The 288,358-nt window shown below is 42.6% G+C and overlaps 2 protein-coding genes across 5 annotated transcripts; one reads left to right on the forward strand and one right to left on the reverse strand.

Annotated features, from left to right (window-relative positions):
• Positions 1-44,560: 44,560 nt before the first annotated feature.
• Positions 44,561-174,425, reverse strand: ARAP2 (ArfGAP with RhoGAP domain, ankyrin repeat and PH domain 2). 3 transcript variants are annotated; one of them, XM_081875613.1, is made up of 34 exons: positions 174,193-174,424; positions 172,132-172,302; positions 161,924-162,977; positions 150,903-150,973; positions 146,310-146,386; positions 142,381-142,469; positions 138,974-139,312; positions 137,719-137,788; positions 135,343-135,463; positions 129,189-129,367; positions 113,874-113,989; positions 109,973-110,172; positions 108,502-108,587; positions 107,166-107,348; positions 103,547-103,721; positions 102,689-102,817; positions 97,569-97,713; positions 95,617-95,719; positions 93,674-93,872; positions 92,150-92,213; positions 84,499-84,662; positions 81,650-81,862; positions 80,712-80,817; positions 77,710-77,857; positions 71,647-71,715; positions 68,101-68,175; positions 67,237-67,354; positions 63,393-63,521; positions 60,250-60,389; positions 54,651-54,733; positions 51,514-51,549; positions 51,046-51,109; positions 49,219-49,353; positions 44,561-45,891 (listed from the first exon to the last, which is right to left on the reverse strand). In XM_081875613.1, the coding sequence occupies exons 3-34, from the start codon at positions 162,811-162,813 to the stop codon at positions 45,562-45,564; spliced, it is 5,046 nt and encodes a 1,681-aa protein (XP_081731739.1). In that variant the 5' UTR covers positions 162,814-162,977; positions 172,132-172,302; positions 174,193-174,424; the 3' UTR covers positions 44,561-45,561. The 3 variants fall into 3 exon arrangements, with proteins under 3 accessions (XP_081731739.1, XP_081731738.1, XP_081731740.1); XM_081875612.1 differs by lacking the exon at positions 172,132-172,302; XM_081875614.1 differs by lacking the exons at positions 49,219-49,353; positions 172,132-172,302 and having other exon boundaries at positions 174,193-174,425.
• Positions 174,426-190,911: 16,486 nt separating this feature from the next.
• On the forward strand, positions 190,912-217,309 carry DTHD1 (death domain containing 1). Of its 2 annotated transcripts, none has more exons than XM_081875719.1 (9): positions 190,912-191,700; positions 192,188-192,521; positions 195,729-195,908; positions 205,038-205,282; positions 210,016-210,180; positions 211,450-211,739; positions 212,352-212,596; positions 214,889-214,946; positions 216,958-217,309. In XM_081875719.1, exons 1-9 carry the CDS (start codon positions 191,003-191,005, stop codon positions 217,305-217,307), a joined length of 2,565 nt encoding a protein of 854 aa, XP_081731845.1. In that variant the 5' UTR covers positions 190,912-191,002; the 3' UTR covers positions 217,308-217,309. The 2 variants fall into 2 exon arrangements, with proteins under 2 accessions (XP_081731845.1, XP_081731846.1); XM_081875720.1 differs by having other exon boundaries at positions 214,870-214,946; positions 216,958-217,091.
• Positions 217,310-288,358: the final 71,049 nt, after the last annotated feature.

Consider the following 288,358-nt stretch of genomic DNA (forward strand, 5'->3'; position numbering starts at 1 on the left):
CATTGGACCATGGAAGATTTGACTCCACCCACTCGAAGAGGGGTGAATCTGAAGAGGGGTTAACCACCAGTCGGGAGAGCCTGTTGATGCTAATACAACTATAAGCTCTCCCCTGATGTCACCGAGGGTTGTGCCATGGCCCCCCCCGCCGCACAGGCATCGGGCAGGATCCACAACCGCTGGATTCCTTTAACGGAATACCCAAATTTGAAGGGGTAGGCGATGGCCACACCTAGCCCTTCCACACACCAACAACACATTCCAATGCCTAACCGCCAAATACCAAGAAAGTTGTGACGATTGCTACAAGGTAGGTGGAAAAAACCAAAAGGCCGATTGCCAGTTGCAAAAAATTCCTACCAGGCCCCCTGGGCAACCTGGGCGACCAACCATAGGTCCATAGCAAGGTCAAGAGAAAAACTAATCCCTAAGCCCTAAGGGAGTGGTGGGTGGGTGACTCGTGACGAGAAGGTTAGCAAATGGGCTGAATGGCTGGCGCGGCTGCGTCTTGAACAGCAAACCATGCCCCCCCCCACCAAGCTGCCCGATTGGGTGCTCAGCCGGGGGCGTGGCGCGCCGGCCATGTGGATGGGGCAGGGGGCATAACGCCCCCTGCGTGACACGGGAATCGTCTCCCGCCCACAACACCACCCCTCCGGAAGGAGGAGAGGCCTTTGCTTACATTCAGTTCACAGTTCCCTGAAGGCCAGCTTTGGCTTGTAGTTACACAGTTACAGAGATAGCTGTGGATTCATCCCATATGGGGATTCATCCCATGGGCTTCTGGCTGAGAGCCAGCAGTGCAGTCCAAGAGAGTCAGAATGTGCCACAACAGCAGCAAGAATACTTATTGCAAAGTACTGGAAGACACAAGATTTACCCACCCGGGAAGAATGGCAGATGAAGGTGATGGACTACATGGAACTGGCGGAAATGGCTGGCAGAATCCGAGACCAGGGAGAAGAGTCGGTAGAAGATTGGAAAAAAATTAAAGTTTATCTACAGAAACATTGTAAAATTAAGGAATGTTAGAAGGATGTTGGAATGAAGCTATGTGGTTTTTAGCAGAAATGTTACAAAGGATTAAGTAAAAATGGATTGGTAATTAGTGAAAGAGGAGAATGTAAAATTATAGTATATCAAGATAATTTTTTAGGATATAAACAAAGATGGAAAGGACTTGCTGAAATATCTAATTGAAATAGAATACAAAAAAGGGATGTGTGAGGAGGTCAAGGAAATAAGCAAAGGAAAGAAAGTTATGTAAAGGTTGGATTTGTGTGTTTTTTGTGTGCTTTGTTTAACTTTTTCTACTTTTCTTTCTGTAACCTTCAAAATTTTAATAAAATCTATTATAAAAAGGGGGGGGAAGAGAGTCAGAATGAAGAAAAGAACAAAAGAGAAAGATGGCTGCGTGACTGGACCTTTTGTTGGGTCTACCAGGGTTACGCCCACCTACCTGGTCACATGCAGGGAGAGGATGCTCCAGACCAGGTGTAACAGGAAGTTATACTGGCTGGAGTAACATCCCCCTGTCTGTGTCCACTCTAGGGAAACAAGGAATGTTGTATTTGACTGCTCCAGTGGATTAAATCCCACACTCCTCTGCTTCAGCATTCCTAGAACCAGCTTCCACTTCCTCTCAGGGACCTGCCTAGTCCAGTGCCAGAGACCTAGGCATGCAGCATAGCTCCTTCCTCCCCCCTCTTTGCCACTGTTCACTAGTGCCAGCACCGTCCGTTAAGAGTTTGGGTGTAATCTTCGATACCTCCCTCTCTATGGAGGCCCAGATTACAGCTATAACAAAGGCGGCATTTTTTCATCTCCGCCAAGCTAAGCAGTTGGCCCCTTATCTCTCTCGCCCTAACCTAGCCACTGTGATCCATGCGACGGTCACCTCCAGACTGGATTATTGTAACTTGCTCTACGTGGGGCTGCCCTTAAGACTGACCCAGAAACTCCAGCGGGTGCAGAATGCCGCGGCGAGACTCCTTATGGGGTCTTCGCTGCGAGATCACATTCAACCGGTACTATACCAGCTGCACTGGCTCCCGGTGGAGTACAGGATCAGGTTTAAGGTGCTGGTTTTAACCTTTAAAGCCCTATACGGCCTAGGACCCTCGTACCTACGGGACCGCCTCTCCTGGTATGCCCCACAGAGAAACCTACGGTCTGCAAATAATAACATCCTCAAGGTCCCAGGCCTCAGAGAGGTTAGGCTGGCCTCAACTAGAGCCAGGGCCTTCTCGGCTGCGGCTCCAATCTGGTGGAACGCTCTGTCACAAGAGACTAGGGCCCTGCGGGACCTGACATCCTTCCGCAGGGCCTGCAAGACAGAGTTGTTCCACCAGGCCTTTGGTCAGGGCGCAGCCTGACTCCCTCCTCTGGCAACCTGCTTAGAATCTTGCTTAATTAGTTGCCATTAATTTGATTTTAATTGATTTTATAATGTAATATTTTTAGAGTGTGTGAATATTTGATTGTTTGATTGTTGATTGTTGTTAGCCGCCCTGAGCCCGGCTTCGGCTGGGGAGGGCGGGATATAAATAAAATTTATTATTATTATTATTATTATTATTTGAATGCTGCAGAGCTCGTCTGACTTCTGGTGACTCCTCTACTGTTGACCAGAGGCACCAGGCTCTGGACTGACTGAAAACCAACCTCTGGGCTATCCTAAATGTTGTTCTGTATACCATGGTGGGCATCTTCAGTTTGAATTACATTGGGTGCCTCTGTATCAGCCTCCCCAACCTGGTGTCCTTGCTGTGCTGATGGGAGTCCAAAACACATGGGGGGTACCAGGTTGGGAGGGGCTGCTCTCTAGCAATGTTGAACAAAGCCACCATCAGAACCTATCACAACTAGGCATCTCTTTGCACAAGAGGTAAAGTGTGTGTGTGTGTGTGTGTATAGATGATAGATAGATGATGATGATAGATAGATAGATAGATGATAGACTAATCAGAATTTTTTGTCTCATCTCTACTGACTACTTATCTATTTTCCACACTGACACTGTGTGGAAAATATATGCCTTTTGTCCAATTCCATGCAGCTTTAATGTTTCCCAGTTTTATTTTCTAATATAGGTGGTATTAAATATTTAGCTGGGACGAGTCAAGGTAGCAGGTAGAATCGAGTATAACTTTAAGCTTGATGAACACCAACATTAGCAAAAGAAGAGAGTTCAAAGAGAGCGTTGTGGGTGCAGAAAAGTCAAATATCAGAATAATTGTGACTCTGAAGCTGTGTGTTGAGTAGTTGCTGCTTACCAAAATAGGACCCAGTCTGGGGAAAGGTAATCTTGTTTATGTCCTACCCAAAAAAATAGACTTCAGTTGGGACTAACTTATCTCATTGATTTCAGTGAGACTGAAATGTACAACTTTTGATTTGGACTATGGTCTTTAAAGCAGTATTCACCAAAACACATCCAATATATTTTTCCCCCCGATCTGCAACTGATCTTATTAAACATTTATGTATTCAGACAATGAAAAAGGTTCTGGAAACCAAGTGTGAATTAGAGGACTCTTCCTGAGCCCTGCTTCTAAAGGACAATGAAATGGCTACATGTTTAGGGAATGCAAATCCAAAGAGAGATTTTGATAACTTTCAAGTTCAAGTCAAAGTCATATCCTTTGCTATCTTTAATAGTAACCCAAAGGCAAAATGGGGGGAGGGGATTAGAAAAAAATTCATGTGCTGATGAAAAAAAATAGGAACTAAATCCAGCTGTGACCTTCAGGTATATTCCTGCATAAGCTGACAGCAAGATGTCCCACAAAAGATGTCCCAATGGGTACCAATATCAAATAGATTGTCCTTTTCATCTGCAAACTCAGAATTCTTCCATATGTTTGAGTCTTCTTGCCGCCAGAGTCCCTACTCTTTTGACAGAGTCATTGACAACTTTTTATCTGTTCAAACACGCTTCCCTGATGATCTGAACAGTTAAGGACTATCTTATCTTCTGCAAGAACACATGCAAGAATAACTAATGCTGTAGTCTGTGAGCTGGTTTACACATTACTTTTTGAAAATAGAAGCACATTTGCCCAGGCAGGAACAATCTGGGACACTGTAAGGTTGATGAAATAATGGATATAGGACATAGGCATTGGGTGAAATCAGGCAATTATTTATTACGGTGGGAAGGGGGTTGGCATGGCCATGGGGCAAGGATCATTTCCTTTGCCTGCTCAGCCCATCCTGGTGGAATAGAACTCTATCGGGATTGTAATAATAACAATAATATAATAAATTTTTATTTATACCCCGCCCTCCCTGGCCAGAGCCAGGCTCAGGGCAGCTAACACCAATAAAATTACAATAAAACATAATAGGGGAAAACAAACAAACAAACAACCAGTTTATTAAAATACGGGTTAAAATACAATTTAAAATGCAGCCTCATTTTAATAGTAGCCCATAAATCAAAACCATAAGGGCCAGACTGAGTCCAAACCAAAGGCCAGACGGAACAGCTCTGTCTTGCAGGCCCTGCGGAAAGATGTCAAGTCCCTCAGGGCCCTAGTCTCTTGTGACAGAGCGCTCCACCAAGCCGGGGCCAGTACTGAAAAGGCCTGGCCCCAGTTGAGACCAATCTAACCACCTTGTGACTTGGGACCTCCAAAGTGTTGTTATTTGTGGACCTTAAAGTCCTCTGCGGGGCATACCAGGAGAGGCGGTCCTGTAGGTATCTAACCCCACCTGCATATGAATCAGCCAGCACTGGACCCTGGCACGGTGCAAGCCAAGCACCCAGAATATCACTGGGTGACTGGAGGAGAGATTCTAGCCAAGCACAGGCACTAACCAGAGCTTAGGGAAGCTCCACCCTACCCTCTGCCCATGTCCCACGATAACTCTCGCTCTCACTTTTGGCTCTCTTCATGGAACCACCCGCTGCCCACAAACTCCCACTCCTGCTCTCGCTCTCTTCCTCCCACCGGACAAATCCTCTTCCTTAAACAGGTTTGAGAAGAGGAATGAGCTTGAACACATGAAAATGGCATCCCGTTTTTCAAAAATAGGACGGGAAGCACTTTTCTCCAAACCCCCCCCCCACAGGATAGTTACATTTTTCTAGGGACGGGTGGCAACCCTACTGTTCACACATGTATCCTACGGTTGTGCCAAAAAATTTTTTATCCTGCTTTGTTTTGATTTTTTATCATTCCTCATCAATGAATGAGAAAAGATTTGGGTTCAAAAATCATCCAAAGAGAGAGATTTCATTGAATTTTCATGGGTGGGGTGCAGAGCTTTTGATGCAATTACCTTATTATTAAAGGGTCCAAGGGGTGTTTGTGAGTATCCTTTCATTCTACAAATCATCTTAACGGTGGTCTGTGCCCCACAACCTTCCAAGGTGCCCTTATTCCAATCATAGCCCAGGGGGAGGCATCACAAAATAACTTGCCCCATGGTGCTTCTTCAGATCAGTAAATGGAGGCACCCAGGGAGGCTGCAGAGCACTAGGAAGGAAAAATACAATACATACAACACCCAATGACATCTCACAATGATAAGATAAGTTTACACTCACTGAAATTCTAAAGAATTCCCCCCCCTTACATTTTTTTATTTGGTTTTTCTGATTAAAACTTTACATCCACATATCAAATGTACAACATAGAAACAAGATTCCAAAGAATATCTAGGACTTTCATCCTCCCCTTTGGGGGTCCTAATGTTAATCATTTCCTCCTGCTTCTTTTATGATAATCCACATCTTTTACATCTTCATTGTGTCCAAAATTCACCATTAAACTACAAGTGATATTCCAATCCTACTAATGATTTTAACTGTTTACAATGGTTTTTAAGATAGGTTAGAAATTTTCCCCATTCCTTATTAAAATTTTGGTCTTCCTGATTTCTGATTCTTTCGGTCATTTTAGCCATTTTGGCATAGCCCATCAACTTGAAAGATATTCTTAAGGGTTTTGAAAATGGGGCAGAAATAATGGAAGCCTCTTTCACAGATAAATAAAACCGTTTGAGAAGCAGAAGGATGGGTTTCAGCACAGAAATAATCTGTAATTGTCATTCAAATGCCATTTCAAACCATCAACCACAGGTAGAATTTTAATGCCGTCTGAATACTTTCCACAGGAGTCAGTTCACACATTCAAGGAGTCATCAGGTGTTGAATACATGAATGAGCAAAGCGACTTCATGTTGCAAATTCTTCTCCTATAATAAGTTGTTTCTGTTTACTTTCCAATATTCACCGAGGATTGTGAGAACCACAAATAGCAAGACAGCTTCTCTTGATGCAATCTGTGTTTTCACATAATGACTTTCTCAAATTAAACTGAAATTAGGCACTAATTCTGTCAATTGCCAGAAACTGCAAATACCTAAGAAGTGGGACAGAATAGATGTCCTTACCAATAGGACTGTTAATGTGCCCCAATTCTAATGCAGAGGCCTTTGGATTATAGAATTGTAATTTAAAATGAAATCCAAAATTTCCCAAGTGATTTGATCAGTATTCCATGGCAGCAAATAGGAATCTGTTCCATTTTTAATAAGCAAGTGTCCCCAAAAGGGGGGGAAAGGCATTGCCTATTAAAAAATAAATAGAATCAAAATTGTCGTGGTTTCTTCATACCGTTATTAGAAGGCAAAACTGTTTTTAATTCATGGGGATAATACTAAGTTTAATGTCCTACCATTTCAACATTTCCCTGCATTTATTATGAGTTTAACAGATTGCTTTTGCTTATCACTACTCTGTATGCATTAGAACTTTCACTTGTAACTTTTGCTAAAGTATTTTAATTAAAATGAGACTGTTTACATTTGTTTATGGCACATTAATATTCCAGTGTGCATAAAATTTTTACTAAATAATATTAAATAATTAAGAAGTCATGCATTATTTATTGGTCCTGAAGAGTTTCCTATAACAATGTAAACCATGGTGCTATTCAGTTATTGCAAAGTCAAGTTGGTGACAGAAAATGAATTTGCCTCATAAATGCAGAGCAAATGTAAAATGACTAGGAAAAAATAAGATAAAAATGACTAGGTTACATTAGTGTTATAATGTTTCCTAAAGGTTGCATGGCTTTGAATTCCAGAAAAATAAACGTGGAGTGCGGCAAAAAGAAGGAAAGAAAAACTGCACCTGTAAAACACCTGGTTTCTTGTCAGCATTTTATTTCAGAAAGCTGTGAAGTGTTTATTGAAAAGTATCATACCTTTGAGAAGCAACAATCATGCTCACAACTTTCCGCAAGAGCATTCTGATGAGAAACCAGTTTTTGATGGAATCACAATTAGTGGACATTAAGCCATTTTGTCAAATCTAGACAGCATCTTAAAAAGCAGAGACACCTTGCCAACAAAGGTCCGTATAGTAAAAGCTATGGTTTTCCCAGTAGTGATGTATGGAAGTGAGAGCTGGACCATAAAGAAGGCTGATCGCCAAAGAATTAATGCTTTTGAATTATGGTGCTGGAGGAGACTCTTGAGAGTCCCATGGACTGCAAGAAGATCAAACCTATCCATTTTTAAGGAAATCAGCCCTGAGTGCTCACTGGAAGGACAGATCCTGAAGCTGAGGCTCCAACACTTTGGCCACCTCATGAGAAGAGAAGACTCCCTGGAAAAGACCCTGATGTTGGGAAAGATGGAGGGCACAAGGAGAAGGGGACGGCAGAGGACGAGATGGTTGGACAGTGTTCTCAAAGCTACCCATCATGAGTTTGACCAAACTGCGGGAGGCAGTGGAAGACAGGAGTGCCTGGCGTGCTCTGGTCCATGGGGTCACGAAGAGTCGGACACGACTAAATGACTAAACAACAATAACAAAGCCATTTTGTTCCAAAGACCTAGTTCATATGTTCAGCTGGAAAACTTACAAAATCCCATACTGCATAGGGAGGGAGATGTGAGAAATAAAGGGAAGAGTTTGGGGAGGAGCCAGCTAATAAAGCCTAGTTTTGTCCCCCCCATCCCCCAATGATTGGCTCTTCCATCCACATGGTTTTCTCCAACTCCTCCCTTGGGAAAAACCATGCAAAGTCTTCTTCCCAGGGAAGTTGGGGTGTGGCAAAGATTCCCCCAATAAAAGGTGAGCACAGCAATCTCTAAACCAACGTTACAAACTGTACTGTGCATGTGTGTGTCTGTTGGTCAGTTGGACAATCAGTGTGCATTTTGCAAAAAAATTATACAGTGGTGCCCCGCAAGACGAACGCCTCGCAAGACGGAAAACCCGCTAGACGAAAGGGTTTTCCGTTTTGGAGGCGCTTCGCAAGACGAATTTCCCTATGGGCTTGCTTCGCAAGACGACAGCCCATAGGGAAATCTCCGGGACAGTGGGGAAGCGCAGCTCGTCTTCCCCGCTGTCCTCGGACCTCCTCCGAAGCCTGGCGGCGGGGCGGGGACACCTCCTCCCGCCGCCGGGCTTCGGAAGGATGCCCCGATGCCGGGCGGCGAGGCGGGAACGCCTCCCCCCGCCGCCCGGCATCGGAACGATGTCCCGAAGCCGAGCGGCGGGGCGGGAAAGTCTCCCCCCGCCGCCCGGCATAGGAACGATGTCCCGAAGCCGAGCGGCGGGGCGGGAACGCCTCCCCCCGCCGCCTGGCATCGGAACGATGTCCCGAAGCCGGGCGGCGGGGCGGGAAAGTCTCCCCCCGCCGCCCGGCATTGGAACGATGTCCCGAAGCTGAGCGGCGGGGCGGGAACGCCTCCCCCCGCCGCCCGGCTTCGGGGCGAGAAAGCCTCCCCCCGCCGCCGGGCATCGGAACGATGTCCCGAAGCCGGGCGGCGGGGCCGCGAAGCCTGTCCTGGACCTCTTCTGAAGGCAGGCGGGGGGCAAAAGTCTTTGTCCCCCCTGCTTGCCTTCCCAGGGGCTTTTAAATCGCCCGGACAGCGGAGAAGTCGCTGTCCCGGGCGATTTTAAAATGCCGCCCGCCAGAAGAGGTCGGGGGAAGGCGGTTTCCATAGGAACGCATTAATTGATTTTCAATGCATTCCTATGGAAAACCGTGCATCGCAAGACGAAAAACTCGCAAGACGAAGAGACTTGCGGAACAAATTAATTTCGTCTTGCGAGGCACCACTGTATACCGCTTAATTGTAAACAATAAACATGTCATTAAGTGAAAAGAAATTGTACCAAGCTTTAAGCAAACGATGCTTGCTTTAAAACTACAATCAATTCAATTCAAAATGCTCCATAGAGTTGATTACAGTAGTACCTCGGGTTAAGAAGTTTATTTGTTCTGGAGGTCCGTTCTTCATCTGAAACTGTTCTTAACCTGAGGTACCACTTTAACTAATGGGGCCTCCTGCTGCTGCCGCACCACTGCCACCTGATTTCTGTTCTCATCCTGAAGCAAAGTTCTTAACCCAAGGTAGTATTTCTGGGTTAGTGGAGTCTGTAACCTGAAGCGTCTGTAACCTGAAGTACCACTGTACTTGCAGATAGAAGCCCAACTTACCCATCTTTCCATTTCTTGGGCACACTCATTTCATGCTGTGATCATGAAAATTTGGTTTTTCTTTTCTTTTCTGGAAAGAGGTCACAAGACACGGATTTAATCTGGTAAAATGATGCCACTTCATAGTTGTTTTCTAGCCCCAATTCTGGAGTGTGGAAACTCTGGGACAGGGGCGGGCAAGAGACAAAGTGTTGAATATACATCCTCAACAGAGACATAATTCTTGCAGTTGATAGGCTGCAAATGGGTGAAAAGGTAACTTTTGAAAAAGGGGATACATTTTGAGACTCTGAGGTTCATTTATGGAGGGTTGCGAAGGGAATAAAAGGGTTCTTTTTCTTCTTCCCTAATTAAGAATATTCTATTTTTATCCATAAAGGTTTTAAAAGCACATAATTACCAAGTTTTAAACCTTTACGTATTTTTATATAACTATATATGTTTTATTTAAAGGAACTGTTATCTACTTAGTGTTGGTTTCTGCTTTCTTCACTGTGCAGCGAAATGCTAGTCACAAGGCATTGTTTACATTCCACAGTCAGAGTTGCTGTTGGGTTTTCCCACGGGAATGGGAGACTGGATGTGACGTACACTGGTTTCCTGTTTTTCACAGTTCTCTCGGTGTTTTCCGAGGAGAGAGGAGTTGCTTCTCTGCTCTCGCAGAGGCAAGATGCATGTTCGTAATCTCTCAGCATTGAAGTGTAAATAAAGTAAAGTAAAGTATGTGGCACGTACTGCTCATCCTTCCGCTGTGTAGAAAAGCCTGCAAATACAACACTTAGCAAGAGAATATATTTTGAAAAATAGTTCACTGGGATTAATGGAAAGCAAAACCACTTGTATTAATAGTGATGTGTATGAAGGATTATCTTATTTTGGATTACTGTGGGCAAAAGGTTTCTAAACCTCCAATGAAACTTTGAACCGTAAAGGCCATTATATAACTGGCAAGCCATGCACTACACTGCGCACACAGCTAGCCCATAGAATAGAGAGCTGTTACCAGCAAAGCAATTGCTGATGGGAAGAATTCTACATCTGCCAAGTAAAACTGCACTTCCTGCAGAAGTCAGTCCATTCATGTGAAGAGTCGGCAAACTCTGCACAAGAATAGGCTAACTCCCATGGTCATTTGGGATGCTTACATGGGCAAACACATTACCTGTGGCTATTGTCATATCTGTTTTAGCCCTAGCATATTTATACAGTGGTGGCACTGTGGGTTAAACCACAGAGCCTAGGACTTGCCGATCAGAAGGTTGGTGGTTCAAATCCCCGTGACGGGGTGAGCTCCTGTTGCTCGGTCCCTGCTCCTGCCAACCTAGCAGTTCGAAAGCACAAAGTGCAAGTAGATAAATAGGTACTGCTCTGGTGGGAAGGTAAACGGCATTTCCGTGCACTGCTCTGGTTCGCCAAAAGCGGCTTAGTCATGCTGGCCACATGACCTGGAAGCTGTACACCGGCTCTCTCGGCCAATAAAGCGAGATGAGCACCGCAACTCCAGAGTCAGCCACGACTGGACCTAATGGTCAGGGGTCCCTTTACCTTTACCTACCTCGAGTTACAAACGCCTCAGGTTACAAACGCCTCAGGTTACAAACTCTGCTAACCTGGAAGAGTTACCTCGAGTTGAGAACTTTGCCCCAGGATGAGAATGGAAAACATGTGCTGGCAGTGCAGCGGCAGCAAGAGGCCCCATTAGAGAAAGCATGCCTCTAGCTAAGAACAGTTTGGACCTCCGGAACGAATTAAGTTCGTAACTAGAGGTACCACTGTACAAGGAAGAAATACATGCCACTTCTCCATCAGGCTATTTTATAGTATCAGCCCCAGCTGAATGTATGAACTTGGTGGGAGGTGTCACAGTAAAAAGTATCTGTGAACAGATGACAGTGATCTGGCAGGGCAGTGTGTATGGAGATCCCGGGCTGCCCAGGTGAGAAGACCAACCCTCTCATCCTCACTGATGTGGTCCAAGGAAAGGAGAGTAATATGTTTGGCAACAGCTTGGCTGCAGGAGTTGCGAGAAGTAGGTGTACATACAAGGTGACACAACCATCTTAGGGACTCCACTCCAGATTTGTGTAATACTTACTTCTTAGCCTTTTCTTCTCCCGAAGATATCCTGCAAGGCAGTGGAGCTTTGGGATCAGATTTTTCCATCTCCTATATGGACTACCTTCCCAGGTTGATGAGCCCCATTTGCTCCTCATTTCCTACTACAGCACATGCAGAAACCACTTTCTTGACCATTAGATGGGGACCTTTAGCAGGGCTTTTTTTTCAGTTGGAATTCACCAGAACTCAGGTGGGCACCATTGCCATTACAGTGGTACCTCGGGTTAAGTACTTAATTCGTTCCGGAGGTCCGTTCTTAACCTGAAACTGTTCTTAACCTGAAGACCACTTTAGCTAATGGGGCCTCCTGCTGCTGCTGAAGCACAATTTCTGTTCTCATCCTGAAGCAAAGTTCTTAACCCAAGGTACTATTTCTGGGTTAGCGGAGTCTGTAACCTGAAGCGTATGTAACCCGAGGTACCACTGTATAAGAGAACAAGGGAGGCATTCATGGTGAGTTCCGGCACCTCTTTTTCTAGAAAAAATAGTACTGCATGTATGGCAAAACTTGCTCTCTGTTCATAGCAAAGTGCTGTATCTGTTTCATGGGTTTCTACTTTTTTAAAAAATCCACATGGAAATGTCAGTCCATCCTTGTGCAGCATGAAACACAGAAATGGGGCAAAACTATTTTTGACTGATACATTCATCTGTGTTCCAGACCTTTGACACTTGCCCTGGATTCCTATCTATATGTTGGCAAATCTGTCAGTTTTGGCTTTTCTCACATTTTTCATTTTGTATTCAGGTCTCCATATTTTATTATTAGTTTGTGGGTTGCTGTTGTTGTTAAGTCCTTATGAAAATTCATCCAAATTCTAGGCTGAATTTCTCTTAATACACATAATTTTGAAAATCAATTCCCCCCTGATGCAGTTTCGTATGTTATTTTCATTCACATATGCATTCTTATGCACACTTTACTTTAGTCTATGCATTTTTGCACATTCGACTTGAATGAAGAAGTAGATTGAAAAATTCGGGGAAGTGTGAATTTCAAAGGATGGCCCTGTTTCGGTTTGCCTATTCTTTCGGAAAGCGTAGGTTTGATGAGCTCACCTTTAAATGTGAACGGAATTGAATTTATCTTGCATCAAAGGGCCCCCCTGCTTGCTTCTTCCCTCCTAGGAAGGGAGTCTTCTGGATATTTTTTTTAAAAATTTTCGTTTTTTAAGGGGGAGGAAATAATTGGAACATGCCTAAACAGCAATTTGTAGTTGCTGGAGATCTCATTATGAACTGCTCTGAAGCGAAATGAGCAAAGGGTTCTTTGCTATCAGATGGCACAGTGCAAATGCAAGGCGGATGTTGGGGGTGTGACTTCTCTTCTGAAGCAACATTTGCACATTACAAACCTGGCAAGTTAGCTCATTAGGATTCATCTCTATATGAAATGAACATGTTTTGCATAAAGAGGGAAATGAATGAGTAAAAAGAGCTCATTACTGATTTCACAGGAATTGCTATGCAGGCTTTCAATGCAACCCACAAAAGCTTTTTATATAGCCTATATTCCTTTGAAATTAATAAAGAGTCCATTCCTTTCACACTTAGGATTGTGAAGTAGTTGGAAGACAAAAGGCCCACTCTCCACCACACGCCTAATTGAACTTGGGAATAATGTCTGAGTTTCAAAACTTATGACACATGCAATATGCGTGGCAAGTCGTTATCATGAATAACCTCAAAACAAACATGGGTACCAGTATTAGAAGGGTGAGGTAAGCTTGAATTACTCTCCTTATACTGTAGATGGGTATAATAATTAGCAGTGTATCTCAAGGATAAAGATTCAGTTTATATCCCATTTTAGTCCTTTGGAAAGTGGTCTGGTTTTGCTGAAATTGCGTCAGAAATAGAATATTGCTTCACCAAACTTTGTGAATTCCCATTAAATATCATTAGGAAATGACAGGTGAGGTGGCTACCCACTACCACTGACATTTTGGGCAACTCCTTAAAGGGGTCTTAATCACACCCCAATCATTTTGAGGGTGAATGGATGTTTGTCCAACGCAAGCCAAGAATGTTCACAAACATTGCATTCAAAAAGTACACCAACAGTTTTGTGCCTGTGTACACATGTAACTGAGCTGTAGACTTGCACAGTTACTCACATGCAACATTTGATGTTTGTGTGGTCTGTGTGCACCATAGTTCATCTGTATAAATCAATCAGTGTGCACTTTTTCACACAAACACTTGTAGAAGTGTGGAGATAGCTTGCGCCTGTCTTTAGTACAGTGTGTGAACAAGCCGACTGAGGTCTCTGGCTTGTTTGAATTGTGGGCAGGGGTTGGGAAAATGACTTAATGGGAGCACAGGACATTGCTTTCAAAGTGTCACTCCTTGCACCAAGCGTAATGGCTAGAATTTCACTCCCTACTAACCGTTGCCTCTCCCCAGTAAGTCACTGAGGCATACCTGCCTCACTTACTTGCTCTGGGTAGAAGAAAACCTTTGCATCCCTGAAAAACAGCTGGTGAAGAGAGATAACGTGCTTCTTCAACAAAGACTTCAACACCAATCTACTAAACTCTAACCACCATCACCCAGCTGCTATAGCAAGCAGTAAGAAGAACTTGGTGATATTATTTATTTATTTGCTTAGATCTATATGTGGCTTAATAAACGAATAAATAATGCATCCAAGCAGTTTACATGAATTAGTAAAACTATATATATATTTGAAAATACTGACGATATTGAAGATTGAGTAGACACAATAAACATTCTGAAATACAGATAATATCAGCAGAGTTAAAGAACAAATATGCACAACGTAATTACAGGTCTGGATAAGCTTGCCGAAGGAAAAGAACGTTCTTAGCAGGCATCAAAAACAACAGCCTGAGAGAACAAGGGATACTTAAGGCCTGAAGGAAGGCAGAAACCCAGTCCAGCAATCTCAGGCCATCAGCTCCCAAAGGGATGCTCAGCCAGTCTGAGAAAAATGGTTGTTTTGAATTTTGTTTGTTCGCTTTCGCAGTTTCAAACTGCAAACTGTCTTAATAGCAGAGAGGTGGTGTAGGCATGCAGTAGGCAAATAGATTTAATCCATTCTCACTGCAACATAAGTCTCCGCTGGCATCCAATGGGAGCTTCCGTTGAAATGCAAATAGCAGCTTGAAAGTTGGGGGTTTTGTCAGGATTGTAGGCAGGCGGGAAAGAGAAACTCTGCCTCCTCACTCATCCCATGGTTACACAAAGTTTCTCAACTCCCATGGAGCTTCATTCACAGCCATGCCATGCATTGAAAGAACATTTAATGCATGTTTAAAACACATGGTTTCTCACAGAAAATCCTAAGAGCTCTAGTTTAACTTTCATATAGCTACAGTTCCTGACAGTCCCCATGATTTTGGGATGGATTATATGAATGACGCCCAAGAGTCAAGATGCTCACCATTTTGGAAACCTGTGTGTGTGGGTTGGCAGTAAGTGTTGCTAGGGATTCCATGGCCCTTGCTTTTCCTGAAGTTGACACATTGATATCAATGTATCACTGGTTAAGGTGAGGGAGCATGTCAATGGTGGATTGGGAGAAGTATTGGATTTGAAAGATCCAATACTCTCCCATTCCTGCCAGACTGGAGAGGGGAATATATAACAACTCTGGAGTCTTTCCCAGGCCATGACTTTGAGAACATAAGAAGCAGCTGGGAACAGAAGAGCTCAGGGATATTCTTAAAAAAACAATTGTATAATTTGTGTGTTCTTGTTTCTCAATTTGATCCTTTTATGTAGTTTTGTATGTTTTGTGGTATTTGATGCAATGTGATTTGCAAGGTCCCCTGGCTTTTGTAAGCACTCAAAGAAAATGCATACACAACTCCAATCACATCAGTTTTGAGCCTGACATGGAGATGTTTGTGCCTCCTTATGTGTGTTGTTCTAAAAATGCTTCCCATTTTCACTTAAATTCCTAATGGAGTGCTTTGGCAACATTTATGGGATTTTTGGGGGGAGGGAAAGGGGGAATCAAAGCTCCTGTATCTGTAATTAAAAGTCTAGAACTTGATTTCAGTGGTGTGTTACTCTTCAATGAAACGTTCAGGCAGAATCAATAGGCTTATTATGACCCATCATTCCTCTAGGACTCTCATTTACCCCTGAGCTTTATATCGCCTTTCATTTCCCTCATGAGGTCAGCTCGTTCGCCATCATACACTTTTGCTCTGCGTATGAGCTGGAAAAGAGCTGTTACTATATATACCGCATGTGCTGTCATTTGTTGCTCCCAGACTGCCTGTAGTATCCAGGCACCACACAATGGAACCGAGCGAGAAGGTTAGAAAAGGGATGTTGGGAAGAGAAATGAAGAGACATAGATCACAATTCTGGCTTAAAGGTCAGGAAGGATGAACAGGAAAGGTTTTCGCACAATAAGGGACACAGAAAAGTAGAGGAGGTGCAAAGCAGAGCAGCGTAAGCCATCTGGGTACATGTCTGTGTGCGTTCACACTAACCCGTGCAAAAGCTCATGTCTCGTTATTTAAGAGATGTGTCTATTGCCCTTTGTCAAAAAGACAGCAGGGCAGTTTACAGCATAATAAATATAAACAACATAGTATAAATCCATATTATGTACTAATCTCAGGTGTAACTATAAAACAGAATACATTTTTAACAACAGCAGTGCTATGAAAAATGGGGAGGGGGGGAATCAGTGTCAACAGTCATATACTTCTCTCTGCAAAAGTAGCCCTTAAACATTGCCCTCAGATAAAATCTTTGACATGTTTTGAAGATTGCAGTGGATGCGGGTGGCGCTGTGGGTTAAACCACAGAGCCTAGGACTTGCCGATCAGAAGGTCGGTGGTTCGAATCCCCGTGACGGGGTGAGCTCCCGTTGCTCGGTCCCTGCTCCTGCCAACCTAGCAGTTCGAAAGCATGAAGTGCAAGTAGATAAATAGGTACTGCTCTGGCGGGAAGATAAACGGCGTTTCCGTGCGCTGCTCTGGTTCACCAGAAGCGGCTTAGTCATGCTGGCCACATGACCTGGAAGCTGTATGCCAGCTCCCTCGGCCAATAAAGTGAGATGAGTGCCGCAACCCCAGAGTCAGCCACGACTGCACCTAATGGTCAGGGGTCCCTTTACCTTTACCTTAGATCGCAGTCTCTTGGAAGTTGGACATGCCTGATATATTCTACCAAGAATAGGGACAATTAACAATAAGTTAAAAAATATGCAAATATGCAGTCAACAAAGTAATGATGGACCCATACTGAGGATGAGGGAAGCCCCAATATAGGGAAGAGTTTTATTTTCTGTGTAAAAAATTCTTTGTATGTGAGGTGATTTGTTTTCTTTTTTGTTCTTTTGTGGTGGAGGGATTTAATACCTAAAATCAATACAAATTAAATTTCAAAAAAAGAAGAAGCAAAAGTAGCCCTTAATACACACACATACTGTACACTCCCAGACCCTCCCAGCGCCCATCTGAGAATTTTCCTTTCCTCTCCCAAACTCTCAACCTGGGAGATCTCCAGTTCCCTGTCACTCAATCAAGGTATTTCCGTCTCCTATGTGCCACTTTAAGTAGGGTGCTGTCCCTACTTTCCAATGGTGGCAAGAAGGGGAGACAGGAAAGTGATAATTTGTAGGCTGCCTTTTTTGACTGAAGAGTACGATTAATATTAAGCGGGGGAAACCCACTAGATAAATAAATAAAACCTTGCAGGTCTTTGGGGGGGGCAGGAGAATTTTATTTCTCACCCTGCTTTCCATGGGGAGTAGCAGAAGTGCAGATAAACAGGCAGTGCCAAATCTACTAGCTTTCAATCTCTGATTTATTCTTTATACATACCTGCCAATTGCTAAGTTTTATATATATATATATATATATATATATATATGCTTTCGTAGATTTTCACGGGTACAGGAATGCAGGTTTTGGTGTCCTCGGGTGTCTACACGGGAAGACACCCGAGGACACCAAAACCTGCATATATATATATATATATATACTTTAGTTTGGCTTTAGTTATCGTGCACCCTTTATGCTTCTGAAATAGCCTTTGCTTTCCTCAACCCCGTCAATTGCCATGCCATCAGCTGCATTTTTTCCTGCCGATACAATGATTTTTGTTTAATGCTACCTGCATTTGAAGGGAGTGATTCATCATACTGCTAGGTAGCCATTAAGCTGGTACACAAGGGAATTCCACTGATCCATGTTGCTCCATAAAAATAAAAAAAAGGCTGCAAAATAGCCAAGGAATACAGTACAAAAAGGAATTGTCCTGAAAGTATGCAGAGCAATTTGTAAACTATTCTGGATTATTATTTTTAAATATCTAAATTACTTTTTTTTCCCCAAGTCATTCAGGAAATATGCAACTTCCTCTGAATTCCACTGATCAAGCTACAGGCTGACTACTGAAAATGCTCTTCTCCTTGTGAGTTTAGGCAATAACAGAAGCAAATTTTCTTTGGGTTTACCTGCTGGTGATGCAATACATATTTCAGGAAATATGTGATTTCTCCCTTATTGAGGTTGTAGAGGTTTCAGAAGGAATTACCTCTGTTTTATTCCTTAGTCTATAAACTAAATGGAAATCTGTCAATTGCTGAATTTGGCTTTTTCCATCCATCATCAGAACAACAAAAGCTTCCCTCACACCCAAATGTATCTACCTGTTACCAAATCCTGTTACCAACAGCAACAGCTGAAAGCCATCATTACTTTTCATTTCAGAAGTGCACTGTTGTTTATTTTAAACAAACATAAAATTACAGCATCTATGACATACATAGAAGATACACAAATAATAGAAACGGATGAATGCAAAAGGTACATCACACCGTTTATGCCACTACCCAAAAATGTACGTGAAATTTCCGTCTCTACCGGCTGAAGGTGTGTTTTTTGGCTGCTAAACTGTCTTATTAAAATGCAAATTTTGACCTTCCACCTAGTATTAACCAGAAGCTTGTCTCCCCTGAAATCCTTTGGGAAAGATATATTTTGAAAGAGAGGAATGATTATCTTGCCGGATTGCAAGTGTTTATTTTAATTTTCTTTCCTCCTGGCCTTTTTGGCATTTGAAGGTACTTCAGCAAAATAAATAGGAGAAACTAGTTTAGAACTGTCATCATTTCAAGAAGGGACGCTTAAAAATAGAAGTCAGAAGTCTAATGAGAACAGAGCAGTGCCCCTTCTCAACTCAGGGAACATTTTATTTCTAAGCAAATCCTAAGGGACAACTCAAAATAGCAGCGAGGGCTTTTTCTCCCCAGGGGTGGCAAGTTTATTTGAACTGGCTGAAATGCAAGGCAATGGCAGGAGGGACAATGAGCATGCAGTCTTGTATGTGTGTCCATCATTTGGTGACCACAACATTCAAATATGCAATCACACACTGCTGAAGGAACTTTAGTTATCACTTCATATTGCTTTGAAATGTAATAGTTTTCAGTTGCCATAGGAAACACCAACAATGCAATCCGCTTCATGTCTGCTCATCTGCACTGAATTCAGTGGGACTTATTTCCAGATAAGTCTGTATGGGACTGCGCCCTTAAAGTTTTTCATTCTGCCTCTTTCCGTAAGTCTGCTGTATGGACAGTGTTATACTTACAGATGACACTGAAATGCTTCATTGTTCAGTTCAGAGGCTGAATCAGAAACTCTCGCCTTTGTTTCTCTCTGCCATCACTTTTCACAAGCCTCCAACTGCACTCAAACCATATACGCAAACACCCCTGACTACTGAGACTCTTGCTCTGTGCATCTGATGAAAGGAACTGTAGCTCATGAAATCTTGTGCCATTTAAAGTGCCACAAAGCTCTTGGTTGTATTTACTACTGTAGTGCACTAACATGGCTACCCTTTTGGTGATAACCATTGCAGTGACTGCAGGCAACAAAATAATTTATAATAATAATTTATTATTTATACCCCAGCCGAGACACTCTGGGCTGCTCCCAACAGAATATTGGGACTCCCCTGTGTGAGTGCCTGAGGGCCCTGCTCTTGCCACTTACCACCTGGCCCGGGGCGGGGCCTGAAGCCTCAAAAGGACTGCTCTGCTGCCCAGGAGGACTCCCCTGTGTGAGTGCCTGAGGGCCCTGCTCCTTCCTGCCACTTACCACCTGGCCCAGGTTCAAAAATTTTCCTTTCCCTTTAGATTTATTATATATCAGGGTGGGATGGATGTTTGGGTGGGCTTGGGAATTTGTTAGATTTTGATGAAGTTGTAATTTTTGCAGTTTTTATTTGTATTGTTTTATTGTTTTCTGGGTTGTTTTTGTTTTTTTGTTTTTTTGTTTTAAGGTTTTATTGTTTTAGGCTGCGAAAGAATAACATTAATTGCCATCAATGGAGGCTACTATAAGGCTTGGGATTGCTACCGTGGAGGGGCGAGGGAGGTATGGCGGTGGGGGCAGATGTTATAGGCGAAGGGGATCGAGATATGGATATGCTCATATCCCTTCCAATCTGCGCCTCATCCCGAGGGACGAGGGTAGGGTGAGCAAGGATTACTCACCTCCATCACTGGTGCTGTGCAATGCCAGGTCTATAGGCAACAAAACCGCCACCCTGCAAGATTTCTTTATCTCACAGGGGGTCGACCTGGCTTGTGTGATGGAGACCTGGGTGCGTGAAGGGGCAACAGTTACCTTACGAGAGATGGCGCCCCCGGGTTTCTCCGTCCTCCACCAGTCATGGACTGTGGGCCGGGGCCGGGGGGGGAGGGGTGGCATTATTAATCTGTGAAGATTGTCCTTTCAGGGCTCTACCATCGCCATCGATCCCCGGCATTGAATATGTTGGTCTAGTGTGGGGCTCCGAGGTGAGCTTGGCTGTCTGGCTGGTGTACTGGACACCTAGCGCACCAGCAGCCACCCTGTCAAGCCCATTGGAGGCGGTGGCCGGCTGGGCCTTGGAGTTTCCTAACCTATTGGTATTGGGGGACTTCAACATCCATGCTGATGCCACTCCCTCCTCACAGGCTCTGGACCTGGTGTCTTCCATGGCGGTACTAGGGCTCTCCCTAGTGTTTGTTTCGGGCCCCACACATCAAGCAGGCCACACGCTGGATTTGATCTTTGGCGCCGGTATAGATGTGATCATGTCTCCTTCGATGAAGGTGCCATGGTCTGATCACTACGCTCTGAAAGCCAGGATTGACTTCCCACCCCCACCCTGCTTAGGTGGTGAGCCAATTTGGGTTCGCCCGCAGAGGCTGATGGACCCTGATAGATTCCGCCAAGCCTTGCGGGACCTTGCTCCCCCTGGCGACTCATTGACTGAGCTTGTTGAGGGCTGGAATATCCAGCTCCTGGCAGCCATCGATGAGATCGCACCTAAGCGCCCTCTGCGACCCCGCAGAAACCGGGCTCCCTGGTTTACCGAGGAGCTCCGGAAAATGAAGCGGGACCTCAGATGACTAAGGCGAGTATGGCGGGGTGCCCGTAACGGAGCCTCAAGACCATCTTATAGGGCTTTTATGAAAACCTACAAGATGGCGGTGAAGGCTGCTAAGAAGTCTTACTTCTTGGCCTCCATTGCATCCGCAAGCTCTCGCCCGGCGCAATTATTTAGTATAATCAGGTCTTTAACGTCCCTTGAGGGACAGCCAAATTTAAATAACAATTTGACACACAGCTGTGAGGCATTTGTGAGCTTTTTTGTGGAGAAGGTCTTGTTGCTCCGTCATGACCTCCCTGCCAATTTGGATACAATAAAGGAACTGGAGGCCCCTCGACTGTCCTCGGGTCCAGTATTGGACCACTTCGACCGGATATCCCCAGCCGATGTGGACAGACTCCTCCGAGCTGGAAAGCCCACCACCTGTCCTCTCGACCTGTGCCCGTCCTGGCTGATTAGAGCGTGTCCAGACGAGGTGCAGGCCCTCCTGGGGGACATCATCAATTTGTCCCTTGGCATGGGGACATTCCCAGGGGAACTGAAGGAGGCAGTGGTGCGCCCGCTCTTAAAGAAAACATCATTAGATCCTTTAGATCTATCCAATTACCGCCCGGTTTCGAATCTTCCGTTCCTGGGTAAGGTGATTGAGAAAGCGGTTGCTGAACAGCTTGGTGGGTTTCTGGATGAAACATCGGCTCTGGATCCATTCCAGTCCAGCTTCTGCACTGGTCATGGGACTGAGATGGCTCTGGTTGCCCTAACAGATGATCTTCGTAGACAGCTGGATCAAGGTGGGTCGGGGCTGCTGATTCTTCTAGACCTGTCAGCAGCCTTCGACATGGTCGATCACGAAGTCCTGGACCACCGCCTTGCCGACGTGGGGATCCAGAGCACAGTCCTTCAATGGCTGTGCTCGTTTCTCTCTGGTCGGGGACAGAGGGTGGCGCTTGGGGGGGAATTGTCATCGCCCCACTCCTTGGTGTGTGGAGTACCTCAGGGTGCGATACTCTCCCCGATGCTTTTCAACATCTTTATGCGCCCCCTCGCCCAGCTTGTCTGGAGTTTTGGGCTGGGTTGCCATCAGTATGCCGATGACACCCAACTCTATCTCTTGATGGATGGCCATCCTGACTCGGCCCCAGACACACTGACCAGATGTTTGGAAGCTGTGGCTGGATGGTTACGTGGGAGCCGGTTGAAGCTAAATCCTTCGAAGATAGAGGTCCTGTGGCTGGGACAGGACGATATGGGATTGGGGGGGCTACTCCCATCTCTTGCGGGGGCGCAATTAGTGCCAGCACCATTAAGAGTTTGGGTGTAATCTTTGACACCTCCCTTTCCATAGCAGATTGCAGCTATAACAAAGGCGGCATTTTTCCATCTCTGCCAAGCTAAGCAGTTGGCTCCTTACCTCTCTCGCCCTGACCTAGCCACTGTGATCCATGTGACGGTCACCTCCAGACTGGATTATTGTAACTCGCTCTACGTGGGGCTGCCCTTGAGACTGACCCAGAAACTCCAGCGGGTGCAGAATGCTGCAGCGAGACTCCTTACGGGGTCTTCGCTGCAAGATCACATTCACCCGGTGCTATACCAGCTGCACTGGCTCCCGGTGGAGTACAGGATCAGGTTTAAGGTTCTGGTTTTAACCTTTAAAACCCTATACGGCCTAGGACCCTCGTACCTACGGGACCGCCTCTCCTGGTATGCCCCACAGAGAAACTTATGGTCTTCAAATAAAAACATCTTGAAGGTCCCAGGCCACAGAGAAGTTAGGCTGGCCTCAACTAGAGCCAGGGCTTTTTCGGCCGTGGCTCCGATCTGGTGGAACACTCTGTCACAAGACACAGGGCCCTGCGGGACTTGACATCTTTCCACAGGGCCTGCAAGACAGAGCTGTTCCACCACGGTTTTGGCCAGGACACAGCCTGACTCCCTCCCTCGGCAATCTTTGCAGAGCTCTGGCCCAATGGTTGCCAGTGGCTTGAATTAATTAATTTTATAATGAATGATTTTTAGAGTGTTGTTTGTGTACTTTTGTACGGTTTTATTGTTGTTAACTGCCCTGAGCCCGGCTTTGGCTGGGGAGGGTGGGATATAAATAAAATTTATTATTATTATTATTATTATTATTATTATTATTATTATTATTATTATATTAAAATCACAAAAAACATCAAACATCAAACACTTCCCTAAACAGTGTTGCCTTCAGATGTCTTCTAAAAGTCAGATAGCTGTTTATTTCCTTGACATTTTATGGGAGGGCGTTCCACAGGGCGGGTGCCACTACCAAGAAGACCCTCTACCTGGTTCCCTGTAACCTCAATTCTCACAGTGAGGGAACTGCCATTAGCTGGTGGACCTCAAGTGTCTGGGCTGAACGATGGGGGTGGAGACGCTCCTTCAGGTATACTGGGCCAAGGCCGTTTAGTGCTTTAAAGGTTAACACCAACACTTTGAATTGTGCTCGGAAACATATCAGGAGCCAATGTAGGTCTTTCAGGACCAGTGTTATATGGTCTTGACGGCAACTCCCAGTCACCAGTCTTTCTGCCAAATTCTGGATTAGTTGCAGTTTCCAGGTCACCTTCAAAGGTAGCCCCACATAGAGCGCATTGCAGTAGTCCAAGTGGGAGATAACTAGAGCATGCACCACTCTAGCGAGACAAGATAAACACATTTTAATTTGAAATTATATTATATATTGTGACTCCATCTCTCCCTCCCTCCCTCCCTCCCTCCCTTTACATGTTTTTATCCTTTTAAAATCAGGGACAATTAACACACAATTTCTGACTTATGTTGGCAATATAAGAAAATAGCTTAACTGGGCAGTGGAATGAGTCGTGAAATCAAATGTTGGCAGTACAGCCCCAAAGAAGTCTATGTTTTATGTTCTATAAAGAACTATGGGACATGGCCAAGTGTTTTGAACATTGGAAAAATGTCGACTTTATATGCACTGTTGCCAGTGTTTGGCATCCACAAATGCGTAATTCCAAGAGAAAGCAGAATTTCTTTTGTGCAAATGAAAAATCAACATGGTCATTACTTTAAATGCCATTGGCTATCTGTCAGAGAGTTCATGAGAAGGTCTTCACAGAAAACTATAAAAACAACAGGATGATGATTCATTCGCTTATTTATTCATATGGTGCTCTTCTACTAAAAAGTAACTAGAGAGGCATGCAACATAAAAATAAAACCTTATATGGTAATCGATAAAAGTACAACCATTTTTTAAAGCGACAACAAACTACAACCAGCACAAGGAAGCCGAACTTGAATCTGATAGTAGCTGGAAGATTAGATGTTGCATGTTAAAACTTTAAACCATAAGAAGAGCCTGCTAAATCATAATAATTTTAATATTTGTACCCCACCAATCTAACCAGGTTGCCTCAGCCATTCTATGCTTCCAACATATACAGAAACATAATAAAACATAAAACATTTCCCTATAGAGGGCTCCCTACAGATGTCTTCTAAAGGTTGTATAGTTACTTATCTCCTTGGCATCTGATGGGAGGGCATTCCACAGGGTGGGCACCACTACCGAGAAGGCCCTCTGCCTAGATCAGGCCAAATAAATTCAGCATACTTTTCTCACAGTGGTCAAATAGATGCCTCTAGGAAACCTGCGAGGAACACTGAGCACAACAGCACTCTCCCCAGTCTGTGATTCCCAGAAACCATTATTCAGAGGTGTACTGCCTTCGATAGTGGAGACAAACAATAAACTACGCGTTACACATTAAACGCCCATTGACATAAAAGCATCCTCAATTTCTGGTGGAAAACACACAGAGAGAACACTTTATTCTGACATTTCCTTACCTGATAATTTCCACCTTCTACATGATCGTTCACAGGACATGAAAGCCTTTTCTGGAAAAGTAGCACAATCTACCAAAAAGTTAGTGCACATTTCTGCTGTTATGCACTTCCAGTGAAATCTGTTAGCAACCTCCTTAACCTACAGATTACGGGCATTTTGTGTCATAATTTAACATGGCAAAGTTTGGGGTAGTGTTCCAGCGTTGAGTTCTTCCCACTATTTAAAATGTAGCACAACTATATATGTGTGTGTGTGTGTGTGTGCGCGCGCGCGCGCGCGCAGTGGTACCTCGGGTTAAGTACTTAATTCGTTCCGGAGGTCCGTTCTTAACCTGAAACTGTTCTTAACCTGAAGCACCACTTTAGCTAATGGGGCCTCCTGCTGCTGCCGCACCACCGGAGCACGTTTTCTGTTCTCATCCTGAAGCAAAGTTCTTAACCCGAGGTACTATTTCTGGGTTAGCGGAGTCTGTAACCTGAAGCGTATGTAACCTGAGGCGTATGTAACCTGAGGTACCACTGTGTGTGTGTGTGTGTGTGTGTGTGTGTGTATACACACACACACACACACACACACACACACACACACACACACACACATATATATATAGGCATATAATAGGAAAACTTACACAATAATTCCCACATCTGAATGTACCCACAAAGAAGGAGAGGGCATTCTAGAGTTGGAGCAATGCCACAGAATAGGCTGCCCCTCTCATGCTAACCAGCTGAACCTTCCAGAACAGTACTGACAGCAGGCCTTCAACGTTGCTCTTAATTTCCATGCAGTTTTAGATAGGAGTACTCAATCTTTGAAGGGCTTTGAAGGCTAGAACCAGCACTTTGAACTGGGCAGTTGACATAAGACTGGGGTTACATGCTCTGACCCACAAGCACCAGACAGAAGTCAGGCTGCTGCATTTTGGACCAGCTGAAGTTTCCAGACTTATCTTCAAAGGCAGCCCCATGTAGAGTGCATTACAATAAGACAGGATGGATGACTGAAACCAAGTCTATCTTCTCCAGGTTAGTTTCAAAGCTGACACAAGCTGAAGCTGTTAATAGGCACTGATAGGAACTCGCATTACCAAAGGGTTCACGGGAAGCCATGGATCAAGGCAAATGACACACCTGTTTCTTCATGGGGAGTGCAACCCTACCCAGGACTGCTCCATTTAGATAACCAGTGTTCTTAACTAATAGTACTTGAACAGTATACTGACCTGAACAGAACACTAAATCTTGTGTTAGCCCAGCTAAGTGCATCAAACCAGGTAACATCTGAGATCTGAACCATGAAGATCTCAGCTGCTTCCAACGAAGGACCTTGGCATATACCGTATGTTAAAGTACCCCAACTCTGATGACAGCAGCACAGCTATTATTGGTCCAGAGATGGAAAGAAGACAAAGTCCCGACTGGAGATGAATGGCTGATAAAGATGATGGACTACGCCGAAATGGCGAAAACGACTGGAAAGATTGGAAACCAAGAAGGTAGAAATGTTAACAAGGAATGGGAAAAATTTATAAGTTACCTAAGAGAACATTGTAAAGGTAAAGGTAAAGGAACCCCTGACCATTAAGTCCAGTCATGGCCGACTCTGAGATTGTGGCGCTCATCTCATTTTATTGGGCAAGGGAGCCGGCGTACAGCTTCTGGGTCATGTGGCCGGCATGACTAAGCCACTTCTGGTGAACCAGAGCAGCACACGGAAACGCTGTTTACCTTCCCGCCAGTGCTTTCGAACTGCTAGGTGGGCAGCGGCAGGGACCGAGCAACGGGAGCTCACCCCGTCGCTGGGATTCGAACCGCCGACCTTCTGATTGGCAAGTCCTAGGCTCTGTGGTTTAACCCACAGCGCCACCTGCATCCCACAGAATGTTGTAAACAACTAAAAACTTTGGCAGGATTATAATAACACTTGTAATGTAACAAGAACCAAGGTAAAAATGGATTTTTAAGTAAAAATGAAGAAACTATGATGCAGTAGAAAGAGATTGACAATGGAACCCATGGAGGGGTGGAGGGAAGTCTAAGGATTCAGGGAATCCTATATGTTTATGATTATGATTATCCTGGGCTGCTTCCTGATAGGGAGCAGCGCCGCTTTGCCAGCAGCCTCCCGCCTTCCCCCTTCCTTACGGCCGCTTGAGGGAGGCTTGGGAGACATGGTCAGGACAGGAGCTGTTGTCCCGCACCCCCAACGGCCCTTGTGGGCAGCTGATTCAGCAGCAATACCATAAGGTCATGAATATAAGCCACACTTTAACTTTTCACAATTGGAATTTGGGGGGAGGGGAGTGTGGCTTATATTCGGGCCAATACAGTAATTAATACTACTGCTACTACTACTACATTCATACCTCATGTTACGGACGCTTCAGGTTATGTCTTTTCAGGTTGCATCTTGCAGCAACCCAGATGTACCGGAAAGGGTTACTTCAGGGTTTCACGGCTAGCCCATGCGCAGAAGTGCTAAATCACACTTCGCACAAGCGCACAAGCGCCGAATTGCGACATGCACCTGTGCAGATACGACACTTCAGGTTGCGCTCTTTTCTTTTCTTTTTTAAATAATATTTATTAAAGTTTCAAAAAAGTTACAAGAATAAAAAAGAAAAAAAAGAAAAAGAAGAAAAAGAAGCAAAAAGTACAAAATACAAAAAAGTAAGAACAATTAAAAACAAATCAACCTTTCCACGTCTTGACTTTCATTTACTTGTTTCCCTGACCTCCTCGCACCTCCCTTTTTTGTATTCTAATTCAATTAGTCATTTCAGCAAATCCTTTCCATTTTTACTTTTGTCTTAATAATTTATCTTGATATATTATAACTTTACATTCTCACCTATTAACAATCCATCTTTAAATACTCCTTTATAACATTACTGCTAAAACCACATAACTTCATTCCAACATCCTTCTAGCAATCCTTAATTTTACAATATTTCTGTAAATAGTCTTTAAATTTCTTCCAATCTTCTTCTACCGACTCTTCTCCCAGGTCTCGCATTCTGCCAGTCATTTCCGCCAGCTCCATGTACTCCATCACCTTCATCTGCCATTCTTCCCGGGTGGATAGATCTTGTGTCTTCCAATACTTTGCGATGAGTATTCTTGCTGCTGTTGTGGCATACATAAAAAAAGTTCCATCCTTCTTTAACACCAATTGGCCGACCATGCCCAGGAGAAAGGCCTCTGGTTTCTTCAGGAAGGTATATTTAAATACCTTTTTCATTTCATTATAGATCATCTCCCAGAAAGCCTTAATCCTTGGGCACGTCCACCAAAGGTGAAAGAATGTACCTTCAGTCTCTTTACATTTCCAACATTTATTATCGGGCAAATGATATATTTTTGTGAGCTTGACTGGTGTCATGTACCACACGTATATCATTTTCATAATATTCCAGGTTGCGCTCTTTTCAGGTTGTGGAAGGGCCTCCAGAACGGATCCGTTCGCAACCAGAGGTACCACTGTACTACTACCCAGGTAATAATAATTACCTAGGCCTGACCTAGAGGCATTTATAGTTATTCAAGACCAGGAGGAACTCAATGGGCTATCTGGGACTGGGATGAGCTACAGCTATGAGCATTAAGTGGCTCATTTTGGAATGCACAGACCAAGAGAGTCCTAGTTCAGGAACTGCTTCCTCCTTGCACACACATCACTAGCTTTAGCCACACTGTATTCTTCCTGGATCTCTTGGCCTCAGATATTTATGAAACACAGTAAACTACAGGAAGCTTCTCTGTCTATAGTTCTGGGCCCAATAACTGTTGTCATAATCCAACTGTACTTGCCAGTGGAAATCACATGCCGTTTATCACTGCTGAGCATAATATGCTATTTCTCAACCATGTCTGAGCTTCTTTCCACCACCAGAAATTCTTTCCCAAAAATGACTCTAGTGGGGTCTTCTCGTTGCCACTTCTCTTTAACAGATCATGCATGATTTTAATTAGGTAACCAAGTGTCTAGATGCATAATTTCTACTTAAAGAAAAAATATTGCATTTCGGGTGGCTTCATTCCCTTTCACTGAAGTTTCATGCTCTGTGTACAGTCATACCTCAGGTTACAGACACTGCAGGTTGCGTGATTTTAGGTTGCGCACCGCGCCGAACCCAAAAGTACCAGAATGGGTTACTTCCAGGTTTTGGTGCTTGCACATGCGCAGAAGCGCTAAATCGCGCTTTACGCATGTACAGAAGCCCCAAATCACAACCTGTGCATGCGCAGAAGTAACACTGTGGGTTGCTGATGCTGCGGGTTGCGAACGTGCTTCCCACACGGATCATGTTCGCAACCCGAGCATCCGCTATAATTTCTTTCATATCAGGGCAATTCTGGATATGTGCCTATTACAGACCTTACATGGTGCTGGTCAGCAAATAATTTTTAAAGGGGGATCAAGGGCTCCACTGTACCTCAGAAACAAATACTTCTATCTTGTCGGGATTAAACCTCAATCTGTTAACCGCCATCCATCCTCCATCCTGACTAGCAGCCACTGAGACATTGCTCTGAATTTGAAATGCAGGGAGTTGTTTTGTAGACCTCCCATCTGAAAGAGACACGCAAAAACAATTGGCTGGGTCACACATGATGATAAGCCAAACCATGACTTACTGGGACCAGGTAAATGTGCATAATTTCAGGGGAAAGCTCCTAGCCGCTATGTCCCGCCCCCCCCCCCCCCCGTCTCTCTGTCTCTCCTTCTGCACCACACCTTGTCTTCTGAATCTGGGCTTGTAATTAAGCTATCTCCACACTAACCATAATCTGTAGTCCACATTCATACGGTCCTGGGAAGCCATGGCTTCGCTTTCTGTGACATACAGACCAGATCAATGCGAAAGCCAATTGAGAGCTTGTACAAAATCCTAAAAATAGAGAATGCTGCTAAAGATCTCCAGCATTGTGCAAAAATGCCAATGTGATGTCAGATCATTGTAAGCGGCTCCAAAGGAAACCTTTTGCCAGATCCAGGAAAAGCAACGCAATTTTACAAAATAGTTACAAAAATATAACTTCTGCGCCAGCAAAAGGAGGTGATTCAGCTCGCTAGCTGGCAATAAAGGTTGTTTACCAGGTTCTGGACTCCTAATTGGGTTGTTGAGCTTGCTAAGTAGCAGCTGGTCTTTAATTAGTTGAAAAATTATTACCACTAAAAGTTGCCACCGAAAAATAAAGGAAAAGGAAAAGGAGGATATAATTAAAATGTTACAATCCATATGGTGAGACACTTATCTCCACTTGTCAATAGTTCTTGCTTTCCTTTCCCCTCCTCTTGCTCAGCATTAACGACAGTCAAAAGAGGCGATTTTGGTTCCTCTCTCTCTCTCTCTCTCTCTCTCTACGATTTTTTGTCAGAGAAAATATGTAGCTCCAAAATACTAAATGCATTGAGAGACCAAAGCTCAGATATACTAACTCTCTGACTATGAAATTATCTGTGTTGCTAGCTTCTAAGTATGAAGTGTAATGATTAATGAGTCATCCCTGTTAGCACATCAAACATAAAGTACTATAATGGAGCATCAGAACCCTTTAGGAGGGGGGCGTTTTAACAAAAATTAAAAAATAATAATAATATAGCCTAGACATTTCTGACTTTGGGACAGGAAGATGACATTGTGAATGAGCTGCTTTCAAGAATAAAATAAAACCATTTTTACAACAACCCATGCCTACACTGTCATTAACAACATTAACAAATAAAATCCTATGTGAAACAATTTACAACCATAAACAAACCATGTGAGGACCCAGGTGAGGCTGCAGAATCAGACCTAGAGCAGTTTCTGTCAAACTGATGCCTTCCAAATATTGTCAGAATGCAACTGTCAACAGATAGCACATAGCTCAGTTAGTAGAGAATGAGACTCTTAATCCCTGGGTTGTGGGTTTGAGACCTGTGTTCGGCAAAAAATTCCTGCATTGCAGGGGGTTGGATTAGATCAGGGTTTGCCAAGCTTGGGTCTCTAGCTGGTTTGGGACTACAATTCCCATCATCGCTGACCAATAGTCTTACTAGCTAGGGATGATGGGAATTGCAGTCTGGAGACTCAAGTTTGGGAAACCCTGAACTAGATGGTCTTCATGTTCCCTTCCAACTGTACAGTTCCATGATTCTATGATTCTTCAGACTAAGCCAACATGGTGGAAGGTTAACCTAACATATGTACATTCTCTAACCCAGAGCCCATGAAGTTTGCTTCTCCAGCTGTAGGTGATACTGCAGGGATGGGGAACCCACAACCATCCAGATGTTGTTGGACTACAACTTCCATCATCCTTGATCACTGGCCATATTGAGTGAGGCTAATGGGATCCAACAACTGAAGGTCATAGGTTCCTAAGCCCTGTTATAGGGGAATCCTCACCAACAGACATAAATTACTTCTCTGTTGATCAGGCCAGGCTGAAGACCAGGCAACCATTATAATGAACAAGAGAGGAATGGAAGCAGCTGCAGAAGAATGGCCAAACATGAAAAAGGCAAGAAAGAGAATATCTTTTACAAGAGAACTTAAAAATACTTGATTACGAAAGTGCATGCTCTAAATTAAAACACCCAAGAAATGCTTGATACAATGCTCAACCATTACATGGCCCTTATGAAACGTGACCCTTATGAAAAGTAATATGGTAATACAGTGGTACCTCGGGTTAAGTACTTAATTCGTTCTGGAGGTCTGTTCTTAACCTGAAACTGTTTTTAACTTGAAGCACCACTTTAGCTAATGGGGCCTCCTGCTGCTGCCGTGCCATCGGAGCACGATTTCTGTTCTCATCCTGAAGCAAAGTTCTTAACCTGAAGCACTATTTTCTGGGTTAGTGGAGTCTGTAACCTGAAGCGTATATAACCTGAAGAGTATGTAACCTGAGGCACCACTGTATCACAAAGCCAGTTCTGAGTGAGAGCAAGAAGAACTTAGTTAGAATTGGTGTCTGGGAGTGAGCTGAGTTCCAAATACAGCCCTCTAGACACTCATTCCAAGTGGGGTCAGTGCTTCTTGCTTTCACCCCAAATTGTGATTCCCAATTGGCTGGTATCTGAAATTCTGCAGACTGTCACATGCATTTATGGCACTGTTTAATTAAATACTACTTTTGGGGAAATTGTGAATACAAAACAATATGCAAAAGATGACCACATGAATATTAAGCTGACATTGATAAAAATTAAGATTTGGGTGCATTTAGTTTGTAATTCTTCATTCATTCCGGATAGATGTCATGTGATTCATCTGTTTCATCACACCCTGTTATGTGTGTTCATCAAAGCCAGTCTAGGAAAAGGGATTTTTCAGGCATTTTATGCCTGGAACCTGGAAGGGATAGAAGTACCGGTAAGTCATGTTTATTAGCATCCATATTTTATCCAATACACAGTATAGAATTGGAAAGCCTTTACATGGTTCATTTTTCATGCACATTAATTATGTGAAATTAGAGCCACAGAGAGTGGGCTATTAAGTGCTGATTAGACCATAATATCAAGAACTCTACCAGTGCTGGTAATGATGTACCTAATTTTACTTCCAAAGGGAACAGAGTTCATTACAATTTTAATTTGTTTCCCCACAGTTCAATTATAACATGCTTAATGTGCTACATATTAACCTTCAGGGGCCTGAACATAAGTATAGCCCCAACCAAAATTACCTTTCTCACTTGTTTTATGTGAACAAAACAGACCCTGCTAGAGCCAAATCTTTGTTTTCTATCTCAACCATCAGTCATTTGCCTACATGGTTAAAGCCACTTACAATTCATAAGGTTAGAAGGCAGATAGAGGGACAAAGGCTTAGTTCTCACTGAGAAAATAAGCCCGTGTTTCACTTGAACCACTTCAGACTGCAGCTGAGGTCTCTCGTGGTGAAATGCTCTCCTGCCAACCAAAATCATTCCTACACAGAGCAAGCAAATCATGCCATGAAAAATAACACAAAAGAGAAATCTTGATGTGTGTTTTTTTATATATATGGAGAGAAGTTTCATGGTAGAACAGCATTCAGTCATCTCTGTCACAAGAGACTAGGGCCCTGCGGGACTTGACATCTTTCCGCAGGGCCTGCAAGACAGAGCTGTTCCACCAGGCCTTTGGTCAGGGCACAGCCTGACTCCCTCCTTTGGCAGTCTTCACAGAACTCTAGTCCAGTGGTTGCCATCAATTTGATTTGAATTAATTTTATAATTAAATGATTTTATAATGTTGTATTATTTTATTGTTTTTAGCCGCCCTGAGCCCGGCTTTGGCTGGGGAGGGCGGGATATAAATAAAAATTTGTTTGTTGGTTTGTTTGTTTGTTTGTTTATCTGATCTCCCACCTGCAGCCTGAAATGATACAGCCCCAAATTCAGGTTTCCTATTTCAATGAAGGATGTAGTACCTCTGGTGGGGTGTGTGCATTGTGGTCCTTCTGGGGTAATAGCAATATTAAGTTATTATTTATACCCCGCCCATCTGGCTTGGTTTTCCCAGCCACTCTGGGAGGCTCCCAGCAGAATATTAATAATAATAAAAAGTGATAAAACATCAAACATTAAAAACTTCCCTAAACAGGGCTGCATTCAGATATCTTCTAAAAGTCAGATAGTTGTTTATTTCCTTGACATCTTATGAGAGGGCATTCCACAGAGCGGGCGCCACTGCCAAGAAGGCCCTCTGCCTGGTTCCCTGCAGCCTCACTTCTTGCAGTGAGGGAACTGCCAGAAGGCCCTCGGAGCTGGACCTCAGTGTCCGGGCTGAACGATGGGGGTGGAGATGCTCCTTCAGGTATACTGGGCCAAGGCCGTTTAGAGCTTTAAAGGTCAGCACCAACACTTTGAATTGTGCTCAGAAACGTACTGGGAGTCAATGTAGATCTTTTAGGACCGGTGTTATATTGTCTCGGCGGCCACTCCCAGTCACCAGTCTAGCTGCCACATTCTGGATTAGTTGTAGTTTCCGGTTCACCTTCAAAGGTAGCCCCACATAGAGCACATTGCAGTTGTCTCGGTGCTGCACCTCAATGTCTGGGTTGAACGATAGGGGTGGAGACGCTACTTCAGGAATACTGGGCCGAGGCCGTTTAGAGGCCATTTAAAGGTCAGCTTGGTTACCTTAAAGGATAGTTTATCCACTTTTGGTCCCCAGTCTGCACTCAGCTCTCACCTGTGTCTCCTAGAAAATGTCAGCATGTGTATATGGCTTTAGCAGAAATGTTATAAAGGATTAAGTAATAATGGATTGTTAATTGGTGAAAGAAGAGAATGTAAAATTACAGTATGGTAAGATAAATTATTAGGATAAAAACAAAGATGCAAAGGATTTGCTGAAATATCTAATTGAACTAGAATACAAAAAAGGGAGGTGTGAGGAGGTCAAGGAAACAAGCAGATGAAAAATAAGTTATGGGAAGGTTTGATTTGTTTTTTTTGTTCGTATTCTTTTGTGCTTTTTTCGGGGGTTTTTTTGTCTGTTTGTATCTATTGTGATGTATTGCTTTGTTTTTTCTTGCTTAATTTAGTGTTTTCTTTTTTGTAACCTTTAAAACAGGAATAAATATTATTTAAAAAAAAGAAAAGAAAATGTCAGCATGTGACAAAAGCTACACCCTGGGAACAGCTTCAGCTGGCTTCAACTGGCTGGCTAAGCCAGGTGTGGGTAGTCCATGGGTTTCAAACCCTCAGTGAGTTACGGACTTTACCTACATGCAAAGTCAGGCGCCGGTGGATTGTGTGGATGAGGCCAATGGTGGTTCCAATGGTTAATAAGGCAGTTTCTGCATGAGCTTTAGAGGGAAGTGAGGGGCAGATGGGATTCATCAATCTGGGAAGACTCGCACCCCAGGGTGGTCACTTTGGTGCTACTAACACAGCGGTTTAACTTCACCCCACGGAGGTGCACTCTTAAGTCAGGCAGATGGCAACAACAAATTTCTGCGAGAATTAGACCAACAGTGGAAAGAAGAAAGAGCTAGACCAGTCTTCTAGCAAAACTGGACACAAGGGGCTTAGGTTGGGATGTCTCAGTTTGCATCACAGCACAGGGACCCAATGCTGCACAAACTCAAGAGATTTCGGCCACACGGTCAGGCAGCCCCATTGACTTTCACTGGGTTGATACCTTAGTTTTTGGATGCCGAAAACCCGGAAGTAACTGCTTTGGTTTCCGGGTGCTTATCGGAAGCCAAATGTGCCACGCTTCTTCCGTATGGAGTTTTCCAGACATAAATGCTTCTGGAAATGCCTGCTTTGGTTTTCAAACATTTTGGAAGTCAACCTTCCGGAACGGATTACGTTCGAAAACCGAGGTTCCGCTGTACTAGTGAATGGTGCATAAAAGGGTAAACATTCACACTCTACAGTGGCGCCATAAATGTCAGGACAATGATGTTAGCTATACAAAATGCTCCCTAACACTCTCCAAGGCATGGGTCATAAAGGAAAGGGAATCACATATCCCTGGGCATGGTCAATGCCTAGGTGACTTTGGACAAATACAGAGAGCCAGGTGAACATGCAATCATCACAGCACAAAGAGTTTAAACAAAGGTTATAGAGGTCAGATCAGTGGTGTAGCGTGGGGGGTGTAGGGGGGCCGACCGCACCGGGCGCAACATCTGGGGGGGTGCGCTCGCGCTTGCAGCTCTCTGCCCCTACCGGGTTAGGGGGCGCAAATTACTTGCCTTGCCCCGGGTGCTGACAACCCACGCTACGCCACTGGGTCAGATCATGACCGCACAAGCCATCTCGAGCTATTTATGAAGAGATTTTATAGAGTGATGTGTCAGACCTCCTAGTGACACATTGTACACAGATTTGCATTTCTGATATACAAGTTTTTCTGATGAACATAGGCTGGGCTTGATGCTCTAGCAACCTCTCAAATTTAATGATTTTATGATCAACCCTCAGGCACATCAGTGGCATAGTATAATTTGCCAAAATTGCTGCCGCACAGTCAGGAACTAAACATAGGATTGAACTATTTATTTACTTGGCCATTCATGTGCTGTTTTTCTGCCCTCAAGGTGGATTCATATACTAAGCTCTGCCCCTTGCCTACTGAATCCCTTATTTAGCTTGGGGTATTCTAGATCTTGTGCAATTTGGTTTGAAATCAAATGTTCCTTCTTTAGTTTCATTCTGACAGTTCTGACATCCATTTTAAGCACCACAGAGCTTGACTTTATGTCAATGTCACTTTAACCCAAGACACAATGCACGCCAATTTCATGCCAGTTTTATTCAGAAGAACTCACTCCTTTAGAAAACTCCAGTATCAGTGAACTGAAATTGACATGAAACTGACACATCTAACCATTACAGAGTGACTTCAACAACCTTAGGAGAGTTCTCCCAAGATCCATGTGGACATGATGGAATGCCAGATGCAACACTAAGTGCAATAAATTCTATGCCCCAGTCAATCATGCTAGCTTTCTTTCGATGTGATTTTCTGACGGTCTGGAATGCTTTGCTTTCAGGATAAAACCTTCAAGGCTGGTACCTAAATACATCCATGCACCTTGTGGATCAGAGGTTGGCAAAGTTTTTGTGGCTTGGGCTGGTTTATGGTCCCGCGGTAGGCATGCACAAACACTATTTCCGGTGCTCATTCCGGTGCGGAGGAGACTTGCGCAGCTTCCCGTTGGCTGCAGAAGCTTCCTGCAGCCAGTGAGGAAGCCAGCCAGCGTCGCAGAAGGCAATCCCCGCTCTCGTCAGTGCCAGTTTAGCATGGCTCACGGGAGCCAACCGAGCAGGTGGCAGGGGTCCATGGGCTGATTAAACGACCCCTATGGGCTGCTTGTGGGCCATGGCCTTAGGTTGCCGGCCTCTGTTGTGGATAAAGGTAATGGAATGCAACAGAATGCCATTCAAGTGTCTCTGCATACTTGGATCTATGGTCCTTTCCTTGGTTTGTCTGGGATTCAACTTTTCTTCATCAAAGAAGTTAAACTGAATATTTCACCCAAAATTTAGCAACCACAGGTTATTTTTTGTTCTATGTTTTCGGAACTATTGTTCCCTTTTCTTAAAAAAAGAGCCTGAACTGTTAGTTTTAAGTAGTAAACTACAACCCTATGCATATTTAGATAGAAGTAAAACACAGGTTCTCGATGCTACCAGCATGAGTTTGACCAAACTGTGGGAGGCAGTGGAAGGCAGGAGTGCCTGGCATGCTCTGGTCCATGGGGTCACGAAGAGTCTGACATGACTAAACGATTAAACAACAACAATAACCAAAACACAGGTTAATAATACTAATACATTGTACCTTGGAAGTCGAATGGAATCCATTCCAGAAGTCCGTTTGACTTCCACAATGTTCAGAAAGCAAGGTACAGCTTCCAATTGGCTGCAGGAAGCTCCTGCAGCCAATCAGAAGCCGCGGAACCTGTGTCAGATGTTTGGGTTCCAAAAGAACATTTGAAAACTGAAACAGTCACTTCTGGGCAGCGGCGTAGCGTGGGTTGTCAGCACCCGGGGCAAGGCAAGTAATTTGCGCCCCATAACCCGGGGCAAGGCAAGTAATTTGCGCCCCTAACCCCTAACCTGCCGCCGCTGGGGGCACGGTTGCAACGCAGTGTGGGGAAGAGAAGAAGAGAAACTAGCAGGAGAACCTTGATTTCCCTCTGCAGCTCTGTGGGGAAGGAGGGCGCAGACTGGGCTCCTTCCTCGCCACAAGATCCTGGCTGCGGGGCGCAATTCGGGAGGCTCGGCTGGCCGGGCCCAGGCCCCGCGGGGCTCCTCCGCGCTCCCCTCCCCCGGCCGGAGCCTGCAAAGGCTGCGGGTTCCGCTGCGCCTCCGTCTCTCTTTCCACTGGTAGCGAGAGTGGGTGGGAGGAGGCCACCCAGGAGCCGGAACCGGGCGCCAAATAAGGGGAGCGGGGCGGGCCTGGATCCTGGCCTTGTTTGGTGCTTCCCCTCGGCCAGCGGCCCAGCCAAGCCCGCGGCGGCGGCGCGGCGATGCCTGCGCAGGGGGGCGCCCACCCCTCGGCCCCCGCCCAGCGCTGCCGCCCCAGCACCTGCCCGCTCCTCCCAAGGGGCCTCCTCTCCCTCCCGCCTCTTCGCAGCAGTCCTCGCGGGGGGGACAGGCTCGACTCTCCCCTCCCTCTTGCGCCCCGTCCTGCACGCGATCCTGGCCAGGCTCCGGCTCCGGCTCCGGACCTCCTTGCTGGCGCCTGCTGCTCCCCCTGGTCGCCCAGCCTGACCCCTCCTCCCAAAGGAGCTGAGCCCCGAGGCTCTTCGGCGACTCTGGAGGCGGCGAGTGCGCCCCCCCAGATGTTGCGCCCGGTGCGGCCGGCACCCCTTGCACCCCCCACGCTACGCCACTGCTTCTGGGTTTGCGGTGTTCAGGAGCCAAAACGTTTGACTTGCAAGGTATTCAGGATCCAAGGTACAACTGTAATAATAGTAATAATAGTAATAGTAGTAGTAGTAGTAATATTTGTATCATACCCATCTGACTTGGTTTCTCCAGCCATATGTTGGCGGCTTCCAACATATATGAAAACATAATAAAACATTACCCATTATGTCTTCTAAAGGTTATATAGTTACCTCCTTGACATCTGATGGGAGGGCGTTCCACAGGGTGGGTGCCACCACCAAGAAGGCCCTCTGTCTGGTTAAAACTGCACCCACCCATGGGAATGGGAATGCGGCACCAGAGATGTTGCTGAGCTTTGCCATGCAGGATACAAACCTTGGTGATTCTGAGTGTTACCTTAAAATCATAGCTAACTTCACATGTGCACACCTATTTCAGGACTACATTTTAAGAGTTCTTCCCTCCTGCCCACCATACATGGTACCTGGAGCCCTGTTATGCCCTGGAAAAAACAACATTTAATGTGACTCCTTGCACCTGAGTTGCTTCCTTTACTGGCTTTCATATACAATGATGTGGAGAAAAGAAAGGGAGAGATTCCCTCCCTCCAGAGCAACAGCTGCTATCTAGTAAAAGGGGGTAGGGACCTACAGAGACTGGTAAAAGGAATGATCCCAGTGCCACCACAATTATTTCATTGTGAGTACAAAAGGGTCAAATTTTGTCCTATCCAAGTCTTGAGCAGAATCCAACCATGAGCAAAGCTTAAAAGCTTAAAAAAAGGATTAGATAGACAGTATTCAGAAGCAGCAGCAATACTACAGTGGTACCTCAGGTTAAGTACTTAATTCGTTCCGGAGGTCCGTTCTTAACCTGAAACTCTTCTTAACCTGAAGCACCACTTTAGCTATTGGGGCCTCCTGCTGCTGCTGCGCCGCCGGAGCACAATTTCTGTTCTCATCCTGAAGCAAAGTTCTTAACCTGAGGTACTATTTATGGGTTAGTGGGGTCTGTAACCTGAAGCGTATGTAACCTGAAGTGTATGCAACCCGAGGTACCACTGTACTGAATCTCAGTTGCTGGACACCAAGGAAAGGGGAGAGTGCTCTTGTGCTCGAATCCTGCTTGCTATTTTCCCACAGGCATCCCATGGCCCTTTTCTTTTTAAATATATATTAATTTTTATTAATTTTCCAAATTTTAATAAATTGATCCAAATTATTTAAATTTAATACATTATTTTTTTTTGAAAAAAGGTTTCCCACTCCTGTTACAAACACATGTCCATTGCTTCCTGGTGTTGCCACTTCATTGTTCTTCTTTAATCACCTTCTCATCCTTCTGTTAATTTTAAACCATTTTGATAGCTGGCCTTTCTTGTTTCCTTACAATCAGCACCTTTGTTGTTTCCCAAACATATAAAAATCAATTTCACGTGTGTAGCCCTTCCGGCCCTCTGTTCCCAGACCTGGTGTGTAGAGATAATTTATTGCCATCATCCTTTGTCCATTCACATCCCACTCCTTTGAAAACATTCCTTCCATTGTTCAAGGACTTGGTGGGCTATAAATAACTCCAAGATCCCCGCTGCACCATTAAAACTCTGGGGATTATTTTCCTCAGCCTGCACTTAAAGAACAAAGTCACCCCATGGGCATTTTCTGTGGTGGCTCCCCATTTGTGGAATGTTCTCCCCAGGGAAGATGACCAGGCGCCTTCATTACATATATTTAAGTGCTGGTGCTGGAGGAGACTCTTGAGAGTCCCATGGACTGCAAGAAGATCAAACCTATCCATTCTGAAGGAAATCAGCCCTGAGTGCTCACTGGAAGGACAGAACCTGAAGCTGAGACTCCAATACTTTGGCCACCTCATGAGAAGATAAGACTCCCTGGGAAAGACCCTGATGTTGGGAAAGATGGAGGGCACAAGGAGAAGGGGACGACAGAGGACAGAGGCTCTTATGAAGCCTGAGGTAGTCACCCATTACTCAGCACACCAAATCCTTATTCTTGACTTGTTCTTTCTTCTTTGTTCAATAAATAAAAGCTCTGTGAAAATAGGGCCACCCTGTAACAGCCCTGTGACCACAGGGAAGGGATGGGAGAACCGGCTTCTATTATGTCCACTGTAGCTCTCCCCATGCACAGGTGTCCATCATGGTTGAACTAGATGGAACTCCCAGCATTCAGTATGATTCTTAGTAAGTACGTGTAGGAAAGTGTCCCAATAATATTGAGCCAAGCAAATAATAAATACCTAGATTAACAACTCCGAAATAGCTTTCTTACAATAATTGAAATATGTAAATAGAAATAGAAAATACTATTCAAACCCGAGCACGATTAGCCCTTAATTGGCACATATTGGAAACAAAGAAAACAGGTCATTAAACGTATTCATACACGGAATGAACCAACCCCAATTTACTCCTAATGGGTAGTGTAAAAATTGCAGCTCTTGGTGAATTAATGCTGAGATTTAAAAGCAGGGGAAAGGAATTATATTCTATGTTACAATTGGTAAAGTATTGTATTAACATAAACAATGTTCATTACCAAAGTCAGAATGACTTAAGGAAGAAGAAAAAAAGGTAAATCTCACTTCGGAATAGAAATTGGAATAATTAACAGCAGAAGCTCTTTTAAAAGGATGAAGCCTGCATCGAAAGCACTCCGCCACTCAATCTGCACATCAAGGGAGCTTTGGACTGATCACAGGAATCAGTTAAAAAGCGCTAACAAGTGTACTGGGAACACCCAAATCCTTGGCCATGTTGAAAGTAGTTCTTTGGAGTCCAGCTACTGTCTGCTAATAGCTAGGAGGGGGACTTGATCAGATTGTCAGTACTAGTGAATTATTTACTTGGCAAGACACCACAATTGCCCTTTCTTCTTCATAGAAGCCACCTTTGCATAGCTACAGAACCCAGATTTTAATAACTGGCTAAAAATAGCTAAAGGGTTGTGACATCTGACCAAGCGAGTCAGGGATGCGGGTGGCGCTGTGGTCAGAAGGTCGGCGGTTCAAATCCCTGCAATGGGGTGAGCTCCCGTTGCTCTGTCTCACCTCCTGTCAACCTAGCAGTTTGAAAGCATGCCAGTGCAAGTAGATAAATAGGTACCACTGCGGTGGGAAGGTAAACGGTGTTTCCATGCACTCTGGTTTCCGTCAATGTGTTCTGTTGTGACAGATGCATTTTAGTCATTCTGGCCACATGACCTGGAAAGCTGTCTGTGGACAAACGCCAGCTCCCTTGGCCAGAAAGTGAGATGAGTGCCGCAAACTCATAGACACCTTTGACTGGACTTTATGATCCAGGGGTCCTTTACCTTTTTACCAGCACTTAGCTCTCACCTGTGAGTCCTAGAAGCTGTCAGCATTCAATAGCAGCCACACCCCAGGAAACGGCTTCTACTGGTCGGCTAAACCAAGTGAGGCTGGCTGATGTGTCTCAAAGCCTTGAGAAGTTAGAACCTTCCCCTGTGTGTGAAGATAGGCTCTGGTGGAATGAGTGGATGAGACCAATAGTGGGTCCAATGGTCAAGATGGTGGTTTCTGCATGTACTGGAGAGGAAAGTGGGGGAAGATGGGGCTCATCGACCTGGGAAGGTAGCCCATCTGGAAGAAGGAAAACTCTGATCCCAAACCTCCACTGCCTTGTGGAATATCTTCAGGAGAAGAAGAGGCTAAGGAGCAATCCCTACACAAATTTGGAGTGGAGTCCCTAAGATGGTTGGGTGGCACCTTGTACGCCTTCTTCCAGCAACTCCTGCACCCAAGCTGTTGCCAAATGTATTGCTGTGTTTTCCTTTGGACCACATCAGAAAGGCCAGTGTGTGTGTGTTGTTATCTAGGCAAATACACTGCCCAGGCTTTCACACTTGGGGTGTCACTTCAGTGCTGCTAATGCAACAGTTACAGATAGGTAGCCGTGTTGGTCTGCCATAGTCAAAACAAAATAAAAAAATTCCTTCCACTAGCACCTTAAAGACCAACTAAGTTAGTTCTAGGTACGAGCTTTCGTGTGCATGCACACTTCTTCAGATACACTGGATACTTCAGTGTATCTGAAGAAGTGTGCATGCACACGAAAGCTCATACCTAGAACTAACTTAGTTGGTCTTTAAGGTGCTACTGGAAGGAATTTTTTTTATTTTGTTTTGGCTAATGCAACAGTTTGCCTTCACCCCTGGAGGCACAGTCCATTGTCTCTCAAGACAGACAGATGCCAATAACTACCTTATCATGTGATGTACAAAAGGACAAGTGCATCGTGACTATTAGTCCTATGTCACTCTTATCAGAGTTATCAATCCTGTTACCTCAGAGTAACACTCAAAACGGAAGTGTGGCACTCAACAAGGAAGTGTGGCACTAAAATTGGAAGTGTAACACTCAAAACAGAAGTGTGGCACTCAAATTAGAAGTGTAACACTCAAAACGGAGCACGTTCGGCTTCCCCAAAAAGTTTGCAAACCAGAACATTTACTTCCGGGTTTGCAGTGTTTGGGTTCCAAGTTGTTTGAGTACCAAGGCGTTTGAGAACCAAGGTACCACTGTAGAGAGGAAGATTGTCTTCCTGGCCATTTACTTAAATGTTCTTTAAAATTATTATTAATTAGGTCAGAATTAGATGATAAAAGAGATCTGTGGCTGCTGCATATTATTTCCAGCCCAACCCAAATTCTTGTGGACTTTCAACAAAATGTTGCAGCGTGATGAGCTCCTGTTTGAGAGATTCGTTTGAAGCTCCCATTCAGTTTTCCATGCCCACTGAGCATCCCTAGTAGTCATTGAGATTTATTTTTTTTAGGAGGGGGGGGTCCTTCTTGGGACTTCTCTGACTTACATAATAAACATTAGGAATAGAAGGATGTGTAGACATTATTATTACAAAAGGCAATAAAAAGGATAAAAGGCATACAATGCCAACAACCAAAATAAAACAGTATAAAATACAGGTCGAACTTCACAGTGACCCATCAGATACAATAAAATGCATGACAGCAGCTACTCCAGCAAGGCCAGGATGAAAAAGTGAGAGGAATCTTTAGGGTGTGCTGAAAATATAAGATTGTCGGTGCATACATTTCTTTGAAGGGAAGAGTGTTCCACATGGCTGATGCCTTTATACTTATGGCACAAAATAGTATTTGAGATTCAAATTCATCTTCTAAAATAAGTGGTATCAATGAATTTGCAATGGAATGGGAGCTATGAGGGCAATGGTATCACATCACTGCCTCGACAGCATGGTGGAGAAAGATGTGGCATTGCTTCTTTTTGGCACAGCCATGCATGTCTTGAAATGTCTATTTCTGCTCCAACAGGGTGTGCAACTTTACTTCTGCAATTTGACAACCAGATAGGTTGATTGGTAAAATAAGGAGAAGCAAGGAACTTTCTGAACTTTTTGCTCTTAAACTAGACGAAACCTTCCTGCAGACATTTTAAAAGCTTAAGATATTTTTAAATAAAATTTAAAAAATCCCTGGGGGGGGGATAACTAGCTCCCTCTCCCATGAAACTCTACCACAATATGCAGATTTTGTTTATATAAATGCCAGCTTTCATTTTTCACAATGAATTGATTCAGTGCTAACCAGCATGAGAAACAAGTGGAATAACAGTGATGGTAGAACAGTTGGCTTATCAGAAATTAAATATAAGTACAGTAGATTGATTTTTATTTATTTTTACTCACTGAGCTATTGAAAAGAGAGAAAAAAAATGCAGCAGCAATTCACCATTGGCTGCAGTCTGAACCTCTGCAGGGATTGGATGTGCATGGAGAGCTCCTTTTGAGAATGTTTTTCTCCAGCACTGGGGAGAGTGGGACCAAAATTTGTATGTGCACCACAGATGCTGAATCACACCGATAATCCTATCTGCCCTTAGCTGCACATGATATATATTTTTCCATGAAGATTGAGGCAGTTTGGGGCATTGCTGCGTTACTGAACAGGCCAGCAAGCCCTGGCCTGGGATCCATTACTGTTCTAACAAAGTGCTAATACAGTCCACCATTTTATTTTCATCTAAAATGTGTTTTTATGGTCTGTATTATTTTCTTAATACTATAATCTAACATAAGTTTGCCATGGCCTTTGTCTAGAACAATAAACATACGAACTTGAACTAAAAATAATAATCAGTTTAAGGTTCGTGATACTTTAATGACAACGAAAAAGTTCATTAAATGGACTGTCGAGACACCCAAGAATTTTCAGGTGGTCCAAGGTGCAGAAATATTTCAGAACTGCTCCTCTGCACTTATTATATTTACATCAGTTACATTTAGAACTAACAGTGTTAAGATGACCCCTTATTCACTGCCAAATCCCATTAATCTTTTCCTTCTCTTCCAATTGCCTATAAAATCTGTTACAGGAAATGACACAGCTTGGATTCACAAGTGAAAAATGGTGGCCAGTATTACTTTATTCTTCAGTATCTTAGCAGCAGCAAGTTGTACATAAATAGGTATAAATCCACTTTTTAAAAAACAACGACGCAGTATATTACATTCAAGAGTTTGGGTAAGGTGACTATAGTATCCTCATCAAAATACTGGTCTGATCTGCGCATACGGCAGAATGTGAGGTGAGAATGAGATTGTTGTAGCCAAATATGATGGGCTGGACCGTTCCAATTCAGACTGCAGATGAGGGAGGATTTTAATGCTATTGTTTGTATAAAAAGTAAAATAAAATAAATTCTCTGCTCGGGAAAACTAGCACTGGAGGAAATAGTACAAAATCAATGACTTCTGCATTAGGGCCAAACTACATGGTTTAGCCCTCAGTGTGTGATTTTTCTTTCAGAAACTGCCAATGTGGTGAGTGGCAGAATTCTGATTGGGAACTCGGTTTGCAATGATAGGGGAATTTAGCCATCTCTCCCTCCTGCAATCTAGATCAGTTCCTCACACACCTCCCAATATGTAGGTGGGAGGAAGCTCCCATTTCTCAAAGAAAGAAAACATGAACTCGGGGGAAATCTTAATGTTTAAAGTCATGCAACTTTGGCTCTTAGTGAAAATTCTGCAGTCTGTTGTTCTCAGCCTTGCCTATGGGCAAGTTTGCAACCTATGTCACTGATAGGTTTCTAGGTCATCGTGTAGTTTCCTTGAATTGACAAATCACATTTCAAACTCCTCAAACCTTTTTAAAAGAACGCTCCATTCTTTGGGAAGCTCTATACGTCATACAATGAAGATAACCATGTAGTTGCAATATAAAGATGAGTTGTTCATTCTTGGCACCACACAGTCAAGGTCCACGGATTGGTAGTCAACACCCACTTTCTCTTAGATCATCTATAAATACATTTCATAAGTCTGCACACTGTACATGGACAACATATTGTGTTTCCTAGAATATTTAAGTCTCTGATGTGCAAATCTGAAGAAATGTTTCTAAGTGTTTTCATGGACAATTCTGTGCCTCTGCAGGACACTGTTGAGTTCCTGAATAACATTTGCTGGAAGCTGCTTATCAGATTCCTGATGGGTTTGGCCAGTCTTGCTCTCATTTTTCTTTGGCGACTTGCATTCCTTGTAGGGTCTTTGGGGTAAGTCAAGAACATCTGCCCCCGTGTCATCCAAACAGATGAGGCTCCGGTGTTTTCTCACACGGGTTCGGGCTTTCTCCTCCTTGCGTTCCAAACACTGAGCTACCAACGTCGCTTTTTGTTTTAAACCTTTCCTGTCTTCGGTTAAGTCACTTTCAAATTCCAGTTTTGAATTCTGAAGAAAGAGGAGCACAAGTTGAAATGCATGCTCAATACACCCCCGAATAATTATCTGTAGCTCATTTAGTTTGAAAGCAATTGTGGCCATTGTTTGTGAAGCAGACAAGAATTTTTATATAACTTTCCCTCACAAGCAAGGCTTTCCGCTGCTACCCTGGGATTGCTATATTTCCAAATGTGAAATTCCAGACAAAGTTGTTGACATTTTTTGGCTGAAGTTGTTGAATAAGCTTTTGGGGGGATTTTAAAGCACTAAAACACACACACACACCCTAGTTGCCATATGTCCAGGCCTGCCCAGACATTTTGCTGATTCAGCGAAAATATGCCCGGACGCCATTTTGACATCCCAATTCCAGGACACGTCTGGGAAAACTAGGACATATGGCAGCCCTCCTTCTGAGAGAGACATGGTTTGAGACAACACATAAGACTGATGTTGTCTCCCTCATGGTGCCCTCTCTCTGCAGCTCCCTGTCTCAAGAGGTTTGGTAATCTCTTTTCTGTGTTCCATGGAAATGGAAATCTTTCCTTTTAAAAAATAAACCTTTGATTTTGTTGCTGCTTTATGTACTGAGTTCTTGGCTTCTGTGTTTTTGCTGCTGCTATTGTATTACATTAATTTAATTCCATTTATATTTATTTATTTTACTTTATTAAGTACTGTTTTTTAAAATTCATTCAATTCTAACCCACACTTCATCAGTTGATTAGTTTTAATATTTTGTTGGGAGCCGTACAGAGTGGGTGGGGAAACCCAGTCAGAAGGACAGCATTTAAATAATAATAATAATAATAATAATAATAAATATTATTTCAGGGTGGAGTCCAATACAAGCAAATTTGTGTTTTGTTTTGAGAGCTGGATCACATTATGATGGTTTGTAAGCCATTTTATGGAGAGGAGCAACAGGGTATACTTTTTTAAAAAATAAGCAAATAAATAAGTTCAATACTGAGATGAGCTCCATTTCATGTTACTTCCTATTCTGCCCTACTGAGGCAAAACAGAAAAGGAGGTCATTGTATCGTTAGCATTATGAATTTCTAAAGTGCTTAGAGCCGGGATGTCCCTTCAGATGTTGTCTAACTACAATTCCTATCATCCCTGACAATTGCCCCAATGTCGGCTAAGGCTGATGAGAGCTGAAGTACAATATCATTAATCTCAGGGTTGTGGATTCAAGCTCCCTGTTGGGCAAAAGATTCCTGCATTGCAGGAGATTGGACTAGATGATCCTCACAGTCCCTTCCAACTCCACAATTTTATGATTCTAAGATCATCTGTGGGGTACCAGGATCCCCATCTCTGGAGAAAAAGAAACACGAAACTACAGTGGTACCTCGGGTTAAGTACTTAATTTGTTCCGGAAGTCCATTCTTTTTATATATATATAAATATTTATTAACAGTTTTTATTTTTAACAACAGTACCAATAAACAATACAATACAACACATCTCTTAACATAGTTTTCTTAACTTCTTTGGACTCCCTCACATCTCCCGCTCCTGCATTCCTGACTATAAAATTTTATCCAGCAAATTTATCTCCTTGTTTCTATTCTTATTATCTAATTTCCAATGTTGTATCTCTAATTTTAGATATCCTTTATTCCAATCTTAAAAATTTAAATATAACCTAAAATTTCCCCCCAAAAATTATCTTTTCTTAAATTTAGCTTATCTTCATATTTCACTTCATCTAGCTTAATGGTGCCAAGTTATTTATACTCTAGCATCCTTCTTAACATTCATACAATTTACAATATTTTTGTAGATTCCGGAAGTCCATTCTTAACCTGAAACTGTTCTTAACCTGAAGCACCACTTTAGCTAATGGGACCTCCTGATGCCGCTGCAACGCCGGAGCACGATTTCTGTTTTTATCCTGAAGCAAAGTTCTTAACCTGAAGCACTATTTCTGGGTTAGCATAACCTGACGCGTATGTAACCTGAAGCGTATTTAACCTGAGGTACCACTGTATAATGTGTACAAAAATAAGAAGAAGCCGCAGACCCTTCTCCTCAAGGCTTGTAACTTGAGAGACTGAACACATTAAACTATATATATTGAGAGAGAAAGGTCTGCTTGAAGATGCCAGAGTGAAAAATTAATTTTGAGAACAGTAGAATTTGAGCCAGACAAGCATCAGGAGGTCCTGAGTTCTAATGCAGTAATTGAGAATGGATGCAGTTAAGGAAGAGAAGATATAATTTAGGGTTCATAAGGTGGAAGGACATAAGAACTCTGAAGGATTTGAGGAGGGACATGGAGAAAGAAGAACATAAAGAAGAGAAATCAGAACAATAAAGTCGTTAGAAAGTCAATAGAAGATTATCATCATTAACATCCATTGTGTATGGAAAGTTTCTTTTGTATTCCCAAACTGATAACTCAAAAATGAATCATATCCACATAGGCAAACCATCTGTTATGCCCCCATGTGTATATGCAGTGATTTCTAGTCAAGTTCGATGGGTAAGTTAGAGCTATAAATTTTATTTTCTCCCTACCTCACCTAGAAACAGAACTAAACACTCATACCCAAAAGACACGACTGCACTCCTTGTGGGAGCACACGATTCATCTTGCAAGGCACATATGTTGAAGAAACAAATCCCAACAGACCCTAAATGTCTGCTGCTATACGAGGAGGCCTCAGTTGCTATGGTTCCAGCCAATTTCTTCTTCAAGTTGAACAACATTATAATGGAAATATATGGCTGCTAAGTTCCAGATGAGGCTTAATTTACTATTTCAGCTGTTTAGTGCAATTCTAGATATACATTTTTGAGAACTTCCCTGCTTTGGGGGGAATAAGCAGTGATATGGCACAGGCAAAAAGTGAAATTATTCTTTGATGGATGCATTAGAGCTCTTGAAGTGCAATAATTTTTCATTTAATTCAAATGGATATTTTGTCCCCTAGATAAGACTTCCATTTAATGAAAAATTAATCTGACAGAAAAAAATAAATAGAATTATTTATGAGTGCCAATGCAGTTACATGAATCTCACAAAATGCACCACAAATCTTTAACATCAACATGTTATTATGACATAAATTCAAATATTTAATATGCAGAACTAATTCCATACAAAAGAGAGTGTGTATATTATCCTTTGCCTTCAGTTAATGGATGCCATTTTTTAAACTGTTAAATTTCTTTCTTTAATATAGGCTGGAGTGTGCTATGTTTGTGTAATTACAAAGGTCTCTGCATTAGGAATATCTACTGTTCTAATTATCACTGGACTAGAACACCTACAAAAAGTGGAGTAATATAAATGCTAATAACCAGATATATCCAGCAACCCACCTCTGATGTGCTGACTTTGGTTTTGGGCACACTTCTTTCTTGTTGGATTGGTATTAAAGGCAAGCCACCAATTTTTGGATTTTTAGTAACAGATTGCTTTCTTGTCTTCCCATCTGGTGGCCAGATATCACTGTGCTGTGGAAAATTTGTCAAGTCGGAGACATTATTACTGTGAAGAGCAATCTCTTTAGTATACGAAATTAAAGCAGTATATTTTAGAACGCAGTGGGGTTCTCAAATGTGAAGAAAAGCAAGTGGTGACCTTTGAAGCCCTTCTAAGGCAATTGGTGACCAATGCATGCAGGGACTATTGAGATTAGGCCCGTCAGCACCCCAGCTACAAATTAGCCAAGCCCCCAGCAAATCTACGCTCATCGCCAGTCAGAAGAAGCTGCACTCTCAATATTGCCTTCATGCATTCTCTACTGTTGGCTTGCACTTGATATAAACAAGACTGCAAAACATCTTTTAAACTGACTCTTGTGGGAAAGTTGTCAGGAGCTGAGGAACATCTAGATCACCCCTGGAAGATGGAAGGCTTCATCTCCTCAGATCATCTAGATCATATCTAGAATGAGCTGAGGAACATCTAGATCATCCCTAGAAACCACCTGATATTTGGCAGGCTTCATCCCCTCAGAAGGGGAAACCATGTCTGCAATTCACATCCAATTCTGGAAGACTATTAAGAAGTTACAGACTTTAAAATATGTAAACGTCCCCAGCATGAAAACTCCTATATGTATTTGCCAAATTGGGGACTGGGGGGCAGACAGCTTTGCCTGTAAATTCCATTCACCTTTGTAAAAAGGAGTGTGTGTGTGTGTGTAGATAGGTAAAGGTAAAGGATTCCTGGACAGTTAAGTCCAGTCAAAGGTGACTACGGAGTGCAGCACTCATCTCGCTTCTCAGGCTGTGGGAGCTGGCATTTGTCCACAGAGAGCTTTCCGGGTCATGGGGCCAGCATGACTAAACCACTACTGGCCCACGGAACACAGTGACGGAAGCCAGAGTGCACAGAAATGCCGTTTACCTTCCCACCGCAGCAGTATCTATTTATCTACTTGCACTGGCATGCTTTTGAACTGCTAGGTTGGCAGGAGCTGGAACAGAGCAATGGGAACTCAACACTGCTGTGGGGATTCCAACTGCTGACCTTCTGATCGACAAGCCAAAGAGGCTCAGATAGATAGACAGATAGATGATGGATGGATGGATGGATGGATGGATGGATGGATGGATGGATAGATAGAGACATTTTCAGATTGCCCATTGACTAATGGGAATGAAACAGATTTTAGGATAGAACAGATAAGATTTGAACCCAAATATTGATTTGAAGCAGAATGGTGCCAAATAGATCTGAAACAGACCAGACTGCTTCCAAAGGTGCTGATTCTTGGGGTTTCTGCGCACCCCTAGGAGTGAGGTGGTGTCGCTCTGTATATCAGAGAGACCATTAAGTGTAATAAATTAGAAATCTCAAATGATGTGAACATCTCCACAGGGTAGCAATAGCAGGCCCTCAAAATAATTCAGTAGTGGGGAGACACCCCCTCCCCCATGACCAAAATGGTGAGAGCAGCCTTGAGATACAGAATGAAATCAGAGAGGTATCTAAAATAAGAAAGATTTGATTGAGGAAAGATGTCATTTGTAGTTTACAATTTATGTTGATAAGGTAAATTTTTGTTTAATGAGTGTGTGGGTGTGTATGCATACAGAGAAATGCATTAATACATACCTAACACATACATTAAAATGCAAAATTATTTTCAAGAACCCAGAGAGTTTTTCTTTTGAATAATGATATAAAAGAACTAATACCTGTGCAATCAAAATGCTGCTTAGCCAATCCAATTGGGAATCCTGTCCATCACAACACAAATGCCTAGAAGACACACATTAATTAGCGTGAATTCAGTTGCAGTGACATAATATACTACACAAGCAATGCCAGTCAGGTTGGCACTATAATTGTTTGCAATACTTCAGAAAAATCTAAGCAATAATGGAGAAGACATGGATCAAATCTGAAGATACATCACTATGCATGCTTAGCGGACAGATTCTGGCATTGGTAGAACTCATACTTTCAGTCCTTTAGTGTCTAGGGAAGAGGCAGTCAGTGTGCTATAGTAAAACAAGTGTTGGTCTTGAATTTGGGGTATCTGGTCTCAAATTCAGGCAAGAATCTCTTTGGGTGAGTCATTCTCCTCATTTAATTAAAAAAAATGGGCATACCTTTCCAGATGCAATGAAAAATGGGAAATTATTTCCGTGCCAATTACTTACCAGTGATGTTTTTCAGAATACAATGTAAGACCCCAACTGCAAAAAACAATAAAACAATTAACACATACTTATTGTGTGTGTATATATATAGGGGGGGGGAGAGAAGAAGTACACATTGGAGTTTAGGTAAAGGTAAAGGGACCCCTGACCATTAGGTCCAGTCGTGGCCGACTCTGGGGTTGCGACGATCATCTCGCTTTATTGGCTGAGGGAGCCGGCGTACAGCTTCCGGGTCATGTGGCCAGCATGACTAAGCCGCTTCTGGAGAACCAGAGCAGCACACAGAAATGCCTGCACACAGTTTACCTTCCTGCCAGAGTGGGACCTATTTATCTACTTGCACTTTGAGGTGCTTTTGAACTGCTAGGTGGGCAGGAGCAGGAACCGAGCAACAGGAGCTCACCCTGTCACGGGGATTCGAACCGTCGGCCTTCTGATCGGCAAGTCCTAGGCTCTGTGGTTTGACCCACAGCGCCACCCGCGTCCCATTATGAAAGCGAAAGCCCTTCAACTTTGGATACCAAAATGCTGTGGGACCACAATTCTCACCATCCCAGACTATTGGCTAAGAATAATGGGAATTGCAGTCCAGCAACATCTGGGGCAGAGACATAGCTATTTGGGGGGCCTAGTTGGGTACCCCCATGAAGCCTCCAAAAGGGCTCCATTGAGGATCCTGGCCTCTGTGTGTGTGTGTACACATATGCGCATGGGGAGGGTGCCAAACTGGGTCTTTGAGTCAGGTGAAATAAAGCCTAGTTCTGCCCTGAGGTTGACAAAGACTGCAGCATAAGCCATGGGTTGTATCAAACATTGTGGCCCTTCTCCCCTGTAGCCTGCTTAAAAATGCTTCTTCGCAGGGTCGGGATGACCTACTGAATATTGTGGACACTGTGTAATGGGGCAGTGGGACTGCATGTTTCAGGCAACAAACCCAAGTGGATCGTTGGTGGGCCCTGATTCCAGTGGTGCAAAATGCTGATCAATACCACTTCAGGGCAAGGTCCCTCAGAAAAGAATTTTCAGGCAATTTTTTGAGGATTTCTGTGCTGTCTGGCCCCATCCTATTGAATGTACTCTACTCAATGTATTTTAGAGGAATGATCTCACACGACATATACAAAACAACAACAAATGGGGAATCTGTATTTGCGTATCTGCTCTTACTGCTCATGAATGGAAGGGTTTTTGGAAAGATTAGTGATGGGGGACAGTGGAAGACAGGGGCACATTCTCACTGTATTCATTAGATAGGAGCTACCTTAAGGTAAAAAGGTAAAGGACTCCTGGACGGTTAAGTCCAGTCAAAGGTGATTATGGGGTTGAGGTGCTCATCTTGCTTTCAGGCTAAGGGAGCCAGCATTTGTCCACAGACAGCTTTCTGGGTCATGTGGCCAGCATGACTGGTGCAACGGGACACTGGGACATAAGTCAGAGTGCACAGAAATGTCGTTTACCTTCCTGCCACAGCAGTACCTATTTATCTACTTGCACTGGTGTGCTTTTGAACTGCTAGGTTGACAGGAACTGAGACCGAGCAACGGGAGCTCACCCCATTGCGAGGATTCAAACTGCCGACCTTCTGATCGGCAAGCCCAAGAGGCTTAGTGGTTTAGACCACAGCGCCACCCACATCCCAGCACATGCACAGAAGTATGCACCCAGTTCTGGCCAGTATTTATCCCAAGTATGTGGCCTACAGAAAGTTAGCAAAGGGTGATTGTCATCCCTGGGCCAACTATCCTTTAGTCACTCCCAGTTTAAGTTTTTCATCCAGTGCTTTGAAATTTTGTTGAGTTATATGCAATAAACCAATAAAGACAAAATAAGCTACCATTTGCCAGCCTGAGGGAAATTATGGTCAAACTGTGGTTTGGTGCTAACTAAGGTTAGTGGGTGGCGCTGTGGGTAAAACCTCAGCGCCTAGGACTTGCCGATCGCATGGTCGGTGGTTCGAATCCCCGCAGCGGGGTGCGCTCCCGTCGTTCGGTCCCAGCGCCTGCCAACCTAGCAGTTCGAAAGCACCTTCGGGTGCAAGTAGATAAATAGGGACCACTTACCAGCAGGAAGGTAAATGGCATTCCGTGTGCTGCGCTGGCTCGCCAGATGCAGCTTGTCACGCTGGCCACGTGACCCGGAAGTGTCTGCGGACAGCGCTGGCTCCCGGCCTATAGAGTGAGATGAGCACACAACCCTAGAGTCTGGCAAGACTGGCCCTTACGGGTGGGGTACCTTTACCTTTACCTTTTAAGGTTAGTAAAGGGACGCGGGTGGCGCTGTGTGTTAAACCACAAAGCCTAAGACTTGCCGGTCAGAAGGTCAGTGGTTCGAATCCCTGAGACGGGGTGAGCTCCCGTTGTTCGGTCCCTGCTCCTGCCAACCTAGCAGTTCAAAAGCACGTCAAAGTGCAAGTAGATAAATAGGTATCGCTCTGGCGGGAAGGTAAACGGCATTTCCGTCCATTGCTCTGGTTCGCCAGAAGCGGCTTAGTCATGCTGGCCACATGACCCGGAAGCTGTACGCCGGCTCCCTCAGCCAATAAAGCAAGATGAGCACCACAACCCCAGAGTCATCTACGACTGGACCTAATGGCCAGGGGTCCCTTTACCCTTACCTACGGTTAGTAAAAATGCCAGTGCTGAGGTAACAATAGCTGAAGTAGTAGCGAGTCTGCAGGATTTGGCAATTGTGCAGTACTGTGCCTGCACCGAGTCAAAGTTGTACCTCAGGGAAGGCAAATGTTTCTTCTCTGGATCTGAGCTTGACACCGAGATGATCAAATTAGTGTGTTTTACTGCCTCCCACATTGAATATCTGCCTATCACTAGAATTCAGGTCAGAGGATCGGAGACAATTTAAGCACATAACCAATACAACCCACAAGAGACAGCACGCTGAGATAGAAAAGGGTGGTCAATAATGCAATTTCTTAGCACAGAAGCATTAGGACCACTTGGGTAAAAGAGCAACTAATATTATGGGGATGCAATTTAAGAGCAGGACAAAACGATGGATATAGATTAGCTTCCTTGTTTTCGTTGGTTGTTAAAAGTTTTGTGTTCCCGTCTTGTCAATAATGCAGCATGCCTGGTTAGAAAGAAACCAACACAGCCTTTTCTTTCATCTTCTTTTCTTACTTTGTTGGGGGCTTCAGTTTCTTCTTCACTCCAAGATACAGTTTCAGTGATTTGACCGGCAGCACTTTCTCAGGCTTGCTGCTCTGTTGAGATCAGAAATGTCTAAATCAATGGAATGGAAATGTACTAACTGGAACGCTGGAAAATAAATCTCTCTCTCTCTCTCTCTCTCTCTCTCTCTCTCTCTCTCTCTCTCTCACACACACACACACACACACACAACCACACACACACAAACATATATATATCGCCCATTATCAGCTTTTCTTCTGGCTATCCCTTCTTGCCATTTCATTACAGGCCAATTTATTCCAAATCATTCTCCCTTTCAATTAGCATGTAAATGGAAAGCATTCGTCCCTGGGGTGCATTTAAGACGTAATGCAGAAAACTGGTTAATTTTACTTATTTGACTATGCTGTTTATAGAAAGTAACGACCAAAGATAGTGGTGGTGGTGGGGAATACAAAAGGAAAGAAGCGGAAACTCTTGAACTATGAAGAATACTACAGTCCTACCTCAGCTCCCAAACGCCTTGGGAGTCGAACGTTCTAGTTCCCAAACCATTGAAAACCAGAAGCGAGTGTTCCCGTTTTCAAATGTTCTCCAATTTGAGTGCCACACTTCCGTTTTGAGTGTTACTCTGAGGTCTGTCTTTTTTTGCTATTTATTTTGCGTTTCTGTTTTTGTGGCTCTTTTTTTGCTTCAGTGACTGTGTGGAACCCATTTTAGCTACTGATTGACTGATTGTGTGACTGCAGTACATTGTTGATTGCTTTCATTTTATGGATCACTGGTCTCCTTAGATAGTAAAATTCATGTTAAACTGCTGTTTTAGGGGTTGTTTTTAAAAGTCTGGAACGGATTAATCCATTTTGCATTACTTTCTATGGGAAAGCGTGCTTTGGTTTTGGAACGCTTTGGTTTTGGAACAGACTTCCAGAACGGATTATGTTTGAGAACCAAGGTACCACTGTACTGGGAAAATACCATTAGAAAAGGAGAAGAGACCCTCACTGACCTATTTCTAAGGATATGACAAGCTAAATCCCCACCATAAATCATTACACATCTCTCTTTTGGGGGATGGATCCACCAGGAATCCAGAAAAGCTGAACCCAGTTTCATGGGAGCCCCTCTACATTCTCTTAACTTCCTCAGGCTCAAGATGGCACACATGTACAGAAGCATCCCATGACTTTCAGGCAAATTCAACTTACTGCTGAGCTCTCTCTTTTCCTTCGTATTTTGTGGCTAATGGGCCTTGCAATGTTTCAAAAATAATTTTTAATCCAATTCTGCCACAGTAATAAAAGCAGCCATTCATGCAAAAGAAATGTACTTATTAATCTAGGTATGCACAAGTGAATAAGTTTTTAAATGATAGCTTAGCAGTGTAATATAACATTTTCAGGCAATTGATTGGTAATATTGCACATAATGAAATAAACATATCTGTGCTGACATCATCTGATTTAGAGGACTTGCACTGGCATGTTTGAAAAAAGGCATTAATTACAGGGTAAATAAAGAAGCATTAAAACAAAGAAAGGCAGAGGAGGGGAAAGGCAGCAGAAGGGGAAAGGTGGGGCAAAATTGGAAATGGGATAGGGATTTTTTTTGCTGGAGCATTTTAGACACGCTTCTCATCAATTAATGGTATGTAATATACCATATTTTTCACTCTACAGGATGCACTTTTCCCCCTCCAAAAATGAAGGGGAAATGTGTGTGTGTCCTATGGAGTGAATGCAGGCTTTCGCTGAAGCCTGGAGAGCGAGAGGGGTCAGTGCGCAGCGCTCTCCAGGCTTCAGGAAGTTATCCGCAAGGCTTTGGAGCGCGGCGGGAGTTCCTGCCGGGCTCAGAAGGCTTACAGATAGCAGCCTGCAGCCCGAAGCCCAGGGAGCGCAGAGCTATGCACCCCGGGCTTCGGGCAGCTATCCGCAAGCCTTCAGAGCCCGGTGGGAGTTCCCGCTGGGCTCAGAAGGTTTGCGGATAACAGCAAGCTCCGGGAGCGAAGGCAAGGTTGCGCGCAAGCTCACCGCCGCTCCCGGACCTGTTCTGGGGGCTGGGGTCAGGGGAAGCTTGGGCTAAAAACGAAGCCAAGACAGCTAGCGGGATCCATCCCGCTCGCTGACTTGGCTTCTTTGCTCTTTGGGGCTGGGGGGGGGAATAAAATGTTTTTCTTTATTCCCCCCCCTAAAATCTAGATGCTCCTTATGGTCCGGTGCGCCCTATAGAGCAAAAAATACGGTACTTGAAATTAAAAACTGCAGAATGACATCCACATTAGACTTCTTAGTGCAGAACCACAAAGAAGTTTGTAATAAATAAATAAATAATAATAATAATAATAATAATAATAATAATTAATTAATTAATTAATTAATAAATAATTTTATTTATATCCCGCCCTCCCCAGCCGAAGCCGGACTCAGGGCAGCTAACAACAATCAAACAATCAAATAATCCAACATTCTAAAAAAAAATTCATTATAAAAATTAATTAAAATCAAATTGATGGCAACCGTTAAGCAAAGTTCTGTGCAGATTGCCAGTGGAGGGAGTCAGGCTGCGCCCTGACCAAAGGCCTGGTGGAACAGCTCTGCCTTGCAGGCCCTGCGGAAAGATGTCAGGTCCCGCCGGGCCCTAGTCTCTTGTGACAGAGCATTCCACCAGATTGGAGCCGCAGCCGAGAAAGCCCTGGCTCTAGTTGAGGCCAGCCTAACCCCTCTGTGGCCTGGGACCTTCAGGATGTTTTTATTTGCAGACCGTAGGTTCCTCTGTGGGACATACCAGGAGAGGCGGTCCCGTAGGTAGTGCCAAATAATTCTTTCTTGCAAAAAATTTGTAGTGACACCACAAAAAAAAGGTTGCCCAGGATTGAGATCGCTCACCTGTTCTATCAAGTTCAAAGCAGACTACTCACTTATCCTGACATCACTACTATACAGCAGTAATGTTGATCAAGAGCACAGAATTATAAAGCAGACTCAACTTAACGACAATGGGGTAAGTTAAAGGAGAGGTGGGGTAGTTAGACACAAGTTCTTTGCAACGTTTTGTCCTGAAAATAAATGATTCAGACATTATATCAAGGGAATATTTTATGCTTCTATTTTAAAAAAAAATGTTTCCATTCTTTTATAACAAATAATATGCCTTTCTGCTTTTCTTTTTCTTATGTACACATCACCACGAGAAGTGAAATGTTAAGGGGAAAGTTATGAACGGGAGCAATTTAATGGTATGAAATGCAAAGTTTAAGGCAACTTATTAAATCAACCCAGTGATAAACACTTGCCAAGTGCTAATTAAGACATCAGATGCCCAGTTACATGTGCACAAGTTTTAAAGGTGCCAATTTGTACTCACAAATGTGCCAATTTTAGATTGTAGCCCTAAATAATTAGACATCTTTTTTAAAACACAGCAGCCGTGCCAATTAAAGGACAGTTTAAGGTTTTTAGAAAAAAAAATCTATGCTTAATACCATCATAATATTAACACATACTTTACTGGTCAGCTAAAAAGAAAAAAAGTTCCATTTTTCCTTAGGAAACACAGAAGCTGAGAAAGGAATTTCACTTTCTCCCTTAACATTTTATGAAAGGACCATAAATCAAGATGTTCTGATGAAACATTGCTAACCAATTAATTAAAACACTTGAGAAAGCCAAGATAATACTAATAGTTTAACTCTATACATATCTACTAAGAAGTGGGCCCTTTCGAGTTCAATGGCACTTACTCTCAAGTAGGTGTGTTTAGGATTTCAGCCATAAATATGTTAATCATCCTCTTGAACAATGGAATGTATAAGGATAAAAAAAATGTGATTAGCTTGTAAAAGGAGGCCACAGACCATGTTTAAATACTTTGGAGTCTGCCTTGCCAAGTCAATAGAGCATCCTTAATGCACTCTGATTGGGGGCCAAGCCTAACTTCTAATTTCAGCTCGTTTCAACATTAACTATGGGAACCCTGGATTGGTGAGCACCCCATTCCAGGTTCTGACTCATAATTTATGGGAGCCGGTGTTCAATTCACACAATGGAACAGTTGTCCATTCAGGCAACATGTGGTGTTAACTGAAGCCACATTAACAGCCAAAAAACATGGTGACCATGTTCAAATCTACTTTTCTGAGAAGGAAGACACAGGCCTGGTTTACCGTATTTTTTGCTCTATAGGTAAAGGTAAAGGTACCCCTGCCCGTACGGGCCAGTCGTGTCTGACTCTAGGGTTGTGCGCCCATCTCACTTAAGAGGCCGGGGGCCAGCGCTGTCCGGAGACACTTCCGGGTCATGTGGCCAGCGTGATGAAGCTGCTCTGGCAAGCCAGCAGCAGCGCACCACACGGAAACGCCATTTACCTTCCCGCTAGAAAGCGGTACCTATTTATCTACTTGCACTTTTTTAAGGGTGCTTTCGAACTGCTAGGTGGGCAGGAGCTGGGACCGAAGACAGGAGCTCACCCCGTTGTGGGGATTCGAACCGCTGACCATGCGATCAGCAAGCCCTAGGCGCTGAGGTTTTACCCACAGCGCCACCCGCGTCCCTTTTTGCTCTATAAGACTCACTTTTTCCCTCCTAAAAAGTAAGGGGAAATGTATGTGCATCTTATGGAGCGAATGTAGGCTGAGCAGCTATCCCAGAAGCCAGAACAGCAAGAGGGATTGCTGCTTTCACTGCGCAGCGATCCCTCTTGCTGTTCTGGATTCTGAGATTCAGAATAGTTTTTTTCTTGTTTTCCTCCTGCAAAAACTAGGTGTGTCTTGTGGGTCTGGTGCATTTTATAGAGTGAAAAATACAGTATGTTAGACAGTTGGAAGCTTGTCCAAACCAAGCACCCATCACAATCGGCGCATGTCTGGTTCCGCCATGGCTTCTGCTTGGCCCTGAAAGGTACCAGTCTTAAGTCCATTAAATGGCATGAACAATGTGTGGATATGAAAGGTAAGGTACTTGTGCTTCCCTTTTGGATTTCAAGATTCCCTATCACAAAAACATCCCACCTTCAAAGAAGAGCAGATCACTAAAGAAAATTTGTCCTTAGAGCCTGTTATTTTACAGCCTTGAACTTCCCCCCTCCTACATTATCCAAAGCACTCTTGCCCAATCTCGACGTTCCTCCTGCTATCGTTTTTCCTCTTCACCATCACAATTTACTCAGATTAGGTCCTCTCGCCTGTCTCATGCTTTCGCTTGGACAGACTCACTGATGGTGAGAATACAGAGTGAAGGGAACAAATTAATTTTTCCTTGCCATATGATTCCTTTTTTAAACAAACAGACTACCCAAGCTCCACAAATCAGTGAGGTGCCTATTAAAAGTGTTGGCAACACATTCGACATTCACTCAAGTGTGTTTGAATTAAATGTTACATTAATCTTCACTCTTGTGCAAAGCAGAATAAATTCCTTTTGAAACTCTGACTTTCTTTCTTTCTTTTTTGTTATACTGAATGTTTTCCAACTTTTCACGTCGGCAAGCAGAACAAAAAGCGTCTAATGTCAGTTGTCAAACCCAACGTGAAAAGAAGGATTTTAAGCATAATTGCTCGTGATTTAAAAGGACTCAGTGCAGGCATTTATACCTTCATATCCTTGTAAAGGAAAAGATTTCCTTCCCGCAAAACAAAATAACGCTCCTGAAACTTATTTCCAGACAGTAATTTGGATGGTTCCTCTTTGTATTTCAGATAGCTGGCTTTTACGGTGCCTTCTGCCTTCTTTTCTGTCAAGATGATAAAAAGAGCACAGTATTTTATTTTATTTTTTAAATAAACACTCTGCAGAGTACCGAATTTCATAAATCCTTAACATTAATCTCCACAAACAGAATACAGAAAAAAATAAAGATCCTGCCCTTGGCAGACAGAAGGCTTATGCACAGTTTGATTACTTTAACTATGGTTACGTATTACACCCTGAATACCGGATTTAAAGTATTACCCAACAAATCAGGATGCGAAACCCATTTTCATTCATCCAGAGTTAACTGTTCTGCCTGGATCAAGTGAACAAAGGTGAAGATAATTTCCTCTTCAGAACATGAAATGAGAAGCAGGTGTCTTCTTATACCTTACATAACTTTTAAAGGAAACTGACGCATTCATTTTTCAAACAAAAGGCATGGATTAGTTTGACAAGTTAAACCATGGTTTTGCTGGATGCTTGGAATCTTAACCAGGGTAAGGCAACAAATGGTCATCAGCAGGGTTAAGGTAAAGGGACCTCTGACCATTAGGTCCACTCGTGACCAACTCTGGGATTGCGGCGCTCATCTCGCTTTATTGGCCGAGGGAGCTGGCGTACAGCTTCCGGTCATGTGGCAGAATGACTAAGCCGCTTCTGGTGAACCAGAGCAACGCACGGAAACACCGTTTACCTTCCCACCAGAGCGGTACCTATTTATCTACTTGCACTTTGACGTGCTTTCGAACTGCTAGGTTGGCAGGAGCAGGGACTGAGCAATGGGAGCTCACCCCCGTTGCGGGGATTCGAACCGCCAACCTTCTGATCGGCAAGTCCTAGGCTCTGTGGTTTAACCCACAGCACCACCCACTACAGCTAATGACCAATATCTGAACACATCAGACCACTTTGCAATAGAAGGTCTAAAGGGAGGAGGCCTTTACAATGAGGTCTATGGGAAATGGGAGGGGTGTTGGAAGGTTTGGCAAGATCCAGGGGGTGGACCATTTGGTGAGGACAATTGCACTGTTCCCACCCGCTATTCCCAGCGATTGGGAATTCTCGGTAGTGGGCCTTCTGGGTAATGGCACCCACCCTATGGAACGCCCTTCCATCAGATGTCAAGGAAATAAAAAACTGTCTGACTTTTAGAAGACATCTGAAGGCAACCCTGTTTAGGGATGTTTTTAATGTTTGATGTTTTTAATATTCTGTTGGGAGTCGCCCAGAGTGGCTGGGGAAACCCAGCCAGATGGGTGGGGTATAAATACATCATCATCATCATCATCATCATTCAGAAGAATGGTGAAGGTAGAACTTAACCGGCAGAGTTAGCAGCCATTAATAGCCTTGCCCTCCATGAATGTATCTAATTCTCTTTTTAAACCTTCCAACATTTCATTTTTGAAGTTTCCAAACCTCTCGTTTTCATCAGCCCCTGACTGAAGGAATATAATTATGTCTATGTTAGATGGGAACCAGAATGAATTGGGGGGGGGGATGTGTTGAATGAGAAGGGTGAAGTGACCTTCAAGGGTACACCCCACCGAGTTCAGTCCTCCACTTCTTTGAGATTGGGAGTAGCCTCCCTTTCTGGACATTGCTATGGATTATAACCAGTTGCTGTATTTGGAGTTGGGGAGAAAATTTTCCCCTCAAGTAAATTGACCAAACTGGAGTTTTTTGCCTGCCTCATGACAACTGTCACAGTTTTGGAGGGTAAGGCATTGAGTGATGCCTTAGTCGTGTTTGGAGGGGAAGCTGTAAGCCTCTGCCTGCACCTCCAAGGAAACGGGGTCTTCTGTTAAAGAGATCTTGGAGGAGCTGCTACTGTCTGAATGACCAGACAGGGGCTAGGGCCACAACTTTCTTCCAAAAGGTCAACCAAGTATGGTAGCACCTATCTGATGTACAGTGGTACCTCGGGTTACATACGCTTCAGGTTACAGACTCTGCTAACCCAGAATAGTGCTTCAGGATGAGAACAGGAATCATGCTCCGGCAGCGTAGCAGCAGCACGAGGCCCCATTAGCTAAAGTGGTGCTTCAGGTTAAGAACAGTTTCAGGTTAAGAAAGGACCTCCAGAACGAATTAAGTACTTAACTTGAGGTACCATTGTACAGTTGTACCTTAGAAGTCGAATGGAATCCGTTCCGGAAGTCCGTTCAACTTCCAAAACGTTCGAAAACCAAATCACGGATTCTGATTGGCTGCAGGAAGCTCTTGCAGCCAGTCAGAAGCCACGGAAGCCCCGTCAGATGTTCGGGTTCCAAAAGAATGTTCGCAAACCAGAACAATCACTTCCAGGTTTGTGGCATTTGGGAGCCAAAACATCCAAGTTCCAGGGCGTTCAGGATCCAAGGTACTGTATGTCATAGGACATCCTCAACGTTGGTTCAACCTCTGGGCAGGCTGGTTTATATAAGTTACACCCAGGGCTTCTTTCTCAGGGGGAACTCACCAGAAGTCAGTTCCGGCACCTCTCAGGTGGGTAACATTGCCATTTTAAGTGAATGAGGGAGGTGTTCATCGGTAGTTCCAGCACCTCTCTTTCTAGAAAAACAGCACTGGTTATTTCCAATGCCTAAGCCAAAACTCCTTATATCCGCAATCAATAAAGCTGTCGCCTAATTTGAACCAAAGGATTGTTGCCAATAGCAGCCGTTCAACTGCACTGCACAGAGTGGGGTGGAAGGATCACATCGTCTAGGCACGCAGTTCCCTTGGTTTATTTTATTCCAATAACATTTGGCTCCTTCCAAGACTGAGACTTATTTTCCTGCTGCCTATGATAGCAAGATAAGGGGCTGCTCTCTATTTTTCAAAAGAAACCTTCTGTAAGCACACTGCAGTTAATCTATCAGTCTTGGGAAATTATAGGGCAAGGTGATGGCTGCACTCCAATGGTCCCATACGACACTTATCTCACAGAAACCTCTTTGAAACTTGAAAGCTCAGCCAAGATTAACATATGAAAGTCTTTGTTGGGAAGTGACACGGAACATGACATTCTTTTTTTAAAATGAGTTTCTCTCATACATACCGTTGTATAGCTTCATTGTGTCTGCTGTCAGAAACTTCTTTACGACAAGATATGCACTGCTGGGGTTAGGCAAAGAACTCCAATGGAGAATTTGCTCTAGAACATTCTCAGTATAATGCAAAGGTCGTTCTGGGAGGGGAGAGGGGCAGAAAAAAGCCGTAACTAAATAAGATTAAATTCTTATTTCCATTTACCATAGCTTCCGTTGTGGATGTTGCTATATCACGGAAGTCAAATTACGTATTCTGGCCAGCACAACTATGTCAACACAACTCTTACATCTGTCTATACATTGCACCTGAGCTATTTGTACATAAAACATACAGCCTTCTTCTCTGTTTAAATCAGGGGTCAGCAAGGTCTATCTTGCCTGGGCCGGATCAGTCCTGCGGAGATTCAGTATGAAGTACATTCACTCCTGTCTTCATAGATTACGTAGACCAGCTGTGATAGAGAGAATTACACAGCTACAATGTTGACTTAATAGAGGAAGGGGCATAGAAACTGTATCCTAAAAATCAGGTGTTGACATAAGGGTTGCAGAAAGAAAGAAGGTGGCTATAATATAGCAATAATGTCTCCTTTGCTACTTGCTCCCCCTACTAGAAATCACTAGAAGAAATAATAGATGTGAGGACACTTATGCGTGCAGCTGCCCATGCAATCGAGGACCAGACCTGAAGATGGGATCCTGTTCTACATGCAAAGCCTGCCTGAGTAATTAAGAGGCCTTATTAGAATCAAGTGTTGAGACTACACAGACTCTTCTCTTCAGGCCTTCTCTCTGTGTGCATAGACAAGGGGGAAGGACAGAGGATGACTCACTAGCCGGATCATCAACTTGTCATGGTGGGAGGGCTTGCACATTCCTATGACCCTTGTGAGCAAAGCCGCCAGGAGTCTCGTACTCCTAGCAGGGTCACCCAAGGTGGTAAGGTCAAAGGGGAAGAACTAGACAAACAACGATCCAAGAAGTCCTCAATGCCAGAAGAGGCGGAGGATAATAAGTGGTATGTTGCAATGGCTGTGAAGGCGGATGAAGGCTGCAGCAGATAATAATCTACCCGTCATCGTGATACTCATGCCTTACTGTGAAGACTGTGTGTTGGTCAGTGTGCACTGATCTCCACACATAAAACAAATTCATGCACAGGTGTCTTTGCCTTTACCAAAGGTGTCACGGGCTTTGAAGGTACTCAAACTCGGGAGAAACGTGCTAAGAGGAAGGCACGCTTGGCAAACCCTCACCATTTTCAACTCCTGCCCGGAAACCTATGTCCCCACTATGGAAGGACGTGTGGATCCAGAATTGGCCTCCACAGTTACCTACGGACTCACTGTTAAAGCCATGTTCATGGAAGACAATCTTACTTGGCTACAAGGGATCGCCAAAGAAGAAGACAACAGTGGATGAGGAGGAGGAGCAGGGGTGTCATCTCCTTTTGGCGCCCCCAATAACATTGGGCCCCCTCCCAATGTTCAAAAGTAGCAGAGAAGGCCAAGCATGGAGCTGAGCATGGCACAGTGTCAGTGGCTGGCTCCTTCTCCTCTTCCTGCCACAGAGGGATAGGAGCAGCCCCTGGTGGGTGGCAACAGCAGCAGCAGCAGGAGCCATAGCCAATGAAGTCATGGTGCCACCACATTTGGCTCCACCTCAAGCTCCTCTGACATCATGACGTCTCATGTGCGACATCACGTGCTGTATGATGTCATCACCCCCCACCCAGCAATTCTCCTTCGGAAGCCAGCACAAGGAGGAGCCAGTGGACACAGTCAGGGAATTGTGTGAGCTAAAACACCCCAATAGGCCTTGTGAGAGTGGCTTGGTTCAAATGCCATGCTAAGCCAAGCCATAGCTTGGCATAAATATGGAAAGATTGCAGCTGCTCCCTGGTCATTCTGCTGCGACTCTGAGCTAAGCCATGGTTTGGTTTAATGTGTTGTCTGATCCTGGGCAAATCACGACAAATCAGACAAATCACGAACTGCAAACCATAGGACAAATCTTGGTTACAGTTGTACCTTGGTTGTCAAATGCCTTGGTACTCGTCCATTTTGGTTCCCAAAAGCCGCAAACCCAGAAGTGAGTGTTCCAGTTTGCAAATGTTCTTTGGAAGCCAAACGTCTGATGTGGTTTCCCCAGCTTCCGACTGAGTGCAGGAAGCTCCTGCAGCCAATCGGAAGCTGTGTCTTGGTTTTTGAATGTTTCCAGAAGTCGTACCGACTTCCAGAATGGATTCCGTTCGACAACCAAGGTACGACTGTATTTGGATAGAGCCAAACCACGAGTCCAGGTTGGGACTACATGCTAAGCCTTAATTCAGCACAGAGCTCCAACCGGGAAGGAGCAAAGCCGTTCTTTCCATGAGCCCACACACTGCGCTAAACCATGGTCTGGCTTAGCATGAACTTAGCATGAACTTAGCATGGCTTAGCATGACTTAGCATGGTCTGGCTGAACCACACTACATCCCAGTCTTGAGCTGGGATGCCACCAAACATGGCAATTCTCCAGTGAGTTCTTCGGTGTTTACAGGTCTTTACAACATGAAACACACACTCCCTTGTTGGCAGGGCAGAAAATTCATTATGGAATAAATTGTTGCATGTTTACACAGTAAAAGCTTCTGAAAAATTCTAGCAGTTTTTGGAAGGGGGGTATTGCCGTAGGAGGAGTTAAAAAAAGGATAAATAAAGGGCTTTGTTTAACCCTTACAGCAGCTGTCTTCCAAAACCAGTTAAACTTAATGGCAATTAACTCTTACACAAATATAACATCTTATCTTCAGTTCCACCTTAAAGCAGAAGCTTCACTAGAAAAAAAGCAGCAAAACAAGACACATCCACTAAGAATGTGTGTGCTCCCAGAGCAAACACCTACTGCTTTATTTATAGTTGCGTTGAAGACCATCTGTCATAATGGATTATATGGTACATAAATCATCCTATTGAAATGCATTAGTTATTTTACTGGCAACACACCTCATTTGCAAACTATCCATCATATAGAAATTACTGCAGAAAAAAATAAAAATAAATTATATACTAGAGATCCCATTTTTACAGCAATCCCTCTGTATAAGACCAGATAATTTTGCCAATTATTTCTGCTGGTATATATGTAAATAATTCAGTTTATCTTTAATATTTCAGTTCCAATATTTCAGACATCTAAGCTGTCAAACTTACATATACCATTATTCTGCTCCCAAGGTTATTATGTGTCTTCCGGTAAACAGCAAGAGAGCTATTTGTTCCAATCCAACAATAAATATCAGATAGAAATTGCTTTCTTGAAAATGTAAGGTTTTAATATACTTCTCTTCCCAGAATTTGGTTTCAGCCAGTTAAAGAAATTCTAATTTGAACTGAGATTTTTTTCTTTTTTCTGTTTTTAATATTTAACTCCCCACAGAGCTGAATTGCACCTGAAGGTCGTTTTTCTTGGTCCAAGGTCCTACTGAGATGCCTCAAGGTGGTATCACTTCAGAATGCAGATAGAGGAATGCTGAGGTCCAGGATTACATGTATACAGTGGGTTTTTTTGGACCTCAGCATTCCTCTATCTGCATTCTGAAGTGATACCCCTAAGTACCCCCTGAAAAAAAGCACCGCATGTATATCACAGAAGTCATAAAGAAGTCAAGATGATATGGCCAAGGTAGCCCTCAGCACTGTGCACCCTTAATACAGCTCTGGGCAATCCAATTAGATTTAATATTTGCATTTATTTTTTTAAAAAATGTTTAAAACAAACTACCACAGCCTTTTATACAATGAAAACATCACAGAACGAATAAATACAGATATACAAAGACAACAGCAAAATAGGGAAGTCACAAACCTAGCTCTCCACTTTCAATCACTTCAAATGTAGCCCACATATCATCTTTATGGGGTGTGATGTTTTTTATTCCCAATATGTCATTTGTCAATTCTTCTGCTTCCATTATTGGCGATACCTGCATGGAAGACCACAAATAGTCCAGAAATCATTAAAATAAGCCCCAAGACCGTAAATTGTGCTGGAGGTTTATGCTCTCAGTCACAGGACAAAGACCTGCCCAACTTCTACAACAAGGGCAACTGCAAAAGAATGTTGATACATTTATCAATTTTTTTACCCAATTCATCATTAACTGGATAACAAAACATTGGAAAGGACTCATATTGTTTTAGAAAAACAGAGAGGGGGTCCTAAAAACATTCTTACCATAGCATTCTTTCTTAATTAAACATTTCTCAAAGTCTAGAAGAAAAATTCTATCATAGGATTTCTGCTCATTTACTGCTTACTGTATTTCTCCAGGCTTTTAAAAGCAATTTCCCTCCTTTATTCTATATGCTTAAAGAATAACGGAAAGCAACAATATTTCATTTGATATAAATAAATGGTTGATTTTTTTTATTTTATTTTTTAAAAATCCTGGTTGTATGGCTTGGGGAAATGACATTCGGTCCACCATATGAGAACAAACTGGTATGCTTTTGTTATGTGTGCATTTCACACCAAAGTCAGAAAGTAATACATTTATTTTGCTTTCCAAAAGAGTAACTGTATTATTATTATTATTATTATTATTATTATTATTATTATTATTAAAAACACCTCTGTGTTGGGGTTTGAGAGCAACACCCTTGGCAGTCCTTGGCAGAAAAAGGGTGCCACCCCGAGTTGAAAGAGTATAGAAAAATAAATGATCCAAACCCGTATTATAATGCTGCAGTCCGGCTCCTTTCTTTCCACATAAACTTCAATAAGCATGTCTCCTGCCTGGGAAACCTAGAATAGTAGGTAAAAATGGAAATGTTAAAGAGATAATCCAGACTCAAGTTTTCCTCTTGCATGCAAATCTGAGAGGGGCACAGGGTATTCCCATACAACCAAACTCCACACCAGTGTTCAAAACTCCTATTGTTCTAGGTGTGCTTTGCGATGGAGAGTTTCTGAGCTCTGGGTGCAGTATTGCGCCTAAGATTTCAGATTAAAACTGCAGAGTGGAAGGAAAGATGGACCTTTTTCTGCCTTCCCACTTCCAGCTACTCTCTGAAGACTGGAGAAGAGACCCTCTTAAGAATATTAGGAGGTGGGAAGGGGAAGGACTAGGCCATGTAAAAAATGAACATAATATTTTAGCTGCAGTTCATTTATTTTCAGCTTTGTATTGCGAGCCCATGGGCTAACACATCCCCCAGCCCAGAATAAGGAGACACAACACAATGATGTGTGGGGTAAATTAGGCCACAACTTTATTGATTTCAGTTGCAGGAAACCTTGGTTTAGGCACTAGAGGGCATCCCTCACATCCCTGTTTAGGTCTGAGGATGTGCAGGATGTGAGGATGTGGGGGACACTGCAAAATGTGAGATTTACACAGCATGCCCCCCTCCCACTTCACCGATGCTGGGAGTTTGACCTTACGGCACCACTCAGGGCCAGTGACTCCCACAATCACCCTTTCACGGGCCTTGCAAATGCCGCCGCATAGGGCTGCATAATAATGCTACCCCCCATTCCGAAGATAGACTATAGGATACCACCCAAGCCCTAAAATTGCCACCCGAGACCGTGAATGAGGGGACGTTTGGCAGGAGCATGTCCTTACCTGGCCCTCGTTCCGCCCACCAGCCAGCCACTGATTGGTCAGCCAGGTGGGGGGGCGGAGCGATGGACAGCCCAAAGGTGGGGGTATCACCCAGGCTTGGGGAAGCCCACACCAGGTCACAAACCCCGCCCACCGCTTGATTGGCGAGCAGTAATTCTTGCTATAAAAAGTGTGCCTAGACATTCCATTGTTGCACCCATTGCGTGGTGAGTTCCCGCCTCCCCCCGAGGAAATAAAGACAGAGGACACAAGAATTCAGGTTAATGGGTCGAATTAGGCCACAACTTTATTGATTACAGGAATTGAGCGGTATTGGCTTAGGCATTGGTCCTAACTACTAACCGGCTTGAAGGCCGGGAGGGTTAATCACCAGTGGGAGGAGTCCTGCTAAGGCACGTCAACTAGGACCTCCCCCCGGTGTCACCGCGTGGGGGCGTGCCGTAGGCCCACACCTCCTTAGGCTTAGGACAAGGCCATGCCCCCCGGAATCCTTAACCGGACTACCCTTGTTTTGGGGGAAGGTGATGGCGCTCCTTCCCCCTTCATTTGCATAACAATAGGACAGTAGCCCCACCAATGCCTAACCGCCACTTGAGCCCAGGCTCGCTGTCAATACCCTCAAACCTGTAACCAATCCCTAATTCCTGAAATAATATTGCTCAGCCAAACATCATTTCCCGCATTGGAAAGATGCACGCCACCATCTCTGTAGAGGGCCACCTTGGGCAGCTGGAGCAAGGGGAAGAGGAGGAACCTCGGCTGCAGCAGGTTTAAATAGCCAAGGCCCTGCCCCCGGAGCCAGCCGATTGGCTGGCCCGGGGTATGATGCGGCCGGGGATTCCCTTTGCTATCACGGGGGCTGGAGCCAGCCCCCACAAGAGTGGGGGAGGGGCGTGAAGCCCGCAACCCCACCTCCTATGTTATCACGGAAGTGGCTTAACCTAGGTTTAAGGTGTTATTCAGCTCTGAGCTTTTATATCTCAGTTTCTAACACTGCTCCACACACAATGTTCCTTTCTTATACATGGTGAACTGAGCTCATGTGACTACATCCGTTGCCACATTTGGGGCACAGATTTGATATGGGTCTTGGGCACCCCTTCCCCATATGTGGTTTACCCTTAGATGCACTTCCAGCAGATGGGCTGAAGTGGAACAGCAATGGCTCTACCCAAGGTCAACGCCAAACCATTCTCTACTGTAACTAATGACGTTGTGGCCATATTCAAGCCCAGACCACCCAGTATGCTGTTGTCCTGTGTGGTTATTCAACTCCTTAGGGAACTGTGGGGTCGCACAAGCCCCTCATCACCAAAAACCTGAAGGAGGGGGAAGTCTCTTTCTGATAGGAGGTAGAATTTCACCTTGGAGGAAATCAAACTACGCATGCAAAAGAATGGAGGAAGGCAGGATTTCCTATTCACACGCTTGGATTAGTTCAGATTGCCAGGGGTGCTCATTTGGTACAGTATGCAGGAATGTTAAGTCTGACCCCAAAAAACTCCACACATGTAACAAATTGTGGGTGTTGCCCAACATGAGAGTGGGGGATGGTTACAGTGCATGAATTGGGGAGGGTAAATTTTCCATGGGATGGAGAAATATATCTGTGCTTCTAGGATTCTAACTGCATCTATTGGAAACAATGAGACTTTATTTAGAGGAATTTTCTGTAGAAATACTGCATTTTCTGCAGCTAAACCCACAACATCACTATGTTTGAAAGAGTCACATAATGGAGAAATTAGGACTTTAAGGTCACAGTGCCTTCTGAGAATTGAAACTAATGGAATCATTTGCGAGGGGGGAAAACATTACAAAGCGACTTTGAAGAAAGCTTCTTAATTATACTGGCAACGATTCAGAAAAAGCCTATTTCCTGGTGAAATTTGCTTTTTAGATGATATTACGGGGAAAAGGTTGGAGGAAAGAATGAAGTTGACATTTGATTTCCACTGGGCGTATGTAAACAACTGAGCATTCGAGGAAGGGAAAAAATGTGTTGCAAATTACGGCAGCAAACAAAAACAGCTGGCAAAGTGTTTGGTGGGCAGGAAAAAAAATGAAGAACCGTTAACGAAGTGCCAACTGGAACGGAAAACAAGGTCATCGTAAGTGACATGAGAAGTAGGAGATTTTTCTTTTAGTTGAAATAGAAGTTTGGGCTAAACGAGTTTTATTTTTAATTTGGCTTCCTATTTTTAATCACTCTGAAGATAGATTTACTGCTCCTACCAGACAAAAAACCGCTGTTAATTTTCGTATTGCCGGCTGCCTTTCACTTCTATACAGATAGGTGCTGTATAAATTGTACTGTAACATCTATATACTTTTATTTTTGACTTTTGAAGGTTAACAGAGAAGGTTGGCTCATGCAACCAAAAGACAGATGCATCACCTGAATAGTTTGCATAAAACAGCTGGATATCGGCTCCATTTAGCGGATTCTGACTTTCTTTTTAAAATAGATAATGCCACGTACATAGGCAGATCACTGCTTCATCTAGCTCAGTATTGTTGAAACTGACCATCAGGGTTTGAGGCAGAAGTCAGTCCCAACCCTACCTGCCTTTCCGCTTGCAAAATATTTGCCTTACTGCTGAGTGACAGCTCTTCCCCTGAACAAGGAAGGAAATATCTTTACTCACCTGAGTATCCTTCCATTTGGTAATAAAACTATTTTCAATATCCATTTGCTTCACCTGATCTTCATTCACCTGTTCATAAAAAAATGGCAATATTGGTGCCTCTATTATTTATTATTAGGGAAGCGGGTGGCGCTGTGTGTTAAACCACAGAGCCTAGGACTTGCCGATCAGAAGGTCGGCGGTTCGAATCCCCGCGATGGGGTGAGCTCCCGTTGCTCGGTCCCTGCTCCTGCCAACCTAGCAGTTTAAAGCACGTAGAAGTGCAAGTAGATAAATAGGTATTGCTCCAGCGGGAAGGTAAACGGTGTTTCCGTGCGCTGCTCTGGTGTGCCAGAAGTGGCTTAGTCATGCTGGCCACATGACCCAGAAGCTGTACGCTGGCTCCCTCGGCCAATAAAGCGAGATGAGTGCCGCAACCCCAGAGTCGGCCACGACTGGACCTAATGGTCAGGGGTCCCTTTACCTTTTTATTATTTATTACTACTACTACTGTTACAATTTGTATGCCAGCTTTCATCTGTAGATCTCAGGACAGTTCACAACATAAAAATACAATTAAACAAACACACATAATAAAAAGAAGAGCAGAAACAAACCAATCATTCCCCCTCTCAAAACAAATTTAAGGGTATCAGATGTCAAAGGCCTGGTTGAAGGAGAACATTTTCACCTGGCGCCTAAAAGTATATAATGAAGACACCAGCCAAACCTCGCTGAGGAGAGCATTTCAGAAATGAGGAGCCACTGCAGAGAAGACCTCTTCTCATGTTGCCACCTTCCTCTCCTGGAGGAAGCACACAAAGAAGGGCCTCAGATGGTGATTGCAGGGTCTGGGTAAGTTCAGATGGGGAGAGGCAGTCCTTGGGGTATTGTGGTACTGAGGTGTTTAAGGTTTAATAGGACAAAACCAGCACTTTGAATTTGGATCAGAAACTAATGGGCAGACAGGGCACTTGCGCCAGGTTTGGTATCAGATGCTCAAACTTTCTTGCCATACTGAGCAACATGACTGCCAAATTTTGCATCAGCTAAGCTTCCTGAACTGCCTTCAGAGGCAGCCCTATATATAATGCATTGCCCGCAGACTGTCTCGCCAGAGTGGTGCATGCTCTAGTTACCTCCCGCTTGGACTACTGCAATGCGCTCTATGTGGGGCTACCTTTGAAGGTGACCCGGAAACTACACTTGATCCAGAATGTGGCAGCTAGACTGATGACTGGGAACGGCTGCCAAGACCATATAACACTGGTCCTGAAAGACCTTCATTGGCTCCCAGTATGTTTCAGAGCACAATTCAAAGTGTTGGTGCTGACCTTTCAAGCCCTAAACGGCCTCGGCCCAGTATACCTGAAGGAGCATCTCCACCCCCCACCATTCAGCCTGGACACTGAGGTCCAGTGCCAAAAGCCTTCTGGCGGTTCCCTCACTGTGAAAAGTGACGTTAAAGGCAGAGGGCCTTTTGGATAGTGGCGCCCGCCCTGTGGAACGCTCTCCCATCAGATGTCAAGGAAATAAACAACTATCTGACTTTTAGAAGACATCTGAAGGCAGCCTTGTTTAGAGAAGTTTTTAAATGTTTGATGTTTTATTCTGTTTTTAAGCTGCCCAGAGTGGCTGGTGTATAAATAATATATTCTATTATTATTATTATTATTATTATTATTATTATTGCAGTAATCTAACCTTGCAGCCTTCCTAATACAATACAACAAAATAATCAAGGTGGCTGTGTTACTGCAAGGCACACCAACTTTAAAAGTGAGGAAGACAGTGCCCTGGCCTACACATAGTGGAGGAGACATACTCTGAAAATAATTCTTCAGGGATGCTTCTTCCATGTTGCTATTATCAGGTGGGGTTCAATCGCATACTGGCCAACCACATTGCACAATTACAGTTGCACAACAAGGCCACCTCTCCCACACATTGGACATTTGGCAATAAGAAAAGTGATGAGGCCATGTACTGGAAAGTGTGGAATAACACTTGATGCAACTTCATCTAACCTCCCCGCAAACAAAAAAGAATGAATGCTTATTAATGACTGACATCATCTAAACTCCCTGCAAAGAAATCGGGATAAATGTTCAATCAACAGGTTGTCTGGAAGTGCCCTTAGGCACAACCAGTGCTTTTTTTCTGGGGGGACATAGGGGTACGCATACCCCTAAACATTTTGTGAATTAAGTTTGACCTCACTGAGTGGCAATATTTCAGTATGAGTAGGAAAATGAGAGGGACACGGGTGGTGCTGTGGGTTAAACCACAGAGCCTAGGACTTGCCGATCAGAAGGTTGGCGGTTCGAATCCCCATGATGGGGTGAGCTCCCGTCCTTCGGTCCCTGCTCCTGCCAACCTAGCAGTTTGAAAGCATGTTGAAGTGCAAGTAGATAAATAGGTACCGCTCCAGCGGGAAGGTAAACGGCGTTTCCGTGCGCTGCTCTGGTTTGCCAGAAGCGGCTTAGTCATGCTGGCCACATGACCTGGAAGCTGTACGCCGGCTCCCTTGGCCAATAAAGTGAGATGAGTGCCGCAACTCCAGAGTCGGCCACGACTGGACCTAATGTTCAGGGGTCCCTTTAGGAAAATGAGAGTACCCCTAAACATATATTTTTTTAAAGAAAAGAAGCACTAAGCACAACCAATGCCAGGGATTAGTCTCCTAATTTTGTCCCCACACCCATCCACTCTCCCTATACTTGGTGGCTTCTTAGCATTCTTTTTTTTGTGTGTGTGAAAAGAAAACCCTGCAAGTAAACAACTATGATAATGGTTGTAACTGAGACTATTCCCTATTCTAGTTTTCTATCTACAATGAATTTTGACACAAAAATGTGGGTCTGCCACAGAGCTGGGGAAACTTTGGTCCTCCACCTGTTGTCTGAATACATTCGTACCTTGGATCCCAAATGCCTTGGTAGTCGGGATGTTTTGGTGCCTGAACACCGCAAACCAAGAAATGAGTGTTCCAGTTTGCAAATGTTCTTTGGAACCCGAATGTCCAAAGGGGCTTCCACGGTTTCCGATTGGCTGCAGGAGCTTCCTGCAGCCAATCAGAAGCCACACTTTGCTTTCTGAACATTTTGGAATTCGAACAGACTTCTGGAACGGATTCCATTCGATTTCTGAGGTACCACTGTACGGATGACACCTTCCTTCACATTTGACCACATTGCCTGGTGGGAGATGACAGCCTTTTATCAACTAGATGCTACCGATTATCCCTACAGTCTGAAGAACAGGCACAGACCAGGACAACTTGAGGAAGCCAGAACTGAACTTGCTGCTGAAACGTTTCACACAGTTTTAATAGACATAATTCTAAAACACATGCGTGTGTGTATTTGATAAGTTTAACCACACCACATAAAAAAAATTAATAATGACAATACCTTTCAGGGAGTGAAGAGCCGATCCCAGCTGAGCTAAGGGTTTGTTCTGAGCTGTGAGTGTTTTTACACATTTTGGGTAGAATCTCTACCAGGAAATTTTCAAAAATAAGTCGCACGAAAACAAATGGCAGCTGTGCATGAGCATAGCTAATAGTGCTCTTGTACAGCTCTCATTCATTTTCATAGGAATTGCACAAGCAAATATCCTGGTGAATTGTGCACCCTGTTCTTATGCATTTGATTTTTATTGCTGCCTGTTTTACTGTGATCTTGCGTTGCAATGTTTATATTAGAACATTAATGTGGCCCATAGGTCATCTCGCTGGTGTAATTAAAGTGCAGAGGAAAATCTGTTTATCCCCCCTCCAGGCATTTCAAATTGACGTGCAGGTATTTTAGCTGTTGCCTTTTTTTGGATACGGTTTTATCGCTGCTGCTTTTATTGTTGTTTTATGGCATCTATAAGTTATATATCACTTTGAGTACCTTGCCCAGAGGCAGAAAGGGAATTAACAAATTTTCTAAATAATAGATTTTTATTCCTATTTCACAGTGAAGCAATTTGAAAGCCCTATCAGACCCAAATGCAGATGATGGTGATAATGATTCGGAAAATAAACAGAGTAAAATTGATGTTCACGCTAAAGGATTTACAGTGCAATTCTAACCCCCTCCTGAAGCACAGCTGAAGGGAATTAGGGTGGAACATACATGCAACTCCAGCACTTCCACTCCAAAGACTCTGGAAAGCTCTGCAGGTGTCGATCTACCAACACTAATGTTCCCTTGTTCCCGTAGCACATCCACGGACTGGGTCTCCAACCACCATAGGTATTTTAACTTCCTTTGGTGGTGTCAGTGGAAGGAACAGTATTAAAAATGAATTAGTAACTGCTGGAGGTGGGGAGAGCGGAATTAAAAAGCCACCACCCCAACTTCTGCCCTGGCCTATGTAATAAATAAATAGTAATAGTATGGGACACGGGTGGCGCTGTGGGTTAAACCACAGAGCCTAGGACTTGCTGATCAGAAGGTCAGCAGTTCGAATCCCCACGACAGAATGAGCTCCCATTGCTCGGTCCCTGCTCCTGCCCACCTAGCAGTTCGAAAGCATGTCAAAGTGCGAGTAGATAAATAGGTACCGCTTCAGCGGGAAGGTAAACGGCGTTTCTGTGTGCTGCTCTGGTTCACCAGAAGCGGCTTAGTCATGCTGGCCACATGACCCAGAAGCTGTACGCCATCTCCCTCGGCCAGTAAAGCGAGATGAGCGCCACAACCCCAGAGTCGGTCACGACTGGACCTAATGGTCAGCAGTCCCTTTACCCTTTACCTTAATAGTAATAGTCATAATTGTACCTTGCCCATCTGACTGGCCTGGCCCAGCCACTCTGGGCGGCTTCCAACATACCGTATTGGCCTGAATATAAGCCTCACTTCCCCCCCCCCCCCAAATTCCGACAGTGAAAAGTGCGGCTTATATTCGCAACCTTATGGTATGCAGCCAGGAGCACGGTGAACTGTTGCCCACCCCATGCGTAATCCCCCATCTTCTCCCCCAAGGCCAGAAAGTAAGAGAGCGAGGAAAGGTAAAGGCCACTAGCCACACAACGTTGATCCCCCCCCCTCCCATATGCAGCCAGGAGCATCAAGGAATTTGTAATCAGGTATTTTTTTCTTTTCCCTCCACCAACTTGTAATCGGGTATTTTTTTCTTTTCCCTCCACCAATTTTAAAGGTGCGGCTTATATTTGGGTGTGGCTTATATTCGGGCCAATGCGGTGTATAAAAACATAATGAAGCATTACACATTCAAAAGCTTCCCTATACAGGTCTGCCTTCAGATGTCTTCTAAGGGTTGTTTATTTACTTATCTCCTTGACATCAGATGGGACGGCATTCCACAGGGTGGGCGCACTACCAAGAAAGCTCTGTCTGGTTCTCTGTAGCTTCCCTTATTGCAGTGATGGAACCACCAAAGGCCCTTGGAGGAGGACCTCAGTGTCCGGGCTGAATGCTGGGAGTGGAGACGCTTCTTCAGGTATACAGGGCCGAGGCCATTTAGAGCTTTAAAGGTCAGCACCAACACTTTGAATTGTGCTCGGAAATGTACTGGGAGCCACTGTAGGTCTTTCAGGACCGGTGTTATATGGTCCTGGCAGCCGCTCCCAGTCACCAGTCACTGCTGTGAATAATGAACTTTAAAAAAAAAAAAAACCACACCCCTAACCCTCAGTTTTAAGCAGCTATGGTTTGCTTCTGTCCATGTTCTTTAACTCTCTCTTTCCCTCCTTCTACTGTCTCCACTCTTAGTGCTTCTAATTTGTATACTCCTTGAGTGCAGGGACCTCTCAGTGTGCTAACTACATCATGGACAAGAAGATATACCTGTATACAGGTAATCTAAGATGACCATCAGAAAGTTTTTTTCCCCCTCAAGGGAGGACACTGGGTGCAACCCATAAGTTTAGGTTTAGCTGCTCTGAGTCAGCCTAACTTCAAAAGGAAATCCTTCAGATTGAAAATCAAAGAGAGAGATAACGGTGTTTTTCAGGCCTGCTGAAAGCATTTCTGAACAAGAGACAAAATGCAGTTTATGATGCCCCATTGTAGTTTTCAGCCATTTGCTAAATTATATTATTGGAGAAATCTGATAAATGTTCTGGTTACTTACATCAAAGAGATGCACATAATTTATAATCAGGTCTTCGATCACATCAACTTCTTCGCTGGTTTGCCCTTTGGTCTGAAACAAGCACGACGAAAACACCATGGCTAGATTGTGAGGATCCATGTGATTGATTTCCGAACACTTTTGTACCCTGCGCAAAGTTAATAAATCCATTTAGAAGGCTTCAGTAGGCATTGGCTTGTGTAAGGGAAGAATCCCCCAACCCACGACACAGCATGCATTTCCAACACAGCAGCTCAACTTAAAAGCAGGCATCCATTAAAATGAAATTATGCATCTCATTTTTTCCTAGATCATTAACTCACAATTCTCTTGCCACCTGTTTTTATACAAACAGATTGTTCTGCCTTTACACAAACAGATTGTTAGAGTATGGTGAAGTTGCTCCCTCCAGCTAGGCCAGGGTACAGGACTGTTTGAAACAGTGAACAAGCCAGCTGCCTTGGGAAGGTCAGTAGGAGAGCAATATTATGGAAAACACCCAAACTAGTTGCTTCTTCTCCCCATCTGGCAATCAGTGGTATACTCTGGAGGGATGTAAAGGCACCTTCTGACCACTGGCTATCTTATTCAGCAAATGGGACATGGATGGTTCTGTGGTCTAAACAACTGAGCCTCTTGCGCTTGCCGATCAGAAGGTCGGCTGTTCGATTCCCTGTGACGGGGTGAGCTCCCATTGCTCTGTCCCGGCTCCTGCCAACCTAGCAGTTCGAAAGCATATCAAAGTGCAAGTAGATAAATAGGTACTGCTGCAGCGGGTAGGAAAACCACGTTTCTGTGTGCTGTGTGGTCCCGTTGCACCAGAAGCAGTTTAGTCATGCTGGCCACATGACCCAGAAAGCTGTCTGTGGACAAATGCCAACTCCCTCGGCCTGAAAGCTAGATGAGCATCGCAACCTCATAGTCGCCTTTGACTAGACCTAACTGTCCAGAGGTCCTTCACCTTTAGGTTTTTTTACCTTATTCCGCAAACAACCGCCGCCGCCACTAAGCTTGTGAGATTTCATACCTTCACAGCTAGAAGGGCTAGGAATTTTTGTAAATAAAATCAATGTGGAAATCTCAAAAAGTGGACTTTCCCCCATTCAATAGTATATTTGTATGAAACTACTCCATACATAATCCTGGACTTGTAGAATATTAATGGTGACACAGATTGAAATTCCCAATTCCCAGACAGCTAACTGATGTGACTCCAATGTCAGCTACCTCCAGGTTCGAGAAGCAGTATATGTGGGGCTGCCACCGAAGATAGTTTGGGTCATGGCAGTTAATTCAAAATACAGATGTTCAGGCTTTGTGAATAAATACACTTCCGGCAAGATCCATCACCAAGTGAAATACATCAGCATCTGGAAGTTATCAGTTGCTATGGATTGGATTGTCATGGCTAGCAGTGACAGAGCATAGCGCGGAAGAGCTGTGAACCAGGAAGCCACCAGGTTAAAATCTTGCCTCACCCATGAGTTCCTTAGATGGCCTTATGCATAGTACTATTCTCAACCTTCAGGGGTGACTGCCATTGTTTATGTAGCCCAAACTTCACCAGCTGTGTACAAGAGAAAGGTGCTGGCAGAAATTGAGGGCCTGACTGACAGAAGTACTGCAACAGCTTATTATTACTTATTACAGTAATATAATATAATATAATATAATATAATATAATAATAATATGTTATATAATACATTGTGCAATATATTCACACCATTGCTTAAGGGCTGTTGTAAGAATTCTAAGGTCTCAAATAGAAATTAAACATTCATAAATGTACAAGTCAAGCACATACATAAGTATATAAACCACATGTCTGAAATAGTACAGGAGAACAATCCTGAAGCCATTTTGACTCTCTCTGCAAGGAGGAAGGAAATGCAAAAGCCCCCCCCCCCATTGTCTTCTGCTTACAAATCCTGTCTTAAGGGCATATTGGTGTATGAATAGAGTGAGCCTGTGACCTGGCTTCAGGAACTAAAGTATTTTACCATCACAAAAGAATGACCAGGCTGCCCAGGTAAAGCAATCAGTGAAGAAGAAGAAGAGAAGAAGAAGAAGAGTTTGGATTTGATATCCCGCTTTATCACTACCCGAATGAGTCTCAAAGCGGCTAACATTCTCCTTTCCCTTCCTCCCCCACAACAAACACTCTGTGAGGTGAGTGGGGCTGAGAGACTTCAGAGAAGTGTGACTAGCACCCAGCAGCTGCATGTGGAGGAGCGGAGACACGAACCCAGTTCCCCAGATTACGAGTCTATCGCTCTTAACCACTACACCACATTGGCATTTTCAGGTATGCTGGCAGACAAGATTTCTGCTGTAGACCGCCTCCTTCTGTGGTGTATGTATGATGTTTTGGGGTGGTGGTCTTGGGCTACAGGGTGGGCAATTTCAAAAGTCTATATAAGGGCTTGCACACCTTTGTTCTCCTCCCTCCTGCATGTTTGTGAGTGGGGACCCTGTTGCAACAGTTCTTTGAATAAAGACCAGGCTTACTAGCTGCTTTGCTTCTAAATATACTCTGGTTGGCCTCTCTTATTTTCTCCTACCAATAGGGAACCCACCTAAGGACTGTATATGGGCTCTTGGATACCCATCAGAGAAGAGGAGCAGTTTTTTTCTTATAACAGGGCTATCAGCTGCCAACTGGCTTGTGCTGATCCTCATCTTTAGTTGTCATCTGGTGATCCTGATTGCTAGTAATGTTTTGAGATTGCTTCTTGCGATTTTATTAACATATTTTGACGTTACATGGAAGCCCACCTGGAAAGATTTGCATTCTGCAAGGGAGGGGAAATGTCAACTATGATAATGGCCCCTTAGAGCATTCCAAGGATTCCTGAGATAGTATATAAATAAAATTTTGAATGCTATCTGGTATATCTAACATTCATTTCTCCCCACAGACCTTTGACAAAGTTAAAAGAAGATGTATAGAGAGCTTTCTGATATAATACCTTCTTTTCAGTAGATTTATCAACACACTGACCTGTAAAGGTGCTCCATTAAAGCTGCCAACGTCGCCCTATTGACTGGTGGAAGTGTTCGAATAAAAGTGCTGTACTTTTTCACCCTCTTTTTCTCATCCAGTGTATCTGATAGAGAAGTGGGAGGGGGGATTAAATTACCCAGCATTAACAGCAGTGCAATCCAAAAGAGAAGGATATTGATCCACCATCTCAGCAGCATCTAGTCATTTAAGATTATTATTCAGCCAATCCACCCCTACTTCACTGACACAATATTGGTAAATTCTCTTTTGACGTGCTATGTTTGAAGGGAAACAATTTTGAGAACAAGGAGGTTATGCCTTGCAACTTTTGTATTCTTGTACCGCCTGCAATGAGTCTCAGGCTAAGTATCCATAAAGCAGATTCTTCTGTTTGCTCATGGGTGCACTTAATGGGCAGAGCCAATTAAAATACAAATGGGCAAGACATACAAATAGGTAGAATGGAAAACTGAGTCTTTCATGGCTCAGAGCAGGTTACCTGGAGGTCACAATATTGATTGGAATACATCCCTCTTGAATGACACCATTAACAACTCAGATAGTCTAGTCCACAGTCTGAAAAATATGTTTTTTCCTCCTCAGCTCGGTGTTTTCCCCACTGTGCTTCTTTCAACAACCTGTTGTTCTAAAATGTGTTATACCCACTTATCCCCATGTTCTGTTTACTGATAACCATATTTAATTAGAACCCATCCTTTTCCAGAGCTTAGAGAGGGGCAAAGGCACTTATAAACCCTGTGATGACCTGGAATTGAATGAGACATCTCATTGCGTTTTGAGCCTCACTGAGGCTCAGCACAACATCAGAGAGAGCTCCCAAAAAAAATTCAGGCTTGGAAGGAGGACAGAAAGGGGAGGCTCAGAAAACAGATGCAATGTCTCTACGGCTTCATTGAAAACATGCAGCACATTACCTAATGCAGAAATCCAAAATGGATAAAGTTCTTTGGTAAGCAGTGCATCATCTATTTCAGACAGAAAGCATTTCAGTGCATCAGTGACATCTTCCAGCTGATTTGTCCCAGCCCTCAGCTTAACACTTCTTGCGTCTTTTTTGAAGCACTCCAGAAGTTCATTCACACGAGAAGGATCGCCTCCTTTCAGGTAGATGTGTTTGCTACCCAGACCTTAGAGAAAGGAACACAAAATCACTTTCCAAAAAAATTAATTATGCCTTAAATCAGGGGTTGTCCACCGGGTCCCTACCGCCCACTACTGGGCGTTTCAGGATTCTAGGTGGACGCTCCTGCAGCCAATCAGAAGCTGTGTCTTGGTTTTCGAATGGTTCTGGGAGTCGAATGGACTCTTGGAACACATTCTGTTCAAGAACCAAGGTACCACTGTACATGGTATCTCAACTTTTCTCAGATGTTTTGCCATTCCAGCTCCATTCAGCACTGCTTGCAATCCTTTAAAGTTTCAGATTACTCTCTGTACATCTGCTTGTATGCCACAGTAGCCTAATGGTACGGACATTTATTCGTTTCTTACCTATCTTTTATGCGCCATGCAAAAACATTCCCAGGGTTTGGGCTAATTAAACAATCTATGATCTTTTAAATTGTATTGTTTTTTCTTTGCTACTATAGTATGTATTTTTTTTAACTGCCCTGTGATTCTTGGATTAAACCTGGTATAGAAATTTAAGTAAACAATAATACTTCAAGGACCACTTCTCCCCACATAAACTGTCCCAGACTCTGCGATCAGCATCTGAGGGCCTTCTTCCCGTGCCTCTGCCACGTGAGGTGCAGAGGGTGGCTACACAAGAACGGGCCTTCTCTGTAGTAGCTCTCTGTTTGTGGAATGATCTCCCCAGGAAGGCTCGCCTGGTGTCATCATTATACACCTTTAGGCGCCAGGTGAAAACGTTCCCCTTCAACCAGGCCTTTGGCTGATTAATAGTCTACAGCCTTTTAAATGTGTCTGTGGGAAGGGTGGGAGCTATTGTTTTGCTCTTCTTGCTTTAATTATTTACACATGTTTTTAGCTTGTCTTCTGTTCTGTGAACCACCCTGAGATCTTGTGGTGAAGGGCAGTATACAAATTTAATAAATAAAAATAAAATACCGCATTTTTCGCTCTATAAGACGCACTTTTTTCCCTCCAAAAATTAAGGAGAAATGTGTATGCATCTTATGGAGTGAATGCAGGCTCCATGGCTTCAGCGATAGCAATGCGAAGCCTCCGAAGCGCAATGGGAGTGCTCCTGTCACGCTCCGGAGGCTTCGCGTTGCTTTCGCTGAAGCCTGGAGAGCAAGAGGGGTTGGTGTGCACCGATCCCTCTCGCTCTCCTGGCTTTGCTTCGTTGGAGAGGCGCTGTGCAGCTTTCCCTCTTTGCACAGCGCCCCATCAGTGAAGCGGGAGGAGAAATGGAAGGGGCTCCGTTTCTCCTGCCACTTCGCTGAAGGGGCGCTGCGCAGAGAGGGAGATAATTTTTTTTCTTGTTCTCCCCCTCTAAAACAAGGTGCGTCCTATGGTCGGGTGCGTCCTATAGAGCGAAAAATACGGTAAATAACTTCCATGGAAGCAACTCTTACACAGCTAGGAGACCTTTTAAATGATCCAACTTGAATGAGAGCCATTCAAGTGAGCGTTTCCCACACAACTGGAACTCCACCACCACACATGCGTTTGGATCATTCAAATGTTCTTGCTGGAGCTGATCACACACTAGCGGCTCGGAGACATGCATGGTGCAAAGGGTTCTGGGTCATAGCCTAGAGCACACCTTCAAACCTTGTAGAGCGCTGGCAGAGCTTCTTAGGTCTCCCGGTTGTCCATAAGATCAGAGATTGGATATTACAACACATCCAATGTTATTTTATGGCTGAACAGTGCAGTGGGAGATCAGCAGAGCAACCTTCTTCAACATGGCAGGTTCTAGCAGTTTTAGCCTTCTGGCTTTCAAACACCTTTTGAAAGCCATGGCCTGATAAGCTGTTGGCTTCACAGCATGGCAGCAGTTCTTAAACGAGGTACCAAAACAACATAAGCTGCTTTTTGGCCACATAGATCTTCATCTATCAGTGAATAAGATCCTGCACCCAACAAAAATAAATGGACCTCGAATACTACTGGCCCTGAGATGGAAAGAGGACAGAGTTCCGACCAGAGACCAATGACTGATGAAGATGATGGACTACGCCGAAATGGCGAAATTGACCAGGAAAAATCAGAAACCAGGAAAAGAAGAACTTTAAGACGGAATGGGAAAAATTTACAATGTGTTTAAGAGAACACTGTAAACAACTGAAAACTTTGGCAGGATTTGAGTAATGCTTGTAATGTACAAAAAAAAATATGGTAAAAATGGATGATGATTATTTTTAAAAATAGAGAAAATAAGAGAAGCAGTTGGGGAAAAGATTGATAATGGCAACCATGGAAGGGTGGAGGGGTGTCAAAGGATTCAGAGAATCCTAAATGACGATGTTGATGTTTAATGTTTGAATTCAAATTTGTTATGTAAAACTTTATACACACACACACACACACACACACACACACACACACATAGGACCTCAAGAAGCTCCTTGTAAGGAGATGCTCTCTCCCTTGACTTGTACATTTTAGACACACACAGACACACGCAGCCATGCAAATAACACAGTGCAGCAGTGTGAACCTGTGACAAAGTGTGGTCTTTGCAAATAGCAGTTCAAGCCCAGCTAATGTAATCTGATATAGATGCTTCTTAAGTACTCTATCTGGAAGCATCTCCAATTTTCAGGAACTTGAACAAATGCTCTGCTCCACTTACCATACTGCGTAACAAATGCAATACAGCTGTTCACTATAATCGGGACGTCATTTCTGCTGAGCTGCTGATCTTCTAACACGTTGCCATCTGTACCAGCTGCTTTTTCAATTGCGCTGTGCCAGACTGTGAAATCCAACTTTGTGTGGCCGTGGATATATAATGTTCTGCAAAAAAAGAAAAGTTTTGGGGAAATATTTTGAAAGGAGCAATAAGAGGGCGAGTGGAGAAAGCGATTCTTATTTTAGTGAAAAAGAGCAAGATGGATATCGTATGGATAGGTGAACACAGACCAACTGAACAGCTGGCAATAACCTAAGGCTGAAAACAGCCACAATGCTGCTTCTCTCTCACTTTTGAGAGAATATTCAAAGAGAACATGAATATTTCTCCTCAGTGTTAACTTGGATAATGGGGAGGGTGGAGTGAATCACATATAGTTTCATCCTCTTCAAAATTTGTCAGCTTCTTTGTGCAAATTTCTCCCAATAAACACATAAGCAGTGTTGATTAATAGGCATATTGCTTCAAGCAGTTCCCCCTATTGTAATGCATTTTGGAAGGTTGTTTTCACAAACGTATGCATTTTTATGGGGATTTTCCTCTAATATATGCATTGTGTACATACTGTTTGGATTTTAAAGGTTAACAGTTTGGTTCACATATCGGTTTGAGAATTGTGAAAAAGGTAGTCTCCAAGTGTCCCAAGTACCGTATTTTTTGCTCTATAAGACTCACTTTTTCCCTCCTAAAAAATAAGGGAAAATGTGTGTGCGTCTTATGGAGCGAGTGCAGGCTGCGCAGCTATCCCAGAAGCCAGAACAGCAAGAAGGATTTCTGCTTTCACTGCGCAGTGATCCCTCTTGCTGTTCTGGCTTCTGAGATTCAGAATTATTATTTTTTTCTTGTTTTCCTCCTCCGAAAACTAGGTGCGTCTTGTGGTCTGGTGCGTCTTATAGAGCGAAAAATACAATAATTGCGGGAGGTGTGGAGATAAATCAGGGACATGTGGTGGCTATGTAAAAAAAATCCTGGCATTCTGGGAGCGTATCCACTTAGAAATACAAAAAAAAAAAAAAAAGACTTCCTTTAAGAGAAAACCAGAAGCTTATCTCCTGGGGATCACAGATTTGGATATCCTGCAAAAAATGAAGAGTATATTTTTATACGCCACAGTGGCAGCAAGAGTTCTTATCGCTACAAAGTGGAAGAGTGATGAAATCGCCTCTACCCATGAATGGATCCAAAAGTTAACAGATTATGTGGAGCTAGATAGTTTATCAGAAAAAATAATGAACAAACCAAAACAGGAATTTATTTCAAAATGCTAAGTCTTCAAAGTTTATTTGAAAAACAACTACAGTAGATTAAACTCGGTGGCAGCATTTGAATAACTTTAGTAGTAGATTTAAGAAAGATGTGGAATTTAAGATAAAACAATGATTAGTTAATTTAAGACAAAAATGTGTTTTGGCAACAAATAATAGATAATTGAAACAAGGAATGGACAGGAGGTTGGGCCTATAGTCCAAGGACTGCTTTTTGCTTTATTGATTTGTAATTAATATTGTCGTTCTCACTGTTTTGTTTGAATTCTTGTCTTGTTTTTTCTTTTCTTAAGTATCATGAAAAGAAAAGAAAAGAAAAGAAAAGAAAAGAAAAGAAAAGAAAAGAAAAGAAAAGAAAAGAAAAGAAAAAGGTAGTCTCCCATGAAAGGGCAAAATAATTTTGATTTTTTCCCTCCATCCCTCCTTGACATGGAAATTTGCATGAATGACAAAATGCAGTTTGGACAACAAAAGCTCTAAAAATTCATGCTTTTGATAAATTTACTCAATACTCCTCTTGGATATATAAGCTTTTATTGTCCTTCATTAAAAATGTATTATTTCCAAATCATCTGCATTTGGGGGCTATTTTAAGCCTTTTGAATCATAGTACCCCTTGTAATCTTGCTGAATTTCTCAATATCTACAGAGGCACAAAAATGAATCAATGGTTGAGAAGATTTAAGATGCTAGATCCCATAAGATAGTATGACATTGTGCAGAATAGATACACTCAGGAATAACTAAGTGAGATCATGAGCAAAAGTAAAGTATAATAAATATCCATTAAACAACTGAGGAAGTGAACACATGAAATTTTATTTTCTTTTTCTTTTTACTCTGCCAATGTGTTTTCTGAGGAAATTCACCACTTAGGGTCAGGAAATGGAATCAACAATGGATTTAGTCCTGTGAGAGGGTGTGTGTGTGTAAGAGAGAGGGAGTTATTCAAGATGTATGTGGTTATTTATAAACCTCTTGTATCCAACTTACTCACAATGTGATTCCAGCAACTGGTATAACTCTCTTCAACTGAACAATGCCTCAAGCTGCTTTGAATTCTGACAAGAAGTGTCAGGTGTCAGAAACAGTATAACCTCTGGAGAGCCTCTATCTGCTATAACTCCAATCCCCTCTGTGAAGTCTCCCCTCAGATTCTCCACCCCAGTCAAACTGGTTCATTGAAAAAGTATTTCTCAGTACAGCCAGCCAAGAGATGTGCTCGGTTCTAGATATGTGAGTCCTTTTCTCTACATGCACATCAATCTGGAAAGGGTACAGAAAACCTGACCAAGCTACCATATAAACCCCAATGTGACTCTTTCCAAAGCACCCATGTCAAACAGCTTCTACAATCAAACCTCAGTTCTCAAACGGATCTGTTTTTGAACTTTTCGGTTCCCGAATGCCGAAAACCCAGAAGCAAAATGCTCCAGTTTTCTAACGTTCCTCAGAACTCGAATGTTTGATGAGGCTTCTGCTTGAGTGCAAGAAGCTCTTGCAACCAATTGGAAGCCGCGCCTCGGTTGCTGAATGTTTCGGAAGTCGAACGGTCTTCTGGAATGGATTATGTTCGACAACTGAGGTTTGACTATATAGAAGAAGAAGAAGAGTTTGGATTTGATATCCCACTTTATAACTACCCGAAGGAGTCTCAAAGTGGCTAACATTTTCCTTTCCCTTCCTCCCCCACAACAAACACCCTGTGAGGCGAGTGGGGCTGAGAGACTTCAAAGAAGTGTGACTGGCCCAAGGTCACCCAGCAGCTGCATGTGGAGGAGAGGGGAAGCGAACCCGGTTCCCCAGATTACAAGTCTATCGCTCTTAACCACTACACCATACTACACCACACTAGCTCAGTGAATAGCACTCTTGAACTGTATGAGAAACTGTTAGGCTGGCTGGTCACACAGTGGATGTAGGGAGAGGGAAAGCTTTTCAGTGGGGGGGGGGATACAGTTAGACTCCCAAGGCAACCGCTGAAGTCAGATAACACTGATTTCTTTGCAAGGCTTTCCTTGCAAAGGGTTTCAGAAGGTTACTGAAGTGTTAGAGGAGCTTCTCTCTGAATTTCCAACATAATGCGCTGTTCCTCTCTTTCAAAGTCAAGCGTATGCAGTGTGAAAAGAAAAAAATGCAGAAAAACAGGAGGATTTATCTTATGGGTTAAGAAAGAACTGAACAGAAACCTCAAATTACACTTTTCAGATGTCCAACATTCACAGGAAATGGAAGGTCAGAAGAATTTCATTTTCTGACCAGAAAACTGCTATGTACATGAAGAGAACAATGGAAGTTCACTTTTTGCAGTAAGAGATTTAGGCTGCATACATAATGCACATTTATATCACATATGCACCCAACAAATCCTAGGAGATGAGCTTTGCTAGGTTACTGGGAATTGTAGCTCTGTCAGGGATATGCTTCAGTTCCCAGGACGGGAAGATGTGTTTTAAATGTACGATGTGCATGCAACCTTTTAGGTGTGGGAAGGATTTAAAGTGCTGAAGAAAGGATTGTATTAATCTAATATTTATATCCCACCTTTCCTTCGAGGAACTCAAAGATGGCATATATTTGTCTCCCCACCACACACACACACGACAGATATTCTCACAGCAACCTTGTGTTAGACTGAGAGATGTCAGCTATTGAACTTCATGGATACTTGGAGATTTGAACCAGTTTCTCTACCAGGCATTTTAGCTACACAACAACAACAGCTCTCAAGAAGCCATTTTGTAACAATAAAGCAATTTGGTCCACCTTTTATTCAAAGTTATCCGAAATATAATTCAAAAGCAAAAGCTTTTGAATTATGGTGCTGGAGGAGACTCTTGAGAGTCCCATGGGCTGCAAGAAGATCAAACCTATCCATTCTTAAGGAAATCAGCCCTGAGTGCTCACTGGAAGCCAGATCCTAAAGCTGAGGCTCTAATACTTTGGCCACCTCATGAGAAGAGAAGATTCCCTGGAAAAGACCCCTGATGTTGGGAAGGATTGAGGGCACAAGGAGAAGGGGACGACAGAGGACGAGATGGTTGGATAGTGTTCTCGAAGCTACCAGCATGAGTTTGACCAAACTGAGGGAGGCAGTGGAAGACAGGAGTGCCTGGCGTGCTCTGGTCCATGGGGTCACGAAGAGTCGGACACGACTAAACAACAACAACATCCAAAATATACACCTCAGCCAATACACGTTCCATGCATTATACCCACTGAGTTTAATACGCATTCCAGCAACACCTTCATAGTTCCAAAACAAGAAGCTATAAAGCCTCCACACACACACACACACACACACACACACACACACACACACACACACCTCCTAATAATTAGGCTGGCTGCAGCAGTCAGAAGGTGGTTTTCATTTTGCTAGGCTCACAATAACGGACATTACAACTTGCATAGCAAAAAAGTGCAGCTGAACACAAGACAAATCTCAGCAATGCTCAGGGCAGCATTTTAGAACTTCTCTGTCGCCTGCTCCAATGGGACTCATTAACATCAGGCATGCTCCTGGTGTAGGTTTACCGTGCTCTGTCCTTGAGCAGAAAATACCAGGATACCTGTAAAGTAGCTACATATGTTCACATGAAAGGGCTGCACAGGATATCTTCAAAAGAGAGATGGGGAACCTCTCCCCCTGCGTCCTTCAACATTATGGGGCTCCAGCTCTCATCATCTTTCACTATTGGTGAGGCTGGGTGGGCCTGGTGGGAGTTGAATCCTACCATTTATGGATGGTCTCAGGTTCCCATTCCTACTTTATTTTAATTTTTTTATAATAATATTTATTAAGAGTTTAAAGATTACAAAAAGAAAGAAAAAGAATTAAACAAATCAACATAATAAAATACAAAAACAGAAACAAAAACACTACATCGAAAAAACAAAACAAAACAAAAACAATTAAAAACATTTCCAATATTTTCAATCTTAACTTTCATTCACTTGTTTCATTGACTTCCTCACGCCTCCCTTTTTGTATTCCACTTCAATAACTGTTTCAGCAATTCCTTTCCATCTCCATCTATTTTCTGTCCTGTAATTAATCTTAACATATTCTAACTTTGTTTTTTCCCTTTAATACATTAACAATAGGTTCCCATTCCTACTTTAGAGGCCAAAAACCCAGAAGGAGAGCACCTAAGTTGCAAAAGGTCCAGACTTCAATCTCTGACATTTCCAGTTCAATGGAGCTTGAGGAGCAAAGCTGAGACCTTGGAGAGTTGCTATCACACAGTTGGAGCAGACCATGCTGGCTAGATCAAGGGCTTGACTGTGCGTGAGTCTTTCTTTTTTTAAAAAAAAATACTCTAGAAACTTGCAATTCAGAATATTTACTTTGTTAAGCTGTATTTTAATGCAGTATTTACATAGTGTGGATAAGCATTATCTTTCTTTGTATTCCCAACACATTTACATAGTTGATTACTTCAGAACTGCCTGGCCAACAACCAAGACAAATCTAAGAAACTAGCTGCACCTCAAATACTAACAAAATTATAATGGGATAAGCTTTTGTAGACTATTGTACACTTCATCAGAAGAAGGAAGTATTATTGTGAGTTGCAGGGTTGTCTGTCTGTGTGTGTGAGAGAGAGGGGGGGTGATAGATAGATGAAAGATGATTAGATAGATGATAGATAGATGATTGATAGATAGATATAGATAGATAGATGATACATAGATAGACAGACATTGGTATCAGAAAGAGAGAGGAAGGATAGATGATAGATATAGATGATAGATAGATAGATGATAGATAGATAGATAGATAGATAGATAGATAGATAGATAGATGATAGATAGATATAGATAGATGATAGATATAGACAGATAGATGATACATACATAGATAGATGACAGTCATACATTGGTATGAGAAAGAGAGTTGGAGGATAGATAGATAGATAGATAGATAGATAGATAGATAGATGATAGATAGATAGATAGATAGATAGATAGATAGATAGATAGATAGATGATAGATAGATAGATAGATGATAGATAGATAGATAGATGATAGATAGATAGATAGATAGATAGATAGATAGATGATAGATAGATGATAGATAGATGATAGATAGATAGATGATAGATAGATAGATAGATAGATAGATAGATAGATAGATAGATAGATACGTAGATAGACAGACACATCGGTATCAGAGAGAGAGAGAGAGAGAGTTGGGGCCATGGTGAACAGTTAACAGGGAGGTCAGAAGGAAAGGAATTGCAAAAAAATGCAGAAATGCACAGTAATAATTACCCGTGAAAGTACAAAAACCACATTAGATGATAACACAGACATCCTAGCATAGATGAGTTAATTAACCCCTTAGAGTCAGGCAAAAACTTCCTTCATCCTTAAACTTCAACTTGCAAGGTCCAGAACCAGCCTTTTTTATCACATTATTCTTCAAACTTTCATACATGCTCATAATACCATATTAATAATAACTAGAAGGTAAAGAAAGCTCGTTTTATTATGTCAATTATCTTGATGCAAAGGTCTCACTTCAAAATGCATATGTGGGGTGGACAAGCTGCATATCCCCATACTCACTGACATCTTTAAAACAAAAGGGATTAATAGTTTGGGGCTAACTGCTACAATAATTATTGATGATGCAAGAATTGCTTTATAGTCCTATTCATGCATGCAGGACATTATGTGGACCCTGCTGCATGAGCCCTTCCTCCCAACCTCTGGACATTGTGAAGGAAAGGTGAAAAGGAGAAACTTACATGAACACTGGTGCACCCAGAAGCAGTTCATGAGATGTGTATTTCTGCTTCTGTTCACAAATCTTACAACAATGCATGGGTGTTGGGTGTTATAGCAAAACGATGGCTGGGGGTGGGGTCTAGACCCAGCAGCTCCACATTAACATTAATTATGTGATGCATGTGAAAACAGAGGTGAAGGCTGAGAGCATCATTTTCACATATGAAAATACGACATACCAATTTTTTTTCTTTCAGACATGCATGGAAGATAATATGTCTGCCCCACTAAATTTTAGAATTGTGTGTGTGTGTGTGTGTGTGTGTGTGTGTGTGTGTGTGTGTGTGTGTTGGGAGATGATAGATAGATAGATAGATAGATAGATAGATAGATAGATAGATAGATAAGATAGATAGATGATAGATAAATAAATAAATAGATGATAGATAGATGATAGATAGATAGATGATAGATAGATAGATATAGATAGATGATAGATAGATAGATAGAGATGATAGAAAAGCAATTATGAATCTGGAATAAGATTTTGGATATAGGAGATATGCATTTTTGCCTAACCATCCCTTACCTTCCTTTCTCAACCAAAAGCAGGACATCTATTTTTTCTCCGTTTTGGATTATGCTGCTGATTGCTGAAAAATGGACAAAGAAACCAAACCATTTACAATTGCCTAATGGAAGTTTAAATCAGACACACAACATTTTAAAAAAGCAGAATCAATCTTTTGGAAGTTATACTGCAAAACAGCAACAGCAGCTGAGCCTGGAAATCTGCTTTAATAATCATTAGTCTCTGGGTAAGCATTAAATGGAAGCTGGCATCTAGGAAAGGTGAAACAGGCAGCTCTCTCTGTGAGTAATAATGAAGACAAGTAAAGCAATGAATATGTTTCCTATTAAGGACAGTCAAGGGAAGTCAACAGAAATATTTCAGCTCTTAGGTTGGGAACTATATACAAGGGTGTAAAAGGGGAGAGGGGTACATAAAGGTTGGGGTTCTATGGCAGTGGAGTTCAAAAAGTACACCCTGTGGCAATTCAGTTGGAGCCCAAATGTATGCAAACTTCCCCTTCCTAGCAGGAGCAATTGGTGATAATGCCATCCTTTAGACCAGCTGAGTAAATTAACATTTCTATAGTGGGACAAGAAACCATTAAGTCCCTTGGAATTTGGTGAACTCTCCTTCCTTGGAGGTTTTTAAGCAGAGGTTTGATGGTCATCTGCCATGGGTGCTTTAGTTGAGATTTGTGCAGCGCAGGGAGTTGGACTAGATGAAATAATGTCTCTTCATTAATTATACCAAAATGTGTGTGTGTGTAGATGTACAGCTATCTATTTATAAATCTACTACATCTATCTATAGGGACGCGGGTGGCGCTGTGGGTTAAACCACAGAGCCTAGGAATTGTCGATCAGAAGGTCGGTGGTTCGAATCCCCGCAATGGGGTGAGATCCCATTGCTTGGTCTCTGCTCCTGCCAACCTAGCAGTTCGAAAGCACGTCAAAGTGCACGTAGATAAATAGGTACCGCTCTGGCGGGAAGGTAAACGGTGTTTCCGTGCGCTGCTCTGGTTCGCCAGAAGCGGCTTAGTCATGCTGGCCACATGACCCAGAAGCTATACGCCGGCTCCCTCGGCCAATAAAGCGAGATGAGCGACGCAACCCCAGAGTCGGTCACGACTGGACCTAATGGTCATGGGTCCCTTTACCTTACATCTATCTATATATCATCTCACGCAGTTCACCCATTACCATATCAGTGTGGGAGTCACTTTGTCATAGTTTGGAAATTTGGGTATTATTGTAATCGGTTCCTTCTCATGTGAATGTTGCTCAATACTCTGAGGATGACATCGTGCAGGAAGAAGCTATGTCATTGGCCTTGACCACATTTCCTTTATCCATGCATTGCTCAAGAAGAGTGAGAAGACGTTACAGAGAAGTAACTCCCATACCACTGGATACCCAGTTATGGAAGTTTATTACGCCAACACACAGAGAGACACACACAGCATCTCTGTGTGTCTTGCCCTTCAAGCAAGTAAAGTTCTATGAACTAGCTCTTAAACCCATGATGTTTCCAAAGTCTTACTTAGCTCCTGGAGCCTCCGTAGATACATGGAATCCTCCTGAGAGTTTTCCGGTTCCAGGCAAAAATACAGGCTTGACTTCTGTACGGCAAACCAGCCTTTCTTCCAGTTATCAAGGTTCTGGCAGTCTTTGTAGTACAGCTGGCCAATCAGATCATAGTCCCTCTCCAAAAGACATTTGCCAACGATGGGTACAAAGTGCTATTCCAAATGAAAATAAAGAAAATAAGTGAGCATAAATATCATTACTAGAAACTAAATCAGTGCCGGATTTACGGATAAGCTTTACGGATTTACGGATAAGCTAAACAAACTATAGCTTAAGGCCCCATTCTCTTACCGCACCCGAAAAATATATACCGTATTTTTCACTTCATAAGGCGCACCGGACCATAGGGCGCTCCTAGTTTTTAGAGGGGGAAATCAAGAAAAAAAATCTTATTTCCCCCCCCCCAGCCCCAAAAATCAGCGTACAGGCTGCACGCAACCTCTCCCTGCCGGAGGGGTTGCGGCTATGGCATAAGCCAAGACAGCGAGCGGGATGGATCCCACTCGCTATCTTGGCTTGTGCCATAGCCGCATGCAACCCCTCCGGCAGAGAGAGGCTGCGTGGGGCTAAAGAAGCCATAGCCACGTGCAGCCTCTCCCTGCCGGAGGGGCTGCATGCGGCTATCCCTGAAGCCTTCCGAGCGCAGCGCAAGTTCCCGCTGCGCTCCTCAGGCTTCGGGTTTCTTTTGCTGAAGCTGGGAGAGCAAGACTCTCCTGGCTTCAGCAAAAGGAACCCAAAGCCTCCAGAACACAGCAGGGACTCGCACTGTGCTCCAAAGGCTTCAGACGGCTACCCCTGAAACCTGGAGAGTGAGAGGGGTCAGTGCGTACCAACGCCTCTCGCTCTCCAGGCTTCAGCGAAAGCAACGTGTAGCCTCTGGAGTGCGGAGGGAGCGCTCCCTCTGCACTTCGGAGGCTTCGCGTTGCTATCGCTGAAGCCAAGGAGCCGACATTCACTCCATAGGACGCACACACATTTCCCCTTAATTTTTGGAGGTGGGAAAGTGCGTCCTATAGAGCGAAAAATATGGTACTTCTTAATTGTATTTCAGTTCAACAATTACTTTGATAAAATACATATTTTGTTATGTGCAAATGGCTTTAGATACCTATTAGGTCCATAAATTACCATATAGCATATATTCAACACAAAAAACAGCGACAATTTGTTGTTGACAAAGGACGGCTGGACATATAAAGGGCCCCATTACCTTCAGTAACTTAGGGCCTCATCAAACCTAAACCCGCCCCTGCACTAAATGCCGTATGACCTGTTGAGTTTTAAGTAAAATTCAGATTGACTTTACTTCCCAAATATTGAAATGGTCCATGACCTATTTCTTAACTTTAAAATAATTATAGCTTGACTTTACATCACATATATCAGAGGCTCAAGGTTGCTTAAAAATAAAAATGACACACAACAGAATTTTTTTAAGCACCGTAAAAACTAGCATAGAAAAACAATTAGCAGAACTATACTGATGATACTGCAACTCAGTCTTTAGATGACCTCGACCAGAGGACTTGGGCATATGTTAATAGCAGGGTTTGTTTGTTTTTAAGCAATGAGGGTTGGAGGAAATCAATATTTTGAGACATCAGAAATCAGTGTCTCCTCAACCTGATTCCCCTTAATGTGTTCAACCAGTGCTTTTGAATACAGTTATTACCTTAAAAATCAAGATTATTCTGATCTATGTTTTATGCCTGCTTCAGAAGCAATTATAACAACAGATATTTTCCATTAAGAAGTTGTGGGCGGAAACACATTTCCACATTCTCCAGATCCAAATTCACTTGTACTGAAACATGGTTTCTCCCAAGATTCTAAGCTAATAGTGCCAACTTCACATGCAGTGCAAACGCTCTTGACTTATCTGGAATAGATAATTACCTTAGCAATTGCCTGAGTCCATTTTCTTTGGGTATGCGCAGCTTCAGCACAGAAGAGAAACACACGTTCTGACAGTAAGTAGATTTCAAAGGCAAATATAGCTCTAAAACCACCAAGGACAAGGAGAGTCAATTCTATTTAGTATAATCCTCATAAAAGCGAAGTAACAAACGTTTCAATTATTCCCCCAGATTTCCCTGCTTTATACTCATAATTGAAAAAGGGGAAAGCAGGTTGAAAGAGTGACACCAACCAAAAGGTTTTATTTATGGTTTATATGTTTTTAAACAATATAAAATTAATCGCTCATCTGACTGTTTAACGAAGAGGGAATGGATGGCAGGTAAGTGGTAGGAGGATATGCAAGTTTAAAAGAGAAAAAGATGGGACTAATGGGTTGTGGGGGTGGGTGAAGTTGAGTATTCAGTATATTTGTTAATTTAACTGCCACTCAGGTTATTTCAAGTTGAAGGTAGATCAAAAAAAATTTGAATCCCCTGGGGTAGCTCAGTTGATAGAGCATGAGACAGCTGGTAGAGCATGAGACTCTCAGGGTTGCAGGATCAAGCCCCATGTTGGGCAAAAATTGCAGGGGGTTGGACTAGATGACCCTTGTGGTCCCTTCCAGATCTACAATTCTGATTCTGAATCGTAAAGGGGCATGTCAAGGCACTGCCAAGGCTTTGGGAAGCTATTCCTCCCCCAGTTGCAGCAAGAGCAGAGAAAACAAGGAGAGGCCTTTTTTAATGAGTTTTATTCAGTCCTAATAAGGTAAAGGTAAAGGGACCCCTGACCATTAGGTCCAGTCGTGACCAACTCTGGGGTTGCAGCACTCAGCTCGCTTTATTGGCCGAGGGAGCCAGCGTACAGCTTCCGGGTCATGTGGCCAGCATGACTAAACTGCTTATGGCAAACCAGAGCAGCACACAGAAACGCCGTTTACCTTCCTGCTGGAGCAGTACCTATTTATCTACTTGCACTTTGACATGCTTTCGAACTGCTAGGTTGGCAGGAGCTGGGACCGAGCACGGGAGCTCACCCCATCGCGGGGATTCGAACCGCCACCCTTCTGATCAGCAAGTCCTAGGCTCTGTGGTTTAACCCACAGCGCCACCTGCCCAAACTGGGCTCCTCCTCCCTCTTTCCTAGCAACAGCACCTTCCCTGACAGTGGCTCCTTGTGGTCAAATGCCTTTGAGGCCTTTGTTCCTGTGCTCTTAAACAAACATCGCGTTCTGGGAGAAGGGGGATCAGAAATACTTTCCAGTGACAATGTGTCAGCTGGCTGCCCTACCACAGTTCCCTTCCCCCTTCTTCTAACACTGCCCAATTCCTTTGTTCACCTATCTCTGAGCCGGGACTTCCCTCAGGCTCCTTAAACTCCTGCTATAAATCAAATCTGCATTCCTCTTCTCCTGCAGCATTATTCTGAGTATTATTCTGCTTGCCCATTCTCTTCCGTAAACATTCCCCAGACCACTTTATTTCTCCAGCTAAGTTCCGAAAGCTGAATTAAGCGAGAAAGGGTGTTTCTTACATTGGAGGGGAGGGTCAATTTGCAGGTGCAGGAAGAGTTAAACAACTCTTGCCAATTCTTCTCTGTAACTGTCCCTCCATGCCACCCCTACAAACACATTATCTTCTATGTTTTGGAATAGGTGTCTGCATCATAGTGCTGCATTCTGCTTCCCCATCTGGAGAGAGCAGCATTAGGCTATCTCAGCTGCCAGTTCTGGTTTTAAAAGGCCTGGAGGGATCTCGGGAAAAGCAAAAGAGAATGTAGTCACAGCAGCTCTTGAAGCCAGCAGCAATAGTTGGGAGGGAAGCAGCACATGCAACAAGAGCAGGGGATAAATATTTGTTTTCCAAGTCCCCAAACCAACCGTGCTTTGGGGAAATTATATTTCAAATAAGATTATTTAAGAGGGTTTTGGGGGATGATCCAGAACTTACCCCATGTGTGAAAAGGAGTTTGCTTTGTGAATGACAAGGCAGATGACTTCATTAAGGTCAATCATCCCATTGGGGGAGGCGGTCTTCTCATTTTCATAGTAGCTCAAATAGCGACTTTCCAAAGCACACCATCTCTTATTGCAGTCTGCATTTATGTTAAAAAGGGGAAAGGGGAGATGTGTGAGTCTACAGATCAAGGAAATAGTGCATAGCAAAGTTTCCATATTTTTCCGTGTATAACACTAGGTTATCGTCATGAAAAATTATTCCAAAAACTGGGGCTTGTCTTATACATGGGTAGTCGAGAGGTGGGAATTGTGATTGTTTATCAGCAGAGTTTTAGTGGGTGAATGGTGGATGCCTCAAGGTCTGCCGGCTATTGGCTGCTGTGGCATTTTATATATGGTTTTAGTCAGAACTGTGCTGTTCTTTAAGCTTTATGTTTTTAACTAGCTCTTTGTTTTATTGCTTGTTGTGTTTGCTAGTGAAGGGGTTCATTGTTTGGGTTTGTTACTATGCTAGGTATTTTTGTGTTTTTATATTGTAAACCACCCTGTGCTCCTCGGATGCAACACGGTATAGAAATAATAATAAATAAAATAATAAATACATATGCAAAATACAGGTGGAAATCTTTGGAAAATAAGTTGTATTTTCTGCACTCTGCAGTCTTTGAGAAGGGTATGATTCAGACTTGGGATTAAAAAAAATACTGGAAATTGTTGAGGGCTTCCGTAGTACCAAAAGCTTGAAACAAAAGCAAAAATCCACAAAACGCATTAAATAAAACACTAATGCGGTTCCCATTTGCACAAGCACACACAGAGAGAAGTCAACAAAATGCAACTGAGCTTCCTAGACATGCATCCTTTTTTTTTAGTATACAGCTTCAAAGTCTGGTTTTGCCACAATCTCGGTGCACATATTACAACTAAATAAGGATGTCTCAGCGAACAGACTTATGTAGACTGCTTGTTACATTTAGGCCTTTAGCAAATAAATATTACAGCTTTAAAGGACAAAGTAGCTGCACACAGTAGTAAACTGCCCTCGCAATTCTTCAAGAGAACATAAAAGTAACATTCATTTATGTTTTCACCACATGTAGTGCACCATTTCTTACTTTAACCATCACCCAGGTAACAAAACATTATGGTTTTTAAGGACTCATTTGAACTGCACCTCGTATTTAAAAAGTGTGTAGCTTCTCGAATAGCCATGAATAATTTCCCATAGGTGCTGGTTCACTTGCTGAAAAGCTAATGGTCTTTTATAGGAGTGCTATTCGGATAAGCCCCTGACACATGTATAAGCAATGGAAATTCCATTTTTTTCCCCAGCCCTTTCTGCACACACCCCAAAAAATGGCACCCCTGGACAGGTATTGGGGTGCATGGGAGGCTGCACAGAGGAAAATAGGAACAGGAAGTCCCACCATGTGAGACGTCCACCCAGTAAGTAAGCTGATATTATGATTGACATCCAACCATCCCTGCTGACTCCACCCCCAATGTCCATGCAATTCCCCAATCTACTTTATGGAATTGAATGTCAACTGAAGAAGGGACGCAGCTTAAACTTTTGTGGCCACTGGAGGGGGAAAGGCAAGCTGATTTTCAGATGATCTCGTGGCCACACCTTGCTTTTTTCCAATAAAAACAGTGGCAGATTCAAAAAGATGAATTCAAGTAGTCATGAGCTAACCCTTTTCCAGTTGAGGAATTTAAGTACACAGGCTGCCCTCCTGGTTCTGTGGCTTCTCCCATGACAGAACAAAAGTGTAGGCAACAAATGCACAGTGTTGGGAAAGGTCAAAGTTATGTAACAGGATTGTGGGGGAAGCTAAGAGCAAAGTGACCAGGTGAGAGCTATAGAAAACCAGGGCACAGCAGAGAGAAAGTTTTATTATTTATTTGTTTATTTATTTATACCCGTCCATCTGCCTGGGTTTTCCCAGACACTCTGGGCAGCTCCCAACAGAATATTAAAAACTCAACAAAACATCAACCATTCAAATGTTCCTTGTACAGGGCTGCCTTCAGATGTCTTCTAAAGGTTGTTTATTTACTTATCGGTTTGACATCTGAAGGGAGAGTATTCCACAAGGCGGGCACCACTACCAAGAAGGCCCTCTGCCTGGTTCCCTGTAACCTCACTTCCCACAGGGAGGGAACCACCAGAAGGCTCTCAGCACTGGACCTCAGTGTCCGGGCTGAACGATGGGGGTGGAGACACTCCTTCAGGTATACTAGGCCAATTTAGGGCTTGAAAGGTCAGCACCAACACTTTGAATTGTGCCCGGAAACGTACTGGGAGCCAATGTAGGTCTTTCAGGACCGGTGTTATATGGTTTCAGCGGCCACTCCCAGTCATCAGTCTAGCTGCCACATTCTGGATCAATTGTAGTTTCCGGTGCACCTTCAAAGGTAGCCCCACGTAGAGCGCATTGCAGTAGTCCATCATAGAAAGGACAGACAGCTCTGAAGTTCATCTATGTGTAACCAGCCTGACATCAGCCTCCATCTGCTTCTATAAATAGTGGCTGCAGGAAGGCAGGCACTAAGGAAACACAGGTATTCCCAGGTGCACTGGCATTCCAAAGCAGGGAGATGCCTTATGGGAAATTCAAGGTTGCATCTTGTGAAAATGGCATAGGCTCCCGCAATGCTTTTGTTCCCATCTAGCCCTTTGGAAATATGTAGAAATATGTGCTTGTCTACAAATACAGACAGATGCAAGCCTCCACTCCCATCAGGGATCTATAGATTTGCAACAAATTGCCTTGCTCTCATCTCCCGGATCATCTGGATATTCAAGTCCAATTGGTGTCTATTTTGACCAAGGCTTCCGATAAATCGATGGGTTTACACAGCTTGTTTATAGATCAAAAGCAGACAGAGGAATGTTTTCTGAAACAGCCTCCTTTTAACACTTGCCACAACCTCGCTGGGTTTCCAAATAAGAAGATCTTTTTAAAGCAGAATATCGCATTTTGACAAATTCAGGTTTACCGAAACTATACAGACACGGATAGAAGAAAGAGAAACCTAAGTGGCAAAGCAAAAAAAAAAAAAAAACACCTCTGAACTTAGAAGAATTGAAAGCTGCAGGAAAAAACATGTAGCCTGACAGGAGCTGATTGCAAAATGAACAGTTGAATCATAGCGAGCAATAGCTAAAAGGTGGTGCTCTTGTTTTCCATGAACACTGGAAATAGAGGCTAAGACAGAGTCAATCTATTTTACGCTGGCAGAGGTGATGGTAGAAAGCCCACTCACTATTGTGGGGATAAAGCTTTCACAAAAACACAAACACACACACACACAAAATCAGGCTTTACCTGAAGATATATGTGTAAAAGATTTGTAACAAATAGGAGAAAAAGCCAAGGAACACTATAATATTTTAAAGCTTACCAATGCTATTCTTCCAAGAAACCACTACATGTCAAGATTTGAGAGCCCATCCTATGAAAATATATACCTAGCATCGTCATGTACAACTATTATGGTGCCTGTTATCTTAAGATGAGCCGTGGGGAAAAACAGAGGGCTCTTGATTTTCCTTCCTTCACCCCACAACACCACAGGTCCTTCACCTCTTTCCCCTTGGTCTTCCAACCAACTCTTCCCTTTCCCCACTGTGAAATCCTTTGTCCAAGCCTCAGTCATCAACACTACAAATGACTGAGAGGGTCATTTGCGTAACTCTCCTTGTCTCTTTGTCACAAGGGAATGTGACCAAGACATCATCTGCATTAATAGAAGGTACACAGAACTGCTTAAAGCAATCTGTTATGACCTTGCAACATCAAGAAGCAATTCTGCAGTAACTGTTGTCCTGTGGGATGATTAAATAGGACATTGGTTTCAAATACAGTGGTACCTCTACTTACGGACGCGATCCGTTCCGGGGTGCAGTTCGCACCCTGAAAAGTCCATAAGTAGAGCGCCGCTTCTGCGCATGCACGTGACACGATAGAGCCCTCCTGCGCATGCGCGAAGCGGCGAACCCGGAAGTAAACACTTCCATGTTTGCTGTGTTCATAACCTGAAAAAATGCAACGTGAAGCAAACACAACTCGAGGTATCACTGTAGTGGTGAATTACTCATCATTCCTGAATCAAGCTTCCATGTTAGTAGCACACATCCTAGGTAGTGTTTCGAAAGGGTGTGAGCTATCTCCACTCTATGGGGCAGAGAGAAGTAATCCTTGCAGTAGGGCAACACATTTCATTCTACCCCTGAAAAGAGCAAGCCTCTATGTTGTGTAACAGCACTGAAACTCCTTTCCATTTTGCCATGTGGTAATCTGCTGTTCAAGAACTACAAATCTCCTGTGGGCATATGAAATTAATCCCACAATATATTTGAACTCAGTCTCTAATAAAAGGCATAGGACCCAACTCTACACCCAAACGCTACCACTTTTTGTTACACCATTTTGTGCCCTTGCAATAGAGGTTCTCATAAAAGGTTTTCAGATAAACATATCTTTACAACCCAATTTTCCTTTGTGGTTCCTTCTCTAAGAACCACAAAGAAGTGAATAAATACAACTGAATTATAAATACAAATGTTTGGAATTAAGTAATTTCAAGATAGGTATACTTTCTTTTGACTTAACTGAACTGCATCTTTAATCCTAAGGAACTTTTTTTTTCCCCCAGAAAGCAAGCTTGAATATGATCCCCATTAACTATCAAACTAATTTGTCATAACTTAGGCATTTTTTAAAAATGAAAAAAAAAAACTTTATTTATTCTTCTTTGGAACTATTGGACAACTAAAACCTAATGGATCTCTTATAATGTACACATGGAATTCATTAGGGTAAGCAATATTTTAAAATAAATCAAGGGTGTAGGAACCATAATACTTGCTATACGTATTACCGAAATCATTCCCTCTCCTTCTATTCTCCGTTATGAACTTGTGATCAGAGAATCTTAAGGGAACATTTCAGTCTCTTTGCATACACATCATTTCACAAAAACACCCCCCCCCCCGTATTACCTTTAACATTCTAAAATAAAACGGGAAAGAGCTGCAATCTGACCAACGTTCTAAAAACCAAGCCAAGCATTGGGGTGAGCAGAATGGGAAAGAGACTGTAATACCTTCTTTTAGTTTCTTCTCTGTAAACGGCTTTGTAGCATTGAAGGAAACCTTGTATAAATAGTCACAAAGGAAGGAAGAAGAATCTCGACAAGAAACATTGTCCGAATGAACTTCATAGTTAGGGAAATCTGTAAAAGTCACAAAAGTATAATGAAAAGAGCCCGTTTCAGTGACTATGGAACACATATCGATAAAAGAAACAAAAAATTATTAGCTATTGGAATTTTATGTGAAATTTGTGGGAATTTTAATAAAATATATTTTAAAAGGTGTATACCTCAATTTATTTCTACATCCAGGCTCTCTGCCCCTTCCTTTTTTCTCTTTCTTCCTCATCCCCCCCCCCCCCCATCACACACACATGTCCCAAGGCAGCAAGGTGCCAAAACCAGGAAAGTACAGTCGTACTTGGAAGTTGAATGGAATCTGTTCTGGAAGTCCTATCGACTTCCAAAATGTTTGAAAACCAAAGCAGGGCTTCTGATTGGCTCCTGCAGCCAATTGGAAGCAATGGAAGCCCCATCAGACATTCGGCTTCCAAAAATAGTTCGCAAACCGGAACAGTCTTCTGGGTTTGCGGCGTTCAGGAGCCAAAACATTCAGGAACTAAACTGTTCAAAACCAAGGTACGACTGTAAAAGGGAATTTACCTGCAAGCATACAGGATTCATGATTTTTATCTAGCTTACAAAAATTCAATCATAGCATCCAATATACATCAAAGAGTTTTGCAAGTGGTGCTTTGACTTAGTGCTGCCACATTCTCTCCGTTTTGTCATTATTTGATCTTTTTAAATCAGTATTAATTTAAAATACATTGCACCACGCAGTTATACACACACACTTCAAGTCTGTACCTGAAAACTTATTGTGGTGGAGGAATTCCATCTGCAGCCTTTGTCCGGATTTCTTGGCTAATAAGTATGGGGTACTGTAGACAGGATCTCCGGTAGCGCACATTACATCTGCTCCACTAAACAACAACATCATTGTTTCCAATACGTCCTGCTTAACTACTGCAGCACACAGGGCCTGATCATAAAGATGAAAAGCATGAGCTACAAGTAGAATACCAAACAGGAAGGAATTAATGACTCTTAATGCAATGGGCAGGGACGCGGGTGGCACTGTGGGTTAAACCACAGAGCCTAGGATTTGCCAATCAGAAGGTTGGTGGTTCGAATCCCTGCGACGGGGTGAGCTCCTGTTGCTCGGTCCCTGCTCCTGCCAACCTAGCAGTATGAAAGTACGTCAAAGTGCAATTAGATAAATAGGTACCGCTCCGGCAGGAAGGTAAACGGCGTTTCCGTGCACTGCTCTGGTTCGCCAGAAGTGGCTTAGTCATGCTGGCCACATGACCCAGAAGCTGTACGCCAGCTCCCTCGGCCAGTAAAGCGAGATGAGCGCCGCAACCCCAGAGTTGGCCATGACTGGACCTAATGGTCAGGGGTCCGTCCCCCCAATGCAATGGGCAATCTCAGCGGTCTCGTCACACTGTAGCCGATGCATTCAGCTGAAATTCACACAGCAAGGGCAAAGCTCACCACATTTCACAGGCAACTATCATAAGGTTATTAAATCACAATGTGCTACAATTATTGGGGGATTCATAGGTCTGGACCAAGATCCATTATTTAAGACAGCTTAGCTTGTATAGGAACTATTACTAGCCCTGTTCAGTAGGCGAATGGGTTATAAAAGGTAAAGGTAAAGGACCCCTGGATGGTTAAGTCCAGTCAAAGGCGGCTATGGAGTTGCGGCACTCATCTCATTTTCAGGCCAAGGGAGCCGGTGTTTGTCCACAGACAGCTTTCCAGGTCATGTGGCTAGCATGACTAATCCACTTCTGGCACAGCAGAACACCGTGACGGAAACTAGAGCGCACAGAGACTCCATTAACCTTTTCGCCGCAGCGGTACCTATTTATCTACTTGCACTGGCATGCTTTTGAACTGCTAGGTTGGCAGGAGCTGGGACAGAGCAACAGGAGCTCAACCCGTCACGGGGATGCGAACCACCGACCTTCTGATCGGCAAGCCCAAGAGGTTCAGTGGTTTAGACCACAGGGCCACCCGCATCCATTATACTGAATGTATATGTACACGTACACACCTAACTTTTATTATTATTATTATTAATAGTAACAACAACAACATATTTGTATACTTCCCCATACCCACAGGTCTCAGGGCGGTTCACAACGTAACATCACAATATAAAACCACAAAATGCATAATAAAAATGAAAACAAGAACCATCAAATAAACCACCCCCTACCAAACACAATTTAAAAGGGCATTAGATGTCAACCAGCCAAAGGTACTCATTTGCCTGTTGCCGAAACGTGCATAATGAAGAATCCAGAATCCAGCCACAATTTTCACACATTCAGCCAGACTGCTGAGCAGTGCACATGTTGTACAATTTGTATGTGCACAGGGTCTCTCTCTTTTTTTTTAGTGTCCCTGATCATGCATGCAAGATGCACATGTGTAGGCATTCTACAGGGAATTTGAGCTAGTATGTGGGTGACAACAAGGCACCATAATACCACCTCTTCTCTGTACAGACATTTATTTGCCATCTGAGCAGGGCTTCTATCATCCATGGATGGAGGAAAATGCATAACACTTGGGTTTAGCCAGAAATGTAGGTCACAAATTTATGGGGTTTTGCAAATACATATTTTTCTTTTTTCTCATTTTGAGCAACATTAACTGGACTCTGACTTCTCAAGGCAGACACAGTAAGGAAACCTTATAAGGCATTATTTTAAAAAGCTACACAGGAAGCATAATCATTTTACTATTTGTTTCAGCAATACTGGTGACACATCGATGCCTCTAGAGGATACTGTAGCTCAACTGATTATGTTGTTGGTCCTTGTCTACCTCTGCAGATCAAAACAAAATCCTTTCTGAACACTTACATTTAGAAGTCACAGAACAGATGGAAGAAACTGAAATATCTTCATTTAACCCTAGTAGTGTAACTACTGTCGCTTGGCATTCTGGAATAAAATTGTAATAGTGCTGTATACCCTACATATAAAATACAGAGCTCTCTTAGGTGAAGCCAAGGCCTTCTTTGAAGTTCTAACGTTCCTCCCCTCTTTGAACAACAGACCTTCATGCCATATAACAAGCTATCTTTAAATCTCTACACCATTTCAAAAGCAATTTGTTATACAGAGCATGAAGACCACATGAAATTACAAGTTCAAAGCTCCCCTTGGAGGTATAGTACTAGCTATGTGATTCTCTGGATTCTAGCCTTCATAAATTGCATACAATAAAATTAACAATTAATTGAACTATTAATGTGAGTTCATCAACATACCTAAGAAAAGCCAGAAATAATTGAAGCGGTCAGGGGGAGTGATTGTATCTAATGTTAGTCCTGGTCTGATCCTCTGGCTCTGCAATGGCCTGTGGGATTTGCTGGAGGGTGTGGGTTGGCCACTGGAATCATGACTTGTGTTTAATCAGAGATGTTTCTTAGGATTTTGGGTCCACCCAGGGACAGCTGTGAGCCAAGGCTTCCTGCATTGCAGGGGGTTGTACTAGATCACCCTTGGCATCCCTACCAACTCTACAATTCTATGAGTCTATGAGCTGTGGTCTATATATGGGCTATACACTCAAACGCCATTTGGCATCAGTTGAAGTTTGGAAGGGCATGATGTATCTATTTGCTCACTTTGGCAATAAAGCAAACTAGGTTTTGGCCAGTCATTTTTATTGCACGTCTGTTTGACTGTGCCTTTTTTTTTTAACACCTTCTTGTAATCTTTCTTCTCCTGGGTGTGTCAGTTGAGTTGTGACAGAGAGCATCAACAGAGGACATCAACAGAGAACAGTCCAGTTGTGTGTTCAATTAGTTTGGGCTACTTATTCCTTTCTTTACATAGATATGACCATTTAATAAAGTTGTGGCCTATTTAACCCCACAGTTCCTCTAATCTTTTCACAGACTGGACTCTAATCTACAAAGGCACAATGTCATCCAGATGTTTTGTACCACAGGCAGCATGGCCAATAGTGAACGGTGATGGGAGTTATGGTTCAAAACAAAATTGGAGTTAGTCTTTATTGTGCCCATATTCTTTGTGTGTGTGTGTATATACACAGTGGTACCTCGGGTTAAGTACTTAATTCGTTCCGTAGGTCCGTTCTTAATCTGAAACTGTTCTTAACCTGAAGCACCACTTTAGCTAATGGGGCCTCCTGCTGCTGCCGCGCCGCCAGAGCACGATTTCTATTCTCATCCTAAAGCAAAGTTCTTAACCTGAGGTAATATTTCTGGGTTAGCGGAGTCTGTAACCTGAAGCGTATGTAACCTGAAGTGTATGTAACCCGAGGTACCACTGTGTGTGTGTGTGTGTGTGTGTGTGTATCACACACAACAAAAAGAGACAGGCAATCCACCACCTCAAAAAAGACTAGCCCTATACCCCAACATTTCTTCCAGATTTACCTGGTTTAATTCTTCTTTGGTTTTGTACAGCAAAGTGCTTTTTCTGAATCTTCCCTCTTTATATTTCTGTGTAATAAAAGTTAACCTCCGGTCTGTTGGGGCATCCATATGCAACTCCTCATCGGGCTGAATGTTTCCTTCCCAAAAGCTATTTGCCCTTTTATTCCCTATCACAATAAAAAGCTGCAGAAGGAAGAAAGCAAACTTAGTAAACATCTAACACTTTGCTGCCTTTCCATGACACCCAAAATCAGCTACATGAGGTGGCCGTTTCACTCTGTCTAAAGATGGGACTTGCTCTGCTCCTTCTCCTAGCCAAAGGGACTGTAATGGAGGCAAACTTCATCCTTGAGGATGGGGAAAGGGTTGTAGATGAGTGGTAGAGCATGCAGAAAGTCCCAGGTAAATTTGCAACATCTCCAAGTGGGGCTAAGCGAGAATCCCACCTGAAATTCTGGAAAACCACTACCAGTCATTGTAGACAACCCAAAGCTATATGGAACAGTGTTCTGACTCTGTGTAAAGGCAGCTTTCCCATGCTTTCTTAGCATCTTATTCAACAAAATCTTCTTCAGCAGTTCATGTGACTTCAGCAGGCATTATCTGCACACATCATCACTTTTAAAAAATGAAACTCTCAGGAAGCTGAATTCTGTGCTGTGCCATGCATTCTGCAGCTTTCCTGTGCTCCTATCAAATCACATCATATGCATAGCACTAGCAATATCCCATCACAGGATCCAAGGAAAATGATGAAATACTTAGAAGTTACAGATGAATTAAGGGGGATCTGTAGAAAACCAATTATGTACCCCAACATTCCTTACAAACTGACATTTTGCCATTCTGGAAACTGGAAAATGTGGGGAAATAAATTAAAGTATTATGTCAGTGAAGTTCTTTAGAAAACAACAGCAAACTCTAATAGCTTGGCATTAAGGAGAACTTTTCAAAGTACTGAAGTCACTTAAGAAAATAAAAAGAGCGTGTTTTATTTAATGCGTGGTGACAATGAGCTTCTATTTCCACAGTAAAACATAAAACAGCCTTATTTTTTATGTTAATATATTTATCCCCCACACTTTCTATTCTAAGAAACAGGGGGGGGGGGAATCCTCACTACCATGGATCAATAAAAAGCAATAAAAAAATTTAAAAAATCAGCACAAAACAATGAAGCACAGAAGCATTTGTATCAAGTGGGAAGGGATTTCAAATTAATAGACAAATTCCTCAGGAGCATCATTACATGCCACGAAACTTCACAGTAAATGTTTACTTTTCCCACTGATAAGGCTTGTCTCTCCTATTCCCTTTCCGCCCTACTGTTTCCTACCTCAATGAGTTCATTACTCCAAATGCTGGCATCCATTTTGAGGCTTCGGACCTTTGAATCTCTGGGTCCTAAGGATCTGTGCTGCCCTGGGTCAAAATAACAAGATGTAGCATGTTTCAGGGTTAGAAATTAGGGACAGAACTTTGATAAACAGATAAAGGAAAAAGAAAGGGGTGTGCCTACATCATGTGGCTTACAATATATGGCTGGTGGGCAAGATCCTGAACTCCTTCACCTGTGGATCATTTTGACAAGCAGGTTGGATCATCTACTTGTCTATTACCTGACTTCAAGTAACCTATTTTTCCTTCACAATCTAGCTTGCAATCAAGCCATGCTGCAAAGGAACATTTGTCCTCAGCAAGGTGGATCGATTCAAGCTGGGATGTGGAGGAAAAATGTCCTTTGAAGGGATCGATTGGATTAAAAAAAAAACCTCAGCAGTGGCTTCAAGCTCCATTTTCACCAGGGGTCAGCCACACTGTACAGAGTTCCCAATCAGGAATTCCAGAGTAACCAATCCTAGGGAGTGCCCAAATTTAAAGGTGCTGAATACAAGCCCGGCTTGCAAGGGAAAAATCAAGAGCACACATTCCTTTGCAACCACATCTTTACCTGTTTCACATATTTGACATCAGGTGTAGGGCAGGTGGGCTTCATAAAATCGTAGAGTTGGGAGGGACCTTATGGAGAATCTCAACTAAAGCATCCATGACAAATGACCTTGACTTTGAAAAACAGTTTTATGGGCCAAACTATGATCCCTACTGGATGTAGATTTGCCCCTGGGCTGGAATTTCCTTATGCCTGATTCAACTGGTCTGTAGGTAAAAAGATAAAGGACCCCTGGACGGTTAAGTCCAGTCAAAGGGGACTATGAGGTTGTGGCACTCATCTTGCTTCAGGCTGAGAGAACTAGTGTTTGTCCACAGACAGGTTTTCAGGTCATGTGGACAGCTTGACTAAACCACTTCTGGCGCAACGGGACACCATGATGGAAACCAAAGCGGATGGAAACACTGTTTGCCTTCCCACTGCAGCGGTACCTATTTATCTACTTGCATTGGTGTGCTTTCAAATTGCTAGGTTGGCAGGAACTGCGACGGAGCAACGGGAGCTCACTTCATCACGGGGATTTGAACCTTTTGATCAGCAAGCCCAAGAGGCTCAGTGGTTTAGACCACACCCGCATCCCTGCTCTGCTCTGTAGAACCCTCTAGGACATTGGGAGTCATTACAGATCCCACATACTATCCCTGCAAAGCTGTACAATAATTTCCCATATAATTTCATATGCTACACTTAAAAGGGATTTATCAACTATATCACAATTTTGAAAAATTAAACTGGGCTCTTGGAGCTATAATAGGATTAAAGACTTTGCACTAAATCAGAAATAAATATGGCTGAGACACACCATGCCCTTTAAGGTAGGCATGTTGTCTGATGGAACACTCAGTTTCTTAATTACCTGCACACTTCTTACAAATGACAACACAGAGATTGATGGATGCCCAGTCAGGATCCGGTTCCTTGCAGTCAGCACAGGACCTGTTTGAGTCATTGAACCAGATCTTCTCAGCTACTTCATAGTCAGAGAGAGTTTCCGCAATAGACTGCTGTAGTGCTTCGATCCACTCCTGCTTCTCTTTTTCAGACTCTGCCGTAAAGCTGAAACCCATTGACAAAGGGTCCTCCAATTAAATACAAAATAGATCAGGCCTATTTGTTTTACCAGCTATTAAGAGATGTTAGCTGCATGAAGATGAGAGCTGAGCATCAAGATAATCAAATTGATGCACATTAAATGAACCTTAAAATAAAAACCCTGCTTTGCTTTCTTACCTCAGTTAGTATTTGCCAACTTATACTCATTACCCTTATATATCATGCTTATGACAATATTTTATTCCCTTGTTAATTATGCTGTTTTAAATGTGCATTTTATATTTTACTTCACTTAGCAATGGTTTTTTAAAAAATGTTTAAGATTTTTTTAAAACTTTGTGCTAAATATGTATTCTGTAGTTGACCTCCTTTGTAATGTTTTGTTTTGAAATCTTTAAGATATTTTAGTTTTCTGTTAATTATGTTGCTTTGACTCTATACTCAAGTCAAGTCAAGTTTTATTGCGGCAAAAGCCAGTGACACAGAACACCACAAGATCATACAAAAGGAAATCAACAACAGCATCAAGAAGAAAAAAAAAGAAAAAAAAAGAAAATTATTACGCAAGGGAGCTTCGCAGTGTGCCGTTCAACAAAAGAGATTTACGCTTCCTGATTGCTAAAGTGCAAAATTTGGCCACCTCATATGATATTGAGCTTGAGGAATCTTCCAGAAGGTATTTTCGTAGAATTTCGGGGGAGGATTCCAAATAATGTTGAAGGGGTATAAATTTTGATAAAAGCGGCAAAATAAGTTGAGCTCGTTCTTCACTATAGAGTTCGCAAAATAGAAGGATGTGAGTGACAGATTCTACCTTATTAGACATACAGGGGCAGAGACGCGCATGCATTGGTACCCGCGTAAATTTGCCGTACAGCACTGCTGAGGGCATTGTCTCAAAGCGGGCTCTGGAGAAAGCCCATCTATAAGCTTCGTTAGTGATGTTAGTTAAGTAAGGGGCAGCTGAAAAATTAGACCAAGCTTTTAAAGATCTATACGTCTCCGGGAGTAGGGCGTCTTCTTGTTGTAATTCAACATCGTAGAGTCTCTGAGTGATAATTACTTTAGCCTTGTTCAGAGTTCCAATAAGAAGATTTTCAGGGTTTAGGCCAATTTGTTTGATCTTGTTAGTTATTTGCATAAGCCAAGGAGGATAGGGAACTGCAGCCAGGAAGTAAGGTAACAGTCCCTTAGGGTTGTAATGGATTTTCAACCAGAGGGATATTGCTTGCTCCCAGACTTTTAATTCCACTCTGGGCAGTCCTGCCTCTTGCCTTAAGACTTGTAATGTTTTTTTTTGAAATCTTTAAGATATTTTAGTTTTCTGTTAATTATGTTGCTTTGACTCTATACTCTATATTTGACTTTCTTCAGATTGTTTTGTTGATGTTTTGTTGATGTTAAAATATTCTGTAAACCGCTTTGAGATTTTTATTCAAAATATAAACAGTATAGAAATGAAATAAATAATAATAATAATATACAAAGGGTGTGCATTGGGTCTGTGAGGAAACCAAATAATGAGGCTTTCCCCACTCTCGGAATCAAACTGTGATGTCAGGAAGCCTCCTCAATGCAGATCTGGGTTTCCACAAAGACTCATATGTTGCACTGTTGTGTCTGTCCTTTCTGTCTTGTATACAGTGGTATACAATGGTACCTCAAAGTGGTACCTCAAAGTCAAACGGAATCTGTTCTGGAAGTCCATTCAACTTCCAAAATGTCCAGAAGCCGCAGAAGCAGTGTCGAACATTCAGATTCCAAAGAACGTTCGCAAACCAGAACACTCACTTCTGGGTTTGCAGTGTTCAGGAGCCAAAACATTCGACTTGCAAGGCATTCAGGATCCAAGGTACGACTGTACCTCTATCCTCTTCTATATCTACGCTCTGCAAGAAGTGAAGTTGTCTAAAATATTGCCTGTACACTTAGGAGTTCTGGATTTATTTCCTTTTGTCAAAACACAGCAGAGGACTTAAACAAACAAACAAACAAAAAAGTCAAAAGATTCATTTAAGTTTTCCATTAAAAATAATAATTCCTATCCTGCCGTTTCAACAAAAACAAACAAAAAGCAAAAAAGGAAAACAGAGTTCTGAATTCTACAGACTGCATCCTAGACAGCCTCGTGCTGTAAATCTCATTGGAAGCCTACCAGAGGACACAAAACAAGGACCGGAAAAGATGGTATAAAGTATTTGTTAAAGTACAAGCAAGAACAGTACACACCAAGTAGCCATCTCTTCATTATTTCACAGTAAGAAAGAACAAGAGACCAGTTGCCCTCCCATAAAAGGCAGCAAGCTGGAAAGAGGGTCAGAGCACAATGGTTGATTTCTGTTTGAAACAAGACCCTCTGGGCAGGGTCGATGCTGCGAACCACTGTTGTGGGTTCAGGTTGTATATATGTGTAAATAAACCATATATCCTAAAGATACTACAGTCTTTTCTGTGCCTCACTCCCGAAAGGAAACACAAACCCTAGGTTACCATGCCTGGAAGCTCTAGAACAGGGGTAGGCAACCTAAGGCCCGTGGGCCGGATCCGGCCCAATCGCCTTCTAAATCTGGCCCGCAGACGGTTCGGGAATCAGTGTGTTTTTACATGAGTGGAATGTGTCCTTTTATTTAAAATGCATCTCTGGGTTATTTGTGGGGCCTGCCTGGTGTTTTTACATGAGTAGAATGTGTCCTTTTATTTAAAATGCACCTCTGGGTTATTTGTGGGGCATAGGAATTCATTCATTATTATTTGAAAAGTTTGCTGACCCCTGGTCTAGAATCCCTTACCACTCAGAGATTGGGATGGCATGCAACACTATTTTTGCTCTATAAACAGGGTTGCCATACATCCTGGAATTCCTGGGCATGTCTTCTTTTGGGGGTACTACATGCCCATCTAGGGGGAATTAAACATTTTAAAGCAAACGTCCTGGATTTGGGGTTTAATAAAAAGAATTGTGTGCACAGGCAGCTCTGGTTCAGGCTCAAACTCTGCCGTGGGGGACCCGGGCTCTGGTTCGGGCAACCCGGGTTCTGGCATGGGCGGCTTCGGCTTGGAGGTGGTGGTAGGGGGCTATCAGGCAATTGCCTTAAAAAAGCTCAATGACTTTTTGTGTCCAGGTTTTTACCCTCTTGAAATATGGCAACCCTATGTGACAACAGCTGCACAGATGTTACTAGCCCAGAGATGGAAGAAACAACGCAGGCCAGGGAAGGATGGCAAACCAAGTTGATGGACCACGCTGAAATGGCAAAATTAACTGGGAAGCTCAGAAACCAAGAGGACAAGAATGGGGGAAAATTTTAATACATCTACTAGACCATTGTAAACAGATGAAAACATTAGCAGGATTTTAACCACATTTGTAAAGTAACAAAAACTGTGGATAATTTAGAGGGACAGAATATTTGGATAATGAATTGATACGTGGGTGTAAATATTATCATTAGGACCCATGGAGGGGGTGGGATGAAGTTGTGAGATTCAGAGTAATCTCTGTATATGGACTTAAAAATGATTTTGTTATATGTTGTTTATTTTTTAAATCAAACAAAAATTATTTTATTTTATTTAAAAAAAATATGGCAACCCTACTACAGAATAATAATAATACTTCATGTAGGTGGTTTCAAAGGTTCTCAAAAATAGTTTCCATAGTTATTTACATTTCCATTATCAAAACAAGTGTTCCAGAGACTTACCTAAAACTCTTGTAGGGTGTGATTATTTCGAAAGATTGTTTGGCTGTGCGGTCTACCTGTCTCACGTTGGCTACGTTCATGGGGATTATAGTGATGCCATATCCAAGTTTAAAATCCTAGAAATGGGTGTGGAGAAGGAACACATAATTATGAAATGGCATATAATAGCTTTTAACAACAGTGATTTACAAAGAATGAGGGAAGACAGTATTTGCCCACTCAGCTTCAGGTGACCTTGCTTGTCTTCCTGGGAAACACCTGTATCAAAGATCAATTCATTGGGAAGGCAAGCAGGAAGTTATTGTGATTCCCTTCAGGACTGGATCCATTGAGCTATAAAACTAGGGTTGTCATACGTCCAGAATTTCTTGGAAATTCATCCTTTGCAAACAGCGTCCGGGCGGAAATTGCTGGAATGTCTGGGGAAATCTGGTCGCAGCCCATGTCGGTAGTGCAGATTTTGGCGATTTTCGTTTAAAATAGCTCAGAAACTTTTTTTGCTCAACAACTTTCCCAAAAACAAACTCAAAAACATTTGTGTCCAGATTTTCACTTTTTGAAATATGGCAGCCCGGATAAAATACCCAGGTCAGATAGTGTACCAGGCCAACATGGGTGAGCCAATCTCAGCTAGTTTACCCTGAAAGACTACATCAAGTCTCCCCTCTGGAGTCACCATGAGGGTGCCACCTTCTCCTTTGAGCTTAATTTGAGTACCATTTATTTAATATATTCATACACTGTGTAATATTTAAGGCAACCTATAGCTGGTTTACAAACTAACAGAGGCAATATGTACAATATAACAAGCAATGAAACAGAGAAACTCTAATATAATAGATAGGTAGCCGTGTTGGTCTGCCATGGTCAAAACAAAATAAAAAAATTCCTTCCAGTAGCACCTTAAAGACCAACTGAGTTAGTTCTAGGTACCAGCTTTCGTGTGCATGCACACTTTACCTGTGCATGCACAGGTATCTGAAGAAGTGTGCATGCACACGAAAGCTCATACCTAGAACTAACTCAGTTGGTCTTTAAGGTGCTACTGGAAGGAATTTTTTTATTTTGTTCTAATATAATATATTGCAATAAAACAATAACACCCCCCCCCAAAATAGCAGCACATTCTGAAACATATTTTGAATTGGGGACTTTTTGTTGTCTTAGTTGTTAAAAAGAAAAAGGGGGGAAAGCTACGGTCTTATGTCGGGAGTGTTGGTTTCTGCTTCCTTCACTGTGCAGCGAAATGCTAGTCACAAGGCATTGTTTACATTCCACAGTCAGAGTTGCTGTTGGGTTTCCCACGGGAATAGGAGACTGGATGTGACGTACACTGGTTTCCTGTTTTTCTCAGTTCTCTCGGTGTTTCCGAGGAGAGAGGAGTTGCTTCTCTGCTCTCGCAGAAGCAAGATGCATGTTTGTAATCTCTCAGCTTTGAAGTGTAAATAAAGTAAAGTAAAGTATGTGGCACGTACTGCTCATCATTCCGCTGTGTAAAAGGTTAAAGGGAGGTGGGGTAGCCTGACTGATGGTTGGTTTTGCTCAGGCATAGGCAAATTTGGCCCTCCAGATGTTTTGGGACTACAACTCTCATCATCCCTAGCTAACAGGACCAGGGGTCAGGGATGATGGGAATTGTAGTCCCAAAACATCTGGAGGGCTGAGTTTACCTACGCCTGATTTTGCTATTGCTTTGATGCATTTATAGTACTTTTACTGAATGCTTCATTTCGTATTAGGAAGCATTTTCATTTGTTAATGGCTTGTTATTGACATGAGGTGCTTTGAGTTCAACTTGATTGCTGGGGAAGCTGCATATAAATATTAAATCAACTCAGATGTATCACAGTTGCCAAGCTATCCTTGTCTATGTATGACTGCAGCTACCAGCCACTGAGGCCACCTCGGCCTCATGTGTCAATGCAGAATTAAAAAGTACCCTCATATTAAATACTTGATCCTCAAGGAGAGTGTTGCCCCATCTAGAACAGAATGTCTACCCACATCTTGTAAAAGTAAAGGGACCCCTGACCATTAGGTCCAGTCGTGACCGACTCTGGGGTTGCGATGCTCATCTTGCTTTATTGGCCGAGGGAGCCGGCATACAGCTTCCAGGTCATGTGGCCAGCATGACTAAGCCGCTTCTGGCGAACCAGAGCAGCGCACGGAAACACCATTTACCTTCCCGCTGGAGTTGTGCCTATTTATCTACTTGCACTTTGACGTGCTTTTGAACTGCTAGGTTGGCAAGAGCAGGGACCGAGCAACGGGAGCTCACCCCGTCACGGGGATTCAAACCTCCAACCTTCTGATCGGCAAGTTCTAGGCTCTGTGGTTTAACCCACAGCGCCACCCGCATCCCACCCACATCTTACACACCCCTATTAATCTTTTGTGCTCAAAGGAAATTCAGAGAATTAAGCACACAGCATCCTGGGAAGCTTATGTAGACTAGGTCTCAGACCATCAGACTCCTAAGGTTGGTGTTCTTCAACCCCCAACAATTGTTGCAAAGTAGGTTAGGGTTAGGGTTTTCAGTCTGGGAATCCTCTTCATTACTTCCATTCATCACTTTGGGTCATTTTTCCATTTCCTTTTCTGTGTTATTAGTCCTCACTCACTTTTATGACTCCAATAAAACTCTCTCCTTTTGCCTTCATTTATTTCTTAAATCAATGGTGATCTACCTGATGTATCTGCTCTGGTACAAGGAAACGATTTCTCTGGAGACTCCATAGAGGCTTATTCATCCACTCCTATCAGTCGTATGGGTGGAGAATCAGCACTATAATCACCTGTCAGCTTGGGCTTGGCAGCACATTATGTAGCAATGATGTGTACGCTAAGAGGAGGGTAAACCAGACATAATATATAGACTTGGTCAAACTAGGAAGTATGAAGAAAGGCAGAAAGTTCCTGGGATATTTAACCACAATCTAAGCCCATCATCCTTAGCTAACAAGACCAGATTTCCATCTTCCAAGCCAGAAAAGCAAATGGTTTGGGGTGATGGGAGATGTAGTCTGAAGGGCCACATTATTGCATAGGCAAGATAAGACAGACAAAAGTAAATTATATAAGATAGATGAATACATTAGCTGGAAATCACTAGAAGACTTCTAACAATCAAAAGAATAGGAAATTGTTAAGTTATAGCATCATTTATCTCTTCTGCTTTTCTGGCACACTACAACATGAATGATCACAGGATTTTATCCCTTTGCATTTATGATCTGGCACAGGGTTTGACCTACTGGTTCCCTGTAGATCAGAACCAGCCTCCGCAGTAATCTTATCCAGTCCCTGCAACTCACTCCAAGTTTGGCTCAATATACACAGTAAACATCTCTCCACAATTTGCCAAGAACTGCCAATCACTGTCTCTGGCTCCATTTACCATTGGCCTCTTTGCCTTCTGCCCTGCCAGACTCAATAGGAACCAGCCACCATGGTGGACCAATTGTCAGAATCAATATAAGACGTTTCCTAATAAGCTATTAGAAGCAATTTCAGTTGTCTTTAAGCAACATCTTCTTTATATAACTATTATTATGCAATTATTCCACAGACTACTGTGAACGCTACTAGATTATCTACAAGATTAAACTGTATTCAGAGCATGGGACTTGAAACCACAGTTGTGGGGGCCATTCCAAGAAAACAACACCCACCCTATGCTAAGATCTTACTTTCATAGGCTTCTTTTTTTCCTTGTTTTTTCCCCAATATACAGCAAGAAAACATCACATTTTATCTCACTACTCACATTTCAGGGTGCAGAGAGCTGCAAACTTTGGCTTTAAAAAGCCAAATCTATAGCATATTTTCTGTAATTCCTTTTTTTAAAAAATACATGTTAACTTTGCAGTTTATACTTTTAGCCAGGGCTTTTTATTTAGCTGGAACTCACCATAACTCAGTTCCAGCACCTCTCAGGTGGGCAACATTGCCATTATAAGAGAATGAGGGAGACATTCATGGTGTGTTCTGGAACCTCTTTTTCTAGAAAAATAGCACTGCTTTTAGCTCTCACACTGCAGTATCTTTTAGATTTTGATCACCAATAGTAACCATTGCACAAATATCATGCAACTCTGAGATCAAATTGGAACTAGAGGTTTTCCAGTACACAGGTCACACATTTAAACAGTACCCTATACCAGCTATCAGGCACAAGCCAGAAGTTAAGGTTAAAAGTGAATAGAATTCTCTGGAGTGATGAGGACACCAAACAATAACAGAGGAAACACAAACATACAGAACATAGTACAGTGGTACCTCGGGTTAAGTACTTAATTCGTTCCAGAGGTCCGTTCTTAACCTGAAACTGTTCTTAACCTGAAGCACCACTTTAGCTAATGGGGCCTCCTGCTGCCGCCATGCCGCCAGAGCACGATTTCTGTTCTCATCCTGAAGCAAAGTTCTTAACCCGAGGTACTATTTCTGGGTTAGCGGAATCTGTAGTCTGAAGCGTATGTAACCTGAAGCATATGTAACCCGAGGTACCACTGTAATCATGTTTACTTCAAAAATAAAAGAGTACAGTTGTACCTTGGAAGTCAAATGAAATCCGTTCCAGAAGTCCAATTGACTTCCAAAACATTCGAAAACCAAAGCGCAGCTTCTGATTGGCTGCAGGAAGCTCCTGCAGCCAATCAGAAGCCTCGTCAGATGTTTGGCTTCCAAAACAACATTCAAAAGCTGGAACACTCACTTCCGGGTTTTGATTGGGAGCCGATTTGTTTGGGAGCCAAGGCATTCGAGATCTAAGGTACAACTGTATTTCAAGAAGTTTGTTCCCACGAGCTTTCAAGGAAGACGCAAGACAGTACGTTAAGAGGCACACTTGACACTCCACAGATCAAGTACACAGTACGCAAATCAGTTGTCTTGCAAACATCCCAAATAATCTCACATAAACAATAAGCAGAAGAGGATAACAACATCCAAACTAGATAGCATGCAGCAAGAAGGGCAATATACCGACGCAATCAAACAATCCCCATTTACACAACAAGAGTGCAATTCCCTCTCAGCTGGGCTTCTCTAGTACAGGAGCTGAACACCATAATAATTAAATGGAGCTTATTCAGAATTTCACACCCTGGTGACTAATGGACTCCAGCAATTGTGATCACATTACGTCCCCAGCTCTGTTCATTTATATTCAGATGTCTGAAGAGTCAATATCAATGACTGGCATTTGCTTAACAGCTAGCAATAATGAAAAGATTACAGAATCAAAGACCCATGAAAAGAGTCATTCCGTCCAGCCCCGTCATTTTGACAAACCCCAAGATGTTCATCCCACCGGGCATTCATGCTGGTTGTTTAGAACAACCTCAGTCATGGTCATGATCTCTTCGGGTATGTCAGGGGGAAAGGGGAAATAAGCTCTCTGACTTTTTCATGGATAACCGCAACCAGTGCCGCAACAAATTTGTTTTATGTCTGAGCTGCATTTAGCCATTTCATTATTCCAGTCCCATCTCTCTTGGAAACAAACCTCTGTTTCATGTACAAAAGCATCAATAAATGTCCATAGGGCATTTCAGCTCCCTCCTTTCAGCAGCACCCTGGAAAATCACCCCAGGATTCAGGGGAAACGCAAGGGGATGGCAACAGAAGAGGAAATTTGCACCCTTTTCTCAGTGTTTCTGTAGAAAAGCTGTGTGTCCTGCTCCTCCTTGGATCCCTGGCAGACTCCAGCAGCCTTGCTCGTCTGTTTACCAATTAGCATTCCCTGACAAAACTATTATATCTGTCTCATAGCAACATGAGTCATGAAATCAGTTCCTTCAGGCCTCATTTGCTTGGTTCCTCTGCATCAAAACTCCTCAAATTTCTCTTAATCATCTGCTAATGTTGTCCTCAAAAACAAGCCCAAGGTCTAAAATTGGACCAAACAGAATGGGACTTGCCACTTCTGAAAATGTATCAAACTCCATCGCTTCCCTTCCACTTGTCCTTCCTCCTCCCAGGATTGTAACCCTCAAAATGCATCTGGCTAAGCTGTCATTTTGATTATTCCATGCATCTCCTGTCTGGCCTCCATCCTTGTTGCTTCTCTAGTCGATCAAGTACACAGCTGCTAATGGCAAGTCCCTGTCCTCCTCTCCCCATTCACTTGCTCCCTGCTTCTTTTTCCTGCTGCCAATCAAATGGAGGCTTCTCACCCTCAAGAACCTCGTGAAATCCCCATTTCTATAACACCCTATTGCGGGGAGAGAAAGGGAGAGTTTTAAGATGGCAATGCTTTATTTTAAAAAAGAAACATTTGTCACTATTTGAACATTAAGAGAACTTTCTTAGTCAGCTTAATCAACAAGCATAAATTGAACAAAATCTTGTGGCACTTTAAAGAAGGGAACCTGTGGACCTTCAGAGGTTGTTGGAATCCATCTCCCATGAGCCCCAGCCAACACTCAAGAGAAGTCCAACAACATATGCAGGGCCATCCATAGGTTCCTCATCCCACAAATCAATTGTGACATATGGCTTTATGGGTCAGAGCCCACCTAAGTAGTGGCCAAAAACAAGAAAATTACACTTGGCATATTACGAGGCATTACTTTTTAGCATGAGAACCCTTCAACAACACCGTGCACATGTTCGCAAATCCTCAGTAAATAGTAAAAGCCAAACTAAAAATCTCAGTGAAATGTTAGGCCTATATGGGAAAACATAGTCACTTAGGTAAGTCAGTCCCATGTTGTTCAGGGCTTTATATGTCAGCAACATCACCTTGAACTTGACCCAGTAGCAAGTTGGCAGCCAGTGCAATGCTTTAAGCAGCAGTATCACATGTTCGTGGTTGTATCATCCAATCAGTGGCCACGCAACTGGGTTCTGCACCACCATTCTGGATCAACACCAAGGAAAGCCCCCCATGAGCAGCTTGTTGTAATCCAGTCTTGAGGTTGGCAATGCCCAAGTCACAGTGGAAAGCCTTTCCTGGTCTAGGAAAGGCTGTATCTGGTGCAGCAGGTGAAAAGGCTGCTTGCCACTGGGGGCATTGGGGTCTTCAGTGACAAGGATGGAACATGGATCACCCCCGGAGTACATACTTCATCCTTTGGAAGGAGTGCAGCCCCATCCAGAGAAGACAGTCTGCCTAACTCCCAGGCCCAGGAATCACCCATCCACAAGACCTCCTTCTTGTCAGAATTAGGTTTCACATTACTGACCCTTGTCCAAGTCACCACTGAATCCAGGAACTCATCCAAGACCACACCCAATTCAAACATAACTGAGATACAGAGCTAGGTGTCAGCATGCAAATGAACAAGTGCTCCAAATCTCTTGGTGCCTGTTCACTGACCCCATTAATAACATGCCTAATATGATTTTTCAAGCACAGAACCTTTTAAAAAAATTAAAGCTTATATTTTAAACCCTTATGCTAATTAGTAATTAACCTAGAACTGATTATCTCCAAATCTGGAAGAGCTGTGTACAGCTATTAACCAAATGAAAAACAACAAAGCCAGCGGACCTGATGGGATACCTGCCAAAGTCTTCAAAGTGGGCGGAATTGAACTTACACAACAACTTCACAAGCTCATCGGAAAAAATCCGGGAGAGAAAGGAGATCCCAGTAGACTTTAGGGATGCCAAAATTATCAATCTCTCTCTTTTTTTTTTTTTTAGGTGACTGTAAACTACCAAGACATCTCTTTATTAGCTGCAGCCAGAAAAATTCTTACAAGGATCTTAGCAAACCATCTCCTAACAATATCCGAGGCTACTCTTCCTGAATCCTAAAATGGTTTTCAACCTTCTAGGGGGACAGTGGACATGATTTTCACCACTCAACAGCTTCAGGAAAAATGCCGAGAGCAAAACCAATCCCTGTATATGCCCTGTAATGCCCTGTGGACTGTCCTTCTGCAAATTGGCTGCCCAGATAAATCTTTGAACATCCTTCGGCTCCTCCATATTACAGCAACAATCGTGGATAACAATGGATCTCAATATGAACCATTCACAGTGGAATCAGGTGTTAAACAGAGTTGTGTTATTGCCCCAATGCTATCTATTATTTTCATCACCATGATCCTACACTTTGTCGAAAAGAAACTCCCCACTGGAGTAGAAATAATATACTGAACAGATGGAAAGCTCTTCAATCTGAGCAGGCTGAAAGCAAAGAGTTAGATTACCATAACTTCCATCATAGAGTTTCAGTATGCTGGAGTGTGTGCACACTCAGAGGCTGCCCTTCAAACCATCCTAAATATATTCGCAGAAGCTTACAAAAAGCTTGGCCTATCACTCAACATCCAAAAAACCAAAGTGCTGCACCAACAAGCACAAAACAACCCCTCTGCAATGCCACATATCCAACTCAATGGTGTAACATTGGAAAGTGTCAATCACTTTTCCTACCTGGGCAGTTATCTTTCCACAAGGGCTGACATGGATGCTGAAATCCAGCATCGCCTGAGCTCTGCAAGTGCAGCTTTCTCCTGATTGAAGTGCAGAGTGTTTAAGGACTGGGACATTCGCAGGGAAAACAAAATGCTTGGTTACAAAGCTATTGTGCTACCAACCTTACTGTATGCTTGTGAAACACGGACCACTTTTAAATGCCATCTCCAACTCCTTGAAAGATTCCATCAATGGTGTCTCCCAAAAAAATTACAAATCACTTGGGAAGTCCAGCGAACAAATGTCAGTGTACTGGAAGAAGCAAAGATCACCAGTGTTGAAGTGATGATTCTTCAACATCAACATAGTTGGATTGGTCATGTTGTTTGGATTATCATCTTTCAAAGCAACTACTCTATTCTGAACTTAAAAATGGAAAGTGTAATGCTGGTGGTCAACAAAAGAGGTTTAAAGACTTCCTCAAGGCAAATCTTTAAAAATGTAGTATAAACACTGACAACTGGGAAACACTGGGCTGTGAGTGCTCCAATTGGAGAACAGCCTTTACCAAAGGTGTCATGGACTTTGAAGACGCTCGAACTCAGGACAAAAGGGAGAAACATGCTAAGAGGAAGGCACGTTTGACAAACCCTCACCGTGATCAACTCCTGCCCAGAAACCTATGTCCCCACTGTGGAAGGACGTGTGGATCCAGAATTGGCCTTCAACAGTCACTTACAGATTCACTGTTAAGATTGTGTTCATGGGAGACACTCTTACTCAGCTACGAGTGATCACCAAAGAAGATTTCTGATGTTGCCAGTTTTTAAGTGCAGGTATTATCAGAACAGCTAAGAGTGGGAAAACGCACACATAGGATATTATGTGTTCCTAACACATTGAGAATATATGGGTCAGTTTGTTCTGCCTGAAATAATTGGTCAAAGTGACTTCCCGGGGGAGGTAAGTGTCTTCTTGCAAAGTAAGCAACACCCTCACCTAGTCAGCTGTGACAAGCACTCCAGGCCTTGTGGGGCTTCCTTGCTGTGGGAATTAATGGCTATATATATCCAGGCCATGCTTTTGAAGAGACTTGGAAGGGACCTTAAAGCTAGGACAGTGCCCTCTGCAAACTGCCTCCACTCAGAGGAAAGTCAGTTAGGTCATGCTGGCAGTGAAAATTTGGTCTAAGGGGACTCCAAGTTATCTTGTCATTTTAGCCTATGTGCTTCCACTTGGCATTTTCTTCTTCTTTTAAAGAGGAATTCATCTCAGTTTAATGGAAAATTTTCATTTAGGGCAGTACTACCAGAATAGGGTGTGCACCCAAATTCCCCCACGATTGTCATGTTTACTACTGAAGAAAAAGACTAGTCCCCATCCACAAAGCTAAATATTGGTTTGTCATGAATGTTATATACGGCTTAACTCCAGAGGAGTGTACTCACATCTGAATCCCAAAATCAACAGTTAGGCAACACCTGCATTAGGACCAACTAAAAGGGCACAAGATTTTGAAAAGAAACTGAGTTCTCCCAAAAATCTCTGTCAGGCTTGATGTTTTGCAAAGCAGTGAGGAAAGGGGAGGCATCAAAAGAAAAATAAATTGGTCTGATTGATAGCCATAAGGTTACAAATCTAGATTCAGTCACAAGATAGAGATTGCATAAATTCCTATGGGTGTTGCAGTTTTGTTATACATAGGATTCAGAGAAAAACAGCGATGGGTGATCCCCGTTTTTGCAAGCAAATTTCAGAGGTTCTTTGTTGTTGTTGTTGTTGTTGTTGTTGTTGTTGTTGTTTTATTAAAGATTTTTAGTTTACAAAATTACATGCATTGTCTCTTTTTCAGGTTGTGTTTTCTACAGATCTATTACATTTGTTGTGAGACATTTGTGTTATATGCGGTATAAGATTCAGAAGAAAAAGAGTGGGGGGAGGTTCTTTGCTAGGCAGAAAGCAAGCATGATGCTCCCTCCTTTATTTCTTACCTTCCCATGCCAGGAATAGAAACTTTTGATCTCAGTATGTAGCAAGCCATAGCTGTTTGCTTTGTCCAAACTCAACAAAGGATGATTCCCACAAACCCACTGTATGCTCACAAACCAGAAGGGCAAATCATAAACCATGGATTGCATTACTGCTGCTATAAAGTTTCACAAACCATAGACTGCCTGTTTTGGACAAAACAATTACTGTATTTATCACCCCATAGGACGCACCTAGTTTTTTGGGAGGGGGAAATAAAGGGGGGGGAATTATTTTTTTCCCAGGTACGGGGCTGGGGCAGGGGAAGCCTGAGCTTCCCCTGACCCCAGCCCCCAGAACAGTGCTGAGCTCAGCACGCCCCAAGCTTCTGGGTGCCAGCAAGGTCTCCACTAGCCATGGGAGAGTCGCGCGGCTCTCCCATGGCTAGCGGAGCGCTGCGCGAAGCCCAAAGCTTGGGCGTGCTGAGCTCAACGCGCCCCAAGCTTCTGGGTGCCGGCAAGCTCTCCGCTAGCCGTGGGAGAGCTGTGTCTCCCACGGCTAGCGGATAGCTTCCTGAAGCCTGGAGAGCGAGAGGGGTCAGTGCGCACCGACCCCCCTCACTCTCCAGGCTTCAGCGAAAGCCTGCATTCGCCCCATAGGACACACACACATTTCCTCTTCATTTTTGGAGGGGGGAAAGTGTGTCCTATAGGGCGAAAAATACGGTAGGTTTGGCTGCAAATGAAGATTAGAAGTTTCTGACCTTAGCTTACAAGGAGAAGAAAAAGGCAGGGGGAAAGCTTGAGAGTTCAGTATTTTGTAGTACATGTGAATAGCCTTGAACACAGATTGTATACCTTTGTTCATGTAATATGGCATGAGGAGGTAAAAGTGGCTTTTATTTGCCCCTGATTGGGAAGAGGATCCAAAATAATGGTGCTTCCTCTGGACAACACAGAATAAAGGGTAAATTGCTCTGTGATTTTTTAGATTCTCTTTCCTTGCTATGGCATCAGTGAGATAATTTTCATTTATCTCTTATAGACTAAATGTGGCTAAAATCAAAACCTCTTTAATGCCGTTTGATATGTATTTAAGTTACATAAGCATTTTCAATACATTCATGTGATTTTTCTTGCCTCAACTCATTTACCTTCAGAGCTTGATATGAAATAACCTTGCTTCCTTCTATGCTAAGCATGGAGTGGTTAAAGTCATGTGGTCCATTTGCTTTATCATTTATGTTTATGAAAACCTATGTTTCAAATCCTATATCTGGACTGCTCACACAGATAAGAACTTCACTAAGCATGCCGGTTTAGCTACATTGCAATATAAAAATTATTTTAATGTACATATATCATTTTAATAGAGCATTTTACTTTCTTTTCTTATTTAATATGGCCTGTTGTTTTTGTGTCAGTTCCATTTTTAGCTCTGAAAAGCGACTAATAAATTCATAAGGTACTTAACAGACTGTGTTCAGATTAGAAATCTCTCTGTGTCAGAAGATTTTACCCTATCAAAAACTTTGAAGTTTGAAATTAACCTCAGACATGAAGTTGCACTATCAATAAACTTCGGAATGGACATGAGATTATGTTTAGCTTCATACTTTTTATGCTGCAATATACTTTTGGACTTTTACCTATCAAATTTAAAAGCCATCAGTATATCAACTTGACCTCTTCTGCTTTCAAACACTGTTATTAGTCTAGACAGATGTCTTAACGCTACCATTAAAATAAACCTATGGGAGACACCATGGGAATAGTTCACGGATAGATGAGGATTTCAGCACTCTCACAACACTCCGTATACTTGCCCAAGTATCAATCAACAGAATATACTACGTCTTTCTAGGAGAAAAAATAAATAAAAATGCTAGATACCTCTAATGGCATCTAAGATATATTCCAGGGATGGGAATCTTTGGTTCTATGTTGTATGGATACAACTCCAATCATCCCTGGCTATGGGCCATGCTAGCTGGGGCTGATGGGAGTTTAGAGATGAAGGAGGAGGAGGAAGAGGAGGAGGAGGAGAAATGTTTCTATTTCCAAACTGATGAGATGTTGATGAACTCCATTCTCCCTCTCCAACAGGGGCAATGGTCAGGGATAATGGAAGTTGCAGCCCAGCATCAAAGAGAGGTCACAGGTTCCCCATCCCTGCCTCAGAATTTGGCCAAGGAAGCATTTGGCCAATATTTAGTGATGTATGGAAAGCAAAAAAAATCAGAGAACAGGCTAGGATGATGCTTACCTTACTAAGTTACCAACTCCTCTTATGTGAATCTGCTCTTTTGTGGGTGACTGAGTTCTGAGGCAAGGTTGATGGCAGCGCATGAGAGGGCTTTCTCTGTTGCAACGCCCCTTAATGAGGAACTCCTTGTCACAACAGGTTAAATTCCTCTTTACGTGTGCTACAGCAGAAAATATTGAACATTTTCCTTCTTAAATCAAGCTTTGGATTCAGTTGCTGCTTAGCATAGTAACTGAGAGCACTGGGAGTGTTGCTCTTTGTGGCCTTTTTTCTATGCCGCTGTTTTTAGTCTGATAAGCTGTCTTTTAATGCCTGTTTTAAAAATAAGCCATTTCAAGGTACACCTTTGTGGAGGGGAAGAGCGGGACATTGATTTAAGTACAGTGGTACCTCTGGTTATGACCTTAATTCGTTCTGGAGGTCAGTTCTTAACCTGAAACTGTTCTTAACCTGAGGTACTCCTTCAGCTAAAGGGGCCTCCCACTGCTGCCGCACGATTTCTGTTCTCATCCTGAGGTAAATTCTTAACCCGAGGTACTACTTCCGAGTTAGCGGAGTCTGTAACCCGAAGTGTTTGTAACCCAAGGTGTTTGTAACCCGAGGTACCACTGCAATAAATAAATAAATAAAGGCCTCACTCATAATGCTATCAGTGGGAAGAAAGCAGTGTTAAAAATGCCCTTACTGAATGTACCCCACCTAGCAGCTGTATGCCATTACTTTAGGACTGCGAAGGCTACATTATACCATGTCAGACTAATAGTGTCTATGATGACTGGGAGGGATTCTCCAGGGTCTTGGGCTGTGATCTTCCCTAACCTCTCTGTATGGGATTTTTTCCTTGGGCATGCTAGAGATTGAACCTACGACCTTCTGTGTTCAAAGCATATGCTCCGCCACAAAGCTGAGTGCCTTCCTCCAGATATATATAGTGGGTGGTCCTGTTGTCTAAACCACTGAGCCCCTTGGGCTTGCTGATCAGAAGGTTGGCGGTTCAAATCCCCGTGACGGGTTGAGCTCCTGTTGCTCTGTCCCAGCTCCTGCCAACCTAGCAGTTTGAAAGCACGCCAGTCCGGCGGGAAGGTAAACGGCATTTCCATATGCCCTGGTTTCCGTCTCGGTGTTTCCAGAAGCGGTTTAGTCCTGCTGGCCACATGTCTGTGGACAAACGCCGACTCCCTCAGCCTGAAAGCGAGATGAGCGCCGCAACCCCATAGTCGCCTTTGACTGGACTTAACCATCCAGGGGTCCTTTACCTTTATACATCGAGATTTATATATACACACAACACTTCTAATATTTCAGTTGCATTTGAATTCTTATCTCCTTCATTCATCAAAAATACATCGATGGAAACCTTTCCTGGCCTTATCAGAATTATCCTCATTCTAAGGTGTGGTGGTGTTGCAGGCTGGAGGCACCTCGCCCTGGCCCTCCCCAGCAAGAACTGCCTAGCTGGTAGAATTCCTGGCTGGAAGGCCACACAGTCCTCCCAATGGCTGGGGAAGTTTGAATTCTGCCCAATTGCTGAATTGGCCAATGGCAGGCAGGCATAGGGGCGGGAACCTGGGAGAGGGATGGACCTGACTGGGCTTGAGGGCTTCATTCAGGTCCACTCATCCTGTATTTAAACCTCTTCTGCTGGCACGCAGTTCTTTGCCAGATTATCGTAGTTTCACATATGGAGTAGTAGAAGAGGCAGAGGAACCAGAGACCAAATTGCAAACATGCGCTGGATTATGGAGAAAGCTAGAGAGTTCCAGAAAGACATCTACTTCTGCTTCATTGACTATGCAAAAGCCTTTGACTGTGTCGACCACAGCAAACTATGGCAAGTTCTTAAAGAAATGGGAGTGCCTGATCACCTCATCTGTCTCCTGAGAAATCTCTATATGGGACAAGAAGCTACAGTTAGAACTGGATATGGAACAACTGATTGGTTCAAAATTGGGAAAGGAGTACGACAAGGCTGCATATTGTCTCCCTGCTTATTTAACTTATATGCAGAATTGATCATGCAAAAGGCTGGGCTGGATGAATCCCAAGCCGGAATTGCCGAAAGAAATATCAACAGCCTCAGATATGCAGATGACACAACCTTGATGGCAGAAAGTGAGGAGGAATTTAATAACTTTTTAATGAGGGTGAAAGAGGAGAGTGCAAAATATGGTCTGAAGCTCAGCATCAAAAAAAACGAAGATCATGACCACTGGTCCCATCACCTCCTGGCAAACAGAAGGGGAAGAAATGGAGGCAGTGAGAGATTTTACTTTCTTGGACTCCCTGGAAAAGACCCTGATGTTGGACAGTTGGAGGGCACAAGGAGAAGGGGATGACAGAGGACGAGATGGTTGGATAGTGTTCTCGAAGCTACCAGTATGAGTTTGACCAAACTGTGGGAGGCAGTGGAAGACAGAAGTGCCTGGCGTGCTCTGGTCCATAGGGTCATGAAGAGTAGGACACGACTAAACGACTAAACAACAACAACAACAAAATCAGATGCAAATCCATGGCTGCAGGTGAGATTTAATGCAGGGCCTGTTCACCCGCAAACCATGTTTTCTCATAAGAAGCACAATGCCACTGTCATTCTGCATATGCTTCATACCTGTAAAGTTTGAGAAATACTATACAGCATTTTCATCTGGAGCACTAATACGATTACTGATTACAATTCAGGTTGGGGGGGAAAAGAAAAGCCAGATATTTTACCTGATCATTTTTGCAGATCCACACATTGTTTCCTTGCAGCAAGGTGAAGATTTTGGCTTTGTATCCTTTCAGTTCCAGATACCCGCTTTTCTCAGGAGGAACAGCAGTTCTCACTCGAGAGATCTCAGGTTGTGACTGCATAGCTCTGAGTATTGTAGCAATCCAGTCATTTCTTTCATCTAAAAAAATAGAAGGGAAGAAAATGGCTCAAAAACTACTCATTGCAAGCAACTATTCAACACGATTTTAATGCTGAATTTTAAAAATGTTTTGCTTATGATTTTGTTTCACAACACTTACATAAGCTTTGGGGACACAATGTTGAAAGGCAGGACATTAATCTGGAAATAAGGTGGAAAAATGAACTTGAAACATAAGTAATCCTGCAGATGTATTGTGTCCTTTGAACTAGACGTGTGAAACACATAATATACTTGTCAGGGAACTGCCATCGGAGAGTCAGGTGGTGGAAGGGCTCAAGGAGGCCAGGAGACCCTCGGATGCTGAGGAAGGAACCAGCAGGGGGAGAGGGAGAGTTCCTGCAGACACTCAGTCGGAGGAACGGCTCCAAGATGCTTCCAGTGAGAACAGCGGGGAGGGCTCAGGACCTCCGCTGGGGACGCCTACTCCGCGCAGGAAACTGTCACGTAGAGAATCCAGAAGGAGAGTTTCCGTCAAGGAACTCTTATGTTGGCGTAAATTCCGGAAGCGCCCACTGACGGATTCTGCCAGCGATTGAGGTAGCCATGCACCCATGGCTCCGCGGACTGGGAGAGTTTAGAAACTGATTGCGAAGCTTTGAGGGCTTAAACACTTATGCACGAGTAGCCCCCTTATCCCATTACAATACTGGTATAGTATGTCGCAATAAATGCCACTTAGATGAGTAAGTATCTCCTCTCCTGAAATATCTTTTCATAGTAGTGGTCTGCTTGTGTGACCAACACAATGTCAGAGGGGAAGATTTATGAATAAGGACTTTGTCTTCCATGAATAGAGCCATATTGTGTGTGTGTTTTTCTCCTAATCACAGGAGATATGCGCTTCTGAGTCCCCTTTCTCCATGTTTCTATTGTCCATATCAATAGAGCACTTTCGCAGTTGCAATTTTCATAGACCATCTGGTTGTAGCAAAGAAGGATAGGGCAATAAGGTCTGCATTGACTCCAGCTACAAAAGCTGAGGCTGCTGAAGAGGCCAGAGATCCGTCCTGGCTGTCTCTTAGTGCAGACTCAGGTCATCAGTCCTGAGCTTCCACAGCCACCACTGGCAGGATCGACAGCAACAGCAGCCTATGATAATATGTTAATATCTTGCTAATGATGCTGTTTTAAATGTACACTCTTTATTAGACTTCACTTAGTAATGTTTTCTTCTGAAACATTTAAGATAAAAAATTAACTTTGCTGAGTTAAATGTGCATTCTGTGGCTGACTGCCCTCTTTTTAATGTTTTACGTTGAAATCTTTAGTATAATACTTTACTTTCCCATTAATTATGCTACTTTGAATGTATACTTTATATTTGGCTTTCTTCACTGATGTTTTATTCTAGATAGCTTAATTTGATGTTTTCATGTAGGTTGTAAACCACTTTGATATCTTTTCTTAAGTATAAAGCAGTGTAGAAATTAAATGAAGAAGAGGAAGGAGGAGGAGGAGAGGAAGAGAAGAAGAAGAAGAAGAAGAAGAAGAAGAAGAAGAAGAAGAAGAAGAAGAAGAAGAAGAAGCAGCTTTAACAGATTTGTGGGTACTATAATAAACATTAACCAATTGTGCTTCTTTGGTTTTAATGGCATATTTAACTATAAATCTTTTGGCTTAAATGGCTATAAACACTAATGAAATTATGTCCACCTTTAACAAACAAACAAACAATTCCACTGTGGCCACTTTTTGACAAAAGTGATATGAGTGCCAGCACATATTAGCTACTTTGAGCAGCAAAAAAAAAAAAAAAAGGAACAACAAACACTAACTGCAACTATCATTGCAAAAAGGCCATAGCACACAACACATCTTAATGAGGAAGACAGACAACACTCCAATTCTATAGCTAACTTAATGGGGAAAGGAAAAATTCTGCATGCATCCAATCAATGAGAAGAAACGCCTTCTGGAAAAGCTAGGCTTATACTTGACAATGAAAGTCCTCAGCCAGGGACCAGGCAAACTCAAAAGGGAGGCATTCAGTAATGCTGGTTTGTAAGATTGCCTTCTCCCCCAGTGGCACTGCCAGGTATCAGTAGACTGGAAGCCTCCATGAGAAGACTTCTTGAAAGAAAAGGTTGGGAAAAAAGAAAACAAACAGTCCCTTCCTCATTGCCTGCCTGGTCAGCCATCAAGTTTCCTTTCTCCAACTCACCAGGCAAACCACTACAGCAGCAATTCTCATCAAGGAGGGAGCATGCTTGTTTTCTCCTCCTGGAGGGTAGGACTCGGACCAATGGCTTCAAGTTGCAAGAAATGGGATTCCAACTAAAAATTCAGAAAAACTTTCTGACTGTAAGAGCTGTTCAGCAGTGGAACAGACTCCCACAAGAGATCATAGAATCATAGAATCATAGAGTTGGAAGAGACCACAAGGGCCATCGAGTCCAACCCCCTGCCAAGCAGGAAACACCATCAGAGCACTCCTGACATATGGCTGTCAAGCCTCTGCTTAAAGACCTCCAAAGAAGGAGACTCCACCACACTCCTTGGCAGCAAATTCCACTGTCGAACAGCTCTTACTGTCAGGAAGTTCTTCCTAATGTTTAGGTGGAATCTTCTTTCTTGTAGTTTGGAGCCATTGCTCCGTGTCCGCTTCTCTGGAGCAGCAGAAAACAACTTTTCTCCCTCCTCTATGTGACATCCTTTTATATATTTGAACATGGCTATCATATCACCCCTTAACCTCCTCTTCTCCAGGCTAAACATGCCCAGCTCCCTTAGCCGTTCTTCATAAGGCATCGTTTCCAGGCCTTTGACCATTTTGGTTGCCCTCCTCTGGACACATTCCAGTTTGTCAGTGTCCTTCTTGAACTGTGGTGCCCAGAACTGGACACAGTACTCCAAGTGAGGTCTGACCAGAGCAGAATACAGTGGTGGACTCTCCTTCCTTGAAGGTTTTTAAGAAGAGGTTGGATGGTCATCTGCCATGAATGTTTTAGCTGAGATTCCTGTGTTGCAAGGACTTGGACTATATGTCCCCTGGGGTCCCTTCCAACTCTAAGTTTCTATGATTCATAGGGCCTTTGTGCATTGCTATAAACATAAGGGTAAAGGTAAAGGGACCCCTGACCGTTAGGTCCAGTCATGACCAACTCTGAGGTTGCGTGCTCATCTCGCTCTTTAGGCCGAGGGAGCCGGCGTTTGTCCACAGACAGCTTCCAGGTCATGTGGCCAGCATGACTAAGCCGCTTCTGGCGGACCAGAGCAGCACACGGAAACGCCGTTTACCTTCCCGCCGGAGCGGTACCTATTTATCTACTTGCACTTTGACGTGCCTTCGAACTGCTAGGTTGGCAGGAGCTGGGACCGAGCAACGGGAGCTCACCCTGTTGCGGGGATTCGAACCTCTGACCTTCTGATCAGCAAGTCCTAGGCTCTGTGGTTTAACCCACAGCGCCACCCGCGTCCCTGAGTGTTATAAACATAGCAAAGCCCCAATCAGTCACACCCAGCCTCCTCAGTTCTCTGGACCCAAGTGGCACTCCAGTACGCTGACCTTACATGTTATTTCCATGAATGAATTCACATCCAAGTAGTGCTTAGGTTAACGGCTCCTCCATCTTCCTGTGTGATTCACCTTTTGCCAGGAGAATGTTCAAGAGGTAACTAGCTGAAATGTTTCAACTCTTGCTCCCCTCTTAATACTCTATGGCCATCGGATTTCGTGCACACACACTCCATAAATAATTCAACCTGTACAATCATCTTCCATATTGATTCTGTGTCACACAAGCGAAAGGTTAATAAATGAACAGAGAAGAAATTGGTCGGCGCTCCTTTGCTGAGCTTAAGCCCTGCTTTCGGTATCTTAAAAAAAAGTGGCTGGAAACATTGCCAAAAAATGACAACGTATTATTTGTATTTATCTATCTATATGTGTGTAAGTCACAAGAAAACCTAAACCAGATTTTCATCAATCTTCACACCCGAGCCATCAACTTCATATTGCTCTTTGTCAGTTCTGTACTGAACGGTGACTCACACCAGATGGCAGAAAGCACAGCTTTTAAGGGGTGTTAATACGTGCTAAAAAAAGGTCCCAAGAAACTAAAACCATTTCATAAAAAGTCTTGAAAGTGCTACTTTACTTTTCTATCGTGACTATACACTAGAGTTTTGCACATTGTTAGTCCTCTCATGTATATTTTTCCTTGTTTCTCCTTCTTATTATGCAGTCAAAAATTATTATTCAGACTTTACATGACCAGAGATGATTATTTGCACTATCCAGACTCTCCTCTTCCCAGCCCTGGAGGAGCCAATGACTATAAAATAAGGCAAGGACCCTTTACCAGCCAACCAGCTCCTATGGAGAGACAAGGCTTGTTTCTCTATAGATCCAGTGAACATATACAGTGGTACCTTGGTTCTCAAACGCCTTGGTTCTCAAATGCCTTGGTTCTCAAACGCCTTGGTTCCCAAACACAGAAAACCCAGAAGTAAGTGTTCCGGTTTTCGAACGTTTTTCAGAAGCTGGACATCCGATGTGGCTGTTGGCGATTGTTTCCAGGGCACCTGCATCAATCAGAAGCCGCCCCTTGGTTTTCAAACATTTCAGAAGTCAAACGGATTTCCGGAACAGGTTAAGTTCGAGAATCAAGCTACCACTGCATTTGGCGCTTTTGATTTTGCTATTTATTTTGCGTTTTTTTTTGTTTGTTTGTTTTTTGAGGCTTTTTCAGTTAATTTGGTGTGGTTTTTTTTGACTGTGTGAAACCCAGTTCAGCTACTGATTGATTATGTGTCTGTGGAAATGGATAAAAGCCCCCTCCCCACCCAAACAATGACTATCATCAGTGCAGGTAGGAATTATTATTTTTATCATTTACAATACTGTCTTATTTATTTTATAGTACAGTACATTGATTCTTGCTTTCATTTTAAAATTGCTGTTTTAGGGGTTGTTTTTAAAAGTCTTGAACGGATTAATCCATTTTGCATTACTTTCTATGGGAAAGTGGGCCTTGGTTTCGGAATGGACTTCCAGAACGGATTAAGTTTGAGAACCAAGATACCACTGATCTAAGCTCTTGCAGAGACCACAACTTGGATAACTGCCTCAGCATAACCCTGTGAACTGTCCAAGGTCCTGAAAGTGCTCCTGACTCAGAGGACCCATTTGACCTCTTGGCTACTGCCAACTTTGACCTCTCACAGAAAAGGACAGTGAACAGACAGGAAGGTGTACTACCAAAAGAGTTTGGGGGCTCTGGGACTTGGCAATGGGCCTCTTGCTGAGGCCTGGGCCTTAGCAGATGTCCAACGACAAGCCCTAACACTGTTTTTATCATCTTCATTTCCCTTGCTTTGTAACATGTTATCAAGGGAGATGAGGAGGAGATGTAAAGCTGCTGTTTTCAGTTACAGCCACACGTTTCAGGTAGCGCCTAGTTATTGCAATATTACGTGAACCATTGCAGTACGGCACTTACTAAAGGATCATCTGAGTTCACCAGTATTCCTATGGTCTTCATCCAATCCAAGTTAGAATGTTGACGACTGTCAAATTTATAAAAATGTCTTAAAGTAACTGTTGGGCTATGGGAAAATCCCTCAAAGATAGAGGCCAACTGTACAGTAGCTGTATATTAGATCCAGACATTATCTGTTGGGATTCATAAGACAAGCTACTCAAGGGCTTGGTGACAAATTGCATGTGTTTTTTCCTGAAAGGTACAAAACTCAATATGACCAGAACCTCTTGAGTTCATTACAGGAATAAATGTTAGACTTATAGAGAGCAAAGATCTCAAACACATCACTAAGGAAATAACTGTTCCCATTTTGTTCTGGACTTCAAATAAAGTTGTAATCCTTGAACTGGAATAAAAGCTTCTTAAGAAATATCATCCACAAAATATTCAATCCAGCACATGGGACACTTGGAACCCAACAGAAAAACAGAATGAACCAGCTATGGCCCTTAAATACATCCATCTTACCTTCCTTTTCAGCCCTGAAGACAAATACCCTGTGTGCTGTAACCACTTCAAGTTTGTTGTCCCCATGGGCTCTGACTGTAGACATAGCAGAGAGGAGGATTATTCCCTTAGAGTACACTTCCTGTATCAAATGCAATAAAAAGAGTCTATGAAGGTACAAGTTAGTCTCACTTGAAAAGCCCTATTTGAACTAATAGCACCAATGGCAAAGTGTAATTTTGATACGGCCTGCAAAAAAGGAGAGTCTCCAATCACAATCAGCCTAGCCCCCTTCAGGGTGTTGCTCATGTGCTGTACCTACACATGAGTAGGCCACACCAACAGGTTCCACCAGCTGATGTCGTCACATACAGCGTAAATGTCTGCAGAGAGGGAATCTTTGTGTACAGAGGGACACAAACTAAGTCTCCCTACTTGGAGATGTTCACACTCTATGTGTGGATGCCAGGGGTTTGGGCTAGTTGACCTTGCCCCATTCCCTACTCATTCATGCTACAATGTGCATGGAACACTTCTGAAGGGCCTTTTCAACAGTGGCTCCGGCCTGGTGGAACGCTCTGTCTCATGAGACCAGGGCCCTGCAGGATCTGATTTCTTTCTGCAGGGCCTGTAAGACAGAGTTGTTCCGCCTGGCCTTTGGCTTGGAGCCAATTTGATTCCCTCCCCCTCTTTCTTTTTTCCTTTCTCCTCCTGCGATGAGGCTGCATTTTAATATTTTAATGTTTCAATGTTTTAATGTTGTATTTTAATCTTGTTTTTAAGTTGTATTCATTCAACTTGTTTTTATTATTGCTTGTTAGCCGCCCTGAGCCCGGCCTTGGCTGGGGAGGGCAGGGTATAAATAAAAATTATTATTATTATATTGCTTTAAAGGTCCGAAAAATGTTGTACAGCAGAAGAGATGAGCTCAAAGTGCAGTAGAAAAATTGCAGCAGAATAGCTGTTTTGTCTTACAGTGAAAGTAGTTGCATGAACAGCTTGAACTCAGCATTTCCTACCAGGAATAACAACAACAGCTATGTATGTGGGGGTTATTGTACACTATATGTACTTTGTTATTTTTCTCAGGGTAAAACTTGTTGCCATACATGAAGCATCATTGCTGTGTATTTCACCATAGTGGACTAGCTTGATTATAAAATTTCTGGCAGCTCTCCTTCCAGAAATTATGTACTGGTGTCTGCAGGCATCTACTGTCTGAATTTGGTACTGCTGCTGCATTACAGTCACAGTGAAAATATCCAGCACAGGTGTGTGTAAGCTACTGAGGATTCCACAATCTCTCCCCTTCCCAGTTTTTAAATGCATCCTTTAATCAAAATTTTAAACAATTGCCCCCCACACACACACTTAAAATCACATCAGTGTCTCAACTGCTACAGAACAATGCTTTCAACTAGTCTTTAAAATGAAACCATAAGAGAGGTTCCTTTTCCAACTTGTGAACAAAGAATGAGACTGTTACAATTATTAGTAGGGCATAAAATCCTACAGCCCAGGATTGTATTTTAGTGCTGTTTTTACAGTATTTTTCTTAATAACCATGTGTGTGATTTTGCAACTGTAAGCTAGTATCTGGAGTCTCCTCAAGTGGATGGATATAAATGTTATAAACGAACAAAAAACGTAGGTTTATGGGGCTGCCACCCACTATGGCAGAGGTGGGGAACCTCAAGCCCAAGAGCAAAGTCCCTCAAGTCCAGACCTCTCTAGTCAGTCCTCTAAACTTTCCCCAGCCCTGATCCTTGACTTGCTTGAGTGCTTTGGCTGAAAAATGCCCTTGAACTCTGATAGTGCTTCTTGCTTGCACAGGCAAAGGCAGGTGTGTGTAGAAGCCTCTGTCCTTTGCGTGGCTGGAGTATGACCTAGTCTACTGAAGTTGAAAGTCATCTCTTTGGCTGCATCCACTTTGGCCAGTGCTCACACACCACTGGAATACAGCTGTGGCAAGGTTGCCCATTATGAAGTGTTGTGGTAACTGCTTCTTTCGTCCTTCAATGCATATTTAGCAGAATTGGAAGGTGTGCAACATTCCCCTAAGTTTGTACAACCAGTAAGCTGCGACTAAGTACAGTTGTACCTTGGATCTCAAACACGACTTGGCTCCTGAACAAATCGGCTCCCGAACAATCAAAACCCGGAAGTGAGTGTTCTAGTTTTCGAACACTCTTTCGGGAGCCGAATGTCCGAGGAGCTTCCACAGCTTTTGATTGGCTGCAGGAGCTTCCTGCAGCCAATCAGAAGCTGCGCTTTGGTTTCCAACTGTTTTGGAAGTCGAACGGACTTCCAGAACGGATTCTGTTTGATTTCCAAGGTACGACTGTACACACTACCAGATCTAACCAAGTACATATTATCTGACCAGTGCAAACTTACCTTGTCATTATTGTAATAAGAAATGCTTTCACCGTCAAATTTTACCCAGCGCTTCTGAAACATATGTTTTCTGTGTGAAAATCAAGAAAAAGAAAAAAAAAGTTATTTGGAGAGGTGGAACACCAATGGAGCAGATGAATCATCACCATCATCATCATATTTGTATGCCGCCTTCCCATCGTTAAAACCATGTTCAAGTAGGCTTACAACATTAAAAGATTGACATAATTACAAACATAAAAAGGCAAAAAAAAAACCCACATCAGAAAGTACACAACCAAATTGAAACAATTTCCACGTAAATCATAAGAAGATCTAAAAATAAAGATACAAGAATTGTTTTTAAAAGGGCTATCTAAGGTACCTAACTGTTGGAGATGCAATAGGGATAATGCTTCTCTACAACACATGTTTTTTCATTGGCAGAAGGTACTTGAAACCATCAACAAACTGTACGGAACAACCTTACCTTTAGAGAGAAAAATATCCTTTTGAATTATATACCCAGCACATGGAACCTTACAAAAGGACAATAGAAGTGGCCTCTCCATGCCCTTACCACAGCAAAAATTGGAAAAATTAAAATGCATCTCCCTTCCATGATTGGGTTGAAGACTTATACAAACTCACAACATGCAGACAACTTGCATATAAATGGGGACTTGCCATGGGCAAATTCAATGATATTTGGAATCCATTCTTACAAATACTGTAATAGGTTAAGATCTGGTGAAGTACAATAACAACCTTGTAAAATATACAGTTTGGGGGTTTTCCCCTTCCCCCTTTGTTTTTCCTTCTGCACAGGTTCTGTTCTCTTTTCCTTTTCTCTTTTTTGTTTGCGTCTCACCATGTTTGGTACATATTTTTTGAACTTTCAATAAAGATGTTACAAAAAAAAGAGAGAATTAATATCAATAACAACAATCAGCTGCGATCCTTTGCACACTACTGCCCACTGACCACAGTGGGGCGTATTTCTGAGTAAGCACAAAGTGGAGTCTGTTGATAGGCTGCAATCCTAGCCCCAGTTACTTGGGATCATAACTCATTGTATTCAATTGAATTTATTTCTGAGGAGACATGGTTAGGATTGTGCTGTTTGTCTACCATTTCTTACAAAGCTATCACTGCCCATCAACCTCTCAGCTTTTCAGAAGACAAAAAGGAGAGCAAGCAGAACCAGTTACCTACTGTTTACATGTTACAAAGTCCCATTAAGAAAGAAACATTCTCAGAGTTAAAGATGACATACCCCTGAGGAGACAACTTATCCAGCCATCCTTCTTTAGCCTTCTTTCCTGAAGGACCATAAAAGCAAGCATAGGGTGATATTGAGTCTTTGGGGCTACTGGCCAATTCATCATGGTGAAAAGAATATGTCTGCTCCTTAGCACTGAGGTCGAGCTTCCCACGTCTGAGCCTTTTTGATGTTTTATATTTTCCTTTCCGTGTATATTGAGCATATTCTTTCACTGAAGAGTATTCTGATTCCCCAGCAAATCTGTTTGGCGGTACAAACGTATCCTCCTGGGGTACTGATTCATTGTTCGCCACATCTTCAGCGGTTTTCTGTTTCTGATTATTAAGAGTACTGAAAGCAAACACACAAGTAACGCTACTTCAGACAATCAATCTTCCTCTTTTGCCACAGGGCGTTGCAATTTAATTCGGAACAACAAGCATATGAAAACAACAAAACATCCCACATAAATGTCGTAAAGAGACCTGCTGAAGTCCGACGTGCTTTTGAAAGATAAGAGAACCCTTTTTTCAGGCTGAGGGCTAAACTTCAGAGCCAGAGGCACAAGTGACCACAGCAAAAAAATGTAAATTTTACCTTTCCTCAGTGGCCTGGTTTCTACACACACACATGCAAACACACACACATATGCCACTATCCAGGCAAACAATGTCTCAAACGGGGTGCAAAGCAGAACTAGCAAGGGGTGTCAACTGGGGAATTGTGGTTCGAGAAGTAGGTTAGCCTGGGAAGACTCTACATCACAACTGTAATGGATGGTGCCTCCAGCTGAAACATATAGGCAGTGCCATGCAAATATGTTTCCTCCTGTAGATAAAAAGATAAAGGTAAAGGACCTCTGGAGGGTTAAGATCAGTCAAAGACGACTATGGGGTTGTGGAGCTTGTCTCACTTTCAGGCCGAGGGAGGCAGCATTTGTCCAGAGACAGCTTTCTGGGTCATGTGGCCAGCAGGACTAAACCACTTCTGGTGCAACAGAACACTGTGATGGAAACCAGAGCACACAGTGGTACCTATTTATCTACTTGCAATGGTATGCTTTTGAACTGCTAGGTTGGCAGGAGCTGGGACAGAGCAACGAGAGCTCACTCTGTCATGGGGATTTGAACCGCCGACCTTCCAATTGGCAAACCCAAGAGGCTCAGTGGTTTAGACCACAGCGCCACTCACATCCTGTAGGAGGAGCCACCCACCACCCAGACTAAACTGGAAGTAGTAGACAAGCCTTGAAGCCCAACTGGAGCTATAAAACAAACCTCAGGCTACTCAGAGATACCTACAGGGCTGTACAATCAATTTCAGGCAAAAATAGGAGCTGGGATGACAGTAAAAAAGAAGAAGAAGAAGAAAGGGTGGGGTGGCCAAATTTTTGCTCAGTTCTATGATTCTACATCCCTGCTATGTCTTGTTTGTCTTGTATTTAGAACTTTGGCAACCGATTGTTGGTCTCTGCTGTCTATTATAATGTCTAATGTTTTAAGATTACGTAAGGTTTTTATTTTTATATTGTTTTATATATTGTTGCTTTTCAAATGAAGGTCAGTCTAGAAAGAAACCACTACGTATACAGTGGTACCTCAGGTTACATACGCTTCAGGTTACAGACTCCGCTAACCCAGAAATAGTGCCTTAGGTTAAGAACTTTGCTTCAGGATGAGAATAGAAATCGTGCAGCAGCAGGAGGCCCCATTAGCTAAAGTGGTGCTTCAGGCTAAGAACAGTTTCAGGTTAAGAACGGACATCTGGAACGAATTAAGTACTTAACCCAAGGTACCACTGCTACTAAACAGTTCCACTAGCACAAGTACTTTTGGCTGTGCAGTGGAACTTCTTCTCCCTCTTCCCTTTCTGCGAACCCCCAACTATGTTCTGGGGGGTTCTCCCAACCCTCTGGAGCAGATTTAGGGGGCACACAAGAAGAAGTTCCTTTACAGAGTGAAAAGTGCTTGGGCTAGAAGAATTGTTTAGTTGGATATCACCCAATGATAATAAATACTGGGCCTATTGTATGGGTGGTCGTACCAGTGACTGCGATCATGGATTATCAGCATGCATTTTTAAAACCCTATTTACTACTATTTTGAACCAAAAAAAAAAAAAAAATGATGAAAGCACTAACGCCAAGTGAATGTTACTTTTCTCCAGTTTTCCTCTTGTAAACACTTAGTTCTGCTCCTAAGCATATTTACTGTAACATAAGCCCCACAGAATTCGGTGGAAATTACATCCGAGTAAGTGTGCTCGGGAGGACAGGCACTTTGTACAGGGAAGTGGGGGAAAGACAGTCCAAGATATTAGTATTTGCAATGGGAGGATATTAATCTGAAATATACAACTAGCAGAGTTCTGGAGAGCCAGCCTTTCTCGCAGCACAATTTCCCTCTGACCATTCCATTATTAAAGATGTGTGTCTTGGGCCATTTTATCCCTGTTTCGCTAGGCACATCTTAAAGAGGCAAACAGGAAAAAATAAAAATATTTGAAATAGCCCTAATCCTCACTTCCACACCAGGTTTACCAGCTCAGAGGTGCCTGCCTTGGTTGGTAATGATTCCCTAGAGCAGCGTTTCTCAAAGGGGGTGATACTGCCCTCGGGGGGGGGGCACTGCAATGATCGGGGGGAGCGGTAGTATCCTCAGGTGCAACTGGGAGGCATTGAATAAAATTAAGGGGCTGGTGGAAGCAAAAAGAAAGTAAGAAAATGGGCTTCACTCAGGCCCAGGAAGTGGATCGCAGCTTGCCTGTGCACCAGGCTCATCCTTCTCATTGGGATTATTTTTAATGTTATCCTTCGTTATCTTAATTTTCTGTATGTAATGCAAATGTTGCTACAGTTGAGCTTAATAAATAATTTTATAACTTCAAGCTCCAAGGTGTCTTATTTACAACGACATCTTTCTTTACTATGGAAATATCGCTACATAAAAGAACACAAATTTGTCGCTGCATCTTTCTGTTTCCAGGGGGCACGGAGTAATTATTATTATTATTATTTCTGAAAAGGGGGCAGTAGGCCAAATCATGTTGGACCACTTTTGCAGCTGAACACTTTTGATCATTGTCAGCTTCTTATGTAAAATCAGGACTCCACTTTAGCACAAAGAATGGAAAAAACTGAGATTTCTGAAAGAATTCTAGAATAAGAGAGCAGCAGCAGCAGCGCAGGGGTGTGCAAGAACCAGACCACACTGGCTATTCCCATACTAGGCAAAAATAAATTCATTGAAATAGTGGTGATAATAATAATAATGTATACTGGTTGCAAACATAATGCAATTTGTGAGTATTAAAAAAACACCAAACCACGAAATCCTGATTCTGATATACATGTTCTAATTCCAAGCATTTAAATCAAGAGAAGGATGTGTGATGTTTAACCAAAAGTTATAATCCAATACCGTGTTTTGTTCAGAAGGTTCTCCCCGTGAGTGTTTTCATCGTCTCTGTTCTCTTCTGGTGTGCTTGAAAGTTCTTTGACGTAGTTTTCCTGCAAATAGAGATTCCAAAGCTGAATAATAATAATAATAATAATAATAATTTATTATTTATACCCCGCCCATCTGGCTGGGCCTCCCCAGCCACTCTGGGCGGCTTCCAAAAGAATATTAAAATACTATGATACATCAAACATTAAAAGCATCCCTAAACAGGGCTGCCTTCAGATGTCTTCTAAAAGTTTGGTAGTTGTTCTTCTCTGTGACATCTGGTGGGAGGGCATTCCACAGGGAGGGCGCCACTACCGAGAAGGCCCTCTGCCTGGTTCCCTGTAACTTGGCTTCTCGCAGTGAGGGAACCGCCAGAAGGCCCTCGGTGCTGGACCTCAGTGTCCGGGTAGAACAATGGGGGTGGAGACGCTCCTTCAGGTATACTGGACCGAGGCCGTTTAGGGCTTTAAAGGTCAGCACCAACACTTTGAATTGTGCTCGGAAACGTACTGGGAGCCAATGTAGGTCTTTCAAGACCGGTGTTATATGGTCTCGGCGGCCGAGAATAGTTAAATGGGTAATTTTTGGAGAGCTAAAAGGCTTTCGGTTGCATCCAGAGATGTCCATGCACAAGCAGAAGAGACCCTCAAATTCCTATCCCATGAAACACAAACAGGGGGTGGGCAGATGTGAGGGACTCCCTGGTCTTGAATGGGGTAACTGTGCCCCTGAAGGACCAGGTGCACAGCCTAGGAGTCATTTTGGACTTACAGCTGTCCATGGAGGCGCAGGCCAATTCTGTGTCCAGGGCAGCTGTCTACCAGCTCCATTTGGTATGCAGGCTGAGACCCTATCTGCTGGCAGACTGTCTCGCCAGAGTGGTGCATGCTCTAGTTATCTCCCACTTGGACAACTACAATGTGCTCTATGTGGGACTACCTTTGAAGGTGACCCAGAAACTACAACTAATCCAGAATGCGGCAGCTACACTGGTGACTGGGAGTGGCCACCAAGACAATATAACACTGGTCCTGAAAGACCTACATTGACTCCCAGTGCATTTCTGAGCACAATTCAAAGTGATGGTGTTGACCTTTAAAGCTCTAAACAGCCTCAGCCCAGTATACCTGAAGGAGCTTCTCCATCCCCCATTGTTCAGCCCGGACACTGAGGTCCAGCTCCGAGGGCCTTCTCGGTAGTGGCGCCTGCCTTGTGGAACGCTCTCCCATCAGATGTCAAGGAAATAATCAACTACCTGATCAACTCTCCAATGGTTTGAATTTACCCCCAAGGCACACTCTTCCATTGTCTCCTGGGACAGACGGATGCCAACAACAACAATATATATAACTGCTAAACTAGTTCTACACATCCAAGTGCAGGGATTTTGAGATTGCGTCAGATGGGGCAGCAAACCTCTGAGGAACATTTCCAAAACCAGTCTGTGATAAAGCCAACATGATGCCCTCCAGATGTTAATGAACTATAACTCCCATCATCTCTGACCACGGGCAATCCCAGCTAATGGGAACTGTAGTCCAACAAGATCTGGAAGGAACCATATTGGCTAACCCTATAATAATAGGGTGAGAGAGTTGTGGTGATCACACAAGGTCCCCGGACGTTTCACCGTCTATTGATCCCTGTGCCGCCACTTTATTTCTTGCTGCCACCACCCAGGCCCTACCTGGTACAATACTGAGTCCAGTCAAGTTTAAATTGGAACATAAACTTCTGTTTATTTATTGCAGTTTAACAAGTGTGTGGTTTCATAAACGGTATCGGTCAATTACAATCATGGGGTGCCTATCCAGACCTATAACTTCCACTACCTGCTCTCACTCACTAAACCGCCTCTCAGATATTTACTTGTCTGCCTAGCCCCTAACTGTTCCTGACTCAACTTATTTTGCTACACTAACTCAACCTACCCACAGACTCTATCCCAATTCACTCCCACTCCAACCAACCAACCAACTCCCAAAGAACTCTCCTTTCGCCCCTCCCAGAGCTGGTTTTATAGTCCCTCTGACTCCACCCGCCCCCCTGGGTAACTTGTTTAACTATTTCACCTCCAGCACTCTCATATGTTAATGTCACAAGGGTTTGCACTTCCAAATAGAGGGTGGGGGAATTAAAAAAAAACCCAACTGGGCAAATCCTATCTCAAGTAATGCTTTAGAACACATGAATTGACCACTTTAAAGGGCTTTTTGTGACTGTCAACCTTGAGGTGGGGAGAATCATTGCTCACTGAGGACTTCTTTCTTGGTTGAAATCACAGCCCAGTATCGCTAACATCCAAGCTCATTTTTCAGCACAGACAAGCGCCTTAAGTTCCAACTGATGCACCTTCCTCCTCCAATTCCCCAGTGTCTCATTAATATGTTTCTCCAGGCATCCCTCCGATAAACTAAAACCTTCTGTTCTCCATGTCTGGCCCAATATCCTTCTTCAGTCTTACATCTAACCACACGTAAAACCTGTCTGTGAATAGTGCTGCCGCTTGTCTGCAACTCCATCTTAGTTTCATATCATTTTCCCTGTCATTAATCCTGCAAATGAAACTTGCATAAAGTGATGACTGCATGGGATCTGGGTTTTATGCAAACTCAACAAGGCATCTATTTATTCTGAATATATGTTTAGGAATACAGTCGAAAACATCAACCTTCAGTGGATATCTTTATCCTTGCTGGGCTGAAACAAGAAGTGAAGGCTAGCCCCAAGAGCAACATGTACCCAGACTGACAAGACAGTAGCTCTTCAGAATCAAATGAAACCCTATGTCACCTGATCCCTACTGAAGTAGTAGCTGCCATGCCACCCTCTGACCACCCACAATGCTGGCATCACAGCACAGCTTCCTTCCCCAGTTCAAAAACCCTGGCATCCTAAACGCATGCATCATTTCTTAGCTGAATTAAACAGAGTACAAATCACCCATTTCGACCATAGTTAATTTTCTGTTATCTTCTTCTTCCCCTGTCTTAACGAGTCCAGTCTTCTAGATTGTTCCATATAAACAAAGTCAGTCTCTTTTAACTTTGTGGGCCTCCTAATAAGTAACGCAATTTATATGTCAACTCCTAGCATTCCACTCCTTTCTCCCAATATTTTGTCACACTCTTATGTGACCAAGAAAAAGAACACAGGCCAAGACTAGATGGATGTTTGGTAAACACACTCAGCCCAGTATACCTGAAGGAGTGTCTCCAACCCCATCGTTCAGCCTGGACACTGAGGTCCAGAGCCAAGGGCCTTCTGGTGGTTTCCTCCCTGTGAGAAGTGAGGTTACAGAGAACCAGGCAGAGGGCCTTCTTGGTAGTGGCGCCTGCCCTATGGAACACCCTCCTACCAGATGACAAGGACATAATCAACTATCTGACTTTTAGAAGATGTCTGAAAGCAGTCCTGTTTAGGGAAGTTTTTATTGTTTGATCTTTTATCGCTTTTATTATAATTATTATTAATATTCTGTTGGGAGCCACTCAGAGTGGCTGAGGAAACCCAGCCAGATGGGCTGGGTATAAATATTATTATTATTATTATCATCATTATTATTATTAATGAGAAAGCTTAACACTAACTCCAGTAGTGTTCATGCACAAGCCCCTTTACTTTATTCCATAACAGTGAATGGGCTATCATCACTAACATTTGTTGCCAAAAATGAAGTTCTGCACTTGACAAAATCTCTTCTGCAGTCTGGCACTGGGTGGCCCAGATGATGATGATATTTTATTACATTATGAATTTATATACCATCCTATACCCAGAGGTCTCAGGGCAGTTCACAGATCTCACTAACAGGAGTTCCTACAGGGCATATAATGTGCTTTTATTATCTCCACCACACTCCATTAGAACAAAAGAAATTTTGCTAGCAAACGACAACTCACTGTGTCTTCTGGGCAGCTGATAAGGAAGGTTTCCCCATATGGAGAGATGGGAGGTGGCTTTTCTTCCTCAGAGTCTCCTTTAAAAGAAAATAGGGGTTGCTTCAAATAGGCACACAGAATTGCTCAATTTCTCTAACATGATAACCTGCACACGCTCTCCCAAGATAAATGCATGTACTCTATGAAGAGAAGAGCACTGAGTTGCAATGAAGTGGTACCTGTGATGGCTAGTTTGCACAAAAAAGTCTCCACTTGATGATACAATCCTAGAATAGCTCATGTGGTGCCTTTCAGATGCTGTAGACTACAAGTATCATCACCTCTGACCGTTGGTCATGCTGGCTGGGGCTGATGAAAGATGTGACACAAAACATCTGGAAGGCAACACATTGGCTAGTCCAAAGGCAACCAATAAATTGATGCATGCATGCAACTCCTAAAAAGATTGTCATACAAATCTGTTCAGATTTTTACATTTCCTATTACAGTGGTACCTCGGGTTACAGACGCTTCAGGTTACAGATGCATCTGGTTACAGACTCTGCTAACCCAGAAATAGTACCTTGGGTTAAGAACTTTGCTTCAGGATGAGAACAGAAATTATTCAGCAGCGACACAGCGGCAGCGGGAGGCCCCATTAGCTAAAGTGATGCTTCAGATTAAGAACAGTTTCAGGTTAAGAACAGACCTCCAGAACGAATTAAGTTCTTAACCCGAGGTACCACTGTATCAACCATCAACTCTTTATTTAAAGCTGACTGAAACACCATCAGTGTACCAATGATACCAATTTAAGCAGATGGTACTTCAAGCCCTTGATCCAAGTATTAAGCTATACAAGTCCCCTTCAATATACACGTTTCAGAAAATAATATGGGTACCCTAAGCTAATCCCATTTACCTAACATTCATTTCACTAGAACCTGCTTCTAAGTAAGCCTCAGGGCTGCTGACAATATTAATTAAAACTTCTGCAAAGGTTCATGTGCCTCCATTTTCTCAGAAACCTGTTTGTACTATTCAGCACATTTTTATTACACTCTAGCGAGGCACATAGCAGTCTAAGGTTGTCTATTTATTTTTTTTCAAAAAAAGAGTAGACACTATGTGGTATCAGTGAATTGTTCCCCAGATTACTGCTGTTTAGGCTGAGGATACTGTTGTTAATGTAGCCAATATGACACACCACACAAGTGAGGTATCAACAGGTTTGGGAGAAGCACACAGTTTGGAAAAGTACAAAAAATAGAGGGGGAAATCTAAAAAGGGAGAAGAACACCCAAATAGCCCGATGCTATTTGGGTGGATGTGGCAGAAAGACATGGAAATCCAAGTGGGAAAGGAATGGAATGGAGTAATGTAGAGTAAGATCTGGGTAGCTGACTAAAACACCAGTAAGGGGGCATGTGATGAACTACTATATTCTGATTTAGACTGGGCGTATGGGAATCTGGACCCCTAAAGAGGAATCCTATGTGGAATCAACAGCCTTGATTTTATTTCCAATCCACTTTCCAAGTTAAATATCTTATTTTGCAGTAGCCGACTGGCTAACTCTCTTGCAAAGGAAATGCAAACCCATCATAAAGGTGAAACCATGGTGAAAGAAAGTATATTTATGATTAGTTTCCTTGACCTTTCACATCACTGATGGAGCTTCTTGCTTGTTTGGTCCAAGCCACACTCTTTACTTAGAAAAGAAACCTGCTTCAACTCATGATATATTCCATAAATGTGGGTTAAAGCACCGGTACCTTTGCTTCTTTGAAATCATGCAAGTGATCAGAGATGCTATGCAAGGGACTAAGATCATCTTTTGTGAAAGGAACTCTACATCTGCTCTGAAACCCAAGACTCCACAGTACAACAGACTGTGAGTTTATCAGTTCTAAAGCCCACATCTCCAAAGGGTCCATTTGTGGGTCATTGAAACAAGAACACAGTAATGTCTTCACAGTGGTGCCATAACTTGAACCTGTTGACCTAGGATTCCAAAGATGTGCTATGTGCTATGTTGCTGTGAGAATGTAATGAAAATGCACCCTTTGTATTTAAATGAAGAGCATCTGTCTCTATTTAATCAATAGTTCCATTACAAACTTTTCTTCTCAACATCTTCTTAACATCTGCAGAATCTCAGGGTTGTGAGTTCAAGCGCTGTGTCGGACCAGATGATCCTTGTGGTCCTTTCCAGTTTCTACAATTCTATGATTCTTCCTAACATCATGTTGACTGAATGAAGCTGAAGCTCTCCAGTCATTACTATTTCCAGCCAGAAAGCTGTGGATGTAGACTTTAAAAGGAATCAAAAGGAAGATCAAAAAATGAATCAAAACAATACCCACTGCCTTCAAAGTCGTCTCATCGTTTCCAGGGTGCAAAGGGGTGGGAGGGGAGGGAAAATTGTTTGGTGGTTTTTAAAGGCCTAGAGCGGACAGCAGGGTTATTTTGCAGAGCGCAAAATGTGCCTGAACATGTCCAGGTTAAGTCTTAAATCTGAGCAGGCAGAAGTTCACTTCAAGCAGTTGTTTAGCCATCTTCACAGGAGGGAAAAAGTTGGAACACTATTAACTCTCCTTAATCCTTTGCCCTTGGGGAGAGTGTCAGCTATTCAATTAAACAAGGATTCAAACAGCCATGTGACTAGTTCTGCACACCCAAGAGAGAGTCAGACTTCCTTTTGAAAACCAGGAAGAGTCTCAAAATAAAAACAAAAAAACAGAGTGTCCTATGGAATAGGAAGGTTAAAGAATAAATGTTTGTAGGGGTGTGAGAGGGTGAACAAGGTGGGGGGCCTTTGATCCTATGGGAGGGCCCACCGTGTCAATCATTCTCTCGGTCTGGGCTAAGGAACCCTCTTGACTTTAAACAGCATTTTCCAATTGATGAGAATATATCCCTGCTGCTCTTCTTGTTTTGTCATTTTCCACTGTGAAATTTAGCTTTGATCTTGTGTTATTTGGATAGCTGGTTTAACACCGGAACATTTCGTAGGTGCAGTCCTCTGTGCACCTTGGACTGAGGAGGAGGGAAATGAGCCAAAAGAAAACCCTCTTTCTCTCTGTCTCCTTTCATTCACACACACATACCAATTGAAACACATCTCAGTTTTCCCTCTGTTAAACACACGTCCTTTTGTCCCATCTAGTCACAGTCCAAGAGCTTCTTTTTCATATATAACGGATTCTCATTCAGTTTTGACACATTAACTTCAAATTCAATATTCTTGCAAAATGAACAAGGTGATATTCCCACCCGTACCTCTGTGGTGTTTTTTCCACCCATATTCTGCTGCTTTATATGTCAAACGATATCTAATACCTATTTCCTCTATTACATTTATTGTCATCCTCAATCCGCTGCTTACAATTCAAATCCTGCCTGTGATTTCATTTGACTACACAAATTATTCCTCTCTCTTTTTTTGTCCCGTCGCTTTGCACAGGAAAAGCCACTCTTTACAAGTGTTCATCAGATTTTCTGCAGGTAAACAACGGGTTTCCCCAGAGAAAGTTGTGGGATAATTATTATTATTATTAAGACCTCTTCAATCTGTGACTAGAAATCAGGGGACGAACAGAATGAGCCCAAAGTTTGCTCCTACGCTCTGCGCTGCCTATATTACACTTTACTTAAGCATCTAATTTGTGGTGACAACATTATGACCTGCATGTTTAAAATGTCAGTTGCTCAGAAGAAGTTTGAAGCAAAGTTTTTCTCCTGAAACTAGTTCCAGAAGCAAGCCCTGACTGGAGAAAAGTAGGATGAAGAAGAAGCTTTGAGAAGAGAAACTTGGGAACAGAACAGTTTGGCACCACCCCTTCTTTGTATGAATTATCCCCAACTGCCTGCCTGCCTGCCTATGTCTGACTGGTGGCACACATTTTTCTAAAAACAGATTCTGCTACTGTCACACATACTTAGACTATACATACACTCCCCTAGCATTTATCAAAGAAGGAAGAGATCAAAGGTTACTGATAAGTACATAGGGTACGAAAAATACACCGCAAGTGGCTTTGTGAAGTGCAATGAGAAGGCAACATCAAAGAATGCACATGTGACTCACACATCCTGTTTCTGTGCTTCTTGGGTTTCACACCTGAAACAAACCCTGCACATGTCCTCCACAGGAGAACAGTAACAGTGAGCACATTTCTCCCTGGGGAAGATACCAAGACATTTGAGCTTATGCTCAAGCACTTTTCCTTCATTACAATCGAAGCAAATCTATGCTATCTGGGGGGAAAGAGATATTAAGTAAAGATAGAATATTTTCTTTGTTTGAAAGAAATAAGTAATTCAAGAAATGTAAGATGTGCCAACTTATCATCTATAAAGATATTTTATTTATTAAGATGGCCTTTTTGGTGTTATCATGCTGTATTTCCCAAATAATAATAAATAATAAGACATTTTTATTTATACCCTTCCCCCCCCCCGCCAGAGCCAGGCTCAGGGCGGCTAACACCAATAAAATTACAATAATGGGGGGAACAAACAAACAAAAACCAATTTATTATCACCTTGCTTTCTTCTTACATTTTCCAATGACTCAGAATAATTTGCTCATAGCTGCAAAGTTCAACTTACTTCTTTGTGAAATAGGAGTCTCGGAACAAAGGATACTTAAACCATTCACGTTTCTTCTTTCCTGAAGGGAGCTGGAAAAACACCAACGTGAAGAGATAAATATAAGGTAGAACATGCATCTAATTACTCTGATGGAAATATAGACTTTAAATCACCAGATTTAAAAAACAACAACCAGTCATGTTTATTCACAAAATGCTAGCACTAACATTCTGTGCTGCTTTCCATTTTTCAGCACAGTTAATATTTTGCCATAGGGCTTGTCCACACTTCATAGGTCCATCAGTAGAGCATGAGACCCTTAATCTCAGGGTTGTGAGATTTTTGCTCCATGTTGGGCAAAAGATTCCTGCATTGCAGGGGGTTGGACTAGATGACCCTTGTGATCCCTTCCAATTCTACCATTCTATGATTCTATTATTTTGCCTGCTCTAGGCAAAGGTCTTAGCAATTTTGCCTTTCTCCCACTGCTTTTTGCTAGATTCAGGTAGGTAGCTGTGTTGGTCTGACACAGTCAAAAGAAATTTTTAAAAATTTAAATTGTCCAGTAGCTCCTTAGAGACCAGGAGGTGGGGGGCGCTGTGGATTAAACCACAGAGCCTAGGGCTTGCTGATCAGAAGGTTGGCGGTTCAAATCTCCGCAACGGGGTGAGCTCCCGTTGCTCGGTCCCTGCTCCTGCCAACCTAGCAGTTCGAAAGCACACGTGCAAGTAGATTAATAGGTACCGCTCCGGAGGGAAGGTAAATGGCGTTTCCGTGCGCTGCTCTGGTTCGCCAGAAGCGGCTTAGTCATGCTGGCCACATGACCCGGAAGCTGTACGCCAGCTCCCTCAGCCAATAAAGCGAGATGAGCACTGCAACCCCAGAGTCGGCCACGACTGGACCTAATGGTCAGGGGTCCCTTTACCTTAGAGACCAACAAAATTTGTTCTGGGTATAAGCTTTTGTGTGCATGCACAGTTCTTCGGATAGTGCTCAACTGGAGCAAATCCTGAGAAAACCCAACTGAAGTTCTCTCCTATTTAGCAGTAAATATCAGGTTTTTCTAGCGTTAGGGTAGGTGGAAGTGTAGATGAGCCCCCATTTTTCTATTGCAGCACCTAATCTAAAGGCAGCACAGAACTATTGAAGCAAATAACTAGGAATTCAATGAATATCCATGGTACTTTTATTCCAAAAGGACACATTTGCACTTCACACTAAATCAAGGTTTAATAGGAAGTTCACAAGCTTCAATGGAAGTTGGGTTTGTGTGCTGTCATTTCCTCTCTCCCCCATACAGCTGGGAAGAGAAATTTGGGCACCTCTGCATTTAATTAAGCACAGCTTATCATACTGTCTCCAGCCAGAACTGTGGTAAATACCAAATATAGTTGGGTTTTTTTTAAAAAAAGCACTTTCTAACCCATTGTTTGAAGTTAGTTTGTTTGAAATTGACCACTGTTAGTACTGGTCAAAATATGTCACTCGGGGTAACAGGACAAACCATGGCTAGCCAAAAGAAAAAGGACAGGATCACACTTCAAAACGACCTTGACAGATTAGAGAACTGGGCCAAAACAAACAAGATGAATTTTAACAGGGAGAAATGTAAAGTATTGCACTTGGGCACAAAAAATGAGAGGCACAAATACAAGATGGGTGACACCTGGCTTGAGAGCAGTACATGTGAAAAGGATCTAGGAGTCTTGGTTGACCACAAACTTGACATGAGCCAACAGTGTGATGCGGCAGCTAAAAAAGCCAATGCAATTCTGGGCTGCATCAATAGGAGTATAGCATCTAGATCAAAGGAAGTAATAGTGCCACTGTATTCTGCTCTGGTCAGACCTCACCTGGAGTACTGTGTCCAGTTCAGGGCACCACAGTTCAAGAAGGACACTGACAAACTGGAACGTGTCCAGAGGAGGGCAACCAAAATGGTCAAAGGCCTGGAAACGATGCCTTATGAGGAATGGCTAAGGGAGCTGGGCATGTTTAGCCTGGAGAAGAGGAGGTTAAGGGGTGATATGATAGCCATGTTCAAATATATAAAAGGATGTCACATAGAGGAGGGAGAAAGGTTGTTTTCTGCTGCTCCAGAGAAGCGGACACGGAGCAATGGATCCAAACTACAAGAAAGAAGATTCCACCTAAACATTAGGAAGAACTTCCTGACAGTAAGAGCTGTTCGACAGTGGAATTTGCTGCCAAGGAGTGTGGTGGAGTCTCCTTCTTTGGAGGTCTTTAAGCAGAGGCTTGACAACCATATGTCAGGAGTGCTCTGATGGTGTTTCCTGCTTGGCAGGGGGTTGGACTCGATGGCCCTTGTGGTCTCTTCCAACTCTATGATTCTATGATTCTATGATTCTATGAACTCCTTCTGGCTATATGGCAGAAATAACTACTACTACTACTACTACTACTACTACCACCACCACCACCACCACCACAACAACAATTTATTATTTATACCCTGCCCATCTATCTGTGTTTCCCCCGTCACTCTGTGTGGCTTCCAACAGAATATTAAAAACACAATAAAACATCCAACATTAAAAACTTCCCTAAACAGGAAGGAGGGAAGGAGTGTTCATGGTTCCTTATTCCTCCAACATTTCATGCTATGGTTTAGCATGATATGCAAAGTGACAATAGAATATTAACAGCTATTGATACATGTGCTGAACAAGGGATAAGGGCTGGATCTAGACATGTCAAAGAAGTGTTAAACGCACTGTAAACTTTGTATGAGAAAGCAGGTTGGCAAAAATGGAACTCCACACTGCCATCTGGTGTCACAGGGTTATAATGCACATACAATGCACATAAAGCGTTTTTTCTTTGCCAGTGTCTCTGAGTCCAAGGTCTCCAAACACTTGCCACACATCCACTAAAAAGCAAGTGTTTTGCTACATAGTTAAGTCTATGGCAGAGAATGAATAACAATGTCTATGGCAGAGAATGAATAACAATGTCTTATTCAATGGCTCATGACTGTGCAAGGAATCAGCCAGTCGCTTTGACAGGAAGCATGATAAGCATCATCTCAACATCAAATGCAACGGCAAACTGATCAGCACTTCGGATGCAGAACAATGTATTTATGCAAAGTTGCAAACCAACCATTTCGAAAATCCATTTAAAAATGGCATGTCTGTTTTTTTGCGCATATATATATATATATATATATATGCAGGTTTTGGTGTCCTCGGGTGTCTTCCCGTGTAAAAGTTGGGGTGTCTAGGCGACGTTTCGACGAGGTCTCACTCGTCATCTTCAGGCTGGTGCTTTCGGCTTCTTGTTACTGGAACAGAGCAGGATCTCAGTGTTTGAGTTCCTATAAATACTGTAGAGGGGGTGTGGTGTATAGCCTCCAATGTTCTGGGCAGAGAGGAAGTTCCCAGGCTAGTGTGCCTTTTCTTCTTTTGTTCCTTAATTACTTGAGAGAAATCTTGAGTGATTTCTTGAGTGATATCCTGAGTACCACTTAGGTGGGTCATTAGGTGTGGATTAGTTGCTAAAGTCTTTGTGTCTTGACCTCTTGAACTTTGTGAAGAGTTTTCATGAGAAGATGGCTGTACTGTACTTAGTTGTGCTCTGGCTTGGCTTCGTGTATAGGGGCGAGCTGTGGTTTTGTGGCTTGTGTCAGCCAGATCTGTGTAGGGATTGCAGGGGGGTGCAGCATCCGGAGGTGCCACCATGGATTGGCTACTGGATGGTGTCTGTAATTCATCTGTGGAGAGGGTCTGGGTTTGGGTCTGGTGTGGTTGATTGGTGTTGGCGTTCTGTGTGCCTCTGGATCTGGTGTCAGTTTTTGTGGGGAGGGCTAATTTCCAGATGTCTGGCAAGCGGGATGTGTCGTCACGCTTGTTCATGTTGTGAGGGTGTTTCTCTATCTCGATGGCTTCCATGATTATTCTCTTGTGGTGATGTTCCGTGTTAAAGAGCAATTTGGAATCTGCAAAATTAATTTCGTGTCCTGTTTCTTTCATGTGTTGGAAAAGAGAGGAAGTTTTTTCTTCTTTTTTGACGGCATTCTTGTGTTCTGCGATACGTGCATTTATTCGTCTCTAACAGACGAATAAATGCACGTATCGCAGAACACAAGAATGCCGTCAAAAAAGAAGAAAAAACTTCCTCTCTTTTCCAACACATGAAAGAAACAGGACACGAAATTAATTTTGCAGATTCCAAATTGCTCTTTAACACGGAACATCACCACAAGAGAATAATCATGGAAGCCATCGAGATAGAGAAACACCCTCACAACATGAACAAGCGTGACGACACATCCCGCTTGCCAGACATCTGGAAATTAGCCCTCCCCACAAAAACTGACACCAGATCCAGAGGCACACAGAACGCCAACACCAATCAACCACACCAGACCCAAACCCAGACCCTCTCCACAGATGAATTACAGACACCATCCAGTAGCCAATCCATGGTGGCACCTCCGGATGCTGCACCCCCCTGCAATCCCTACACAGATCTGGCTGACACAAGCCACAAAACCACAGCTCGCCCCTATACACGAAGCCAAGCCAGAGCACAACTAAGTACAGTACAGCCATCTTCTCATGAAAACTCTTCACAAAGTTCAAGAGGTCAAGACACAAAGACTTTAGCAACTAATCCACACCTAATGACCCACCTAAGTGGTACTCAGGATATCACTCAAGAAATCACTCAAGATTTCTCTCAAGTAATTAAGGAACAAAAGAAGAAAAGGCACACTAGCCTGGGAACTTCCTCTCTGCCCAGAACATTGGAGGCTATACACCACACCCCCTCTACAGTATTTATAGGAACTCAAACACTGAGATCCTGCTCTGTTCCAGTAACAAGAAGCCGAAAGCACCAGCCTGAAGATGACGAGTGAGACCTCGTCGAAACGTCGCCTAGACACCCCAACTTTTACACGGGAAGACACCCGAGGACACCAAAACCTGCATTCCTGTACCCGTGAAAATCTACGAAAGCAAATATATATATATATATATATATATATATATATTATATATATATATATCCCAAACATGCTATGTTAATTTTCAGGTGGAAGTACGTTCTGAATAATGGAAGCAGCATTATTCCTCAGCAATACATATTGAAAATAGAGATCCATGCCAAGAATACAGAAAGATAGACATAGACAAGGATATAAATCTTCTTAAAAAGGCAGAATAAAATCTGTGATAAAATAAAAAAAGCTGGTTTCCCAGAAAAGTCTTCTTGTAAAACTTGTGAACTTGTTTATAACCCCCAAAATAGTATGATTCTTCAGAATTAGACTGATAAAAATCCACACAGAATAGGCATTAATTAATTCACCTTTAGCTTGCCCTTTCTTCCAAAAGGTGCCAAGGTATCTTAACTTATCCCCTTGTGGAAAGGGAAGACATAATGGACTCAAAAATATGTGTGTCCCTAGTTTCAAACTACAATTCCCATCAGCCTCATGGGTGGGTGGCAATTGCTGTCCAAGATATGTGGAAGTTGGGGAAGGCTAACTATGGAGTTTAGAGTATAAATTTGGCCATATTCACAGCTGTTGTGCAAGTGAATCAACTGTGAGCCTTCTCTGTTCCCATAAACTAAAAGGGTTTTTTAAAAGTCTTCAAAAATTGCAAAATAAGTGTTATCATGTAGGCAGCATGTCACTTTGATATTATCTCAATTAGGTTTCTCAGACAAGAAAACTGTGACTCATTACTTTTATTAAAATTACAAAACAAAGTCTCTCTGAATCTTGTTAGGAAACAAAGGCAACACTCACATCATGTCAAACCACTTCTGTCTTGTAACATAACCGAATACAACATGACAGTCTTGAAATTCTGAAAGCTGGTGCTATCAATTTGCTCTTTTCAAAACACTGCATTAGAGTTTCTGAAAGATTTAAAATCAAGAAGTGATGTAACGCAGAAATGAGAGAGGATCTCTTTACAAAAGCACCAATGGAAGGTTGTCTAGCATTGGGCAATGTTCCCAGTCTCAAATTCCTATAATCCACCCAGTGGCATAGCGTGGGGACCCGGGACCCGGGTGCAGATTTTAGAAGGGTGCAATGGGGTGCAACCAAGCGCCACTACAACAGGCTCCCTCATCAAGGCCAAAGTCACGAGGAGGCAAGGCAAGCCGCGTCTGGGACAGCTAAACTAGTGTGCAACAAATACAAATTCATCACATTCACAGGTCTTAAGGTTCCTTCTGCAAAAGGGGGGGGGGCACATGAAATGAAGCACCGTATTGACCCAAATACAAGCAGCACTTTTTTCCCCAAATTCCTATTGTGAAAAGTTAAAGTGTGGCTTATATTAGCCACCTTACCTTATCGCTGCTGAAACAGCTGCCCATGAGGGCAATCCGGGGTGCTAGACAATGGCGCCCGTCCCGACCACATCTTCCAAGCCTCCACCGAGCCACCGTATGGAAGGGGGAAGGGGGAAGGGGGAAGGGGGAAGGGGGGGAGGCCACTGGCAAAGCGGTGTGCCTCCCCCCCCCCGAGCAGCCTGGGGCAGTGGGGCAGTGGCACACAGCCTGCCCATGCTCCGGCTTGGGGAGATATTGCCCGGAGGCAGTAGTGTTGGGAGGCGAGCGCACAGCATGCTCAGAGCCAGGCACTGGCTTTGGGAGCAGGGTGCCAGCCGCTCCCCATTCAGGGCGGCAGTGGCAGGAGGCAGGCTGCACCCACAAATAAGCCTTGAATTTTAAAGGTGTGGGTGCGCCTTATATTCGGGCCAATACGGTATTTAAGACATTGATCACATCCGAACCTGCTAGACCAGGCATAGGCAAACTCGGCCCTCCAGATGTTTTGGGACTATAACTCCCATCATCCCTAGCTAACAGGACCAGTGGTCAGGGATGATGGGAGTTGTAGTCCCAAAACATCTGGAGGGCCGAGTTTGCCTATGCCTGTGCTAGACTATCCAGTCCAGCATCCTGTTTTCACAGAGGCCTATGGGAAGCAAAAACTGAGCGTAACAGCAACTCTGTGTGAGTTGCTGTGAAGAAGTACTTTGTTTTGTCTGTCTTTCAACATTCAGGATGTCACCCAACTTCTAGAATTAAGAGACAAGAAGAAAGACTTTTTTTATCTCTCTCGATCCACTTTCTCCATAAATATTTTTATACACCTGTTTCATTTCGCCTTTTCTCTAACCTAAAAATCCCCAAACGCTGTAACCTTCCCAAGGCATTCAAGCTACAAAGTAACAGTCGGGTGGAATGCAGCATTGCAAGTAACATATTTTGTTAAGTAATAAGACACCAATTAAACAATACAATCCCAGACCTAGAATAGAAGTGGGAGTGGGGAACACAGAGTTATTTGCTCAGTGTGGCTACTCTGCATGACAGATTTGGTATTGAAATTTCAATGAGGACATTTATTTTTATTTTTTTAAAAAAACATCTCTGCAGCACACTTTAAATAAGAGGTGACAAAACATGAGCTCTCTGTAGAATTCACAACCATGCTGCTAGCACCGCTGCGCTGTTCCATATCCCCAGAAGTTCCTTTACATTTCTAAGGACACACAGACTTCTATAATCTGTGCTTAACAAGCTGGAGGCAATTTTCAAAGACAGGTAAAGGTCTCAGGGAGGTAGGGAGAGAATCTGTCCCTTAGCCCTATGTAAGGAGAATAATAATATAGAATATTTCTTTTAAAAATCGAGGCATGAAAGAACACTAGATAAGTGCACTACACAAGGACACTAAACTTTTTCAGAGCTTGGGGAGGAATCTAAGCAGCATTAAGTATAAAGACCTTAGCTTCAAATTCAGCAGTCTGCATCTCTTAACAGATCTCAGTGTCTGTGCATGGCATTTAATGCAATTAATTGAAAAACAAAGGGTGACCACAGTTCTGTGGCTTGTGCATCATGACCACAAAATTGAGGGCTGCCTATTTCAGGGCAGAGGTGAATAGAGCGGCTGACAAAAATGGTTTGAATGCAGTTCTGGTTTTCCCCTCTGAAATGTCTAGTTCAACCTCTCCCAAATCCTGAAGTTATTGCAATGAGCATTGCCCATTCCCCCACTTCATGCCACTGGCAGCTGTTGAATGGGCATGGAAACATATCTGAGATGATGTCAGAGCGCATTATCTCTTTGAAGGCGACCTGGAAACTACAACTAATCCAAAATGCGGCAGCTAGACTGGTGACTGGGAGCAGCTGCCAAGACCACATAACACGTGTCCTGAAAGACCTACATTGAATCCCAGTACTTTTCTGAGCACAATTCAAAGCGTTGGTGCTGACCTTTCAAGTCCTAAACAGCCTTGGCCCAGTATACTTGAAGGAGCGTCTCCACCCCCATCATTCAGCCCGGACACTGAGGTCCAGCTCCGAGGGCCTTCTGGCGGTTCCCTACCTGTGATAAGTGAGATTACAGAGGACCTTCTCGGTAGTGGCACCCACCCTGTGGAATAACCTCTATCAGGTGGTGGTGTGGTTGCTTGGGAGCAAACAGGCAAGACTCCGTCCTGTCTTTTCCAGGCTTTATTATTAGTGCAAACTATCTACAGCGAAGAGCCTCGCAAGTTCATCTCTGACTCACTCGCTAGCAGAATCTGGGAGTGGGCGGTCCTTGTACCTCCCCCAGCATAACAGTCGCGTGACCCCCCAGCCTTCTCCTCTTTTCCTTGCGCCGAAACCTACTACACAGACTGGGCACTGGCAAAGGGGTACTTCCCTCCTTTCTGGCCTGCTCAGCCTCAGTGTTGAGGCTCTCCCTTGCATCCCGTGTTCCTCCCAGCTCCTCTCCACTGAAACTGGGGCTTTCCTCCTTGCCAGAGGAGGAGCTGCTTCGCAAGATCTTCGGAGGTTCCCTATAACACAACTGCCCTTCCCCCTCTTGCCTCTGACCTGATGGCGGTTCCATGACCACCTCCCATCTGATGTCAAGGACATAATCAACTACCTGACTTTTAGAAGACACCTAAAGGCAGTCCTGTTTAGGGAAGTTTTTGATGTTTGATGTTTTGTTGTGTTTTTAATATTCTCTTGGGAGCTGCCCAGAGTGTCTGGGGAAACCCAGCGAGATGGGTGGGGTATAAGTAATCTATTATTATTATTATTATTATTATTATTATTATTATTATTATTATTATTATTCTAGAAGTTACGGGGAGCAGGGACTCAGGACATGTCTGCAGTTTTCAAGGCCAAGCCCACATGTCTCATAAAATGGAATTATGTTCTGGAGTGTATTGCTTTGTGATAGTTGTGTTGTTGTTGTTGTTGTTTTTTAAAAAAGGAGGAAGCTGGTCACTTTTAAATTATGTGATATCTATTTTTGACGAGTCTCTGCAGAATGTCTGCCACTCCTTCTGAGACTTACTTTGGACATCACATACTTCATTGTAAGGAGGCAAACTTGGATGTTACATCAGAAGAGTGATCAGAAGTGGTCATAGAGGAAACACTATACAGTGGTACCTCGGGTTAAGTACTTAATTCATTCTGGAGGTCCATTCTTAACCTGAAACTGTTCTTAACACTAATGGGGCCTCCTGCTGCTGCCGTGCCGCTGGAGCACACTTTCTGTTCTCATCCTGAAGCAAAGTTCTTAACCTAAAGCACTATTTCTGGGTTAGCGGAGTCTGTAACCTGAAGCATCTGTAACCTGAAGCGTATGTAATCCAAGGTACCACTGTACTGTTACTGATTGAGTAACATTATACTGTTACCCCAATCTCTGTGGAATGGTAACAAGATATTCCAGGGCTCCAGGCACTTAGCCAGGGTTTGTATTTCCTTGGGGGAATAAAAATAAAAATAAAAATAAAAATAAAAATAAAAATAAAAATAAAAATAAAAATAAAAATAAAAATAAAAATAAAAATAAAAATAAAAATAAAAATAAAAATAAAAATAAATCATGTCTGACAAGTGAGGCGTGGCTTCCGATTGGCTGCAAGAGCTTCCTCAAACCTAACCCTAACCCTCAAGCGGAAGCCACAATGGATGTTCGGCTTCCGAAAAACATTCAAAAACCAGAGCGCTTACTTCTGGTTTTTTGGAGTTTTGGAGCCAAAACATTCGAAAACAAAGCTGTTCAGGGGCCAAGGTTTGACTGTACACTTAAAGCAGTACCGTGCCGTTTAAACAGTCATGGCTTCCTCCAGAGAATCCTGAAAACTGTAGTTGTTAGCAGACACCTATTCCCCTCATAGAACCACTATGCCCAGCATTCCCTGGGAAGAGGAATTGGTTGTTTAGCCATTCTGGGAAATGTAGCTCAGAGAAGACGCAGGGGCTGGCAGTCACTGATACAGGAGGCAACCCAGTTTGGAGAGCACCTTCGATCCTGAAAGCACAAACTGCAGCAGAGGCAAGCACAGTTTTCATGCAGGAATGAGAAAGGCTACCCCTGCTAACACTCCAGGTTCTCTAACCGCACCTATTAATAATTACCGAAGCCTCCCTTCCCTTATACCTAGGCTTGCCATACGTCAGAAAAACTGACATGTCCTGGTTTTCGGACGTAAGAATGGCGTCAGCAGCGGAAATAGCTCCAAAAGCTTAAAATCACTATTTTGGGCGAAGCTCAATAGTTTTGGGGTCTTCCTGAAAAAAGCTCAACAACTTTGCCGGTGTCAGAAATTTTACTTTTGAAATATGGCAACCCTACTTATGTTCTCACACGTTTATCCACATTTGTGCAATAAGCCACACTGGCCCCATCACCATCCCTGTTCTTCAACTCAAGAGCTCAGTCAAGAGTTGCAAAGCAAGAAATTCCTGGTTCAAATATTGAATCAGCCATGGACACATTGGATGACCATAGGCCTCAGGCTCTCTGTCTGGAAATACACAGATTATTATTGTTAATAATAATAATAATAATAATAATAATAATAATAATAATAATAATACCCCACCCATCTGGCTGGATTTCCCCAGCAACTCTGGGGAATAAAACTGACTAACCTTTCAGAATTGTAAGGATTACTGAGAGTGTACATGAAGCACATTGAGCACTCCAAAAGCACCACAAAACATAGAAATTTATTAAAGTTTACCTCATCAAAGCCTTCACCGCTGAGGAAGAGCCAGGTATTTTGGGAACAGGACGGTGCCTGAGCATGAAGGAGCGCGTTGGCCTAGGAGTTCCCTTTGTACTCTGAGTACAAGTGCGGTACAAATCGTTCTCTATCATTTCGCCTTTAAACTCAAAGAGCGGGGAGTCTGGTGGAGTATCGGACAAGCTTTCCGGCTCCGAAAACTTCAAGCGCTCATCTCTGCCAGACTTCATTTCAGATGAAGAAAAACCAGAGGACAGAAATGATGTTTCTTCCTGTGTGTTACCTGGCTGAAAATCGATGGCTTCTGAGTGTACTTTTTCGCTGAGTGAAAGGGGTATCTTTTTGGACATCACATTTTTCACTGCATTCCTCGGAACAGAGGAAACATCTGTTGAGCATTTCAAGTCCTGACAGGATGAGCTAGGAGAATCCAAACCTGAAGACACGTTGTCTTTGACTTCTAATGACTCATGGTCTGAAAGTTTGCTATTATCTTCATACGTGTAATTACTGCCACAAGCCTTATCTGCCCATTCACTGGGTATCCAGCTTGTTTCACCGCTGTTTGGATTTAGGATGTGTGTGCTGGAACTGCAGCAAAATGGCTGCAAACAGCTATTTCCCAACTCTTCGGCATCATCAGTTTTCTGGCTTTCAACAGGCACAGATTTTTCGAGCATTTTTGCAAACATGACCTCCAACTGCTTGAGAATCCTTCTGCGGTGCCCAGTAGGAGTTATTCCAATTTGTTGAAGCACACTGTTGTTTATCCCCACACAGTCTCGCAAAGCATTATAGCCGAAGTCTTGGAAGTTCTGAAAGTATTGCCCCAGGTTGATGCTCACTAGGAATTCTTTTATATCCACATCAACGTCCCTGAATGACATACTGGCAACTTCATTCCTCACTTTCAGAGCTCCAAAACAGCATACAGTGCTATCCACACATATTCAGAAGCGAGACAAAATGCTTCTTTAAGCCCCCTGGACAGAATGAAATGTCTTCCACGAGCAGGAACAGCATATATAAATTCAACACACACCTTCAAATCCTACAGTGCGTGGGGAGGAAAAGAATATATGTATTAGAAAGGGACTTCATAGTCCAAGTTCAGCACTTTTTTATTGCTATAAATAAAGAACTTGAAGCCCTTTGAATGCTTTGGTTGTGGAGTAAGTATCATCACAGAGCAAATAAGCATCTGGGCTTTTATTTTGTGCCAGAAGATTTTAAAAACAGATATCAGATATGTGCTACTTTTCCTCTTAACGTTGGCTCCCTAAAGCTTGCACAATTATAGAAAATGACAAGAACGGAGTGAACACAAGCTTGCAATTAACCATTCGCCTGGTTGCCTGGGGTGAGGAGGTACCCTCTCCAAGCATTTATAAATTGGAAGAAACTGAGTTCTCTTTTTCTTCCGACAGGCCGAGTCTTAAACAAATATATATTAAGGAGGGAGGGCAAGATGCTTAGGGGTGTGGGGAGGGAGTCTTTCGGAGATTTCATAGAAGGTTGCAACTAAGCAAAAGCTCACGCAACCAAAAGAGCTGTATATGGTTTTCCTGTTCCCCTTGACTCCACTTCCTCTTAATATTATTATGAATTTGTGGGTGCCAGACCAGTTTGTGGGTTGGGGGGGAGAGAGGAAGTAAGCTGTATGTTCACAGATTCCATTGCTGTAATAGCCAGGCCAGCTGGAGTGATGGGCCATTAAGAGAACAGAGAAAAGGGGGCTCTGTGCCAGGTGGTAAATGGGTGGGGGTCCTCTTGCAGCTCTCAGTTACTTAGAAAGACAACAGCTAGACTGCGGCAGCTAGACTGCTGACTGGGAGTGGCCGCCGAGACCACATAACTCCAGTCTTGAAAGACTCCCAGTACGTTTCCCAGCACAATTCAAAGTCTTGCTGTTGACCCTTAAAGCCCTAAATGGCCTCGGCCCAGTATACCTGAAGGAGAGTCTCCACCCCCATCGTTCAGCCCAGACACTGAGGTCCACCTCCAAGGGCCTTCCGGTGGTTCCCTCACTGTGAGGTTACAGGGAACCAGGCAGAGGGCCTTCTTGGTAGTGGTGCCCGCTGTGGAATGCCCTCCCATCAGATGTCAAGGAAATAAGCAACTATCTGACTTTTAGAAGACATCTGAAGGCAGCCCTGTTTAGGGAAGTTTTTAATGTCTGATGATTTATTGAATTTTTAATATTTTGTTGGAAGCCAAGGTCAGAGAAAGACTAGGTTGGTGATATCCACGTCCCATATTGATCACCCAAAACCTTCTCCAAACTCGCTACCACTTCACCCTGACACATCCCGATCCTGGCAACTGGTAGAGCCACTGACACACAGAAGGTGCTGCTGCTGCTCCTGCCTGCCTCTTCCCCACCCAGCACACAGCTGCCAACTTCAACCTCAGACCCAGAGCCGTCTTTCCCATACAGCTTAGTGGTTTGGTGCGCAAGGGCACCAGCCTCTCAGGGGCACCCCAGCGAGAGTGGGTGAGCTGCACGGCCTTGCTGGCAGCCTCCCCTTTCCCTGTACACGCACCAGCTGCACCCCGTCAAACATATGGCTGGAGAGCATGCAGCCTCCTTCCCAAGTGAGCGGCATGGGGGAGAGGTGCGCACCCCCCTGCCCCATGGCTGGCAGTGTGCAGCTTCGCTCCCCCCACACTATCCATGGTAATTTGGGGGCACTGAGCGGATATTTACACCCCGGCGCCGCATCTGCTAAAGACAGCCCTGCTTAGACCCTCCAAGTGTCCCTATTTTCCAGGGACAGTCCCCAATTTACAGAAGCCTTCCCAGTTTCTGATTTGATCCTGGAATGTCCCGCTTTTCCTTAGGACATCCCTATTTTCATCAGAGAAATACTGGAGGCTACGCAAATCTTGGTGAAGTCATAATACTGCACCAAGGGAGAGAGGATGGGGAAAGAATGTGAGTGACCTCTATGGGGCACTTTTGGTCTTTAAATACAGTGGTACCTCAGGTTACATACGCTTCAGGTTACGTACGCTTCAGGTTACAGACTCTGCTAACCCAGAAATAGTGCTTCAGGTTAAGAACTTTGCTTCAGGATGAGAACAGAAATTGTGCTCCAGTGGCGCAGCAGCAGCAGGAGGCCCCATTAGCTAAAGTGGTGTTTCAGGTTAAGAACAGTTTCAGGTTAAGTAAGGACCTCCAGAACAAATTAAGTACTTAACCCGAGGTACCACTGTATTACGTCTGCAACCAGCCACAGACTCATAGAATCGCAGAATTGTAGAGTTGGAAGGGACCGCAAGCATCATCTAGTCCAACCCCCTGAAATGCAGGAATGGTTCTGTGATTCTTTGAAAAAAGGATCGTTGGCTGCAATCACAGCCAATCCAACATTTGCAGGTCCCTGATCATCAGAAAAAATTATTTCATGGGAAAGATCCAGTTACGATCTTAGTCTTGGGAATCATGGGTGCAAGCACATGATTTGATTACAGGTACAATGCAGACTGCAAAAACAAAACACTAAGTTTCTTGCTAACTCAGTACAGCTTCCCCAGTAATGACCAACTTCTTTAATGCCCTATTGTGCATCGCTTCCCTCTTTTATGGAAAAGAGGCAGGTCCTAACCTGTAGCAGTTTGCAGAAGGGTAGGTAGTGATTGAAGCAATATAATCATAAGTCTTTAGGAAGTACCTGAAATACTTGCTTCTGCCCCCCCCCCCATATATATTATTTAAAACATGGGTAGGCAAACTAAGGCCCGGGGGCCGGATCCGGCCCAATCGCCTTCCAAATCCAGCCTGCAAACAGTCCAGGAATCAGCATGCTTTTACATGAGTAGAATGTGTGCTTTTATTTAAAATGCATCTCTGGGTTATTTGTGGGGCATAGGAATTTGTTCATTTATTATTATTTTTCAAAATATAGTCTGCCCCCCACCCTTCAAGGTCTGAGGGACAGTGGACCGGCCCCCTGCTGAAAAAGTTTGCTGACCCCTGATTTTTAAATTCTTGATTGAGGATTCAAACAGCAGCCACGCAGCACTGCTTCCGAAGATCACAGTCACAGAGACCAGCCTAGCTATCTAGTTTAGCTGCCTAAGAGAGAAAGTGCTGCTCAAAGGGGGAGATTCTATGGCTTCCACTTGCTGCATCTCAGCTCCCAATGGCTAGAATTATATTCTTCATTGCCTTGGCAATGTTGGCAGCCATATTTGTAGGCTCCTGATAAGGATGCAAGAAAGCAAAGATTTCCATTTCGCCCTGTGTTCATTGCACACAGTGCTGTTTGCATTCCACTACAGTGCACCTTCGGGCATAACCTTTATTATTTGTGGCAGAATTTTACATGGCTGATTGCATTATGAACATGTTATTCCACACCATTCATTTCCCAATGTAACGGAAATGGAATGCATGGGGTGGGGGTGGGGTACCATAATCAAGTTCATATAATTTGAAGAACTGAAAACAACAAAAGCGACTACCTATTGAAATCATTGAATTGATTTCTGCTCCGGACATTAAATGAATAAGTGAACATTGACCATTTTCCACTAGAATTCTCTGACATCTCTAACTCCCCAGAGAGGCTTACCTGGCACCTTCATTACACATCTTTAGGCACCAGGCGAAAACATTCCCCTTCTCCCAGACTGATTAAACAATCTATGGGCTTTTAAATTGCAGGTGGGGATATTATTTTGTTTGTTATGTTGTGTATGTTTGTGATTTTATGCTGCAAACTCTCCTGTGATCCTCAGGTCAACGCCAGTATATAAATTAAAAATTAAATAAAATAAATAAATAAATAAATAGCTCCTGAAGGCATGGCTGCACATATAAGATTGTATATGTTTTATATGAACCCAACTGTATCTGCACAGCTCTCCTTCCTCAATTCTTTTTTTTAAAACTAGGATTCACGCAAAGAGGCCTTGCACAAGACATTATCATATGTGTATGATGAAGTTGCACACTGCCAGGGTGAAGAGGTTATGTAGCCTAGGAAAGTTTATCAACCGGTTTGAAATTATCAGCTGATGATGGGTAGCTAACAACATCAAAGCATCCTGGTTTATCATCACTCGGTTGTGCAACAGTGCTTCCCTACTAGTCATGTTTGCATAGAGCTCTGATTGTTCAAGTTATTTTTAATGGTTTACTGCATTTTCATTTCATTCCTCAACAGCATCTATATATCCAGTTATTAGGATACAGAAAAAGCAAGCAAAATATAAAACACTGTTTCCTTGAAACATAGCTTTAATATATCCAAGAGTATGCTCTGAACTTTGCAAGGAATCTTATCCCAAGACTGAAATGGCATCACTAGTTTAACATGAGATGTATATAACAAAAACCACAGCTATTTATTATGTTTATATCTTGGCTTTCCACTAAGGAATTCAAGGTGGTGTTATTTCATTCTCCTATTTCATATCCTCCTAACATTTCTCCAATGAAAAGAAGCAGTATCTTTTTTCTATTTTTTAAAAAAAATGTTTAGGGGTACTCTCTTTTTGACTCAAGAAAATCACCGTTTTATAGTTCAAATCATGAAAAATAAAAACAGTAAATGGACAAAAGTACAAAGATTCACAAAATGTTTAGGGGTATGCGTACCCTGGCGTCCCCCCACAAAAAAAGCACTGAAAATAGGAATGTCCTATTCAACAAGAAGAATTTTATTATTTATACCCCGCCCATCTGACTGGACTGCCCCAGCCACTCTGGGAGGCTTCCAACAGATATAAAAACATAATAAAACATTAACAATTTTATTTTAAAAACCCTTCCCTAGTATATAAGGCTGCCTTCAGATGTCTTCTAAAGGTTGTATAGTTACTTATCTCGTTTAGAAGAAATCTGAAGGCAGCCTTGTATAGCAAAGGGGGGGGGGGGTTTATGCTTAATGTTTCATTATAACTCTATACCCTCCAGCATTTCTCTGCTGAAAATAGGCATGTCATAAGGAAAAGCAGGACATTCCAGGATCAAATCAGAAACCGGGATGGCTTCTGTAAATCCGGGACTTTTCCTGGAAAATAGGGACGTTTGGAAGGTCTGCTATTTTATCCTCACAGCAACCCTGGGAGGGGTAGATTAGGCAGATCGAGGCTCAAGAATAGCCAGTGAGCTTCACGGCAGAGTGAGAATGTGAAGCTGGGCATACATACATAGACCTAGTCTAACACGCTGGCCTCTGATGACAGTCATGCGAAGCAACTTAGGCAGCACACACACATGCTATCAAGGACCAACATGTATGTGCAAATGAGCTATCATGAATCTAACACACCAGGCAGAACATGCTCTGAATTCACCTTCCACACAGTGCCCCGTAAGGAGGGAGCAGCTCTGAGTCACCAAATATTGTACGCGCATGTGTGAACCAGCTCTGCTGCTCCACTGAGGATGAGGCATAGGTGCCAGAGACTGCCATACACCCACCTAAGAAACATTAAAAATATTACTCAGCAAGATTGCTGCTCCACCCCTCTCTCTCTCTCTCTCACACACACACACACACAGAGGCGTTTAGAGTTTCTGGCACTAGTGCAGGAAAGGAATGACTTTATCAGCCCTACTGGCAAACTCAATTTCACACCATCCCACCCATGTAACTGAAGAGCCTTTTATTCCCCTGACAACGTTTAGGACATTGCTTGCAGAACGTATTTGCCAGCTCTGATAATCAGAGTCATTTGATTGGTAACCATGACACCCGCCTTCTTTTCATCTCAGCCCCTCCCTAAGAAGAAAGCAATTATTCAGCCTGCACTAATTCTCCTTCCCACGTTTTCAAGCTCAGCAAACCGGCATCTTACTCATTACTTTTTATAATGGATTTTAGAGAGTCGTGGAAAGAAGGCTGCTGATTGAAATTAACCCAGCTATACAGCTTTCGGTATGGCTTGCAGAGTTTCTAATGGTGCTGTCTCGTCTTAGGCAATGCTTTGAAGAAAAGTTCAATGGTGCTTGAAAACACAGGGAAATGTGCTTCTTCAGTTGTGGGGTTCCCACAATATATAGGAACTCCCATTATACGCAAGCAGGCAAACAAAGTGCAAGTAGACAAATAGGTACCACTCTGGCAGGAAGGTAAACGGCGTTTCCGTGCGCTGCTCTGGTTCACCTGAAGCAGCTTTGTCATGCTGGCCACATGACCCAGAAGCTATACGCCAGCTCCCTCGGCCAGTAAAGCGAGATGAGCGCCGCAACCCCAGAGTCAGTCATGACTGGACCTAATGGTCAGGGGTCCCTTTACCATTAAAGTCTTATAAAGTGAAGAAGTCTTTCAACACAGATGAAAGCTAGATTTCATTTAAATGCGCTCAGGGGCCCTCAAACACAATACAGTTTGGGAGCTTTCAAAGCTGCAATTTATGTTCCTGCACCTATTCCCATGAACAGGTTGAGGCCTGCTCCCAAGAGGTGCTAAAACCTGACTGTTGAAAGGTGACTGAAGTTAGCAATCAGATTTTTTTTTAAGAAAGAAAAGGAACGGTGTCAGTTATGCTTTGGAATGTGTCACCCATTGGCAAGCACATTTGAATGCAGAAGATGCTCCCAGATGACGTCAGCTAGAAACTCCTGCTATACTCCTGCGGGTCTGATTCCTTGGTGATTGTGCATTATCTAGTTCTCATGTTGAGAAAAACAACAGTGCTCTCTATGTCAGCAGTACCACCACACATTATCTCTGATCACCACCATTTTCGTAAAATAAAAGCAAGAGGGAAAGGATAGGAAGGCCTTCCATTTCAGCCCATTCCCTGGAGCAGAGCAAGTACATACAGTATTATGTTTTTGTATATGCTGGAAGCTGCCCAGAGTGGCTGGGGCAACCCAATCAGATGGGCGGGGTACAAAGAATAAAAATTATTATTATTATTATTATTATTATTATTATTATTATTATTATTATTAAACTTGTGTCAGCCACACAAGGGCAATGACTTAAGACTCCACCATTCATTCCATGTTATATTAAAGTAAGGTAGATGTCTCTGTGATAATCTGCAATGTGCATTTGACTATCTGACTTTTAGAAGACATCTGAAGGCAGCCCTTGTTTAGGGAGGTTTTTAATGTTTTATGTTTTATTGTGTTTTTAATATTTTGTTGGGAGCCACCCAGAGTGGCTGGGGAAACCTAGCAGATGGGTTGGGTACAAATAATAAATTTATTATTATTATTATTATTATTATTATTATTATTATTATTATTATTATTGATGAGGCAGCTTTATATTGCTTTGCTTAACTCTCCGAGAAAGGCCTTTGATTCCAGTTTCCCAAACTTGGGTCTCCAGCTCTTTTTGGACTACAATGCCTAACATCCCTATCTAGCAGGGCCAGTGGTCAGGGATGGTGGGATTTGTAGTTCAAAAACAGCTGGAGACCCAAGTTTAGGAAACCCTGCTTTAGCCTAACAGAGCTGCTCCACTGCCCTTAGACCACCCAACAAAACACCCTCCATCACAAGTCCACCACCCATCGCAAGTCCTTGGGCCAACAGCTATCAGTGAGTGAAGCAACACTTGGGCTTCTATCAGTCCTCGCTTGGTCACAGTGTTGGCAACTATCTGGGAACGTGTTAGTCATGCAGGTGACATTCAAATGCTGGCAATGACTAACTCCCATGTCCATGTGACAAGTACATGAAGTAGAAAAGGAGTTAGGCAATCAGTCCAGAGAGTGACCCAAGCAGATGTGTTGACTGAGGAGTCTAGTAGATTTTAGAGTTGCATACCATGCCATTGCAATCAGCTATCCAAAATCACCCGGTTTGGCACTATCCTATGTACAGTTGTTCAAAATTAGGAGTGCTCAGTAAAACATGCAGCCACCAGGACCATGTAACACCGGTCCTGAAAGTCTTACATTGGCTCCCAGTACATTTCCGAGCACAATTCAATGTTTTGGTGCTAACCTTTAAAGCTCTAAATGGCCTTGGCCAAGTATACCTGAAGGAGCAGGTAAGTAAGAACGGTAAAGGACCCCTGGATAGCTAAGTCCAGTCAAAGGCAACTATGGGGTTGTGGTGCTCATCTTGTTTTCAGGCCGAGGGAGCCAGCGTTCATCCACAGCTTTCCCAGTCATGTGGCCAGCATGACTAAACCGCTTCTGGTGCAACGGAACACCGTGACGGAAACCAGAGCACACGGAAACACCATTTACCTTCCCACCACAGTAATACCTATTTATCTACTTGCACTGGTGTGCTTTCAAACTGCTAGGTTGGCGGGAACTGGGACAGAGCAATGGGAACTCACTCCATCATGGGGATTTGAGCCGCCAACCTTCCAATTGGCAAGCCCAAGAGGCTCAGTGGTTTGGACCACAGTAGCACCCGCATCCCTCTATACCTGAAGGAGCATCTCCACCCCGTCATTCAACCTGGACACCGTGATCCAGCATCCTGGCAGTTCCCTCACTGCGAGAAATGAAGTTACAGGGAACCAGGCAGAGGGCCTTCTCAGTGGTGGCACCCACGCTGTGGAATGTCCTCCCATCAGATGCCAACAGAGATGAGTAACTATATAACTTTTAGAAGACATCTGAAGGCAGCTCTGTATAAGGAAGCCTTTTAATGTGTAATGTTTTGTTATGTTTTTTATCTATCTTAGAAGCTGCCCAGAGTGGTTGGGGCAACCCAGTCAGATGGGTGGGGGTACAAATAACAAATTATGATTATGATTATACTCTGGATCAGCAGTTCCCATTTCACACATGTGGCTCCAGTAGCGAGGAGAAGAAAATGGATGAATTCTTGGTTCAAACACCACTGGGACATCTATAGCATGGAATGATGCAGCCAGGAAAAGAGACACAAACTTACGGATTACCTCCACTTAATGCCTTTAAACATCGGCAGCAAATCTTTATATGCTGGCCACATGACCCAGAAAGCTGTCTGTGGACAAACGCCAGCTCCCTCGGCCTGAAGCAAGATGAGCATCACAACCCCATAGTCACCTTTGACTGGACTTAACCCTAGAGGAACATCTGCAAAGGGATTGCTCCATTGGTCTCAGGCCTGTCAGCAACCCAAAATACACCACCCACATCCTGATTCAAGGTGTTTATTAATAAAGGTCTTATCTGTCCCATGAGAAAGAGCTTATAACAACCACATGTTGATGCAAGCTGAATACTGAGGTGTATTTCTCAATGAACAGGGTGCCTACAACAATGATATGGGAGTTTTATCTACTTACCTGGGAATAAGCCTCATTCAGCTCAATAGGACTTTATTCAGAGTAGACCTGCCATGTGTACAATTGCACTGTTAAGCATTTCCTCCGACTTTCAAAACATGTCAAGGGGGGTGATATTTGTGGCCTCTGAGCAGGGCAACATGTTGAAAGAAATCCCAGGGAAACTAATCCCTGAAGAGGAACAAACAAGAATTAAAGAGACAGCTCCCTGTGAACAAGCAGCAACTCATCTCAAGAGCGGAGATTGCTTAAGTGCTGCCACAGCGTGCAGCAAAACTGTAGGCTGAGCTCTCTGTACCTATATCCCATATGAATGGTACTGCTCAGTACAACAGGTTCACATACAAGTAAAAAGCTTTTTGAGAATACAGCCTCCCCGCCCCAAAGATAGTATGTAGAAACAGCAATGTGGGGACTCAATAAAAATATCACTCTGCACATGCTCAAGAAGACTTTCATATATCCATACTGTATTCTCATACCTACAGAACCGCCTCTCCTGGTATGTCCCACAGAAGAACTTACGGTCTTCAAATAAAAACATCTTGAAGGTCCCAGGCCACAGAGAGGTTAGGCTGGCCTCAACTAGAGCCAGGGCTTTTTCAGCTGTGGCCCCGATCTGTTGGAACGCTCTGTCACAAGAGACTAGGGCCCTGCGGGACTTGACATCTTTCCGCAGGGCCTGCAAGACAGAGCTGTTCCCCCAGGCCTTTGGTCAGGGCAAAGCCTGACTTCCTCCTCTGGCAATCTTCACAGAATCTCTAGCCCAATGGTTGCCATCAATTTGATTTGAATTAATTTTAGAATGAATGATTTTAGAATTTTGTACTATTTTATTGTTGTTAGCCGCTCTGAGCCTGGCTTCGGCTGGGGAGGGCGGGATATAAATAAAAATTATTATTATTATTATTATTATTATTATTATTATTATTATTATTATTATTCTGGCAGTGCCATAAGCAGATGCCATGGCTGAGCCCTGGAGAACCACAAAATAAATTAAACCCAGGCCGCCATTAGCCAGTCAGAGCAGAACTGTGTTCAGCTTTCAGATACACCAATTGCAGCAAGTCTCCAAGATGGTTGGAGAGACATGCTGCAACTTGCAAATTCTATTTGTTGTTACCTCACTGCCCAACGTGCAAATACCAGAAGCAGGAGCCGCCAACTTATTTTAATTGTCCCGTTCCTCTATCTTTACCTTCACATAAGGAAAGGGCTTCACCTGATTTCTGAAAGAAGGGTGGAAAATTCTACACATGAAGGGGCTCAATAAAAGTATATTTCAATAAGGTAGCAGCTCTAGAAACCATTGTAAACTTTGAACTAAGCCATGAACTCTCAAGCTGCTTTCTTAACCTTCAGCTTTTCCCTACAGTTTTGGGATAATCACAGCAGCCTTCCTACTTTACAGGCTTGTTGTAAAAGGTATTGATATTGGGTATGCAAAGAGCTTGAACGCTCTAAATCAAAAGAAGCTATACTCCAAGCACAGTTAATAAAAGTAAACAGGGGACTCATTCGTGTGTGCAAATTTTGAGGGGGAAATCCAGATTTTTATGTAGAAATCTAAATTTCCTATATTGCCCAATGGCTGCTAATCTATGGCTCATTTAATAATAATAATAATAATAATAATTTAACACTAATAGTTTTGCAATTCCGCACCGCAAAGTTGACTGAATCCCTCAGCCGTGCCCTAAATTAGACCATCTGCAACATCACTGTAAACAAGCTGCCGCTTCTCATTAAATGTGGCATTCGTCTCGTTAAAGTGAGCGACTTTTCAGACCCTCCAATGGGAACGTAAGAATGGAAACAAGAAACGGAGGGGTTAGGTGAATGTTTCCCTCTGCGGCAATCCCACGGGTTAAACGCAAGTCAGCATTTCCCGGGACAGAGGTTAAGGAAGTAGGTCGGATTCCAAGAAAACCCCCCAAACATTGGGGGGGGGGGGACGACTCGCTGCCAGAACAACCTGGTGGTGGTTTTCTGTTTTCCATTTCCCCTTTTTTCTTTCTTTTTAACCCAAATCCACCCGCCCCTTTTTTGCAAACTTACCCCAAGAATTCGGATCCCGCAGGAAGCGAGGAACTGAACTTTACGCTCGCTTTCTCTTTTCTTTTCCTTCTCTCCGCCACTCCTTCCTTCTGATTTGCTAACTGGGCTTGGAGAGGCGCTCCTGCAAAGGGCTAGCTGGCCAGGCACGCAGGTAGGCAGGCAGGTGAAGGCGGAAGAGGCACCTGGAGCAGCCGGACTGGAAGCGCAAAGGCTGCGGCGTCGCCAGGGCGCTCTCCTGCGCGCAGGGCCCGGAGAGGCGGCGGCAGCTGCGGCTCCTCCGTGGGGCGGTCTCGTTCGGCGGCGGAGGGAGGAAGCGGAGGTTTTGCAAGCTGCAGAAAGTGTGCTTGTCCTGCCGCTTTCTTGCTGGCCCTGCGTCTGTTGTTCCAGCAGAATTTCTGCCTAGAATACCAGGCAGAAATTCAACTGGTGAAGTTGTTTCCTCTCCCTTAAGGTGAAGGGAGAAACTTTCTAACGCGGAGTAGGTGAACTTGACTAAATTATTATTTTTCAATTTAATCTTTATTGGTTTATAAACAATACAGCCAATGCCCTTGCAACACCAAAACACCAAAGCATTACAAGCAGACCACCACCAACAGCAAAAAGGACAATGTATCTCGAAAAGGAAACAATAAAGTTTATTCTCCTCCCGACGACTTCCGACCTCCTCTGCGTGGGTCCTTTATTTCCTTGTTAACTGCATCTGTTTTTCAATAAACTTAACCAATATTGCATGTTGTTTATATTCTTTTTAACCGGAGTTTTTACAAGAGGTATTCAAAGCATATTAAAGATTTGACGTGGGGACAATGTTCTTTTAGGATATAGGAACTTTTTTTCCTGGGAGGAAACCCAGGGGGACGCATACCCCTAAACATTTTGTGAATCTACGTTTGGCCTCATTGAGGGGCTGTATTTCAATATGAGTAGGAAAATAAGAGTACCCCTAAACATTTATTTATTTTTTAAGCACTGGTTATGACCCTCGGGGTCCCTTTCAACTCTACATTTCTGTGAATACCCTCCTTTACTTCTTGGATTTTGGTGTGCCAGAAGCTGCTGATTAAAACAGCAATCCTAAATCATGCTTAGTTTAGGCTGTGGTTGACACTTTACAAACCTAGGAGTAAGCCCAATTGAATTTAATAGGGTTTTGCTTCTGAGTAGACAGTGTTAGGATTCTGCTGATAGTAATGTGGTTGGGTAAGTTTACACCAGGCACCCCCAACCTGTGGCCTTCCATATGTTTTGGCCTACAACTCCCATGATCACTAGCTAACAGGACCAGTCGTCAGGGATGATGGGAATTGTAGTTCAAAACATCTGGAGGGCCGAAGTTTGGGGATGCCTGGTTTAGACGCTGGGCTAAATGGTCCTCACTGGCCTCCTTTCTCTATAGATGATGATGTATATTACTCCACTTGCTTCAAAATATGATATGCCAGCCCTGCTGTGTTTTGAACTGAAATAAAAAAATTAAGGCCTTATATATATAATAAATGTTCATAAATGTACCAAGCAAACACGTACATAAATATATAAACAACATGTCTGAAGCAACACAGGAAAACAGCTCTGAAACCATTTTGATGACCAAATGATTTCTCTGCAAGGTCAAAGGAAAATGGAAAAGCCTCCCCATTGTCTTTTCATTCACAAATCCTGTCTAAAGGGTATGTCTGTGTATGAATAGGGTGAGCCTGTGACCAGGCTCAGGAACTAAGTATTTATCATTACAAAAGACTGGCCAGGTTCCCCAGGGTATCCAATCAAGTAAGCATTAACAGGTAACCTGCCAGACAGGAGGTAAACAACACACTCAGATTTCTGCTGCAGACCACCCTTTATATGATGTATCTGGGGGCGGTCTTGGACTCTAGGGTGGACAATTTAAAATGTCTATATAAGGGCAGGGCGGGCACACCTTTGTTTTGGGTCCTCCTCCTTCTCCTGCGTGTGAAGGGGGCACCCTGTTGCAACAGTTCAATAAAGATCAGGCTTACTAGCTGCATTGCTTCTCAATATTCTCTGGTTGGCCTCTGTTATTTTCTCCAACCGATGGAGAACCTGCAAAGGACTCTATAAGGGCTCCTGTGTCCCCCATAAGGGAATAAGGGCAGATTTTCATTTATTACAGAACCCTCTTGCTCATTCTGCTCAGTGGGACCTGGGACATCTTCCCTGAAATCCTTCCATGATGGCAACCTTAATAATAATAATAATAATAATAATAATAATAATAATAATTATTATTATTATTATTTATTATTTGTACCCCACCCATCTGACTGGGTTTCCTCAGCCACTCTGGGCGGCTTCCACAGAAACCAAAAATACACTAAAATCACACATTAAAAACTTCCCTGAACAGGGTGCCTTAAGATGTCTTCTGAATGTCAGGTAGTTGTTTATCGCTTTGACATCTGATGGGAGGGCGTTCCACAGGGCGGGTGCCACTACCAAGAAGGCCCTCTGCCTGGTTCCCTGTAGCTTTGCTTCTCGCAATGAGGGAACCGCCAGAAGGCCCTCGGCGCTGGATCTCAGCATCCGGGCAGAACGATGGGGGTGTAGACGCTCCTTCAGGTATACTGGGCCAAGGCCGTTTAGGGCTTTAAAGGTCAACACCAGCACTTTGAATTGTGCTCGGAAACGTACTGGGAGCCAATGTAGGTCTTTCAAGACCGGTGTTATGTGGTCTCGGCGGCCACCCCCAGTCACCAGTCTAGCTGCCGCATTCTGGATTAGTTGTAGTTTCCGGGTCACTTTCAAAGGTAGCCCCACGTAGAGCGCATTGCAGTAGTCCAAGCGAGAGATAACTAGAGCATGCACCACTCCGGCGAGACAGTCCGCGGGCAGGTAGGGTCTCAGCCTGCGTACCAGGTGGAGTTGGTAAACAGCTGCCCTGGACACAGATTTGACCTGCGCCTCCATGGACAGCTGTGAGTCCAAAATGACTCCCAGGCTGCGCACCTGGTCCTTCAGGAGCACAGTTACCCTATTCAGGACCAGGGAGTCCTCCACAGCAGCCCACCCCCTGTCCCCCCAAAACAGTACTTCTGTCTTGTCAGGATTCAACCTCAATCCATTAGCCGCCATCCATCCTCCAACCGCCTCCAGGCACTCACACAGGACCTTCACCGCCTTCACTGGTTCTGATTTGAAAGAGAGGTAGAGCTGGGTATCATCTGCATATTAATGGACACCCAGTCCAAACCCCCGATGATCTCTCCCAGTGGCTTCATATAGATGTTAAAAAGCATGGGGGAGAGGACGGAACCTTGAGGCACCCCACAAGTGAGGGTCCAGGGGTCTGAACACTCATCCCCCCCACTTTCTGAACACGACCCAGGAGGAAGGAGCGAAACCACTGTATGACAGTGCCCCCAGCTCCCAGCCCCTCAAGATGGTCCAGAAGGATGTTATGGTCGATTGTATCAAAGGCCGCTGAGAGATCCAGCAGAACTAGGAAACAGCTCTCACCTTTGTCCCTAGCTCGCCGGAGATCATCAACCAGCGCGACCAAGGCAGTTTCAGTCCCATGATGAGGCCTGAATCCCGATTGGAAGGGATCCAAATTAAGTCAAGGTTTCCAGCTTTTCAATGGGACACTGCCTTTCTAATTGTAGATATTGTCAAGGTGGCATTATTAATCTCTATGCTGTCAAAAAGCCAGGTTGAACTGCATCATCATCATCATCATCAGTGTGGTGCAGTGGTTAGAGTGTCAGGCAAGGACCTGGGAGACCAGGGTTCAAATCCCTACTCCAGCATGAAGTCCACTGGGTGACTGTGAACCAGTCAGTTTCTCAGTCTAACCTACTTCACAGGGTTGTTGTGGGGGTCAAAGGAACGGAAAACTATGAATGCCACCTTGAGGTCTTGGGTGGAATATAAATGAAATAAAAAATATATTTCAGGGCAAATTGGGCAGGTCTAAAGTATGTAGCCCTGAAGTCAGGGATACTTGCTTCCAACTAACAATACACAGACTGCGTTGGCTGTAGTTACTTGGGACTGAGAGCCCTTGGACTATTTGGGATTCACTATTAAACAGATATAGGATTGCACTGGCTGTATAGCTCAAGTGGGATTCAACACGTGCTTGCTTGGGACTAAAAACCCTTTCAACCTTACCCAAAAGTGGAAAACGAGGTCCCAACTAAAGAATGGCAACTTAAACTGATGGAATATGCGCAGCTTGCGGACCTAGCATATTGAATAAAAGAACAAGAAGAATATACATTTAAAGAAGATTGGAAAATGTTTATCGAATATATGGGGGGAACTGTGTACACCTGAAAATGTTGGCAGCATTAAGATAGATCCAATGGTGTGAACAAGTTTTGTTGGACGTGATAATGGAATACTGAAGGGTTTCGTTTATGTAAAATGTGCAGGGATTTATGATATGCAAAATGAACCATGGAAAGAGAAGAAGGGCCGTCATTGATATTTTAAGGTTGTTTAAACACATATTCTAAAGTGTAAAACAGAAAATTTAATAAAAAATATATTTTAAAAAAACACCTTTCAATCTTTGAGATTTACTATTAAATAAACATGCCTAGGATCAAATTGGAAGAGGGTCAGAAACCTATATTATTTGATAAAATATATGTACTTTCCCTTTCTTTGGGTAAACCCAAATCAGATATGTCATGTTCTTAAAAATTATCCATACCACATTTTCTAATGAGTGCAATAAGACTATATGACCCTGGCAGGACCCCTAACATGGCCTGCTCTTTCACTGTTAGCTTGAACAGCAGAAATTATCGGGCAAGGTTACACTTCAAGGCCTTGAGATAAGCTTTATCAGCAGCCCAGAGTGGTGATCACAAAACTATGGGGGAAGCTCAGAAGCTGGCAATTCTAAATGCAATCTCGGAGTGAAAGCAATAAAGCAAAATCTGGGACACAGGAATGCGTGGACAGCAAAACCCATAAAGCACATATGGGTCATAGGATTGTAGAGGTGGAAAGGATCGCAAGTGCCATCTGGTCCACCCCACTGCAGTGCAGGAATCTTTTGCCCGATGTGGGGCACGAACCCACGACTCTGGAATTAAGCCTTCCGTGTGTATATTAAAATAGAGGAAGTTTCACCAAGCAAGCCTATACTCATGTTGAGACCAGGTCCAGCATGGCCATTGTTGCAGGAATTTGCCCCTCCAGCAGATATCATGCAGATGCAGCCCACTACCAAAACCAGCTCAATTGCTTTTGTGACTTTTGTGATTTGTCCCCACAAAACACTTCATCACAGTTTCTTCCTATCTATTCAAAGGGCCTTTGTTGCATGATACCAAATGTAACAATTCACTGATAAATGTATCTGTGTACTGGCTCACTGGAAAAACTTCAGAAATTCATATAGATATGTGAGCTCAGCTACTCAGCAAGCCCCTCTGCCGGAGAGGTAGCCATTCCAGAAATAAAAAACCCAGATGAAAACAAAAGGGTGTGATTAACTTGGCTGGGAAACAGGGAAATGTAAATATCTTTTTTGTTACACTTGATGGGTGTTTGGTGGAGGGCAAGGAGAACCATGGGGCAGGGCCCAGGATGCTCAAATTACTGCCACCAGAACTCCCCTTTCATGATGTAGCCGTGATGTATGAGTGATGTAGTTTGGGGGGGTGTAACATGGGGATTAGCAGCTAATAAAAGTCTGGGGGCTCTTTTGTTTGGGACTTCCATCTTGTTCCACCTTGTGGCAGGTGCGAGTCCTGTCGCAACAGTCTTCAATAAAGACCAAGCCTACTGGCTGCTGTTTTGCTCTGGTATTCCTGGCTGGTGTCCTTGTTTTTTTGTCCAAGGGAGCCCTCAGATTTCTCTGTTAACACCATTAATTCAACATAGGATGCAGTTTACATATAACAAGAAAACACTTAAGGGAGAGGAGGATTGCAACACTACCAATATTCGTTAAATAATTGCAAACAGCACAGCCAATCAGGGGCTCCACTAGTGACAATAATTACATGCCACCCACAGATAAAAGTGGCTAGCAAGCTCACAATGAATTTAAACAAAGCCCTACACTTAATGAAGTTTTGGAGGAAAGTACTAGATTGTATAAATATTACTTTGGGGGAAAGCTAGTATTGTCGGAGGATAATATTATTTTAAATTATCTACCTGCCGGATGGAATTTGACAACTGGTCAATGTCAATGGATTCTCCGTTCCCTCATTACAGCTAAAAGATTGATATTGATTCCCTGGAAAGAAAAATCTATGGACCCTTTTATTCAATGGATGGAAGATATAACAACTCTTGCAACATACAAATGGATAGCTTATAGACATAAATTGTGTAGGGACAAATATATTGACATTTGGAGTGCATTTATAAAAAAAAAGCTGAGTAGGTTATAAGTAAACAAACGTATATATATTAGAATAATAATTTCACTTCCAAACCTTTGTATTAGATAAGTATGTACGGAATTATTATGGTGTTTTGCCTTCCTTTTCTTTCTTCCTTTTTGTATTTTTAAGCACTTTTTCTTTATTTTATATCTTTTCACTTTATTTTGTTTAATTGAAATATATATAGTGGTGCGTCGGGTTACATACGCTTCAGGTTACATGCACTTCAGGTTACAGACTCCGCTAACCCAGAAATATTACCTCGGGTTAAGAACTTTGCTTCCCCACAATGAGTGGTGCAAAGCCTTTGAATCTCAACATGTACACTACAGTGGTACCTCGGGTTAAGAACTTAATTTGTTCTGGAGGTCCGTTCTTAACCTGAAACTGTTCTTAACCTGAGATACCACTTTAGCTAATGGGGCCTCCCGCTGCCGCCACGCCTACGCCGCACGATTTCTGTTCTCATCCTGAAGCAAAGTTCTTAACCTGAGGTACTATTTCTGGGTTAGCAGAGTCTGTAACCTGAAGTGTCTGCAACCTGAAGCGTCTGTAACCCGAGGTACCACTGTACACTCAAATTCCCCAACTTCATTGTACCTTTTCTCCCAATTTTCTCACATCAACACTCTGGTCAGTGACCAAAATAAATCAATTCATTCATTCTCACATCAGAGCTCCCCCCAGGTGAGCTCTCAGTGTACACAACTTTTTATCTCCATAGCAGAAGAAGTTGTGGACTCCTGCGTGGAATTTGTATACTGAGGGGGATGTGTTGCATTTGGGTGATGAGCTACATTATAGCCCATCTAGGACAGCTCAGTCAGTAGAGCACGAGACTCTTAATCTAAGGGTTGTAGGTTCAAGCCCCACATTGGGCAAAAGGTTCCTGCATAGGATGGGGTTGGACTAGATGACCCTAGAGGTCCCTTCCAACTCTATAGTTCTGTGATCTGTGATAATGTTGATGGAGTGGTTGTCAGCATGGAGGCAGGAAGGTATTCTCTCTCTCTCTCTCTCTCTCTCTCTCTCTCTCTCTCTCTCTCTCTCTCTCTCTCTCCCTCCCTCCCTCCCTCCCTCCCTCCCTCCCTCCAGTGGTATCTTGGTTTGCATACATTTTGCAAATGTCAAACCTGGAACTGCATATCCTGGTTTGCAAGTTGGATCCTCCTAAGAGAGGGTCCATGTTGTGCTCGGCCCTGAAACTCTTCCCGAACCGGCTTGTGGGTGGGGCTTGCCCTGCTCCAAGCCAGTGGTGCCACAGTTATGCCAATAGCCTTTAGCCAATCAGCAGCGTGGCAAGGTTGGGGCTGGGGGTATTTATTTGGCAGCACGACGTAGGGTCCTCCTTTTGCTTCGGGCTGCCAAACATCCTCCCACCCACCCGTTAATTAGGTTGTGTTTGGCCTTGCTTTGGACTTTGGTTGGTCGCCTGTTTTGGAACAGGGCCCGGGTAGGAATTTTTTCCAATGTGGCAGATTGGCTGTGGCCACTTGGTTTTTGCCTACCTCTTAGCAATCGTCACAACTTTGTAAGGTTTGGCACTTAGGCATTGGTTTAGGGGGATGTGGGGAGGGGAGGTGCGGCCATCACCTGCCCCTCCAATGAATCGGGTATTCCTTTAAAGGAATCTAGGGGTCTGGATCTCGTCCGAAGCCCAGCGAGGGGCTAGGGCCATGCCAGGACCCCATGGGAAAGACAGGGGTGAGCACCAGTCTATATACATTGATGGAGCCCCCCCTGTTGGTTGTTTACCCTTCCAGGCTTCCAGCAGGAGCCAGATATAGTTTGATACCAATGCCTAAACCAGTCTTCCCATCATAGTCAGTGGGAAGGAAATTAATTGAGTCAGGTCCAGGGCAGATTTAAGTTATGGTGTTAATGGGAGTGTGGTTTTAGTTTAGAGGAGTATGATACAGTGTTTTAAGTGTATTCCTCCCCTTCATCCCACCTTCACCAGTGGAGCAACTGGGCCAGAGATTTGCACATTTCTATCTAAATCTGGTACCAACTCATGCAACAGCCTTCAGTATTTTTTGTGCTTCTATTATGCACATTTTCTCATATAGCCAAACTCATTTGTGAAGGAAGTTGTCTGTGGAAGGTTATTTTATAGTTTGGCTCCCTGTACAACAGTTTATATGTATTTCCTCCCATTTTATAGAAATGAGAAAGCACAGTTTATCAGATTCTATAAGACATCATTCCTTGTTGTAACTGAACGAAAGTTTCAGCACCCTGCAAATTCACTTACTTTGCAGTAAAGCCGAGTCAAAAAGAACCTTACAAAAATCAGAAAGGAAATTGCATTCTGTGAACCTGATGCAATGCTTATATTGCAAGGAGGACAAGACAACATTATTCTAGGAGCTAACAATGTTCGCAGCCTACTGTGGGTTTGCAAATGTCAGCTGACAGCTTTGAACACGCCAGAGATTTTATTATCTGATATTGTCCTTTTTTTTCTGAGCTTCCCCGTTAGCATCATTGAGAAGATTTTTCTTTCTCTCTCTCTTTTAAAGAAAATACAATTGCCCATTTGAAAAGTGATTTGAAATGGCACTTGGAAATTCTCTGCAAGGAGCATTTTATTTGCCAACCTGGAAATGTTGCATGTTGAACAAATGAAATAGACGATGCACAATTATGGAAGGAACCATTGGTCTGTTTGAGCATTGTCTCCAAATGTCTGCTTAACCATACTGGTTTGCACATCAATCTCATATACTGACACAACTTAAAGGTACAGTGGTACCTTGGTTCTCAAACGCCTTGGTACTCAAACACCTTGGTTCCCAAATGCCAAAAACCTAGAAGTGCCGTATTTTTTGCTTTATAAGACGCACCAGACCATAAGACGCACCTAGTTTTTGGAGGAGGAAAACAAGAAAAAAATATTCTGAATCTCAGAAGCCAGAACAACAAGAGGGATCGCTGCGCAGCGAAAGCAGCGATCCCTCTTGCTGTTCTGGCTTCTGGGATAGCTGCGCAGCCTGCATTCACTCCATAAGACGCACACACATTTCCCCTTACTTTTTAGAAGGGAAAAAGTGAGTCTTATAGAGCCAAAAATATGGTAAGTGTTCCAGTTTTCAAACATTTTTCGGAAGCCATACATCTGATGCAGCTGTTGGATATTATTTCTGGGGTTCCTGCACCAATCAGAAACTGCACCTTGGTTTTTGAATATTTCAGAAGTCAAACAGACTTCTGGAATGGATTAAGTTTGGCACTTTTGTTTTTGCTATTTATTTAGCATTTTTGTTTCGGGGGCTTTTTCGGTTACTTTGTTTTTGTGACTGTGTGGAACCCAGTTCAGATACTGATTGATTGACGGTGGAAATGGATAAAAGCTCCTCATCCAAACAATGACTATAATCAGAGCAGGTAAGAAAAAGAATTAATTTTAACTTTTACCATCTACAATATAGTCTTATTTATTTTATAGTACAGTACATTGATTATTGCTTTCATTTTATGGATCAATGGTCTTGTTAGATGATAAAATTCATGTTAAATTGCTGCTTTAGGGGTTGTTATTAAAAATCTGGAATGGATTAATCCGTTTTGCATTACTTTTTATGGGAAAGTGTGCCTTGGTTTTGGAACACTTTGGTTTTGGAACAGACTTCCAGAACTGATTAAGTTTGAGAACCAAGGTACCACTGTAGATGAAAAATCTTAAATATTTATAGAACACTGAGGATGGGCTAACTTCAACTCAGTGGTAGATCCATTCATCACTGCCCTTAAGACAGGCTTCCTCAACCTTGGCCTTCCAGATGTTTTGAGACTACAGTTCCCATCATCCCTGACCACTGGTCCTGCTAGCTAGGGATCATGGGAGTTGTAGGCCAAAAACATCTCGAGGACCGAGGTTGTGGAAGCCTGCCTTAAGATATTTGAAGATGGCTATCATATCTCCTCTCACTCTCCTCTTTACCAGGCTAAACACGCCCAGCTTCTTCAACCATCCCTAATAAGTAAGGGTTGGTTTCCATACCCTTTACTATCTTGGTCACCCTCCTGTATTCAGGATGAAACAACTTCTGTGGCTAGGTGAATAGTCCAAAGAATCAGTAAACACACTATCAAGCATGAGAAGAATCAAAAGAGACTTCTGATTAAACACACTTGTGCTTCGGTAACCGATTGACACCCGTTGCCCTTTTAAAATGTGCTGTGGAAGGGGGGGATTATTCGGTTGTCTTTGTGTGAGTTTTCATTAGGTACTTTGTGTTTTTGATATTGCGATTTTATGTTGTGAACGGCCCTGAGATCTACGAGTATGGGGCAGTATAATGAATTTAATTAATTAAATTTAATTAATAATTTAATTAAATTAATAATAATAATTGAAGTGGCATGGACCTGTGCTTGAAACACAATGGATAGCATTTGTCGCCAGCCTCAGAAGAAGATCCCTGTTGAATCAGGCCCAAGGGCCCTGTTGTCCAACATGCTGTTCTCACTGTTTGCTCAACCAGAAGCTCATGGGAAATCTATAAGCAGAAACTGAGTGCAACAGTACTCTCTGTGCCTGATATTCCCAGTAACTAGTATTCAAAGTATAGTGCCTCTTGACAATGAAGCTAGAACATAGCCATCTATCTCCAGTAGTAGCTAGTGTAACCTTAATATATAGACGTGTCCTCCATGAATTTGTCTAAAATCCTTTTTTTCCTATAATTTTTATTACATTTTCTGTTTTACATTTTCAAATAGTCATTTAAACAACCTTAAAATATCAATGACTGCCCTTCTTCTCTTTCTATGGTTCCTTTTGCATAACATAAATCCCTGCATATTTTACATAAACCAAACCCTTCAGTATTCCATTATTACATCCATCAAAACTTATTTACACTGCTGGATTTATCTTAATGCTGCCAACTTTTTCAAGTGTACACAATTCCCTCCATATACTCAATGAACATTTTCCAATCTTCTTTAAACATATGTTCTTCTTGTTCTCTTACTCTGTATGTTAGGTCCACAAGCTAAGCATAGTCCATCAGTTTATGTTGACATTCTTCTTTAGTTGGGACCTTGCTTGTATTATATTTAGGGGTAAAGCCCTTTTGTAAGCTGTACAAGTTGGTGACCAGCACTGCAACTTGTGGTATCTAATTCCACAGTTTTACGCACACTATGTGAATAAATACTTCTTTTTGCCTGTCCTGAATCTTCAGACATCCACCTTCCTTGGATAACCCTGGGCTCTAGAATGATGGGTTTAGAAGGAAAAAATTTCTCTATTCACTCTCCCTACACCATGCATAATCTTTTACACCTTACTCAACTTTTTGTATAAACTAAAAAGCCCCAAATGTTTCCATTTTTTCCCCTCAGAGGAGTTGCTCCCTCCCCTTGATCATTTTGGTTGTCCTTATCTGAACCTTCTCCAACTCTGCAATACCTTTTTGAGGTGAATCAACCACAATATTCAAAATGTGGTTGCACCATAGATTTGTGTAATGAAGTTATGAGACTTGCTCTTAACCCATTAGATTTCTAATCATGTATTCACTCTCCCTACACCATGCATAATCTTTTACACGTCTTTTGTACGCCAGTTCTCTTTATTCCAGGAAGGCCACACCTATTTGTCACCTAGTAACTCCTTTTTCATTGTCAACAGTAAGTCCATGTTTCCTTGCCTGGTGCTTATTTTGCTATAGGACAAGTGCACACTGTTTCTTAGGCTTAGCAATAAATACTAGAGGACAAACTCTCTTCAGAAAACTGTTCTACTGGGAAATCTTTTGCTTTTAGTTTACCATGGAAGCTGTTACTGATAATCTAGATCAAATACTGGAAGAGATTGGGCACCAAAACTTCAGTTTAGGAGAGCTTCTTAAAGGTGACAGTAAGGACAATGAGAAGATAGCGGAATTCCTCCCAAAACTGACTCCTCTCCTTCTAGAGCTCATGAAAGCCTTCAGCCGGCAACTCGAAGACACTTCTAAGATTCTTCAAAATACCTATCAGCTGCTAGGTGTTGTTCATGACAAAGGCTGGAAAAAAGCTTCAATTAAAGGCAAGTAAAGCTAAATATGTAAATCAAGGAATATGTAGCAACCAATTGCTCAAATACAAGACTCAGCATACATAGTTGTATGCATTTTTAGAAATTGGTTTTCTATTACGAAGGTTCTAGAGAAAGCAGCAAACAGTTGCAATTTATTTAAGGCTTCAGTCAGGCCCGTAGGTGAGTAGAGCTTAAGGAATTCACAGAGAGCATCATAAATAAATACGAAATGGCAAAAAAACACTAAAAATAAGCAGTCTTAAAGTTGTTTAATTTACCAAATAATTTTAATAACATTATATTCAAAAATTGAAAACATGTCAAGCAAGATTGCCAACTTTAGAAACACATTTTGCTCTTGTTGCTTTAACAACCCCTCAGTCTGAAGACATTAGGAGGTGAACACGATTGTCTCTATGCTATGACAAGCATTCATTCCTGCAGCTCATAAAGGCACCCCCTGGCTTATAATCACTTAAACATATATAGACAACAATAAAAAGCTATTTTTTAAATGTCCCTTGCATGTAAGTCTAAACACAAAAAGAAAATTGATATAAGGGATCTGTGCCTCCTTCTCTATTTTGGGTACTAGTGTGTTGCCAAGAAGTAACAGGGGATGAGGGTGGTGCTGTGGTCTAAACCACTGAGCCTCTTGAGCTTGCCAATCAGAAGGTCGTAACTTCAATACCCACAATGGAGTGAGCTCCCATTGCTTGGTCCCAGCTTCTGCCAACCTAGCAGTTCAAAAGCACACCAGTGCAAGTAGATAAATAGGTACTACTGTAGCAGGAAGGAAAATGGTGTTTCTGTGCACTCTGGTTTCCCTCACAATGTTCCATTGTGCCGGAAGCGATTTAGTCATGCTAGCCACATGACCCGGAAATCTGTCTGTGGACAAATGCCGGCTCCCTTGGCCCCAAAGTGAGATGAGCACTGCAACACCATAGTCACCTTTGACTGGACTGAACCATCCAGGGGTCCTTTACATTTACCAAGAAGTATCTAGAGAGCTTTAATCTGATACATATTAAATACTTGAGCAAAGTGTTAGTATGCTTGCTCCAGCCCTTTGGAGTTCCTTTTACTGTCTCACAGAAGGAACCTCTAGAAGGCTCTTGGATCTGGACCTCAGTGTCCAGGCTGAACAATGGGGGTGGAGACACTCCTTCAGGTATACTGGGCTGGGGCTGTTTAGGGCTTTAAATGTCAGCACCAACACCTTGAAATTTGGTCAGAAACATACTGAGAGCCAGTGTAGATCATTTTGGACCGGTGTTATGGGGTCCCGGCAGCAGCTCCCAGTCACTAGTCTGGTAGCCACATTCTGGATTAGTTGTAGTTTCTGAGTCACCTTCAAAGATAGCCCTGCGTAGAGTGCATTGCAGTAGTCCAAGCGAGAGATAACTAGAGCATGCACCACTCTGGTGAGACAGAGCTCAGGCTGATAGGTCTCAGCCTGCGTACCAGATGGAGCTGGTAGACAGCTGGACACAGAATTGACTTGTGCCTTCATGGTCAGTTGTGAGTCCAAAATGACTCCCAGGCTGCGCACCTGGTCCTTCAGGGGCACAGTTACCCCATTCAGGACCAGGGAGTCCTCCACACCTGCCTGCCCCCTATCCCCCAGAGACAGTACTTCTGTCTTGTCAGGATTCAACCTCAATCCGTTAGCTGACATCCATCCTCCAACCGCCTCCTGACACTCACACAGGACATTCACTGCCTTCACTGGTTCGATTTGAAAGAGAGATAGAGCTGGGTATCATCCGCATACTGATGAACACCCAGCCCAGACCCCCTGATGATCTCTCCCAGAGGCATCATATAGATGTTGAAAAGCAGGGGGAGAAGATGGAGCCCTGAGGCACCCTACAAGTGAGGGCCCAGAGGTCCAAACACTCACTCCAGGACACCACTTTCTGGACTCAGCCCAGGAGGAATGAACTGAACGACTCCATAATAGTGCTTTCTAGACAGTTCAGAAGGATACTATGGTCAGTGGTATCAAAAGTCACTGAGAGATCCAGCAGAAGAAGGAAACAGCTTTCACCTTTGTCCCTAGCCCACCAGAGATCATCAACCAGCACGACTAAGGCAGTTTCAATCCTCTGATGTGGCTTAATCCTAACTGGAAGGGATCCAAATTGTCTGGATTGAGTTTATTAATCATGTGGAATCAGTTCCAGAATTTTGCACATCAAATCATATTTAGGCTTACATTCAAACTGCAATAGGCTTTTGAAGTAAAGGTAAGTAAACTGGACTGTAATGCACAGACGACCAGGTTGTAAAAAATGTGTTGCTTTTGCTACAACCAGACAAACAGCATTGCCCCTGGAAGTTGGGCAAAAAGAAAACGACAAAGCAACTGTAAAATATAAATGAAAAGCTATTGTTTCATTTTCCCCACTTCCACAAATTAGAGGAAGTTGTAGGTGTGGACACTGCAAGGTCAGATTCCTTCTGAGAGCACAGGGGGGTGGGATAGGCAACTTGTAATAAATTGGCTGTTTGCAAATGCGCAGGTTGAGCAAGACAAAAGCAGTATGCAGGCACACAAGCTAAATTCTTGAATGACATCAATTCAGCTTGCCAGTATCTTGAAAGATGCTTTGAGAAGTTAGGGACCTTCACTATTTTGCCTCCCTCCTCCACCCAGAGCTAAATCCAAACTGAGAATGCTTTGTCTTCTTCCCTTTATCATCTATGTGCAATGTTTTTCCCCATCTCCATTCAGATGGGTGAGATCATGTTCCAGTTGGGATAGCAAGGGACCATCAAGTACACACACACACACACACACACACACACACACACACACACACATATATATATATATATTGCTTACAACCTGATATCCATAATTTAATAGACAAAAATGTTTTACCTAACTCAAAAGTTCATTTATGCCTCCGCTTCTGAGTCATGAGCCTAAAGAAAGCAACAAAAGGAGCTTTCTTTTGAGAAAATGGTGACTTAGATTCACCTTAATGGAGATGTTTGATCTGCAGCAGTTCCTTTTTAGATTCTTCTCCAAGAAAGTACTCTCCTTCTCCAAGAAGGTACTCCTGGACAAAAGCCCCTGTCCTCCTTTCTTCCCTCCCTCCCTGCCTCTCTTTTGTATAAAATACTCCACAAGAAAAGAGGAGATGAGAGATGAGAACAGAGTCTGCCATTGTGTTACAAAACTGGGCAATCAAGGTCGGAGAGGAAAGAAAGCAGCAGTCTCAAAGGAGTCTGCATGATTCTGAAGAATACAAAGTACTTTACTTGCTTAACTCTATAAAGAGCGACATATTGAAAGTACTGCTATGTTGGCAGACGGAAGCGACAGGGAAAGGTCTGATTGAAAAGGCCTCACTTGGACATACATTCTGCAAAACTTAGATTTCCAAAACATGTGGGTCTCGTCCTTGGGAAAGGCTGTCATTACTTCCAATTACAGTGGTAGCTGGGTTCTCAAACGCCTTGGCACTCAAACAACTTGGAACCCAAACCTGGAAGTAAGTGTTCCAGTTGGCGAACTTTTTTGGGAAGCCGAACGTGCTCCGTTTTGAGTGTTACGCTTCCAATTTGAGTGCCGCACTTCCATTTTGAGTGCCACACTTCCGTTTTGAGTGTTACGCTGAGGTCTGTCCATCTGTTTTTGCCATATATTTTGTGTTTTTGTTTTTGTGGGGTGTGTGTGTGAGAGAGAGAGAGACTGTGTGGAACCCAGTTCAGTTACTGACTGATTGGTTGTGTGACTACAGTACATTGTTTATTGCTTTCATTTCATGGATCAATGGTCTCATTAGATGATAAAATTCATCTTAAATTGCTGTTTTAGGGGTTGTTTTCAAAAGTCTGGAATGGATTAATCCATTTTGCATTACTTTCTATGGGAAAGTGTGCCTTGGTTTTGGAATGCTTTGGTTTTGGAATGGACTTCCAGAATGGATTAAATTTGAGAACCAAGGTGCCAACGTTGTTGCAAGTTGTCAACATTCAATCTCCTGTACTCTTCTAGCCTGCCCAAGAAGCAGAATGGGGGATGGCTTTGCAGATCAAGATAAAGTTAGGGGACTGAAGCAATCTTGCTGAGCAATCTTCTGTTAATTACAGGTAAAGGTGGGAGTGCTTGAATAAATCCACCTTTTCTGCAGCCTCCTAAAAAAAAAGCCAAAGGGCTGTAGAAAACAGATAAGGGAACCAAGTTGGGCAATGATAACAGTGTATAAAAATGGAAGGACATACTTAACCCTTTCACCCGAACAGATCACAAACAATGTATTACCTGTCACATATATTTCTGTTTGCTTCTTCAGAGGGGAGCAGCCTTGCAGACTGGCTTCAGAAATTAAACAAGCTCATCTTACATGTTGCCAAATACTTTGGAGACTTACAAAACCATCTGCTTGAAATGAGCTGCAGAAAATCGGATGACGTGCCGTTTGTTCCGTGTATCCCTTGGAAATCTGTGTGTGATGCTGATAAAGAGAAAGCAAATGGCACGCAGTTATTGGCAGGTGTCAGTCAACCATTTCATGAACCTTCATCCTTACACAGAGGGGGGAATGAAACCCAGATGACAGAAGACAAAACGATGGAAAGTGAAGCAGGTTCATCCTCAAACGAAAATATAGCTGGCAAAGAACAGGAATTTGCAGTACTTGTGAAAAATGAAGATCAGCAACAAAAATCCATTGCAGTGCCAAATCAGAACAATGGAATAGGTTCTCAATCAGTGCTATCTCCCACTCAGAAAATTTCAGAAAACAGAGATTTGGAAGACAGTTCAGGAAACAATGGAGGAAACGTAACTGTGTCCAGAAAGCCGGAAAACAGCAGCGTAACGCATCTGCAGACGTGTCCTAATCAGGAAAAACAGACAGAGATAAAGGAAGCCCTGAAGCAGATGGGAAATGGGAATTACAGGCTGATAGCTGAGCCAGGCAGGAGTGACAAAGATGTCAATCAAAAGGAGACAAGTAATGAAATTGCCCAAAGCTACCAAGAAAATTGTACAAGGTCAGGAGACTTGCATAAAAACAGTTCCATGCATCAGTCTTCCGGTGAGCTGGAAGGAAAGGACAATGAAAGTGGCTGGATGACTAAAGAGTAAGAGCAGGTTGTCTTTTGGGGGAGACACAACAGTAGCCTTCAGGACAGATTCCAGAGGGGGGGGTCATTGTTAGTCTGTTGCAGGAAAAGCAGCTAATAATAATAATAATAATAATAATAATAATATATTTATACTCCACTCATCTGGCTTGGTTTCCCCAGCCACTCTGTGCGGCTCCCAACAGAATATTAAAAACACAATAAAACATAAAATATTAAAAATATTTCGGCCTTGGGAGCCAAACATTCTAGCTCCCGAACGATCGAAAACTGGAAGTGATTGTTCCGGTTTTTGAACTTTCTTTGGAAGCCGAACGTTTGGCGCGGCTTCTGTGGCTTCCAACTGGCTGCAGGAACCTCCTGCAGCCAATCGGAAGCCGCGCCTTGGTTCCTGAACCGTTTCGGGAGTTCAGCAGCTGCAAATCAATTCTAGCTATTGGTCTTCTTAACAGATAATATGGGTACTGTTGTATTTTGTCTGCAGGTTTCTTGTGAAAGCGAATGATCTGAGTGAACCTGAAATAGCCTGTTGCATTAGAGCCCCTCTCAGTGTGCTGGAAAATCTAGTCATCCGAGTTGTCAATGACTTGAGTTCACTGGTGGTGGATGGTTCTGAAGAACTGGTCAGCAATGTCATCCATGCTGAGTGCTGCTCTTCGGTTGGCCCACCAACCATTTATTCCATCACCATCACGATCCCATTTAATTCACGTTACAGAGGAATGTACAAAGATATTATGGTGAAGGTGACTGATGTCAACTTTCGGTCAAGTTATTTGACTCCTGTCTCCTTGGAAGGGCACCAAGGAAACCAGAAGGTTAGTGAATTATTGTCAAGGTTTGGTGCTCAATCAATCAATCAATCAATCAAATCTTTATTGTGGTCACTGACCAGGGTGGGGTACAATCATTTACAATCTGTAAAACATTTTGGAAAGCTAAAATTATTAAAACAGAAGGTATATATAAAAGACTATAAGAATCTAAAAGAGCTAAAAGAATCTAAAAGAAGGGTTAGGAGCATTAAACGGATGTGGAAGAGCATAAAAAATTCGTATATAAAAGGCTATGACTATCAATTTACAAAGCACCCTGATATGGGTGGTCATTAAATCTAATTTGTAGCGCAGGACATCAACCGACGGATTTTGAATGCTGCTATGAGGAACCTAGCAACACTGTATGTTGTAGCAGGGTTGGTATCTGAAAGCAGCAGGGAGGTATAGAATTGTCCTGTGCGCCCTGCGTACTTATGGAGTAGTGGGGAGATGAAGTTAATATGGATTTCTCTATAATATAGGTACTGGAGAAGCACATGTTCTATTGTTTCTGTTTGTCCAGAATCACAGGGGACACCAGAAGGCTTTAGATGAAATCACTTCCCGTTTCTAATTCATGGGAAGAAAGCAGGGCTATCACACACCCTGAACCACATACGATGGAGCTCACCTGAAACAGGGAATTTGTGGAGGTCCTCCACCCCCTCGGGCCACATGTAGCTTATTTTATCACAAAGGTCTTCTAGATGAGCATGTGCAGAGTATCAGGGCCGTCACTGAAATCCTCCAAAAGAAACAAGCAGTTAGTCATGCTACAAATTACAGCAGCAGAGTGGGGAAAGGCCACAAAGGTGCTATTTAAGGTAGTAGGGGATGTGGGTGGCGCTGTGGTCTAAACCACTGAGCCTCGTGGGCTTGCCGATCAGAAGGTCGGTGGTTTGAATCCCTGCTACGGGGTGAGCTCCCATTGCTCTGTCCCAGCTCCTGCCAACCTTGCAGTTTGAAAGCACACCAGTGAAAACAGATAAATAGGTACCACTGTGGTAGGAAGGTGAATGGTGTTTCCGTGCGCTCTGGTTTCCCTCACGGTGTTCTGTTGTGCCAGAAGCGGTTTAGTCCTGCTGGCCCCATGACCTGGAAAGCTGTCTGTGGACAAACGCTGGCTCCCTTAGCCTGAAAGTGAGATGAGTGCCGCAACCCCATAATCACCTTTGAATGGACTTAACCATCCAGGAGTCCTTTACCTTTTTACCTTAAGGTAGCTCCTATCTAATGCGCCCCTGTCTTCCACTGTCCCCCATCACTAATCTTTCCAAAAACCCTTCCATTCATGAGCAGTAAGAGCAGATATGCAAATACAGATTCCCCATTTGTTGTTGTTTTGTATATGTTGTGTGGGATCACTCCTCTAAAATACATTAAGCAGAGTACATTCAATAGGATGGGGCCGGGAACCCACAATTTTTTTGTGCCGGGGCTGCACATACCAAGCAGGGTGGGCGCAGAGGGAGCCTACTGGCCCCAGATGGGCAGGAGAATGTTACTTCAGCAGGATCCTTGCCAGCGTTGCCCAGCCAAGGAGGGGGGTGGCAAGGCTGCTGTGACTCGCCTCCTCCCAGGTCAGACCTGACCTAGGAGCAGAGCTGTGGCTTGTTGTGCACAGCCCTGTACAGGAAAGAGGCAGAGCAGCGGCAGCACAGCTGCCGTCATTATTATTGTTATTGTTATTGTTGTTGTTATTATTATTTATATACTGCCCCATACCACAAAACCTATGAAACCACAAAATATATAATCAAAATAAAAACCACCCAATCCCTGCCCCCCAAGAAAAACCCACCACATTTTAAAACGGCATAGGATGCAAATCAAATCAACCAAAGGCTTGGTTAAAGAGGAATGTTTTGTCTGGCACCTTCACTATACATTAGACTCTACTGGGGAGAGCATTCCACAGATGGGGAGCCACTGCAGAGAAGGCCCCTTCTTGTGTCGCCACCCTCTAGACCTCTCGAGGAGGAGGCACATGAAGAAGGGCCTCAGAAGAAGATCTATGGGATCTGGTAGGTTCATATGGAACCTCGGTTCTTCTCCACTCCACCCCCAGGTCAGGCCTGGCAGAACTGCCACTCAGAGCCAGGCTCCAATGAGGGAGCCGATGGGGTGGTACCTAGTCATGTACCCTCTCAAAAATGTGCCCACGCATGTGACATCAGCACACGCTGTAGGCCTGCTGTGCATGGCCCCGGGCACCCACGGTCCCGGGGCAAGTCGGCTGGCCTGGTCCGCAGATATTACTGGACTACAACTCCCATCATCCCTGATCACCGGTGCTAGGGATGATGGGACTTGTAGTCCAACAACACCAGGGGACTCAAGTTTTAGAAAGGCTGATCTAGAATAAGGAAAAGGGAAAAGGGACCCCTGAACATTAGGTCCAGTTGTGGCTGACTCTGGGGTTGCAGCGCTCATCTCACTTTATTGGCCGAGGGAGCCGGCGTACAGCTTCTGGGTCATGTGGCCAACATGACTAAGCCGCTTCTGGCGAACCAGAGCAGCGCACGGAAATGCTGTTTACCTTCCCACTGGAGCGGTACCTATTTATCTACTTGCACTTTGACGTGCTTTCGAACTGCTAGGTTGGCAGGAGGAGGGACCAAGCCACGGGAGCTCACCCCGTCGCGGGGATTCGAACCACCAACCTTCTGATCAGCAAGTCCTAGGCTCTGTGGTTTAACCCACAGCGCCACCTGCGTCCCTGATCTAGAATAAGAGATATCTTTAAATAATGTAAATATTGACCAACTAAGGGCTGCCATTAGTGTCACTTCAAAGCACTGGGGAAATTAGAATGGAGGTTTACAAACCCCACTAGCAGGGCAAGGATCTGCACTCGTGACCCTACGGGGTCTCAAACAACTGCCCCAGGATACCAGGTGCTGCTGCCGAGTCTGGGCAGTCCCCATCAGAATTTCTCCTTATTTGATATATTACCAAAGCAGTGAGGGAAGAGACCACAGGAAGTGATACTCATATCTCTGCGGTAGCTAAAACTGCAAAGCAGCTACATTTCTGTGGCTGTCAGATAAAGTTGCCCGGAAACAGAACGAAGAAAGCAATCTTTCTCTGTGGTTGTTAACTCTCAAGTTACTTTCCTTTTATACCTCTGATTCATGCTGGCTTCCCAGGTTAGAATTCGTTTATCGTTATCCACTTCAGCATTTTTCACTAATTTCTATCACGCAGGGGACTTTTGCGGAGGTGAAAACCAGCCAGCTTGGCCTTTTTTCGGTGGTTTCATGCTTAAAGACGGAAACAGTCACCATTCCAAAGAAAGGACTTTCACGGAAGCTAAGTATGGATCCCAGAATTTCATTTTGCTGGCCTCCGTCAACTTTTACTTCTCGAGTAACAATGCACCTAAAGGTATGCTTTAAAAAACACACAATTCGCTGGGGGCAAAAGGGTATAAACACCTTAATTTATTTTATTTTTATTTTTTTGAATATTTTATTAGTTGACTATAAGAACAACATATAATCAAATACAAGCAATCAGATACAGTTTTCCCCTAACACCCCCCCCAAAAAAAAACCCAGCTTCAACTACGTCCAGGTAATTACATTAGTAATATAATCAAATAAAAAATTGTTTCTACAGTTGCTGGTTTAAGAAATATCATTCCACATGCTCCCATGTGTCTTAGGTGGTTTAAATGCATGTTCTTTCTTTGATGCACATGTAATAAAGGAGGACTACATTATGTAAAAGTTATGTAATTTCTCACGTTGTTTTCTTTCATGTACCCTTTCTGTTAATTTTTCCATCAATATTAATTCCCAGACATAAGCATACCAAACTTTATATAGGTTCACGTTTAATGTCTTCCAGGGTCTAGCAACAGCAAGACGTGCTGCAGTTATAAGATGCACAATGAAGTCTTTGTCTCTAAGAAACACCTTGCTTTATTAGCAGAGATCAGGGAATGGCTATAGGAGAAGCTGGGCTATAGGAGAAGCCCAAAATGGGTAGGAGTAGCTCATGGGCAAAATGGTTCCAACGGTGGAATGGTTCCTGGATGCCCTATCCACCTAAAGCCCTCATGAGATCCCTCATCCTCCTATGGGTTCTTGTGAGAGCCAGCTGGGAGGGTCAAACCCTCTATTTCCAACCCCCAGAGTAGAGAAATGGTGCCCCACACTCAGGGCTCACAGAGCTGTGGCTTTTCAGAACATAGTGAAGACCTACAGTAAACTGATACCCGAGAAAAGATTTGTTTCTGCATGGCCATGTTGGTGAAGCTCAGCTGGGGAATGGAGCACGGTGCATGGGCCATGACTGAGAGGTCTAGTAGATGGGTCCTGCCATATAACTTCCATATAACTTTTTTTTAAAAAAAATCATTTTCAGGAAATTGAGTTTGCAGATTCCCCTTACAACACAGGTGTAGGAAGAAAGTATGGCATGGTTTCTACTCCATATGACTTTAGACACCTAAGGTTAGCAATCAGTGAAGGAAAGAGTCTGCAAAGTTTTGGTTTTTCCCCTTCTTTAATATTAATACAGTGGTACCTCGTGTTACATAAGCTTCAGGTTACATACGCTTCAGGTTACACACTCCGCTAACTCAGAAATAGTGCTTTAGGTTAAGAACTTTGCTTCAGGATAAGAACAGAGATCGGGCTCTGGCGGCACGGCGGCAGCAGGAGGCCCCATTAGCTAAAGTGGTGCTTCAGGTTAAGAACAGTTTCAGGTTAAGAACAGACCTCCGGAACGAATTAAGTACTTAACCCGAGGTGCCACTGTATTATTATTATAATTTATTATTTATACCCCGCCCATCTGGCTGGGTTTGCCCAGCCACTCTGGGCAGCTCCCAACAGAATATTAAAAACACGATAAAACAGCAAACATTAAAAGTTTCCCTAAACAGGGCTGCCTTCAGATGCACAAGTTAAGAACAGTTTCAGGTTAAGAATGGACCTCCGGAACGAATTAAGTTCTTAACCAGAGGTAGCACTGTATTCTAAAAGTCAGCTGTTTATTTCCTTGACATCTGATGGGAGAGCATTCCACAGGGCAGGCGCCACTACCAAGAAGGCCCTCTGCCTGGTTTCCTGCATAGCTGTCAAGTGTCCCTTATTTGAAGGGACAGTCCCTTACTCCAGCGCCATGTCCTGCTGCTGTCCCTTATTGATGGATGTCCCTTAAATGTCCCTTAAATGATGTCCCTTAAATTTCAAATGGAAGCAGCTCCTCTCCCTCCCTCCCTACCATCCAGGGAGGAGGGAGGCTCCAACTGTGTTGCTTGGCTGTGTTGCTCACCCAATAAGAAGTCTAAGAAAGACTGGGGGGGTGGAGCTTGCATGCCTTGTGTGTGGTTAGTTAATGCAAGCTGAGGAGGTTTTTGAATGCTGGATGCCATTTTGCTGCATGTGCTGCTGCAAACTTTGCAGTGCAAAGCCAGGCCGGGGAGCCATCTTAAGTTGAGGCTGCATAGGCCTTGTGGTGCATGTGATTCAGATTCTATTCAGTTGAACCTCTGGTTACAAAGTTGGTTGGACAGTGTTCTCGAAGCTACCAGCATGAGTTTGACCAGACTGCAGGAGGACAGGAAGACTGGAGTGCCTGGAACAGGTGAGGCTGCAGGTCCCTTATTTTCAAATCTGTCATAGTTGACAGCTATGGTTTCCTGTAACCTCACTTTCCACAGCGAGGGAACTGCCAGAAGGCCCTCGGCACTGGACCTCAGTCTCCAGGCAGAATGATGGGGGTGGAGACGCTCCTTCAGGTATACTGGGCCGATGCCGTTTAGGGCTTTCAAGGTCAGCGCCAACACTTTGAATTGTGCTCAGAAACGTACTGGGAGCCAATGTAGGTCTTTAAACAAGTGACCTCTGTGCCATATAACAAACTGCTTTTGAAAGGCCTTTCAGGACCAAACTAGACTTTATTTTTATTGCCTTGTGCATGTGTGCATGCTTTAAAAATGTAAAACCAGGCATGGCTTTGCAGGTGCAATTAACATTGAGACCACATCATGGGTGCAAGTAAGATTCAACCTGCCTCTCTCCAGCCATTATCCTGATCCCAACTTGCATGATAATGAATCTTGGGGGGCTTCTATTAATACTAATGGGAGCTTTCCCAACCCCAAAGATAGATTTTCTTTTTTGGTATGAGAATCATTCCTGGGGAGGAATGATCATCATACACAAACCTCCCTGTATGTTGTGATCCCTACCCCCTCAAATGGCTGGTATTAATTAAAAAGCAACAACCAGTCATGGTTGCTAACAGCACAATAAAGGAAAGATGGATTTTGGCCCTTGGTTTCAAAAGGGTATTGCTATGTGGCATGGCAGGCTACCATTCAAGAAACAAACTCAAACAATGTAGAACTAATTGTCCATTTCTTTACACTCCGGGCAACATCTCAAGCAATTCATAAATGCAACTGCCAATATGTTGCTCATCTTCCTTTTAGTACAGTGGCTGGGAGCCTATGTTGTTGCTGTTCCTGTTAAGAGATTCTTGATATTGAGAAATAGAGGCTGTCATTCACTTCATCCCTGGGTGGCAGTAAAAGCTTGGGAAAGAACGGCTAGACATTTACCATTGCGTATTTATCCTGCAATGTTAACTATGCAGTTCGTTGTTCAGCTCCTGCGTGGCTGCATTTTTCCTGGGAGGTATTTTGGGATTGTCTATCGTCTTTATCATTTGATTATCTTCTTTTATCATGCCCTACATGTCCGGGAGCCTGTCTGTGTGCTTGCTTTCTCCTTCTGAGACACTTTGCTGATGTTGGTTGGACAGGTACAGCCGGAATGGGCAAGCACATGATGTACTGTGTTTGGATAACCTACAGGCGAAATAGCTCTTCATGTCCATTGTTCCCTAAGGACTCGTACTTGGAAAGAGCTCTGACAATTGCGTGCCGAGGTCCCCAAGCCACCCCAAATAACTCACACATCACACAGAAATTTTGTTTAAGGTTTTTGGCATAATTTTGGCCACAACTTTATTAAAATACAAAAATGTGAGTGGTTGCTTAGGCATTGGTTGTGACTATCTGCCCCCGGTGGGGACAGACTGACATTTCGCAACCCTGTGAAAGCCAGAAAAGGGGAATACATTTGGGGGTAGCGACGGAGCAGGGAACCTGCCCTCAGCCCTCCCCAAATGCAACCAGGGGCTCTTGCATCGCCCTAGCCCGTTGACAGGGTTCGGACAAAAGCAATGGTGAGCCCCTGTATTCCTTTAACAGAATACCCTTGCAGCAGCAGCATTAGAGGGGCAGGCACAGCCAATCCATGCCCCTCAACCAACCAAACCAAAAACCAATACCTAACCGCAACCTTAGAAGTTGTGACGATTTGCTACGCAGTAGGCAAAAAACCAGATGGCACCAGCCAATCAGCCAAATGGAAAAAAATTCCTACCGGGCCCGTGCCCCAAGAGCAGGCGACCCCATGACAGGCATAGCAAGGTCAATGCGAACAATCCTAAATATAGGAAGTGGGGGGGGGGACGGGCAATCCGATGCACGCAGTGAAAAGAGGAAGCTCTACACTTTGTGCAGGGAGTTTTAACGTTTCTAGCTGTCAATCACAAAATGGCAACATTAACTTCTTCCCAACAACAAGGGAAGCCCAGTCGCAACCGTGGCCAATGAACAATTAGCCTGTTCCACATTTTTGGAGTGTCTTGTTAGCCCCCACCGCAACCTGTGCTTTCCATGAAGGAGAACACGCTATAGCAATGTTGCTCCCTGTTTCGGGGAGGCATCAATTGCACCAACAGTCGTCGCACCAACCCTTCACCCTCCTATCGTACCTATTTCCATGTCTGCCCAGCAACTCTAACTAAATAAAGTGAGGAAAGACTGCCAAGCAGGGCTGGCCCAAGATATTTTGACACCTGAGGCAGACCCCAAAATGGCACCTCCCCTTCCCACCGGGGAAGAATGGGTGAGGGAAGAACTATATCAGGAACAAATCTACATTGAGATCTGCTGCCCCTGTGGATTCTGCCGCCTGAGGCAGTTGCCTACCCTTGCCTCATAGATGGGCCAGGCCTGCTGCCATGCTTAACAGAACTGGAACAAAGGGTCAATAATTATTATAAGGAAGGGAGCAACAGCTCGCGCAGCTGCTCTGCAGATATTCCAACCATTTGGTGTGCATTTAATTAGTAAACCAATAAGAGATAATTTGACTCAAATGAATTCTTTATATTCCACGTGCTTTGGCAGTTGGGTGTTCTCTGTTGCCTGCTTTAATCTACATTTCGCTTTACAGTAGGCAGCAAAACAAGAGCAGAAGTTGTTGCTCATTCCATTCAGCAGATGCCCTCAGGAACTCAGTCCCATCTGCCAGAAGTATAAAGGGAAGTTCTCCATGGAGAGAAGGGGGATTCCCCTCTGTGCAGTCAGACCATTCATTCACTTATAGAAAAGGGAAGTCCTTGTATGTACATGAGAGCATTGGGTCATGGCCTGTGGCCATCGTTCTGTGCAGTCAGTGAGGTTTTGTCATGCGTAACGGGAGAACAGCCGCATGTGTTGCTTCATAGTGGTCTTAAATCAGAGGAAAGAATGGATTTGGTAAAAATGGCAAGCTTTTGGACCGTTATTTTTAGTGAAATGATGCATCTCAAAATGGAGAACTTGAAAACAGCCCAAGGGCTGGGGATTGGCACAACCTTCCCTTGACCTTCTGAAAGTGTCCTTCTACTGCCAACAAAATGAGGACTTTGGATTGCAGTTGTCTGTGGGACAAGGAGTACCATTTTGCTGGTGTTATTCTCTATTATTAGATTTAAATTTGATCCTGACTTTTTTTTAGGAGGTAATTTAATTATTGTTTGATTTTATGCCAATGTTATATATTTGATGTTAGCCATCCTGAGCCCGGTTTCAGCCGGGGAGGGTGGGATACAAATAAAAGTTGTTTTTTTTTTTTTTTATTATTATTATTATTATTATTATTATTATTATTATTATAGCAGTGGCAGAAGAGGAATGCAAGTGGAGCAGGAAGAGTCAAGGAAAGTCAAACAAACATTTGAATATTTCATTGTACAGTCAAACCCCGGTTGTCAAACATAATTCATTCCAGAAGACCATTCGACTTCCGAAATGTTTGATAACTGAAAACTGAAAGCAGAAGCCTCAATACAATAGGGAAACTCAAAATGGAAGCTGCATAGCACGTTTGGCTTCTGAAAATTATTCAAAAACCAGAGCAGTTTCTTCCAGGTTTTCAGCATTTGGGAGCTGAAGCGTTCCAAAATGGAGGCATTCGGAAACCAAGGTTTGACTGTAATATAGTACAGTGGTACCTCGGGTTAAGAACTTAATTCATTCTGGAGGTCCATTCTTAACCTGAAATTGTTCTTAACCTGAAGCACCACTTTAGCTAATGGGGCCTCCCGCTGCCGCCGCGCCACTGCTACGCGATTTCTGTTCTCATCCTGAAGCAAAGTTCTTAACCTGAGGTAATATTTCTGGGTTAGAGGAGTCTGTAACCTGAAGTGTCTGTAACCTGAAGCGTCTGTAACTGGAGGTACCACTGTATAGTATAGTATAGTATAGTATAGTATAGTATAGTATAGTATAGTATAGTATAGTATCAAAATGAGAGCAAGAGCATTAAGTAATACTGAGAACAATCTTGGTGTTTTTCAAGGTATTTCTAATCAATAAGAAATTCAGTGTGGTGCAAGCAAATGTTTATTCTGAAAGTGTGGCCCAGAGAAGAAAGTTTGAAAACCACTATTCTAAAGCATCATACTCATACAGCAGTATGGTGTAGCAGTTAAAGTGCTAGACTAGGACCTGGGAGACGAGGGTTCAAATCCCCACTCCCAGACCCTCCAAGTATCCCTATTTTCCAGGGACAGTCCTGGATTTACAGAGGCTGTCCCAGTTTCTGATCTGATCCCGAAATGTTCTTTTCTTTATGGCATCACTATTTTCACCGGAGGAATGTTTAGGGATATGGTAGGACGTCCCCATTTTCATCAGAGAAATGTTGGAGGGTAAGGAATAGGACATCCCTATTTTCATTGGAGAAATATTGGAGGGTACGTCTCTGTTTTCATCAGAGAAATGTTGGAGGCTATGGACTCTGCTCAACATCAAAAAAATGAAGATCATGGCCACTGGTCCCATCACCTCCTGGCAAATAGAAGGGGAAGAAATGGAGGCAGTGAGAGAATTTACTTTCTTGGGCTCCATGATCACTGCAGATGGTGACAGCAGTCACAAAATTAAAAGACACCTGCTCCTTGGGAGAAAGGCGATGGCAAACCTAGACAGCATCATAAAAAGCAGAGACATCACCTTGCCAACAAAGGTCTGTATAGTTAAAGCCATGGTTTTCCCAGTAGTGATGTATGGAAGTGAGAGCTGGACCATAAAGAAGGCTGATCGCCGAAGAATTGATGCTTTTGAATTATGGTGCTGGAGGAGACTCTTGAGAGGCCCATGGACTGCAAGAAGATCAAATGTATCCATTCTTAAGGAAATCATTTTTTATTTTTTTTAAATAATATTTATTAGAAATTTCCAATTACAAAAGAAATAAAAAGAACAAAACATCCCAATTTAAAATCTTATTTTCCGTAACATCTTTCCAGGACTTCCCCTCCCCCTCTTGTATTCCAATTTTTACAAATAAATTCAGCAAATTCTTATCCCAGATTTTGAACTTATTATCATTAGCCCAGTTTTAAAAATATTTTCCCATCCCCTAAAATCGACCTGTTCCCTTCCGCACGTTCCCTCCTTTAATATACAATACAGATTAAAATAATCAAATATAATTAATTAAAATAAAATTGTAAAATATAATTAGGATAATCAAATATAATTTTACGCCCTTTGGATTCCAAATTTCCCTCCCCCCTTTCCCGGTTGTGTTCCCAATGTTCATCAACGTCTGATCATTCTTAAGGAAATCAGCCCTGAGTGCTCACTGGAAGGACAGATCATGAAGCTGAGACTCTAATACTTTGGCCACCTCATGAGAAGAGAAGACTCCCTGGAAGAGACTCTGATGTTGGGAAAGATAGAGGGCACAAGAAGAAGGGGATGGCAGAGGACGAGATGGTTGGACAGTGTTCTCGAAGCTACAAACATGAGTCTGACCAAACTGGGGGAGGCAGTGGAAGACAGGAGTGCCTGGCGTGCTCTGGTCCATGGGGTCACGAAGAGTCGGACACGACTAAATGACTAAACAACAACATGGACTCTGCCACGAAACTCACTAGGTGACCTTGGGCCAGTCACTCACTCTCAGCCTAACCAACCTCACAGGGTTGTTGGGAGGATAAAATGTGGAGGAAGAGAAAGACATAGGGCACCTTGAACTTTCTGGAGGAAAGTTGGGGTATGAATGTAACAAATAATACAGGACTGGTGCCACGTTTGGCAGGATCCTTCGGCATCTGCCCATGGTGAGGGTAGGCAGGTGCAACAACAACACACACACCAGTCAGTCTAGCTGGCCTTGGAGCAACACTGTGCCAGGGCCCCAGAGAAATTGGGGGGGGGGATTAAAATGTAGGATGCTGCCAGGAGTGTTAGGCCCAGGAATCTGTAAATCAGCTTGTTGGATTGGCAATGGGAACTCCTGATAGCTCAGGTCATCCCAATGGTTCTGCCCACAGATGTTGGGCCTGCTTGACTGTGAAGAATGATCAATAATAATGGTAATAACATGGGCAATTCTCTTATTCTAACTCTGTTACACCAATCAGCGCTTTCTTTTGTACTGCTGCTTTAAACTAGTTTCCCTAATTCTGGTAGATATTTGTTCCACAACAGGCTGCAGTCCTGTGCAATCTCAGAAGGATGTTCCACTATGTCCAATGGGGTTTAGGTAAAGGTAAAGGTACCCCTGCCCGTACGGGCCAGTCTTGCCAGACTCTAGGGTTGTGCGCTCATCTCACTCTAGAGCCCCGGAGCCAGCGCTGTCCGCAGACACTTCCGGGTCACATGGCCAGCGTGACAAGCTGCATCTGGTGAGCCAGCGCAGCACACGGAATGCCGTTTACCTTCCCGCTAGTAAGCGGTCCCTATTTATCTACTTGCACCCAGGGGTGCTTTCAAACTGCTAGCAACGGGAGCGCACCCCGCCACGGGGATTCAAACCGCTGACCTTTTGATCGGCAAGTCCTAGGTGCTGAGGCTTTTACCCACAGCGCCACCCGCGTCCCTCCAATGGGGTTTACTTCCTACTAAATGTGTTTAGGATTACAGCCATAACCTATTGATACTATAACAGTGCAACTCGTTAAAAGCTGCATGGCATCAATACAGACACATGGTGAAGGTTTCATTAAAACATGCTTCATGTTGACTAATTAAATATAGATAGTGTCATTTACAAACATCCTGCTAGAAAGAATTTTTGTAACAAGATGAATTAAAGGGAGTGGGGAAACATTTATATTTCACTGGTATGAAGGCAAATTTCAGAAATGTAGATTTTTCTGCCAACAAGTGATGCTAAAATCATAAATCCTAAAACCACAATATTTATGCAGGTGCAACCAATTGAGCCATCCCTGATTTCCATGTTAAAAACAAAGAATGACATGTATCATTCAGTGGTATCTACTAGCCCTCTGGTGTATCTGCAACATCCTTCATCGCGGCCATTCAACAAATCCATCACAATTATTCTGCCTTGCCCTCCAAATCAAGAAAAGAAGATGGAAGGAAATGAGAAAGACCAGGGGAGAGCTATGAGTGCATCTATACCCAGAGTTACAACTGTGCATCAATTTCGGTGAGACAAAACAGTTCCTTGGAAACTATGCATTTACATTTTTTTTATTTCTTAAAAATACAACAGACGACATTAAGTTTCCAAGCTTTTAATGGGTTTTTCATAGTATGGTTATTCTTTTTTCCCCATGCTGTTTTTTAAGTGATTGTTTTTAAAACTTCTCTTATTGTCGATTTTTAATATATTAAGATGTATGCTTACATCCCAGAGAGCTTTTCTATGCCAAAAGCTGGTATAGGAATATAGTGGTACCTTGGTTCTCAAATTTAATCCGTTCCGGGAGTGCGTTCCAAAACCAAAGCATTCCAAAACCAAGGCACGCTTTGCCATAGAAAGTAATGCAAAATGGATTAAAAACAACCCCTAAAACAGCAATTGAACATGAATTTTACTCTCTAACGAGACCATTGATCCATGAAATGAAAGCAAGAATCAATGTACTGTACTATAAAATAAATAAGACAGTATTGTAGATGATAAAAATTTTTTAAAAATTAAAAAATATTACCTGCACTGATGATAGTCATTGTTTGAATGGGGGGCTTTTATCCGTTTCCACAGTCACACAATCAATCAATCAATCAATCAGTAGCTGAACTGGGTTCCACACAGTCACAAAAACAAATTAACTGAAAAAAACCCAAAAAACAAAAACGTAAACTAAACAGCAAAAACAAAAGCACCAAACTTTATCCGTTCCAGAAGTCCAAGGTGCAGCTTCTGATTGGTGCAGGTGCCCCGGAAACAATAGCCAACAGCCAAATCAGACGTTCGGCTTCCAAAAAACGTTAGAAAACCAGAACACTTACTTCCAGGTTCTCAGCATTTGAGTACCAAGGCATTTGAGAACCAAGGTACCACTGTATTCTTTTCCCCCCATGCTGTTTTTTAAGTGGTGGTTCTCCTGCTGCCAGTTTTTATTGTATTAAGATGTATCCTTACATCCCGGAGACCTTTCCTATGCCGAAAGCTGGTATATGAATATTTTTTAATGAAACATATAAATATTTCAAACCAGTTCCTGTAGGTACTCACTCTGCAAAGAGGGCAACGTTTTGTGAGTGACAAAGCATCAGATATTACTGGACCCCAGAGCCAATTAGGGGTGCATGGAGGGGTAGGGGAGGGAATAGAACCTTTGGTGGGGGGACAAGTCATGCTTCTTCTGGGGGTAGTTTGTCCACTTCTGGTCCCCACCCTGCACTCAGCTCTCGCCTGTGGCTCCTAGAGGCTGTCAGCATGTGACAGCGGCCACACCAAGGGAATGGTTTTGACTGGCCGGCTAAACCAGGTGAGGGTAGCTGATGGGTCTCAAACCCTGTGTGAGTCAGGGTCTTCCCCTGCATGTGAAGACAGGCTCTGGTGGATTGAGTGGAAGGGACCAATAGCGGGACCAATGGTCAAGAAGGTGGTTTCTGTACATGCTGCAGAGAGAAATGAGAAGGGCTCATCAACCTGGGAGTGGAGTTCAACTCTGCTCCTAAATTTCCACTGCCTTGCAGGTGTCAAGCTATAAGGAATAGGCTTCCTCCGCCCATGGCAGTAGATAAGCAGAACAAAGGAAAGTCTTCTTACCAGTTAGAAACTTTAATAATCACAGCAAGAGAACAAAGAACTCATCTCCTAGAAATGGCGGTGCTCCCACTTAAGGTTCACACCCCCTTCCGTCCCTATTAATCCACATCACTTCTACGTCTTGTAATCTGAGTCTATACCCTCTGTGCTTTGTGTGCTTTCTGTTCTGAGACTTTCTGAGCTCTTCTTGACCTTGGGGAGAGTGGATGAACACTTTCCAGAGACAGTGAATCTGTTAACCCTCTCTCTCCCAGTGTTTCTTCTCCTAGCTGTTCCCCATCCAGTATTTCCCAGCTTCTCCCTTCTGAACTATGACCCTCTGCAAACCACTGTTCCAAATCTATACTGTCCTGCTCCTGGGAAGATGCAGGAGCAGGGGGAGGGGGAGGCTCCAACCATTCCTGCTCAGTGTAGCCCTCCTCAGCACAGTCTCTGACAGCAGGACATCTTCAGGAGAAGAAAAGGCTAAGGGGTAAACCCTACACAAATTCGGAGTGCAGCCCCTAACACGGTTGGATGGAACCTTGTATGCCTTCTTTTGGCAACACAAGCCAAGCTGGTGCCAAATGTATTGCTCTGTTTTCCTTTGGACCATATCAGCGAGTCTTGTCCTCTAGGCAGCTCAGGACCTCCATACAAAGTCCAGCTCCTCAAGAGCTTCAAAAGCCAGCCTGAAATTTCTCAGCGACCTTTCCTAGGTAGCTTCCGCATTTGATTTGATTTATTTTTCTGTAATCAAATTAGATTCCGCCCCCCCCCCCTAAAAATAGCATCCAACCTGCTAAAAGGTGTGGCTTCAGGTACATTCCAGAAAGTGGTTTTATTTGAACAAGAGGGACGTACAACAAAACAGTGCAATGTGGAATGCTGCTCTTCTGGATTCCAGTCACTCTGTTCCATTACATGCTGTCCTCTCAGGTTTCCATTTCCCCTGTCAACAGTTGGTCAACAAGGTGAGACTGGAAAGTTCAGTGAATGGTCACAGAAATTGGACAGCGAGAAATATTCGAATATACAACCTTGCAGGCCTTCAAAATAAGCCCCCTCTGATACAATGCACCATTGACAACGTACGTAGAACTCTTGGAAACTTCTGGAGAAGTCCTCTTTTCATACTGCTTTCAGTTCCCTCATCGCAGCAGTTGGATTTGTAAAATGTTACAGTTCTCAGGTTTGGAAATCCAGTGGGGCCAGATTGGGAAAATATGGAGGGTGGGACAACTCAGTAACCTCAGTAATGATTTCATGTGGAATATGCAATTTTTCCACCATCGTTTAGATGGACAGACGCTGATCCCGCATCAATAACTCACAAACTCTGTCGACACTTACCTCTGTTCTGCTTATCGACGGTCTGCCATCTTTGATGGCTTCCCACCCTTCATGGAAACTCTTAAACCACTCATACACTGTCTTTCGAGCTACAGCTTCAACTCCATACACAATTGTGAGCATTTCGTGGGTTTCCAATGCTGATTGTATGTTCGAATATTTCTCGCTGTCTGATTTTTGTGACCATTGACCAAACTTTCTGGTCACACCTTGGATGTTCACTGAGCACATTCAGTCTCCACTGAGCAGTTGTTGTGGGGGGGGGGTTGCGGTGGAGCAAGTCTCTTCCACTTAGCATTTTTTCAAAAGTGTTTTTTTGTGTGTGTGTGTGTTGTTGTTTTTTGTACTTCTGTAAATCTTGTGATTTCTCCAAGACTCCTGACTCTTGTGGTGGTACAATTTTGGCTACCCAAGCATTGGCACCCAGAACGTGAACACTGGAAATAATGTGAAATGCTAGCTTCAGCATAGGCCATTGGTGGCAGTTATGGAAACCACCAGCGTTGACTACTGACTAGAAGGATGCAAGGATCTAAACAGAAGAGGTTAACTTTTCACTTTGGACAAATACTCTTAATCTCAGGGTTATGGTTTCAAATCCCATGTTGGGCAAAAAAATCCTGCGTGGCAGGGGGTTGGGCTAGATGACCCTCATGGTCCCTTCCAACTCTACAATTTTTTGAAAACAGGCTATATAGCAGCTTATACAGAACAACAAACCCCTGTGTTGCAAATTTAACACAACAAACAATACAAGCAACATGAAGACCAGTATACTAGATAGCACTGCAGTTCTTATTGTATGATATACATGATTTAGTACAACAAAAACAAAATGTGTACACTTGTAAATGCTCTAATATATTTGAAATCAAATGAACACACGTCTGTCAATCTTTGAAAGTCTGTAGAATTATAATAAGTCTATAGTTGAAACAAAGTAATAGATGCTATCCTGTGGGCTAAGCGGTAAAACATTTTTAGACGTTCATGGTGCCGAAGTAGTAATTGAATAACAACGTAGGACAGCGATCCCAGATAATCTGACTGTTCCACTGGAATCTTCTTCAGCACAACTACAAAAGAATTCAAATATGAAACAATGACCTGTGTACATGAAAACTATATAAACTTCACACATTACAACCCATATGCTACAATAAGAAGAACAAAGTTTGACAGACGTATGTTCATTTGATTTCAAATATATTAGAGAATTTACAAGTGTACACATTTTGTTTTTGTTGTACTAAATCATGTATAAAGGTAAAGGTAAAGGGACCCCTGACCATTAGGTCCAGTCGTGGCCGACTCTGGGGTTGCGGCACTCGTCTCGCTTTATTGGCTGAGGGAGCTGGCGTACAGCTTCCGGGTCATGTGACCAGCATGACTAAGCTGCTTCTGGCGAACCAGAGCAGTGCACAGAAACGCTGTTTACCTTCCCGCCGGAGCGGTACCTATTTATCTACTTGCACTTTGACGTGCTTTCGAACTGCTAGGTTGGCAGGAGCTGGGACCAAGCAATGGGAGCTCACCCCGTTGCGGGGATTCGAACCACCGACCTTCTGATTGGCAAGTCCTAGGCTCTGTGGTTTAACCCACAGCGCCACCCGCGTCCCTAAATCATGTATATCATGCAATAAAAATTGCAGTGCTATCTAGTATACTGGTCTTCGTGTTGCTTGTATTGTTTGTTGTTGTATATAGCAGCTTATGCTATTTTACAGAAAGAGATTTTCAGATTCTCACAAGTAAGTGTTTTGATTTCCAGAAAGCTGTGGTTGCTGTTGTTTTTAAAGTAACTATTGACTCTTGTGATTCTGCAGAGCGATGAGTGCCTCTCCGAGAAAGCATGGAGAGAATCTCCACGAATCCTTAAAATTACTGGGGTACAGAAGCAGAGAAGAGGAATGGGCCGTGCTGGATGAGATCGCGGTGCAAAATGCACGGAATGGCCTCGTGTCGTTTGAACTGGACGAGCCCTTAGACAGGTGAGACACAATCAAATCTTTTCCATCTGCAGATGCGGCAGTGGATTTGCTTGGAGAAGACATTTGTCCTTGGGAGTGGGGCTAAACCATCGTCACACTGCATCCATCTTCACTCTTGGCTTGGTGATGTCTAAATATGGCTCAGCTTCCATTTGCATAAGAAAGTCACCACTATGAGGCTATAGAAAATGAATGAATGAATGTGAGAACCAGCCCTGAAATTCACAGAGTACCATGTATTGGACACACTTCAGATTTATTTATTTTTAATAACGTTCTTTAATCTAATGATGTCCCTTCTTAATATATTTAAACACGGAGATGGTAGAATGTACAGAGAAATGTTCTTGATCTATGTATCAGATCATCAAAGTATAGGTTCTAGTTTGTATACGTAGTAGCCTATGAATTAACTCTAAGAATTATAACATGCCGTTTGGAGGTACTGTATTTGTTTATTGTAAGAATATGTCTAATTTTTAAATGGGATTAAGGATGTCATTTATAAGTGCGCTCCCAACTGATGTAGCTTTATTTAATATTAATTCTTGTATCTGATTTACATTCTATGCCCTTTGAAAATGTGTTTTTTGGGGGGGGCTATTGGGTTTGTTAGAAGGGGCGTGGGTGGCACTGTGGGTTAAACCACAGAGCCTAAGACTTGCCAATCAGAAGGTCAGCGGCTTGAATCCCCGCGATGGGGTGACCTCCCGTTGCTCGGTCCCTGCTCCTGCCAACCTAGCAGTTCGAAAGCACGTCAAAGTGCAAGTAGATAAATAGGTACCGCTCCGGCGGGAAGGTAAACAGCGTTTCTGTGCACTGCTCTGGTTCGCCAGAAGTGGCTTAGTCATGCTGGCCATGTGACCCGGAAGCTGTACGCCGGCTCCCTCAGCCAATAAAGCGAGATGAGCGCCGTAACCCCAGAGTCGGCCACTACTGGACTTAATGGTCAGGGGTCCCTTTACCTTTAACTTTATTGGGTTTGTTGTTTTCATTTTTATTATATATTTTGTGGTTTTATATCTTGATTTTATTCTGTGAACTGCCCTGAGACCCCCGGGTATAGGGCAGTATATAAATTCAATATCAATAACAATAATGATAATATTGCACCAATGAAATGGTTGAACATAGTGAAATGATTTTCCTAGTGACTTGAAGCAAATGAAAACTGCATCGATCGCAACTGACAGTTTTGTTTGTTTGCTTCAGCCCAAGAACACATGTTCAGATCCACATATATTTTCTTTCTCTCTTTTTAAAATGCAGCTTTATTATCCTTCGCCTGTCCTCTTCTGTGGATAACACACATTTAGTTCAGCTTGTTAAAAATATGGAGAAAGACATCTACACCACAATGGTGAAAGTGGTGCTTTATCGGAAAAAAGAAGATCCGTACAAGGTTGCTGTCCTACTCGTTCCATCCAAGGAACTGAACTTGGAGCTGCAGGGACTGCGTGAGGAGGGTTTTTCTGGTCCTCCTGATCCCTCTCAGCAGTTCAAGCTGAGAGAAGGGGAGCAGGTTTATTTTAGATTTAGCGGAAATATTCATGCTTCAGGTAAATCCGTTTCCTGCTGCACAACTACATTCCATGTACATGGCCCATTCTGAAGGGTACAAATGCAGGAGGGGGTAACCCTGTCCCTGTCGCCTCCCACTGTGGCCCTACATGCCTTATGCCTGGGTTGCATGTGAATGGACACAGTGTACTAATAGATGAACACACCTAGGACTCAGCAACGTTAGGAAAGAAACAGCAATTTGAATGCGCTATAAACACACAACACCAGATGGCGCCAGAGAGCAGGAAATTTAAAAACACGGTTTTCCATAGGGATTTTTTTTCTTTGTTAAAACAATCTAATTGCTGCCTGTGTTTAGATACACCCATAGAGGTCCTCTAAAGAAGGGAGGAGCTGTGGGTTCATACAGCCCCTTCAGAATGTGTGGGTGGTGATGGAGGAGAGCAGTTGTGGCATTTGGGCATCGAGGAGAGAATGATTGAAAGGAGCTACAGCCAATGAGAAAACAAGTAATATTTGGGGTTGGAGGAGGGTTTATTTTGTGTGCTAAAAAATCAAGCGTGCAACATTGGTGAATACTGATCCGTTGCATCAACTTAATCTTCTCTGCTTCCCCCAACTTTCTGTTCCCCTTGGCGTATATTCAGATGACGGAGCAGCCTTTGGAAAAAGCTACAAGCTTACTTTTCATGCACAGAGAAAGCCACGGCTTGACCTGCAAATCAAGGAGGTGGATGAATTTGGCAATTACAGCTCACCGCATTACAAAGGAACCGCCTTGTTCTACAAAGTGAGCAAAGAAGCCATTGCTAAAAGCTGGGAACAGCCTCCTTTGCCTGAAGACCACCAGCAGGAAGACCTTGTCTGCAAATTGGCTCTAACCTTGCCAAAAGTAAGTTGTTTACCCACATTCTCAATTTATTTATTTATTTATTTTCTTTATTGAATTTATATACCGCCCTATATCCGCGGGTCTCAGGGCGATTCACAGAATAAAACCAAGATATAAAACCACAAAATGCATAATAAAAATAAAAACAACAACCCAATTGCACTCCCCCCCCAACCCCCCCCCCCCCCACATTTTAAAATGGCATAGGATGTCAAACAGATCAACCAAAGGCCTGGTTAAAAAAGGAATGTTTTTGCCTGGTGCCTAAAGGTGTGTAATGAAGGCGCCAGGTGAACTTCCCTGGGGAGAGCATTCCACAAATGGGGGGGCCACTGTAGAGAAGGCCCTGTTCTTGTGTTGCCACCCTCCGGACCTCTCGAGGAGGAGACACACGAAGGGGGGCCTCAGAAGATGATTTCGGGGTCCGGGTAGGTTCATAAGGAAAGAGTCGGTCCTTGAGGTATTGTGGTCCTGAGCCATTTATAGCTTTATAGGTCAAAACCAGCACTTTGAATTGGGCCCAGAAACTAACTGGTAGCCGGTACAGTCAGACCAGGATGGATATAATATGCTCAAACTGTCTTGCTCCGGTGAGCAACCTGGCCACTCAATTCTGCACCAGCTGAAGTTTCCGAACTGTCTTCTGAAGCAGCCCTACATGTAACACATTGCAGTAATCAAACCTTGAGGTTACCAGAGCATGGACAACAGTAGTTAGACTATCTCTTTCCTGATAGGGGCAAAGCAAGTGTTCATCTTTCATAAAAGGAGGGATAAAACTCTTGGGGGGGGGGGGGTATGTTGTGCACACTGCAAGTCCACCACAAAGCAAAACACACTTCATTCTTGCAGCTCTGCACCGTCTCTAAAATTTAATGCTTTCCCTCATCCATCAAATTCCTGGATATGATCAGCATCGGTTGGCAGGTGCCTCCTCCTTGCAACTTAAAAGTGGGGAGATGGGTAGTAGGAAGGGGGTGTGGTAGCCAACTTTCCCCTAACCTGCTCCCCCCCCCAAAAAAAGACAAAAATGCACCTTGGGGAAGGGATTGTGGGTGGAGAGATAGGCAGCTGAGGGAAGCCATTCACTGGGCAGCAAATGGCACAAAGGGCCATTTTCTTTTTTTCTCTCCCCCCCCCCTTCTTGCTTGGCAAACAGTGAGCTGCACTGTATCATTTGTAGCTGTAGACAGAGGCCCAGAGGCAATTTTCTCCTAACTACTGTTGAGCAGGAAAAAAAGATATTTTCACAGCTCACCTGACACATCCACGGGGAAATTAAGGTGAAGAAGACCTTGATTATGCTGTGATGTAAAGGCTTCCTATACAATGGTACTCTGGTTCACAAACGCCTTGGTACTCAAATGCCTTGGTTCCCAAATGCTGAAAACCTGGAAATACGCATTCCGGTTTTCAAACATTTTTCGGAAGTCAAACATCTGATTGTTTGACTATTGTTTCCGGGGCGCCTGCACCAATCAGAAGCTGAGCCTTGTTTGTCAAACATTTTGCAAGTCAAACGGACTTCCGGAACGGATTAAGTTTGGCGCTTTTGTTTTCGCTATTTATTTTGCTTTTTTGAGGCTTTTTCAGATAATTTGTTTTTGTGACTGTGTGGAACCCAGTTCAGCTACTGATTGCGTGACTGCGGAAATGGATAAAAGCCTCCCCTCCATCCAAACAATGACTATCATCAGTGCCGGGAAGAAGAAAAAAATTCATTTAAATTTTTATCATCTTCAATACTGTCTTATTTATTTTATAGTACAGTACATTGATTCCTGCTTTCATTTTATGGATCAATGGTCCCGTTAGATAGTAAAATTCATGTTCAATTGCTGTTTTAGGGGTTGTTCTTAAAAGTCTGGAACGGATTAATCCGTTCTGCATTACTTTCTATGGGAAAGTGTGCCTTGGTTTTGGAATGCTTTGGTTTTGGAACGGACTTCCGGAACGGATTAAGTTTGAGAACCAAGGTACCACTGTAGATGAAAAACAGTCTGCTCACACTGGGGGTGGGGAAAAACCTTCCGGCCACCTTTCCCCTCTCAGGTACCAGCAGCAGACTCCATGTTGGGAAGCCAGGAACCCAAACTGCTCCATCCTGCCAGCTGAAAATGTAATCTACAAGCCTATGTATCTTAATCTATGCAGCTTTGGCAATGTCATTAGTTTTTTGGTCTTTGGCACGAATGCCCCCATCTCCTTTGCTAAAGCAACACAAACTATTGTTTGCTTCTCTGATCCCTCAGTCATTATTGTTTCCCTCTCTGAACACCTTTTCTTGTACAGAGGGAAAAGCTTATCGTTCGTCCACAGAGCACAAAAATAATGTCAACTGATTCATCAGGTAAGAAGACACCCTACTCCCACCTAGAGATGGAAAGGTCTGGGGGGGAACCAGAAAAATGGAGGGGGGTCATTTTGTTCTGGAAAAAAATGAAAAAAAGGGTGGAAAAAATGGCTTTTGAAAAAACTGCCCCCCCTATTTTTTCAAGGGGGGGGGGGTTTCCAGGCATTCCCATTTCTACTCCCACCCCAGCAAATGGCATGCCGTGTTTTCACACATGTTTCCTCTGAAATCATACCCTGTGAATTTAAGGACCACCTGAATCCTAGCCGAGTAGCAACAGGATATGATGAAGGGTGGATCACAATTCTGGATCACATTCACAGTGTTCTTTCTGTTTTAACCTCAGGGCTGAATGTCATGTTATTCATTCAGCTTGTGTCTTCAAGTCCTAGGTGGAATCTAAAGGTAAAGGACCCCTGACAGTTAAGTCCAGTTGCGAATGACTCTGGGGTTGCAGCGCTCATCTCGTTTTATTGGCCGAGGGAGCTGACGTTTGTCTGCAGACAGTTTTTCCAGGTCATGTGGCCAGTATGACTAAGCCGCTTCTGGTGAAACCAGAGCAGCGCACGGAAACACCATTTACCTTCCTCCAGAGTGGTACCTATTTATCTACTTGCACTTTGATGTGCTTTCGGACTGCTAGGTTGGCAGGAGCTGGGACTGAACAACGGGAGCTCACCCTGTCACAGGGATTTGAACCGCCGACCTTCTGATCAGCAAGCCCAAGGCTCAGTGGTTTACACCACAGCGCCACCCGCATCCCTAGGTGGAATCTTGACACAGAAAAACATTGTGAAAATGCTTTTTTAAATAACATTTAAAAATATATACCGTATTGGCCCAAATAAAAGCTGCACTTTTTTCCAAATTCCTACTGTGAAAAGTTAAAGTGTGGCTTACATTCGGAACCGAGCACTGGGCGCCCGCCTCTTGGCACTACCGCCCTGAATGGGGGACGGGGGCAGCTGGCACTGGCATGGGGAGGTAGTGACAGGAGATGGGCCACACCCACAAATAAGCCTTAAATTTTAAAGGTGCGATTTATTTGCGGGTGCGGCTTATATTCGGGCCAATACGATATATTGAATTTGCCGTAAGCTCACAATCGCCATCTAGTGTCACATTTGTATAATGCACTTAAAACGCACCTAAAATGTTTTATTTGCGGCTGTATAGCTGAGTCCCTTGTTGCTGCTTCTTAGCAGCAAAATAGCTGCCAGAGGAGGGCATGTTTTACAAAGGAAAAATGGCAGGCGGGAGGTTTCTTCCATTATCCCTTGTTTTTCTTTCTTCCTGTGTGACTTCAACAGCACTTTGCACAGGTGGTGCGGCAATGGCCCTGAAAACAGATGTGATGATTGTGCAACTGGCTATCGTGTGATTGTGGTTTGTTTAGTAAATAGCAGCCACAATAGGGTAGAGGGTGAATATGAATCAGGACTACACTGAGGAGAAAGAGGGGAACAGGTTTTAACCATTTGTTCCCACTCTGGTCCTGATCTAAGTTAGGTCCACCACAGAGCTGCAACCACAGCATAGCCAAGCAACCCAAAAAGAAGTTGTGCGATTGTCGCCATGTCGGTTTTGTATCTCCGCCTGCTCTGCCCTTTCTTTCAAGAAGTAAAGAGGCTTAATTTCCTTCAAATCTTTTATGCTTATGATTTCTTCAATCCTTTAAAATACGATTCAGTGCCTTTAAAACAAAACCCTTAGCCACAAACTAGATTTAATGAACACTAACATCAGAATGCTCTCTAAATTGATATAGTCTTTTATATACTAACCTTTTATGCTCTTCCACATCCGTTTAATGCTTCTAACCCTTCTTTTAGACTCTTTTCATTTCTTTCAGATTCTTATAGTTTTTTATATATACCTTCTGTTTCAATACTTTTTAGCTTTCCGAAACATTTTACAGATTCTAAATGATTGTATCCTACCCTACTTATGCTGGTCTATGACCGTAATAAAGATTTGATGATGACTGTCTTAATATTTTTACTTGCAGATGCACTTTGGGACAATTTACTGTACTGGCTGTCACACGAGCTGTCGGAAGATAACGCTTCTTGCCTCGCTCTCTGTCTGCCTCTCCACCGGAGCACTCTTCCGTTTATTAAACTGAAGTGCCCTGATAATCTCACCGAGCAGATCTATGAGTTCCTGTGCTTCTGGAAAAGGAATCTTCCGCGATCGGCTAACAAGCTCCAGCTCCTCTCTCGCTATCTCTATAAAAGCGGCAGAAGCGATCTCGTCGAGGATCTCCGGTTCAAATGGGAGAGCAAAGTTTTCTGGAGGAAAACTCATTGTCACCCTGATTTCTTTAGTAGGCCAGTTGGGGATGAGGAGTCTATGTAATTGTCTTTTTTCCTCTACTCTTTCTGAACGACTGCTTCATTTCAGTTATGAAAAATGAAAACCATTCAGGAGGGAGATGTCAATAGTTAGATACGTATATTTTAACACTGCTTCATTTGCTTGGCAGTACATTTCTCTGCCAGGCCTGTAGACAGAAATTATACCTATGTGTGGTTTTGATGGGGACCCAAAAATCCACGGGGTCACTGGGTACTTGTCAGCAAAGTTTTACTCAGAGCAGACATATTTAAATTAATGAACATTACGAACTTTGGCTTACAGTGGTACCTCGGGTTAAGTACAGTATTTTTCGCCCCATAGGGCGCACCGGCCCATAGGGCACACCTAGTTTTTTTTGGGGGGGAGGGGGGAATAAAGAAAAAAAAATCTCCCCCCAGGTGCAGGGCTGGGGCGGGGGAAGCCCAAGCTTCCCCTGACCCCAGCCCCCAGATCAGGCTGCTCTCCACAAGCCATGGGAAGGCTCCCGCAGCTTGCGCAGAGCTACCCGAAGTCCGGGCACGACTGCTCAGCGCACCCAGGCTTCGGGGTGCAGGCAGCTCTCTGCAAGCCATGGGAGCCCGGCGGAAACTCCCGCGGGCTCCCAAGGCTTGTGGATAGCTTCCTGAAGCCTGCATTTGCCCCATAGGACGCACACACATTTCCCCTTCATTTTTGGAGGCGCAAAAGTGCGTCCTATAGGGCGAAAAATACGGTACTTAATTCGTTCTAGAGGTCCGTACTTAACCTGAAACTGTTCTTAACCTGAAACACCACTTAAGCTAATGGGGCCTCCTGCCGCTGCTGCGCCACTGGAGCACGATTTCTGTTCTCATCCTGAAGCAAAGTTCTTAATCGGAAGCACTATTTCTGGGTTAGCAGAGTCTGTAACCTGAAGCGTATGTAACCTGAGGTACCACTGTATTAATAGGTCTGAGTAAAACCTAGTTGAATACAGTAGAACATCGGTTGTCAAACACTTCAGAAGCCAAACAATTCAGAAGCCAAACGCAGACAATCCAGAAGTGAATTCAAACGCGGCTTGGAAGCCGAATTGCTTCCGAGGCGTGCTTCTCCATTTTTTAAAAGGAATTTGCCGACCGGCCATTGCACCTCAGTTGTTGAACGTTTCAGAAGTTGAACGATCTTCCGGAATGGATTACGTTTGACAGCCGAGGTTCCACTGTACCACTCATTGCAAGCAACCGTAAAAGCAGCTTAATGTATTTATATTAAGGATTGCATTTGCAATCCTATACCAACTTTCCTGGGTGTAAGCCCCATAGTACTCAGTAAAACTTACTTTTGAACAGTGCTTTTTCTGGGGGGTACACAGGGGTACACATACCCCTAAACATTTTGTGAATCTTTGTACTTTATTTTACCTGGTTTGAACTATAAAATGGTGATTTCCTTGAATCAAAATGAGAGTACCCCTAAACACTTTTTTAAAGAAAAAAAGCACTGCTTCTGAATGGCCACTTTAAACAGTTGTAGTCCCCCCCCCCGCCCAAGAATCTGGGGGACTGTAGAGTGGTGATAATTCTTAGGGGACCCCTATTCCCCTTAAAAGGGTAAAGGACACCTGACAGTTAAGTCCAGTCGCATACGACTCTGGGGTTGCGGCGCTCATTTCACTTTACAGGCCAAGGGAGCTGGCTCTTGTCCGCAGACAATTTTCCCCCTGTCATGTGGCCAGCATGACTAAGCCACTTCTGAGACAATTCCCAGACTTTCCTGGAAAGAAGGATTGGTTATTAAACCATCTTGGGGATATTTGCTCTGAGTGGGGAATAAGGACCTCCCAACTATTCTCAGCACCCTTAATGAAGTCCCCAGTATTTGAGCATTTTGTTTCCCAAGTGTCTTTCCTCAAATACCCCATATACCTTTCAATGAGCCAGGGATTCATCTCATCCTGAGCCCCTCAGCCCAGCAGATTGGAGCTCAGGATTTCTTCCGTAGATGGTACAGCATGAAGCCAAACCATTCATGAGAAAGGCCATTTAAATGTGGCAAAATACACTTCCAGACCCTATCCGGGAGAATAGAGAAGCCCACAGAAATACAAAAAATTGATTTTAAAATTCAGGTTAAGTTTCCAGCTTTCAGTTAGAAGTACTCAGTGCTTTTTTTTCTGGGGGTACGCATACCCCTAAACATTTTGTGAATCTTTGCACTTTTGTCCATTTACTGTTTTTATTTTTCCCAATTTGAACTATAAAATGATGATTTTTCTTGAGTCAAAATAAGAGTACCCCTAAACATTTTTTTTAGTGGGAAAAAAGCACTGGAAGTACTTGTGTTTAACCACAAGATGGCCTCGGTGTCTGCGTTTTCAAAGAAAAACATGGTGCAATGTCGATACAAAAAGCTGAAATAAAAAAGGTACTTTCCTTTAAAAAAGAGAGAAAGAAATCCACCAGGATGTTTTCCACAAGTGTTTTGTAAACCAAATGGTCATTTACACTGACAATGAAACAAGTAGTATAAATAAACTTCACAATTGTAGTTTCAGGCTTGAAAAGGCTTTTCGTGAGTATATAAAATGTTTCAGAACTCAACCGTGGTGTTCCTATGTGTGCATAGGCTTTTATGACCTCCATTGGGTGCTCCAGAAGCAAACAGTGTCTTAAAACCCTGCATCTAGAATCAGTGGATGCATTCAGCATCCCTTTCTAGATGGTCAGATACTCACATGTGCCAAATAGATGCTTTATGTTTAATGGAAATGAAACTGACTTTAAAATCCGCAGTAACTATTCTGAAGTTTTGTGATTTAGGGCTTTCTCAGTTGTTTTCTATAATAGGTGGATCTAAGTAATAAGGTATCAGGGTGTGCATTTAACCACTTTGTAAGATGATGTTAGGGATGAGGGTGGCGCTGTGGTCTAAACCACAGAGCCTAGGGCTTGCCAGTCAGAAGGTTGGCAGTTCGAATCCCCGTGGCAGGGTGAGCTCCTGCCAACCAAGCAGTTCGAAAGCATGTCAAAGTGCAAGTAGATAAATAGGTACTGCTCTGGTGGGAAGGTAAACGGCCTTTCCGTGCGCTGCTCTGGTTCACCAGAAGCGGCTTAGTCATGCTGGCCACATGACCCAGAAGCTGTCTGCGGACAAACGCCGGCTCCCTTGGCCAGTAAAGCGAGATAAGCGCCTCAACCCCAGAGTCATCCGCAACTGGACCTAATGGTCAGGGGTCCCTACCTTTTTAAGATGATGTTAACAAAAATTAATACTGTGTACATAAAAGGAAGGAGGAGGATGAGCAGAAGGGGGAAAGTTCTGGAGAAATCAAGATTAAGAGTGTTTCCCAATTATCTGCCATTCATGATAATTCATTCATTCACAGCCATTTCCATGAGGTTACATGTTCCGGCTCTGCTGATATTCAGATTTTCCAAAAATGGATGAGCTGTATTGGTATCTGAAAATAGTCATGCTCCAAACAGCATACATACCTATTGCTAGTTCTCCTTGCTTTCAAAATGAATATGTGCAGACTGTATATTAAAAACACGAAGCAACAGGATGTAATAGGATAATTATTCAGTCTCTCTGTTTGCATCTTTATCTTTAGGATCATGGTTCACAAAAACATTAGTATATCCTAGGGATTGGCAAATCTACCCATCTCAGTTTCTCTCATTTTTTCCAGTCCTAGATTCAGTTCTCTACATTTCCACATTCAAATGTGATTTTTTTTGAAAGTATTCATAAAAGCTCACCAGCATTTTAATCCAAATTTCTCCTAATATGCACATTTTTTGCAATGTTACCTAAAATACACAAGCAATCATCCCTAATATAATGCATTTTTGCAGACATTGCTTAACTGGAGAACTGCATTGCAAAAGAGTGGAGAAGAGCAAATTCTGAAGGATGGCTCTGTTTTGGTCCATGTATTATTTTGAAAAGTATAAATTAGGTAGCTTTGCTTTTAAATGCAAAGTTAATTAAATTTTGCCCTATCTCTACCTTCGACTCACAGTCAGTGTGACCAGTTGTCTACTAATCCTGTCCCAGCAATGATATGAGCTCTGTGGACAACAGTGATTTCAGCGGCCAGGTTGCTCACCGGAGCAAGACAGTTTGAGCATATTACACTGATCCTGGTCCAACTGCACTGGCTACCAATTAGTTTCTGGGCCCAATTCAAAGTGCTGGTTTTGACCTATAAAGCCTTAAATGGCTCAGGATCACAATACCTCAAGGACCGCCTCTTTCCATATGAACCTACCCAGACCCTGATACCATCTTCTGAGGCCCTCCTTCGTGTGCTCCCTCCTCGAGAGGTCCGGAGGGTGGCAACACAATCCACTATCTGTGGAATGCTCTCCCTAGGAAAGTTGTCCTGGCGCCTTCATTATACACCTTTAGGCGCCAGGCAAACATGTTCCTTTTTAACCAGGGGTTGATCTCAATGACATCCAACACCCTTTTAGAATGTGGCTTGGGGGGCAGTTATTGGGTTATTGGTTTTGGTTTGATTTTATATGTTGTGGTCTTGTTTCTGAACCGCCCTGAGACTTCCTGGTATAGGGCAGTGTATAAATTGAATAAATATTTTATTGTATTTAAGTGTTCTGTTGGAAGCCACACAGAGTGGCTGGGGAAATATAATAATAATAATAATAATAATAATAATAATAATAATAATAATAATAATAATAAAATAATAAATAAACTAAAAAATAAATTTACTTCCCAGGAAAGGCAACATTCACTGTGAGGAGCACTCAATGGCTTGCCATTTTCTACTCATTCCACTATTGTAAATAGAGGAGGGAGAGATTAGGCAGGCTGCAGGAATTTCTGCCTGCCAGAGCATATTTCTTTCAGGCCCTGTTTGGCAATCAGAAGCTATTACAGGCTTCTCCGTTTCCCAAGTTCCCTCGCCTGTCGATTCACTGGAGGAAGAAGGAAAACAGCCCACGGTGGTTAATGACTGCCACCCCGTGATCAGAAAGGACATGGTGAGCCTACAGTCAGGAAAGGGACGTATCCGTTCCAGGCTCGTGGCTGGACCTGGGAGGTTGTCCCTGTCCCTCTTGCCCTCTCGCAGGCTTCGCCCGAGGCCACCTTTAGGTCTCTGATGCAGATCTAGAGTGGCACGCTATCATTCGCAGCTGCTAGCGGGCAACATTTCCACACGGGTGCCTCTGCCAACTGACTCACCCAGGGCTCAAGCATAGCTGCCAAACGCAGAGATGAGATGGAATCCCTTTCTTCAAGGGGCTGTTCTGATGACTCAAAGGACCAAAAATAAGAGAAGAGCTCACTTTGAAATGACTTCCTTCCGCACTCAAGCTCAGACAAATTTGTGTGGCAAACCTGCTCTCTATAGCTCAATGTCAAAAGCAATGGACGCAAGTTACTGTATTTTTTGCTCTATAAGACTCACTTTTTCCCTCCCAAAAAGTAAGGGAAAATGTGTGTGCGTCTTATGGAGCAAATACAGGCTGCACAGCTATCCCAGTAGCTGCGCAGTGATCCCTCTTGCTGTTCTGGCTTCTGAGATTCAGAATATTATTTTTTCTTGTTTTCCTCCTCAAAAAACTAGGTTATGTCTTATGGTCTGGTGCGTCTTATAGAGCAAAAAATACGGTAATACATAATCAGGATTTTAAAAAACCCAAACGTGTAATGTTATAGACAATGTTTAGATTCGGAGGCAATTAGAGATAAAGACTTTATTGACATGCATGATTGAAGATAATACAAAGGAGCTAGGAGAGGGAAGTCAATTCAAATAATCCCATAATGTGGATTTAATATTGATTGTGTGTGCAGTTGTTTTAAATGTTTTCTCTTATGTTTTTCTTTCTTTAATGCAATGGTTTTGTTTTTCGTGACAATTAATAAAAATATTATACCCCCCCCCCTAAAATGCAAGACTGTTTCTTCCAGGTGAAACAGGTGCACTGTGTTCTACACACACACAAGAAGAAAAGGCTATTTTGAGATTAAATAGGACTCTCTCACACTGGTGCAGGACAGTCCTGAATTAAGATGAATCCTCAATCTGAGAGATCCAAAAGGACTCTCTTTATGTCAATCAAGGACCCTTCAAAAGTTTTGGCTAGCAGCTCCCAGCCGGGATGGGAAAGCTTGTCTTATGTTCTCAACAATGTCCACCTCACTTTAACGAAAACTTCAAGTTTAACAAGGTCCATGGCACTTTGTGCATCCCTTGATAGCAGATGTGGAGTGATCCACTTCCTTGTGTCAGAGGACCTCAGTGGGAGCTGTTGCCTAGCAACACCAAGTACCAACAAGAGAATATATGCTTCCATCATGGGCTGAATGAGATCCAGCTGTCCCCCCCCCCCATCGCCTTGGAGAACAACACCAAGGAAGGTCAAAGGTGGACCCGAAAAAACTTGTCACTATGTGATGTAATCCATTGGTGCAGTCAAATGCAACATTCCTTATTTCCCTAGAGTGGGCACAGGCAGGGGGACATCCAGTCAGTGTAACTTCCTGTTCCTCCCCCTGCATGTGACCTGGGAGATGGGCGTGGCTCTGGCTGACTCCATAAAAGAGCCAAGTCACACAGCCATTTTCTCAGTCTAGTCCAGCAGTCTTGTCTTGTCTTGCCATCTTGTTTCTGTTCTCCTGCAGCCATTTTGTTATCTTAATGTAAGTTTTGCTGCCTGCTGGCTCTCTCTCAAAAAAACAAAACAAAAAAAACTTAGACTGAGTTTTAGCACACATGAAAAACTTAACTAACAAATGCTTTCCCCTGAAGAATAGCCTTTGGACTATAATGTAACTTAAATAGAAAATTATCTTTAGAAATATTTTTCCTCCGAAAGCATTTTATTTTAAAAATCCGATTTAAATTTCTAAAAATCCAATTAAAATCAAAACAATCCAATTTAAATTTTAAAAAATTGCAGGTCGGAGCGAAACAATACAAACTCAAAGCTTTTGCAGATGACCTAGTTTTGACCCTGCAGGAGCCAGAATCTAGTACGAAAAGAGTATTACAATTGATTCAGGACTTTGGTCGGGTGGCGGGATTTAAATTAAACAAACAGAAAACCAAGGTGCTGGGAAAAAATTTGACAGATACAGAGTCAGAACGGTTTCAGAGAGAAACAGAACTAACTATGGTTAAAAAGGTAAAGTACCTAGGGGTAAACATAACAGCTAAAAATCTGAGTCTATTTAAGGATAACTATGAAAAATGTTGGTCTGAAATTAAGAGAGACTTGGACAGTTGGACAAAACTGAAGCTTTCTTTGTTAGGCCGAATTGCTGCTATTAAGATGAATGTATTGCCAAAAATGTTGTTTTTGTTTCAAACACTACAGATTGTGGACAAGACGGAGTGCTTCTGGAAGTGGCAGAAAGATATATCTAAATTTGTCTGGCAGGGCAAAAAGCCCAGAATTAAGTTTAAGATATTAACAGATGCGAAAGAAAGAGGGGGCTTTGCCCTGCCAGACTTAAAGCTGTATTATGAAGTCGCAGCTTTCTGCTGGCTAAAAGACTGGCTACTTCTCGAAGATACTGATGTATTGGACTTGGAAGGTTTTAACAATGCTTTTGGTTGGCATGCATACTTATGGTATGACAAAGTTAAGATCAATAAGGCCTTTAAGAACCATATTGTCAGGAAGGCAGTGTTCAATGTCTGGACAAAATATAAAGACTTATTGGAAAATAAAACTCCAAGGTGGCTTTCACCTCTGGAAGCTAAGGCCCGAAAAAGACCCAATATGGAGGCCAAATGGCCAAAATATTGGGAAATATTAGAAAAAGATGGAGACAATTGGAAATTGCAGAGTTTGGAGAAAATGAAGGATAAGGTGCGAGACTGGTTACATTACGCTCAGATTAAAGAAGTTTTTAAAAATGACAAAAAGTTAGGGTTCCAGGTGGAGAAATCAAAGTTAGAAACAGAATTGTTAGAACCAAAGACTAAGGTACTATCTAGAATGTATAACTTGCTGTTAAAATGGAATACACAAGACGAAATGGTTAAATCGGCTATGATAAAGTGGGCGCAGGACATTGGGCATAACATTATGTTTGAGGATTGGGAAAGGTTGTGGACCACTGGGTTGAACTTCACCGCATGTAATGCTCTGAAGGAAAATGTAATGAAAATGATATATAGATGGTACATGACCCCAGTTAAACTTGCCAAAATATACCATTCGTCTGATAATAAATGTTGGAAATGTAAAGAAAATGAAGGAACATTCTTTCACCTCTGGTGGACATGCCCTAGGGTGAAGGCCTTCTGGGAAATGATATATAATGAGTTGAAAAAGGTATTTAAGTATACCTTCACTAAGAAACCAGAGGCCTTCCTTCTGGGTATTGTCGGCCAGAAGGTGTTAAAGAAGGACCGAACATTCTTTATGTATGCAACAACGGCAGCAAGGATTCTCATTGCAAAAAACTGGAAAACTCAAGATCTACCCACACTGGAAGAGTGGCAGATGCAGCTGATGGACTATATGCAACTGGCCGAGATGACTGGCAGAATCCGAGACCTGGGAGAAGAGAAAATGGAGGAAGACTGGAAGAAATTTAAGATGTATCTACAAAAACATTGTAATTTGGTTGAATGTTAAGAAGGATGCTAGATTATATAAAAAATTGGCCACCACTAAATTAGATTTAAATTTGATGATAAGTGAGACTAAAGAAAATATAAAAATTTTTTGGAAGAATTGCTAGATTATATTTGAATGAGTGGATATGAGATTGTAAACAAGTTGATAATTTGTTTGGAAAAAAAAACTTTTAATGATGTAAATGGGAGCGGGAGACGTGAGGGAGTCCAAAGAAGTGATGAAACTATGTTTGTGACAGAAGTAAGATTGTTTATTATTTGTGCATTTATATTTAAAAACTTTAATAAATATTTATATATATATAAAAAAAAAAAATTAAAAATTGATATACAGTGGTACCTCTGGTTATGTACTTCATTCGTTCCGGAGGTCCGTTCTTAACCTGAAGCACCACTTTAGCTAATGGGGCCTCCTGCTGCTGCCGCCCAATTTCTGTTCTCATTCTGAAGCAAAGTTCTTAACCCAAGGTACTATTTCTGGGTTAGCTGAGTCTGTAACCTGAAGCGTATGTAACCTGAAGCGTATGTAACCCGAGGTACCACTGTACATATTAAAAACATTTAATTTTTATCCACTCTGCTACAACCAGTCTAGAGCTGGTACTGTCTATTAGCTTCCTCCTCCAAAGTCTCAGTGTTGCTGTTAAATATCTCAGCATGCATGAGTAGGAGGGCAAAATGGATTAGCTCTGCCTGCCATTAGCTTTGGCTCTGCCTACTGTTGGTCTCCCTGCCTCTCACCTTACCAGTTCCATGGGATTTCCCTTCCCCCACATGTCTGTGCCCCATTCCTTGGAAGAGGGGAAGGAATTTCTAGAGACAGCAGTGGCCTAAGGCTACCAGAAATGGATGTCAGAGTGAAGAAGGAAATTCTCCATGTTATGTACTGAAGTTCTCACCCTGGGCCAGCAGGGGGATACTGTAGATAGTTCAGGTCCACATATGCAAATAAGAGATCGAAAGTGACGTTCAGTGACTGGATAGCTACAGAAAATGGTTACTGTTGCGTTCTAGTGGAGCTCTATATAAGCAGGCTGGCTGAACCCTTCAGTTCAGTTCTGCTCTGGCCTGTGAATAAACAAGAGCTGTCTGAAGAATCGCTGTGTCGTCTGATATGTTCACCCACAACTTTACACTCCACAGGAATGAGGGCAAAGACAGGAAAGAATCTGGAGGGGATACAGGAAACTAGGGAAAGAGGATGTAGAAGAGATGGGAGATCACAGGAACATGAAGGGTAGGAAAAGAGTGCTTTCAGATTGACTCCAATTGCGACCTTGGTCGCTAGGTAACTGTAGTTATTGTCTCCATTCTTTCCTTCCATCTGCAGAATGGAAGGCCTGTTTCGTACAGTCAAACAGCTTAAAATACAGCCACCTCTTAGGCGAGCTACTTAGGTGGTACAATTTGATTCAGGGTTACAGCCATTAAAAATGCAGTGCTATGATCGCAGTCTCAGAAAGTCTGCACTTCTTTGGTCACTTGGTAGTGGCAAATGTGAGGAGTATCCTGGCAAACTCTAAGGGAAATGTGCCCATGTTCAATGTTTCCCTTTCAAAACCAATGTAGCAGTGCTACATGTGTTTCCATGCAGTATCTTCTGTGTAGCACAAGAGAGTCCCAGAAAGGGGCAGAAATGTGGAGGTAAGCTACTGCATTCAAATACGTGCAGTCAGGATTTCTTTTCCAGCAGTGGAAGAGGGGCCAAGTCCCTAATTTCCCTTGGTAAATAAAAGCTGTTGTCTTTGTCCATGGATTAGCATCTTAAAAAGCAGAGACATCACCTTGCCAACAAAGGTCCATATAGTAAAAGCTATGGTTTTCCCAGTAGTGATGTATGGAAGTGAGAGCTGGACATAAAGAAGGCTGATCGCCGAAGAATTGATGCTTTTGAATTATGGGGCTCGAGAAGACTCTTGAGAGTCCCATGGACTGCAAGAAGATCAAACCTATCCATTCTTAAGGAAATTAGCCCTGAGTGCTCACTGGAAGGACAGATCCTGAAGCTGAGACTACAATACTTTGGGCACCTCATGAGAAGAGAAGACTCCCTGGAAAAGACGCTGATGTTGGGAAAGATGGAGGGCACAAGGAGAAGGGGACGACAGAGGACGAGATGGTTAGACAGTGTTCTCGAAGCTACCAGCATGAGTTTGACCAAACTGCGGGAGGCAGTGGAAGACAGAAGTGCCTGGCGTGCTCTGGTCCATGGGGTCACAAAGAACCGGACACGACTAAACGACTAAACAACAACAACAACAAAATAAAAGCTGAACTGGCTGGGGATGAAGGCAGGGTGTGGCAGTTGGAATTGACCAACATAGATCCCATTAGAGTCAGGCTCAACTCAACAGGGCTAGATTTAGATGAAGAGAGGCCCTAGGCTAATCCACTTGTGAGGCCCCTTCCCATCACCCACCCTCACAACTAGAAGGAAATGGAAGAGTGTTATAAACAAAACTGAGTGAAGCCAAGGATGATAACAGGTATTTAAAATTCTACAATTCACAATTTCTCCTCTAAAGGACATACCATATTTACACCTGAGGATTCATTTTTTCCCATGTCAACATTTCTCCTGCATGGATCATCCACTATCAGAATGTTTATTTTTCATACACTTCTGTAGGGTTGGAAACACCAGTCTAATGTAAATTTTCTTTGTGTTCTGCCTTATTGAATCCCTTCATTATTTCGAACACTTCTGTCAGCGTGCATCGAGAGCCTCCTTGTTCCTATTCAATATATGCTTCATTGTCTCCGCAGAAAAGAACCGACTTTGTGGGAAATGACAGGAGCAGGCATCTAATTTGGCCTTGTATCCTCTTTGTGAGGAGCAAAGCATTTGTCTGTGCTTTACATACTTCATCTCCACTTCGCTAGTTCAAGGTACAGTGTTACTTTTATCGCCACTTTCAGGGGGGGGGAACAGATACAGATGTTGTATAAGAAAACAGATTTCTCGCAGAACCAACACGCCATGGCAATGTCACCCCTTTTTTCTCAGTAGTGGTATCTCAGATAAAAAGAGACAGCAAGCATATTTTATTTCATGCATCGTGAACAAACAAGGAACACTGTGGGAATTTCTCTTTTGTAACATTCCCTTGCATTGCTTTTTTAAGAACAATGAACAAGGTGCATCTTTACATCACAGTGGGAGAAATTTTTGTTCTCTGTGTTAAAACAGATGCACTAGTTCACTTTTACTACTATTATTTTTTCTCCCTCCGTTTTCCCTTCTATTGTACAATATTTTAAGTACTATTCTTATCAGATCCCTAATGTTATTTATAGTTTGGTTTAAGCAGCATGATAAATGTCATTGAGAACTTATCAAGATTCTTTTACAATCACACTTAAACTTTACTGCCATGATTGGCAATGATGATGATCATAATTAGGTTCTGACTTTTCCATAAGACTCAGAATAGACCCACTGAACTCCATTGACTCAACTAACTGATGTTAATTAATTTCATGAAGCCTGTTCTGAGTACCACTTAGATGCAGTGGAACCTTGGTTCTCGAACGTCTCCGTTGACAAACGATTCAGAACCCGAGCACCCGAAACCCGGAAGTAATTGCTTCCATTTTCAAACACGCCTCAGAAGTTGAACGGCTTCCGCTGCATTTTTCCCCCATTTTTTCAATGGATTTTGCCGACTGCCCATTGATCCTCAGTTTTTCAATGTTTCAGAAGTCGAACGATCTTCCGGAACAGATTTCATTTGAAAACCGAGGTTCCACTGTACAACACAACAATGATAATAATTGGAAGCAACTTCAGCACAGACTCCCACTATGCGGACCATCCAAGGACATCAAATGTTTCCATTCTACACTTGATCCCATATCTAGAAGAAGGAAAAAAGGGGGCATCTGAATATATGGTGCCATCTTCCACTGAACCAATGACACTGGTGCATCTAGCCCTAAAACATTTTTTTAAAATTTTTTTATAAATATTTTTTATTAATTTTCCAACATACATTTATAATATCCAATCTAAATTTATCACACATTTTCTCTTTTTGGACTTCCTTCAGCCTCTCTAACAATCATCTATTATTCAATTTTTTAATTACACATTTCCTAATTTTTATATTGCATTTTATATACCTTCACCCTCTTATTTTTCTTCAATACAATATTCCTCAAACATTCACAGAGCTTCTTGAAATCCCACTAGCGTTGTTTGCTCATCACATATACATTTCAAATAATCTGAAAATTTTCCCCTATCTTCGATAAACTTTTGATCTCGTAGATATCTGATCTTCCCTGTTAGTTTATCTAATTCTGCATAGTCCATCAGTTTCATTCTCCATTCTTCTAACGTCGGTAGTTGTTCCTGTTTCCATTTTTGGGCCAGTAGTATTCTCGCTGCAGTTACTGCGTATTGGAAAAGTTTACAATCCTTTCTATTTATCTCATTTCCTACTACTCCTAAAAGAAAAACCTCTGGTTTCTTAACAAATGTATATTTCAACATCTTTTTCAACTCATTATATATATCAATTCCCAGAAACCCTTCACCTTCTTGCAATCCCACCACATATGGTAAAATGTTCCTTCTTTTTCTTTACATTTCCAACACTTATTACATGTTTTATACATTTTTGCCAATTTACGGGTGTAATATATCATCTATAAACCATTTTCATAACATTTTCCTTTAGCGCAGTGCATGCCGTAAATTTTATATTTTCATTCCATAATTTTATCCAGTCATTGAACTGTATATTATGACCCAAATCTCTGGCCCAGTGAATCATAACCGATTTAACTTCCTCGTCTTTTGTGTACCATTCCAGCAACATTTTATACATTTTAGATAAAATTTTGTGCTCATTATTTATTATTTCCCCTAAAACATTTAATTTGTCCAGTACTGACTCCCCAGAGACTTAGGCTGAAATCTTTTCTGATATTTTTAAAGTAGAAATATTGAGATTTGAACCTTGAACATTCTCTTCCCTGTTACTAAACTAGGGCTCCTCTGAACCATCAGTCTTTGGCTGTTGGTTTTACTGGGAACCAGAATGTAACCACCTGCCACAGTTGTTGTGTTTAGCCTGGATGTGAGAAGTCCAGCTTCAAATCCTTTATTTCGTCTTGAAGCTCACAGGTGGCCTTTTGCAAGTGACTATCTCTAGTCCAGACCTACAACACATGCTATTGTGAGGTTGAAATGCAGCTATAATCTCCTTGAAAGAAAGCTGGGGTATTTTAAAAAGGAAGCAAATAAACCCAAATGAAAAAGAATAGCCAGGAAACAGTTAATGTTCTATTGAATGCCATCTCCACATTTTATTCAAGTCAGGGGAAATTAGTCTGCCGCCTGAATGTTAAATCCCTTACATTGCACTGGTCTCCTTCTGATTTTATTATAAATCATGTATAAAATTCAATATCACTTTGCCAAAGAAATGTATGAAATCCAATCTTCCAAATTAAAACTCATGAACATTATTGGAGACAACATTCATCTTATATAGATTGCAGCTCCTCTGTACACAATGCTCAAATAATATGCATTTATGTCTAATTAAAATAAATGAAGCAAGATGGCAGGAAAGGCTATCAGAACTGTGTCCTCAAAATGAAAGAGGATGAGCAGAAGACCCAAAATACTTCAGAACATTGTGTATTGTGTTCAGTCATTTGAGAACATAGGCTCTCTGAAGGAAAGAATGTAAATAAAACTTGGCCAGATATAATTCTTCCAAGGCATAAAGTTGGTCCTCCAGCTTTTTTCTTAAACTTATGAACTTACTCCCAACATTTCTGCAGAACTTTTTATTCATCATCATCATCAAACCTTTTTATTCATCAACATCATCAAACCTTTTATTGGCATCACATCCAAACATCCAAACATCCAAAACAAATCAATATAGAATTACCACTTCCCCAGTGGCACAAAACATTTGCTAAAAGAAAGGAAGCAGTGCAGTCTATCGTCACATCTCTAGGACTCCAGGGAGTTCAGATGTCTGCAGTGTATTTTGACGACAAAAAACCACATAGAGATATTTAGCCACTAACTTGGTGAGCTCCTGATCATTCCCCAATAATAGAAAATGTATGACCTCCAACTCTGGTTTCCATTTGGAGATGCAGAGTTGATCTAGGAACTGCTGGCGGAGATCAACATATAGTTTACAATTACAAACCATATGTGTAAGGGTTTCCACCAGGTGGTCTTCACATGGGCAAGTTCTTTCTCCTTCCACCCTGCCTGAGAACCTTCCCCGAAGGAGGTTTGATCGATTTGAATTAAACCTGGCCAGCGAAAATGCCCTTCTTTCTTGAGGGTTAAGCACGGGGTGCCACTATCTGACATAAGTTCTAGAGCACCCCCTATCGGAGATTTGCCCTTCCGTGGACTCCCTGAAGATGGACAGGAGTCAATATATAGCCTGGCTTCACCCCAATGCCTAAGCCAAACCACTCACATCTGCAACCAATAAAATTGTGGCCTAGTTGGAACCCATAAACTAAATATTCCGTGTCAGTGTAATTTATTGTTCTCCTGGGAACTTTGGGGCTCGGGTGCCTTGGAATGCAATTAATTCTCTTGAATTCCCCAGAAGTTCTTTTCCAAGGAAATTAGATTATGTGCATGTGTTCAAACTGACTGAGCTACTTTGTAAGTTTTATGCAGTTCCTCACCCAGAGCTAAAACCTTCCCTTTTCACAATTTATTTGAAGGATTGTGGTAGTTGAATGTTTAGGCAGCTCTCCCTTATAGCTGGTACTTCAGGATGAGTGCAGGGTGAGTAAAATAAGGCTACGCTCCCTGGCTGACCCGTTTTGGAACCATGTGGAATGGCAAGAAGGGTGGGCTGATTTATTCAGCACCAAGGAGAGCTCCTAATGAGCAACTTGCTCTGATGAGGGCTAGAGATGAATTAAGGCATTTTAATAATAATAATAATAATAATAATAATAATAATAATAATAATAATAATTTTTATTTATACCCCGCCCTCCCCAGCCAAGGCCGGGCTCAGAGCGGCTTACAAGCAATAATAAAAACAAGATGAATGATTACAACTTAAAAACAAAAATAAAATACAACATTAAAATAATGGAACATTAAAATATTAAAATGTAGCCACATCGCAGGAGGAGAAGGAAAAGAAAAAAGAAAGAGAGGGAGGGAGGGAGGGAATCAAACTGGCTCCAAGCCAAAGGCCAGGCGGAACAACTCTGTCTTACAGGCCCTGCAGAAAGAAATCAGATCCTGCAGGGCCCTGGTCTCATGAGGCAGAGCGTTCCACCAGGCCGGAGCCAGAGTTGAAAAGGCCCTGGCTCTGGTTGAAGCCAATCTAACTTCCTTAGGGCCTGGGACCACTAGGGTGTTGTTATTTATGGACCTTGAGGCTCTCCGTGGGGCATACCAGGAGAGGCGGTCCCGTAGGTACGAGGGTCCTAGGCTGTGAAGGCCTAGCCACTGTCCCCATTCTTCCTTGCTTATGCTCTGTTGGAGAATGACAGAGATTTGAAGGGACAAGGTTCTGGAGTGAAGAAGAAACTTATTTGATGGAACAATGGCTGCAAATGATGTGAACCCTCATTTTTCATCTCAACTCAAACAAGTATGGCATGTTTTTTTAGGGATTTTTAGGGATAAACCCTCAAATTCTGTTGAGCAGAGGTCATAAGGGAGGGAGGGATGAGTGTGGAAATGTGGTCAAATATCAATGTATCTACAATTGTTCTCCACCTCCAGCATTGAGAATACAGTTTGTGTTGACCATCTTCTCCGTCTTGTACCATGTGCCTTGTAGAGATAACAACAACAACAATTTCTTATACCTCATACATCTGGCCGGGTCTCCCCAGCCACTCTGGGTGGCTCCTTTCTTTCTTATTGACTCCTTTCCCTTACTGTTCAATGCCCACTAATGTTTTCTCCTTTTAAAAAAGAGAATTAAATCGACTCCGTGGAATTGCTCAAACCAGCACGTATGCACTTAACTCTAGAAAAATCTATGTTTCTCTTTTCAAGTTAATGTGAAATCAGAAGAGAAGAATCATTCTCACGCTAATTATCCATATTGGAATTTACCTCCATAGGCTGCAACAAAATGGATCATTTAGTTGGGGTCCAAGTATTATTTTCTAAGGACAATATGAAGAAAGCTAAACAGAAGATCTCTTTATAAAGCCATGTCTATCTTTCTTATGCAACATGTGCAGAATTTGTTGAATCTCTGGCAAGATAGCTTTACAAGAAAGCTGCCCCGTGTTGCACCTAATAAGATCTCAGCACAATGAATGAGAGCAAATTAAATACCTACAGGCGTCCGTTGAGAAAAAAGGGATAATTTACCATTTCCTTCCCCAGAGCATACATTCATTAGAAGAAAATTAGCAAGCAGCACTGCCACAACTGTTTACAACAAATGGGTAGCTTTAAACTCCTGTGCATCTCCACAGTCACTCCCATTGTGGCTTCTTCTGTTATTCTGGATGTTGTCTAGGAAGCTGTAATTTGGAGAAGTTGTCTTCCATCCTGATCCATAAAAACACTGTGAATAAAAGTGGCTGAGTCCAGACTCACCATGAGTTATGGGATGTTCCTACTGAAGGAAGGTAGGAAGCAGAGGCAATGCCATTAATTCTCTTGTGGCCGTCTAAAAATCTGCTTCCCCTAGAATTGCTGAGGAGTGCAACTGGATGAGGGAATTGGCAAAAATGGCCTCCTACCCTTCCTCTATTGGGAGAATGCTCTGAATCTCAGTTTTTTCACAAGTGGGAGGGGCCCGGAATCCAACCGATCAGCTGCAATGCACACATGGAAAACCCAGACCCTCCAAGGGTCCCTATTTTCCAGGGACGTCCCTGATTTAGAGAAGCCATCCTGGTTTCTGATTTGAGTCTGAAATGTCCCACTTTTCCTTAGAACATCCCTGTGTTGGAGGGTATGGAGTTATCCGACCCACAAGCCATCTGAAGGCAATTCTGTATAGGGAAGATTTTTTAAAATGTTTACTATTTTATTATGTTTTTATATATGTTGGGAACTGCCCAGAGTGGCTGGGGCAACCCAGTTAGGTGTGTGGGGTATAAATAATAAAATTAGCAATGTGGAATGGGACGTCCCTGTTTCCACTGGAGAAATGTTGGAGGGTATGAGACCCATCTTCTATGAAAACTTTGTGATAAACAGGGGGGCATCTGGAATTATATTTTATCCTCCTGTTTTTATGGTCGCTCAAACAAGACTTTCATATTGTATTAGCATTGCCATTTTGTTTGCTTGCTTTTTTGTTGGTTGGTTGGTTGGTTTGTATCCAGCCACCTTTGACAAATTGTCACAATGACTTATTATCCAGTACACTCAAGAATGGCGCCAAACTGTTGCAAATTCACCCCTGAAAGGTTTGGAAGTGGAAAAAGAAGTCTTTTTATCATAGGAGAAGAAATCAGCCCTCGACGACTTAAACTGTGGAAAAATATTTTTCTGAAAAAATCCCTCAGCGGAGATCACAAGGCGGGGTCACAATTTCAGCAAAAATCTGAATTTCTCCAATTCACTCTAAAATGGTGCTAAATGGTTGCAAATGCTCCCCTGAAAGCTTTGGCGATAGATACAGAAGGCTTTCTATCACAGGAGAATAAATCAGCCCTCGGCAACTTAACTGGCGGAAAAAGATTTTTTTAAAAAAAATCCCTAAGCCACAATTTCAGAGAAAATCTGACTTTCGGGAAATCAGTCAAATATGGTGCCATAAAGTTGCAAATGCTCAACTGAAAGCTTTGGCGATGGATACAGAAGCCTTTTTATCACAGGACAAAAAATCAGCCATAGAAAACTTCACCGGCAGAAAAAGTTCTTTTGAAAAAATCCCTAAGCCCTGGGGTCACAATTTCAGCAAAAATCTGACTTTCGGGGATTCAGTCAAATATGTTGCCTACCGGTTGCAAATTTTTCCCTGAAAGGTTTAGCGGTCAAAACAGAAGGCTTCTTATCACAGGAAAAGAAATCAACCCTCGACAATCCAGAAAATTTAAATTAAGAAAATTTAAGAAAAATATGAATTACTCCAATTCACTCTAAAATCCTGCTAAATGGTTGCAGATGCCCGCCTGAAACGTTTCGTGGTAGAAACAGAAGCCTTTTTATCACAGGACAAGAATCAGCCCTCCACAACTTAACTTGCGGAATTTTTTTTTTTTTTTTTTTTTGAAAAAAACCCAACGGTCACAATTTCAGCAAAAATCTGACGTTCTACAATTCACTAAAAAAATGGTGTCAAACGGTTGCAAATCCTTCCCTGAAAGGTTTGGCAGTTGAAAAAGAAGGCTTTTATCACATGACAAGAAATCAGCCCTGCACAATTTAAGCTGTGAAAAAAATATTTTTGAAAAAATCCCTAAGCCCCGGGGTCACAATTTCAGCAAAAATAAGACGTTCTATAATTCAGTCAAAAATGGTGCCAAACGGTTGCAAATGCTCCCCTGAAAGCTTTGGTGATGCAAACAGAAGGCTTTTTATCACAGGACAAAAAATCATCCCTCCACAACTTAACCAGTGGAAAAATATTTTTTTCACAAAATCCCTGAGCCTCGGGGTCACAATTTCAGCAAAAATCTGACGTTCTACAATTCACTGAAAAATGGTGCCAAACAGTTGAAAATGCTCCCCTGAAAGGTTTGGTGGTCGAAACAGAAGGCATTTTATCACAGGACAAGAAATCAGCGCTCAACAACATAAACAGCGGAAAAAAGATTTTTTTGAAAAAATCCCTAAGCCCCGGGGTCACAATTTCAGCAAAAATCTGACTTTTGGCAATTCTCTCAAAAATGGTGCCAAATGCTTGCAAATGCTCCCCTGAAAGGTTTGGCAGTCGAAACAGAAGGCTTTTTATCACAGGACAAGAAATCAGCCCTCAACAACTTAACCGGCGGAAAAATATTTTTTTGAAAAAATCCCTAAGCCCCGGGGTCACAATTTCAGCAAAAATCTGACTTTTGGCAATTCACTCAAAAATGGTGCCAACAGTTTGCTAATGCTCCCGTGAAAGCTTTGCCGATAGAAACAGAAGGCTTTTTGTCACAGGACAAGAAATCAGCCCTCAGCAACTTAACCGGTGGAAAAACATTTTTTGAAAAAATCCTTAAGCCCCGGGGTCACAATTTCAGCAAAAATCTGACTTTTGGCTATAAACTAAAAATGGTGCCAAACCCTTGCAAATGCTCCCCTGAAATGTTTGGCGGTCGAAACAGAAGGCATTTTATCACAGGACAAGCAATCAGCCCTCAGCAACTTAACCAGCAAAAAAAGATTTTTTTGAAAAAATCCCTAACCCCCGGGTTCACAATTTAAGCAAAAATCTGACTTTTGGCAATTCACTCAAAAATGGTGCCAAACGCTTGCAAATACTCCCCTGAGTTGTTTGGCGGTCGAAACAGAAGGCTTTTTAGCACAGGACAAGAAATCAGCCATTCACAACTTAACCGGTGGAAATGGATTTTTTTCACAAAATCCCTAAGCCCCGGGGTCACAATATCAGAAAATTCTGAATTTCTCAATTTCACAAAAAAAATGGCGCCAAACAGTTGCAAATTTTCCCCTGAAAGGTTTGTTTTTTTTTTTTTATTAATTTTTTAGAAAAGTTTTTCTTTTACAAAATTAAATAACACATACTTTCCAATATAATACATAAATTCTTTTAGACTTCCCCCAGCTCCCTCCACAATCCTCATGATTTTAAAATTTAATTCACATTTCCTTTATAATTGTATTGCTAGTTAGTAAATCTTTACAGCTCTTTCCCCTCTTACAACACCCTTTCTCCTCACAAAGCCTCTTTAAAACCGACTAGCGTTGTCTGTTCATCACATATATTTTCCAGATAAATCGTAAACTTTCTCCAGTCCTGTATGAACTTGTGATCCTTTTGGTATCTGATTTTTCCTGTCAGTTTGTCTAATTCAGCAAAGTCCATCAATTTCCGTCTCCATTCTTCCAATGTTGGTAAATCTTCTTGTTTCCATTTTTGAGCCATTAAAATTCTTGCCGCAGTCACTGCATATTGAAAAAGTTTATAATCACTTCTATTGATCTCGCTTCCTGTAATTCCTAACAAAAAGGCTTCTGGTTTCTTCACAAACGTATATTTAAACATCTTTTTCAACTCATTATATATCATTTCCCAGAAGCCTTTTACTTTCTTACACTCCCACCACATATGATAAAACGACCCTTCCTTCTCCTTACATTTCCAACATTTATTACATGTCTTATACATTTTTGCAAGTTTAACGGGAGTGATATACCATCTATATACCATTTTCATGATATTTTCCTTTATCGTCATACATGCAGTGAATTTCATATTTTCCTTCCATACCTTCTCCCAATCTGTCAGCTGTATATTATAACCAAAATCCTTGGCCCAATGTATCATAACCGATTTAACTTCTTCGTCTTTTGTTTGCCATTCCAATAGCATTTTATACATTTTTGACAAAACCTTATAATCATTATTTATTATCTCTTTCTGAAATCTAGATTCTCCTTCAATATATTTCCTCTCTTTACAATCCTTTTTAAACATTTCATTTGTTTGGAAGTAGTGCAACCAATCATATACATATTTTTTAACTTGTTCATATGGCTTCAATTTCCATTTCCCCCCCTCTTTAATTACAATATCTCCATAAGTCATCCAATCCTCTCTCATGTTTGTCTTTTTAACACTCATGACCTCCAGTGGGGATAACCAATGAGGTACATTTGGTTCCAAAATATTTTGGTACCTGTCCCATATTTCTATTAGAGCACCTCTAAAAATATGATTGGCAAAACTTTTGTGAGCTTTCTTCTTTCCCAACCATAAGTAGGCGTGCCAACCGAACCTGTTGTCAAACCCTTCCAAGTCCAATAACTTATTATTTTTTAGTATTATCCAGTCCTTTAACCAACAGAGACAAGATGCTTCATAATAAAGTTTCAAATCTGGCAGGGCGAAGCCACCTCTTTCTTTCGCATCAGTTAGTAACTTAAATTGTATTCGTGGCTTTTTGCCCTGCCAGATATATTTGGAAATCATTCTTTGCCACTCTCTGAAGATCTTTGTCCCCTTGATTATTGGAATCCCCTGAAAGGTTTGTTGGTTGAAACAAAAGATTTTTTATCACAGGACAAGAAATCAGCCCTTAACAACTTAACCGGCGGAAAAATATTTTTTTGAAAAAATCCCTAAGCCCCGGGGTCACAATTTGAGCAAAAATCTGACTTTCGGGACTTCAGTCAAATATGGTGCCGAACGGTTGCAAATGATCCCCTGAAAGCTTTGGCAATGCAAACTGAAGGCTTTTTATCACAGGACGAGAAATCATCCCTCCAGAACTTAACCAACGAAAAAAGATTTTTTTGAAAAAATCCCTAAGCCCCGGGGTCACAATTTGAGCAAAAATCTGACTTTCGGGACTTCAGTCAAATATGGTGCCGAACGGTTGCAAATGATCCCCTGAAAGCTTTGGCAATGCAAACTGAAGACTTTTTATGACAGGACAAGAAATCAGCCATCAACAACTTAACGGGCGGAAATTTTTTTTTGGAAAAAAATCCCTAAGCCCACAATTTCAGCAAAAATCTGACTTTTGCCAATTCACTCAAAAATGGTGCCAAACCCTTGCAAATGCTCCCCTGAAAAGTTTGGCAGTTGAAACAGAAAGCTTTTTATCACAGGACAAGAAATCAGACCTCAACAACTGGCGGAAAAATATTTTTTTGAAAAAATCCCTAAGCCACGGGGTCACAATTTCATCAAAAATCTGACTGTTGGCAATTCACTCAAAAATTGTGCCAACTGGTTGCAAATGCTCCCCTGAAAGCTTTGGCGATGCAAACAGAAGGCTTTTTATCAGAGAACAAGAAAACAGCCCTCGACAACTTAATCGGCGTAAAAAGATTTCTTTGAAAAGATTCCTAAGCCCCGGGGTCACTATTTCAGCAAAAATATGACTTTGGGCAATTCACTCAAAAATGGTGCCAAACGCTTGCAAATGTTCCCGTGAAAGGTTTGGCGATAGAAACAGAAGGCTATTTATCAGAGAACAAGAAATCAGCCTTCAGCAACTTAACCGGTGGGAAATATTTTTTGCAAAAAAATCCCTAAACCCTGGGGTCACAATTTCAGTAAAAATCTGACTTTTGGCAATTCACTCAAAAATTTTGCCAAACGCTTGCAAATGCTCCCCTGAAAAGTTTGGCAGTCAAAAAAGAAAGCTTTTTATCATAGGACAAGAAATCAGACCTCAGAAACTTAACCGACTGAAAAAGATTTTTTTGAAAAAAATCCCTAAGCCCCAAGGTCACAATTTCAGCAAAAATCTGACTTTTGGCAATTCACTCAAAAATGGTGCCAAACGCTTGCAAACGCTCTCCTGAAAGGTTTGGCAGTCGAAAGAGAAGGCTCTTTATCACAGGACAAGAAATCAGCCCTCGACAACTTAACCGGTGGAAATGGATTTTTTGACAAAATCCCTAAGCCCCGGGGTCCCATTTTGAGCAAATATCTGACTTTTGGCAATTCGACGAAAAATGGTGCCAACCTGTTGCAACTGCTCCCCTGAAATCTTTGGCGATAGAAACAGAAGGCTTTTTATCACAGGACAAGAAATCATCCCTCCAGAACTTAACCGACGAAAAAAGATTTTTTTGAAAAAATCCCTAAGCCCCGGGGTCACAATTTGAGCAAAAATCTGACTTTCGGGACTTCAGTCAAATATGGTGCCGAACGCTTGTAAACGCTCCCCTGAAACGTATGGCAGTCGAAACAGAAGGCTTTTTATCAGAGGAGAAGAAATCAGCCTTCAGCAACTTAACCGGCGGAAAACCGTTTTTTTGAAAAAATCCCTAAGCCCAGGGGTCATATTTTCAGCATTTTCAGCATTTTTTGAAAAAAATACCTAAGGCCCGGGGTCAAAATTAAAGCAAAAATCTAACTTTTGCCTATTCACTCAAAAATGGTGCCAAACGCTTGCTAATGTTCCCCTGAAAGATTTGGCAGTCGAAACAAAAGGCTTTTTATCACAGGACAAGAAATCAGCCCTCAACAATTTAACCGGTGGAAAAATATTTTTTGAAAAAATCCCTGTGACCCGGGGTCACAATTTCAGCAAAAATCTGACTTTGGGCAATTCACTCAAAAGTGGTGCCAAACGCTTGCAAATACTCCCCTGAAAGGTTTGGCAGTCGAAACAGAAGGCTTTTTATCACAGGAGAAGAAATCAGCCCTCAACAACTTAACCGGCGGAAAAACGTTTTTTTGAAAAAATCCCTAAGCCCCGGGGTGACATTTTCAGCAAAAATCTGACTTTTGGCAATTCACTCAAAAATGGTGCCAAACGCTTGCAATTTTCCCCTGAGAGGTTTGGCAGTCGAAACAGAAGACTTTTTATGAAAGGAAGAGAAATCAGCCCTCGACAACTTATCCGGCGGAAAAACGTTTTTTTGAAAAAATCCCTAAACCCCGGGGTCACAATTTCAGCAAAAATCTGACTTTTGCCAGTTCACTCAAAAATGGTGCCAAACGCTTGTAAATTCTCTCCTGAAAGGTTTGGCAGTCGAAACAGAAGGCTTTTTATCACAGGACAAGAAATCATCCCTGGAAAACTTAACCGGCGGAAAAACGTTTTTTTGAAAAAAAGCCCTAAGCCCTAAGGTCACAGTTTCAGCAAAAATCTGACTTTTGCCAAATCACTCAAAAATGGTGCCAAACGCTTGCAAATTCTTCCCTGGAAGGTTTGGCAGTCGAAACAAAAGGCTTTTTATCACAGGACAAGAAATCAGGCCTCGAACACTTCACCGCTGGAAAAACTTTTTTTAAAAAAAATCCCTAACCCCCGGGGTCACAATTTCAGCAAAAATCTGACTTTTGGCAATTCACTCAAAAATGGTGCCAAACCCTTGCAATTTTCCCCTGAGAGGTTTGGCAGTCGAAACAGAAGGCTTTTTATTACAGGACAAGAAATCAGCGCTCAACAACATAAACGGCAGAAAAAGATTTTTTTGAAAAAATCCCTAAGCCCCGGGGTCACAATTTCAGCAAAAATCTGACTTTTGCCAATTCACTCAAAAATGGTGCCAAACGCTTGCAAATGTTCCCCTGAAAGGTTTGGCAGTCGAAACAGAAGGCTTTTTATCACAGGAGAAGAAATCAGCCCTCAACAACTAAACCGGCGGAAAACCGTTTTTTTGGAAAAAAATCCCTAAGCCCCGGGGTCACAATTTCAGCAAAAATCTGACTTTTGGCAATTCACTCAAAAATGGTTCCAACAGTTTGCTAATGCTCCCGTGAAAGCTTTGCCGATAGAAACAGAAGGCTTTTTGTCACAGGACAAGAAATCAGCCCTCAACAACTTAACCAGTGGAAAAACATTTTTTTAAAAAAAATCCCTAAGCCCCGGGGTCACAATTTCATCAAAAATCTGACTTTTGGCAATTCACTCAAAAATGGTGCCAAACGCTTGCAAATGCTCCCCTGAAAGGTATGGCAGTTGAAACAGAAGGCTTTTTATCAGAGGAGAAGAAATCAGCCCTCAACAACTTCACCGGCGGATAAATATTTGGCCGAGATGACCGGCAGAATCCGTGATCTGGGAGAAGAGAAGATGGAGGAGTTCTGGGAGAAATTCAAGATGTATCTACAAAAACATTGTAATTTGGTTGAATGTTAAGAAGGATGCTAGATTATAAAAAACTGGTCACCACTAAATTAGATTTAAATTTGATGATAAGTGAGACTAAAGAAAATACAAAATTTTTTGGAAGAAGTGCTAGATTATATTTGAATGAGTGGACATGAGATTGTAAACAAGTTGATAATTTGTTTGGAAAAAATTTTTTAACGATGTAAATGGGAGCGGGAGACGTGAGGGAGTCCAAAGAAGTGATGAAATTGTTGTGATAGAAGTAAGATTGTTTATTATGTGTGCATTTATATTTAAAAACCTTAATAAATATTTATAATAATAAAAAAAAGAAACAGAAGGCTTTTTATCACAGGAGAAGAAATCAGCCCTCGACAACTTAACCGGCGGAAAAACCTTTTTTTGAAAAAATCCCTAACCCCGGGGTCACATTTTCAGCAAAAATCTGACTTTTGCCAATTCACTCAAAAATGGTGCCAAACGCTTGCAAATGCTCCCCTGAAAGGTATGGCAGTTGAAACAGAAGGCTTTTTATCAGAGGAGAAGAAATCAGCCCTCAACAACTTCACCGGCGGATAAATATTTTTTTGAAAAAATCACTAACCCCAGGGGTCACATTTTCAGCAAAAATCGGACTTTTGCCTATTCACTCAAAAATGGTGCCAAACGCTTGCAAATGCTCCCCTGAAAGGTTTGGCAGTCGAAACAGAAGGCTTTTTGTCACAGTACAAGAAATCAGCCCTCAACAACTTAACCGGTGGAAAAACATTTTTTTAAAAAAATCCCTAAGCCCCGGGGTCACAATTTGAGCAAAAATCTGACTTTTGCCAAATCACTCAAAAATGGTGCCAAACGCTTTCAAATTCTCCCCTGAAAGGTATGGCAGTCGAAACAGAAGGCTTTTTATCAGAGGAGAAGAAATCAGCGCTCAACAACTTAACCGGCGGAAAACCGTTTTTTTGAAAAAATCCCTAAGCCCAAGGGTCACATTTTCAGCAAAAATCTGACTTTTGGCAATTCTCTCAAAAATGGTGCCAAACGCTTGCAAATGCTCCCCTGAAAGGTATGGCAGTCGAAACAGAAGGCTTTTTATCACAGGAGAAGAGATCAGCCCTCGACAACTTAACCGGCGGAAAAAACTTTTTTTGAAAAAAACCCCTGAGCCCCGGGGTCACAATTTCAGCAAAAATCTGACTTTTGGCAATTCACTCAAAAATGGTGCTAAACGCTTTCAAATTCTCCCCTGAAAGGTATGGCAGTCGAAACAGAAGGCTTTTTATCAGAGGAGAAAAAATCAGCCCTCAACAACTTAACCGGCGGAAAAAACTTTTTTTGAAAAAAACCCCTGAGCCCCGGGGTCACAATTTCAGCAAAAATCTGACTTTTGGCAATTCACTCAAAAATGGTGCCAAACGCTTTCAAATTCTCCCCTGAAAGGTATGGCAGTAGAAACAGAAGGCTTTTTATCACAGGAGAAGAAATCAGCCCTCGACAACTTCACCGGCGGAAAAACCTTTTTTTGAAAAAATACCTAACCCCGGGGTCACATTTTCAGCAAAAATCTGACTTTTGCCAATTCACTCAAAAATGGTGCCAAACGCTTGCAAATGCTCCCCTGAAAGGTATGGCAGTCGAAACAGAAGGCTTTTTATCAGAGGAGAAGAAATCAGCCCTCAACAACTTCAACGGCGGATAAATTTTTTTTGAAAAAATCCCTAACCCCAGGGGTCACATTTTCAGCAAAAATCTGACTTTTGCCAATTCACTCAAAAATGGTGCCAAACGCTTTCAAATGCTCCCCTGAAAGGTATGGCATTCGAAACAGAACTCTTTTTATCAGAGGAGAAGAAATCAACCCTCAACAACTTCACCGGAGGAAAAACATTTTTTTGAAAAAATCCCTAATGCCCGGGGTCACAATTTCAGCAAAAATCTGACTTTTGCCTATTCACTCAAAAATGGTGCCAAACGCTTGCAAACTCTCTCCTGAAAGGTATGGCGGTCGAAACAGAACGCTTTTTATCAGAGGAGAAGAAATCAGCCCTCAACAACTTAACCGGCGGAAAAATATTTTTTTGAAAAAATCCCTAACCCCTGGGGTCACAATTTCAGCAAAAATCTGACTTTTGCCTATTCATTCAAAAATGGTGCCAAACGCTTGCAAATGCTCCCCTGAAAGGTATGGCAGTTGAAACAGAAGGCTTTTTATCAGAGGAGAAGAAATCAGCCCTCAACAACTTCACCGGCGGATAAATATTTGGCCGAGATGACCGGCAGAATCCGTGATCTGGGAGAAGAGAAGATGGAGGAGTTCTGGGAGAAATTCAAGATGTATCTACAAAAACATTGTAATTTGGTTGAATGTTAAGAAGGATGCTAGATTATAAAAAACTGGTCACCACTAAATTAGATTTAAATTTGATGATAAGTGAGACTAAAGAAAATACAAAATTTTTTGGAAGAAGTGCTAGATTATATTTGAATGAGTGGACATGAGATTGTAAACAAGTTGATAATTTGTTTGGAAAAATTTTTTTAACGATGTAAATGGGAGCGGGAGACGTGAGGGAGTCCAAAGAAGTGATGAAATTGTTGTGATAGAAGTAAGATTGTTTATTATGTGTGCATTTATATTTAAAAACCTTAATAAATATTTATAATAATAAAAAAAAGAAACAGAAGGCTTTTTATCACAGGAGAAGAAATCAGCCCTCGACAACTTAACCGGCGGAAAAACCTTTTTTTGAAAAAATCCCTAACCCCGGGGTCACATTTTCAGCAAAAATCTGACTTTTGCCAATTCACTCAAAAATGGTGCCAAACGCTTGCAAATGCTCCCCTGAAAGGTTTGGCAGTCGAAACAGAAGGCTTTTTGTCACAGGACAAGAAATCAGCCCTCAACAACTTAACCGGTGGAAAAACATTTTTTTAAAAAAATCCCTAAGCCCCGGGGTCACAATTTGAGCAAAAATCTGACTTTTGCCAAATCACTCAAAAATGGTGCCAAACACTTTCAAATTCTCCCCTGAAAGGTATGGCAGTCGAAACAGAAGGCTTTTTATCAGAGGAGAAGAAATCAGCGCTCAACAACTTAACCGGCGGAAAACCGTTTTTTTGAAAAAATCCCTAAGCCCAAGGGTCACATTTTCAGCAAAAATCTGACTTTTGGCAATTCTCTCAAAAATGGTGCCAAACGCTTGCAAATGCTCCCCTGAAAGGTATGGCAGTCGAAACAGAAGGCTTTTTATCACAGGAGAAGAAATCAGCCCTCGACAACTTAACCGGCGGAAAAAACTTTTTTTGAAAAAAACCCCTGAGCCCCGGGGTCACAATTTGAGCAAAAATCTGACTTTTGGCAATTCACTCAAAAATGGTGCCAAACGCTTTCAAATTCTCCCCTGAAAGGTATGGCAGTCGAAACAGAAGGCTTTTTATCAGAGGAGAAGAAATCAGCGCTCAACAACTTAACCGGCGGAAAACCGTTTTTTTGAAAAAATCCCTAAGCCCAAGGGTCACATTTTCAGCAAAAATCTGACTTTTGGCAATTCTCTCAAAAATGGTGCCAAACGCTTGCAAATGCTCCCCTGAAAGGTATGGCAGTCGAAACAGAAGGCTTTTTATCACAGGAGAAGAAATCAGCCCTCGACAACTTAACCGGCGGAAAAAACTTTTTTTGAAAAAAACCCCTGAGCCCCGGGGTCACAATTTCAGCAAAAATCTGACTTTTGGCAATTCACTCAAAAATGGTGCCAAACGCTTTCAAATTCTCCCCTGAAAGGTATGGCAGTCGAAACAGAAGGCTTTTTATCACAGGAGAAGAAATCAGCCCTCGACAACTTCACCGGCGGAAAAACCTTTTTTTGAAAAAATCCCTAACTCCGGGGTCACATTTTCAGCAAAAATCTGACTTTTGCCAATTCACTCAAAAATGGTGCCAAACGCTTTCAAATGCTCCCCTGAAAGGTATGGCATTCGAAACAGAACTCTTTTTATCAGAGGAGAAGAAATCAACCCTCAACAACTTCACCGGAGGAAAAACATTTTTTTGAAAAAATCCCTAATGCCCGGGGTCACAATTTCAGCAAAAATCTGACTTTTGCCTATTCACTCAAAAATGGTGCCAAACGCTTGCAAACTCTCTCCTGAAAGGTATGGCGGTCGAAACAGAACGCTTTTTATCAGAGGAGAAGAAATCAGCCCTCAACAACTTAACCGGCGGAAAAATATTTTTTTGAAAAAATCCCTAACCCCTGGGGTCACAATTTCAGCAAAAATCTGACTTTTGCCTATTCATTCAAAAATGGTGCCAAACGCTTGCAAATGCTCCCCTGAAAGGTTTGGCAGTCGAAAAAGAAGGCTTTTTATCACAGGACAAGAAATCAGCCCTCGACAACTTAACCGGCGGGAAAAACTTTTTTTGAAAAAAACCCCTAAGCCCCGGGGTCACAATTTCAGCAAAAATCTGACTTTTGGCAATTCTCTCAAAAATGGTGCCAAACGCTTGCAAATGCTCCCCTGAAAGGTATGGCAGTCGAAACAGAAGGCTTTTTATCACAGGAGAAGAAATCAGCCCTCGACAACTTAACCGGCGGAAAAAACTTTTTTTGAAAAAAACCCCTGAGCCCCGGGGTCACAATTTCAGCAAAAATCTGACTTTTGGCAATTCACTCAAAAATGGTGCCAAACGCTTTCAAATTCTCCCCTGAAAGGTATGGCAGTCGAAACAGAAGGCTTTTTATCACAGGAGAAGAAATCAGCCCTCGACAACTTCACCGGCGGAAAAACCTTTTTTTGAAAAAATCCCTAACTCCGGGGTCACATTTTCAGCAAAAATCTGACTTTTGCCAATTCACTCAAAAATGGTGCCAAACGCTTGCAAATGCTCCCCTGAAAGGTATGGCAGTCGAAACAGAAGGCTTTTTATCAGAGGAGAAGAAATCAGCCCTCAACAACTTCAACGGCGGATAAATTTTTTTTTGAAAAAATCCCTAACCCCAGGGGTCACATTTTCAGCAAAAATCTGACTTTTGCCAATTCACTCAAAAATGGTGCCAAACGCTTTCAAATGCTCCCCTGAAAGGTATGGCATTCGAAACAGAACTCTTTTTATCAGAGGAGAAGAAATCAACCCTCAACAACTTCACCGGAGGAAAAACATTTTTTTGAAAAAATCCCTAATGCCCGGGGTCACAATTTCAGCAAAAATCTGACTTTTGCCTATTCACTCAAAAATGGTGCCAAACGCTTGCAAACTCTCTCCTGAAAGGTATGGCGGTCGAAACAGAACGCTTTTTATCAGAGGAGAAGAAATCAGCCCTCAACAACTTAACCGGCGGAAAAATATTTTTTTGAAAAAATCCCTAACCCCTGGGGTCACAATTTCAGCAAAAATCTGACTTTTGCCTATTCATTCAAAAATGGTGCCAAACGCTTGCAAATGCTCCCCTGAAAGGTTTGGCAGTCGAAAAAGAAGGCTTTTTATCACAGGACAAGAAATCAGCCCTCGACAACTTAACCGGCGGGAAAAACTTTTTTTGAAAAAAACCCCTAAGCCCCGGGGTCACAATTTCAGCAAAAATCTGACTTTTGGCAATTCACTCAAAAATGGTGCCAAACGCTTTCAAATTCTCCCCTGAAAGGTATGGCAGTCGAAACAGAAGGCTTTTTATCAGAGGAGAAAAAATCAGCCCTCAACAACTTAACCGGCGGAAAAAACTTTTTTTGAAAAAAACCCCTGAGCCCCGGGGTCACAATTTCAGCAAAAATCTGACTTTTGCCAAATCACTCAAAAATGGTGCCAAACGCTTTCAAATTCTCCCCTGAAAGGTATGGCAGTCGAAACAGAAGGCTTTTTATCAGAGGAGAAGAAATCAGCGCTCAACAACTTAACCGGCGGAAAACCGTTTTTTTGAAAAAATCCCTAAGCCCAAGGGTCACATTTTCAGCAAAAATCTGACTTTTGGCAATTCTCTCAAAAATGGTGCCAAACGCTTGCAAATGCTCCCCTGAAAGGTATGGCAGTCGAAACAGAAGGCTTTTTATCACAGGAGAAGAAATCAGCCCTCGACAACTTAACCGGCGGAAAAAACTTTTTTTGAAAAAAACCCCTGAGCCCCGGGGTCACAATTTCAGCAAAAATCTGACTTTTGGCAATTCACTCAAAAATGGTGCTAAACGCTTTCAAATTCTCCCCTGAAAGGTATGGCAGTCGAAACAGAAGGCTTTTTATCAGAGGAGAAAAAATCAGCCCTCAACAACTTAACCGGCGGAAAAAACTTTTTTTGAAAAAAACCCCTGAGCCCCGGGGTCACAATTTCAGCAAAAATCTGACTTTTGGCAATTCACTCAAAAATGGTGCCAAACGCTTTCAAATTCTCCCCTGAAAGGTATGGCAGTAGAAACAGAAGGCTTTTTATCACAGGAGAAGAAATCAGCCCTCGACAACTTCACCGGCGGAAAAACCTTTTTTTGAAAAAATACCTAACCCCGGGGTCACATTTTCAGCAAAAATCTGACTTTTGCCAATTCACTCAAAAATGGTGCCAAACGCTTGCAAATGCTCCCCTGAAAGGTATGGCAGTCGAAACAGAAGGCTTTTTATCAGAGGAGAAGAAATCAGCCCTCAACAACTTCAACGGCGGATAAATTTTTTTTGAAAAAATCCCTAACCCCAGGGGTCACATTTTCAGCAAAAATCTGACTTTTGCCAATTCACTCAAAAATGGTGCCAAACGCTTTCAAATGCTCCCCTGAAAGGTATGGCATTCGAAACAGAACTCTTTTTATCAGAGGAGAAGAAATCAACCCTCAACAACTTCACCGGAGGAAAAACATTTTTTTGAAAAAATCCCTAATGCCCGGGGTCACAATTTCAGCAAAAATCTGACTTTTGCCTATTCACTCAAAAATGGTGCCAAACGCTTGCAAACTCTCTCCTGAAAGGTATGGCGGTCGAAACAGAACGCTTTTTATCAGAGGAGAAGAAATCAGCCCTCAACAACTTAACCGGCGGAAAAATATTTTTTTGAAAAAATCCCTAACCCCTGGGGTCACAATTTCAGCAAAAATCTGACTTTTGCCTATTCATTCAAAAATGGTGCCAAACGCTTGCAAATGCTCCCCTGAAAGGTATGGCAGTTGAAACAGAAGGCTTTTTATCAGAGGAGAAGAAATCAGCCCTCAACAACTTCACCGGCGGATAAATATTTGGCCGAGATGACCGGCAGAATCCGTGATCTGGGAGAAGAGAAGATGGAGGAGTTCTGGGAGAAATTCAAGATGTATCTACAAAAACATTGTAATTTGGTTGAATGTTAAGAAGGATGCTAGATTATAAAAAACTGGTCACCACTAAATTAGATTTAAATTTGATGATAAGTGAGACTAAAGAAAATACAAAATTTTTTGGAAGAAGTGCTAGATTATATTTGAATGAGTGGACATGAGATTGTAAACAAGTTGATAATTTGTTTGGAAAAAATTTTTTAACGATGTAAATGGGAGCGGGAGACGTGAGGGAGTCCAAAGAAGTGATGAAATTGTTGTGATAGAAGTAAGATTGTTTATTATGTGTGCATTTATATTTAAAAACCTTAATAAATATTTATAATAATAAAAAAAAGAAACAGAAGGCTTTTTATCACAGGAGAAGAAATCAGCCCTCGACAACTTAACCGGCGGAAAAACCTTTTTTTGAAAAAATCCCTAACCCCGGGGTCACATTTTCAGCAAAAATCTGACTTTTGCCAATTCACTCAAAAATGGTGCCAAACGCTTGCAAATGCTCCCCTGAAAGGTTTGGCAGTCGAAACAGAAGGCTTTTTGTCACAGGACAAGAAATCAGCCCTCAACAACTTAACCGGTGGAAAAACATTTTTTTAAAAAAATCCCTAAGCCCCGGGGTCACAATTTGAGCAAAAATCTGACTTTTGCCAAATCACTCAAAAATGGTGCCAAACACTTTCAAATTCTCCCCTGAAAGGTATGGCAGTCGAAACAGAAGGCTTTTTATCAGAGGAGAAGAAATCAGCGCTCAACAACTTAACCGGCGGAAAACCGTTTTTTTGAAAAAATCCCTAAGCCCAAGGGTCACATTTTCAGCAAAAATCTGACTTTTGGCAATTCTCTCAAAAATGGTGCCAAACGCTTGCAAATGCTCCCCTGAAAGGTATGGCAGTCGAAACAGAAGGCTTTTTATCACAGGAGAAGAAATCAGCCCTCGACAACTTAACCGGCGGAAAAAACTTTTTTTGAAAAAAACCCCTGAGCCCCGGGGTCACAATTTCAGCAAAAATCTGACTTTTGGCAATTCACTCAAAAATGGTGCCAAACGCTTTCAAATTCTCCCCTGAAAGGTATGGCAGTCGAAACAGAAGGCTTTTTATCAGAGGAGAAAAAATCAGCCCTCAACAACTTAACCGGCGGAAAAAACTTTTTTTGAAAAAAACCCCTGAGCCCCGGGGTCACAATTTCAGCAAAAATCTGACTTTTGGCAATTCACTCAAAAATGGTGCCAAACGCTTTCAAATTCTCCCCTGAAAGGTATGGCAGTAGAAACAGAAGGCTTTTTATCACAGGAGAAGAAATCAGCCCTCGACAACTTCACCGGCGGAAAAACCTTTTTTTGAAAAAATCCCTAACCCCGGGGTCACATTTTCAGCAAAAATCTGACTTTTGCAAATTCACTCAAAAATGGTGCCAAACGCTTGCAAATGCTCCCCTGAAAGGTATGGCAGTCGAAACAGAAGGCTTTTTATCAGAGGAGAAGAAATCAGCCCTCAACAACTTCACCGGCGGATAAATATTTTTTTGAAAAAATCCCTAACCCCAGGGGTCACATTTTCAGCAAAAATCGGACTTTTGCCTATTCACTCAAAAATGGTGCCAAACGCTTGCAAATGCTCCCCTGAAAGGTTTGGCAGTTGAAACAGAAGGCTTTTTGTCACAGGACAAGAAATCAGCCCTCAACAACTTAACCGGTGGAAAAACATTTTTTTAAAAAAATCCCTAAGCCCCGGGGTCACAATTTGAGCAAAAATCTGACTTTTGCCAAATCACTCAAAAATGGTGCCAAACACTTTCAAATTCTCCCCTGAAAGGTATGGCAGTCGAAACAGAAGGCTTTTTATCAGAGGAGAAGAAATCAGCGCTCAACAACTTAACCGGCGGAAAACCGTTTTTTTGAAAAAATCCCTAAGCCCAAGGGTCACATTTTCAGCAAAAATCTGACTTTTGGCAATTCTCTCAAAAATGGTGCCAAACGCTTGCAAATGCTCCCCTGAAAGGTATGGCAGTCGAAACAGAAGGCTTTTTATCACAGGAGAAGAAATCAGCCCTCGACAACTTAACCGGCGGAAAAAACTTTTTTTGAAAAAAACCCCTGAGCCCCGGGGTCACAATTTCAGCAAAAATCTGACTTTTGGCAATTCACTCAAAAATGGTGCCAAACGCTTTCAAATTCTCCCCTGAAAGGTATGGCAGTCGAAACAGAAGGCTTTTTATCACAGGAGAAGAAATCAGCCCTCGACAACTTCACCGGCGGAAAAACCTTTTTTTGAAAAAATCCCTAACTCCGGGGTCACATTTTCAGCAAAAATCTGACTTTTGCCAATTCACTCAAAAATGGTGCCAAACGCTTTCAAATGCTCCCCTGAAAGGTATGGCATTCGAAACAGAACTCTTTTTATCAGAGGAGAAGAAATCAACCCTCAACAACTTCACCGGAGGAAAAACATTTTTTTGAAAAAATCCCTAATGCCCGGGGTCACAATTTCAGCAAAAATCTGACTTTTGCCTATTCACTCAAAAATGGTGCCAAACGCTTGCAAACTCTCTCCTGAAAGGTATGGCGGTCGAAACAGAACGCTTTTTATCAGAGGAGAAGAAATCAGCCCTCAACAACTTAACCGGCGGAAAAATATTTTTTTGAAAAAATCCCTAACCCCTGGGGTCACAATTTCAGCAAAAATCTGACTTTTGCCTATTCATTCAAAAATGGTGCCAAACGCTTGCAAATGCTCCCCTGAAAGGTTTGGCAGTCGAAAAAGAAGGCTTTTTATCACAGGACAAGAAATCAGCCCTCGACAACTTAACCGGCGGGAAAAACTTTTTTTGAAAAAAACCCCTAAGCCCCGGGGTCACAATTTCAGCAAAAATCTGACTTTTGGCAATTCTCTCAAAAATGGTGCCAAACGCTTGCAAATGCTCCCCTGAAAGGTATGGCAGTCGAAACAGAAGGCTTTTTATCACAGGAGAAGAAATCAGCCCTCGACAACTTAACCGGCGGAAAAAACTTTTTTTGAAAAAAACCCCTGAGCCCCGGGGTCACAATTTCAGCAAAAATCTGACTTTTGGCAATTCACTCAAAAATGGTGCCAAACGCTTTCAAATTCTCCCCTGAAAGGTATGGCAGTCGAAACAGAAGGCTTTTTATCACAGGAGAAGAAATCAGCCCTCGACAACTTCACCGGCGGAAAAACCTTTTTTTGAAAAAATCCCTAACTCCGGGGTCACATTTTCAGCAAAAATCTGACTTTTGCCAATTCACTCAAAAATGGTGCCAAACGCTTGCAAATGCTCCCCTGAAAGGTATGGCAGTCGAAACAGAAGGCTTTTTATCAGAGGAGAAGAAATCAGCCCTCAACAACTTCAACGGCGGATAAATTTTTTTTTGAAAAAATCCCTAACCCCAGGGGTCACATTTTCAGCAAAAATCTGACTTTTGCCAATTCACTCAAAAATGGTGCCAAACGCTTTCAAATGCTCCCCTGAAAGGTATGGCATTCGAAACAGAACTCTTTTTATCAGAGGAGAAGAAATCAACCCTCAACAACTTCACCGGAGGAAAAACATTTTTTTGAAAAAATCCCTAATGCCCGGGGTCACAATTTCAGCAAAAATCTGACTTTTGCCTATTCACTCAAAAATGGTGCCAAACGCTTGCAAACTCTCTCCTGAAAGGTATGGCGGTCGAAACAGAACGCTTTTTATCAGAGGAGAAGAAATCAGCCCTCAACAACTTAACCGGCGGAAAAATATTTTTTTGAAAAAATCCCTAACCCCTGGGGTCACAATTTCAGCAAAAATCTGACTTTTGCCTATTCATTCAAAAATGGTGCCAAACGCTTGCAAATGCTCCCCTGAAAGGTTTGGCAGTCGAAAAAGAAGGCTTTTTATCACAGGACAAGAAATCAGCCCTCGACAACTTAACCGGCGGGAAAAACTTTTTTTGAAAAAAACCCCTAAGCCCCGGGGTCACAATTTCAGCAAAAATCTGACTTTTGGCAATTCACTCAAAAATGGTGCCAAACGCTTTCAAATTCTCCCCTGAAAGGTATGGCAGTCGAAACAGAAGGCTTTTTATCAGAGGAGAAAAAATCAGCCCTCAACAACTTAACCGGCGGAAAAAACTTTTTTTGAAAAAAACCCCTGAGCCCCGGGGTCACAATTTCAGCAAAAATCTGACTTTTGGCAATTCATTCAAAAATGGTGCCAAACGCTTGCAAACTCTCTTCTGAAAGGTTTGGCAGTAGAAACAGAAGGCTTTTTATCACAGGAGAAGAAATCAGCCCTCGACAACTTAACCGGCGGAAAAACCTTTTTTTGAAAAAAATCCCTAACCCCGGGGTCACATTTTCAGCAAAAATCTGACTTTTGCAAATTCACTCAAAAATGGTGCCAAACGCTTGCAAATGCTCCCCTGAAAGGTATGGCAGTCGAAACAGAAGGCTTTTTATCAGAGGAGAAGAAATCAGCCCTCAACAACTTCACCGGCGGATAAATATTTTTTTGAAAAAATCCCTAACCCCAGGGGTCACATTTTCAGCAAAAATCTGACTTTTGCCAATTCACTCAAAAATGGTGCCAAACGCTTGCAAATGCTCCCCTGAAAGGTATGGCATTCGAAACAGAAGGCTTTTTATCACAGGACAAGAAATCAGCCCTCGAACACTTCACCGCTGGAAAAACATTTTTTTGAAAAAATCCCTAACCCCTGGGTTCACAATTTCAGCAAAAATCTGACTTTTGGCAATTCACTCAAAAATGGTGCCAAACGCTTGCAAACTCTCTCCTGAAAGGTTTGGCAGTCGAAACAGAAGGCTTTTTATGACAGGACAAGAAATCAGCCCTCGACAACTTAACCGGCGGAAAAGCATTTTCTTGAAAAAATCCCTAAGCCCGGGGTCACATTTTCAGCAAAAATCTGACTTTTGCCAATTCACTCAAAAATGGTGCCAAACGCTTTCAAATTCTCCCCTGAAAGGTTTGGCAGTCGAAACAGAAGGCTTTTTATCAGAGGAGAAGAAATCAGCCCTCAACAACTTCACCGGAGGAAATTTTTTTTTTTTTTTTGAAAAAATCACTAACCCCCGGACCGGGGTCACAATTTCAGCAAAAATCTGACTTTTGCCAATTCACTCAAAAATGGTGCCAAACGCTTACAAATGCTCCCCTGAAAGGTTTGGCAGTCGAAACAGAAGGCTTTTTATCACAGGACAAGAAATCAGCCCTCGACAACTTAACCCGCGAAAATTTTTTTTTAAAAAAATCCCTAACCCCTGGGGTCACAATTTCAGCAAAAATCTGACTTTTGGCAATTCACTCAAAAATGGTGCCAAACGCTTGCAAATGCTCCCCTGAAAGGTTTGGCAGTCGAAACAGAAGGCTTTTTATCACAGGACAAGAAATCAGCCCTCGACAACTTAACCGGCGGAAAAACCTTTTTTTGTAAAAAAAAACCCTAAGCCCGGGGTCACAATTTCAGCAAAAATCTGACTTTTGGCAATTCACTCAAAAATGGTGCCAAACGCTTTGAAATTCTCCCCTGAAATGTATGGCAGTCGAAACAGAAGGCTTTTTATCAGAGGAGAAGAAATCAGCCCTCAACAACTTAACCGGCGGAAAATTTTTTTTTTGAAAAAATCCCTAACCCCCGGGGTCACAATTTCAGCAAAAATCTGACTTTTGCCAATTCACTCAAAAATGGTGCCAAATGCTTGCAAATGCTCCCCTGAAAGGTATGGCTTTCGAAACAGAACTCTTTTTATCAGAGGAGAAGATATCAACCCTCAACAACTTAACCGGCGGAAAAACATTTTTTTGTAAAAAAACCCTAATCCCCGGGGTCACATTTTCAGCAAAAATCGGACTTTTGGCAATTCACTCAAAAATGGTGCCAAACGCTTGCAAATGCTCCCCTGAAAGGTTTGGCAGTCGAAACAGAAGGCTTTTTATCACAGGAGAAGAAATCAGCCCTCGACAACTTAACCGGCGGAAAACCGTTTTTTTGAAAAAATCCCTTAGCCCATGGGTCACAATTTCAGCAAAAATCTGACTTTTGGCAATTCACTCAAAAATGGTGCCAAACGCTTTGAAATTCTCCCCTGAAATGTATGGCAGTCGAAACAGAAGGCTTTTTATCAGAGGAGAAGAAATCAGCCCTCAACAACTTAACCGGCAGAAAAAATTTTTTTTGAAAAAATCCCTAACCCCCGGGGTCACAATTTCAGCAAAAATCGGACTTTTGCCTATTCACTCAAAAATGGTGCCAAACGCTTGCAAATGCTCCCCTGAAAGGTTTGGCAGTCGAAACAGAAGGCTTTTTATCACAGGACAAGAAATCAGCCCTCGACAACTTAACCGGCGGAAAAACCTTTTTTTGAAAAAAACCCCTAAGCCCCAGGGTCACAATTTCATGAAAAATCTGACTTTTGGCAATTCACTCAAAAATGGTGCCAAACGCTTGCAAATGCTCTCCTGAAAGGTTTGGCAGTCGAAACAGAAGGCTTTTTATCACAGGACAAGAATTCATCCCTCGACCACTTCACCGGTGGAAAAACATTTTTTTGAAAAAATCCCTAAGCCCCGGGGTCACAATTTCAGCAAAAATCTGATTTTTGCCAATTCACCCAAAAATGGTGCCAAACGCTTGCACATTCTCTCCTGAAAGGTTTGGCAGTCGAAACAGAAGGCTTTTTATCACAGGAGAAGAAATCAGCCCTCAACAACTTAACCGGCGGAAAACCGTTTTTTGAAAAAATCCCTAAGCCCAAGGGTCACATTTTCAGCAAAAATCTGACTTTTGCCAATTCACTCAAAAATGGTGCCAAACGCTTTCAAATTCTCCCCTGAAAGGTTTGGCAGTCGAAACAGAAGGCTTTTTATCAGAGGAGAAGAAATCAGCCCTCAACAACTTCACCGGAGGAAATTTTTTTTTTTTTTTTGAAAAAATCACTAACCCCCGGACCGGGGTCACAATTTCAGCAAAAATCTGACTTTTGCCAATTCACTCAAAAATGGTGCCAAACGCTTACAAATGCTCCCCTGAAAGGTTTGGCAGTCGAAACAGAAGGCTTTTTATCACAGGACAAGAAATCAGCCCTCGACAACTTAACCCGCGAAAATTTTTTTTTAAAAAAATCCCTAACCCCTGGGGTCACAATTTCAGCAAAAATCTGACTTTTGGCAATTCACTCAAAAATGGTGCCAAACGCTTGCAAATGCTCCCCTGAAAGGTTTGGCAGTCGAAACAGAAGGCTTTTTATCACAGGACAAGAAATCAGCCCTCGACAACTTAACCGGCGGAAAAACCTTTTTTTGTAAAAAAAACCCTAAGCCCGGGGTCACAATTTCAGCAAAAATCTGACTTTTGGCAATTCACTCAAAAATGGTGCCAAACGCTTTGAAATTCTCCCCTGAAATGTATGGCAGTCGAAACAGAAGGCTTTTTATCAGAGGAGAAGAAATCAGCCCTCAACAACTTAACCGGCGGAAAATTTTTTTTTTGAAAAAATCCCTAACCCCCGGGGTCACAATTTCAGCAAAAATCTGACTTTTGCCAATTCACTCAAAAATGGTGCCAAATGCTTGCAAATGCTCCCCTGAAAGGTATGGCTTTCGAAACAGAACTCTTTTTATCAGAGGAGAAGATATCAACCCTCAACAACTTAACCGGCGGAAAAACATTTTTTTGTAAAAAAACCCTAATCCCCGGGGTCACATTTTCAGCAAAAATCGGACTTTTGGCAATTCACTCAAAAATGGTGCCAAACGCTTGCAAATGCTCCCCTGAAAGGTTTGGCAGTCGAAACAGAAGGCTTTTTATCACAGGAGAAGAAATCAGCCCTCGACAACTTAACCGGCGGAAAACCGTTTTTTTGAAAAAATCCCTTAGCCCATGGGTCACAATTTCAGCAAAAATCTGACTTTTGGCAATTCACTCAAAAATGGTGCCAAACGCTTTGAAATTCTCCCCTGAAATGTATGGCAGTCGAAACAGAAGGCTTTTTATCAGAGGAGAAGAAATCAGCCCTCAACAACTTAACCGGCAGAAAAAAATTTTTTTGAAAAAATCCCTAACCCCCGGGGTCACAATTTCAGCAAAAATCGGACTTTTGCCTATTCACTCAAAAATGGTGCCAAACGCTTGCAAATGCTCCCCTGAAAGGTTTGGCAGTCGAAACAGAAGGCTTTTTATCACAGGACAAGAAATCAGCCCTCGACAACTTAACCGGCGGAAAAACCTTTTTTTGAAAAAAACCCCTAAGCCCCAGGGTCACAATTTCATGAAAAATCTGACTTTTGGCAATTCACTCAAAAATGGTGCCAAACGCTTGCAAATGCTCTCCTGAAAGGTTTGGCAGTCGAAACAGAAGGCTTTTTATCACAGGACAAGAATTCATCCCTCGACCACTTCACCGGTGGAAAAACATTTTTTTGAAAAAATCCCTAAGCCCCGGGGTCACAATTTCAGCAAAAATCTGATTTTTGCCAATTCACCCAAAAATGGTGCCAAACGCTTGCACATTCTCTCCTGAAAGGTTTGGCAGTCGAAACAGAAGGCTTTTTATCACAGGAGAAGAAATCAGCCCTCAACAACTTAACCGGCGGAAAACCGTTTTTTGAAAAAATCCCTAAGCCCAAGGGTCACATTTTCAGCAAAAATCTGACTTTTGGCAATTCTCTCAAAAATGGTGCCAAACGCTTGCAAATGCTCCCCTGAAAGGTTTGGCTTTCGAAACAGAACTCTTTTTATCAGAGGAGAAGATATCAACCCTCAACAACTTAACCGGCGGAAAAACATTTTTTTGAAAAAATCCCTAACCCCGGGGTCACATTTTCAGCAAAAATCGGACTTTTGCCTATTCACTCAAAAATGGTGCCAAACGCTTACAAATGCTCCCCTGAAAGGTTTGGCAGTCGAAACAGAAGGCTTTTTATCACAGGACAAGAAATCAGCCCTCGACAACTTAACCCGCGAAAATTTTTTTTAAAAAAAATCCCTAACCCCTGGGGTCACAATTTCAGCAAAAATCTGACTTTTGGCAATTCACTCAAAAATGGTGCCAAACGCTTGCAAATGCTCCCCTGAAAGGTTTGGCAGTCGAAACAGAAGGCTTTTTATCACAGGACAAGAAATCAGCCCTCGACAACTTAACCGGCGGAAAAACCTTTTTTTGTAAAAAAACCCTAAGCCCGGGGTCACAATTTCAGCAAAAATCTGACTTTTGGCAATTCACTCAAAAATGGTGCCAAACGCTTTGAAATTCTCCCCTGAAATGTATGGCAGTCGAAACAGAAGGCTTTTTATCAGAGGAGAAGAAATCAGCCCTCAACAACTTAACCGGCGGAAAATTTTTTTTTTGAAAAAATCCCTAACCCCCGGGGTCACAATTTCAGCAAAAATCTGACTTTTGCCAATTCACTCAAAAATGGTGCCAAATGCTTGCAAATGCTCCCCTGAAAGGTATGGCTTTCGAAACAGAACTCTTTTTATCAGAGGAGAAGATATCAACCCTCAACAACTTAACCGGCGGAAAAACATTTTTTTGAAAAAACCCCTAATCCCCGGGGTCACATTTTCAGCAAAAATCGGACTTTTGGCAATTCACTCAAAAATGGTGCCAAACGCTTGCAAATGCTCCCCTGAAAGGTTTGGCAGTCGAAACAGAAGGCTTTTTATCACAGGACAAGAAATCAGCCCTCGACAACTTAACCGGCGGAAAAACCTTTTTTTGAAAAAAACCCCTCTGCCCCGGGGTCACAATTTCATCAAAAATCTGACTTTTGGCAATTCACTCAAAAATGGTGCCAAACGCTTGCAAATGCTCTCCTGAAAGGTTTGACAGTCGAAACAGAAGGCTTTTTATCACAGGACAAGAATTCATCCCTCGACCACTTCACCGGTGGAAAAACATTTTTTTGAAAAAATCCCTAAGCCCCGGGGTCACAATTTCAGCAAAAATCTGACTTTTGCCAATTCACCCAAAAAGGGTGCCAAACGCTTGCACATTCTCTCCTGAAAGGTTTGGCAGTCGAAACAGAAGGCTTTTTATCACAGGAGAAGAAATCAGCCCTCAACAACTTAACCGGCGGAAAACCGTTTTTTGAAAAAATCCCTAAGCCCAAGGGTCACATTTTCAGCAAAAATCTGACTTTTGGCAATTCTCTCAAAAATGGTGCCAAACGCTTGCAAATGCTCCCCTGAAAGGTTTGGCAGTCGAAACAGAAGGCTTTTTATCACAGGAGAAGAAATCAGCCCTCGACAACTTAACCGGCGGAAAACCATTTTTTTGAAAAAATCCCTTAGCCCAGGGGTCACAATTTCAGGAAAAATCTGACTTTTGGCAATTCTCTCAAAAATGGTGCCAAACGCTTGCAAATGCTCCCCTGAAAGGTTTGGCTTTCGAAACAGAACTCTTTTTATCAGAGGAGAAGATATCAACCCTCAACAACTTAACCGGCGGAAAAACATTTTTTTGAAAAAATCCCTAACCCCGGGGTCACATTTTCAGCAAAAATCGGACTTTTGCCTATTCACTCAAAAATGGTGCCAAACGCTTACAAATGCTCCCCTGAAAGGTTTGGCAGTCGAAACAGAAGGCTTTTTATCACAGGACAAGAAATCAGCCCTCGACAACTTAACCCGCGAAAATTTTTTTTAAAAAAAATCCCTAACCCCTGGGGTCACAATTTCAGCAAAAATCTGACTTTTGGCAATTCACTCAAAAATGGTGCCAAACGCTTGCAAATGCTCCCCTGAAAGGTTTGGCAGTCGAAACAGAAGGCTTTTTATCACAGGACAAGAAATCAGCCCTCGACAACTTAACCGGCGGAAAAACCTTTTTTTGTAAAAAAACCCTAAGCCCGGGGTCACAATTTCAGCAAAAATCTGACTTTTGGCAATTCACTCAAAAATGGTGCCAAACGCTTTGAAATTCTCCCCTGAAATGTATGGCAGTCGAAACAGAAGGCTTTTTATCAGAGGAGAAGAAATCAGCCCTCAACAACTTAACCGGCGGAAAATTTTTTTTTTGAAAAAATCCCTAACCCCCGGGGTCACAATTTCAGCAAAAATCTGACTTTTGCCAATTCACTCAAAAATGGTGCCAAATGCTTGCAAATGCTCCCCTGAAAGGTATGGCTTTCGAAACAGAACTCTTTTTATCAGAGGAGAAGATATCAACCCTCAACAACTTAACCGGCGGAAAAACATTTTTTTGAAAAAACCCCTAATCCCCGGGGTCACATTTTCAGCAAAAATCGGACTTTTGGCAATTCACTCAAAAATGGTGCCAAACGCTTGCAAATGCTCCCCTGAAAGGTTTGGCAGTCGAAACAGAAGGCTTTTTATCACAGGACAAGAAATCAGCCCTCGACAACTTAACCGGCGGAAAAACCTTTTTTTGAAAAAAACCCCTCTGCCCCGGGGTCACAATTTCATCAAAAATCTGACTTTTGGCAATTCACTCAAAAATGGTGCCAAACGCTTGCAAATGCTCTCCTGAAAGGTTTGACAGTCGAAACAGAAGGCTTTTTATCACAGGACAAGAATTCATCCCTCGACCACTTCACCGGTGGAAAAACATTTTTTTGAAAAAATCCCTAAGCCCCGGGGTCACAATTTCAGCAAAAATCTGACTTTTGCCAATTCACCCAAAAAGGGTGCCAAACGCTTGCACATTCTCTCCTGAAAGGTTTGGCAGTCGAAACAGAAGGCTTTTTATCACAGGAGAAGAAATCAGCCCTCAACAACTTAACCGGCGGAAAACCGTTTTTTGAAAAAATCCCTAAGCCCAAGGGTCACATTTTCAGCAAAAATCTGACTTTTGGCAATTCTCTCAAAAATGGTGCCAAACGCTTGCAAATGCTCCCCTGAAAGGTTTGGCAGTCGAAACAGAAGGCTTTTTATCACAGGAGAAGAAATCAGCCCTCGACAACTTAACCGGCGGAAAACCATTTTTTTGAAAAAATCCCTTAGCCCAGGGGTCACAATTTCAGGAAAAATCTGACTTTTGGCAATTCACTCAAAAATGGTGCCAAACGCTTTGAAATTCTCCCCTGAAATGTATGGCAGTCGAAACAGAAGGCTTTTTATCAGAGGAGAAGAAATCAGCCCTCAACAACTTAACCGGCAGAAAAAATTTTTTTTGAAAAAATCCCTAACCCCCGGGGTCACAATTTCAGCAAAAATCGGACTTTTGCCTATTCACTCAAAAATGGTGCCAAACGCTTGCAAATGCTCCCCTGAAAGGTTTGGCAGTCGAAACAGAAGGCTTTTTATCACAGGACAAGAAATCAGCCCTCGACAACTTAACCGGCGGAAAAACCTTTTTTTGAAAAAAACCCCTAAGCCCCGGGGTCACAATTTCATGAAAAATCTGACTTTTGGCAATTCACTCAAAAATGGTGCCAAACGCTTGCAAATGCTCTCCTGAAAGGTTTGGCAGTCGAAACAGAAGGCTTTTTATCACAGGACAAGAATTCATCCCTCGACCACTTCACCGGTGGAAAAACATTTTTTTGAAAAAATCCCTAAGCCCCGGGGTCACAATTTCAGCAAAAATCTGATTTTTGCCAATTCACCCAAAAATGGTGCCAAACGCTTGCACATTCTCTCCTGAAAGGTTTGGCAGTCGAAACAGAAGGCCTTTTATCACAGGAGAAGAAATCAGCCCTCAACAACTTAACCGGCGGAAAACCGTTTTTTGAAAAAATCTCTAAGCCCAAGGGTCACATTTTCAGCAAAAATCTGACTTTTGGCAATTCTCTCAAAAATGGTGCCAAACGCTTGCAAATGCTCCCCTGAAAGGTTTGGCTTTCGAAACAGAACTCTTTTTATCAGAGGAGAAGATATCAACCCTCAACAACTTAACCGGCGGAAAAACATTTTTTTGAAAAAATCCCTAACCCCGGGGTCACATTTTCAGCAAAAATCGGACTTTTGCCTATTCACTCAAAAATGGTGCCAAACGCTTGCAAATGCTCCCCTGAAAGGTTTGGCAGTCGAAACAGAAGGCTTTTTATCACAGGACAAGAAATCAGCCCTCGACAACTTAACCGGCGGAAAAACCTTTTTTTGAAAAAAACCCCTAAGCCCCGGGGTCACAATTTCATCAAAAATCTGACTTTTGGCAATTCACTCAAAAATGGTGCCAAACGCTTGCAAATGCTCCCCTGAAAGGTTTGGCAGTCGAAACAGAAGGCTTTTTATCAGAGGAGAAGAAATCAGCCCTCAACAACTTAACCGGCGGAAAAATTTTTTTTTGAAAAAATCCCTAACCCCCGGGGTCACAATTTCAGCAAAAATCTGACTTTTGCCAATTCACTCAAAAATGGTGCCAAATGCTTGCAAATGCTCCCCTGAAAGGTATGGCTTTCGAAACAGAACTCTTTTTATCAGAGGAGAAGATATCAACCCTCAACAACTTAACCGGCGGAAAAACATTTTTTTGAAAAAATCCCTGACCCCGGGGTCACAATTTCAGCAAAAATCTGACTTTTGGCAATTCACTCAAAAATGGTGCCAAACGCTTTGAAATTCTCCCCTGAAATGTATGGCAGTCGAAACAGAAGGCTTTTTATCAGAGGAGAAGAAATCAGCCCTCAACAACTTAACCGGCGGAAAATTTTTTTTTTGAAAAAATCCCTAACCCCCGGGGTCACAATTTCAGCAAAAATCCGACTTTTGCCAATTCACTCAAAAATGGTGCCAAATGCTTGCAAATGCTCCCCTGAAAGGTATGGCTTTCGAAACAGAACTCTTTTTATCAGAGGAGAAGATATCAACCCTCAACAACTTAACCGGCGGAAAAAACTTTTTTTGAAAAAATCCCTGACCCCGGGGTCACATTTTCAGCAAAAATCTGACTTTTGCCAATTCACTCAAAAATGGTGCCAAACGCTTGCAAATGCTCCCCTGAAAGGTATGGCAGTCGAAACAGAAGGCTTTTTATCAGAGGAGAAGAAATCAGCCCTCAACAACTTCACCGGCGGATGAATATTTTTTTGAAAAAATCCCTAACCCCAGGGGTCACATTTTCAGCAAAAATCTGACTTTTGGCAATTCACTCAAAAATGGTGCCAAACGCTTGCAAACTCTCTCCTGAAAGGTTTGGCAATCGAAACAGAAGGCTTTTTATGACTGGACAAGAAATCAGCCCTCGACAACTTAACCGGGGGAAAAGCCTTTTCTTGAAAAAATCCCTAAGCCCCGGGGTCAAAATTTCAGCAAAAATCTGACTTTTGGCAATTCACTCAAAAATGGTGCCAGACGCTTGCAAACTCTCTCCTGAAAGGTTTGGCAGTCGAAACAGAAGGCTTTTTATCACAGGTGAAGAAATCAGCCCTCAACAACTTAACCGGCGGAAAACCGTTTTTTTGAAAAAATTCCTAATCCCCGGGGTCACAATTTCAGCAAAAATCTGACTTTTGGCAATTAACTCAAAAATGGTTCCAACAGTTTGCTAATGCTCCCGTGAAAGCTTTGCCGATAGAAACAGAAGGCTTTTTGTCACAGGACAAGATATCAGCCCTCAACAACTTAACCGGTGGAAAAACATTTTTTTTAAAAAAACCCTAAGCCCCGGGGTCACAATTTCAGCAAAAATCTGACTTTTGGCAATTCACTCAAAAATGGTGCCAAACGCTTGCACATTCTCCCCTGAAAGGTATGGCAGTCGAAACAGAAGGCTTTTTATCAGAGGAGAAAAAATCAGCCCTCAACAACTTAACCGGCGGAAAAAACTTTTTTTGAAAAAAACCCCTGAGCCCCGGGGTCACAATTTCAGCAAAAATCTGACTTTTGGCAATTCACTCAAAAATGGTGCCAAACGCTTTCAAATTCTCCCCTGAAAGGTATGGCAGTCGAAACAGAACTCTTTTTATCAGAGGAGAAGAAATCAACCCTCAACAACTTAACCGGCGGAAAAACATTTTTTTGAAAAAATCCCTAATCTCCGGGGTCACAATTTCAGCAAAAATCTGACTTTTGGCAATTCACTCAAAAATGGTGCCAAACGCTTGCAAACTCTCTCGTGAAAGGTATGGCAGTCGAAACAGAACGCTTTTTATTAGAGGAGAAGAAATCAGCCCTCAACAACTTAACCGGCGGTAAAATATTTTTTTGAAAAAATCCCTAACCCCTGGGGTCACAATTTCAGCAAAAATCTGACTTTTGGCAATTCACTCAAAAATGGTGCCAAACGCTTGCAAACTCTCTCCTGAAAGGTTTGGCAGTCGAAACAGAAGGCTTTTTGTCACAGGAAAAGCAATCAGCCCTCAACAACTTAACCGGCGGAAAACCGTTTTTTTGAAAAAAAAAACCCTAAGCCCCGGGGTCACAATTTCAGCAAAAATCTGACTTTTGCCTATTCACTCAAAAATGGTGCCAAACGCTTGCAAATGCTCCCCTGAAAGGTATGGCAGTCGAAACAGAAGGCTTTTTATCAGAGGAGAAGAAATCAGCCCTCAACAACTTCACTGGCAGATGAATATTTTTTTGAAAAAATCCCTAACCCCAGGGGTCACATTTTCAGCAAAAATCTGACTTTTGGCAATTCATTCAAAAATGGTGCCAAACGCTTGCAAACTCTCTTCTGAAAGGTATGGCGGTCGAAACAGAACGCTTTTTATCAGAGGAGAAGAAATCAGCCCTCAACAACTTAACCAGCGGAAAAATATTTTTGTAAAAAAATCCCTAACCCCTGGGGTCACAATTTCAGCAAAAATCTGACTTTTGGCAATTCACTCAAAAATGGTGCCAAACGCTTGCAAACTCTCTCCGGAAAGGTTTGGCAGTCGAAACAGAAGGCTTTTTATCACAGGACAAGAAATCAGCCCTCGACAACTTAACCGGCGGAAAAACCTTTTTTTGAAAAAAACCCCTCTGCCCCGGGGTCACAATTTCAGCAAAAATCTGACTTTTGGCAATTCACTCAAAAATGGTGCCAAACGCTTTGAAATTCTCCCCTGAAATGTATGGCAGTCGAAACAGAAGGCTTTTTATGACTGGACAAGAAATCAGCCCTCGAAAACTTAACCGGGGGAAAAGCCTTTTCTTGAAAAAATCCCTAACCCCCGGGGTCACAATGTCAGCAAAAATCTGACTTTTGCCAATTCACTCAAAAATGGTGCCAAATGCTTGCACATGCTCCCCTGAAAGGTATGGCTTTCGAAACAGAACTCTTTTTATCAGAGGAGAAGATATCAACCCTCAACAACTTAACCGGCGGAAAAACATTTTTTTGAAAAAAACCCCTAAGCCCCGGGGTCACAATTTCAGCAAAAATCTGACTTTTGGCAATTCACTCAAAAATGGTGCCAAACGCTTTCAAATTCTCCCCTGAAAGGTATGGCAGTCGAAACAGAAGGCATTTTATCAGAGGAGAAAAAATCAGCCCTCAACAACTTAACCGGCGAAATTTTTTTTTTTTGAAAAAATCCCTAACCCCCCGGGGTCACAATTTCAGGAAAAAATCTGACTTTTGGCAATTCACTCAAAAATGGTGCCAAACGCTTGCACATTCTCTACTGAAAGGTTTGGCAGTAGAAACAGAAGGCTTTTTATCACAAGAGAAGAAATCAGCCCTCGACAACTTAAACGGTGGAAAAACCTTTTTTTGAAAAAATCCCTAACCCCGGGGTCACATTTTCAGCAAAGATCTGACTTTTGCCAATTCACTCAAAAATGGTGCCAAACGCTTACAAATGCTACCCTGAAAGGTTTGGCAGTCGAAACAGAAGGCTTTTTGTCACAGGAAAAGCAATCAGCCCTCAACAACTTAACCGGCGGAAAACCGTTTTTTTGAAAAAAAAACCCTAAGCCCCGGGGTCACAATTTCAGCAAAAATCTGACTTTTGGCAATTCACTCAAAAATGGTGCCAAACGCTTGCAAATGCTCCCCTGAAAGGTATGGCAGTCGAAACAGAAGGCTTTTTATCAGAGGAGAAGAAATCAGCCCTCAACAACTTCACCGACAGATGAATATTTTTTTGAAAAAATCCCTAACCCCAGGGGTCACATTTTCAGCAAAAATCTGACTTTTGGCAATTCACTCAAAAATGGTGCCAAACGCTTACAAATGCTCCCCTGAAAGGTATGGCAATCGAAACAGAACTCTTTTTATCAGAGGAGAAGAAATCAACCCTCAACAACTTAACCGGCGGAAAAACATTTTTTTGAAATAATCCCTAATGCCCGGGGTCACAATTTCAGCAAAAATCTGACTTTTGGCAATTCATTCAAAAATGGTGCCAAACGCTTGCAAACTCTCTTCTGAAAGGTATGGCGGTCGAAACAGAACGCTTTTTATCAGAGGAGAAGAAATCAGCCCTCAACAACTTAACCAGCGGAAAAATATTTTTGTAAAAAAATCCCTAACCCCTGGGGTCACAATTTCAGCAAAAATCTGACTTTTGGCAATTCACTCAAAAATGGTGCCAAACGCTTGCAAACTCTCTCCGGAAAGGTTTGGCAGTCGAAACAGAAGGCTTTTTATCACAGGACAAGAAATCAGCCCTCGAACACTTCACCGCTGGAAAAACATTTTTTTGAAATAATCCCTAATGCCCGGGGTCACAATTTCAGCAAAAATCTGACTTTTGGCAATTCATTCAAAAATGGTGCCAAACGCTTGCAAACTCTCTTCTGAAAGGTATGGCGGTCGAAACAGAACGCTTTTTATCAGAGGAGAAGAAATCAGCCCTCAACAACTTAACCAGCGGAAAAATATTTTTGTAAAAAAATCCCTAACCCCTGGGGTCACAATTTCAGCAAAAATCTGACTTTTGGCAATTCACTCAAAAATGGTGCCAAACGCTTGCAAACTCTCTCCTGAAAGGTTTGGCAATCGAAACAGAAGGCTTTTTATGACTGGACAAGAAATCAGCCCTCGACAACTTAACCGGGGGAAAAGCCTTTTCTTGAAAAAATCCCTAAGCCCCGGGGTCAAAATTTCAGCAAAAATCTGACTTTTGGCAATTCACTCAAAAATGGTGCCAAACGCTTGCAAACTCTCTCCTGAAAGGTTTGGCAGTCGAAACAGAAGGCTTTTTATCACAGGTGAAGAAATCAGCCCTCAACAACTTAACCGGCGGAAAACCGTTTTTTTGAAAAAATTCCTAATCCCCGGGGTCACAATTTCAGCAAAAATCTGACTTTTGGCAATTAACTCAAAAATGGTTCCAACAGTTTGCTAATGCTCCCGTGAAAGCTTTGCCGATAGAAACAGAAGGCTTTTTGTCACAGGACAAGATATCAGCCCTCAACAACTTAACCGGTGGAAAAACATTTTTTTAAAAAAATCCCTAAGCCTCGGGGTCACAATTTCAGCAAAAATCTGATTTTTGCCAATTCACCCAAAAATGTTGCCAAACGCTTGCACATTCTCTCCTGAAAGGTTTGGCAGTCGAAACAGAAGGCTTTTTATCACAGGAGAAGAAATCAGCCCTCGATAACTTAACCGGCGGAATAACCTTTTTTTTGAAAAAAAAACCCCTGAGCCCCGGGGTCACAATTTCAGCAAAAATCTGACTTTTGGCAATTCACTCAAAAATGGTGCCAAACGCTTGCACATTCTCTCCTGAAAGGTTTGGCAGTCGAAACAGAAGGCTTTTTATCACAGGAGAAGAAATCAGCCCTCGACAACTTAACCGGCGGATAAACCTTTTTTTGAAAAAATCCCTAACCCCGGGGTCACATTTTCAGCAAAAATCTGACTTTTGCCTATTCACTCAAAAATGGTGCCAAACGCTTGCAAATGCTCCCCTGAAAGGTATGGCAGTCGAAACAGAAGGCTTTTTATCAGAGGAGAAGAAATCAGCCCTCAACAACTTCACCGGCGGATGAATATTTTTTTGAAAAAATCCCTAACCCCAGGGGTCACATTTTCAGCAAAAATCTGACTTTTGCCAATTCACTCAAAAATGGTGCCAAACGCTTACAAATGCTCCCCTGAAAGGTATGGCAATCGAAACAGAACTCTTTTTATCAGAGGAGAAGAAATCAACCCTTAACAACTTAACCGGCGGAAAAACATTTTTTTGAAATAATCCCTAATGCCCGGGGTCACAATTTCAGCAAAAATCTGACTTTTGGCAATTCATTCAAAAATGGTGCCCAACGCTTGCAAACTCTCTCCTGAAAGGTATGGCGGTCGAAACAGAACGCTTTTTATCAGAGGAGAAGAAATCAGCCCTCAACAACTTAACCGGCGGTAAAATATTTTTTTGAAAAAATCCCTAACCCCTGGGGTCACAATTTCAGCAAAAATCTGACTTTTGGCAATTCACTCAAAAATGGTGCCAAACGCTTGCAAACTCTCTCCTGAAAGGTTTGGCAGTCGAAACAGAAGGCTTTTTGTCACAGGAAAAGCAATCAGCCCTCAACAACTTAACCGGCGGAAAACCGTTTTTTGAAAAAATCCCTAAGCCCAAGGGTCACATTTTCAGCAAAAATCTGACTTTTGGCAATTCTCTCAAAAATGGTGCCAAACGCTTGCAAATGCTCCCCTGAAAGGTTTGGCAGTCGAAACAGAAGGCTTTTTATCACAGGAGAAGAAATCAGCCCTCAACAACTTAACCGGCGGAAAACCATTTTTTTGAAAAAATCCCTTAGCCCAGGGGTCACAATTTCAGCAAAAATCTGACTTTTGGCAATTCACTCAAAAATGGTGCCAAACGCTTTGAAATTCTCCCCTGAAATGTATGGCAGTCGAAACAGAAGGCTTTTTATCAGAGGAGAAGAAATCAGCCCTCAACAACTTAACCGGCAGAAAAAATTTTTTTTGAAAAAATCCCTAACCCCCGGGGTCACAATTTCAGCAAAAATCGGACTTTTGCCTATTCACTCAAAAATGGTGCCAAACGCTTGCAAATGCTCCCCTGAAAGGTTTGGCAGTCGAAACAGAAGGCTTTTTATCACAGGACAAGAAATCAGCCCTCGACAACTTAACCGGCGGAAAAACCTTTTTTTGAAAAAAACCCCTAAGCCCCGGGGTCACAATTTCATGAAAAATCTGACTTTTGGCAATTCACTCAAAAATGGTGCCAAACGCTTGCAAATGCTCTCCTGAAAGGTTTGGCAGTCGAAACAGAAGGCTTTTTATCACAGGACAAGAATTCATCCCTCGACCACTTCACCGGTGGAAAAACATTTTTTTGAAAAAATCCCTAAGCCCCGGGGTCACAATTTCAGCAAAAATCTGATTTTTGCCAATTCACCCAAGAATGGTGCCAAACGCTTGCACATTCTCTCCTGAAAGGTTTGGCAGTCGAAACAGAAGGCCTTTTATCACAGGAGAAGAAATCAGCCCTCAACAACTTAACCGGCGGAAAACCGTTTTTTGAAAAAATCTCTAAGCCCAAGGGTCACATTTTCAGCAAAAATCTGACTTTTGGCAATTCTCTCAAAAATGGTGCCAAACGCTTGCAAATGCTCCCCTGAAAGGTTTGGCTTTCGAAACAGAACTCTTTTTATCAGAGGAGAAGATATCAACCCTCAACAACTTAACCGGCGGAAAAACATTTTTTTGAAAAAATCCCTAACCCCGGGGTCACATTTTCAGCAAAAATCGGACTTTTGCCTATTCACTCAAAAATGGTGCCAAACGCTTGCAAATGCTCCCCTGAAAGGTTTGGCAGTCGAAACAGAAGGCTTTTTATCACAGGACAAGAAATCAGCCCTCGACAACTTAACCGGCGGAAAAACCTTTTTTTGAAAAAAACCCCTAAGCCCCGGGGTCACAATTTCATCAAAAATCTGACTTTTGGCAATTCACTCAAAAATGGTGCCAAACGCTTGCAAATGCTCCCCTGAAAGGTTTGGCAGTCGAAACAGAAGGCTTTTTATCAGAGGAGAAGAAATCAGCCCTCAACAACTTAACCGGCGGAAAAAATTTTTTTTGAAAAAATCCCTAACCCCCGGGGTCACAATTTCAGCAAAAATCTGACTTTTGCCAATTCACTCAAAAATGGTGCCAAATGCTTGCAAATGCTCCCCTGAAAGGTATGGCTTTCGAAACAGAACTCTTTTTATCAGAGGAGAAGATATCAACCCTCAACAACTTAACCGGCGGAAAAACATTTTTTTGAAAAAATCCCTGACCCCGGGGTCACATTTTCAGCAAAAATCTGACTTTTGCCAATTCACTCAAAAATGGTGCCAAACGCTTGCAAATGCTCCCCTGAAAGGTATGGCAGTCGAAACAGAAGGCTTTTTATCAAAGGAGAAGAAATCAGCCCTCAACAACTTCACCGGCGGATGAATATTTTTTTGAAAAAATCCCTAACCCCCGGGGTCACAATTTCAGCAAAAATCCGACTTTTGCCAATTCACTCAAAAATGGTGCCAAATGCTTGCAAATGCTCCCCTGAAAGGTATGGCTTTCGAAACAGAACTCTTTTTATCAGAGGAGAAGATATCAACCCTCAACAACTTAACCGGCGGAAAAAACTTTTTTTGAAAAAATCCCTGACCCCGGGGTCACATTTTCAGCAAAAATCTGACTTTTGCCAATTCACTCAAAAATGGTGCCAAACGCTTGCAAATGCTCCCCTGAAAGGTATGGCAGTCGAAACAGAAGGCTTTTTATCAGAGGAGAAGAAATCAGCCCTCAACAACTTCACCGGCGGATGAATATTTTTTTGAAAAAATCCCTAACCCCCGGGGTCACAATTTCAGCAAAAATCTGACTTTTGCCAATTCACTCAAAAATGGTGCCAAATGCTTGCAAATGCTCCCCTGAAAGGTATGGCTTTCAAAACAGAACTCTTTTTATCAGAGGAGAAGATATCAGCCCTCAACAACTTAACCGGCGGAAAAATATTTTTGTAAAAAAATCCCTAACCCCTGGGGTCACAATTTCAGCAAAAATCTGACTTTTGGCAATTCACTCAAAAATGGTGCCAAACGCTTGCAAACTCTCTCCTGAAAGGTTTGGCAATCGAAACAGAAGGCTTTTTATGACTGGACAAGAAATCAGCCCTCGACAACTTAACCGGGGGAAAAGCCTTTTCTTGAAAAAATCCCTAAGCCCCGGGGTCAAAATTTCAGCAAAAATCTGACTTTTGGCAATTCACTCAAAAATGGTGCCAGACGCTTGCAAACTCTCTCCTGAAAGGTTTGGCAGTCGAAACAGAAGGCTTTTTATCACAGGTGAAGAAATCAGCCCTCAACAACTTAACCGGCGGAAAACCGTTTTTTTGAAAAAATTCCTAATCCCCGGGGTCACAATTTCAGCAAAAATCTGACTTTTGGCAATTAACTCAAAAATGGTTCCAACAGTTTGCTAATGCTCCCGTGAAAGCTTTGCCGATAGAAACAGAAGGCTTTTTGTCACAGGACAAGATATCAGCCCTCAACAACTTAACCGGTGGAAAAACATTTTTTTTAAAAAAACCCTAAGCCCCGGGGTCACAATTTCAGCAAAAATCTGACTTTTGGCAATTCACTCAAAAATGGTGCCAAACGCTTGCACATTCTCCCCTGAAAGGTATGGCAGTCGAAACAGAAGGCTTTTTATCAGAGGAGAAAAAATCAGCCCTCAACAACTTAACCGGCGGAAAAAACTTTTTTTGAAAAAAACCCCTGAGCCCCGGGGTCACAATTTCAGCAAAAATCTGACTTTTGGCAATTCACTCAAAAATGGTGCCAAACGCTTTCAAATTCTCCCCTGAAAGGTATGGCAGTCGAAACAGAACTCTTTTTATCAGAGGAGAAGAAATCAACCCTCAACAACTTAACCGGCGGAAAAACATTTTTTTGAAAAAATCCCTAATCTCCGGGGTCACAATTTCAGCAAAAATCTGACTTTTGGCAATTCACTCAAAAATGGTGCCAAACGCTTGCAAACTCTCTCGTGAAAGGTATGGCAGTCGAAACAGAACGCTTTTTATTAGAGGAGAAGAAATCAGCCCTCAACAACTTAACCGGCGGTAAAATATTTTTTTGAAAAAATCCCTAACCCCTGGGGTCACAATTTCAGCAAAAATCTGACTTTTGGCAATTCACTCAAAAATGGTGCCAAACGCTAGCAAACTCTCTCCTGAAAGGTTTGGCAGTCGAAACAGAAGGCTTTTTGTCACAGGAAAAGCAATCAGCCCTCAACAACTTAACCGGCGGAAAACCGTTTTTTTGAAAAAAAAAAACCCTAAGCCCCGGGGTCACAATTTCAGCAAAAATCTGACTTTTGCCTATTCACTCAAAAATGGTGCCAAACGCTTGCAAATGCTCCCCTGAAAGGTATGGCAGTCGAAACAGAAGGCTTTTTATCAGAGGAGAAGAAATCAGCCCTCAACAACTTCACTGGCAGATGAATATTTTTTTGAAAAAATCCCTAACCCCAGGGGTCACATTTTCAGCAAAAATCTGACTTTTGGCAATTCATTCAAAAATGGTGCCAAACGCTTGCAAACTCTCTTCTGAAAGGTATGGCGGTCGAAACAGAACGCTTTTTATCAGAGGAGAAGAAATCAGCCCTCAACAACTTAACCAGCGGAAAAATATTTTTGTAAAAAAATCCCTAACCCCTGGGGTCACAATTTCAGCAAAAATCTGACTTTTGGCAATTCACTCAAAAATGGTGCCAAACGCTTGCAAACTCTCTCCGGAAAGGTTTGGCAGTCGAAACAGAAGGCTTTTTATCACAGGACAAGAAATCAGCCCTCGACAACTTAACCGGCGGAAAAACCTTTTTTTGAAAAAAAACCCTCTGCCCCGGGGTCACAATTTCAGCAAAAATCTGACTTTTGGCAATTCACTCAAAAATGGTGCCAAACGCTTTGAAATTCTCCCCTGAAATGTATGGCAGTCGAAACAGAAGGCTTTTTATGACTGGACAAGAAATCAGCCCTCGAAAACTTAACCGGGGGAAAAGCCTTTTCTTGAAAACATCCCTAACCCCCGGGGTCACAATTTCAGCAAAAATCTGACTTTTGCCAATTCACTCAAAAATGGTGCCAAATGCTTGCACATGCTCCCCTGAAAGGTATGGCTTTCGAAACAGAACTCTTTTTATCAGAGGAGAAGATATCAACCCTCAACAACTTAACCGGCGGAAAAACATTTTTTTGAAAAAACCCCTAATCCCCGGGGTCACATTTTCAGCAAAAATCTGACTTTTGGCAATTCACTCAAAAATGGTGCCAAACGCTTGCAAATGCTCCCCTGAAAGGTTTGGCAGTCGAAACAGAAGGCTTTTTATCACAGGACAAGAAATCAGCCCTCGACAACTTAACCGGCGGAAAAACCTTTTTTTGAAAAAAACCCCTAAGCCCCGGGGTCACAATTTCATCAAAAATCTGACTTTTGGCAATTCACTCAAAAATGGTGCCAAACGCTTGCAAATGCTCCCCTGAAAGGTTTGGCAGTCGAAACAGAAGGCTTTTTATCACAGGACAAGAAATCAGCCCTCGACAACTTAACCGGCGGAAAAAACTTTTTTTGAAAAAAACCCCTAAGCCCCGGGGTCACAATTTCAGCAAAAATCTGACTTTTGGCAATTCACTCAAAAATGGTGCCAAACGCTTTCAAATTCTCCCCTGAAAGGTATGGCAGTCGAAACAGAAGGCATTTTATCAGAGGAGAAAAAATCAGCCCTCAACAACTTAACCGGCGAAATTTTTTTTTTTTGAAAAAATCCCTAACCCCCGGGGTCACAATTTCAGGAAAAAATCTGACTTTTGGCAATTCACTCAAAAATGGTGCCAAACGCTTGCACATTCTCTACTGAAAGGTTTGGCAGTAGAAACAGAAGGCTTTTTATCACAAGAGAAGAAATCAGCCCTCGACAACTTAAACGGTGGAAAAACCTTTTTTTGAAAAAATCCCTAACCCCGGGGTCACATTTTCAGCAAAGATCTGACTTTTGCCAATTCACTCAAAAATGGTGCCAAACGCTTACAAATGCTACCCTGAAAGGTTTGGCAGTCGAAACAGAAGGCTTTTTGTCACAGGAAAAGCAATCAGCCCTCAACAACTTAACCGGCGGAAAACCGTTTTTTTGAAAAAAAAACCCTAAGCCCCGGGGTCACAATTTCAGCAAAAATCTGACTTTTGGCAATTCACTCAAAAATGGTGCCAAACGCTTGCAAATGCTCCCCTGAAAGGTATGGCAGTCGAAACAGAAGGCTTTTTATCAGAGGAGAAGAAATCAGCCCTCAACAACTTCACCGACAGATGAATATTTTTTTGAAAAAATCCCTAACCCCAGGGGTCACATTTTCAGCAAAAATCTGACTTTTGGCAATTCACTCAAAAATGGTGCCAAACGCTTACAAATGCTCCCCTGAAAGGTATGGCAATCGAAACAGAACTCTTTTTATCAGAGGAGAAGAAATCAACCCTCAACAACTTAACCGGCGGAAAAACATTTTTTTGAAATAATCCCTAATGCCCGGGGTCACAATTTCAGCAAAAATCTGACTTTTGGCAATTCATTCAAAAATGGTGCCAAACGCTTGCAAACTCTCTTCTGAAAGGTATGGCGGTCGAAACAGAACGCTTTTTATCAGAGGAGAAGAAATCAGCCCTCAACAACTTAACCAGCGGAAAAATATTTTTGTAAAAAAATCCCTAACCCCTGGGGTCACAATTTCAGCAAAAATCTGACTTTTGGCAATTCACTCAAAAATGGTGCCAAACGCTTGCAAACTCTCTCCGGAAAGGTTTGGCAGTCGAAACAGAAGGCTTTTTATCACAGGACAAGAAATCAGCCCTCGAACACTTCACCGCTGGAAAAACATTTTTTTGAAATAATCCCTAATGCCCGGGGTCACAATTTCAGCAAAAATCTGACTTTTGGCAATTCATTCAAAAATGGTGCCAAACGCTTGCAAACTCTCTTCTGAAAGGTATGGCGGTCGAAACAGAACGCTTTTTATCAGAGGAGAAGAAATCAGCCCTCAACAACTTAACCAGCGGAAAAATATTTTTGTAAAAAAATCCCTAACCCCTGGGGTCACAATTTCAGCAAAAATCTGACTTTTGGCAATTCACTCAAAAATGGTGCCAAACGCTTGCAAACTCTCTCCTGAAAGGTTTGGCAATCGAAACAGAAGGCTTTTTATGACTGGACAAGAAATCAGCCCTCGACAACTTAACCTGGGGAAAAGCCTTTTCTTGAAAAAATCCCTAAGCCCCGGGGTCAAAATTTCAGCAAAAATCTGACTTTTGGCAATTCACTCAAAAATGGTGCCAAACGCTTGCAAACTCTCTCCTGAAAGGTTTGGCAGTCGAAACAGAAGGCTTTTTATCACAGGTGAAGAAATCAGCCCTCAACAACTTAACCGGCGGAAAACCGTTTTTTTGAAAAAATTCCTAATCCCCGGGGTCACAATTTCAGCAAAAATCTGACTTTTGGCAATTAACTCAAAAATGGTTCCAACAGTTTGCTAATGCTCCCGTGAAAGCTTTGCCGATAGAAACAGAAGGCTTTTTGTCACAGGACAAGATATCAGCCCTCAACAACTTAACCGGTGGAAAAACATTTTTTTTAAAAAATCCCTAAGCCTCGGGGTCACAATTTCAGCAAAAATCTGATTTTTGCCAATTCACCCAAAAATGTTGCCAAACGCTTGCACATTCTCTCCTGAAAGGTTTGGCAGTCGAAACAGAAGGCTTTTTATCACAGGAGAAGAAATCAGCCCTCGATAACTTAACCGGCGGAATAACCTTTTTTTTGAAAAAAAAACCCCTGAGCCCCGGGGTCACAATTTCAGCAAAAATCTGACTTTTGGCAATTCACTCAAAAATGGTGCCAAACGCTTGCACATTCTCTCCTGAAAGGTTTGGCAGTCGAAACAGAAGGCTTTTTATCACAGGAGAAGAAATCAGCCCTCGACAACTTAACCGGCGGATAAACCTTTTTTTGAAAAAATCCCTAACCCCGGGGTCACATTTTCAGCAAAAATCTGACTTTTGCCTATTCACTCAAAAATGGTGCCAAACGCTTGCAAATGCTCCCCTGAAAGGTATGGCAGTCGAAACAGAAGGCTTTTTATCAGAGGAGAAGAAATCAGCCCTCAACAACTTCACCGGCGGATGAATATTTTTTTGAAAAAATCCCTAACCCCAGGGGTCACATTTTCAGCAAAAATCTGACTTTTGCCAATTCACTCAAAAATGGTGCCAAACGCTTACAAATGCTCCCCTGAAAGGTATGGCAATCGAAACAGAACTCTTTTTATCAGAGGAGAAGAAATCAACCCTTAACAACTTAACCGGCGGAAAAACATTTTTTTGAAATAATCCCTAATGCCCGGGGTCACAATTTCAGCAAAAATCTGACTTTTGGCAATTCATTCAAAAATGGTGCCCAACGCTTGCAAACTCTCTCCTGAAAGGTATGGCGGTCGAAACAGAACGCTTTTTATCAGAGGAGAAGAAATCAGCCCTCAACAACTTAACCGGCGGTAAAATATTTTTTTGAAAAAAATCCCTAACCCCTGGGGTCACAATTTCAGCAAAAATCTGACTTTTGGCAATTCACTCAAAAATGGTGCCAAACGCTTGCAAACTCTCTCCTGAAAGGTTTGGCAGTCGAAACAGAAGGCTTTTTGTCACAGGAAAAGCAATCAGCCCTCAACAACTTAACCGGCGGAAAACCGTTTTTTTGAAAAAAAAAACCCTAAGCCCCGGGGTCACAATTTCAGCAAAAATCTGACTTTTGGCAATTCACTCAAAAATGGTGCCAAACGCTTGCAAACTCTCTCCGGAAAGGTTTGGCAGTCGAAACAGAAGGCTTTTTATCACAGGACAAGAAATCAGCCCTCGAACACTTCACCGCTGGAAAAACATTTTTTTGAAAGAATCCCTAGGCCCCAGGGTCACAATTTCAGCAAAAATCTGACTTTTGGCAATTCACTCAAAAATGGTGCCAAACGCTTGCAAACTCTCTCCTGAAAGGTTTGGCAATCGAAACAGAAGGCTTTTTATGACTGGACAAGAAATCAGCCCTCGACAACTTAACCGGGGGAAAAGCCTTTTCTTGAAAAAATCCCTAAGCCCCGGGTTCAAAATTTCAGCAAAAATCTGACTTTTGGCAATTCACTCAAAAATGGTGCCAAACGCTTGCAAACTCTCTCCTGAAAGGTTTGGCAGTCGAAACAGAAGGCTTTTTATCACAGGTGAAGAAATCAGCCCTCAACAACTTAACCGGCGTAAAAATATTTTTTTGAAAAAATTCCTAATCCCCGGGGTCACAATTTCAGCAAAAATCTGACTTTTGGCAATTAACTCAAAAATGGTTCCAACAGTTTGCTAATGCTCCCGTGAAAGCTTTGCCGATAGAAACAGAAGGCTTTTTGTCACAGGACAAGATATCAGCCCTCAACAACTTAACCGGTGGAAAAACATTTTTTTAAAAAAATCCCTAAGTCTCGGGGTCACAATTTCAGCAAAAATCTGATTTTTGCCAATTCACCCAAAAATGTTGCCAAACGCTTGCACATTCTCTCCTGAAAGGTTTGGCAGTCGAAACAGAAGGCTTTTTATCACAGGAGAAGAAATCAGCCCTCGACAACTTAACCGGCGGATAAACCTTTTTTTGAAAAAATCCCTAACCCCGGGGTCACATTTTCAGCAAAAATCTGACTTTTGCCTATTCACTCAAAAATGGTGCCAAACGCTTGCAAATGCTCCCCTGAAAGGTATGGCAGTCGAAACAGAAGGCTTTTTATCACAGGAGAAGAAATCAGCCCTCGACAACTTAACCGGCGGATAAACCTTTTTTTGAAAAAATCCCTAACCCCGGGGTCACATTTTCAGCAAAAATCTGACTTTTGCCAATTCACTCAAAAATGGTGCCAAACGCTTACAAATGCTCCCCTGAAAGGTTTGGCAGTCGAAACAGAAGGCTTTTTGTCACAGGAAAAGCAATCACCCCTCAACAACTTAACCGGCGGAAAACCGTTTTTTTGAAAAAAAAAACCCTAAGCCCCGGGGTCACAATTTCAGCAAAAATCTGACTTTTGGCAATTCACTCAAAAATGGTGCCAAACGCTTTCAAATTCTCCCCTGAAAGGTATGGCAGTCGAAACAGAAGGCTTTTTATCAGAGGAGAAAAAATCAGCCCTCAACAACTTAACCGGCAAAAATTTTTTTTTTTAAAAAAAATCCCTAACCCCCGGGGTCACAATTTCAGCAAAAAATCTGACTTTTGGCACTTCACTCAAAAATGGTGCCAAACGCTTGCACATTCTCTCCTGAAAGGTTTGGCAGTAGAAACAGAAGGTTTCTTATCACAGGAGAAGAAATCAGCCCTCGACAACTTAACCGGCGGAAAAACCTTTTTTTGAAAAAATCCCTGACCCCGGGGTCACATTTTCAGCAAAAATCTGACTTTTGCCAATTCACTCAAAAATGGTGCCAAACGCTTGCAAATGCTCCCCTGAAAGGTATGGCAGTCGAAACAGAAGGCTTTTTATCAGAGGAGAAGAAATCAGCCCTCAACAACTTCACCGGCGGATGAATATTTTTTTGAAAAAATCCCTAACCCCCGGGGTCACAATTTCAGGAAAAAATCTGACTTTTGGCAATTCACTCAAAAATGGTGCCAAACGCTTGCACATTCTCTACTGAAAGGTTTGGCAGTAGAAACAGAAGGCTTTTTATCACAAGAGAAGAAATCAGCCCTCGACAACTTAAACGGTGGAAAAACCTTTTTTTGAAAAAATCCCTAACCCCGGGGTCACATTTTCAGCAAAAATCTGACTTTTGCCAATTCACTCAAAAATGGTGCCAAACGCTTACAAATGCTCCCCTGAAAGGTTTGGCAGTCGAAACAGAAGGCTTTTTGTCACAGGAAAAGCAATCAGCCCTCAACAACTTAACCGGCGGAAAACCGTTTTTTTGAAAAAAAAACCCTAAGCCCCGGGGTCACAATTTCAGCAAAAATCTGACTTTTGGCAATTCACTCAAAAATGGTGCCAAACGCTTGCAAATGCTCCCCTGAAAGGTATGGCAGTCGAAACAGAAGGCTTTTTATCAGAGGAGAAGAAATCAGCCCTCAACAACTTAACCGGTGGAAAAACATTTTTTTTAAAAAAACCCTAAGCCCCGGGGTCACAATTTCAGCAAAAATCTGACTTTTGGCAATTCACTCAAAAATGGTGCCAAACGCTTGCACATTCTCTCCTGAAAGGTTTGGCAGTCGAAACAGAAGGCTTTTTATCACAGGAGAAGAAATCAGCCCTCGACAACTTAACCGGCGGATAAACCTTTTTTTGAAAAAATCCCTAATCTCCGGGGTCACAATTTCAGCAAAAATCTGACTTTTGGCAATTCACTCAAAAATGGTGCCAAACGCTTGCAAACTCTCTCCTGAAAGGTATGGCAGTCGAAACAGAACGCTTTTTATTATAGGAGAAGAAATCAGCCCTCAACAACTTTTTTTTTTTTTTTTATAAATATTTATTAAGGTTTTTTTTTAAAATATAAATGCACACATAAAACAATCTTACTTTTATAACAACAAATTCTTCACTTCTTTGGACTCCCTCACGTCCCCCTCTCCCATTTACATCATTAAAAAAAAAAAAATTTTCCAAACAAATTATCAACTTGTTTACAATCTCATGTCCACACATTCCAATATGATTTAACACTTTTTCCAATAAAATTTTTATATTTTCTTTAGTCTCACTTATCATCAAATTTAAATCTAGTTTAGTGGTGGCCAGTTTTTTATAATCTAGCATCCTTCTTAACATTCAAACAAATTACAATGTTTTTGTAAATACATCTTGAATTTCTCCCAGTCTTCCTCCATCTTTTCTTCTCCCAGGTCTCGGATTCTGCCAGTCATCTCGGCCAGTTGCATATAGTCCATCAGCTGCATCTGCCACTCTTCCAGTGTGGGTAAATCTTGAGTTTTCCAATTTTTTGCGATGAGAATCCTTGCTGCCGTTGTTGCATACATGAAAAATGTTCGATCCTTCTTTAACACCTTCTGGCCGACAATACCCAGAAGGAAGGCCTCTGGTTTCTTAGTGAAGGTATACTTAAATACCTTTTTCAGCTCATTGTATATCATTTCCCAGAAGGCCTTCACCTTAGGGCATGTCCACCAGAGGTGGAAGAATGTTCCTTCATTTTCTTTACATTTCCAACATTTATTGTCAGACGAATGGTATATTTTGGCAAGTTTAACTGGGGTCATCAGCCCTCAACAACTTAACCGGCGGTAAAATATTTTTTTGAAAAAATCCCTAACCCCTGGGGTCACAATTTCAGCAAAAATCTGACTTTTGGCAATTCACTCAAAAATGGTGCCAAACGCTTGCAAACTCTCTCCTGAAAGGTTTGGCAGTCGAAACAGAAGGCTTTTTGTCACAGGAAAAGCAATCAGCCCTCAACAACTTAACCGGCGGAAAACCGTTTTTTTGAAAAAAAAAACCCTAAGCCCCGGGGTCACAATTTCAGCAAAAATCTGACTTTTGGCAATTCACTCAAAAATGGTGCCAAACGCTTGCAAACTCTCTCCTGAAAGGTTTGGCAGTCGAAACAGAAGGCTTTTTGTCACAGGAAAAGCAATCAGCCCTCAACAACTTAACCGGCGGAAAACCGTTTTTTTGAAAAAAAAAACCCTAAGCCCCGGGGTCACAATTTCAGCAAAAATCTGACTTTTGGCAATTCACTCAAAAATGGTGCCAAACGCTTGCAAATGCTCCCCTGAAAGGTTTGGCAGTCGAAACAGAAGGCTTTTTATCAGAGGAGAAGAAATCAGCCCTCAACAACTTCACCGGCAGATGAATATTTTTTTGAAAAAATCCCTAACCCCAGGGGTCACATTTTCAGCAAAAATCTGACTTTTGGCAATTCATTCAAAAATGGTGCCAAACGCTTGCAAACTCTCTTCTGAAAGGTATGGCGGTCGAAACAGAAGGCTTTTTATCACAGGACAAGAAATCAGCCCTCGACAACTTAACCGGCGGAAAAACCTTTTTTTGAAAAAAACCCCTAAGCCCCGGGGTCACAATTTCATCAAAAATCTGACTTTTGGCAATTCACTCAAAAATGGTGCCAAACGCTTGCAAATGCTCCCCTGAAAGGTTTGGCAGTCGAAACAGAAGGCTTTTTATCAGAGGACAAGAAATCAGCCCTCGACAACTTAACCGGCGGAAAAAACTTTTTTTGAAAAAAACCCCTAAGCCCCGGGGTCACAATTTCAGCAAAAATCTGACTTTTGGCAATTCACTCAAAAATGGTGCCAAACGCTTTCAAATTCTCCCCTGAAAGGTATGGCAGTCGAAACAGAAGGCATTTTATCAGAGGAGAAAAAATCAGCCCTCGACAACTAAACCGGCGAATTTTTTTTTTTTTTGAAAAAATCCCTAACCCCCGGGGTCACAATTTCAGGAAAAAATCTGACTTTTGGCAATTCACTCAAAAATGGTGCCAAACGCTTGCACATTCTCTACTGAAAGGTTTGGCAGTAGAAACAGAAGGCTTTTTATCACAAGAGAAGAAATCAGCCCTCGACAACTTAAACGGTGGAAAAACCTTTTTTTGAAAAAATCCCTAACCCCGGGGTCACATTTTCAGCAAAAATCTGACTTTTGCCAATTCACTCAAAAATGGTGCCAAACGCTTACAAATGCTCCCCTGAAAGGTTTGGCAGTCGAAACAGAAGGCTTTTTGTCACAGGAAAAGCAATCAGCCCTCAACAACTTAACCGGCGGAAAACCGTTTTTTTGAAAAAAAAACCCTAAGCCCCGGGGTCACAATTTCAGCAAAAATCTGACTTTTGGCAATTCACTCAAAAATGGTGCCAAACGCTTGCAAATGCTCCCCTGAAAGGTATGGCAGTCGAAACAGAAGGCTTTTTATCACAGGAGAAGAAATCAGCCCTCAACAACTTCACCGGCGGATGAATATTTTTTTGAAAAAATCCCTAACCCCAGGGGTCACATTTTCAGCAAAAATCTGACTTTTGCCAATTCACTCAAAAATGGTGCCAAACGCTTACAAATGCTCCCCTGAAAGGTATGGCAATCGAAACAGAACTCTTTTTATCAGAGGAGAAGAAATCAACCCTCAACAACTTAACCGGCGGAAAAACATTTTTTTGAAATAATCCCTAATGCCCGGGGTCACAATTTCAGCAAAAATCTGACTTTTGGCAATTCATTCAAAAATGGTGCCAAACGCTTGCAAACTCTCTCCTGAAAGGTATGGCGGTCGAAACAGAACGCTTTTTATCAGAGGAGAAGAAATCAGCCCTCAACAACTTAACCGGCGGAAAAATATTTTTGTAAAAAAATCCCTAACCCCTGGGGTCACAATTTCAGCAAAAATCTGACTTTTGGCAATTCACTCAAAAATGGTGCCAAACGCTTGCAAACTCTCTCCGGAAAGGTTTGGCAGTCGAAACAGAAGGCTTTTTATCACAGGACAAGAAATCAGCCCTCGAACACTTCACCGCTGGAAAAACATTTTTTTGAAAGAATCCCTAGGCCCCGGGGTCACAATTTCAGCAAAAATCTGACTTTTGGCAATTCACTCAAAAATGGTGCCAAACGCTTGCAAACTCTCTCCTGAAAGGTTTGGCAATCGAAACAGAAGGCTTTTTATGACTGGACAAGAAATCAGCCCTCGACAACTTAACCGGGGGAAAAGCCTTTTCTTGAAAAAATCCCTAAGCCCCGGGGTCAAAATTTCAGCAAAAATCTGACTTTTGGCAATTCACTCAAAAATGGTGCCAAACGCTTGCAAACTCTCTCCTGAAAGGTTTGGCAGTCGAAACAGAAGGCTTTTTATCACAGGTGAAGAAATCAGCCCTCAACAACTTAACCGGCGGAAAACCGTTTTTTTGAAAAAATTCCTAATCCCCGGGGTCACAATTTCAGCAAAAATCTGACTTTTGGCAATTAACTCAAAAATGGTTCCAACAGTTTGCTAATGCTCCCGTGAAAGCTTTGCCGATAGAAACAGAAGGCTTTTTGTCACAGGACAAGATATCAGCCCTCAACAACTTAACCGGTGGAAAAACATTTTTTTAAAAAAATCCCTAAGTCTCGGGGTCACAATTTCAGCAAAAATCTGATTTTTGCCAATTCACCCAAAAATGTTGCCAAACGCTTGCACATTCTCTCCTGAAAGGTTTGGCAGTCGAAATAGAAGGCTTTTTATCACAGGAGAAGAAATCAGCCCTCGATAACTTAACCGGCGGAATAACCTTTTTTTTGAAAAAAAATCCCTAAGCCCCGGGGTCACAATTTCAGCAAAAATCTGACTTTTGGCAATTCACTCAAAAATGGTGCCAAACACTTGCACATTCTCTCCTGAAAGGTTTGGCAGTCGAAACAGAAGGCTTTTTATCACAGGAGAAGAAATCAGCCCTCGACAACTTAACCGGCGGATAAACCTTTTTTTGAAAAAATCCCTAACCCCGGGGTCACATTTTCAGCAAAAATCTGACTTTTGCCAATTCACTCAAAAATGGTGCCAAACGCTTACAAATGCTCCCCTGAAAGGTTTGGCAGTCGAAACAGAAGGCTTTTTGTCACAGGAAAAGCAATCAGCCCTCAACAACTTAACCGGCAAAAATTTTTTTTAAAAAAAAAATCCCTAACCCCCGGGGTCACAATTTCAGCAAAAAATCTGACTTTTGGCAATTCACTCAAAAATGGTGCCAAACGCTTGCACATTCTCTCCTGAAAGGTTTGGCAGTAGAAACAGAAGGTTTTTTATCACAGGAGAAGAAATCAGCCCTCGACAACTTAACCGGCGGAAAAACCTTTTTTTGAAAAAATCCCTGACCCTGGGGTCACATTTTCAGCAAAAATCTGACTTTTGCCAATTCACTCAAAAATGGTGCCAAACGCTTGCAAATGCTCCCCTGAAAGGTATGGCAGTCGAAACAGAAGGCTTTTTATCAGAGGAGAAGAAATCAGCCCTCAACAACTTCACCGGCGGATGAATATTTTTTTGAAAAAATCCCTAACCCCCGGGGTCACAATTTCAGGAAAAAATCTGACTTTTGGCAATTCACTCAAAAATGGTGCCAAACGCTTGCACATTCTCTACTGAAAGGTTTGGCAGTAGAAACAGAAGGCTTTTTATCACAAGAGAAGAAATCAGCCCTCGACAACTTAAACGGTGGAAAAACCTTTTTTTGAAAAAATCCCTAACCCCGGGGTCACATTTTCAGCAAAAATCTGACTTTTGCCAATTCACTCAAAAATGGTGCCAAACGCTTACAAATGCTCCCCTGAAAGGTTTGGCAGTCGAAACAGAAGGCTTTTTGTCACAGGAAAAGCAATCAGCCCTCAACAACTTAACCGGCGGAAAACCGTTTTTTTGAAAAAAAAAAACCCTAAGCCCCGGGGTCACAATTTCAGCAAAAATCTGACTTTTGGCAATTCACTCAAAAATGGTGCCAAACGCTTGCAAATGCTCCCCTGAAAGGTATGGCAGTCGAAACAGAAGGCTTTTTATCACAGGACAAGAAATCAGCCCTCAAAAACTTCACCGGCGGATGAATATTTTTTTGAAAAAATCCCTAACCCCAGCGGTCACATTTTCAGCAAAAATCTGACTTTTGCCAATTCACTCAAAAATGGTGCCAAACGCTTACAAATGCTCCCCTGAAAGGTATGGCAATCGAAATAGAACTCTTTTTATCAGAGGAGAAGAAATCAACCCTCAACAACTTAACCGGCGGAAAAACATTTTTTTGAAATAATCCCTAATGCCCGGGGTCACAATTTCAGCAAAAATCTGACTTTTGGCAATTCATTCAAAAATGGTGCCAAACGCTTCCAAACTCTCTCCTGAAAGGTATGGCGGTCGAAACAGAACGCTTTTTATCAGAGGAGAAGAAATCAGCCCTCAACAACTTAACCGGCGGAAAAATATTTTTGTAAAAAAATCCCTAACCCCTGGGATCACAATTTCAGCAAAAATCTGACTTTTGGCAATTCACTCAAAAATGGTGCCAAACGCTTGCAAACTCTCTCCGGAAAGGTTTGGCAGTCGAAACAGAAGGCTTTTTATCACAGGACAAGAAATCAGCCCTCGAACACTTCACCGCTGGAAAAACATTTTTTTGAAAAAATCCCTACCCGGGGTCACAATTTCAGCAAAAATCTGACTTTTGGCAATTCACTCAAAAATGGTGCCAAACGCTTGCAAACTCTCTCCTGAAAGGTTTGGCAATCGAAACAGAAGGCTTTTTATGACTGGACAAGAAATCAGCCCTCAACAACTTAACCGGGGGAAAAGCCTTTTCTTGAAAAAATCCCTAAGCCCCGGGGTCAAAATTTCAGCAAAAATCTGACTTTTGGCAATTCACTCAAAAATGGTGCCAAACGCTTGCAAACTCTCTCTTGAAAGGTATGGCGGTCGAAACAGAACGCTTTTTATCAGAGGAGAAGAAATCAGCCCTCAACAACTTAACCGGCGTAAAAATATTTTTGTGAAAAAATCCCTAACCCCTGGGGTCACAATTTCAGCAAAAATCTGACTTTTGGCAATTCACTCAAAAATGGTGCCAAACGCTTGCAAATTCTCTCCTGAAAGGTTTGGCAGTCGAAACAGAACGCTTTTTATCACAGGACAAGAAATCAGCCATCGAACACTTCACCGCTGGAAAAACATTTTTTTGAAAAAATCCCTAAGCCCGGGGTCACAATTTCAGCAAAAATCTGACTTTTGGCAATTCACTCAAAAATGGTGCCAAACGCTTCCAAACTCTATCCTGAAAGGTATGGCGGTCGAAAAAGAACGCTTTTTATCAGAGGAGAAGAAATCAGCCCTCAACAACTTAACCGGCGGAAAAATATTTTTGTGAAAAAATCCCTAACCCCTGGGGTCACAATTTCAGCAAAAATCTGACTTTTGGCAATTCACTCAAAAATGGTGCCAAACGCTTGCAAACTCTCTCCTGAAAGGTTTGGCAGTCGAAACAGAAGGCTTTTTATGACTGGACAAGAAATCAGCCCTCGACAACTTAACCGGGGGGAAAGCCTTTTCTTGAAAAAATCCCTAAGCCCCGGGGTCAAAATTTCAGCAAAAATCTGACTTTTGGCAATTCATTCAAAAATGGTGCCAAACGCTTCCAAACTCTATCCTGAAAGGTATGGCGGTCGAAAAAGAACGCTTTTTATCAGAGGAGAAGAAATCAGCCCTCAACAACTTAACCGGCGGAAAAATATTTTTGTGAAAAAATCCCTAACCCCTGGGGTCACAATTTCAGCAAAAATCTGACTTTTGGCAATTCACTCAAAAATGGTGCCAAACGCTTGCAAATTCTCTCCTGAAAGGTTTGGCAGTCGAAACAGAAGGCTTTTTATCACAGGACAAGAAATCAGCCCTCGAACACTTCACCGCTGGAAAAACATTTTTTTGAAAAAATCCCTAAGCCCCGGGGTCACAATTTCAGCAAAAATCTGACTTTTGCCAATTCACTCAAAAATGGTGCCAAATGATTGCAAACTCTCTCTGGAAAGGTTTGGCAGTCGAAACAGAAGGCTTTTTATCACAGGACAAGAAATCAGCCCTCGACAACTTAACCGGCGGAAAAATATATTTTTGAAAAAATCCCTAAGCCCCGGGGTCACAATTTCAGCAAAAATCTGACTTTTGGCAATTCACTCAAAAATGGTGCCAAACGCTTGCAAACTCTCTCCGGAAAGGTTTGGCAGTTGAAACAGAAGGCTTTTTATCACAGGACAAGAAATCAGCCCTCGAACACTTCACCGCTGGAAAAACATTTTTTTGAAAAAATCCCTAGGCCCCGGGGTCACAATTTCAGCAAAAATCTGACTTTTGGCAATTCACTCAAAAATGGTGCCAAACGCTTGCAAACTCTCTCCGGAAAGGTTTGGCAGTCGAAACAGAAGGCTTTTTATCACAGGACAAGAAATCAGCCCTCGAACACTTCACCGTTGGAAAAACATTTTTTTGAAAAAATCCCTAGGCCCCGGGGTCACAATTTCAGCAAAAATCTGACTTTTGGCAATTCACTCAAAAATGGTGCCAAACGCTTGCAAACTCTCTCCTGAAAGGTTTGGCAATCGAAACAGAAGGCTTTTTATGACTGGACAAGAAATCAGCCCTCGACAACTTAACCGGGGGAAAAGCCTTTTCTTGAAAAAATCCCTAAGCCCCGGGGTCAAAATTTCAGCAAAAATCTGACTTTTGGCAATTCACTCAAAAATGGTGCCAAACGCTTGCAAACTCTCTCCTGAAAGGTATGGCAGTCGAAACAGAACGCTTTTTATTAGAGGAGAAGAAATCATCCCTCAACAACTTAACCGGCGGTAAAATATTTTTTTGAAAAAATCCCTAAGCCCCGGGGTCACAATTTCAGGAAAAATCTGACGTTTGGCAATTCACTCAAAAATGGTGCCAAACGCTTGCAAACTCTCTCCTGAAAGGTTTGGCAGTCAAAACAGAAGGCTTTTTATCACAGGTGAAGAAATCAGCCCTCAACAACTTAACCGGCGGAAAACCGTTTTTTTGAAAAAATCCCTAATCCCTGGGGTCACAATTGCAGCAAAAATCTGA

The sequence above is a fragment of the Podarcis erhardii genome (genome assembly GCF_964252035.2).
Source record: "Podarcis erhardii genome assembly, chromosome: 9".
Classification (NCBI taxonomy): Eukaryota; Metazoa; Chordata; class Lepidosauria; order Squamata; family Lacertidae; genus Podarcis; species Podarcis erhardii.

What these genes read in the sequence shown, in the direction of transcription:
- ARAP2 (XM_081875612.1), bottom strand. Translation starts at nt 162,813, where the DNA reads ATGTCATTCAGGGACGTTGATGTGGATATAAAAGAATTCCTAGTGAGC. An exon ending in CTTCAGGGCTGAAAAGGAAG is followed by an intron (nt 129,368 to 135,342) that starts GTAAGATGGATG and finishes CTATTTTTTTAG; the next exon opens with ATGAAAGAAATGACTGGATT. An exon ending in GGAGTAATGAACTCATTGAG is followed by an intron (nt 107,349 to 108,501) that starts GTAGGAAACAGT and finishes TTCCTTCTGCAG; the next exon opens with CTTTTTATTGTGATAGGGAA.
- DTHD1 (XM_081875719.1), top strand. Translation starts at nt 191,003, where the DNA reads ATGAGCTGCAGAAAATCGGATGACGTGCCGTTTGTTCCGTGTATCCCT. An exon ending in ACAACTGTGCATCAATTTCG is followed by an intron (nt 205,283 to 210,015) that starts GTGAGACAAAAC and finishes GTGATTCTGCAG; the next exon opens with AGCGATGAGTGCCTCTCCGA. An exon ending in CGGAAATATTCATGCTTCAG is followed by an intron (nt 211,740 to 212,351) that starts GTAAATCCGTTT and finishes GCGTATATTCAG; the next exon opens with ATGACGGAGCAGCCTTTGGA.